The sequence below is a fragment of the Pecten maximus genome, chromosome 6 (genome assembly GCF_902652985.1).
Source record: "Pecten maximus chromosome 6, xPecMax1.1, whole genome shotgun sequence".
NCBI classification, from domain to species: domain Eukaryota; kingdom Metazoa; phylum Mollusca; class Bivalvia; order Pectinida; family Pectinidae; genus Pecten; species Pecten maximus.
In genome coordinates, this window is record NC_047020.1 from 29282516 (window position 1) to 29563674 (window position 281159).

The following is a 281159-nucleotide window of genomic DNA, read 5'->3' on the forward strand; positions in this document are numbered from 1 at the left end:
AGAAAGACTCGTCCTTCTAGAACACATATGTTTTAGTTCCAGTTATTAGTTACAAGAAATACTCGCCCTTCTAGAACACCTGTTTTAGTTCCAGTTATTAGTTACAAGAAATACTCGCCCTTCTAGAACGCCTGTTTTAGTTCCAGTTATTAGTTACATGAAAGACTCGTCCTTCTAGAACGCCTGTTTTAGTTGCAGTTATTAGTTACATGAAAGACTCGTCCTTCTAGAACGCCTGTTTTAGTTGCAGTTATTAGTTACAAGAAAGACTCGTCCTTCTAGAACGCCTGTTTTAGTTCCAGTTATTAGTTACATGAAAGACTCGTCCTTCTAGAACGCCTGTTTTAGTTGCAGTTATTAGTTACATGAAAGACTCGTCCTTCTAGAACGCCTGTTTTAATTCCAGTTATTAGTTACAAGAAATACTCCTCCTTCTAGAACGCCTGTTTTAGTTGCAGTTATTAGTTACAAGAAAGACTCGTCCTTCTAGAACGCCCGTTTTAGTTCCAGTTATTAGTTACATGAAAGACTCGTCCTTCTAGAACGCCTGTTTTAGTTGCAGTTATTAGTTACAAGAAAGACTCGTCCTTCTAGAACGCCCGTTTTAGTTCCAGTTATTAGTTACAAGAAAGACTCGTCCTTCTAGAACGCCCGTTTTAGTTCCAGTTATTAGTTACATGAAAGACTCGTCCTTCTAGAACGCCTGTTTTAGTTGCAGTTATTAGTTACAAGAAAGACTCGTCCTTCTAGAACGCCCGTTTTAGTTCCAGTTATTAGTTACAAGAAAGACTCGTCCTTCTAGAACACCTGTTTTAGTTCCAGTTATTACATAAATGTACATTGTAGTTACAAGAAATACTCGTCCTTCTAGAACGCCTGTTTTAGTTCCAGTTATTAGTTACAAGAAAGACTCGTCCTTCTAGAACACCTGTTTTAGTTCCAGTTATTACATAAATGTACATTGTAGTTACAAGAAATACTCGTCCTTCTAGAACGCCTGTTTTAGTTCCAGTTATTAGTTACAAGAAAGACTCGTCCTTCTAGAACACCTGTTTTAGTTCCAGTTATTACATAAATGTACATTGTAGTTACAAGAAAGACTCGTCCTTCTAGAACTTCTTTTAGTTCCAGTTATTTGTTACACGAAATACTTGTCCGTCCTGGACACCAGTTTTAGTTCCAGTTGTATGTTACAAGAAAGATTCGTCCGTCCTGAAGTCATGGGGGAGTGAAAGATGGCTGTTTATGAAGGTCCTATATCACGTAATTTACGAACACTGGACTTACATTGTAGTTTCCGTAAGTTTCTGACAAGGGACTGGATTTATGAAGTACACTATTAGATTATCAGGATTCGAGAGTATAAGGTCTTTATTTGGTACCACCAATAAAATTGGCCTTGATGAAGCATGCCTGGTTCTACCCCCGAAAAATAAACATTCTAAGCTTCGTATCCAAAGATATCATTAAAATCTACCTAACAACTTTTTGCCTAAAGGTAGTGACCAATCAGAATCAACGGCGTAAAGGTCATAGCCAATCACAATCAAAAGGTTAAGTCCCAAAACTACTCCCGACAAAAATACTAGTGTTGAACTTCAGTATATCTACTATCAACTACAGCTTTATTCCAAAGACTGCAGTGCATACGTAATCTGTCTTTGTGAAATGTAGAAAATATATACGCATTCAAATCGATCGATTTTAAGGTCGAAAACAAACGAGAATAACGACCTGATAACGAAATCGTAAGTACACTGTATAACAAAGATCCATATCTGTATGTAGGCTCATGGAATAAGACCAGGTGTTCCCGAAGAGTAAGCGCTTCATCAACGACAACCGACATAAGGTGAAATCCGGGTCACAATCTCGAATGAGAGCTAGCTACAGGTTGGCGACAACGGAACCAAGACTCAAAATTGTAAAAGGAAATAGAATTTCCCCCGTGGGATCAAGATGTCTACCATTACTTCCCCGTGGTCTTCAGCGACCTACATCTCTGCGTAACCAAATACAATTTTCGTGAGAATGAACACACGAGCAACACCATATACATGTACTTAGAAGGACAGCAGAACAAACAGTAGGAAAGTAACACTGGCTTACAGCAGGTGAAACAGTCGCTCCATCTGTGAGCAATATTGTAACCAAAGTATTTGCATTTTCTCAATAATCCACCCCCAAAAGCTGTGTTCCTTCAATGAAAGTCAGAAGGGGAAAATGAGTGACTGAGCACTCAAGAGACTCGAATAAGATACTACAATAAGTCAATCAATTCTTCCTGATCACAGCTCGGTTCGTGCCATTGGAAAGGAAAGGTAATATATCTGTATCTTATTTAACTACGGTATACGATCATGTTTCACCACCTATACCGCTATTTATGTAATCTACCCCTTTTATATGGGATCTTGTCTGGCACCTCAGGAATGTGGGAAACATTTTATGTCAATTCTAAAATGAAACAAAATGGACATGCCACGTAGACCTACATGTAACAATCCGGGCCAACAAACGTGATAAATACATGTATAAGTTGATATAGCTTGTTTCGCAAACGTTGTAAAATAAATAAAGTTTTATAAAACTCACATAAAAATGTTTCCCACTTTCCAAGAAAATAGCTTTTTAATATACGAACTTCCACAATCCAAGGGGCACAACTTGTGTAGTCAGGTAGCCTGGAGAGATGTGTTTTTTCTCGTGCAAAACTAAACTGACAGCTGTTAATAATATGTGAGTTTTATAAAACTTTATTTATTTTACAACGTATGCGAAACAAGCTATAACTTATACATGTATCTATCACGTATAAGATATAGTACATGTACAAAGGGTTTCGTCTGGTGGCTTTACCACACCTCCATACAATACATGTTCATCATTAGAGCTGTGCTTTTTCTCGTGCAAAACTAAACTGACATATGTTAATAATGAATTCTATTATATATCAGATGTACATGTATTGTATTTTCCTCTCGCTTTTCGTGTGAATTTTGAGGACTTAGTGATTTTGCGATATTTCATATTTGTTTTGTAATACATCAATATATACACATGTCTATAATGTATACAGAGTGCTCCCATACTATTGTGGGGCTTTTTTTTTAATACTGAAAGGTTAGTGAATTTTGGAGTTTGCTTGAAACCCACATTGTAGTGTATTGACGAAGCGGGACAGGCAAAATCATACTAGTATACATTACTTGTATTTTTGTTTCCATGGTAACTATGGAAGTTTGGAGACTGGAAATTGCTCTACAGCGAAAGACACTATTAGACCACTCGATTGATCTGTGTAGAAAGTTTTGGGAAGTGATATTAAATGGTGAAGGAGATGTGACCGGTAAAGCCACCAGACGAAACCCTTTGTACATGTACTATATCTCCCGCCAACTTTCGTTTGGAGGGGATAGAAAGTCGATCAGTGTTGTACTATTATATAAAGGGATTATGATGTTTATCGACATCTAAAAAAGATATGGAGCAAGTAACATCAGAAACCCTACCATAATGGAAATAGACGGTGCGGGGAGGGGGTGGGGGTTGGGGGTGTTGCAGGCGCATGGATCCGGGATTTTAGAAAGGAGGATCCCGTAATTTAGTGATAATGCGAGCGCCGTAGGCGCTCAGTCGGTCCGGGTAGCGGGATGCCCGTCCTCCCGCCTGCCAGGTTTTGCCGGATTGAAAACAGGTGCAACATTATATGCAAAGTGATACTGATTACACCGAATATGTTTCAATTGAATCTTAGGAATATAACGAATTAAAATAAATTAATTTTCTGGTTAGTTCATTTGCTCCCGGGTTTGTATATTGGAGGGTGAAATTTTTGTGGCACATTGTTTGAAATGACCAAGCTTGGTCTATAGACATGTTTTGAGTGACAAAATGTGTAAGGTTTTTTTTTTACCTCATCTCTCATTTGACTGGTGTTAGCCTGATACAATTGGTTTATAGTATGTATGGGAGATTTTATTTTTGATGGAGTTGAAATTTCATTGTCAATTAGAACAATGTCATGTTCTGAAACACCAGTGATCAGTCGGTCACTTTCCTCTTCTAACTCGGTATGTTTAATGAAAAGTCACCTGTCCACAAATACCTGTGTAGAAAGAACTTTCATACCCTGCCTACACTGCTCTCCGGCAGACGACCATCTGTCAGAAATCGTCCGTCCGTCGTCCAGAGCTACGTTGTCGCAGCTATAGTACCTTCTGGTGTATCAAGGAGATTAAAAGCAAGCATCAAATTATCTAAAACAAAATGGCCCACTTTAATTCTCAACTTTGATAACAGAGCAAGGATCACTGTCACTGAATAGGTGAAACTGTGCACGCTCAGTGTAGAACGAGTTCCTCAACTTCGCCTAAATTATGCTGTCAACATTTATAAATGGTGAAATGTCCACAAAATTTAAGTGGCACCAGATCTTGCACAATGAACTTTACAATAAAATGCGTAAAAGGCATATTAGTCTGATTTTTAAAATTTTCGGTCGCAAAAGATTGGGATTTCTTCCGGGTAACACATGTCAAAATATTCATCATTTAAAAAAAACGTAAAAAATCGTTATGCAACATTTTAACGATCTCTTATTCTACTATTGAGCATTATACGTATACAGTATACACATTTTGCAATATTTCATTCACTGTTTAATGACTTTGGGTACGTAATATCACATGTACAATTTTTCAATAGTTCTGTTTGTAGCTCTTAAAATTCAAGCTCCCATAATTACTATTTATATAGTTCTTCGTTTCTTTTCAAATATGAAATATATGTACAGTTTGTACATGTATTTTACTTACTCAACCGGAGAATCTCATATAAATCGGCCGCATTGGAAGTAAGCCTTTAGATAGACTTTATAGGTAATCCCATGCGAAGGGCAACATTTGGTTAATCTTTTCAATTTTTTAACTAAATTCGATAGTAATTAATTCATTTCACTACTTTTATTCTATGTGATACTGGTCCAAACTATTGATCTGTGATATTTGGTATTGTAATACTACATTAAAACTGCGATAATTTCTTATTGATTTCTTTTATGTTCTTATTTATGCAATATGTTATGAATACAGTCTAATATGCTAAATTTTACCTGAAAATAAGAATTACTTCCCTTCATTTCACGTAAACCACTCGGGCCTTTCCGTCATATCTTTTCCGAAATGACGGAAAAGCCCGAATGGAATATGTTGTTTAACCAATCATATGCGCGCAGATTGCAATTGGCACACCTCTTGTCATTCGGAACACCTCGGCCGATTCTCTACGGTCATCTAAGATGACCGTAGAGAATCGGCCGAGGTGTTCCGAGTGAGTGTGTTGACGTCTGTTTCGTCAGTACCAATCTAGAGAGTTCGATATATCTATAACACAACATCTATGAAGCGCTCACGGCCCAGGAATTGGATTTTATCTGATCATCACAGGATAAAGTGACAGGAACATTTTCTCATTCAATGAAAGTAAGTCTGAACACGTACATTTCATAATAAGCTATTTCATCATTAATTTGTTTGCACACATGTTACATGATCAGCTGATAGAAAGCTAAGGCTAACAGAGGAAGCGCACTATTTAAAGGTCTGTTTAGCAAATCAGAAATGTAACAAGCAGTTTCATTTAAAAAAAGGCCAATTCACAGATACCTATATACAAGAATATTCAATGTTGTAGTGGAAATTGTAGTCGCAGAATGATTTGACTGTATCATTACTTGCGCCCACATACATGTACAGTAGCCCGAGTTTCCTCTGGCACCAGACAGATGTCTTCTGGTGTCAGGGCCAGAGGAAACTCGGGCTATGTGCTTGGGCCTATAGTCCAAACAGTTACGCAGCAGAATCTGACGAACTTGACTGATCTGTATCAAGTCTGTGTTAGGAATATTTTTAATTTATTTTAATATTAATTATAAATTCAATAATTTAGATTCTAATAATAATTGAATATTGATGAAAAGTTTTTTTTCATATTAATAAATGCCTATTTTTCCAACATGGCTTTCCATACTGAAGTCTACATCTTTCTGTAACCAATGTGCAAGTCAACTCAACATGCTTTCCCAGAGTCAAGTTTGGTGGATGAGTTTGTTGCAGCCCTTTGTTAACGAATCACATGGCATAAGTCAAACTGAGACTCGTACCTGGGTCAGCTTAGAACTCTATAACTGGCACTCTTGAAACCAATTGAGCAATAAATATGTTTATACCTGGTCATGACATATAGCCCTAATTTCCTCCAGCTCTGACACCAGACTTCCACATTCTCACAACATTCTGGGCTACTTTGTCTGCATCATGCTGAACAGCTGGCTATCAGGTTTGTTCAAGTGAATGACCTTAAGCTTGCTACCAAACAATTGAGCGTCTGGCCCATCTAAGGGCAGGGCTGACCAATTGAGCGTCTGGCCCATCTAAGGGCAGGGCTGACTAAACGGCTCTTTAAAATCTTTTCATCTGTTCTTTTAGATCAAGTTATTTTGATAAAATTTGGTCAGCGTTAAAAACTGGAAGTTTGGACTTTTTTGCATATATAAATGCTATGTGAATCCGTCGCCTGTTGTCCGACAACATTTTCTTTAAATCGCTACTAGTACAGAAACTCCTAAATGGATTTGGATGAAATTTGGTCTGGAGCATATCTTATTGTGAATATTGGCCCAAGCAGAGACCTATATATGTCTCTGGCTGAAGGAGATCCAATATTGTATAAACGGAAAGTGTGGCTTTGGTTCATATTTGGTTTGAACCATTAATTTGTAGTGAAAGACAGCTCAACATGAACAAGTAGAAAGTAATTTGTAATATATATAACTTGTGTGAGAGAATTTCGCCATGCATGATTACTTAAATATTCAGGCAAGGGAAGCAGGCCATATGGGCCTCTTGTTAGAATATCAAATATTGATTAATTATTGAATAATGTTAAAAAAAGGACGGAGAGTGATAATCCAAAAACTTAATTTTATACGGTTATAACTGGCTCATGGTTATAGACAGAAATGTTTTGAACTTGAATTGAATTAGGCTATGGATGAGACATGCTCCTTCCGGTATCTTCCAATTACCTTTATTAATTAAACATCAACCAATTGCAAGCAAAGAAAAATGTATTTAACTACCGTATTTGAGTACTTAGAGTAAATGTGTCCTATATTTATCTAGTTGATAATGTAGTTCTGCTCTGCAATATATCTAAGCAATGTAGAATTGCAATAACTACTAGCATACATTGTATATCTTCTATAAAAACCGACAGAAGTAAAGTATTGCTCGAAATAACACATTTACTGTAATAACTGTGACCAATATGAGATTGGAGTTGAATTTCACTCTCTATTTATACATGTTCTAGACACTGGGAATTTTTGCAGATATTTATAAAAAAAAAAAAAACATTATTGTAAACTTTCAAAGTTAAGTTTTATATTTACTCGCTTCATACAATTTAAGAGAATTGAATTCTTGGCAATAATCTTAACTGTAACTATAGTAAATCTGAACAATATGGTGTTAATTGTGCTAAATTGATTGTGTAAAAACAACCTGTTATTACAATAATTATCATAGTTTTTCACAGGAAAATAGTTTTTCACAGGAAAAGACCATTAATGGGCATGCTTAAGGAGCCCCCCCCCCCCCCCCCCCACCACCACCACCACCACCACCACCACCACAACAACAACAACAATGTGTTGGGCTAGTTGGTAGATGTTTGGTTTCTACTAGTGCAGGGCTAATGATTAGAACACCACTGTATAACATGTATGATTAATCAGAGAACCATATAAATCTCTGTTTTTATATCATATAATGTACCAGTATTTGGACGGATACACATACAGCAATGCACCCATACTCGGCAGTAACCTGTGTTATAGGAAGGAGTGGTTGACCTATGACCTTATAATGTATTCAATGGGTACAGATATATGCAAGTTTACTCTCAAGCCTATCCTCTACTCAAACTGATGTCACCAGAACCTATGGTATTACAGTAACTGATAAAAAAAAAAGTGTTTATCCATTATTATCATGACAATTTACATAAGATATGAAATTATTTTCATATCAACTTGTGAATTACCAGAGACACTGAACAAAACTTACTATCAACACATATAAAATCTTACTTATGTAGAGGTGTCTTATAAAGTGTATACCTGGAGTACACTCCTTAATTTACCTTTAGTACATGTTTCAATTTCAGAGCAGTCTCGATAAGGAGACATGGCGGTGTGGATGTCATCTAAGTGTCCCCAGTGTCTGGTCCTGATGCTGGTATTACCAGTGGTTTGTGGAGGTGAGGCCCCATACTGTACCCCCGGGAAACAAATGTATCAGGATGGTAGATGTGTGGATTGTCCGGAGTGTGTTCCAGGACAGGCTCTCAACAAAACAAAGGTATGGTATTATTTTCAGGATACATTATAACATGGGACTGTGCCCTCATTGTGGAAAACTGTCAGTATTGGGGGTTTTTTGGTTTTTTTGGTTGTTTTTTTTGACATTTGGCCTGATCAAATCAATTTGTAGTTCTTTAATTGAAATTTAAAAAAAAAAATAGAAAAAATAATAAATCCCTCCCCCGAAAATGAAATCCTGTTGCTTTTTTTTTTTTTTTTTTTTTTAATCTCTGTATCCAAAAAATATGAAATCACTTTCAATATTGGTTATTTTAAAAAATGAGTTTATTATAGTCAAATGTTTTTTCTAATTTGATCACCTTAAACATTTAGAATTAGCCTAACTATTGTCCTTTGGTAAACAAAACTTCAAAAATATTTTGTACATGTAATGACTATGTATAGACTAGCTAGCTTCTTTCTTGATAATTCATATAAAAAAGAAAAAAGAACTCCCATTACAAGTTAAACATTTGAAATACATTAACAATCACATAATATGTAGGAAATATTAAAAAGTGGAAAGCTTTATCAGAAACATGTATTAGGTTATCTGGTTATATATACATGTATATAAACAAAGTTTGATGTTACTGCGTATATACTATGTACTTCCTATAGCTTCTCCTGTTCCATCATATTAAAATTCTAAAGGATTAACACTCTATCACTGATAACTAAATAGCATATGTCATTATATCTATAATTAGTTTTATTTTATTTTTGTTTACAAGTTTAATTTCTGTCAAGATATTTTAATTTCTGTCAAGATATTTTAAATCACTGGCCTTTATATAAATATATATTGAAATTTACAACTGTGATCCTTAATGTGGGATGTACTACATATGCAGCTAGCTTGTATGAAAGTCACATCATAAACATCATTGTACATATATATGTAATCTGTAAACCCCTTGAATATGTTGTTATTGTTGAACCATTCTATGTCTCAGTTCTGTTATTTTCCGCTGTTTTTTTTAAGGAGTGTCATCTGAATAAGCCGACTCATCATGATCACTGCCTTGTGATGTTTTTGTTTACATTGAATCTGATTGGCTAGAAATAATTTTGACCCATATCATGAGGTTAAAGTTCATGTTTAGGTACAAATAAAGCCATTCAAACTGTGCATGACTGTTGGAAAATTCCATTAATTTTTTTCAATGAACTAGTGTTGATATTTTGGAATGTATTTTTAAACGAACATTAATGTTCGGTTATTGCCATCAAGAACTGGACTGAGAAATATGACCATATTTGGTAGCCACATTCACCAATACGCCATCTACTGTCTGTTTCAATGAAATATGGCTGCCCCCATGGCCTTACGCTTCAAATAATTTATGTGTAAAAACATCTTCGTTTTATATAATAGTTTTACCGAAAATGTTGAAATGTATTCAGTAGATGTTTTCAAGATGCATACGATTTGAGAAATGCATAACGCTAGCGAAATGTGAAGACTAAATGAACCTGAACTTTGCGAACAACTTCAGGTCAATATATTTATGTAAACAACTATTGCGCAGGCGCATTCGTCTCCGGATGTTTTGAAAGTTTTGCTCTTCCGTGTTCATTCCAAAACGGCTGACATTATAGCATAGGTCTGCAAATATGTCCGCGATTTACTTAAATGTGTAATATATATATTCTAGAATGTTACATCATTTTCAACTAGGTGTGTATTTATATAATTTAGAGAAAGAAATATATCAAAAACGGCATACGAGACGATACGTTGTATCATAGATTACTGTACGTGTTTGCGAGAAAGAACTGTACATATGTATAGGCTTACAATAAAGTGGTATTTGTGGTCAGGATGACTGGTCATAGCGTTAACGTTGTCATCGACTTCCATATACCATTTCCATTTGACGAAAATGACCAATACATCAAATGCAAATGATAATATCTTGCTATGTGCACGGGATTGCTTGTTGTAGGCGATACTTGGAACGTCTTTACTGTTGTAAGGGAGGTAACTGCAAGATTACGGAAATCAAAAGTTATACCAATTTGATTGGTCGATTCTTCCATGACTTTGGCATGGGGTTTACAATCGAAGTGACAGATAACTACGGCAATATTCAGATGATATCAACAAAAACATTTTTGGATACGTGTGGTTGGCAGTTGTTGTCATGTTTAAAATGAACAATTATATAGCTTGGTTTTATTTCGGCAAAGACGAGAATATTTACTGAAACGGACCACAGGTGAAGCGGACTTGGAAATACCGACGCGAAGAAAAATGGGGCTCAATTATAATATAAATTGGCATTATTTTCAGAGAATTGACCCAAATATATGTTCCTCAATGCCTAATTGTATCATATGTAAAATATTACAGGGCCGATTTTTAAATTAATTTTTCATTTGCGAATCGCGGCCCGATTGTCGTTAGAGTTGAATTGCCGAAATGGCCGATAGTGGACCCAAAATCGATATTTTTACGAGAGAATGGACCCAATATAGTAATCTTTGGTGTGTGTATAAAGACCATATGAATTTGTTTTTCATTTCCCTGGAAGTATTTTGAAATCATTTGCAAAATACCGAATTCACGACTAAATTTTCGATTGTGACGAACTACTGAGACGGTGTTAAGTTCATGTTAAGCCAATCTGATTAAAATCAGCTGTTACATGGCTACGTTTACTATGCACTACGTCTACGTAAAAAACGGAAAACGGAAATCCGGATTATCTAAAAACAAATGCAAAAATACTTGTGATATTCACTTAATTTGATATTCAGCCGTTAATTGTTATTTGTAGTTTTATAACTTATGATATATTGTGATTGATTCTCTATATAATATTGCTGTGGAACTTGTGTTATTTTTCAAATTCATTTTAATAATTTGTTAATTTAGAATGTTCATCAAGTCATGATCAAGACTTGAAATTCTCACTACACCATACTTCAAACACGGAGTAATCAATGAATTGATAAACTGAAAATTGAAGTCAAGCAAATGAGTTAATATTTACCTTAAGTATTTTTTCAATATACAACAAATGTTCAGATGACTATTTGTGCCATGCTGTTACAAGATTTCAGTTTCAATTCTAAAATTGAATTAGTATGTAAATATATGCTAGCCTGTCAATATCCACAAAGCCAGTGTAGTCTACTGTACTCAAAGTCATGCCAGTAGATAGCGATACATATATACTTACTGCTTACATCTAGTGCTTACTTGTGTGAACTATAAATCAATAACAAAATGGTTCATATATTTCTATATATGACTTCACAAATTATTTGGTGTCTGAAGATCTGAATGAAGTGAATAAACGATGTATTAAATTATGTTTATGAAATATTCAAATCATTGATCATTCTCTTTTAAAAATATTGATTTCAGGTCCATTTTGGTAATTCAACTATGACAGCAATCAGGTCTCAAATGGCGAATGATTACAAAAAAAATAAATACTTCTCGGTCAAATAAACCCCTAATATTTTACATATGATTAATTTTGACATTGGAGAACATATAATTGTGCCCATTCTCTAAGCACTGGTAGAAAGTACAGAATAGAGCTTCATAAATATATTCTCAAAATTACTAATTACCCCGGTAAATATAACATTTTACATAAACCTCCCATGACTGATGGTGAACTTAAAGTTGCAAATCTCCTGTGTCATTCCAATTTTGATGTGTAAATATATACACATACGGTATATACATGTATATAGATATAGATATGGAATGCTTCACAAATTTGCATACAGTTATGGAATCTTATAACACCCCCAAAGATGTTCTCTCCACATAAAGGTGTGATTTGTGCAATTACATTGCTGAACTGTGTGGTACAGTATGATTGGATGATCAACATTGGAAAAGGACAATAAATAGGGAATGTGTCGTCCTATCGAATGGATGGTAATCTTTGTGATCAGCTTTGAAGTTGAAAATGAAGCTTCGAAGTTTTCTTTTTCTGTTTGCTGAATTATTCGATGAAGATAGTCTTTATCTGGTTGCTATCACATTGTTTGCAATACTGTAATTATACCAGAAGTATATCTTCTCATATCAAGATTTATTAACATCAAATGATTCCAGAACAAAAGGAGTCAAGTTTTTAGGTCATCTGACCCAAAGGGTCAGGATGACCTATAGTCATCATGCTTCGTCCGTCGTCGTGCGCCGTGCGCTGTGCGTAGACTTTTCACATTTCAAACTTCTTCTCAAGTTCCACCAGTGGGATTGAGCTGAAACTTGCCTGAAATGATGCTGGGATGGTCCTGACCAAGTGTTGTTATTTTTCGGGTCAGTCTGAAATCCAAGATGGCCGCGACAGCCGCCATTTTGAAAACACATTTTAAACTTCTTCTCAAGTTCCACCAGTGTTGTTGGGCTGAAACTTGCCTGAAATGTTCCTTAGATGATCCTGACCAAGTGTTGTTATTTTTCGGGTCAGTCTGAAATCCAAGATGGCTGCCACAGCCGCCATTTTGAAAACACATTTTAAACTTCTTCTCAAGTTCCACCAGTGCTTTTGAGCTGAAACTTGCCTGAAATGATCCTGATATGATACCGATCAAGTGTTGTTATTTTTCGGGTCAGTCCGAAATCCAAGATGGCCGCCATAGCCGCCATCTTGAAAAACACATTTTAAACTTCTTCTCAAGTTCCACCAGTGCTGTTGGGCTGAAACTTGCCTGAAATGATCCTGAGATGATCCTGACCAAGTGTTGTTATTTTTCGGGCTGATCCCAAATCCAAGATGGCCGCTATAGCGGCCATTTTGAAAACACATTTTAAACTTCTTCTCAAGTTTAACCAGTGCTGTTGGGCTGAAACTTGCCTGAAATGTTCCTGAGATGATCCTGACCAAGTGTTGTTATTTTTCGGGTCGGTCCGAAATCCAAGATGGCCGCCGTGGTCGCCATCTTGAAAAACACATTTTAAACTTCTTCTCAAGTTTCATTGGTGCCATTGAGCTGGAAATGGATGAGGATCTCAAGGAAGGCGAGTCAACATAGTGTTGTTATTTTTTCAGCCTCGTAAAAACTTTGACATGGCAGCAATGGCGGCCATTTTGTAACATGATTGCGCAATCATGGTTTTCCTAAACAACATCTATTTCAAACTTCTTCTCAAATTCCACCGGCGGGATTCAGCTCTAACTTACCAGAAATGATCCTGAGATGGTCCTTACCAAGTGTTGTTATTTATTGGGTCATTCAGAAATCCAAGATGGCCACCATGGCCAACAGTGTCACTATATTCTTGCTACAGAGAATGCATACTACTATAATATAAGGGTTTTAATTTAGAGTCAGATGACCGTTAAGGCCCCTGGGCCTCTTGTTTGTTTTGAAGTACCATACATGCTTTAGTACAGTTTCAATAGGATACATTCCTAATCCGGGCCTTGATTAGCAGCTCTGGTTTTGGTTTTCAGTAATTCTTTATGTGTGTTTCATCATATTAAGTTGAAATATGCCAAACTAACGATGGAACTAGCCTAAATTTAGTGCATATTAGAAGTCGGCATCAATAAGGTCACAGAGTCCTGGCTGTATTATAACTGATGATGCCTTCCCGAAAAAAGGGAGACATATTTTATTTTCATCCATCCAAGATAGATCAACAAACTTCCAATTTCAATTAGGACCTTACAGAAACATGCATGTGTACAATCATATCAGAACAGCTGCAAACAGTTCAGATTATTTGCAATTAATTTCTAAACCAATATCAGTAAATTTATCAACTTTAAACTTAGAAGATTACTGATTTGGGGTTAAACAATAATGTTCGTTTACAGTACTTCCAGTACTTTGATTACTACCACAGTGATACATCTAAGTCTGTGCAAGTATAATACTGATCAATATACAATAATAATAATATAATAAAAACTGGTTTTCAGTGTATTTTATTACCTATACAGTTGTAACATCAAAATTTATTATGCTATAATTAACAGGACAGAATATTTAACAAAATAATTTTAAAAGAATTGCCACAATCTTTATATAAAGCTTAGAATTGAAGAGCTATATCTAGTAATAACATAAGTAAATATCATTATTGTTACATGGTAAAAATACATTTGATAATATATATATAATTAGTGATTGATTATCGTGTTTATGACACTATTTCTGTAAAAAAATTTACAGGATAGAAATTAAATGTGAATACGTATTGGATAGGATTTGATATTGACAAATTAATTCATACTTAAGTTCTAATGTACCATGTAAGCTAATTAATTACTGACTCCTGACTATCATATACATTTGTACACATTTTAGTAAGTGCCTAGTGGACAGGATGTGATTTGAATTTTATTAGGTCATTTTGAACATTGCACACAAACAAGGGCTTGGTTATATGTGACTCATTCATAGTCAACCAACTCGTAGTAAACATGTTTACAGTATATATCTATGATAACAAACATGACACATAGTCATCTTAAACATTGACACCTTACTCTCAACAAGCTCCAGGTCAAAAACAAGATTGTTATTGAATTACTGACCCATTTCATTATACTATTGTGTCCAATGTCACATTGGATGGTTAAAAAAAATGGATATCAAATTTAAAACCCATATCTTATAACATAGTGTAGAGAAGATGATGTTTAGACAGACAACACATACATTTACCTGTGTTTATTGATCTAATTATATAACATGTTTTGCAAGTCTGATCTTGTGTCAGGGGATAGACATTAATAATATCAATATCATTAAGTTTCACTACCCTACTAATAATTGTATTATAAAGACTTTTATATAAATTTTATAAATAATATGATATAAATGAATGGTATTACCCTACGTTACTACCATTACCCTATAATTACCTGCTAAGTCTGTGCATAGGACATGGTGCTTAATTAGCACGTTTATAAGTCCAAGACCGATTAGAGACTAATATTAGAGACCTATATTAATTTAGAAAAAATACATTTAACAATTTAATAGTCATTAATTATCATGTTTATGACACTACTTCTGTAATGTTTATCTGTGACTTTTTACATTTTAAAATGTTTCGCAGGATAGAAATGTGAATACCTACGTATTGTATAAGATTTGATATTGACAAATTAATTCATACTTACCGTAAGTTCTAATGTACCATGTAAACTAATTAATTACTGACTCCTGACTATCATATACATTTGTACACATTTTAGTAAGTGGATAGGATATGTGATTTGAATTTTATTAGGTTATTTTGAACATTGCACACGTACAAGGGCTTGGTTCTATATATATATATATATATATATATGTGACGTCATTTATAGCTATAGTCAACAAAACAACTCGTAGTAAACATGTTTGCAGTCTATGATAACAAACATGACACATAGTCATCTTAAACATTGACACCTAGCTTACTCTCAACAAGTTCCGGGTCAAAAACAAGATTGTTATTGAATTACTGACCCATTTCATTATACTATTGTGTCCAATGTCACATTGGATGGCTTAAAAAATGGATTTCAAAACCCATATCTTATAACATAGTGTAGAGAAGATGATGTTTAGACAGACAACACATACATTTACCAGTGTTTATTGATCTAATTATATAACATGTTTTGCAAGTCTGATCCTGTTTCAGGGGATAGACATTATTTAATAATATCAATATCATTAAGTTTCAATACCCTACTATAATCATTGTATTTTATAAAGACTTTTACATAAATTTTATAAATAATATGATATTAATGAAAGGTATTACCCTACCATTACCCTTTAATTACCTGTATCACCCTGGTAAAATGAAGCTGCTTCAAAAAAGAAATAGATTAAAAGTGTATATATCTATATATATAGCTGTTTTTACCGTTACAACCAAACTAGGGAGAATTTCTCTTTAGCTCAAATGATAGAGAGTGACACACCAGGTCCTGGGTTCGTTCCCAAGCAGAGCCACTAGGGGGGGGGTTGGGTTCCTGGGGGTCAGGACCCCCCCCCCCCCCCCCATTTTTTTCGGACGAGAATGATTTTTTTTATAACCCCCATTTATCGAAAATCTTATCCCCGAAAGATAGATTGCAAAATTTGCTATAATCATTTCATTTTCCGAAATTTTGGCCCCAGACACCTCGCCAAAAAAAATTCAGCTCGGGCTGAGAGGTATTGAAATAAAAGTATCTATATATATACAGTATGTATGAAAATGAACTCTGTAACATGTGTACAGGGGAATTGTAACACTGAGCTCTGTGGTGGCCTTCACCACATGTACAGGGGCTTGGCACAAATTTCCAAATGATGGTGATCAATATATATACATAGTAATAATAATAAAAAACACAAACCAGAAAATCACAAGTGCTTTCACATGCTTTGAGAGCAAGCTCTTTAGGTGAATATGATACATATATATATATATATATATGGACCATCATTTTGAAAATCATGCCAATCCCCTGTGGCCTTCACTAGAGTCATTGACTCATTGTTTACATTTATTTATGACAGGAGATCGAAACTAACATGTTTGGGAGCATGGAGTGCTATCCCTGTGAGGAATGTCCTACTGGCACCTACAGCAATGACCGTAGGAAGGGCTCTTTTGATGGTTACAAATGTTACATCCATAAGGACTGTGGTAGACGGGGACGTGTAGTGGAAATCCCGGGGACCAGTCGGACAAACAACGTCTGTGGGAAATGTCTGGAGGGGTAGGTACTGCTATATATAAGTGTTATTTTCTTTTGGCGTAAGCATTCATAACTATGTTGTTTGGCATATAGATTGAGCATAGGGCATCCAATTAATTTTATGATAAAACAATTTGGATTGCTGTGTTTTGGTGATAAATATGAATATTTTGAAGATATTGAAAATTGACAAGAAATTCAAAATAACTTGATTTAAACAGTGTCCATAAACTATGTGTTTATGTCTCTGGTTCATTAACTATTTTCTGTATTATTTAAAGAGTCAAAGCAAGGTCTGCAGTAATAATTCTATGGAACTCTTATTTCTAATGTAAAGGAGTGGGTTGGTGCAGCTTGTACAAAAGTGTTAAAAAGTTCAGGCAATTAGAGCAACAGCCACATAACCTTAAGTGAAGGTCCAAAGTACATGGTTTGACACTCCCTACCCTTGTCAGTTTGTGTTTCTCGGGAAGCTAATCACAAAACAGGCCGATCTAGCTGTGCTGTCCTTTGTGTCCTCGGGCAAGACATTTTACCCTATTTGCTCTGGATGGCATGTGACATGCATCCCATATATGTTGTTTTGTGAGATAGTCACCAACTACTACAACTATTGAGATCCCGCCTCAATATGACCCTGACTGTTCATGGGGTGATAAACTCAGGCCAGCAAACAAACAGTTGATCGGAGCATGCTTGATTATCACATTGGAGACTCTCAGTCTCTGGTTCAATTCCTGTGTCGAGACACTCGACAGGAATGTGTTTTTCAAGGCTGTTCTTTGATAAGTATATAGATAATTACCATGGGGAGTGTCTTTACCCAGGATCAGAGTGCTTTAATTGTTGGTGATTTTATCACATGTAACAGTGTATTGTACTTTCACCTAATGATGTTTGTGTTTTGAAGATTTATGTGCTATTTACTATGAAGATAATTCTGACATTTTGTATGTTTGTAGGTACATTTCAGAGGATTGGCCGATACTGGATGAAAACTCATATTGCTATCCTTGCTCAGCCAAAGACAAAAAGAAGTCAGATTGCCGTAACTTCGTCCCAACAACAACCCCATCCACAACCACTGTGACCTCAAGGTTTGAAACCAAGATGACCCTGGAAAATCAAGGTTTGTCATACATAGAGATGTACCTTAAATTATCACAACACAAATAATAGATGTTATATCAGCGATTGTTGTTTTTCAAACTATATTTTGTTAATTACCATACATAGGTTATATTATGATTTATAAATGGATCTTTCCCATGCTTGAGTGTTACACTATATACATAACTGGACCATTCTCATACTTGAGTGATACAATTTACATAACTAGATCAATGTCATTCCCATGCTTGAGTGATACGATTTACAGTTTACATAACTGGATCAATGTCATTCCCATGCTTGAGTTTTATGATTTACATCTGGATCATTTCCATATTTGAGTGTTACAATTTATACAACTGGACCATTTCTATATTTTCATTACAGTTCATTTCACATCATTTATATATATCAACTATCATGAAAAGTATAAGTGACATACTGTTATAAGTATACACTAAAAAAATTATCGTCAATAAAGCATATACATGAAAAAGATTTTTTCATATGTTTCAGAGCCCTACACAGATGTCAGCAGTATAATTATACCTTTAGTGTTGGCTGCTGTGGTTGTCGTCTTGGTTGTCATAATTATGACAGCATCAATTTATAGGTGTCGAACAAATAGAAAAACACCCAAAGAAAACCTGGATTCTGAAAAAGGACTGTGTATGTATTAAACTGTAAAAACACGGTGACATGGAGAAAATCCAATGTCAGTTATAGTCAGGCCAAGGACACTAAGTCTCATCTGATGTCTTACTGTCCATATGTCCTCATGACACAATCTCTGTCCATATGTCCTCATGACACAATCTTTCTGTCCATATGTCCTTTATCTGTCACAATCTTTCTGTCCATATGTCCTCATGTCACAATCTTTCTGTCCATATGTCCTCATGTCACAATCTTTCTGTCCATATGTCCTCATGTCAAAATCTTTCTGTCCTTATGTCTGTATAAAGCCAGGATAATATCATTGTGTAGAATATTTCCAATCATATTAATGTTTTCAATTAAGTAAGTTGAGATTTTGTGCTGTGTAGCTGGTTAACAGCTAGTTTGTGTTGTAAGCTCCATTCTTTACATTTTTCAGTGACCGATGTTGTGATCGATAGTCCAAGTCAGTTCAGTAGTGCCTCTACTGGAATGAGTTCTCTAAGGACCACAACAACAGGTATGATAATGTTTTATGATTAGTATTGATATGCAGCATTAATGGAACTATGGTAACAAGGCCTTGATGACGAGTGTAAGACTACCGTTGATAAGTCACATGGCTCTGTCGAGGAATGAGAACTAAACTCAATTTCCAGAACATGTATGATTTATCAATTTTTATAAACAGTGTATATATTAAAATGTTCAACTTGGCAGTGTCCAGTAGTGAGTACATATACAAATGATAAAATTTGAAACAGTTTAGTAAAGCATTAGGACTTTCAAGTTAAATCTTCAGATGCTTTACAATTAGTTTTGCTACCCCAGTAGGCCTACATTGTAACACAATATGAGTTAGCAAGGTAATTTGTCAAGCATCTGAAGATTTGATATGAAAGCTATCTGATGCTTTTTCCTAATTGGAGTTTCCAGTTTTATTATTTTTTCGATATACCAGGTATATATTTGTTGTAAACACAGGCCAGTTTCAGGTTGAAAAGTTTTGGTTTGTATTCTGAAAAGTTTTTTTTACAATTTTGCTGATTCTGAAGTTTATATAAACTTTATGTGTAGTTACAAAGGTACTGTAAAAGAAACATTTCTTTTGATAATCTTTATTGAAATTACCAGATGCTTCAGAAGACCCTGCTGATGAATTCGTTGAGGATTCAGAAGACAAAAAGTGCCCTACTGATGAAATCAAAGAGATTTCTGACTACAGAAACGTACGCCTTACTGATGATGGTGAGTTTGTTCTTCTAACATTAGCACCAATTAATTTTATCCTGTTCAGTAACAAGCCATTTAAGGATAAGTAATGAAAATTATTTCTTGATCGAGGTACATTTTTGGTGATTCCTGCCAATTGATATATATTGTAATCCTTTAGTAACATTGATTGCCTGAAAAAAACTATGGTTTTTTTCCGAATAGATATGCAAATTCCCTTTGAAACAATTAGTGACCGTGGCAGCTAAATGTCCCCTCCTACTACTGGTATCACCACCAAAGGATTAGTCACACTTACATGTAATTTAAACATTCTATACAATGATTTGATTTTTGATTTTCCAGAAATGTGTAATGCCAAAGCTATACGCCTACAGAACGATGATTGTTATGTCCATGGTGTGGGCAATGCAGACATGTCTCCTGATGAGAAGAAAATAAAGAATTTGGCACGTTCATTGGGACTGCCCGAAACACAAATAGATGAATTAATTGAGAACAAAGACAGCCATCTCATTGCCTTCCTCAACAAGTTCATACAGAGGAAAGGAAAGGAGGCTACACTATTTGTTCTATATAATGTTTTAGTAAAACATGCAGCTGAACCAGAGCTAAAGGCTTTGGTTGAAATATTAAGGAATAATGCCTCAAACCTTTGATCTCAGTTCATACTGACAGTGGGGAATCAGTATCAGACCTTACTACTTACGGAGATTCAAGAGATTTGTGATATCTTATGTCTTGCGGCATTCACCGTCCAACTGACCAACGAATCTCATCTGTATATATATAGGGACTAACGGAAACTAGAAATCTATGGTGCTGGATACAGAATCTCAAGTCTTATCATAAGACACATCTGTATCATATTAACAGTTAACATAAATATACATATACTTGTACCAAAGTTCAGCGTTCAACTCCTACCAAAGTAGGTAACATTCCATACCTCCTACCAAAGAAGGTAACATTTTTACCTTGTACAAAAGCAGGTTAGTTTTGTTACCTCCTCCTAAAAGACATGCTTCAGATGTATTAGGAGTTTTTTTTGAAGTTTCCTAGTCTGTGATAAAAATAGCAAAGTATGTGATAAGTTTGATGCATGATATGGAAGGGATGGGTTTAGACACAAAGCTTGAAGTTTAGCAGCTCAGAAAAGACTCATAATGTATGATTAACATGACATTGAATGTAAATAGAGGTTACACAGCGAGTGGTGGTTGTTTACAGTATTTCTTTCACTGAAGTTTTTTTTCAAAAGATACAAAAAGTATGAGCTTAAGCAAATGTTTTTTTTTGGGGGGGGGTGGGGGGGGATTTTGGAAAAATAACTCATGAGAGTGAAAGAAATACCATATACAACAACCACGAGTTTGTGTGACCTGTTTCTATTGCAATAGAAAAGTTATTTTGAGGATAAATTGCCCTCTTTTGTGTCAACGTATTTTCTTTTCACAATATATTGGGTGTTAGGATTAATAACCTAAAGTGAAATGCTGCTAATTAATATAAAAAAACTGACAATTTCAGAAATATGTGGAAATTTTGCAATTATAATTACAAATCATAACAAAAAATAAGCAAGTTTATCATTTTCAAAGCAATAAATTTATCAAAATCTATAGATATCTTTTAAAATATGACAAAAAAACAAATGCAAACTTATTCCTGTACGTAACATTTCTGGGACCTCGTTAAGCAGCCTTCTAACAATAGCCAATCAAAACGCATTGAACCACATGATCAAAATTAGTCCGGTCAAAGGTCAACGTGTCAACCAATCAAAAGCATTTAGAGCTTATTCCACATGTGGTATAAACTGAATATTATTTAACAGTTGCCATAATTGTTTCATGGTTTGGAAGTTGAATAACACCCACCTATTGTTGTAGAATGGAATTGATATTATTGGGACAGTTTACATGAAATAGTACATCAATTTAAAGAGGACTATAAAATCATCTCGTGTATTGTAGTGATGAGGAACACAGCAGTGCAATATTGTTGGCATATATATCTTATAGTCTTTATGGAGACATCGCATTCAAGCATAAATACTTCTATAAATGCTGTATCAATAACTTCATATTTATTTTTGAATGGATATGTATGACAAACCTGTTGAGTGTTTGAATATGTCTACTCCATGGTCCAGACGCTCATAGACAGAGACCTTAGGACAATTAGTACACTTATCGTCATTCCCCAAAAAATATTTCTTTAGGAATCTCGACCAATTAGATTAGACTGCATTTTGGGGGTTTCAGTTTAACTACATTACCAAGTAAAAGGCATAATTTTAAAGACTTTGAAAAAACAAGATGTGTATTTGTCCATTAAAACTGGAGGTTTAGTGTATCAGGCTTTTTCGGCCAATTTATAGCAAGTACCATGTTGAGACATTCAGTGTACTCGTGGTATCCTCCTTTCTTTATAGATAATTATATAACGTGTAACCTCAGTAATCAGATTTATTGACCATTAGTAGCATACAGTATATTGTATGTTTTGATGGCAGCCCCCAAAATATATTTCACAGAATGATGTTGATGTTGCTGGTTTAAAGTCTCGATTTAGGTTATAACCTCTACTCGCGACTCTAGGTTAGAAACATTAGTCCGGGTTGACTGTTAGATGTTGTCAGTTGGAGATCCCCTCCTCCTTTCTCAACGCGGGCTTGGGACCGGCTACGGCGGGGTTTATTTCACAGAAAAGAAGCCTGATGTTTAATATACAAATGCATATGTTGGTATTTGATTGGTTGCTATTCTTAGAGCCGAAATGAAACTTTCTGTACCAATCGTCCATGGTCTCTATCCGTGAGTGTCAAAACCCTGGGTAACTGTTGATGGCATGTGGCATACTTGAATCTTTATTGAATATGTTTGTATGTGAATGTCTGTATGTAGTTTATACGTGATTGAATGTCTGTATAAAGTTAAAAACTTTAATGAATGTCTGTATGTGAATGTCTGTATGTGAATGTCTGTATGTAGTTTATACGTGATTGAATGTCTGTTTGTGAATGTTTGTATGTGGTTCATATTTGTGAAACATTTTATATTTTCATACATGAATGCATTGATCTCAGAATAATAATATTATGTGAATAAAAACCACTTAAAACTACACCATTGTGACTTGTTGATTATTTTTCTGGGGTATTTTATGTTCACCTTCCCCAAATGAATGTAAGCTCCCAATTATGTTGTGTGCCATCCAGCATCCATCTGGTGTCATCTTTTTCTTTATCTTCTTTTCAAAAACCAAGATGCCTGGGCTGAGTTTTACTAAACATCTTAAATTACGCAAAAAAATCCAACTTACGGTTTTCTTAAGCACAATCTTAAGTTACGATTGGCCCGTTTTACTAAAGCGTTAAATTTTCTCTCTTACTCATACATAAACAAAAACATGTAAACGTGAGCATTTTCCTTTTTTGTGTAAGTCAAGATGCATTAATCAAGAAAAAGTCGTAACTTATAAGGGTAGCCCAAGCTGTCGTAAGTTACGATGTTATTTTATGTGTAACTAAGATATGGAGGTTTAGTAGGACGGAGATTTAACGTAACTTTAGGTTACTATACAAATTGTAACTTACGATGCCTAGTAAAACTCAGCCCTGGGGTAAAGTTTGTTCCAATACTTGGCCCTGATATACTCTACAGGTCATGGGTCAAATGTGCTAACACCTTTAATCAACTGTTTTCTCAACAGCCCTGAAGCCCATAGTCATGGCATTGGGCTGGTAGCATGCGGGGATGAAAGACTATCAAGTTTTTTCAAATGAATGACTTTGACCTATGATGTTATTTAGTTTATAGGGTAAAGGGACTTGGCCAATGCCAGTAACATGCCAAAGAAACATTTGGGGTTGTGTATGGTAGAGTGTGGTGTGGTGGCCGAGTGGTTAAGGTGTCCCGAAACTTTATCACTAGCCCTCCACCTCTGGGTTGCGAGTTCGAAATCCACGTGGGGCATTTTCCTGTTACTGACTGCAGGTCGGTGTTTTTCTCCGGGTACTCAGGCTTTTCTCCACCCCAAAACCTGGCACGTCCTTAAATGACCCTGTCTGTTGTTAATAGGACGTTAAATAAACCAAATAAACCAGCATGGTAGAGGTAGCGACCACATCTTGTATGTTAGGGTTGTTCAGGGGTGCAAGTGTATGATCCAAGTATCTGAGGGTCCTGGGGGGGGCCAGAACACCCCCCCCCCCCCCCCCTTTTTTCGGATGAAGAAATTTTTTTATAAGCATTAAAAACCGTCTATGCCAAACAAACAACCCCCCCGCCCCTTATCGAAAAATCTTATCCCCGAAATATTAAAATTTGCTATGACATTTTCCGAAATTTTGGCCCCCAGAATTCTGGTCAAAAATAATTTGGCATTACCACTAAATTTCTGGACCACCCCCTTTTCAAATTCCTGGATCCGCGCCTGTGAGCCAGTTTGATTGTTAATTAAGTTCACATAAAGGAAATGGTTATAGATATTTTCATGGATCAAATTTTGGGACCTCCTGGACATTGCTTTAGTCAAAACATTTGATAGCAAAACGTACTGATTTTTTTCACTGCCTGCATGCAGTCAATGTATTAAGAATTGGAGAAGAATATTAACACCAGTAGGATGGATACAAATCATTCAATCTTTATAAATATCCCAGATTGGATTCATCATCTATTGATCTCTTTTGTAATTTCTTATTGAAAGGTAAAGCAATGAAACAAAACGGGATATAATCATTAAAAGTTGGTGGTCATATCAGAGACATCTATATACATATATATATATATATATGTCTCTGGTCATATCTATACAGATCATTGAATGAATGGAAATGTATGTGTGAGAGTTAAAATGTTTATGTATGTATTGGCATTCCTATTAACTTGAAAAAAGAAATTAGAAAACAAAAGATAAAACAAATAGAGTTAGTTTGGTTTAAGAAACCAAGGCAAGTAACTCTGATCACAGGGACTTGAGAATCAGTTACAGTCGACATGTATTTGAACCTCCCATAGTGTCGTATAGCACATTTTCAGACGTTTTGGGGGGCTAGATTAAAATTCGGTAAAAACGACACCCCTGTTGTTTAATCTAGCCCCCCAAAACGTCTGAAAATGTGCTATACATACCAGAGGAGCTAGGTCCATGAATACATGTAGACTTAACAAATTCTCAAGTCCCTGTGACTCTGATGCTATAAATATACCATTTGGAATTTCCCCCGAAGTTACAGCTGCACAGTATAGGACCCTGTACGTGGTAAATCCTCAATATTACTGTCTACAGCCGGATGGGATATGATTTCCAAATCTGCGTTTTTGTATTTAGTTCTCTAATAGAAACAACTTAGCAAATTCATTTTCGCGGTAATTTTAATAAGAAACAACGTATGTTTAACTTCATATTGTAGCACAATATGATGGTTTTGTCTCTATAAGGAGTACCTCGCTTTTACCTACTGGTTCTCTTATTTGATCGAAGCGATGCGTTTTAATCAAACATCACTCTTGAACACTTAAAGACCGTAAGATGGTTCCTAATTAAGCCTAATGAAGTAGTTGCAAATACTTCTAACTTACAACCCATGAATAAACTAACTCTCACATGATGCTCATCGATTTGGTTATAGTATGTTAATAATGTATTTTCCTAAAACATGAATTACTCTGTCTAATATATCTACAATGTACATATTGTATGAAGGCCGCCAATGCATACCTACATGTACGTGTATGTATCGTATACTAATACATTCTAATATTGATATTACTAGTAAAAAATGAGAAATGAGCGTGATGAATTTTATAGAAACTTCGTTCATACTCAGTGACTATACATCAAAAATAAATTATTCCCGCGCTTTTTGACGTAAAACATGCTCTTCTCTAACAGTTCATACTGTAACCTCCGCGCTTCGCCATTTGGAAGATTTTCTATCCTATCATACTCGTGGAATATATTTAAAAAAATAACCGGAAACATTTTTGTCTTTTTGTTCGTTTTGTTATTGTTTTTTTCTTAATGTATATGCATGTATCCAGCTATAAACAGGGAACCCCTGATCTTTATCCAGAGACACATATAAGTCCGTGTCTTTAAAAAATGTGTTCATGGAGTCGGTCGTTGATGCTTGTACATAGTGTTCAATACAGTCTCTGTCACGTACGAACGCAAGAGACCTGAGTTCGATTCTTGTCGGGGCACTCGGCAAAGATGTGTTTTCCCCGGTTTTAACTGGAATTATCCCAATTTCATTATATTTCTACACATACGATATTGTATATTACTGAAAATTTTGCAAAGTGTAATTTACAAAACATGGTTGATTGAAATAAATAACTGTGTACAATACATGTACCTCTTACCTTGACTCCGGTGTAAGGATATATACATACAGGGTCCAACACAGTGAATGATCACGAGTGACGAGTAGGCCTATAGTGGAGCTAGCGGCCCAGTGGAAGATGATGTTTTTTGGAGTCAATTCAGCCTACAGCCATCAGAAACAGGCCCACTCTTAGATCAGAATTCTTGGAGAACATTGAAAAATTACAGAATATGCACTACATGGGTAAGTGACTTACGTTATTTTGTCTTTTATAACGTTTTATTGCGAAAGAGCTCGGTCACGTGAGCCAATGTTTTGTAAACATTTCACAAGCGCTGGGAAATTTACACTGAATTTTAGAATTACTCATGAAATGTATGCCGATGGCATTGGTGTAGTAGATTTATTTGAAAAGGTTGAATTGATAAAGACAAGTTATGCTAAAACAATTCACCGAAAATATATAATTAGAGGTGAATTTTGATGAAACATGCAACCAGTACAGTAAATAAATAGCAGTAGGTTAGTGGGACATACGTGACGTCACTATACCTGCTTCTATATATATAGTAGTCAATGAAATAGTTGGAACCGTGCCAGTCTATGTAGTAAACCTGTACTGTTATCCCTGATTGTCTAAGTGTGTGATATTACGATCCCACCCCCTCCCCAACAGTTACATATATATATGTACATAAATACATAATGTAATTAACTGATATTATATTATCCCAAGACATCATACAAAATGGCACTATGATTATGACCCCGTTACCAAGGAAATACTAGCACCTATCCAGTGTAATACTGTTATAAATGACAACTTACACCTTGACTTGTTACCCTGTTAATTACCAATGACAACTTACATCTTGACTTGTTACTCTGTTAATTACCAATGACAACTTACATCTTGACTTGTTACCCTGTTAATTACCAATGACAACTTACAGTTGGGAGCAAACTAAACTTGGTAGTCTAGTGCACTTCAGTGCACTACAAAAGTTAACTCCAGTTAACATCGTAGTGCACCTGAGTTAACATCGTAGTGCACTTGAGTTCACATCGTAGTGCACTGGAGTTAACATCGTAGTGCACTAGAGTTAACACTGTAGTGCACTGGAGTGAACATCGTAGTGCACTAGAGTCAATACATACAAAGTATTTGATATACAATGCATAATCTCTTGAACATATGTTTCATTAAAAAACAAATTCAAAAATATATATACAGGGACTAGTCTATGTATATTGTGTGTGTTCATGATGGTTTGTACATTTCACTTTTATTTCAGATATGTTTATTACATGTATATAAGTATAATACATGTCACGTATTGGTAAATAGAATATGCACAAAAACTGACAAATTACATTTATCATATTACATTAATTCCACCGATTCCATCCAACCATTACATCCATGCATTTACACTAAATTAAGATTAATTATAATTAATGAAGCATGGAAAATACCAGTTTTGAAATTAAAATTAAATCGATCAACATTAAGCAATATTGATTCTGCCTTCATTGAAACATATATTATACATGCAACATAAATGTTATAGTTTGTATACCGTCAGGTATATATAGCCTTTCCAAACCAGGTAAATCACACAAAATGGGATTATGCTTATTATTGAAAGGTGTGAAAACACAGCCCAGGAATCTGGCACAAGGAGTCCAGCTGTTCTGGGCATGGCCAAAGGCTTAATTAAGGGTTTACCTGTACAGGTACTGTACTAGTCATGCATGGCTACCCATCCCCTAAACACTTATGTAATTATATATAACCAGTCCCCAATCTAATTTTTATCGTATGTACCTAATAAGTGTATAAATGAGTTTCCCCGTTAAAATTATTGATTATCATTGAAAAATAAAAATACTGGTTTGCAAGTTTATATAATTTTATAATAAGACTTTCGAGATAATATTATAAAGGTTTTTTAAATCCAAACAAAAACTTGTGAATTTACCTATCGTTTTGTGTCACCAAACTGTGTGTATTAGAGTATAGGTCAAATCCAAGTGTCAAAAATTATAGTTACAGTCATGCTAGACCAAATGTCTGCATCGACTAGATCTTTCAACTTCATGATCATATATAGTACCAACTTCCCCAAGTCTACATGCACATAAATCTATAGATAGATGATAGTTTTCATTTGAGCAATACATGCACATATGGCTCCCAATATAAGAAGACTTACATCTTACTTAAGACAAAGGATTGCATCATTACATGATCAAGGATTAAGCCATGCTGAGATTGTCAGAGAACTGTTACATAATGACAATATTTCAGTCAGCTACAACACTGTGCAAAAGCAAGTAAAACTGTACCAATCTACTGGTGTCCTCCAGAAACCCTGCCAGAAAAAGATGTTACCCAGAAAGTTATCAGCTGACCATATGGATTATATTAACATGTCCCTGAAAGAGAATAACGAGTTGACAGGTGCAGATTTGGTCAAGAAACTCCATTCGGTTTTTGGTATATCTGTTTCGAAGTGGACTGTTCTAAGAGCTCGTAAACATTTAGGATGGAAATCGAAGTCCACACAGTACTGCCAAACTATTAGAAAACCTAATAAAGTGAAAAGACTTGATTATGCCATAAGATGCGCGCAAACAAAAGAACAGTTTGAGAATGTGATATTCACGGATGAATCTACCATCAAGATACAAACAACCACCAGAAAAAGTCTGTACAAGGAAGGTACACAGCCCGTCTTGGTAGTAAAACCAAAACATCCTTATCAAGTTCATGTCTGGGCAGGAATCTCAAGGAAAGGAGCAACAAACATACATGTTTTCACAGGCCGAATGGACTCCTTATATTACCTAGAGATACTTTCCTCAAAACTTATCCCATTCATCAACACCCATTTTCCTTCTGGACACCGCCTGATGCAGGACAATGATCCCAAACATGTGAGCAAATCGACTGTTGCATTCATGAAAGAAAACAACATAAACCACTGGCCAACCCCTCCTGAATCACCGGATATGAACCCCATCGAAAATATATGGGCTGCACTTAAGCACCACATTAGGAAGTACACCAAACCACGCAACAAGCAGGATATATTATAACTGTTTTTAATTAAATCTAACATATATATAAAACAAATGAAATGCATTGATGCAATTTATTAAACAATTATTAAAATGAAAAAATCTTAGATTATGAAACTTTTCTGAAACGGTGTCTTTCACTCTAGCCAACATTCAGGATTTTAGGTGAGAAATAGGTAGGGGGAAATGTTGGCCTGAGTATTGATTGTTGAAAATGCTAATATTTAAAATGTGATTTTGCTTTTTTCATTACTTAATTATTACATTATTATATTTATAAGGTTATAAACAAATGATTTTTTTTTCAAATGTCTATAGGGAGGTTAATTACTTATCATTATTATTTTGCTGAAATGATTGATTACAAAATGTTGCGTTTGACTGACCACTTTTAAATGGAATTTACCAGGTGGTCACTCAGGTATGACCATACCAGACCAAGGTGTGAAAATTGATCTGTTGGATATACCTTACCTGTAATTATCCCCTATTGTCCTACTCTAGATCTCACTCCTGTAGTCTCACCTGACCAAGAAAATACTTTACCTGTATCATAGTTCAGAATGTCTTACCTGGTAAACGCTTGGTGTCGTATATTGATCAATAAGAATGCTAATTTATTAATACTTACATTTAAAATTGGATTATTCACTTTGACTTTCTTTTTTGGTGGGGGAGATGGGCTGCTTATTGGAGATGACTGGTTGCTGCTTGGTCTGCTCTCAAAGTCTTCAAGAATCATGCCAAGCTCACTTGGAGAATCTATAGTAAATGAAAAATCACTGTAAAATATTTCATTTGTTATCAAAAATCGTCTGTATCAAAATAATTAATGTATATTCAAATTATTCGGTAGAGAAAGCCTGAATACCCAAAGACAAGAGGCCCAATATATGGGCCTTAACGGTCACCTGAGATTTGAATATTTCAGTTAATTTAATTGACCCTTTTTGAACCCACCCATCAGACCCTATGGGTCAGTCAGGGCCAACAGGTGTATACCGGTAAAGTTTATCCCCTCCCCAGGGACAAATGTGAGACCCCAGGGTCAGGAAATTCACAATTTTGGTAAAGCACCTTAAGTCCCTTCCATCTATGAACAGTGTTTGATTCCACTATATCTGAGAGTAGAGAAGAAGATTTTTGAAATTTTAGTCAATTTTACTCTTTTTAGCCCCACCCCTCAGGCCCCTTGGGGGTGGGGACCATATTATTCACAATTTTGGTTGACCTTTAGCCATAGAAGCTTCCTGCTAAATTTCACTGAATTTGGTTTAGGGGTTTTGGAGAAGAAGTCGAAAATGTAAATTGTTTACGGACGCACGACGGACGACGACGGACAAAAGGGGATTAGAATAGGTCACTTGAGACTTTGTCTCAGGTGACCTAAAAAGCCAATCTATATTATTTAGTGTTTTTTCTCTCTTCTCAACATCTCTACTACACATTTATATCTATTTTTCATTTTCTATATTTGTGTTATTGACCTTAAAAATCTCCTCTCTGTAATACCTTTATCTTCTATTTTGTATTGTAAAATTCAAAGTTTATCTCAATTTCGATTATTCTGTTTCTTCATTAACTAAACATAATATATATATATATACTTTTCAGTTTGAAGAGTCCCAAAGAAGAGACGAAAGTGCTAATCTTTGTCTGCGTCATTTTTTTTTCAATTTTCATATATATAACTACAGTAATATACATGTAGATAATTAACTGATGAGTACAAAGACATATTGCATGTACTTTGTTCGTAAGTCCACAAGTAACAGACTTAATGAAATCATATTTAATTATCTAATAAAATGATAATCATATTGTATTGGTCTTCTAACAGCTGACTGTATATCTGGTCTGGTTAATTTGACACCTTGACCAGCCGTGGTCACACCTGAGTGACCAACAGGTAAATACATGTACAGGTGAAGACAGCGGTGAACGGCTAGCGTTATTATTCATAATGTATATAAGGAGATGAACACAAAGTGCTCTTAACATTAATTGACATTTCAAAATAATAGATTTATGTATATAACTACATGTATATATATACATGTACATGTAGATAATCAACTGCTGAGTACAAAGACATTGCATATATGCTAAGTACTGTATAGTAAATGTATTTTTTTGTAATTCCACAAGTAATAGACTTAATAATAAAATCAAATTTAATTATTTTATTTAATGATTATCAGATTTGATTGGTCTTCTACCAGATCTGCTGTTTGGTTGTACCCTGTGATAACTATATATCTGGTCTGGTTATTGTTTCTCTATTTCACACCTTGACCAGCCGTGGTCACACCTGAGTGACCAACAGGTAAATGCTGAGTTAAATTGTCATATGGAAACTTTTTGCATTTCTCCTATCCTATAATATGCCTTAGGGCAGTGGCTGTATGCCTCTGACCAATTATTCACTGATCAAATATAACGAATAGCATTCAGTATCACTGATTCAAACCAATATCTAATTGATGAATTAGTCTTTCGTATATATACTACAGTAGTCTGATATTTATAATAATATTTGGTATACTTAAGTCTTTGATATAGTATACGTAATACACATGCATATAATTTAAACTTACTGTTCAATCCAACAATTTTCCCTTCCACTTCCTCTCCGTCCCATATGCATTTCACAACTTCCTCTAATTTTGTTGTCCCGGTCATAATTTTGGTGGTAGGGATAATCCCACAAGTTTGATCCAAAAACACCATTGCTGCATACCGAGGCACTTTGGCTGTAAAATAAATCTGGTACTGTTTTCACGTTTTCCAAACACTAATCCTTATTAGCAAAATTACAAAATATATCTAAATTGTGAATTAAAAAAAAACAAAAAAAAAAACATTAGCTAAAGATACTTGTACATGAAATTGTAAAATCTTTGTTAAGAGTTAACATTTATATCTCTTACTCAGTTTCAATTATCTTTTAAAAAATATGTGGATATAATTATCAAAGTATATGAATCCATAAGTTTATATACTTACAAATCATAGATTGTTGTCTGGCAGTCATTTTATTTCAGGAAAAAATGGTCCACACTCGTTGACAAAACGTCCAGAAATGACCGACACAGGTACAACTGAGGAGCCACTGGGAGATTAACTTGTTCCTCAGTTTGAACTGTTTTCATAATTATGTAACGCGACTAAACTTAATACAGTTCTGTGAACAGTATACCATAGTAAACAGTGCTCGGTCAATCGTTTCATATTTTGTATCTGCAGTAAACAAAATTGTTTTTGTTTTCACTGAATTTTCAGTTTCATTATTTAAATGACAATCAAAATGCAGTATTGCTAATTAGTATATGGATGAAATCTAAAATGATTTCTCATTTTATAACAAACATGACTTTCAATGGAGATTACTTATATAATTAAAATTCATATTAAACAGGTCAATTTTACTTTATTTCATATGGTATTGATTGAGTACATATATGTAATCCGTTCACTAAGTACAACGCGCCAATGGACCATGACGATCTATTTTTGTAGTGTGGGAATCACTGAGGTCACGTGATATTTTACCTGTATTTTAAGCCCGGGCTATCGCTGTACGTAGCGTAGGTCAGGATAGGCGCAAAACGACCATACCTCTTTGTTCGCTTATTCAATATAAAACAATTGATTAACATAAGTTGAGGGGAAGCTACATACTTTTACACACAATGAATTATATAGTGCCACTAAATCCTAATAAATTCTTAACTGCAAGAGACTGATACCAGTCCAGGGCCCTTGGGGTCCCTAGACCACTGCCATTTATACCTGTTACATGTACATATTAATTACCCTGTGTGGTGTGGGTCACACCTGATCAGGCCGGTTTCCCCAATTAACTCCAAGGGGGTCCATTTATAGCAGGCATTCATGATACCGATACCTTATCTAACTATAGGTATCCTCTCATAATATGTAAGTTAATGATTGATAAGATGAATGTACCTGCAGTCAGGTTTCATTAATACATCATTTACAAACATGAAATAAATATAAAATCAAACCACTAAAATGTCTGAAGATGGAACTTAAATATTTCATATTGTTTTAGCATAGTATTAAAAATACACATTTCCTGCATCTGGCATATGGATTGAATTCCTCTGGCCTTTATACGTTAAGACTGACATTTTGACAGAATATATTATATTATATTATATTAAGTCTAAATAAGAAATCTCTCTGTCAACAAGACTAAATTAGTACTGAGTCAAAAGGTTTAATCGTAGTGCACTGGAGTTAACATCGTAGTGCACTGGAGTTAACATTGTAGTGCACTGGAGTTAACATCGTAGTGCACTGGAGTTAACATTGTAGTGAACTCAAGTGCACTACAATGTTTAGTCTAGTGCACTACGTTGTTCACTACGTGTGCACTACAAAGTGCACTTGGTACCAAGTTTAGTTTGCTCCCAACTGTACATCTTGACTTGTTACCCTGTTAATTACCAATGACAACTCACACCTTGACTTGTTACCCTGTTAATAACCAATGACAACTTACACCTTGACTTGTTACCCTGTTAATTACCAATGACAACGTACACCTTGACTTGTTACCCTGTTTATTACCAATGGCAACTTACACCTTGACTTGTTACCCTGTTAATTACCAATGACAACTTACACCTTGACTTGTTACCCTGTTAATTACCAATGACAACTCACACCTTGACTTGTTACCCTGTTAATTACCAATGACAACTCACACCTTGACTTGTTACCCTGTTAATTACCAATGACAACGTACACCTTGACTTGTTACCCTGTTTATTACCAATGGCAACTTACACCTTGACTTGTTACCCTGTTAATTACCAATGACAACGTACACCTTGACTTAATTTGTTACCCTGTTAATTACCAATGACAACTTACACCTTGACTTGTTACCCTGTTAATTACCAATGACAACTTACACCTTGTCTTAATTGTTACCCTGTTAATTACCAATGATCATGACAATTCGCACTTTAACTCAATACTCTGTTATCAATGATAACTCACACTTTGACTTGTTACCCTGTTACCTATGACAACTCACATCTTAAATAACACCCTGTTACCTATGACAACTCACACCTTTAATAATACCCTGTTACCTATGACAACTCACACCTTTAATAATACCCTGTTACCTATGACAACTCACACCTTAACCAATACCCTGTTACCAATGACAACTCACACCTTAACTAATACCCTGTTACCAATGACAACTCACACCTTAACTAATACCCTGTTACCAATGACAACTCACACCTTAACCAATACCCTGTTACCAATGACAACTCACACCTTAACCAATACCCTGTAACTAATGACAACTCACACCTTAACCAATACCCTGTAACCAATGACAACTCACACCTTAACTAATACCCTGTTACCAATGACAACTCACACCTGAACTAATACCCTGTTACCAATGACAACTCACACCTTAACCAATACCCTGTAACTAATGACAACTCGCACCTTAACCAATACCCTGTTACCAATGACAACTCACACCTTTAATAATACCCTGTTACCTATGACAACTCACACCTTAACTAATACCCTGTTACCAATGACAACTCACACCTTAACCAATACCCTGTTACCAATGACAACTCTCACCTTAACCAATACCCTGTTACCAATGACAACTCACACCTTAACCAATACCCTGTTACCAATGACAACTAACACCTTAACCAATACCCTGTTACCAATGACAACTCATACCTTAATAACCAATACCCTGTTACCAATGACAACTCACACCTTAACCAATACCCTGTTACCAATGACAACTCTCACCTAAGCCAATACCCTGTTACCAATGACAACTCACACCTTAATTTATACCCTGTTACCAATGACAACTCACACCTTAACCAATACCCTGTTACTAATCACAACTCACACCTTAACTAATACCCTGTTACCAATGACAACTCACACCTTTAATAATACCCTGTTACCAATGACAACTCACACCTTAACTAATACCCTGTTACCAATGACAACTCACACCTTAACCAATACCCTGTTACCAATGACAACTCTCACCTTAACCAATAACCTGTTACCAATGACAACTAACACCTTAACCAATACCCTGTAACCAATGACAACTCACACCTTAACTAATACCCTGTTACCAATGACAACTCACACCTTAACTAATACCCTGTTACCAATGACAACTCACACCTTAACCAATACCCTGTTACCAATGACAACTCACACCTTAACCAATACCCTGTAACTAATGACAACTCACACCTTAACCAATACCCTGTAACCAATGACAACTCACACCTTAACTAATACCCTGTTACCAATGACAACTCACACCTTTAATAATACCCTGTTACCAATGACAACTCACACCTTAACTAATACCCTGTTACCAATGACAACTCACACCTTAACCAATACCCTGTTACCAATGACAACTCTCACCTTAACCAATACCCTGTTACCAATGACAACTAACACCTTAACCAATACCCTGTAACCAATGACAACTCACACCTTAACTAATACCCTGTTACCAATGACAACTCACACCTTAACTAATACCCTGTTACCAATGACAACTCACACCTTAACCAATACCCTGTTACCAATGACAACTCACACCTTAACCAATACCCTGTAACTAATGACAACTCACACCTTAACCAATACCCTGTAACCAATGACAACTCTCACCTTAACCAATACCCTGTTACCAATGACAACTAACACCTTAACCAATACCCTGTTACCAATGACAACTCACACCTTAACCAATACCCTGTTACCAATGACAACTCTCACCTTAACCAATACCTGTTACCAATGACAACTAACACCTTAACTAATACCCTGTTACCAATGACAACTAACACCTTAACCAATACCCTGTTACCAATGACAACTCACACCTTAACCAATACCCTGTTACCAATGACAACTCACACCTTAACTAATACCCTGTAACTAATGACAACTCACACCTTAACTAATACCCTGTTACCAATGACAACTCACACCTTAACCAATACTCTGTAACTAATGACAACTCACACCTGAATTAATACCCTGTTACCAATGACAACTCACACCTGAATTCATACCCTGTTACCAATGACAACTCACACCTTAACTAATACCCTGTTACCTATGACAACTCACACCTTAACTAATACCCTGTTACCAATGACAACTCACACCTTAACCAATACCCTGTTACCAATGACAACTCACACCTTAACTAATACCCTGTTACCAATGACAACTCACACCTGAATTAATACCCTGTTACCAATGACAACTCGCACCTTAACCAATACCCTGTTACCATTGACAACTCACACCTGAATTAATACCCTGTTACCAATGACAACTCACACCTTAACTAATACCCTGTTACCAATGACAACTCGCACCTTAACCAATACCCTGTTATCAATGACAACTTGCACCTTAACTAATACCCTGTTACCAATGACAACTCATACCTTAATAACTAATACCCTGTTATCAATGACAACTCACACCTTAACTAATACCCTGTAACTAATGACAACTCACACCTTAACTAATATCCTGTTACCAATGACAACTCACACCTTAATTTATACCCTGTTACCAATGACAACTCACACCTTAACCAATACCCTGTTACTAATCACAACTCACACCTTAACTAATACCCTGTTACCAATGACAACTCACACCTTTAATAATACCCTGTTACCAATGACAACTCACACCTTAACTAATACCCTGTTACCAATGACAACTCACACCTTAACCAATACCCTGTTACCAATGACAACTCTCACCTTAACCAATAACCTGTTACCAATGACAACTAACACCTTAACCAATACCCTGTAACCAATGACAACTCACACCTTAACTAATACCCTGTTACCAATGACAACTCACACCTTAACTAATACCCTGTTACCAATGACAACTCACACCTTAACCAATACCCTGTTACCAATGACAACTCACACCTTAACCAATACCCTGTAACTAATGACAACTCACACCTTAACCAATACCCTGTAACCAATGACAACTCACACCTTAACTAATACCCTGTTACCAATGACAACTCACACCTTTAATAATACCCTGTTACCAATGACAACTCACACCTTAACTAATACCCTGTTACCAATGACAACTCACACCTTAACCAATACCCTGTTACCAATGACAACTCACACCTTAACCAATACCCTGTTACCAATGACAACTAACACCTTAACCAATACCCTGTAACCAATGACAACTCACACCTTAACTAATACCCTGTTACCAATGACAACTCACACCTTAACTAATACCCTGTTACCAATGACAACTCACACCTTAACCAATACCCTGTTACCAATGACAACTCACACCTTAACCAATACCCTGTAACTAATGACAACTCACACCTTAACCAATACCCTGTAACCAATGACAACTCTCACCTTAACCAATACCCTGTTACCAATGACAACTAACACCTTAACCAATACCCTGTTACCAATGACAACTCACACCTTAACCAATACCCTGTTACCAATGACAACTCTCACCTTAACCAATACCTGTTACCAATGACAACTAACACCTTAACTAATACCCTGTTACCAATGACAACTAACACCTTAACCAATACCCTGTTACCAATGACAACTCACACCTTAACCAATACCCTGTTACCAATGACAACTCACACCTTAACTAATACCCTGTAACTAATGACAACTCACACCTTAACTAATACCCTGTTACCAATGACAACTCACACCTTAACCAATACTCTGTAACTAATGACAACTCACACCTGAATTAATACCCTGTTACCAATGACAACTCACACCTGAATTCATACCCTGTTACCAATGACAACTCACACCTTAACTAATACCCTGTTACCTATGACAACTCACACCTTAACTAATACCCTGTTACCAATGACAACTCACACCTTAACCAATACCCTGTTACCAATGACAACTCACACCTTAACTAATACCCTGTTACCAATGACAACTCACACCTGAATTAATACCCTGTTACCAATGACAACTCGCACCTTAACCAATACCCTGTTACCATTGACAACTCACACCTGAATTAATACCCTGTTACCAATGACAACTCACACCTTAACTAATACCCTGTTACCAATGACAACTCGCACCTTAACCAATACCCTGTTATCAATGACAACTTGCACCTTAACTAATACCCTGTTACCAATGACAACTCATACCTTAATAACTAATACCCTGTTATCAATGACAACTCACACCTTAACTAATACCCTGTAACTAATGACAACTCACACCTTAACTAATATCCTGTTACCAATGACAACTCACACCTTAACTAATACCCTGTTACCAATGACAACTCACACCTTAACTAATACCCTGTAACTAATGACAACTCACACCTTAACTAATACCCTGTTACCAATGACAACTCACACCTTAACTAATACCCTGTTACCAATGACAACTCACACCTTAACTAATACCCTGTAACTAATGACAACTCACACCTTAACTAATACCCTGTTACCAATGACAACTCACACCTTAACTAATACCCTGTTACCAATGACAACTCACACCTTAACTAATACCCTGTTACCAATGACAACTCTCACCTTAATTAATACCCTGTTACCTATGACAACTCACACCTTAACCAATACCCTGTAACCAATGACAACTCACACCTTAACCAATACCCTGTTACCAATGACAACTCACACCTTAACCAATACCCTGTAACCAATGACAACTCACACCTTAACTAATTCCCTGTTACCTATGACAACTCATACCTTAACTAATACCCTGTTACCAATGACAACTCACACCTTAACCAATACCCTGTAACTAATGACAACTCACACCTTAACTAATACCCTGTTACCAATGACAACTCTCACCTTAACTAATACCCTGTTACCAATGACAACTCACACCTTAACCAATACCCTGTTACTAATGACAACTCACACCTTAACCAATACCCTGTAACCAATGACAACTCACACCTTAACCAATACCCTGTAACCAATGACAACTCACACCTTAACTAATACCCTGTAACTAATGACAACTCACACCTTAACTAATACCCTGTTACCAATGACAACTCACACCTTAACCAATACCCTGTAACCAATGACAACTCACAACTTAACTAATACCCTGTAACTAATGACAACTCACACCTTAACTAATACCCTGTTACCATTGACAACTCACACCTTAACCAATACCCTGTTACCTATGACAACTCACACCTTTACCAATACCCTGTTACCAATGACAACTCACACCTTAACTAATACCCTGTAACTAATGACAACTCACACCTGAATTAATACCCTGTTACCAATGACAACTCACACCTTAACCAATACCCTGTTACCAATGACAACTCGCACCTTAACTAATACCCTGTTACCAATGACAACTCACACCTTAACTAATACCCTGTTACCAATGACAACTCATACCTTAACTAATACCCTGTTACCTATGACAACTCACACCTTAACTAATACCCTGTTACCTATGACAACTCACACCTTAACTAATACCCTGTTACCAATGACACCTCACACCTTAACTAATACCCTGTTACCAATGACAACTCACACCTTAACTAATACCCTGTTACCTATGACAACTCACACCTTAACTAATACCCTGTTACCAATGACACCTCACACCTTAACTAATACCCTGTAACCAATGACAACTCACACCTTAACTAATACCCTGTTACCAATGACAACTCACACCTTAACTAATACCCTGTTACCTATGACAACTCACACCTTAACTAATACCCTGTTACCAATGACAACTCACACCTTAACTAATACCCTGTTACCAATGACAACTCACACCTTTAATAATACCCTGTTACCAATGACAACTCACACCTTAACTAATACCCTGTTACCAATGACAACTCACACCTTAACTAATACCCTGTTACCAATGACACCTCACACCTTAACTAATACCCTGTTACCAATGACAACTCACACCTTAACTTGATACTTTGTTCCCAATGACAACTTACACCTTACCAATGTAGGTTAGAAACATAAAAATTATTCATGTTTTCTATTTCAAACTTTTGTGATCATGGTGGAACATATCATGATATGGTGAGGTGATGTCAAACACGGATGATCTGTCCTGGAGACTTCATAGAGACAAAATAATCACCAGTTAACCTAATGTGTTTTAGATAGATATGTTTTGATTCAGTCATCCCTGTGGTTTGATTTTTTGCTTGATTTTACTAGTACTGTACATGTATAACAATTGTTTTATAGACATCATGATCAGTGATAACATTTATCTAAGATATTCATATAGAGCCTCTATTGACCTCAATCAGTGATGTCAATATCAACTTATGTAATCTACATATACCTTTTGTCTTAGTTTTATATAGGTCATTTTCAAAATCCAAGGCTTAAATTTTTAATTTGCTATCTCTTTTTCATACATTATCAGAGATTGTATAATGTATATATTGCAACCCCTGAAATTTTAATACCTTGGATATGTGATCGGACAGTTTTTCTCAGAACCTGATTCATGTTGATATCAACTTTAGTTTTGGTCCAAATACTTCTGAGTGATTTATAAACTGTACGTTCCCTATTTCAGGGTTCATGGATTGATATACAGTTTACATGTTGAGTAAAATCCTTACCACTGCTGTGGTGTTTCTGGTGATAGCCATTACCATAACAGCAGACCCTGACACTAATGTCAACTACAGATATTGTAAACCATGGAAGTGGGTTAGTGTTGGCCCATGGCCAGAGGAATGTAAGAGATGCCCTGGTTGTAAGCGTGGATATTACCATGACAATTCGACTCTGGTAAGTTATAATATTCAGCACAAGTATACATATCAGGAATGGGGCCTCTCCTTAATTTGTGAAAATTTGTTGGCATTTCACTGAAAATTAGGAAAAATGGTTTCATTAGTGTTTTTAATTGAAATTTAAATAAGATCCAACAAAAGTTCAGGTTTAAAAATGATTTAGTCATTAATTGACACATTCTCATAGAAAACAGGAAAATTATCTATGATAATTAAGACTGAAATGTGATTAACAAAATTGTAAGCTAATGGCCAATTGAGAAAAATAGAGAAATACAGGGCTATTTATTTATTTAGAAATGTATGCCCAATACCTGACTCAGCAGACAGTTTGTAAAATACCATGCTCAAGAATACAGGATATTTGTTTTTAGCTTGACATATAACAGTAATGTTTTCAAGGTAAATGACATTGTAACTGTAGTGAGGAAACCCATTCCTTTTAACAAGGGTATACATATTTGGGTACATGATCATAGCTTTGTGTATTGAACTGTGTAACAGTGTCAGGGATACATGTACAATAGCTATACATTGTGAAGTCGGTGAACAGTCTGTGTTACGTATTGTCTGTCAAGTTATTGTATACAAACCATGTAAAAAATCAAAAAATCAGTAAGTTTCCACGTGCACCTGTGCATTATTCAATGTGTATAAAGTATGATGGATATAATTATAACAGTATTGTCATTTAAATATGTGAACATTTTTCCACTGCAAGATTTCGCAATATTTAGTGTTTCTCAATGATTGGATAAAAATTATTCCACCACGCATGTATACATAACGATTACTGAGGTCATTGAGCGTGTTCAGTGCATGTCAGTTGTATTTTCTATATATAGACACCCCAGGTATGTACACTTCGTCAGTGACCTACTGATCAAGTTTAGGTAGAGTCATAACAACTTCTACAGGTACATTTGTATGTATGACAGTATAATTAACAGCCACAGTTAATTGGGTGGCAGTATATTTCCATCCTCTGCCTTCTGATATTTTATCTTAAAACATAGTTGTGATGTCATCTATAAAAGTAGATCTGTCTCAACTCTATTTCATGCTATAACAATAGATTGTTTTGATTTTGAAAAAAATATGGTATAGAAAAATAACACTTATAATCAATAATAAAAAAAGTATCCATAATCCTTAAGGATGTTCACATTCAATAAATCACAGAAGCTTGACATTTTTGTCCTGCTGAAATTTCCAAATTTTTCCCGTGATGCCATGTTTTAAGTATGAGATTAAACACCTCAAACTGTGGAATAGTTAAATAATGTATAGTTTTGGCCCTAACGGGCCTTGAACTATCCATTATCTTGACTATTCTACATTTTTCGGTATTTCTCCAATACAGAGGGCGCAGAACATGTCCTAGTTTAACTCCATAGCCACAGCAACCCTGTCAGCATGTTGCTGTAGGGAGTCCTTTTACAATAGTAATAGGAGAGAAAAAAATGCAATGACCATGCTAGGGCCTCCAAACTCTAGACAAACATTCTAACCATTGATGGTACCTCACTGGCCATGCCACCGACTTTTAACCGAGTTCAGTTCTGCTACACCTCTCCCACTTTCAATGACCCCCAAAGACATATGTATATGAGACCCTATACCACCCTCAGAGTGTAATTAGGTGGATGCCAAATACTATGCATGTAATAGGAGAGGAAAAGTACAACAACCAGACTATAGGACATAAACCTGGGACCTCCAAATTTTATCTTTAACTGGACATTCAAACCAATTGAGCTGCTGGCCACTAAGATTCAGCTGTGTCCAGATAATATACGAATACATAAAATTAAGGGCCATCTTTCAAGGAAAAGTGGGAATTAACATTCCTTTATAGGGAAGGGAGGGGCTACATACTTTACCCTGGGCAGAAGGGTCTGTTATCTCCCTTGTTTTGGTTAGATTATATAGTACTGGCCAAAGGACTTTTAATTTGACTTGCAGCTCGTGTAGGTTGCCATAGAAAGGATCTACATTTTGTACATGTGTGCATCTATGTATGGGAGTGGTGTGAGTTCTCCCAAACCTGGCACCACCAAACCCCCACCCTGCCCCACCCTCTCTTTCATGTTCATTGTGACTGGTGGCATAGTAGAGGTTACTTCCCTTGAACCACTGTATATTTCACGATACACCGAGTAGCTATATAGTCACAGCACTCTAATGTACGGTAAGTCACATGTGTATTGAACACAGTTTTAAGTTCCCCTAATCTCCTTGTATTATACTTTTGTGGCTATTGTAGAAGTTATTTTGACTTAATTGCCATAGTAAATGAATAGATGGAAAAAATCATTGCATTTGTGTCAGATATTCTGCTTTACCATGAATCGTCAGAACAAATCAAGAATCAAAGATAATGACTTTTTGTCCAGGGTCCACTAGACACCAAGCAAGGAGCACTGGAATGTCATCAGTGTACGAAATGTCCAGAGGGCAAGTACAGCAACCAGCACACACGTGACTGGAACAATCTTCGCTACTGTCGCCATGACCGTAACTGTACAACGAAGAATCGTCTGTACAAATGGAAACCCAGACAGAGCCGAAAGTCTAAGTGTGGAGCCTGCATTGAGGGGTAATTAATAAATGAAATATTGTCATCATGTTGATATCTTCTTCTTACCTGTTCTGCACTGGAGCAACTCATAAGTTTAGCATATTTCAAAGTGCAGAGAGGATTTGTATATTGTAAACGAAGGTAAGTTGAAAACATAGAATTTTTCGTACAAATTGCATCGTTATAACAATTTGCGTGGTGACAGTGCCAAATGCAAAGACATGTCTCGCCATACCCAGTCATCAGCTTTACTTCTGAGTAACTGTTAGGATGGCATACTAGAGTACACATACCCATTACGTAGTAAATTCAAGTTCTCTTTCATTCATGCTGCATGGAACAGCGACGTGTTATGTGTTTTATAAGGGGCCTGAGAAGGCCAAATACTCGGATTTAGTGGGTATCTTTTAACCTTTAGAGGTGAAGGTCACGCACCTATAGTTTGACGATATGCAGGTTCAACCCTCCAGCCTTTGGGCTTTCATTTCAGATTCTCCCTCATCCATCGTATCAGAGATACATTGTACTCGGATGAGGGGGGATTATATGCAACATGTGTTACAGATTTATGTCCATTTGATATTTTTTTCCCAAATTTTTCTAATTAATTGGAGACTTGAGAATCAGCTGCTTGCAATCAACCGTCTTATAAATGTAAAAATTAAATACAATGATATTGATTTTACATTGTTTTCCATTTGAATGCAGAGACATGTGTGAAAAAAAGTCTTATCTTGGAGACAACCATGCATACACTCAGTTATTGTTTGTTTGTATTATATTATTACAGCTATGTTCGTGAGCGTAATTGGGATGAAGATGATGGTGTCTGTTACAAGCCACAGAATGACACCAGTGACGGTGATGTAGACATAGAAGATAGCCCAGAGTACAACACTGTACCGAGTCCCAAACTTGACAAAGGCCAGGAATTAGATACTGGGGAAAACTTAGGTTTGTCTTGTCTCCGGTTCAGTCAATCTTTCGGTGTGATCAATTTTGGATTTCTCATTACTATCAGCTGGGTAATGTTTCCAACCTTACAGAATTTATATAAAGTTTATATCATAGGCCAATTTGATTGTTTTATTCTGAAACATGTTGATTATAATGGTAATAGTCTTTATTTGCTTAACCATTTATCAGAATGTCTTGTACTTCCACATGATGCATGAAAACATGCAATATTGTGCATGTCCCGACTTTAACAGGAAGATATTTTCACACGACTTTATTTAAGACTAGGAATGCCATACCATGATATATTTACATTTCTACCACAATACCCTGTGTTATTCAACTCTCAGACCATCAGTTAATCACTACAGCTGTTGATTAACAATCTGTTTATACCACACGTGGTATAAACTCTGTACGCATTTCGATTGGCTAACACGGTGAACTTTGACCCAAGCTGCAATTGTTATTGACGTCATCAATAATCTAATGACGTCACATCACCGGGTCCCGGACGTCACCGGTACACTTTATTTGCATACGCGAAATTATTCTTTGCCACGTTTCCCTTTGATTCAAGCCGATATTATTGTGGTAGAAACAGGTCACACGACTCGAAATTGTTGGATATGGAATTTGTTTCACACTCGTAAGTTATTTTTTAAAAGTTGCAAAAAACACTCGCTAAAGCTCGTGTCTTTTGTAACTTTAAAAAATAACTTACTCGTGTGAAATAAATTCCATATCCAACAACCACTCGTTGTGTAACCTCTATTTCCTACACTTTGTGCTTGTTTTATTCAGTATTAATCTATCAAAAGAAATTGTTTCTGCTAACAATGTATGCCATTAGATGGAGCAGCCAATGTGACAAGTGTATTCCCACCTTTGTTATAAGTATGATGTCTAAATACTGTAAATCACTTATATTTCGCGTGGGATTTATTTTCGCGTTAATTCGCGAGGAGAGTCAAATGCAAATTTATATTTGTATAAGAATGACAGGAATACTAAGTGGCGTCCATTTTGAATCTACCGTAATCTTTAGTTGGTGAGCAAACATCGCCGTTAAAGTAATGATAGAGTGATAGATTATATACTTATATATCAGAGTGTGTTTTTATATCACAAAACACCAAAATTTCACACACAAAAAAACCCACTGAACACTGATATTGTGGTTGAACTCGGACTTAATTAACTTCTAGACGACGTTTTACATGTACAGTCAAACCTCGATGATTCGAACTTCGTTGATTCGAATTTCTCGCTGTATCGAACTTTTTGCTTGGTCCCGAATTTTCTCACTATATAACACTAATAACGAAACTATGTATGATTCGAATTTTTATAAATCGAAGTTTTCGATGTATCGAACTTTTTTCATGACCCGTTAGCTATGATATTATAGGTAATTGACATCTCATGATTCGAACAAAAAATTTACCTGTACTGACCACTGGACAGGTGTTTGTCGTGACCCCTGCGGCAAGATTTCACACCTCTCCCCCAAATGCCCTGACTGACAATAGGGATAACGATAGCGTGTGTTGTCACTCCCGGTCATGGGGTTAATTAATAATCAGACCAAATTGATAGATAAAAGGTGTATTTAGAAGCCATGACATTTAATCACTCCGGTAAAACATTTCGGTAGTCGTCTCTGATAATCTCCGCCGCCATTGAAATCAGCGGTCGGTGAGTAAATTTTACGGAACTGTAAAACAACCGGGCCAATTTTAAACACAAACAATTAGCGATGGCTTCACTCATATTCAAAGTGTCACGTTTCAAACTTATACATAAATATCCAAGTAAATCGATTATTTGTCATTCAATCATGCATTCTCCAACTGATCGGCATTCCGTATTTTATATGCACATAACGTAAACGCACGTGTCTTTAGCAGAAAAGCCTAACGACCTACGTAAGTGTGCATTGTACTTCTTTTGCTTTATCTGTTAAACGCGATATAAGTGTTTTGCAACCGATACATAAAATGCTTAGGTATAATTAATGAAAAGAATTTTTATTTTGTTGTGTTTGAGGTATAAATTAACTAAACTTTTCGATGTGAGCCTGACAGGCGACGATCAACATGAAGACACTGAGGACATGTAACGTTAACAGATATGGTCATTATCAAGAAAACATCGATCTATTGTCAACCATGAATAATTCGAAGTCCCGCTGTTTCGAAGTTTTTCTGTTAGTCCCTTGAACTTCGAAACATCGAAGTTTGACTGTAGTTAATTTAAGTACAATAGGTACGGTCCCGAGGATTCCGGATGGTCACCCGGAATACGTCGTACTTTATTACCAACGCTGTTGTAATTAAGTTATGTAAGGTTACATGTATATATAGCACTTCACATCGCTTGATTCTCGAAAAAATATTTACCATAACAAAGTTGAAATCAAACAAATTATTTATTTAATTCAAACATTCAGAGCAAATAATCGCCTAGAGTATAAATCATTCGCAATAGACTGTCCCGAGAACTGTTCACCAGTATCACTGTATACACACGTACGTTAATTACAATGTACGTTAACTCACAACCTATTGTAGTCCAGGCATTCTTAATGACCCGTGGGTTTTGTTCAATGTCTGACACCGCCTTTGTAAGCCATTTAGCATGTATACAGGTACGGTATGATCGAATCACATGACTCTCGTAAACAAAATGGCTACCAACATGGAAAAATCGCCGATCTGTAACGTCATTCGCGAATTTAAAGTCATTATATGAGATCAGAATTCGCGAAATTATGTATTCGCGAATAAGTCAAATTAGGTGAGTTCGCGAAATTAAGTACTCGCGAAATATAAGTGATTTACAGTAGTCATGATATGAGCAATGACATTTACAGTCTGATAAATGCCACTTCTGTCTTGTAGGCTTACCTTAATGTTACTATATTCAATGTTGCTATACTTCAATCAATTTATTCCTGTATATGATAACTTCCAGAGGCCTTGGAACAGACTGTGAAATCAGAGGCTAAGAGAAACAGAGACCACCACAAGGTGTATTCCGTCATTATCATATCCTGTATAGTTGTCCTCTTTGTTATCGCCATCTTATTTGCTGTCCTGAGAAAGAAAAGGTGTTGTTCTAGTGAATCACAGGACACAGTACTAAAGGGAGGTGACTGTATCAGTTCAACCAGTCCACTTATGGGTAGGTATTAACAATGTTAGTGATATTATTTATCTGGATTAGACTGACAGTTTTATGTTTTTAAGTATTTTGAATAGGAATACGTTAATGATTTCTGTGCTGAAGTCTCCTTAGGTTCTTATCTCTATACTATGGCTATACCTCAAGTTAACATCTCTATACTATGGCTACCTCAGGTTATTATCTTTATACTGTGGTAACCTCAGGTTTCCATTTTTATACCGTGGCTACCTCAGGTTTCCATCTTTATACTGTGGTTACCTCAAGTTAACATCTCTATACTGTGGTTACCTCAAGTTATCATCTCTATACTGTGGTTACCTCAAGTTATCATCTCTATACTGTGGTTACCTTAGGTTATCATCTCTATACTGTGGTTACCTTAGACTTAAATAAATTTCCGTGTGATTCAAATATTGCTTATCAATGGTGTTTTGTCCAAAAACTTCATTTTCTTTCAAAAATACTGGTTTTGCTGTACCATATCCAGCTGGATATGAATTTTGCTCATCGGTGTTTTTGTTTATACACGCGCCGTTTGTGTCACGATACTCATGTGTACTGGACAATACATCCGCATAGGTAGCCTGTTGCACCTGGTGACCTACCTGTGCCTTACTTGTACTGCCGAGATTACCTGTTCTCGATAACACATCTGTAAGCGCAGCCATTATGCTGCCTATACTGTTCATACCTGTTGGATTTTCCTCGCCGGAATTCATATTATTAAGCTTTCAAGTTGGGCAATACCGCTACGATGAATATTCAAAATTACCTTATTGAACGCCTGTACCAGTTTTTAACAAACCTGCACCCTTTTGGGCCTATATATACTGCAAATTCTTCAGAGCTAATATCCACCGTCCACCTTAGTCAGCGGTCGATAACTCCTCCTATCATCTCTATACTGTGGTTACCTTAGGTTATCATCTCTATACTGTGGTTACCTTAGGTTATCATCTCTATACTGTGGTTACCTCAGGTTACCATCCCTATACTGTGGTTACCTTAGGTTATCATCTCTATACTGTGGTTACCTCAAGTTATCATCTCTATACTGTGGTTACCTCAAGTTATCATCTCTATACTGTGGTTACCTCAAGTTATCATCTCTATACTGTGGTTACCTCAGGTTATCATCTCTATACTGTGGTTACCTTAGGTTATCATCTCTATACTGTGGTTACCTCAAGTTATCATCTCTATACTGTGGTTACCTTAGGTTATCATCTCTATACTGTGGTTACCTTAGGTTATCATCTCTATACTGTGGTTACCTTAGGTTATCATCACTCTACTGTGGATACCTCAAGTTATCATCTTTATACTGTGGTTACCTCAAGTTATCATCTCTATACTGTGGTTACCTCAAGTTATCATCTCTATACTGTGGTTACCTTAGGTTATCATCTCTATACTGTGGTTACCTTGGGTTATCATTACTCTACTGTGGTTACCTCAAGTTATCATCTCTATACTGTGGTTACCTTAGGTTATCATCTCTCTACTGTGGTTACCTCAAGTTATCATCTTTATACTGTGGTTACCTCAAGTTATCATCTCTATACTGTGGTTACCTCAAGTTATCATCTGTATACTGTGGTTACCTCAGGTCCATCTTTATACTTTGGTTACCTCAGGTACTTCTTTATACTGTGGTTACCTTAGGTTATCATCTTTAATCTGTGGTTACCTTAAGTTATCTCTATGTTGTGGTTACCTTAAGTTATCATCTTTAATCTGTGGTTACCTTAAGTTATCTCTATGCTGTGGTTACCTTAAGTTATCATCTTTAATCTGTGGTTACCTTAAGTTATCTCTATGCTGTGGTTACCTTAGGTTATCATCTTTAATCTGTGGTTACCTCAGGTATCTTATCATTATACTATGGTTACCTCAGGTTTCTATCTCTTAACTGTGGTTACCCCAGGTCCCTCTCTATACTGTGATTACCCCAAATTATCATCCCTAAACTGTGGTTACCTCAGGTTTTCATTCCTAAACTGTGGTTACCTCAGGTTTCCATCTTTAAATTGTGGTTACCTCAGGTTTTCAACTTTACCCTATGGATATACATTAGGTTTTCAGATGACCTGACATACGTAGTTCAGTAATGTTGTAAGGTTGCATTTTACCTTAGTTAGCTGAACCAATCATGTTATCATTTGACCTACTTTTATTTTGGGATTTTTCGTAGTTATCTCCCTTGTTTGTTAAATCAAGAATTGTAACTGTGAATATGTTTTATTTTTAAGAAGTCATTTAATTATAAAATAACAATCAAACCTTCAAATAAGAAGACATGTTATACAATTGATTTTTTTCATTTTACCCAAAAACATAAATGACTTGTATCAACAAGATAACAACAATGTTTATTTTTTTCCAGTGGATGGAGAGTCTTCAAACGTGAGCAGTCCACAGCAGTCCACAGTTGGTATAGGTAATTTTATAAATGTAGAGAAATGTGGTAAAGAACTAAATGACATGATGTAATAAGAATATTTAAATTCTTTAATGATTGCCTGTTTACTGTTTTTGACACAAACGTAAGTTTGAGTCTATGTCAGCGCTTTTGAGGTGTAGCTGACAAAATCTACGATGCCCTCTGGCGGATACTGCCTTGGCCAATCTAACCGTTGCTTTACAGTAACTCCGTAATGCTATGCAGTAAATATTTGTAAATATCGTAAATATTCACGATAAAAAATGACATATTGTAAAGTTCAGCTATAAAAAAATCACTTTTTGTTTTGTTGACACAAACGTAGACACAAACGTAAGTTTGAGTCTATGTCAGCGCTTTTGAGGGTAGCTGACAAAATCTACGATGCCCTCTGGCAGATACTGCTGTTGGCCAATCTAAACGTTGCTTTACAGTAACTCCGTAATGTTATGCAGTAAATATTTGTTTAACTTCACGATAAAAAATGACATACAGTGAAGTTCAGCTATTAAAAAAAATCACCTTTTGTTTTGTTGTATTTTAGAAGCTGACAGGACAATGTGGGTTTTTTTTGGCATTTTAGTTCGCTCTGACACAACTCCCACTGCCACTTCACAATCATATTCTATCGCAAAAAAATAATAGTCCCGTGACTTACGGAGTCAAATGCAACACTGCAGTTTCGTTAGATATATGACAAAACAACAGAACCTCACAAATAGATAGTTTTCAAAGTATTTAATTTAAGTATGTTCTGTCGATGATACGTAAGAATATTTTTCCGCGTTGAACGCATTAGATTTCACACGGAATGATACAATCGACTTTTCGCTGGCGCCATATTGCTGCTTACCTGTGACCCGGAAGAAAAATCTACTAACATCACGCTGAATTTTCATCATCGACATCTATGTGTTTTTTTTCTTTGGTGGCATGTTACTGAATGGGTTATAATATTGATAAAGTTTCGTCGGAATATCGTTGTTATTTTGTACATTGAAAATCACTCATCCAGCATCCGATTTTGTCCGCCATCTTTCAGTAATGTAAACAATAATAAAAGCAAGAGTAGGTGATCAAACCCAACTTTGACTGTCATTTTCTCACTGAAATATTAACTTGCATGTGATTGATGTAGTCTGCAGATGGTTAGATTATATAGATGTTTTTTTACGAAAGAAAAAAGTTGTCTTTTCATCATGACAATATCACAACAACGGCAGTCGAGTACCATACGCATGTTTGCAAATAAAAAGTTAAATAAATTCTCACTGAATAGGGTTTCGAAAAGGCAAATGGACTTGTGAATATTAATATTGACTTCGGATCTATTGATTATATCCTACGTAATGCACATGAAGTTTTTCGTTTACAGAACGCGTACCGCATTAACGTGGCTGTCTGCATGCAGATGTAGACGTCACTGAAAATTTCATCTCTAATTATAGCGACTGATTCTTTTTTTCTAATATTCGTGATGGTTTAAAAAAAATAGAAAATGATCTATCATTATCATTTGAAATATTACATAACAGTCGAAGCATATTATAAAATACGATGTACATCTACATAGACCTTTATTATGTTTGGTGGAGTTTTGAACGCTTCAGGGACGGTTAAAGGGCAGTAACTCTTTAGAAAACACCATTTTTCATGGAAATGTACTGATTGCTAAATTTAACCAGAGATATTTAAAGGCAGTGGAAATGTTATATTCCTACATCTGCGGTTTTTTCTGTCTTAAATCATTTCAGCTTCTGAATTAAATTAACCTTTAAACTAATGCACAGTAAAGTATTGATAAATCAATGCAAATAATTTATTATAACTTAGATTTATTATTATTATTTAATCTTTTTTTCTTTACAACACTAGTACATATTATTTGAGAAGAACAGCAAAAATTACTAAGTTCATTATTCTTCTAAACAACAAAAATGTGTAAAACTTGTTTGTGTTGTGCATATATCCTATTGTGAAATAACTTGGCATGACTAAAGATAATAGTATTGTCTTGATGGCTGTTACATACTATATCATAGGTTGAGTTAAATAATTATTTTCTTCTTATCAATTATGGTCAATGGTGAAAACACATTTTTTTCATTTAGATTATTAAGTCGGTTTAATGTTCAAATTCAGATTAATTTAATTAAAGCAACTATTAATAATGTATATATGTGTTAACTTTTCTGACAAAGTCTTCAAGTAACCTGATTATATTTGACAGAGAATCAAAATGAGTAATTTTGTTGTTAAGAATAGTGGGCTTAGCCATTTACAACTGTTTAGATTCTACTTAATAAGGTTTGATTTTTAACATTTTGGCAAATTTATCTTATCAATATCCAATTTAGTTTTAAAGATAAGCAGTACTTCCATTTTTATGAAAATAAAAACTACTTCAGTGTTCTAATAATTTAAACACATGAACAATTGAAAGAAATACATTTGTATGAAAAGCATTCATAATGGACTTTGAAGAATGCTACTACATGTACAGTTCATCCAGTTTGGGCATTCGAACTACATTTTCATCTGACAGATGCTGCAGATTAAAAAAAAACTCTGATTTTGAAATCGATGATATCAATACATATAGCTACATTCACATCTCACTAACATTAATTAACATGATATATATACCATACATATATATATGTATCGTGCAGTTACAGTTATGTATATGGTACATATACTATTGCGGAGAATATTTGATGCAATGTACATAGGTGAAAAACAAAATTCCACTTCAAATTGATTTGAACTGTACATGTGAATGAATGTGTTTTTGTTGTATAGATTATTTGTAGCTACACAGTATGGAGTGTAAACATATAACGTAGAGTGCTATATGAAAATCATGTTCACTCTAATGAGCGATTAAGAAACTGTCTCAAGTCTGAGCTGATATGAGCATCTAATTCTAAGTTTTGAATATAGTGCTTAGTTTAATGTGGCCGTTGTGATGGTATACCCTGCCCGGTCTACATCCGCATTCTACGCCTCCAGAGTCTGTTTATCAGACCCAGGTGTTTTTAACCCACCATCATCAGATGGTGGGCTATTCAAATCGCCCTGCGTCCGTGGTCCGTCCGTCCCTCCATCCGTAAACAATTCTTGTTATCGCTATTTCTCAAAGTACTGAAGGGATCTTCTAAAATTTCATATATAGGTTTCTCTTAGTTTCTAGTTATGCATATTGCATTTTGAGACTTATCGGAAAACAATATGGCCGACAGGCAGCCATCTTAGGTTTTGACAATTGAAGTTTGTTATTGCTATTTCTCAGAAAGCACTGAATTGATCTTTCTCAAATTTCATATGTAGGTTCCTCTTGGTGCTAACATTAGTTATGCATATTGCATTTTGAGACCAATCGGAAAACAACATGGCCAACAGGCAGCCATCTTGGATTTGGACAATTGAAGATTGTTATCGCTATTTCTCAGAAAGTGCTGAAGGGATCTTTCTCAAATTCGATATGTAGGTTCCCCTTGGTGGGTGGTTATGCATATTGCATTTTGAGACCAATCGGAAAACAATATGGCCGACAGGCAGCCATCTTAGGTTTTGACAATTGAAGTTTGTTATTGCTATTTCTCAGAAAGCACTGAATTGATCTTTCTTAAATTTCATATGTAGGTTCCTCTTGGTGCTTACATTAGTTATGTATATTGCATTTTGAGACCAATCGGAAAACAATATGGCCGACAGGCAGCCATCTTGGATTTAGACAATTGAAGTTTGTTATCGCTATTTCTCAGAAAGTGCTGAATTGATCTTTCTCAAATTTTATATGTAGGTTCCCCTCGGTGCCTTGTTATGGATATTGCATTTTGAGACTAATCGGAAAACAACATGGTCGACAGGCAGCCATATTGTATTTTGACAATTGAAGTTTGTTATCGCTATTTTACAGAAGGTACTGAAGGGATAGAACAATCTGCCACAAAATATCATTCAAAACCTTGACATAACATCATTCAAACCAGGGCTCACACACACGATAAAATCCTAAAACAATCACACAAGTGTTTTTAACCTGAGCTCTGATCTAAAAGCTGGTAGCTAGATGGGGCGCTACATCAAATGTATAAATATCTTTTCAATGGCTAATGATAATGATAATTTGTGAAGCGCTTATAGGCATGGGATCCTCAAAAGTTTGAAAAGAAAGGCCTCATTAATTTTACAGGTAATCTAGGACCTTCATATTACATCTACAACTACGTATACATTAACCCATTGAAGATGTCAAATAAGATTACCCGAGTACCTATTCTGACAATTAGCTGCCAAGACGCACTTGCAATCAAAAGTAGATATGAATTTCTTTTCTTGCCAATATTTTGTCCTAGTCCTAATCAGGTATTGGTGATGTTCCATACAAAGTTGACCATGTCCCTACTAAACAAAAGCAGTTAAAATAATTTGTTTTCGTTTGTGTCTTCAGTACTTTCAGTACTTTGATTTCTTGGAATGTGTCCACGTTTTAGTGTCCTTGCCATAAAATGGAGAGCTCGTCGCATTGTGTCCCATCCTGTTCAATGCCAACAATAAGCAACTTTATACAGAGGTCAATGGGGCCAGTGGGGCCCTTATGACTTGCACACATTTCTAGTCTTACCGCCAATCAACCCTATCTGTAGATGATGAAAATGCCAACAGTAATCCGCATCCCTCTCATGTTACGATGGTTGTGATTGGCTCTAATGAAGTAGGCAGAGATTGAAGTAAAATGTTGATAACACCGGAAAATAAAACAAATTTGGCACATCATTTTATATTCAAAAATATCAACATTGATCAAAGTAACAACAGAAATAAGGATTTGAAACGATAACATCGACAGCGAATCCTGTTTGTCAATAAGCCGATCGAGTTCAGAATGCAGGTATAACTGTCGCTACTCCTGACAAGTTTAGGTACTGCTATGATCAGGTGCACTGTTAGTCTATGATAGTGTAGTAATGTTAGTAATTATCACATACATAGGGCACAAATTTCCTATAATCACATCTTGCATGGGCCCCCTAGACTTAGGTGTTGTTTACAAAAGGTTTGTCACTCATGTGTACTTGAATTATTCAAGACAAAGTGATGTTATAGTAAGGAATATTCATCCTCTTGGTCTAACTTGTTTTGAACGAGCAACAACGTATTTTTTTCTAACCTGAAAGAGGCTTCCTTATATTGTTTTATTTTGCATTTAATCATATGTATATTATAATTTATGCAAATACTGCAAGTTCAAATTCTCTTTACACGGGGAACCCCTTTTCACAGTCGCTGTCTTTGAAAGGCCTTGAATCGAGGCCCCGCTACTTTAAGCGAACTGTCCAATGAGGAAAAGTTTTACTCCCTGAAGCCGCGATTTATTTGTATTAGATAAGGTACTATTGATACTGTTCATAATAGGGTAATACTTTCATCCTCGACTTCATACTTTCATATTTTCATAGGGTTCAATGGCAGTAATTGATGCTGTCTTATACTTGGTTACTGTAGTGGATGTGTCCATAGTTTCTAAATTGTCTTCTGATTGGTCACTTTTTTTAGGTGTGCCCACAGTATCCACCAAATTGACAAGAATTTGTGCCAAACTGGGATCATGTGTTGACCTGCAGTCAAGTGTAACTGGTGTAGGGGTCCAGTCAGTGGTCTGGAAAATTATTCGTGGGGACGTGACCACTGACATTGCCATAGACAACGAGAAATATAGAGGATCAGTCATAAGTGATCCATCTCTCCATATAACTGAGGTGTCTGATGGAGACGAGGGCATGTACCTGTGTACAGCAGTCAATGGAGTGGGGACTGGCAGTAGTCCTTTATGTCACCTCAAGGTCACCAGTAAGTACAAGTGTTCAGTAGAGACTGACTATAGTCTTTCTGTTTCCTCAAGGTCACCAGTAAGTACAAGTGTTAAGTGGATACTGGCTATAGTCTTTATGTCACCTCAAGGTCACCAGTAAGTTCAAGTGTTCAGTAGAGACTGACTATAGTCTTTCTGTTTCCTCAAGGTCATCAGTAATATTCAATTGTAATATGCAGGCAGGATCTTACACAGGAAATTGTACATAAATTTGGACAGTTATTTATAGTATAAGATATTTTTGGTTGTAATAGTTTCATGCAATGCTTACATTATCATTAATAAACCTGTTCTGTTTTACAGCCAATCCTGACCTGGTACTAACTGCTAAAGGTATGGTTACCATAGAAACAATTTTTTTTAAAATGAAATCAACAATATTGATATTTTGTTAATAGACAACTTGACCCTAATTTTTTTTCCTTCAAAAACAATTCATTAACCAACCTGGCTATATTTGTTGATTGCAATTTTATAGAATTTATATCTGCGGACAAATTTAAATTACGACCTATAGAGTTGTAGTCATAAAATCAAAATTTGACCTTTTGATCTTACAGAGAGGATTAGAGCCAAGAAGATCAAGTTGGAATCACCTGACGACAAGATGATAAAGTGTTTAGCTGATGTGGTAAAGGGTGACCAATCAAAACTGTACAAACATTTGGAAATCCCTCCTCACCGAGTCTCTCAGATCCATAAGGATTTCCATCATAAAGGAGTGAGGGAGTGTGTTCACCAGACCCTGAACATCTACGTCCAGAGACAAGGTGGACAGGCTACAGTCTACACCCTCTATAAGGCTCTCAAAGATTGCAGTTTCTTCTATGAGCTGAAGTTTTATGTTGAAGCATTCCGTAATCAACTGTCTGATGAGGGAAACAGCACAGTTATTTCAATGGAAGACACTGAAACAAATGATGATGAGGTCGACTGCCAAAATGAAAGCCCTATTTTAGATTCAGATGATCAGCAAGAAAATGTTGAGAATATTGTTCTGACATTTGACAAACATAAATTGAAATGTCAGGTCACAGTTTTAGATCGCTAGGCTTCTTTCCAAATTTTACACTTGGCTAATTTCACTGATTATATATTTAGTGACATTATTTCATGAAATATGATCTGGTAAATAGAAAGAAGACTATTGTATTGTCCTCTTTCATCTTCCGTTCCTTATTCTTGTCATGTCCAGTAAACAAAATTTAACTTAACAATGTACCAAATAAAATGGTCCTTACTCAAAAGCTCCCTTTCAAGTCGGCCAATCTTCAGGGCCACACTCTACTCCAACAATGTTAGAGGATAGCACGGAGAGAAACTTATGACGGGCGCTGTCGGTTGGTGTCAGAATAAAAAAATAGCCAGAGACCTTTAGCTAGCTGAAGTAGGCCACTCTCTTTACTGGTTTGCTTTCTACCTCTGGAATGTCAGTTTAACCCTACTTGCTTCTGGTTTCTGATAGATATTAATCAAAAGTTTGCTTGTATTTCCGCATTTTATTATTATAAAGTTAAAAATACAGCCTCTGTACCAGGTATCTGAATTCATTATTGCCAAATTTTGGGATTTCTTGCATACCCAATATTATGTCAATATAATTTCTATTTTTTCCAAAAGTTGATATACTCCGCATATCTGATGAATTCACTGCTGATGCAGTCAACAAAGTCTGAAATAGTTATCTCCCTTTAATCATGATTATTTTCCAACAGCTGTTGTTTTAGTCTAGCTATTTATGTGCCATTTTTGTTTGTCATAATTTACTTCCAGTTACTGTTACCGTTAGATACAACTGAGGGAATTTGATATGCCAAGGTACAATGATGCAATGTTACTGAATGTAGGATAAGGAACATGTCTTCTCATTCTCTCTAATACCAAATGTCTTAAAACATATCTTAAGTATTGTAAGAGAAGTGGAAAAATGCTTGGCCAGACTGGGGTTCGAACACACGACCTCTGAGCACTAGCCGGATGCTCTACCTATTGAGCTACAGTGTACCTGGTCGCCGATGACCGACTTGATCCAGTTCCACTACACTCATCCCTCCCTTTTAAAGTCTTCGACCTCGAAGACCTAACAACTCACAACCCAGGTTCGGGTATCCCCTTGTCAAGTATTCACCTCACTTGAAACAAGGGTTGGTCACAGGTACCAAATGTGAGAGGCGTGTAAAAATGCACCGCCAGAGCGGAGGTTTGAACCCAGGACCCCCGAACACTAGCCGGATGCTCTACCAATTGAACTATGGTACCTAGTCGCCAATGATCAACCAGTTCCGCTACAGTATAATTACAGTACAAATAAGTCACTTAATTTTCTGAAGTCATCTTTCATCCTAAACATTCTTACTTTTTTCTTTAGGACTTTGTTGACTGCAATACTGCTCTGTAATTGGTCAATTAACAGTGACTGTATCAGATATGTGTTAGCAGTATATCAGCTTTAAAAAAAATAGATTTTTTTTTCGATTTGGAAATGTGAAAGAAGTAAATCCATATAGTGATTTCATGTATCTTTAAGTCCCAATTTATCTGTGATATTTTGTTTTACTGTCTTTCACAATAAATAATATATTGTAATAGTTAGTAATATATAAAGTAAAGTTTTATTTACAAAGAAATATTTTTAGCAAATGTTATTAAGGTCTTATAACCAGCATTACTCTATTACCGTATTTATTAGCAAACAAGCCCCTTCCCAAAAATAATCCCTCCTCAGACTTTGATAAAAGACTTTTACACTATACACAAGGGGAGAGGGTTGTTGAAGAATATGGTACAACACTAGGGGAGAGGGTTGTTGAGGAATATGGTACAACACTAGGGGAGAGGGTTGTTGAGGAATACAGTACAACACTAGGGGAGAGGGTTGTTGGGGAATACAGTACAACGCTAGGGGAGAGGGTTGTTGAGGAATACGGTACAACACTAGGGGAGAGGGTTGTTGGGTAATACAGTACAACACTAGGGGAGAGGGTTGTTGGGGAATACAGTACAACACTAGGGGAGAGGGTTGTTGAGGAATACAGTACAACACTAGGGGAGAGGGTTGTTGGGGAATACAGTACAACACTAGGGGAGAGGGTTGTTGGGGAATACAGTACAACGCTAGGGGAGAGGGTTGTTGGGGAATATGGTACAGCACTAGAGGAGAGGGTTGTTGGGGAATACAGTACAACGCTAGGGGAGAGGGTTGTTGAGGAATACAGTACAACACTAGGGGAGAGGGTTGTTGAGGAATAAGGTACAACACTAGGGGAGAGGGTTGTTGAGGAATACAGTACAACACTAGGGGAGAGGGTTGTTGAGGAATACAGTACAACACTAGGGGAGAGGGTTGTTGGGGAATACAGTACAACACTAGGGGAGAGGGTTGTTGGGGAATACAGTACAACGCTAGGGGAGAGGGTTGTTGGGGAATATGGTACAGCACTAGAGGAGAGGGTTGTTGGGGAATACAGTACAACGCTAGGGGAGAGGGTTGTTGGGGAATATGGTACAGCACTAGAGGAGAGGGTTGTTGGGGAATACAGTACAACACTAGGGGAGAGGGTTGTTGGGTAATACAGTACAACACTAGGGGAGAGGGTTGTTGGGTAATACAGTACAACACTAGGGGAGAGGGTTGAGGAATATGGTACAACACTAGGGGAGAGGGTTGTTGGGTAATACGGTACAACACTAGGGGAGAGGGTTGTTGGGTAATACAGTACAACACTAGGGGAGAGGGTTGTTGGGTAATACAGTACAACACTAGGGGAGAGGGTTGTTGAGGAATACAGTACAACACTAGGGGAGAGGGTTGTTGGGTAATACAGTACAACACTAGGGGAGAGGGTTGTTGGGTAATACAGTACAACACTAGGGGAGAGGGTTGTTGAGGAATACAGTACAACACTAGGGGAGAGGGTTGTTGAGGAATACAGTACAACACTAGGGGAGAGGGTTGTTGAGGAATACAGTACAACACTAGGGGAGAGGGTTGTTGAGGAATACAGTACAACACTAGGGGGGAGGGTTGTTGGGGAATATGGTACAACACTAGGGGAGAGGGTTGTTGGGGAATACAGTACAACACTAGGGGAGAGGGTTGTTGGGGAATACAGTACAACACTAGGGGAGAGGGTTGTTGAGAAATACGGTACATTTGTCAGCAATATGTATTACAAGACCATAATCTCATTTGATAAAACACGTACACAACATTTATTTACTTTTGAATATAATGTAGAATTGCTTTGTTTTGTTTTTTACTTTCCTGTTGTCTGCTTTTAAAGCTGTTGAACACAAGGAAGTTGATGTCGTCACAATGAGATTGTGATATCATAGTGCGATCATGTGATCAAATGATGTTTTTGTCTCCAATTCTCTGTTCTGTCTTTTCTTAATACAGATAGAGTTATCTGCTCTTGTGAGCAAATATAGATAGTTACGAAAAAACAAAATACATTTGCAATGTATCTAGATAGATATGTAAGTATGATCGCTGAGAAAATTGGCAAAAATTGGTGTTTTTATCCCGTATTTGATAATAGTGTATTACTTAGACGTTATATGATAAACAGAGCTGTTTACTTATGAAATATTTTACACTTTAAACATGCTATTCTATTTGTGCTTTCCAATCAATGTGTTGACAAGTGCTTTAATTATATATATATGAAAAGTATTTATATTTTATATATTGTATATGCATGGGTTGACTTCCAACCTGAAAACTGGACTCAATTCGAAATGTTCATCTCTGTCTGAGGGAATTTATATTACAAATTGAAAATATGAATATGGAAAATGTGTTCTCAAGTAAATAAACTGCCCATAGGTTAAGTGAGTTTTCGCCATGGTGCAGCGTCCATTGTCCTCCGTCAACTGTTCATGTAAATTCTTACTAGTCATGAACCACAAAACGGATTTTGACTAAATTTGGTGAGAAGATCCTGGTATGACAGGGGACCAATTTTATTCACCGAGTCACTGAGGGGTTGGACGATGTCTCAAATTGGCACCCCTCCTTTGATAAAACACTCAATTTCTTCTTAACAAAATGCCCTAGAATCAATATATTTGACTGGTAGGTTTCAGGAATGATGCCAACAAAATTTGTGAAAGAAGTGACCTTGACCCATATTCAAGGTAAAAGGGGTAATTTTATTTAAATCACATAAACAAGCTCTTTTGATTAATTGAAAGGCAAGACAATCATAAAAATGAATACCAGGTGAGTGATGCAGGTCCATTGGGCCTTTTGTATGAATTAAAGACTATTCACATGCTACAATTGATGCATAATGTAAACAGTAGTTTTGATGCATTGATTGTAACAGTTCAAATTCACCTTCAACCCAGGTTCTTAATTATACTTAATAGTACCTTGCTTTGAATATATAAGACACACAACAACTAGATACAGGTCCTACATTTATTCAACACTATCATTGGCTATATAAAACAACTAGTAACCATAACTATTTACAGCACCACAGAATAAAAACATCTTCCACACTATCATACACGAAGCAGCTATTACCCCAAAACATAGACTGAAAGATTGAAGGAAAATAACCAGCCAATGGCTTCTGTTAAGTGTAAGGAAAGTGTAGAAAGGAAAGAATAGAAGGGAAGTAAACAACCAACTTTCAACAATGATTTTTTTAAGTTTCATAAAAACTTGCAACAATGAAGTACCAGCCAATGGCTTCTATATCTTCATACAACTTCCCACAGATACTCGTTACATTCACACATAAAAACTAGCAACCATTTCCATTCACAATGGTGCACATAGATTAGCATACACTGTTTTCAATATAAAATACACAATCATTATTACTTGCACACATTCCCAAACTATATACATACTCTCATACTACATACATTCTACATTCTGAACATATATATTCACACTCACAATTAATAATTCAACTATAATCCAACAAAATACTATCATACATACGCAAATATATACTTCTACTAAGGGACACAACTCTCAAACAAAGGTACAAATGTACATAACTCGCAAAATCCATTCCCGTTACACATTGCAATTGAAAGTCAATTTTTACAGATTTGAAAGGAAAAACAGACTAACAGACTCAAGGTGCTAATATTTTGTGGTTGTCACAATCAGATCTAGTTTGCAGATATAAAATTTTATGTATTTACGCCCTGTATATTTTCTGCAGTAAATACTTTTATACATTTGTTTGTATAAAATATTTGATGGGTATTTATTTTCGCACTTATATTTAATGACAGCAAATATAGTGAAATTGAATCCCCGTAATGTTATTTACTAAAACATTGTTGATGTTATTAATAATCTTGTTACTGTAATATGTGTTTTTATTCTAATGTTTTATGCAATAAACAATGCAATTAGGAGAGAAAGACATCACAGAGAATGTTTTTATGTATAGTACATCAAAAGTGTGTCTGAGGTAGAGGATGTCAATCTCTATGTATACATTAATGGTGTATCTGAGGTAGAGGATGTCATATTAATGGTGTATCTGAGGTAGAGGATGTCATATTAATGGTGTATCTGAGGTAGAGGATGTTATATAGGTATACATTAATGGTGTATCTGAGGTAGAGGATGTTACATAGGTATACATTAATGGTGTATCTGAGGTAGAGGATGTTACATAGGTATACATTAATGGTGTATCTGAGGTAGAGGATGTTAATCTATAGGTATACATTAATGGTGTATCTGAGGTAGAGGATGTTAATCTCTAGGTATACATTAATGGTGTATCTGAGGTAGAGGATGTTATATAGGTATACATTAATGGTGTATCTGAGGTAGAGGATGTTACATAGGTATACATTAATGGTGTATCTGAGGTAGAGGATGTTAATCTCTAGGTATACATTAATGGTGTATCTGAGGTAGAGGATGTTAATCTATAGGTATACATTAATGGTGTATCTGAGGTAGAGGATGTTATATAGGTATACATTAATGGTGTATCTGAGGTAGAGGATGTTAATCTCTAGGTATACATTAATGGTGTATCTGAGGTAGAGGATGTTAATCTCTATGTATACATTAGTGGTGTATCTGAGGTAGAGGATGTCAATCTCTATGTATACATTAATGGTGTATCTGAGGTAGAGGATGTTACATAGGTATACATTAATGGTGTATCTGAGGTAGAGGATGTCAATCTCTATGTATACATTAATGGTGTATCTGAGGTAGAGGATGTTTATCTCTATGTATACATTAATGGTGTATCTGAGGTAGAGGATGTTATATAGGTATACATTAATGGTGTATCTGAGGTAGAGGATGTCAATCTCTATGTATACATTAATGGTGTATCTGAGGTAGAGGATGTTAATCTCTAGGTATACATTAATGGTGTATCTGAGGTAGAGGATGTTTATCTCTAGGTATACATTAATGGTGTATCTGAGGTAGAGGATGTTTATCTCTAGGTAAACATTAATGGTGTATCTGAGGTAGAGGATGTTAATATGTAGTATTCCTGAAAGAGAGGTATACAGTTAAGAAGAGTCAGTGTAACCATGGTAATTGTATTTAATCAACAATTCACAAAGTTGTTGTTACAATTTTACCACGGAAATGTGAGGTATGAACTCTGACATTGATTCAGTGTTACAGAGAAATTATATTGTGCTACTGCTATGTGACCATTCTGAATGGTCACATAGCGGTAGCACGATATAATTTCAGGTGAATGATTCATATGTTTCCTAAGGATTGAGAGTGCTATTAACTGTTTGTCATATCATTAGTGGTGAGGAAAATCTTGTTATATAATATCACTTTCAAGTTTCATAACTATGAAGATTTGTTATATGTTGCATAATATTTGTTTTCACAATAGATATGATTTTCAACATTGAATTAATTTTATATCCCTGTATTTTAATGAAAGGTTGGGCAAAGCAACAGAAATATAGGGTTTCATGAAATCACCTAGGTAAACAGACAAGGTAATGTTCCAGTTAGAATGTGCTTGTCTTGTACATGTAGGGTCAAAGTTTGTAGGAATATACATTTTTAGTGTTTTCAACTATTTTTATATGAAATTAAGTTTCAAACGTACTGACAAATAAAATCTTACACTCCTGTCTTGATAATGGCAAATCCAAGAAGTGATTGAGGTGCTATTCATTAAAATGCTCATGAAATAACTGTTGATTATTTATTACCGTGTTTGACTTAATACCAAGTAAACTGTACAAAAAAACAAAATTGGGTGTGCTTAATTAAAGCATGTAAAGGGAAAAGTTTCCATGTGAAACCTGGTTAATTTTTTTTCATTTATATCTATGTACCTTTATGTAGCAAAACCAGTCTCGAGTCTTTGGTTAAAACGTTATATTGGCAGATATTTCAATTAGCATACACATCCTCTTTTCCTGAAAAAAGGTGATGGTGTGCACTGACAGGGCAGCTGCACTTATTGGGTGAAATACTGTATAATGGCATTTATATAAGCTCCTTTATGATAATGGTGCATCAATTTTCACTTTTAATGATTCAGAATGTAACTAGAAACAAATTAAGGACTTTGTATGACCCACAGTAACAGAGAAATTAATTATAAGCTACATGCGATACAGAAAGTCTTGGAAAAGTGCTTGGTCTTAATCACAGAAAGTCTTGGAAAAGTGCTTAGTCTTAATCACAGAATGTCTTGGAAAAGTGCTTAGTCTTAATCACAGAATGTCTTGGAAAAGTGCTTAGTCTTAATCACAGAAAGTCTTGGAAAAGTGCTTAGTCTTAATCACAAAAGATCTTGTCCTTGGACATAAGACAGAATGTCCTAGAAATGTCTTGAAATTTGATGACTTTAAATTATGTATGATCCATGTAAAACAAATGGTGAAATTTGCCCATGTAACAATATCTGTTATAAGATACTGTCTGTATTGAGACGGCAGGTTTGATGTTTCCCACTGAGTGGGAGCTTTGTGAGTTGAGACACCTTACATTTAGAGACCACCTGTGTTAAGAGACCACCTGTGTAGATGGACCATTTTATTATTGTTTCTACAGTGGTCTGTTAATACAAGCTTTACTTTGTATGTAGATACATCATGAGAAGTCAAAATATCAAATGACCTTTGACCTTTCCTCAAATTACCAGATCATCTCATGTATAGAACATCTTTTGTCATTGTTTAATTTAAACTTGATATCCACTTGATATTTTTCTTCAGGGAAGATATCTTCAGAAATGGTAAATTTAACATATGTATAAAATTATTGACTTTGGAAATATATATATTATGCATAACATGTATTTTTAACATAATAAATAAAAGAAGTATGTCCAATCTTGTCTTATTTTTTATGACAAATTCATTGTTGTGAGCTATCGTTTTATTATACCAATGTATCAAAGTTGGTTGTGACCAGTTGAAATAACTGCCCATAAACTACTGTTCATTTTGACAATTAATATGTTTCAACCAAATAAAGTTGCAGTGGGGCATACTAGAATCGCCATGAAATGATATGTTATCAGGTAAAACGGTACATTTTCATAAAATACCTAAGCAACTGGGTTTATTCCAAATGATATTTGTCGCTGACTAGTGAAAGGTCAATGTTCCGCCAATGCACTTCGTGTTGGGCAATGGAAACACTTCTTCGAAAAGACAAAGCTGTCAGTCGCTGTTTGTGTCTTTGCAAATAATACTTATAAAAAAACGTCAAATGATACATCTCATTCCAAACATTGTTTGAATAATGTACTTTGCGCTTGCGCATCTTGCAATGCATTTGTTCCAGATTGCAGTAACAATTACTGAAACGGTTCTCTGATTATTAAAAGCTGTTTTGCCCACATCATTTGAATTTTTGAATCAAATACCTTCAAATCTGATATAAAAAGTAATGGTTGATACATTCTACGCAAAAAAGGTTGCTATGGTAACTTAAACGGTCAAAATATTGTGCGTGTCCCACAAAATCTTATATAATTTCAACAAAAGATATTAAACATGTCGGTATTCATTGTACCATATACCTTAGCGCGAGTTACCTCTGGCCCTGCTACCATATATCTGGTTTAGGGGCCCTACACCAGACATGGTGTCAGGGCCAAAGGAAACTCGGGCTACATATACCTGTGTGTTCCACTTTTTTGTCAAGATTGTTGATTAATAGTTGAACTGAGAAATTCCAGAACTCTTAGGCAAACTATTTAGCACTTTTCTTCAAACTTGGAGCATTGTATGAAATAATTACAACTACTAAGTAAAACGGGGGGTCTAGGTACGATATGTCACACAGCGACTGTCTGAAAATTTAGGGAATGGAATAAAGTTGATTGTCCAATCGAATCGCAACATATCGCCAATTCCAAGCCTCGGAATCAAATCGATTGCTGTTCCCATCATGGCTGCATGCCATCTTTTTGGAGAGCAGTTCACCTGTGTAACAACCAAACACTTGTTGAGTAAAATGTTACTCGGTACTTGGTATCGGTGATGTAAACGTTAGGTGTAGGTATATTCCTCGGGCGAGGGGCGTCCAGCCGTCATCACTCGTAATAATGACTGTGTAGTGATAATCACAACAATTTTCCTAACAATCACTTGTTTGTCTCCCAATCAAATTAACTGTAAACTACTTCTCCATGTTATCTAGCACGCCCCGACCTACTTAACAGGAAATTAGTGACGTCATAATATGAGAATGGCGTCACAACAGGTGAGTGACCTGGATATGCATGTAAACAACATATAAACGATTAGCTGCGATAACGTAGCTCTGGACGATGGACGGACAATTTCTGACAGATGGTGCCGGAGAGCAGTGTAGGCAGGGTATGAATTTCAAGAGCGCTTCTCACTTATTTGAACCATTGATTACCGTTGGGACCAGAAGGACGGAGAAGAAGAAAAAATGCTTCTATAAGGGAATAAAGAAATTTGAACCCTCAAAAGTCATAATCAAAGACAAACAAGAGTCCCCAACCCAAGTTTTACTCCTGTAACAGTAATATAGTGTGCCGAGTGCGACGTTACAATACGAACATATATCGGCGGTATTCGGAAAATGAGACCGGAAGTAGGCTTCCATCTGAAGATGTACAAGTCAGTCTGACAGGCGCTGGGTGTAAAGTTCCTAAATCTTTGACGGAGATGAAGAGCTATCTCTTTAGTAGAGCTCAATTTGGACATACAGATGACAGATCGACTACACTTCAGTCGTAGATAAAGGACAGACACCGTAATTGTGAGTATGTTGATGCCATATTATACTGTGTAAGCCTTCGATCAAGTCCCCCGTCGACACTTGCTATGTAATCTAGAGAAGTATGGTATAGCAAGGCAATTCGCCGTTGAATAAGGTATTCCAGCTTGGTAGAAAACAAAACAACCGAATGGCGCAGAGAGGCTTCCAACCCTCGTGGCAGAAGCTCCTAACCCTTGTAACAGGGTAGGTGTGAACGAAGAAAATATCTCAAAGGAACCCCGTGGCATTCCACAGGGGTCGTTACTTGGGCCACCTCTTTTTGGAATGTACATAAACGGTATAGGAGAAAAGATACGAGAAATAACCTCCCGTCGGATGTAAATCCGAGTTTGAATAAGATTAACAGTGGAAATACAAAACACAACAACAACATTGTTTTAAAGGACAAAAAGAGATATCATAAAATAATAATTATGCTGTATCCTTCATTATGAGCGGACTGCTAAAGGCTGCCAATCATACATACATAGGTTGTCAAAATACACCTACATATCATCTTCGCTAGCCAAGGCTTCTGATTACGTTACACTACACGAACGTTCGTGTAGTGTAACGTAATCAGAAGCCTTGGCTAGCGAAGATGCCTACATATAGGCTTCTTGTCGTGTAATCCTTTCTCAGTAACATTGTTGGAGTACCTCAGTATGAGATTTCTTTGCCACACCCTCAGATTAGGGGCAGGATACTTGACTTGAAAGCAGTTGCTATACAGTATATATATATTTAAATAATAACAACAAATATTGATTACATAATTTTCGTTGTTTTATTTCACATGTTTAAAGCACAACCAAAAGAGTGACCGAACCAGCTTCACTGGACATTGAATTTCCCTAGGTATACCCACTTCTGTACCTCAACTTTTACTGGCTGACGGTCATCAGATCGAGTGTATCTATTGCCATTCATATATTCTCCGCGCGTTCCTTTATCGGATTCGTACCAGCAGAACCGAACCGGTTCACGTGTTCATTTTCTAAAAACGTGCGTACCACTTCGATCAAAGATGGCGGAATTATGATTCTTCATTCGTCATGCAAATATATATATTTTTTTTTTTTGTAAGAAGACGAGGAATCTTCATTAGCAGCGAAATGGTTTAAATTATTTAAGGATTGTACCTCATTTTGACTGCGTATACAGTAGTATGCCAGCAGTTGGCAACGAATTCGAACATATCCTATGGTTAGCGCGTTACGTTATTTTTATATTTAAAGATCCCGTTATCTTGGTCACTTACTTGAGATCCAAATGTATTCTATTATATATGGTACCGTACCTATTCGGTACAACTGGTTCGAACCCGACAAAGGCACACACGACTAGTCTCTAGTAAAAAGAGTGACGTCCGTTCCATTATGACGTCATGATTATGTTCGTCCCCAGTTTTAATTAATGACTATATGTATAATCTGACACCTGTTCCATCGTATATTAAACCACAAAGACCTCAGACTAAATATATGTACCCAATCATGTACAAACAAATCGCAAATGAGTAATCATCACAACCAGATTTTAATTACATTTATTACGGGTATGGAATATCGTAGTTATGTGTATTGCTGTGGATCATCATAACCAGCAAAAATGCTAAATATAACGCCACATCAAATAAATACTGTTCAACGAAACAATTATACACAAATATCTATTACAGTCAACAAACAGTTTGTGGTGTTTTATACAATCCAAAAGTGTACTTTTATATATATTTGCTGTGTTAGATGTTTGCTGTGTTAGATGTTTTTTGTTGTGTTATATGTTTGTTGTGTTGTATGTTTACTGTGTTATATGATTGCCGTGTTGTTTGTTTGTTGTGTTGCATGTTTGTTGTGTTGTATGTTTGTTGTGTTGTATGTTTGTTGTGTTGTTTGTTTGTTGTGTCATATGTTTGTTGTGTTATATGTTTACTGTGTTTTATGTTTGTTGTGTTGTATGTTTGTTGTGTTATATGTTTGTTGTGTTGTTTGTTGTGTTGTTTGTTTGTTGTTTGTTTGTTGTGTTATATGTTTGTTGTGTTGTTTGTTGTGTTGTTTGTTTGTTGTGTTATATGTTTGTTGTGTTGTTTGTTGTGTTATATGTTTGTTGTGTTGTTTGTTGTGTTATATGTTTGTTGTGTTATATGTTTGTTGTGTTGTATGTTTGTTGTGTTGTGTTATTGTTGTGTTGTATGTTTGCTGTGTTATGTGTTTGTTGTGTTATGTGCTTGCTGTGTTATATGTTTGTTGTGTTATGTTTGTTGTGTTGTATGTTTGTTGTGTTGTATGTTTGTTGTGTTGTATGCTTGTTGTGTTATTGTTGTGTTATATGTTTGTTGTGTTATATGTTTGTTGTGTTAATATCGTTGTTGGTTGAATGTTGTTTGTTACATATCTTGTTGCGTTGTATGTGTGTTATGTGTTATATCTTGTACGTTGATGTGTGTTATGTTTAATCTGTGTTACGGTTGGATGTGTGTTGTGTTTTTTGTTGTCAGGTTTGTGTGTGTGTTTTGTATGACATATCTGTTTACTGTTGTGTTTGTGTGTTTTGTATTATTGTTTGTTGGTTGGAATGTTGTGTTATGTATTGCTGTGTTCTAGTCTGCTTTTTTGTTGATTCTGTTTGTGTATTACATATCTTGTCACGGTTGGATGTGTGTTATGTATTACATATCTTGTCACGGTTGGATGTGTGTTATGTATTACATATCTTGTCACGGTTGGATGTGTGTTATGTATTACATATCGTGTTACGGTTGGATGTGTGTTATGTATTACATATCTTGTTACGGTTGGATGTGTGTTATGTATTACATATCGTGTTACGGTTGGATGTGTGTTATGTATTACATATCTTGTCACGGTTGGATGTGTGTTATGTATTACATATCGTGTTACGGTTGAATGTGTGTTATGTATTACATATCGTGTTACGGTTGAATGTGTGTTATGTATTACATATCTTGTTACCGTTGGATGTGTGTTATGTATTACATATCGTGTTACGGTTGAATGTGTGTTATGTATTACATATCTTGTTATGGTTGCATGCGTGTTATGTATTACATATCTTGTCACGGTTGGATGTGTGTTATGTATTACATATCTTGTTACCGTTGGATGTGTGTTATGTATTACATATCTTGTTACGGTTGGATGTGTGTTATGTATTACATATCGTGTTACGGTTGAATGTGTGTTATGTAGTACATATCTTGTTACGGTTGGATGTGTGTTATGTATTACATATCTTGTCACGGTTGAATGTGTGTTATGTATTACATATCTTGTTACCGTTGGATGTGTGTTATGTATTACATATCTTGTTACGGTTGGATGTGTGTTATGTATTACATATCTTGTTACGGTTGGATGTGTGTTATGTATTACATATCTTGTTACCGGTTGGATGTGTGTTATGTATTACATATCTTGTTACGGTTGGATGTGTGTTATGTATTACATATCTTGTTACGGTTGGATGTGTGTTATGTATTACTTATTTATGGAATGGGATCTATAAACTGGATGTTACCATCACTGTTATAGCGATCTAAACAATTGTGAGATCCTGTTCTGGGACATTTTGTAAATGACTGAGTTTCGTAATTGATCCAGCCTGATGACTTCCCGGTCGCTAACCAGTGTTGAGAATGAGCATACACCTCATGTCCGTACCTATTTCTCACGTGCAGTCCCGGGTTTCTTGGCACGTTGACCCACCCGCCATGGAATAACAATTTTGTGGGCATCAGTGATTTGCGTCTTAGTAACTCAGAATCCATAATGTGTTGGCCATATAACTCGGCATGCCAATGCTTACTGGAAATTTTAAATTTCCCACCAGCCGTTCGATTGTCGACACAACACCACAAAGACGACCCGTCATGAAAAGAATATCCAGCATTTCCAAAAATATTCTTGATGTTTTGAAATTGTGAATAATTAGCTGTAAGGAATGTAATATCAGCGTCCCTTTCCCACGGCAAAACCTTCTGGAGTTTAACAGCTCCGAGTAATGTCCCCTCTTGCAGCTCACATATCACTCCCGCTTTTGCGCATGCGTTCATGATAAAGGTCACTAAAATTGCCAGCTCTTCCAGACAGCACGGTGTTACGGAAAACCCTGTTCCCCTAAAACAACCAATCGATCCCGAACAACCAAAATCCAGTTCCAACTTTGAAGATAAAAATTTAAGTTTTTTCAGATCGTATTTCTCTCCGAATGCTTTCCAATCTGACACTCTGGAGCTCTTACTCGTTCTATTAATATAAAACATAGCATCCGGACAGACGACAGACTCGCCACCAGCTCGCAGGAAAAAATCCTCCCACATACCTTCACCTGAAATACTTTCATCAAATTTTACTTTCGAAACTATCGTTTTACTTATAACAAATGCACTTTCTACTTGGTCACAAAATACACACTCGTGAATGGATTCTTGATAACCTCCCTCGTACACAAGCGTGTGGTTCTTGTAGGCTCGTTGCAGACAACCTAATTCCCAGTATCCATTGGAATCCCGAGATGCACCACCAGCGGAAGTAAGTTCAAGACGTTCAATCTCGCGAATGAGGCGATGTAACCTGGTGTCATTGTTAAACATGATTAAATCGCGAGCGACCAAAACGTATGGCGTTTGCACATGCTCAATAAGATTGTTCCATATGTGACCTTTACTTTTTGCGCGATTGTAAGTTTTGAACAAAACTCTAGAATACGTGTTACTTTGGAACTGATCGAACTCTTCAGTGTATACACCCACGATCACGGACATGTTCCTGTTATATTTAATAACATCGTTTAAAAGTGTAGTAATATTATTTACTTGAAAATGATCGAGTTGTATTACCACAGTAACCAGCTTTTCCTCGGCTACCCGGTGGCCACAACTGACTTGTTCGAATCCATTGTAAAAGAAAGGGTAACCGAAAGTAGATCCTTTGTATATCTCTGGGCACACACTTTGAGATTCTTGTACTGCTCGGCGAGTCACTGATGCAAAATTTAAATCAAAGGCACGCAACATATCATCTATAACACTCACAGCACTCCTCAGAGCATCACCAGACTTTGTTCCGCGGACATGGACTTTGGCTGTTTGTACCAATTGTGCCACTTCGATCAATTTAGATTTGATATAGTCCTGTTTCTGATTCTCAGAAGGACCATCACCTAGAATTGAGTTTTCTTTTCTCAATGGTCGCAATTTCCAGTGACTAACTTTTCGTGTCACAATGCTGTCCTTCATGTGCACGTGAATGGTAATCAACAGGAAGATGAGAAGCGAGAGGACCGTACCAACCACATACCATTTCAGGTAGATTGTCTGCATCGTGTGTCCCCTACAACATAACAAAACATAGGATGTTAACATTGTGTCCCCTACAACATACAGGAGTTAACATTGTGTCCCCTACAACATACAGGAGTTAACATTGTGTCCCATACAACATACAGGAGTTAACATTGTGTCCCCTACAACATACAGGAGTTAACATTGTGTCCCCTACAACATACAACATACAGGAGTTAACATTGTGTCCCTACAACATAAAGGAGTTAACATTGTGTCCCTACAACATACAGGAGTTAACATTGTGTCCCCTACAACATACAACATACAGGAGTTAACATTGTGTCCCTACAACATACAGGCGTTAACATTGTGTCCCCTACAACATACAACATACAGGAGTTAACATTGTGTCCCTACAACATACACGAGTTAACATTGTGTCCCCTACAACATACAGGAGTTAACATTGTGTCCCCTACAACATACAGGAGTTAACATTGTGTCTACAACAGACAGGAGTTAATATTGTGTCTACAACAGACAGGAGTTAATATTGTGTCCCCTACAACATACAGGAGTTAACATTGTGTCCCCTACAACATACAGGAGTTAACATTGTGTCCCCTACAACATACAGGAGTTAACATTGTGTCCCCTACAATATACAACATACAGGAGTTAACATTGTGTCCCCTACAACATACAGGAGTTAACATTGTGTCCCCTACAACATACAGGAGTTAACATTGTGTCCCTACAACATAAAGGAGTTAACATTGTGTCCCTACAACATACAGGAGTTAACATTGTGTCTACAACATACAGGAGTTAACATTGTGTCCCTACAACATAACAAAACATAGGATGTTAACATTGTGTCCCCTACAACATACAACATACAGGAGTTAACATTGTGTCCCCTACAACATACAACAAACAGGAGTTAACATTGTGTCCCCTACAACATACAGGAGTTAACATTGTGTCCCCTACAACATACAACAGACAGGAGTTAATATTGTGTCTACAACAGACAGGAGTTAACATTGTGTCCCCTACAACATACAACAAACAGGAGTTAACATTGTGTCCCCTACAACATACAGGAGTTAACATTGTGTCCCCTACAACATACAACAGACAGGAGTTAATATTGTGTCTACAACAGACAGGAGTTAATATTGTGTCCCATACAACATGCAACAGACACGAGTTAATGGACATACTAAATACGTTATATGCTCGACCTATGTTTGCCAAATTAATTTTGCTATCTACCAATGCAAGATGTCAGTAGTCGCTGAGATATCCAAGCAATCTTAAGTAAGTGAAACAGTCAGTACATTGATTGTAGAACTTTAAGTTTCCATTACTCAACGCAAACTACACTAGATACATATTATCGTTTTTCCAATGGGATTAGAAATATTTATTTAATGTCTATTTACGAAGAAATCAATTTCTCTGGAGCTCGACTGATCACGCGATAGTTTTCTCGTCTCCGTAACTAGAATTGGGTCCGATAAACCTAGACCAGGAACACCGGATAGAGCCGTAAACCCTCTCTCTCCGAACACCTCCAAACCGAAACGGAAATATCCATAGCCATAAAGCTCCGTCTATTGGCTGGTTTAGTGATATGTACGGGACAGAGTTATTAAGTAGACACTCATCCCTTCATCTTGAGAAAAACAACATAAAAGTTTACTTGCACTGCAATTTATGTTTTACATGCCCTATTTATTGGACGATATGATTAACTCACCAGTGTCCAGTACATACGTGTACATCAGTGTCCACTATATGATTAACTCACCAGTGTCCAGTACATATGTGTACATCAGTGTCCACTGTTAAAGATATGCCAGGCCACATCCCCAGTGTCCTGACCTCATTTTACCTAGGTACGAGTACGTCTACATCACTTGTGATAACGTATAGCTCTGGTGGCGGGAGGTTTCTGACAGATGGTCGTGGTCTATTTGTTCCTATCACTCGTGTCCAGTCTAGTTTACAAAATGTTGTAGTGTGTATGATACATTCATCCATATGTAAATCGTATATGACCTTTGGTATAGTGCTGTACAAATAAGTCAGTAAAGGACTCCGTAGTCCTGCCATGACCAATCCGGCTGTATCAGTTACCCACGGAAACGTCGACACGACAGTGACTTTCTAATCGGGTTGGAATCTTGAAGATGTAGCCACACAAGTCCTAAAGTATTTCAGTACATAGAACTTTCCCGTCAACTTGTCAAAATGTTCCGTACTTTCGTTCATGCTTCAACGTTTACCTGCGATTTATGTATTCTGCATTGTCCGGTAGTGCGGAAGGGTATATAAGTCCTGTTTACGCCATCGACACCGAGACTACTGTATCCATATACAAAATGCTCCTATTGAGATCCAAATTGACGAAATATCACCACATATGTTATCGTATTAAAGACATATGTACCCTTCAACCTAAATCGTATGACACGGGCTTTAAAGTTAGTAGATGTCGCTAATATTGATGCGGCATACTAAATGTTTTTTATGACTTAGATAATATTACGATTCGGATGTAGAATAGACGTGGTATATATACCTCGGTATGATATATAGTACAGCTAGAAAAAAGTTATTGAAGAAATATGTCGTACCAATGATATCCTGATACTTCCAACTGTCGAGAAAATTTACTTAGAGCACAGGTACTCGCCTCGTCTGTCTATATAATACATGTATTGACAGACAAGGCGAGTACCTGCGCTTCGACAGACAAGGCGAGTACCTTGCTTCGACAGACAAGGCGAGTACCTGTGCTTCGACAGACAAGGCGAGTACCCGTGCTTCGAACAGTTCTGGCTCTCATTTATTATTCACATGGCATTTTTCATGTAAGATCGTCAATCGTCCCTCGTTTAACAGAATTTCGTTTTCTACAAAATCACTGCAAGGTTCAAATCTATATTGGTGTCTTCTTGTTTTTGTATTTATGTGCTTATGTGAGGACTGGGAACATCAAAAGATCTTCCTTAATACGAAGGTAGGACATACCTCCAGCAGCCTCTAAGAATATGTATGACAGTTTAACCATTGGCAAAGTCAAGACTCTCCTACTCGTCGTGAGGAGGTTTTGTTGTCGCCTATTGATCCTATTACTGGGACTGAAGAATCCACATGCAGAGCCGCAAGAGAAATGACATGACTTTCTTGCAACTTGGGCATTGTTTGTGACAAAAATGGCGCGGGAGACATGTTGACATCCCACCATGACCTGGCTGTGGCTCTTGGAATGAGTGTATACTCACACCCCAGAGAACATCAAAACGTCATTCACTCAAACATTGTGGCAATTCGGTATAACGGCATTTAATACAATAGAGTGGATAAATGAGGCCGAAAAACAGCTATTTGTCCAAATGTCTGATAACATCAACAAGATTCCGCCGACTAAAGCTGGTCTACAAAGACGGGCATGTCTGGTGATGATGTCTAATAATGTTGTGAATCAACCGCCAGTCAGCATCAGTTTGAGGTAGGACTGATGACAGGGTGGAAGTGATAGAAATTTATACGTATTGGGTGATTGGGGTGGTCGCATCTATTTCATATTTTACAATTCATCCAACTAGACATTTATCATTTTCTTTTCGAACAAAGTCATGTGGTCAAATATCCACCATCTTACAATTAATCGATTACCTTATATGGTCTATGTATGGTTTGTTTCCAGTCTTTCTCAAAAGCTTTTTAACTTTCAAAACAAAATGCAGCTGAACACTTTTATTATCATAAGCTCTGACATACTTATATCATTGAATGTTCAGAATTTTAATCTATGTACGGCCACATCACCAGTGTCCAGTGTATGTACGGCCACATCACCAGTGTCCAGTGTATGTACGGCCACATCACCAGTGTCCAGTGTATGTACGGCCACATCACCAGTGTCCAGTGTATGTACGGCCACATCACCAGTGTCCAGTGTATGTACGGTCACATCACCAGTGTCCAGTGTATGGTACGGTCACATCACCAGTGTCCAGTGTATGGTAGGCCACATCACCAGGTGTCCAGTGTATGGTAGGCCACATCACCAGTGTCCAGTGTATGTACGGCCACATCACCAGTGTCCAGTGTATGTACGGCCACATCACCAGTGTCCAGTGTATGTACGGCCACATCACCAGTGTCCAGTGTATGGTACGGCCACATCACCAGTATCCAGTGTATGTACGGCCACATCACCAGTATCCAGTGTATGGTAGGCCACATCACCAGTGTCCAGTGTATGGTAGGCCACATCACCAGTGTCCAGTGTATGGTAGGCCACATCACCAGTGTCCAGTGTATGTACGGCCACATCACCAGGTGTCCAGTGTATGGTAGGCTACATCACCAGTGTCCAGTGTATGTACGGCCACATCATCAGGTGTCCAGTGTATGGTAGGCCTACATCACCAGTGTCCAGTGTATGGTAGGCCACATCACCAGTGTCCAGTGTATGGTAGGCCACATCACCAGTGTCCAGTGTATGGTAGGCCACATCACCAGTGTCCAGTGTATGGTAGGCCACATCACCAGTGTCCAGTGTATGGTAGGCCACATCACCAGTGTCCAGTGTATGGTAGGCCACATCACCAGTGTCCAGTGTATGGTAGGCCACACCACCAGGTGTCCAGTGTATGGTAGGCCACATCACCAGTGTCCAGTGTATGGTAGGCCACATCATCAGTGTCCAGTGTATATACGGCCACATTACCTACGGCTACACTCATTGACCTCCTTACTAAATAGCGGGTTTAAACCCCTTGTGTATTCACGGATGGATGTCTGGATCTAAACCAGAAAGAACGTAATAGAAAGTGAAGTAGCGAAGGAAAACGTTGCGTGAGCGAACACTACCACTTACGGCTGTTACGTCACGCCTATTAGGGTATCCAAAGTGATTGATCAGGGCAGACCATTAGGACTGCCGAGCCTTGGGTAGACTATTAGGGTTGTATGGACACACCAGCCATGGAAACATTTAATGCTTAGAGCGACGCATAACGATATTAATTGAATATATATTCTCAGCCAAGCCATGCCAGAATCACGAAGAGTTGGTCTCGACACGCATGTCTCAACAGAATAAAGATGTTAGGAGTGCTTCCTAAATGAGTGTAGTTACATCATACATGTATTAAATCTTACGTAATTGATGTCTAATCGTTTAAGTAAACGTAGAGATCATGTGACATATTAAGCGGTCCTCAGTCATGTTTGATGTCATGCTCAATTAAATGACCTATCTAATGGCTGATGGCACGTGACGTGTATAATTAGTGGCTGACGGTTACGTGACAAGTTCAATGGTTGAAGGCCACGTGATGTATTCAGCGGTGGACGTTAAAGCGTCCGTCTAGAGTTCGGGGGTTCCGCGTTCGAGCCCTGGTCTGGTTGTTGCATTTCCCCCCTCCTGTTATATGCCATTCACAGTAATTCATTTGATTATTATCATTATTCATTCTCCTGCTCCATTTGTTAATGACTTTGAGGAATCAAGCGTATCTATATTATACCGACTGAGTGAAACGAAGGGAAGTAACTCCGACAGATCAGAATCTAAAGTCAAAGGAAAACTGAGAGTAGACGTAATATATGATAGGAGGATCATGATTAATAGGTTGTTTCGATTGGGCACAGGGGCACGGTACAATAATAATGTATGATATGAAATGATCAAAAATGTATGTGGCCAAAACGTGTCCCTGTGAATCGGCCTCGGTCAGGAGACATCATTGGTGTTATTTAAGACAGTGAAGATAGGTTATACCGTACATCTTTGTGGAGTAATCGAAGTGTTCGACTACAGTCCATATAACAACTACAGCCCATATAACAACTACAGTCCATATAACAACTACAGTCCATATAACAACTACAGTCCATATAACAACTACAGTCCATATAACAACTACAGCCAATATAACAACTACAGTCCATATAACAACTACAGTCCATATACCATATAACAACTACAGTCCATATAACAACTACAGCCCATATAACAACTACAGCCCATATAACAACTACAGCCCATATAACAACGACAGTCCATATTACAACTACAGTCCATATAACAACTACAGTCCATATAACAACTACAGTTCATATAACAACTACAGTCCATATAACTACAGCCCATATAACAACTATAGTCCATATCTTACAAATTATCTTGTAGTTCTTTAAACCTCAAAGGGACAATTTAGTCGAGCTTGCTTTTTCTTTCGCTCTTGTTCTTTCCTATCAGCTTTTAATTAGGCTCTGATATTCCACGTAAAGGTCTAAATCAACAATAGTCAATTTGTTTCATTCCATCTAGCCACTTTGTCTTAAATTCATTACTTCTGACTCCGCCATCGTTATACCATCGAGAATGCTGACTCTACTGCCAACATGAGGTGGAGCCGAGTATGGTAAGACGTTTCCTATTGCCAATTAAAATTCAAAAGAAAAATGAATTATGTAAAATGTCCCCTGGTCTTGATTTCATCGCAAGTCATATATGTTCAAATCAGGTTCATTTGCTTAAATCCGGACTTTCAATTATAGTTTTGTCGATGTTCGATGATAAATGTAATCGGTATAGATCGATGTATCAAGGTTAACACACTTGTCCTATCAACAAAGCATGCGACTTTTGGGGCAATATATATACCACTTAGATCTAGCAATATCGATCAGTAAAACTATCTCTTGTAGTAGGAAGAATAAAGGTGACAATTAATCTTTCATTTTTATCTTTCTAAACAATTCTCCGAGGCAGGCTTTATGTTGTATCAGATGTACCTTTAAAGTGGATGGCCCAGAGTGAATTAGTCACAGTGTAACGACATCTCTATAGTCATAGATAACGACATCTCTATAGTCATAGATAACAACATCTCTATAGTCATAGATAACAACATATCTATAGTCATAGATAACGACATCTCTATAGTCATAGATAACAACATCTCTATAGTCATAGATAACAACATCTCTATAGTCATAGATAACAACATCACTATAGTCATGGATAACAACATCTCTATAGTCACAGATAACAACATCTCTATAGTCATGGATAACAACATCTCTATAGTCACAGTGTAACGACATCTCTATAGTCATAGATAACAACATCTCTATAGTCATAGATAACATCATCTCTATAGTCATAGATAACAACATCTCTATAGTCATAGATAACGACATCTCTATAGTCATAGATAACATCTCTATAGTCACAGTGTAACTACATCTCTATAGTCATAGATAACAACATCTCTATAGTCATAGATAACAACATCTCTATAGTCATAGATAACAACCTCTCTATAGTCATAGATAACAACCTCTCTATAGTCATAGATAACAACATGTCTATAGTCATAGATAACGACATCTCTATAGTCATAGATAACAACATCTCTATAGTCATAGATAACAACATCTCTATAGTCATAGATAACGACATCTCTATAGTCATAGATAACGACATCTCTATAGTCATATATAACAACATCTCTATAGTCATAGATAACGACATCTCTATAGTCATAGATAACAACATCTCTATAGTCATAGATAACTACATCTCTATAGTCATAAATAACAACATCACTATAGTCATAGATAACAACATCTCTATAGTCATAGATAACGACATCTCTATAGTCATAGATAACGACATCTCTATAGTCATAGATAACGACATCTCTATAGTCATAGATAACGACATCTCTATAGTCATAGATAACATCTCTATAGTCATAGATAACGACATCTCTATAGTCATAGAAATAACAACATCTCTATAGTCATAGATAACAACATCTCTATAGTCATAGATAACACGTCTCTATAGTCATAGATAACGACATCTCTATAGTCATAGATAACAACATCTCTATAGTCATAGATAACGACATCTCTATAGTCATAGATAACAACATCTCTATAGTCATAGATAACGACATCTCTATAGTCATAGATAACGACATCTCTATAGTCATAGATAACGACATCTCTATAGTCATAGATAACGACATATCTATAGTCATAGATAACAACATCTCTATAGTCATAGATAACAACATCTCTTTAGTCATAGATAACGACATCTCTATAGTCATAGATAACGACATCTCTATAGTCATAGATAACAACATCTCTATAGTTATAGATAACGACATCTCTATAGTCATAGATAACAACATCTCTATAGTCATAGATAACAACATCTCTATAGTCATAGATAACGACATCTCTATAGTCATAGATAACAACATCTCTATAGTCATAGATAACGACATATCTATAGTCATAGATAACGACATCTCTATAGTCATAGATAACGACATCTCTATAGTCATAGATAACGACATCTCTATAGTCATAGATAACGACATCTCTATAGTCATAGATAACAACATCTCTATAGTCATAGATAACGACATCTCTATAGTCACAGTGTAACGACATCTCTATAGTCATAGATAACGACATCTCTATAGTCATAGATAACGACATATCTATAGTCATAGATAACAACATCTCTATAGTCATAGATAACGACATCTCTATAGTCATAGATAACGACATCTCTATAGTCATAGATAACAACAACTCTATAGTCATAGATAACAACATCTCTATAGACATAGATAACAAAATATCTATAGTCATAGATATCAACATCTCTATAGTCATAGATAACAACATCTCTATAGTCATAGATAACGACATCTCTATAGTCATAGATAACGACATCTCTATAGTCATAGATAACAACATCTCTATAGTCATAGATAACAACATCTCTATAGTCACAGTGTAACGATAGTCATAGATAACGACATCTCTTTAGTCATAGTGTAACAACATCTCTATAGTCATAGATAACAACATCTCTATAGTCATAGATAACAACATCTCTATAGTCATAGATAACGACATCTCTATAGTCATAGATAACGACATCTCTATAGTCATAGATAACAACATCTCTATAGTCATAGATAACGACATCTCTATAGTCATAGATAACGACATCTCTATAGTCATAGATAACAACATCTCTATAGTCATAGATAACAACATCTCTATAGTCATAGATAACGACATCTCTATAGTCATAGATAACAACATCTCTATAGTCATAGATAACGACATCTCTATAGTCATAGATAACGACATCTCTATAGTCATAGATAACAACATCTCTATAGTCATAGATAACGACATCTCTATAGTCATAGATAACAACATCTCTATAGTCACAGTGTAACGACATCTCTATAGTTACAGTGTAACAACATCTCTATAGTCATAGATAACAACATCTCTATAGTCATAGATAACAACATCTCTATAGTCATAGATAACAACATCTCTATAGTCACAGTGTAACGACATCTCTATAGTCATAGATAACGACATCTCTATAGTCACAGTGTAACGACATCTCTATAGTTACAGTGTAACAACATCTCTATAGTCATAGATAACAACATCTCTATAGTCATAGATAACAACATCTCTATAGTCACAGTGTAACGACATCTCTATGGTCATAGATAACAACATCTCTATAGTCACAGTGTAACGACATCTCTATAGTCATAGATAACAACATCTCTATAGTCACAGTGTAACGACATCTCTATAGTTACAGTGTAACAACATCTCTATAGTCATAGATAACGACATCTCTATAGTCATAGATAACAACATCTCTATAGTCATAGATAACAACATCTCTATAGTCACAGTGTAACGACATCTCTATAGTCACAGTGTAACGACATCTCTATAGTCACAGTGTAACGACATCTCTATAGTCATAGATAACGACATCTCTATAGTCATAGATAACGACATCTCTATAGTCATAGATAACAACATCTCTATAGTCATAGATAACGACATCTCTATAGTCATAGATAACGACATCTCTATAGTCATAGATAACGACATCTCTATAGTCATAGATAACGACATCTCTATAGTCATAGATAACGACATCTCTATAGTCATAGATAACGACATCTCTATAGTCATAGATAACGACATCTCTATAGCCTTAGATAACAACATCTCTATAGTCATAGATAACGACATCTCTATAGTCATAGATAACGACATATCTATAGTCATAGATAACAACATCTCTATAGTCATAGATAACAACATCTCTATAGTCATAGATAACGACATCTCTATAGTCATAGATAACGACATCTCTATAGTCATAGATAACAACATCTCTATAGTTATAGATAACGACATCTCTATAGTCATAGATAACAACATCTCTATAGTCATAGATAACAACATCTCTATAGTCATAGATAACGACATCTCTATAGTCATAGATAACAACATCTCTATAGTCATAGATAACGACATATCTATAGTCATAGATAACGACATCTCTATAGTCATAGATAACGACATCTCTATAGTCATAGATAACGACATCTCTATAGTCATAGATAACGACATCTCTATAGTCATATATAACAACATCTCTATAGTCATAGATAACGACATCTCTATAGTCACAGTGTAACGACATCTCTATAGTCATAGATAACGACATCTCTATAGTCATAGATAACGACATCTCTATAGTCATAGATAACAACATCTCTATAGTCATAGATAACGACATCTCTATAGTCATAGATAACGACATCTCTATAGTCATAGATAACAACAACTCTATAGTCATAGATAACAACATCTCTATAGTCATAGATAACGACATTTCTATAGTCATAGATAACGACATCTCTATAGTCATAGATAACAACAACTCTATAGTCATAGATAACAACATCTCTATAGACATAGATAACAAAATATCTATAGTCATAGATATCAACATCTCTATAGTCATAGATAACAACATCTCTATAGTCATAGATAACGACATCTCTATAGTCATAGATAACGACATCTCTATAGTCATAGATAACAACATCTCTATAGTCATAGATAACAACATCTCTATAGTCATAGATAACAACATCTCTATAGTCACAGTGTAACGACATCTCTATAGTCACAGTGTAACGACATCTCTATAGTCACAGTGTAACGACATCTCTATAGTCATAGATAACGACATCTCTATAGTCATAGATAACAACATCTCTATAGTCATAGATAACGACATCTCTATAGTCATAGATAACGACATCTCTATAGTCATAGATAACGACATCTCTATAGTCATAGATAACGACATCTCTATAGTCATAGATAACGACATCTCTATAGTCATAGATAACAACATCTCTATAGTTATAGATAACGACATCTCTATAGTCATAGATAACAACATCACTATAGTCATAGATAACAACATCTCTATAGTCATAGATAACGACATCTCTATAGTCATAGATAACAACATCTCTATAGTCATAGATAACGACATATCTATAGTCATAGATAACGACATCTCTATAGTCATAGATAACGACATCTCTATAGTCATAGATAACGACATCTCTATAGTCATAGATAACGACATCTCTATAGTCATAGATAACGACATCTCTATAGTCATATATAACAACATCTGTATAGTCATAGATAACGACATCTCTATAGTCACAGTGTAACGACATCTCTATAGTCATAGATAACGACATCTCTATAGTCATAGATAACGACATCTCTATAGTCATAGATAACAACATCTCTATAGTCATAGATAACGACATCTCTATAGTCATAGATAACGACATCTCTATAGTCATAGATAACAACAACTCTATAGTCATAGATAACAACATCTCTATAGTCATAGATAACGACATCTCTATAGTCATAGATAACGACATCTCTATAGTCATAGATAACAACAACTCTATAGTCATAGATAACAACATCTCTATAGACATAGATAACAAAATATCTATAGTCATAGATATCAACATCTCTATAGTCATAGATAACAACATCTCTATAGTCATAGATAACGACATCTCTATAGTCATAGATAACGACATCTCTATAGTCATAGATAACAACATCTCTATAGTCATAGATAACAACATCTTTATAGTCACAGTGTAACGATAGTCATAGATAACGACATCTCTTTAGTCATAGTGTAACAACATCTCTATAGTCATAGATAACAACATCTCTATAGTCATAGTGTAACAACATCTCTATAGTCATAGATAACGACATCTCTATAGTCATAGATAACAACATCTCTATAGTCATAGATAACGACATCTCTATAGTCATAGATAACGACATCTCTATAGTCATAGATAACGACATCTCTATAGTCATAGATAACAACATCTCTATAGTTATAGATAACGACATCTCTATAGTCATAGATAACAACATCTCTATAGTCATAGATAACAACATCTCTATAGTCATAGATAACGACATCTCTATAGTCATAGATAACAACATCTCTATAGTCATAGATAACGACATATCTATAGTCATAGATAACGACATCTCTATAGTCATAGATAACGACATCTCTATAGTCATAGATAACGACATCTCTATAGTCATAGATAACGACATCTCTATAGTCATATATAACAACATCTCTATAGTCATAGATAACGACATCTCTATAGTCACAGTGTAACGACATCTCTATAGTCATAGATAACGACATCTCTATAGTCATAGATAACGACATCTCTATAGTCATAGATAACAACATCTCTATAGTCATAGATAACGACATCTCTATAGTCATAGATAACGACATCTCTATAGTCATAGATAACAACAACTCTATAGTCATAGATAACAACATCTCTATAGTCATAGATAACGACATTTCTATAGTCATAGATAACGACATCTCTATAGTCATAGATAACAACAACTCTATAGTCATAGATAACAACATCTCTATAGACATAGATAACAAAATATCTATAGTCATAGATATCAACATCTCTATAGTCATAGATAACAACATCTCTATAGTCATAGATAACGACATCTCTATAGTCATAGATAACGACATCTCTATAGTCATAGATAACAACATCTCTATAGTCATAGATAACAACATCTCTATAGTCATAGATAACAACATCTCTATAGTCACAGTGTAACGACATCTCTATAGTCACAGTGTAACGACATCTCTATAGTCACAGTGTAACGACATCTCTATAGTCATAGATAACGACATCTCTATAGTCATAGATAACAACATCTCTATAGTCATAGATAACGACATCTCTATAGTCATAGATAACGACATCTCTATAGTCATAGATAACGACATCTCTATAGTCATAGATAACGACATCTCTATAGTCATAGATAACGACATCTCTATAGTCATAGATAACAACATCTCTATAGTTATAGATAACGACATCTCTATAGTCATAGATAACAACATCACTATAGTCATAGATAACAACATCTCTATAGTCATAGATAACGACATCTCTATAGTCATAGATAACAACATCTCTATAGTCATAGATAACGACATATCTATAGTCATAGATAACGACATCTCTATAGTCATAGATAACGACATCTCTATAGTCATAGATAACGACATCTCTATAGTCATAGATAACGACATCTCTATAGTCATAGATAACGACATCTCTATAGTCATATATAACAACATCTGTATAGTCATAGATAACGACATCTCTATAGTCACAGTGTAACGACATCTCTATAGTCATAGATAACGACATCTCTATAGTCATAGATAACGACATCTCTATAGTCATAGATAACAACATCTCTATAGTCATAGATAACGACATCTCTATAGTCATAGATAACGACATCTCTATAGTCATAGATAACAACAACTCTATAGTCATAGATAACAACATCTCTATAGTCATAGATAACGACATCTCTATAGTCATAGATAACGACATCTCTATAGTCATAGATAACAACAACTCTATAGTCATAGATAACAACATCTCTATAGACATAGATAACAAAATATCTATAGTCATAGATATCAACATCTCTATAGTCATAGATAACAACATCTCTATAGTCATAGATAACGACATCTCTATAGTCATAGATAACGACATCTCTATAGTCATAGATAACAACATCTCTATAGTCATAGATAACAACATCTTTATAGTCACAGTGTAACGATAGTCATAGATAACGACATCTCTTTAGTCATAGTGTAACAACATCTCTATAGTCATAGATAACAACATCTCTATAGTCATAGTGTAACAACATCTCTATAGTCATAGATAACGACATCTCTATAGTCATAGATAACAACATCTCTATAGTCATAGATAACGACATCTCTATAGTCATAGATAACGACATCTCTATAGTCATAGATAACAACATCTCTATAGTCATAGAAAACAACATCTCTATAGTCATAGATAACAACATCTTTATAGTCATAGAAAACAACATCTCTATAGTCATAGATAACGACATCTCTATAGTCATAGATAACGACATCTCTATAGTCATAGATAACAACATTTCTATAGTCATAGATAACAACATCTCTATAGTCACAGTGTAACGACATCTCTATAGTCATAGATAACAACATCTCTATAGTCATAGATAACATCATCTCTATAGTCATAGATAATATCTCTATAGTCATAGATAACAACATATCTATAGTCATAGATAACGACATCTCTATAGTCATAGATAACAACATATCTATAGTTATAGATAACGACATCTCTATAGTCATAGATAACGACATCTCTATAGTCATAGATAACAATATATCTATAGTTATAGATAACGACATCTCTATAGTCATAGATAACAACATCTCTATAGTCATAGATAACAACATATCTATAGTCATAGATAACGACATCTCTATAGTCATAGATAACAACATCTCTATAGTCATAGATAACAACATCTCTATAGTCATAGATAACAACATCTCTATAGTCATAGATAACGACATCTCTATAGTCATAGATAACGACATCTCTATAGTCATAGATAACGACATCTCTATAGTCATAGATAACGACATCTCTATAGTCATAGATAACAACATCTCTATAGTCATAGATAACAACATCTCTATAGTCATAGATAACAACATCTCTATAGTCATAGATAACGACATCTCTATAGTCATAGATAACATCTCTATAGTCATAGATAACAACATCTCTATAGTCATAGATAACATCTCTATAGTCATGGATAACATCTCTATAGTCATAGATAACAACATCTCTATAGTCATAGATAACAACATCTCTATAGTCACAGTGTAACGACATCTCTATAGTCATAGATAACAACATATCTATAGTCATAGATAACGACATCTCTATATTCATAGATAACAACATCTCTATAGTTATAGATAACGACATCTCTATAGTCACAGATAACAACATCTCTATAGTCATGGATAACAACATCTCTATAGTCATAGATAACAACATCTCTATAGTCATACATAACAACATCTCTATAGTAACAGATAACAACATCTCTATAGTCATAGATAACAACATCTCTATAGTCATAGATAACGACAGCTCTATAGTCATAGATAACAACATCTCTATAGTCATAGATAACAACATCTCTATAGTCACAGTGTAACGACATCTCTATAGTCATAGATAACAACATCTCTATAGTCATAGATAACATCATCTCTATAGTCATAGATAACGACATCTCTATAGTCATAGATAACGACATCTCTATAGTCATAGATAACAACATCTCTATAGTTATAGATAACGACATCTCTATAGTCATAGATAACAACATCTCTATAGTCATAGATAACAACATCTCTATAGTCATAGATAACGACATCTCTATAGTCATAGATAACAACATCTCTATAGTCATAGATAACGACATATCTATAGTCATAGATAACGACATCTCTATAGTCATAGATAACGACATCTCTATAGTCATAGATAACGACATCTCTATAGTCATAGATAACAACATCTCTATAGTCATAGATAACGACATCTCTATAGTCATAGATAACAACATCTCTATAGTCATAGATAACAACAACTCTATAGTCATAGATAACAACATCTCTATAGACATAGATAACAACATCTCTATAGTCATAGATAACGACATCTCTATAGTCATAGATAACATCTCTATAGTTATAGATAACGACATCTCTATAGTCATAGATAACAACATCTCTATAGTCATAGATAACAACATCTCTATAGTCATATATAACAACATCTCCATAGTCATAGATAACAACATTTCCATAGTCATAGATAACAACATCTCTATAGTCATAGATAACAACATCTCTATAGTCATAGATAACAACATCTCTATAGTCATAGATAACAACATCTCCATAGTCATAGATAACAACATCTCCATAGTCATAGATAACAACATCTCTATAATCATAGATAACAACATCTCTATAGTCATACATAACAACATCTCTATAGTCATAGATAACGACATCTCTATAGTCATAGATAACAACATCTCTATAGTCATAGATAACAACATCTCTATAGTCATAGATAACGACATCTCTATAGTCATAGATAACGACATCTCTATAGTCATAGATAACGACATCTCTATAGTCATAGATAACAACATCTCTATAGTCATAGATAACGACATCTCTATAGTCATAGATAACAACATCTCTATAGTCACAGTGTAACGACATCTCTATAGTCATAGATAACAACATCTCTATAGTCACAGTGTAACGACATCTCTATAGTTACAGTGTAACAACATCTCTATAGTCATAGATAACAACATCTCTATAGTCATAGATAACAACATCTCTATAGTCATAGATAACAACATCTCTATAGTCACAATGTAACGACATCTCTATAGTTACAGTGTAACAACATCTCTATAGTCATAGATAACAACATCTCTATAGTCATAGATAACAACATCTCTATAGTCACAGTGTAACGACATCTCTATAGTCATAGATAACAACATCTCTATAGTCACAGTGTAACGACATCTCTATAGTTAAAGTGTAACAACATCTCTATAGTCATAGATAACGACATCTCTATAGTCATAGATAACAACATCTCTATAGTCATAGATAACAACATCTCTATAGTCACAGTGTAACGACATCTCTATAGTCACAGTGTAACGACATCTCTATAGTCACAGTGTAACGACATCTCTATAGTCACAGTGTAACGACATCTCTATAGTCATAGATAACGACATCTCTATAGTCATAGATAACGACATCTCTATAGTCATAGATAACAACATCTCTATAGTCATAGATAACGACATCTCTATAGTCATAGATAACGACATCTCTATAGCCATAGATAACAACATCTCTATAGTCATAGATAACGACATCTCTATAGTCATAGATAACGACATATCTATAGTCATAGATAACAACATCTCTATAGTCATAGATAACAACATCTCTATAGTCATAGATAACAACATCTCTATAGTCATAGATAACAACATCTCTATAGTCACAGTGTAACAACATCTCTATAGTCATAGATAACGACATCTCTATAGTCATATATAACATCATCTCTATAGTCACAGTGTAACAACATCTCTATAGTCATAGATAACAACATCTCTATAGTCACAGTGTAACGACATCTCTATAGTCATATATAACAACATCTCTATAGTCACAGTGTAATAACATCTATATAGTCATAGATAACAACATCTCTATAGTCATAGATAACAACATCTCTATAGTCATAGATAACGACATCTCTATAGTCACAGTGTAACAACATCTCTATAGTCATAGATAACAACATCTCTATAGTCACAGTGTAACAACATCTCTATAGTCATAGATAACAACATCTCTATAGTCATAGATAACGACATCTCTATAGTCACAGTGTAACGACATCTCTATAGTCACAGTGTAACAACATCTCTATAGTCACAGTGTAACGACATCTCTATAGTCATAGATAACGACATCTCTATAGTCATAGATAACGACATCTCTATAGTCATAGATAACAACATCTCTATAGTCATAGATAACAACATCTCTATAGTCATAGATAACAACATCTCTATAGTCATAGATAACGACATCTCTATAGTCATAGATAACGACATCTCTATAGTCATAGATAACAACATCTCTATAGTCATAGATAACAACATATCTATAGTCATAGATAACAACATCTCTATAGTCATAGATAACAACATCTCTATAGTCACAGTGTAACGACATCTCTATAGTCACAGTGTAACAACATCTCTATAGTCATAGATAACAACATCTCTATAGTCACAGTGTAACTACATCTCTATAGTCATAGATAACAACATCTCTATAGTCATAGATAACAACATATCTATAGTCATAGATAACGACATTTCTATAGTCATAGATAACAACATCTCTATAGTCATAGATAACATCTCTATAGTCATAGATAACGACATATCTATAGTCATAGATAACGACATCTCTATAGTCATAGATAACGACATCTCTATAGTCATAGATAACGACATCTCTATAGTCATAGATAACGACATATCTATAGTCATAGATAACATCTCTATAGTCATAGATAACGACATATCTATAGTCATAGATAACGACATCTCTATAGTCATAGATAACAACATCTCTATAGTCATACATAACAACATCTCTATAGTCATAGATAACAACATCTCTATAGTCATAGATAACGACATCCCTATAGTCATAGATAACGACAGCTCTATAGTCATAGATAACAACATCTCTATAGTCATAGATAACAACATCTCTATAGTCATAGATAACAACATCTCTATAGTCATAGATAACAACATCTCTATAGTCACAGTGTAACGACATCTCTATAGTCATAGATAACAACATCTCTATAGTCATAGATAACATCATCTCTATAGTCATAGATAACGACATCTCTATAGTCATAGATAACGACATCTCTATAGTCATAGATAACAACATCTCTATAGTTATAGATAACGACATCTCTATAGTCATAGATAACAACATCTCTATAGTCATAGATAACAACATCTCTATAGTCATAGATAACGACATCTCTATAGTCATAGATAACAACATCTCTATAGTCATAGATAACGACATCTCTATAGTCATAGATAACGACATCTCTATAGTCATAGATAACGACATCTCTATAGTCATAGATAACGACATCTCTATAGTCATAGATAACTACATCTCTATAGTCATAGATAACAACATCTCTATAGTCATAGATAACGACATCTCTATAGTCATAGATAACGACATCTCTATAGTCATAGATAACAACATCTCTATAGTCATAGATAACGACATCTCTATAGTCATAGATAACAACATCTCTATAGTCACAGTGTAACGACATCTCTATAGTCATAGATAACAACATCTCTATAGTCACAGTGTAACGACATCTCTTTAGTTACAGTGTAACAACATCTCTATAGTCATAGATAACAACATCTCTATAGTCATAGATAACAACATCTCTATAGTCATAGATAACAACATCTCTATAGTCACAGTGTAACGACATCTCTATAGTCATAGATAACGACATCTCTATAGTCACAGTGTAACGACATCTCTATAGTAACAGTGTTACAACATCTCTATAGTCATAGATAACAACATCTCTATAGTCATAGATAACAACATCTCTATAGTCACAGTGTAACGACATCTCTATAGTCATAGATAACAACATCTCTATAGTCACAGTGTAACGACATCTCTATAGTCATAGATAACAACATCTCTATAGTCACAGTGTAACGACATCTCTATAGTTACAGTGTAACAACATCTCTATAGTCATAGATAACGACATCTCTATAGTCATAGATAACAACATCTCTATAGTCATAGATAACAACATCTCTATAGTCACAGTGTAACGACATCTTTATAGTCATAGATAACAACATCTCTATAGTCATAGATAACGACATCTCTATAGTCATAGATAACGACATCTCTATAGTCATAGATAACGACATCTCTATAGTCATAGATAACAACATCTCTATAGTCATAGATAACAACATCTCTATAGTCATAGATAACAACATCTCTATAGTCATAGATAACAACATCTCTATAGTCACAGTGTAACAACATCTCTATAGTCATAGATAACAACATCTCTATAGTCATAGATAACGACATCTCTATAGTCACAGTGTAACTACATCTCTATAGTCATAGATAACAACATCTCTATAGTCATAGATAACAACATCTCTATAGTCATAGATAACAACATCTCTATAGTCATAGATAACAACATCTCTATAGTCATAGATAACAACATCTCTATAGTCATAGATAACAACATCTCTATAGTCATAGATAACAACATCTCTATAGTCATAGATAACAACATCTCTATAGTCATAGATAACGACATCTCTATAGTCATATATAACAACATCTCTATAGTCATAGATAACGACATCTATATAGTCATAGATAACAACATCTCTATAGTCACAGTGTAACGACATCTCTATAGTCATAGATAACAACATCTCTATAGTCATAGATAACGACATCTCTATAGTCATAGATAACAACATCTCTATAGTCATAGATAACAACATCTCTATAGTCATAGATAACAACATCTCTATAGTCATAGATAACAACATCTCTATAGTCATAGATAACGACATCTCTATAGTCATAGATAACAACATCTCTATAGTCACAGTGTAACGACATCTCTATAGTCATAGATAACAACATCTCTATAGTCATAGATAACAACATCTCTATAGTCATAGATAACGACATCTCTATAGTCATAGATAACAACATCTCTATAGTCATAGATAACAACATCTCTATAGTCATAGATAACAACATCTCTATAGTCATAGATAACAACATCTCTATAGTCACAGTGTAACGACATTTCTATAGTCATAGATAACAACATCTCTATAGTCATAGATAACAACATCTCTATAGTCATAGATAACAACATCTCTATAGTCATAGATAACGACATCTCTATAGTCATAGATAACAACATCTCTATAGTCATAGATAACAACATCTCTATAGTCATAGATAACAACATCTCTATAGTCACAGTGTAACGACATTTCTATAGTCATAGATAACAACATCTCTATAGTCATAGATAACAACATCTCTATAGTCATAGATAACAACATCTCTATAGTCATAGATAACAACATCTCTATAGTCATAGATAACAACATCTCTATAGTCATAGATAACAACATCTCTATAGTCATAGATAACGACATCTCTATAGTCATAGATAACAACATCTCTATAGTCATAGATAACAACATCTCTATAGTCATAGATAACAACATCTCTATAGTCATAGATAACAACATCTCTATAGTCATAGATAACGACATCTCTATAGTCACAGTGTAACTACATCTCTATAGTCATAGATAACAACATCTCTATAGTCATAGATAACAACATCTCTATAGTCATAGATAACAACATCTCTATAGTCATAGATAACAACATCTCTATAGTCATAGATAACAACATCTCTATAGTCATAGATAACAACATCTCTATAGTCATAGATAACGACATCTCTATAGTCATATATAACAACATCTCTATAGTCATAGATAACGACATCTATATAGTCACAGTGTAACGACATCTCTATAGTCATAGATAACAACATCTCTATAGTCATAGATAACAACATCTCTATAGTCATAGATAACGACATCTCTATAGTCATAGATAACAACATCTCTATAATCATAGATAACAACATCTCTATAGTCATAGATAACAACATCTCTATAGTCATAGATAACGACATCTCTATAGTCATAGATAACAACATCTCTATAGTCATAGATAACGACATCTCTATAGTCACAGTGTAACGACATCTCTATAGTCATAGATAACAACATCTCTATAGTCATAGATAACAACATCTCTATAGTCATAGATAACGACATCTCTATAGTCATAGATAACAACATCTCTATAGTCATAGATAACAACATCTCTATAGTCATAGATAACAACATCTCTATAGTCATAGATAACAACATCTCTATAGTCACAGTGTAACGACATTTCTATAGTCATAGATAACAACATCTCTATAGTCATAGATAACAACATCTCTATAGTCATAGATAACAACATCTCTATAGTCATAGATAACGACATCTCTATAGTCATAGATAACAACATCTCTATAGTCATAGATAACAACATCTCTATAGTCACAGTGTAACGACATTTCTATAGTCATAGATAACGACATCTCTATAGTCATAGATAACAACATCTCTATAGTCATAGATAACAACATCTCTATAGTCATAGATAACAACATCTCTATAGTCATAGATAACAACATCTCTATAGTCATAGATAACAACATCTCTATAGTCACAGTGTAACGATATCTCTATAGTCATAGATAACGACATCTCTATAGTCATAGATAACGACATCTCTATAATCATGGATAACAACATCTCTATAGTCATAGATAACAACATCTCTATAGTCATAGATAACGACATCTCTATAGTCATAGATAACAACATCTCTATATTCATAGATAACAACATCTCTATAGTCATAGATAATGACGTGATGTTTGTCAATGGAAAGGACAACACGAAAGTCCCGTCCGCGTATACGCACGTGATGTCAGTGGAAACGGCAACTCGACAGTCGCGTCCGTGTATACGCACGTGATGTCAGTCGAAACGGCAACTCGAGCGAGTCAATGAGAGACAAAAATATTCCCCCGCAGTAACATATTAAAATCCACATTATCGTTTAAGTCAACAATAATTACAATTGCCTATTTCCACCCATGGTAGACTGGTTATGGAAACCCTGCCATAATATAAACCATCATAAATAAAAAAAAAACAAAAACAAACAAACAAACAAACAAGAGGCCCATTGGCCTTAACGGTCACCTGAGTTTTGATATAATTTAGCATATTTGGCCCCAGTGACCTTGAATAAAGGTCAAGGTCATCCATTAGAACAAAATTGGTAGCCCTTCATCCCAGCATGCTACAGACCTAATGTTGGGTCTCTGGGTCTTTTAGTTAAAAAGAAGAAGTCGTTTAAATATTTTATTTTCAGTTTCACCCCAAGAAGGGATAGTGTAACTCCATAGGGACTCTTTTACCAAATATCAGCACCCTAGTACAATCATAAAGTGATATGTTTATAGCTTTCAACATTTGCACAAAAAGTTTTTTTTTTAAATTCGTTTTTTCCCCAAAAAAATATTTCACTTTAACTCTGGCAAGGGATAGTTTAACCCTATACAGGGAACCTAATACCATGTATTACTATGCCTTTCAACAATCACAACATAAACTTAACACAAAGTCCAAAGATTTAAAAACAAAAACAAACAAAACACAGATTTAAAAAAGAAAAAATCCAATTTTTTTTTTAAGTTTTACTCCAGGAAGGGATTGCTTACTCAATAGGGACTCTATTGCCAAATATCAGCACCCTAGTACAATTATAAAGTGATGTATTAATACAAAAATCTGTTGGTTTTTTTTCCAAAAAATCTTTTAGTTTAACTCCGGCAGGGGATAGTTTGACCCCCACAGGGACCATATTACCATAAATTACTATGCCTTTCAACACTTGCACCAAAAATTTAACTTTTGAAAAACTAACGCCGACGCTGACGCCGGAGTGACGACATAAGCTCTCACTCTTCTTCGAAGAGACGAGCTAAAAAGAAGAAGTCGTTTAAAGATTTTAGCGAATTTGACCCCTGTGACTTTGAATGAAGGTCAAGGTCATTCATTTGAACAAACTTGGTAGCCCTTTATCCCAGGATGCTACAGACTTAATTTTGGGTCTCTGGGCCTTTTGGTTAAAAAGAAGAAGTTGAAAATGTAAATTGTTTACGACGCACGACGCCGGACAAAAGGCGAATATCAAAACTTAACAAATAGGCCTATCCATAGCGTCGTTATCTAATGAATATGACTGAACATCTATTACATTATTTTGTATTTGTGTTACACCCTTTGTACGAAAGCTTACATCCTATATGTTTAAGAAATAATTAACGATGATTCGTGTATTGCAACATATCCTCGTCCTCGTTGTATATCCTGCAACAAGAGGCCCAATGGGCCTGTATCGCTCACCTGGCTCTACAATTTTGTATTTGTGTTACACCCTTTGTACGAAAGCTTACATCCTATATGTTTAAGAAATAATTAACGATGATTCGTGTATTGCAACATATCCTCGTCCTCGTTGTATATCCTGCAACAAGAGGCCCAATGGGCCTGTATCGCTCACCTGGCTCTACAGCAAATTTGAAGTTGATTGAGGTCATTTCTACAGATACTATACTGATAACCAATGCATTCAAATATCAGTGTAAGCTAAGTTTATTCATGTCAATAAATTTTTCTAGTCCTTCATTCCAGCATACTATTGGCCTAATATCGGGTCTTGGTGACTCTTGGCTATCGAAAGATTTAAAAATATTTCACCCCTGTGACCTTGAATGTAGGTCAATGTCATTCATTTGAACAAACTTGGTAGCCCTACACTCCAGCATGCTACAGACAGGCCCAATATCAAGTCCCTGGGCCTCTTGGTTATTGAGAAGAAGTCATTTGAAGATTATAGCTTATTTGACCCATGTGACCTTGAATGAAGGTCAAGGTCATTTATTTCAACAGACTTGGTAGCCCATCACCGAGCATGGTACAGGCCCAATATCAAGTCCCTTGGTCTCTGGGTTATTGAGAAGAAGTCGTTTGAAGATTATAGACTATTTGACCCATGCGACCTTGAATGAAGGTCAAGGTCATTTATTTTAACAAACTTGGTAGCCCTTCACCCCATCATGTTACTGGCCCAATATCAAGTCCCTGGGCCTCTTGGTTATTGAAAAGAAGTCGTTTGAAGATTATAGACTATTTGACCCATGTGACCTTGAATGAAGGTCAAGGTCATTTATTTTAACAAACTTGGTAGCCCTTCACCCCATCATGTTACTGGCCCAATATCAAGTCCCTGGGCCTCTTGGTTATTGAAAAGAAGTCGTTTGAAGATTATAGACTATTTGACCCATGTGACCTTGAATGAAGGTCAAAATCATCTATTTTAACAAACTTGGTAGCCCTTCACCCCATCATGTTACTGGCCCAATATCAAGTCCCTGGGCCTCTTGGTTATTGAGAAGAAGTCGTTTGAAGGTTATAGCCTATTTGACCCATGTGACCTTGAATGAAGGTCAAGGTCATTTATTTGAAAAACTTGGTAGCCCATCACCCAGCATGCTACATGCCCAATATAAAGTCCCTGGGCCTCTTTGTTATTGAGAGGAAGTCGTTTGAAGATTATAGCCTAATAAACCCATGTGACCTTGAATGAAGATCAAGGTCATTTATTGTAACAAACTTGGTAGCCCTTCACCCAAGCATGCTACAGACCCAATATCAAGTCCCTGGGCTTATTGGTTATTGAGAAGAAGTTGTTAAAATGAAAAAGTTGACGCCAGACGGACCACGGACGCAAGGTTATTTGAATAGCCCACCATCTGATGGTGGTGGGCTAAAAACTTCGAATATCAATTTTGTGAATATAGACTTATACCTGGATAAGGTCTCGCGCCATCAAAATCTGGTATTGTTTATGGTGGAACGCAGCGGCTTGTCTTAAAAAGACTCTTATTTTCAACCATGGCAAAGCATATTTAAATTTAATTCAATTCATTTATTACCTTAAACCTGGTGGTTTATCATGGTAATAATTACCCGTACAACACCGAGAAGAAATGGCCCCAAAATATAGCAGCTTACTCTCCCTATACATCTTCACGCCGCCGTCATTAATCCAAAATGTCCATAACATCAACTAAAATCCAGGTGAGGTATATATGAAGCAGACTATAATGACTGTCAAAACATACCTGCCCCTGTGTTATTTTTAAAAAGTGGGAGAAAGGAAAACACACCCAATCAACTCCCCTACCCTACTACCCCATACCCCCCAAAAATGTTTTTTGGCCCGTGGTGTTTTGTCTAGGGTGTTTTGTCTAGAACGAATATTCATACCCAGCCTACTCTGCTCTCCGACGACATCTGTCAGACATTATCCGTCGTCCAGAGCTACATTATCGTAGCTTTAATTTGTCCAGTTCAGATTCAATTTTTCGGAAGAAAATTTCTGACTTGACGTTAGGCTGTATTATGGAATATCCTAAATGAATCGGATGTGTTCCGTGTGAATCCCAAAACCTTACAGAACAAGTATTATATCTTAATGATTTGTGAAGTTGTGGTGCAAATCTTGAAACAGCAATTTGTTATCAAAAGTTATGACTGATAGTATTTGCAGTGGTATTGATTGATAGACACTGAAATTACGTTATTTTTGGAGTGAAAATTATATAGTGTTGCTTCTCAGTAGCTGTGCTCAAACATGACGTATACAAATCAGTAATTAGATAATAATTATATAATTAGATGATAACCAATTCTCGAAACTGTTGATTTAAAAAAGGAGCTAAGGCTAAAGAAAAAGTGCTGAATAAGGTTTAGTAGAAATATAATTTGGCCCAAATGTGCCTAACAATGCCATGTTGATAAAGCCGTAAATACATCACAGGTACATGTAAATTATGAGATACTTTGGTCACTTATTAACTACAATAGAGATGTCAAAATAATGCTATGGTCAGTTTAGCAATTTAGTCATGACACAAGATAGTGCTAAACTGACCACGACAGAAGATAATGCTAAACTGACCACGACACAAGATAGTGCTAAACTGACAATGACACGAGGTCGTGCTAAACTGACCATGACACGAGGTCATGCTATACTGACCATGACACAAGATAGTGCTAAACTGACCATGACACGAGGTCGTGCTAAACTGACCACGACACAAGATAATGCTAAACTGACCACGACACAAGATAATGCTATACTGACCACGACACAAGATAGTGCTAAACTGACCATGACACGAGGTCGTGCTAAACTGACCACGACACAAGATAATGCTAAACTGACAATGACACAAGATAATGCTAAACTAACCACGACACGAGATAGTGCTAAACTAACAATGACACGAGGTCGTGCTAAACTGACAATGACACGAGGTCGTGCTAAACTGACCACGACACAAGATAGTGCTAAACTAACAATGACACGAGGTCGTGCTAAACTGACAATGACACAAGATAGTGCTAAACTGACCATGACACGAGGTCGTGCTAAACTAACAATAACACGAGGTCGTGCTAAACTGACAATGACACAAGATAGTGCTAAACTAACAATGACACGAGGTCGTGCTAAACTGACAATGACACAAGATAGTGCTAAACTGACCATGACACGAGGTCGTGCTAAACTGACCACGACACAAGATAGTGCTAAACTGACAATAACACAAGATAGTGCTAAACTGACAATGACACGAGGTCATGCTAAACTGACCACGACACAAGATAGTGCTAAACTGACCATGACACGAGGTCGTGCTAAACTGACCACGACACAAGATAGTGCTAAACTGACCACGACACAAGATAATGCTATACTGACCACGACACAAGATAGTGCTAAACTGACCACGACACGAGGTCGTGCTAAACTGACCACGACACAAGATAGTGCTAAACTGACCACGACACAAGATAATGCTATACTGACCACGACACAAGATAATGCTAAACTGACAATGACACAAGATAATGCTAAACTAACCACGACACGAGATAGTGCTAAACTAACAATGACACGAGGTCGTGCTAAACTGACAATAACACGAGGTCGTGATAAACTAAAAATGACACGAGGTCGTGCTATACTGACCATGACACAAGATAGTGCTAAACTGACCATGACACAAGATAGTGCTAAACTGACCATGACAGAAGATAGTGCTAAACTGACAATGACACGAGGTCGTGCTAAACTGACCACGACACAAGATAGTGCTAAACTGACCATGACACGAGGTCATGCTAAACTGACAATGACACGAGGTCATGCTATACTGACCATGACACAAGATAGTGCTAAACTGACCATGACACGAGGTCGTGCTAAACTGACCACGACACAAGATAGTGCTAAACTGACCACGACACAAGATAGTGCTAAACTGACAATGACACGAGGTCGTGCTATACTGACCATGACACAAGATAGTGCTAAACTGACCATGACACGAGGTCGTGCTAAACTGACCATGACACGAGGTCGTGCTAAACTGACATGTATGTATGAGTCCCCCCTGATGGATAGAGGATGGTTCTGCTAAGATGACAACGGAGAGCCCCCTTTAGAATTCAAGATCCATCTGTAGTATCCCACCGTGTGATCACGGGGGGGGGGGGGGGGGGGGGGTGACTAAAAGTAGAACTCCCTCCTTCCCCCACCTCAACCCCCAACCCCTGAATCATCGACGTCTCCTACTTCCGTTATATTCAAAAATTGAAAAGACCAAAAAAACGTATCTGTTTACATTAATTATGTATCATTTGTTCAAATTGCATTATATATTTTCCTTTTCCCTTTATTTTTGTTTCCTATATCTCTTCTTTGTGTTGTTGAGTCAGTTTCCCCCTAGACACTCGTTACTCATTACCTCGGGAGGTCGTATTAACCAGGGACATACATGTACGTCCCTGTGAAAACATAGGGCTATCAATGTCGTTTTGACGCTTCCTCTCCCGCTTGGAATGTCGTGACATCACTTGGCGCCGAGACAAACATCTTGACGACGTTAGGTTTACCCGGAGTACATTGTTATCTTATCGGGATATTCAAACGTGATGCTACAAGTGTATTAGTTTACAACATTATAAAGTGTGATATATATATATATATTTGTGTGTGCGTGCATATGGCCAGAATGATAAACAAGCATAAGCAAATGCCTATAGACATATGCGTCACCTGTACCTTGTATATAATATAGATAACGTCGCCCATTACATAATGCACTCTAGTATTCCCGGCACTGCCGTACTATAACGTATAACGAGGCTGATGTTATATATAGTAAGTTCATCCTGAGTTTTCTTCCATTCTGTATTGTAATGACCCTTTGTCGTATATAACGTAACAGAAAACTCCATAACTTTATACACTGTCATATAACATATCCTTGTCAAGTAAGTCTAGTTGTCTGTGTTACATTATAAGGAGCTTACCTTGCCAACCGCCTGTTGCTTAGCGACCCTTCAATCCTAAGCTTGCCACTGTACCATCAAATCACGGCTGGTTTAGAACCAATATTGTCAGTAACTAGTCACGCTGTCTATAGTCATTAGCTCTGGTCTGGCTGACCGCTCGAGAACGTGTCTGCTCCCTACATGGACCATAGTAGGTTTTGTTGGCTGGTCAGACGAGAGCGCGCGCCTAATCGACAGAAGTTTCCCCGATATCGAAGTGATCTGGCCTGCCAATAATCAATAGCGCGCGCTCACCATGGCGTTCACATAGGGGAGAAGCTCTCGTACCGTACCACACTACCTATCGTACGCGACGAAGCACTGCCTCGGGGTGTCATACTTTCACACAGACACGAAGTGCGGTAAGCGCCGTAACACAGGCTAGGAGTGTCATACTTTTGGTTAGAATGCCCCGTAACACAGGCTAGGAGTGTCATACTTTTGTTTAGAATGCCCCGTAACACAGGCTAGGAGTGTAATACTTTTGGTTAGAATGCCCCGTAACACAGGCTAGGAGTGTCATACTTTTAGTTAGAATGCCCCGTAACACAGGCTAGGAGTGTCATACTTTTAGTTAGAATGCCCCGTAACACAGGCTAGGAGTGTCATACTTTTGATTAGAATGCCACATAACACAGTCTAGGAGTGTCATACTTTTAGTTAGAATGCCCCGTAACACAGGCTAGGAGTGTCATACTTTTGTTTAGAATGCCCCGTAACACAGGCTAGGAGTGTCATACTTTTGGTCAGAATGCCCCGTAACACAGGCTAGGAGTGTCATACTTTTGTTTAGAATGCCCCGTAACACAGGCTAGGAGTGTCATACATTTGTTTAGAATGCCCCGTAACACAGGCTAGGAGTGTCATACTTTTGGTTAGAATGCCCCGTAACACAGGCTAGGAGTGTCATACTTTTGGTTAGAATGCCACGTAACACAGGCTTGGAGAGTCATACTTTTGGTTAGAATGCCCCGTAACACAGGCTAGGAGTGTCATACTTTTGGTTAGAATGCCCCGTAACACAGGCTAGGAGTGTCATACTTTTGGTCAGAATGCCACATAACACAGGCTAGGAGTGTCATACTTTTGGTTAGAATGCCCCGTAACACAGGCTAGGAGTGTCATACTTTTGGTTAGAATGTCCCGTAACACAGGCTAGGAGTGTCATACTTTTGGTTAGAATGCCCCGTAACACAGGCTAGGAGTGTCATACTTTTGGTTAGAATGCCCCGTAACACAGGCTAGGAGTGTCATACTTTTGGTTAGAATGCCCCGTAACACAGGCTAGGATTGTCATACTTTTGGTTAGAATGCCCCGTAACACAGGCTAGGAGTGTCATACTTTTGGTTAGAATGCCACGTAACACAGGCTTGGAGAGTCATACTTTTGGTTAGAATGCCCCGTAACACAGGCTAGGAGTGTCATACTTTTGGTTAGAATGCCCCGTAACACAGGCTAGGAGTGTCATACTTTTGGTTAGAATGCCACATAACACAGGCTAGGAGTGTCATACTTTTGGTTAGAATGCCCCGTAACACAGGCTAGGAGTGTCATACTTTTGGTTAGAATGTCCCGTAACACAGGCTAGGAGTGTCATACTTTTAGTTAGAATGCCCCGTAACACAGGCTAGGAGTGTCATACTTTTAGTTAGAATGCCCCGTAACACAGGCTAGGAGTGTCATACTTTTGGTTAGAATGCCCCGTAACACAGGCTAGGAGTGTCATACTTTTGGTTAGAATGCCCCGTAACACAGGCTAGGAGTGTCATACTTTTAGTTAGAATGCCCCGTAACACAGGCTAGGAGTGTCATACTTTTGGGTAGAATGCCACATAACACAGTCTAGGAGTGTCATACTTTTAGTTAGAATGCCCCGTAACACAGGCTAGGAGTGTCATACTTTTGGTTAGAATGCCCCGTAACACAGGCTAGGAGTGTCATACTTTTGGTTAGAATGCCCCGTAACACAGGCTAGGAGTGTCATACTTTTGGTTAGAATGCCCCGTAACACAGGCAAGGAGTGTCATACTTTTGGTAAGAATGCCCCGTAACACAGGCAAGGAGTGTCATACTTTTGATTAGAATGCCCCGTAACACAGGCTAGGAGTGTCATACTTTTGGTTAGAATGCCCCGTAACACAGGCTAGGAGTGTCATACTTTTGGTTAGAATGCCCCGTAACACAGGCTAGGAGTGTCATACTTTTGGTTAGAATGCCCCGTAACACAGGCTAGGAGTGTCATACTTTTGGGTAGAATGCCACATAACACAGTCTAGGAGTGTCATACTTTTGGTAAGAATGCCCCGTAACACAGGCTAGGAGTGTCATACTTTTGGTCAGAATGCCACATAACACAGGCTAGGAGTGTCATACTTTTAGTTAGAATGCCCCGTAACACAGGCTAGGAGTGTCATACTTTTGGTTAGAATGCCCCGTAACACAGGCTAGGAGTGTCATACTTTTGGTTAGAATGCCCCGTAACACAGGCTAGGAGTGTCATACTTTTGGTTAGAATGCCCCGTAACACAGGCTAGGAGTGTCATACTTTTGGTAAGAATGCCCCGTAACACAGGCTAGGAGTGTCATACTTTTGGGTAGAATGCCACATAACACAGTCTAGGAGTGTCATACTTTTGGTAAGAATGCCCCGTAACACAGGCTAGGAGTGTCATACTTTTGGTCAGAATGCCACATAACACAGGCTAGGAGTGTCATACTTTTAGTTAGAATGCCCCGTAACACAGGCTAGGAGTGTCATACTTTTAGTTAGAATGTCCCGTAACACAGGCAAGGAGTGTCATACTTTTGATTAGAATGCCCCGTAACACAGGCTAGGAGTGTCATACGTTTGGTTAGAATGCTCCGTAACACAGGCTAGGAGTGTCATACTTTTGGTGAGAATGCCCCGTTACACAGGGTAGGCGTGTCATACTTTTGTTTAGAATGCCTCGTAACATAGGCTAGGAGTGTCATACTTTGTGTTAGAATGCCCCGTAACACAGGCTAGGAGTGTCATACTTTTAGTTAGAATGTCCCGTAACACAGGCAAGGAGTGTCATACTTTTGATTAGAATGCCCCGTAACACAGGCTAGGAGTGTCATACGTTTGGTTAGAATGCTCCGTAACACAGGCTAGGAGTGTCATACTTTTGGTGAGAATGCCCCGTTACACAGGGTAGGCGTGTCATACTTTTGTTTAGAATGCCTCGTAACATAGGCTAGGAGTGTCATACTTTGTGTTAGAATGCCCAGTAACACAGGCTAGGAGTGTCATACTTTTGGTTAGAATGCCCCGTAACACAGGCTAGGAGTGTCATACTTTTGGTTAGAATGCCCCGTAACACAAACTAGGGTAACGATTTTTTTGTTAAGTAAATAACTCCTGTATTATGATATGCATAAAAAATGAAAAAAATAAATGTACACTATAATTGGTATATTCAGTATGAAGAAGTACATACAGGCTTCACATTTATTAAAACAAAAATTAATAAATTGGTTCCGGATTTTCCGAAAGTGTGTTGCCTACTGCGAAAAATGGAAGTCCACAGAAAAGGTAAGATAGCAGAAAAACTTAATTTACAACATATGTCAAAACAAGATTAATTCTGTCTTTAGGACAGAGATATTTAATTTTAAATAGGTTTCAGAAAAAATTGTGTAGAGAATTGTGTCATTTTGGGTTAAATACCATAATATTTTTTCAATTTTTGAGCACTTTTTAAGCTGTTACTATGGTATTCACAGCTCTAAAAATCACAGAAAAAAATAAGTTTACTTATTTTTCAGAGCTGTATTAAAATTGCAAATGTTGTAAAGATTACAAATATATCTACTTTATTAGAGGTAATATGTAGGGTTAACTGGCAATGTTCACATATCTAAAACATGTGCCATATTTTCTAGAATTGGGCATTTTTATTCGGCATAGCCGTATAATATTCTTTTGGCCCGGATATGACGCGCCAGGTGGCGTTACTGGTCAAGATGAAGAATGTGATTGGTCAATGTAGCGGTAAATGCAAAATGCAGATATGCAGTTAAAACGAAACAAAGTTAAGATTGAATGAAAGCTGAATAAGTGGATGTATCCTTTCAAATGACACATTGATAAAATTATATTCCTGATTCAAAAGCTGTCTTATTATCACCGAAAATGATTCAGACTGATTTAATTTTGTTATCCGTGCTGAGACGCATTAGTTCGTTGATTTATTTCACCAGCAGTTTTACATTAAAACCACCAGCATTAAAACTATGTCGTTTATCTTTTTTAAAGATATTTCTTGTTTATTATTGTATCCGGAATCTTGAGGGTACCAGTTAGAATGTGCCACAACACAGACTCGGAGTGTCATACTTATGTCGGTATGCGCCCTGACACAGGCTCTGGGTGACACGTTTTGGTTAGAATACGCTATAACACAGAATCTTTTAATACTTGGCTAGTTTCAATTGTCGTACCTATGTCAGCCACACCTGTTCTACCAATCACAGCCACGACTTCTACCCTTACCCGGTGTGGATTGTCTCTGTTAAACAACCTACCAGCGGAACGCCGTCCATCGACCACGCCCCTTTGGGATGCAGCGAGAGACGCCCATCTACGATACTGATCTCCACAAACACTGGCATCTCCCCAAATAAACTCGGGAATGCTAAGATTTCGACTCCCCCCAGACAATGCTGTCAACGTCATCCTCAACTACTATACTGTCAACAACATCATCGACGATATCAGGACATTCTTCGGCGTATGCAGGCAAGATCACCAGCGGAGGCGACGCCAATGTTACCAGAAATAACACCATACGTCGCCAGTGGCCGGCATGTTCAATCCGGTCATTAATCCGGACCGGGCCACTATGTAATAACAGTCCAATCAGTGATTTCTTGTTTCTTACGGAATGCTAATGAAGACAAAAGTGTATATCAATTAACCAGTGACAATAACTGTATAATTACATATAAGTGGCATAAGTGTTGTAACTTCTGCAACCTTGACCGCTAATCATCATGCAACTTTTACACAGTGTTGACTTGTGTGGATTTATAAAAAAAAAAAAGAGGCCCATGGGGCCTGTATCGCTCACCTGGTTGGATCAGACCAAATGTCAAAATAATGTTCATATTCAATTTGTTTTATTTGTAAATCTCTAACAATGCTATATATGGTTATAGTGTGGGAATCCGAACTGCTTTAAAGATTAATGAAGTCCATACTCGCTAAGGTCTGAAAGACCTAAGAATTGTTTGTAGAACATACATTCATCACTCTATGACTAGTAGCGATTTAAAGGAATTACCTCTATTTCCCCTATTGGGCTCCGCCCCTTTGGCCCCTCAGGGGTCAGAGTCACCATTTATGCAAAATCTGTTCCCCTTCCCCCAAGGATGTTCCTGACCAAATTGGGTTCAAATCCATTCATAACTTTATGACTAGTAGTGCTTTAAAGGAATTACCTCTATTTCCCCTATTGGGCCCCGCCCCTTTGGCCCCTCGGGGGGTCAGAGTCACCATTTATGCAAAATCTGTTCCCCTTCTGCCAAGGATGTTCCTGACCAAATTAGGTTCACATTCATTCATAACTTTATGACTAGTAGCGATTTAAAGGAATTACCTCTATTTCCCCTATTGGGCCCCACCCCTTTGGTCCCTCGGGGGTCAGAGTTACCATTTATGCAAAATCTGTCTCCCTTCTGCCCATGATGTTTCTGGCCAAATTTGGTCCAAATCCATTCATAACTTTATGACTAGTAGCAATTTAAAGGAATTGCCTCTATTTCCCCTATTGGGCCCCAACCCTTTGGCCCCGTCAGGGGTCAGAGACACCATTTATGCAAAATCTGTTCCGCTTCCCCCAAGGATGTTTCTGACCAAGTTGGGTTCAAATCCTTTCATAACTTTATGACTAGTAGCGATTTAAAGGAATTACCTCTATTTCCCCTATTGGGCCCCGCCCCTTTGGCCCCTTTGGAGTCAGAGCCACCATTTATGCGAAATCTGTTCCGCTTCCCCCAAGGATGTTTCTGACCAAGTTGGGTTCAAATCCTTTCATAATTTTATGACTAGTAGCGATTTAAAGGAATTACCTCTATTTCCCCTATTGGGCTCCGCCCCTTTGGCCCCTCAGGGGTCAGAGTCACCATTTATGCAAAATCTGTTCCCCTTCCCCCAAGGATGTTCCTGACCAAATTGGGTTCAAATCCATTCATAACTTTATGACTAGTAGCGATTTAAAGGAATTACCTCTATTTCCCCTAGTGGGCTCCGCCCCTTTGGCCCCTCAGGGGTCAGAGTCACCATTTATGCAAAATCTGTTCCCCTTCCCCCAAGGATGTTCCTGACCAAATTGGGTTCAAATCCATTCATAACTTTATGACTAGTAGTGCTTTAAAGGTATTACCTCTATTTCCCCTATTGGGCCCCGCCCCTTTGGCCCCTCGGGGGGTCAGAGTCACCATTTATGCAAAATCTGTTCCCCTTCTGCCAAGGATGTTCCTGACCAAATTGGGTTCACATTCATTCATAACTTTATGACTAGTAGCGATTTAAAGGAATTACCTCTATTTCCCCTATTGGGCCCCGCCCCTTTGGCCCCTTTGGAGTCAGAGCCACCATTTATGCGAAATCTGTTCCGCTTCCCCCAAGGATGTTTCTGACCAAGTTGGGTTCAAATCCTTTCATAATTTTATGACTAGTAGCGATTTAAAGGAATTACCTCTATTTCCCCTAGTGGGCCCCGCCCCTTTGGCCCCTTTGGAGTCAGAGCCACCATTTATGCGAAATCTGTTCATCTTCCCCCAAGGATGTTTCTGACCAAATTGGGTTCAAATCCATTCATAACTTTATGACTAGTAACGATTTAAAGGAATTACCTCTATTTCCCCTATTGGGCCACGCCCCTTTGGCCCCTCGGGGGTCAGAGTCACCATTTATGCAAAATCTGCTCCCCTTCTGCCAAGGATGTTTCTGACCAAATTGGGTTCAAATCCATTCATAACTTTATGACTAGTAGCGATTTAAAGGAATTACCTCTATTTCCCCTATTGGGCCCCGCCCCTTTGGCCCCTCGGGGGTCAGAGTCACCATTTATGCAAAATCTGTTCCCCTTCTGCCAAGGATGTTTCTGGCCAAATTTGGTCAAAATCCAATGGGAAACTTTATGACTAGTAGCGATTTAAAGCAATGTTGACGGACGGACGACGGACGGACGGACGGACGGACGGACGACGGACGGTGCGCCATGACATAAGCTCACCTTCAGTCCAGGTGAGCTAAAAAAAAAAAAAAAACTGTGTTGGATTTTCAATTATGTGAACTTTTACACAGTGTTGACTTGTGTGGATTTATAAAAAACTGTGTTGGATTTCCAATTATATGAACTTTTACACAGTGTTGACCTCGTGTTGATGTTTCAATTGTAACACTTTTATACAGTGTTGAATTTGCTTGGATTTAATTGGATTTTTATGACTGTGTTAATTTCTCAAATACGAGAATATAAACTGCGAAATCTGTGTGTTCCAAGACTTTTCCCGAGGAATAGCAACAAAGCAGGACGCACAATAACTTTGTAATTTTATAAATATATACGCGACCTTATAATCGACCTTTGTAAGCATTATGCAAGTTATTTTATTATGTTTGATTAGTGGGAAGGTATAGATAAGAAGAGGGACATGAGAGTATATATACTCAAGTTAAAAACAAGCAAATAATGGGTTAGTTTTAGCATTTTGTAAATAGGAATCAGAAATATGTGTTATTCGCAATATTTCTCAACAATGGGAGGAGTATAACCATGCCTTGGTAAGCTATGGTTTAATCGCCAACATCAATACTTCGGACAGGGTCCCAAATAAGGCCATGTGTATTGGAACCCAGGGAACATTCGAGAGTGATAGGGAAGGACTATAAAAAGCGAGAATGAGAGGTGTAGAGAGAGAGCGGCCCTGGGAGAGAATGGGTACGGACACCTCTGTACCATGAGAGAGCGGCCCTGGGAGAGAATGGGTACGAACATCTCTGTACTGAGAGAGAGCGGCCCTGGGAGAGAAAGGGTACGGACACCTCTGTACTGAGAGAGAGAGAGAGCGGCCCTGGGAGAGAATGGGTACGGACACCTCTGTACTGAGAGAGAGAGAGCGGCCCTGGGAGAGAATGGGTACGGACACCTCTGTACTGAGAGAGAGAGCGGCCCTGGGAGAGAAAGGGTACGGACACCTCTGTACTGAGAGAGAGAGAGAGCGGCCCTGGGAGAGAATGGGTACGGACACCTCTGTACTGAGAGAGAGAGCGGCCCTGGGAGAGAAAGGGTACGGACACCTCTGTACTGAGAGAGAGAGAGAGCGGCCCTGGGAGAGAATGGGTACGGACACCTCTGTACTGAGAGAGAGAGAGAGAGAGAGAGAGAGCGGCCCTGGGAGAGAATGGGTACGGACACCTCTGTACTGAGAGAGAGAGAGAGAGAGAGAGCGGCCCTGGGAGAGAAAGGGTACGGACACCTCTGTACTGAGAGAGAGAGAGAGAGAGAGAGAGAGAGAGAGAGAGAGAGAGAGAGAGAGAGAGAGAGAGAGAGAGAGAGAGAGAGAGAGAGAGAGAGCGGCCCTGGGAGAGAATGGGTACGAACACCTCTGTACTGAGAGAGAGAGCGGCCCTGGGAGAGAATAGGTACGGACACCTCTGAACTGAGAGAGAGCGGCCCTGGGAGAGACTGGGCACAGGCACCTCTGTACTGAGAGAGAGAGAGGGAGCGGCCCTGGGAGAGAATGGGTACGGACACCTCTGTACTGAGAGAGAGAGAGAGAGAGAGAGAGAGAGAGAGAGAGAGAGAGAGAGAGAGAGAGAGAGAGAGAGAGCGGCCCTGGGAGAGAATGGGTACGACTACCTATGTACTGAGAGAGAGCGGCCCTGGGAGAGAATGGGTACGGACACCTCTGTACTGAGAGAGAGAGAGAGCGGCCCTGGGAGAGAATGGGTACGGACACCTCTGTACTGAGAGAGAGAGAGAGCGGTCTGGGAGAGAATGGGTACGAACACCTATGTACTAAGATAAAGAGCGGTCTGGGAGAGAATGGGTACAGACACCTCTGTACTGAGAGAGAGCGGCCCTGGAAGAGAATGGGTACGGACACCTCTGTACCATGAGAGAGAGCGGCCCTGGGAGAGAATGGGTACGGACACCTCTGTACTGTGAGAGAGAGAGAGAGAGAGAGAGAGAGAGCGGCCCTGGGAGAGAATGGGTACGGACACCTCTGTACTGAGAGAGAGAGCGGCCCTGGGAGAGAATGGGTACGAACACCTCTGTACTGAGAGAGAGCGGCCCTGGGAGAGAATGGGTACGGACACCTCTGTACTGAGAGAGAGAGCGGCCCTGGGAGAGAATGGGTACGGACACATCTGTACTGAGAGAGAGAGAGCGCGGCCCTGGGAGAGAATGGGTACGGACACATCTGTACTGAGAGAGAGAGAGAGCGGCCCTGGGAGAGAATGGGTACGGACACCTCTGTACTGAGAAAGAGCGGCCCTGGGAGAGAATGGGTACGAACACCTCTGTACTGAGAGAGAGCGGTCTGGGAGAGAATGGGTACGAACACCTCTGTACTGAGAGAGAGCGGCCCTGGGAGAGAATGGGTACGAACACCTCTGTACTGAGAGAGAGAGAGCGGCCCTGGGAGAGAATGGGTACGGACACCTCTGTACTGAGAAAGAGAGCGGCCCTGGGAGAGAATGGGTACAGACACCTCTGTACCATGAGAGAGAGCGGCCCTGGGAGAGAATGGGTACGGACACCTCTGTACTGAGAGAGAGAGAGCGGCCCTGGGAGAGAATGGGTACGGACACCTCTGTACTGAGAAAGAGAGCGGCCCTGGGAGAGAATGGGTACAGACACCTCTGTACCATGAGAGAGAGCGGCCCTGGGAGAGAATGGGTACGGACACCTCTGTACTGGGAGAGAGAGTGGCCCTGGGAGAGAATGGGTACGAACACCTCTGTACCATGAGAGAGAGCGGCCCTGGGAGAGAATGGGTACGGACACCTCTGTACTGAGAGAGAGAGTGGCCCTGGGAGAGAATGGGTACGAACACCTCTGTACCATGAGAGAGGGAGCGGCCCTGGGAGAGAATGGGTACGGACACCTCTGTACTGAGAGAGAGAGTGGCCCTGGGAGAGAATGGGTACGGACACCTCTGTACTGAGAGAGGGAGCGGCCCTGGGAAAGAAAGGGTACGGACACCTCTGTACTGAGAGAGAGAGAGAGCGGCCCTGGGAGAGAATGGGTACGGACACCTCTGTACTGAGAGAGAGAGAGAGAGAGAGAGAGAGAGAGAGAGAGAGAGAGAGAGAGAGCGGCCCTGGGAGAGAATGGGTACGGACACCTCTGTACTGAGAGAGAGAGAGTGGCCCTGGGAGAGAATGGGTACGGACACCTCTGTACTGAGAGAGAGAGAGTGGCCCTGGGAGAGAATGGGTACGGACACCTCTGTACTGAGAGAGAGCGGCCCTGGGAGATGGGTACGGATACCTCTGTACTGAGAGAGAGCGGCCCTGGGAGAGAATGGGTACGAACACCTCTGTACCATGAGAGAGAGAGACCCTAGGAGAGAATGGGTACGAACACCTCTGTACCATGAGAGAGAGCGACCCTAGGAGAGAATGGGTACGAACACCTTTGTACTGAGAGAGAGAGAGAGAGAGAGAGAGAGAGCGGCCCTGGGAGAGAATGGGTACGGACACCTATGTACTGAGAGAGAGAGCGGTCTGGGAGAGAATGGGTACGAACACATCTGTACTGAGAGAGAGAGCGCGCGGCCCTGGGAGAGAATGGGTACGAACACATCTGTACTGAGAGAGAGAGCGCGCGGCCCTGGGAGAGAATGGGTACGAACACCTCTGTACCATGAGAGAGAGCGGCCCTGGGAGAGAATGGGTACAGACACCTCTGTACTGAGAGAGAGCGACACTGGGAGAGAATGGGTACGAACACCTCTGTACTGAGAGAGAGCGGCCCTGGGAGAGAATGGGTACGGACACCTCTGTACCATGAGAGAGAGAGAGAGTGGCCCTTGGAGAGAATGGGTACGAACACCTCTGTACTGAGAGAGGGAGCGGCCCTGGGAGAGAATGGGTACGGATACCTCTGTACTGAGAGAGAGCGGCCCTGGGAGAGAATGGGTACGAACACCTATGTACTGAGAGAGAGGGAGCGGCCCTGGAAAAGAAAGGGTACAGACACCTCTGTACTGAGAGAGAGAGAGCGACCCTGGGAGAGAATGAGAGAGCGACCCTGGGAGAGAATGGGTACGGACACCTCTGTACCATGAGAGAGAATATTTGAACCATTATATGATCATGAACTAGACCACTATACGATCATGAACTCTAAATAAAACAGAATCTTTCAAGAGCTGTTGTTTTGTAACATCGAGCCGTATCATGGACACGGAGTACCTCTGGTTACAGGTAATCATATGCCTGTTGACCCAGGGTCAGGCGGTATTAAACTGATAACTATAAGTATATCTAATTTGTTTTACTCTTACATGCTTTGTCGTTAATGGCAAAAGATTTATTACATGATTTTCTTACTACTAAATATTTGTGATCAACGTGGCAGAATCTAGTAACATTTTATTCCATGAGAGATTGCCTGAAGCTTAAAATATAATGAAATACCTCGAAATACAGCTTGATATTGAACGGCAGACAATAATAAAAGAGTAATTAACACATCAAATACAATTCAATTATTACCAATAACAATTAAAATAGAAACGTCCCTCAGGGTAGTCGGGTGACACCCGTGTTAATTCGAACCGAAATACCGAGGGTGCAATGAGGCGTGACAAGACAAAGGTGTCTAGAGGCGCACACATTAACAATGACAAACCTTGGTTTGACTCTGACTAAAACGTTTATTTTATTGTTACAAAAACGCTTTGAATATATTTAACAAATGTAAATCTACAGAAAATCACAAAAATCTTATTGATAAAAAAAGGTTGTATAAATCGACAGAAGTCATTAAAAAGAACAACTATATTAGATTTGAAGGGGACATGTTGGAATACATGAGGAAATTTAGTCCGAAACAGTTCTTCAAGAAATTTTCAACTTCTAAAGCATCCGGTCCCGAAATGAGTATGAGTTTTTTGTATAATCATTTTAAAGATCTGGCTGCTGAGGCAAGAGATGAAACTTGTTCTGCGAATATTTTTGTAAACGATCCAAATGAAAGCTCTGTGCCATTGTTTGAAGAATTAGACTGCCCTATTACTATGGATGAAATTGATAAAGCTATTCGTGATTTGAATCGGGGAAAATCACATGGAGTTGATGGAATTTTGAATGAATGTCTTTTAGTTGGTAAAAATTTATTATGTACATTATTTAATAAAATTTTGGACTCCGGATGCTTCCCTACTGACTGGTCCGTCGCTATTATAACTCCGGTTTATAAAAAAGGTGTAAAAACAAACCCTAATAATTTTAGAGGCATTAGCCTGTTGAGTTGTCTTGGTAAAACGTCTATTTTAAATACGAGACTTCTGAAGTGGTCTGAATCATATGATGTTATCACGGATGCTCAGTTTGGATTTCGCAGTGGTCTCAGTACGGTAGATGAGATTTTTGCTCTACATTCAATTCTAACAAAAACTTTTAGTGAAAATAAACGCTTGTATTGTTGTTTTGTTGATTTTCGTAAAGCGTTTGATAGTGTAGACAGAATAAACCTGTGGTATAACTACAGATTATAAAGGTAGACATTCGGTGTGTAACTACAGATTACAAAGTTAGACATTCACCGTGTAACTACAGATTACAAAGGTACACATTCACTGTGTAACTACATATTATAAAGGTAGATATTCACCGTGTAACTACAGATTATAAAGGTAGACATTCGACGTGTAACTACAGATTACACAGGGTAGACTACAGATTATAAAGGTAGATATTCACTATGTAACTACAGATTACAAAGGTACACATTCGCCGTGTAACTACAGATTACAAAGGTAGACATTCACCGTGTAACTACAGATTACAAAGGTAGTTATTCATCGTGTAACTATAGATTACAAAGGTAGATATTCACGTGTTACTACAGATTACAAAGGTAGACATTCGGCGTGTTACTACAGATTACAAAGGTATATATTCACGTGTTACTACAGATTACAAAGGTAGACATTCGGCGTGTAACTACAGATTACAAATGAAGACATTCACCGTGTAACTACAGATTACAAATGAAGACATTCACCGTGTTACTACAGATTACAAAGGTAGACATTCGGCGTGTAACTACAGATTACAAAGGTACACATTCACCGTGTAACTACAGATTATAAAGGTAGATATTCACGTGTTACTACAGATTACAAAGGTAGATATTCGGCGTGTAGGTTCAGATTACACAGGTACATATTCGGCGTGTTACTACAGATTACAAATGAAGGCATTCGGTGTGTAACTACAGATTACAAAGGTAGACATTCATCGTGTAACTATACAGATTACAAAGGTAGACATTCGGCGTGTAACTACAGATTACAAATGAAGACGTTCACCGTGTAACTACAGATTACAAAGGTAGATATTCACGTGTTACTACAGATTACAAAGGTAGACATTCGGCGTGTAACTACAGATTACAAAGGTACATATTCACCGTGTAACTGCAGATTTCAAAGGTAGACATTCGGTGTGTAACTACAGATTACAAAGGTACACATTCACCGTGTAACTACAGATTATAAAGGTAGACATTCGGTGTGTAACTACAGATTACAAATGAAGACATTCACCGTGTAACTACAGATTACAAATGAAGACATTCACCGTGTAACTACAGATTACAAAGGTAGATATTCGGCGTGTAACTACAGATTACAATCGTAGATATTCATCGTGTAACTACAGATTTCAAAGGTAGACATTCACGTGTAACTACAGATTTCAAAGGTAGATATTCACGTGTAACTACAGATTACAAAGGTAGATATTCACGTGTAACTACAGATTACACAGGTACACATTCACCGTGTAACTACAGATTTCAAAGGTACACATTCGGTGTGTTTAGGGAATGTTCTTTTCAAGATGGTGAGCCATCATGATCACAGAAGATCGTAGTGCATATCTTATATCTTTGATAAGATATCTTATATAAGATATCGTTTATATTATATGCGATATCTTATCAAAGATATAAGATATGCATCGCCCGATTCCAATGCCTCCGAGTCCGGAAATGCGTTATTGTAATTTTTGTACCTAATTTGAAAACGAATGTCATTTTCTTATGGAATGTCCCTTATACTCAGAAATTATTAATGAAATTAACTCATTATTGGTCAATCTGGTATATATTTTTTCTTGCAGGCAATATTTAGCCCAGATTTAATTATCGTGCAAACCACAATTATGTAATAAAATGGTTTCCCTCCATCCCCCTCCAAAACGTCACCAGCCCTGGTCCAATACTCAACTGATGATGACCCCAACGATTCCATTAATAAAAAAAAGTTTTAAGGAAAAAAACCTCCAAAGGTTGTAATTTTAAATCTCTAAATTTGGGGGTTTATGATGCACTAGAATGCACCACAGAGCTTTATGTATTTCAATAGTTTTCGTTTACTTACATTTACTCAGCAAGTTTAATACTGTGCCACGTAAACGAATGCATGTAGCAGTTGGCATTGATCAAACGGACACGTGTGACAGTTACGGTCAGTGAACTGATACAAGGTCACACTCATACAGATACTCATCAACTAATCTGAGCCGGGTACAATAGTTACTCGTAACAAAATAGGACCTAGGGTCAGTTTGTGTTGGACATACCTTTGTGGTCACTGTAATCCTTTTGATATCAGCTGTATCTTCGGAAGCGAGAGGATGGTGTTAATATCCTTTCCAGCCGTTACTTACGTAGTTTTCACAAAAGCACAAGTTATACACATGCAGAAATGGCCAGGTTGATATTGTATCGTTGTCCCCGGATTTCTTATCTCATAACTATGTACACAAGATAAAACGAATACTGTATATGTTTGTCGAGGTGGATTTTCATTCATATATATGAACTGGTGACGTCATTTATCAAATCGTCCATCTAATCAGCCGTCACCTACAAATTGTAACAAAGTGATTAGAAATAACTAATAAGTACCCGAGAATTGACTAATCAGAATGCATGATCCATTTTAACCACGTGGTAGTAGTGGGAGGCGCTATCAGATATAGCAATGTGTGTACCAATATCGAATATTTAAATTGCCGAAATGCAAGTAAAAGCCTCAGGGACTCTCGCTATCGTATAGCTTTACAATAGGCTTTCAAGAGTGACAGAGTAAATGGGAAACTAAAGAGGTTTCAGAAGTTTTTATCTGACACTCAGATCATATATAATTGAGTATACGATACATGAGCAACACCAGAATATACACAAATAATTAACATTAGACAATAGATAGCACTGGTATAGTTAACATGGAGACTGAAATGTTTGCATAATAAAATGGAGAAAAGCACATAATCTTTTTCAATACTTTCAAATTTGCTGTACAAAATAATTCAGAGTATTTTGTAGTATTTGGATACTGAGTATAGTATTTAGGAATATATTTATTTCTTTCAATACGGAAAAAATCACATTAAACAAGAAATGTCTTTTAAAAAGATAAACGGCATAGTTTTAATGCTGGTGGTTATAATGTAAAACTGCTGGTGAAATAAATCAACGAACTAATGCGTTTCAGCACGGATAACAAAATTAGATCAGTTTGAATCATTTTTTAGCTCACCTGGACCGAAGGTCCGGTGAGCTTATGCCACGGTGCGGCGTCCGTCGTCCGTCGTCCGTCAACATTTGCTTCAAATCGCTACTAGTCAAAAAGTTCTTATTGGATTTTGACCAAATTTGATCAGAAACATCCTTGGAGGAAGGGGATCAGATTTTGCATAAATGGTGACTCTGACCACCAAGGGGCCTGAGGCGCGGGGCCCAATAGGGGAAATTGAGGCAATTCCTTTAAATCGCTATTAGTCATAAAGTTGTGAATGGATTTGAACCCAATTTGGTCAGAAATATCCTTTTGGGAAGGGGAACAGATTTCGCATAAATGGTAAGTCTGACCCCTGAGGGGCCAAATGGGCGGGGCCAAATGGGCGGGGCCCAATAGGGGAAATAGAGGTAATTCCTTCAAATTGCTACTAGTCATAAAGTTATGAATGGATTTGAACCCAATTTGGTCAGAAATATCCTTTGGGGATGGGGAACAGATTTTGCATAAATGGTGACTCTGACCCCCGAGGGGTCAAAGGGGCGGGGCCTAATTGGGAAATAGAGGTAATTCCTTCAAATCGCTACTAGTCATAAAGTGATGAAAGGATTTGAACTCAATTTAGTCAGAAACATCCTTAGGGGAAGGGGAACAGATTTTGCATAAATGGTGACTCTGACCCCTGAGGGGCCAAATGGGCGGGGTCCCATAGGGGAAATAGAGGTAATTCCTTTAAATCGCTACTAGTCATAAAGTTATGAAAAGATTTTGACCAAATTTGATCAGAAACATCCTTGGAGGAAGGGGATCAGATTTTGCATAAATGGTGACTCTGACCACCAAGGGGCCTGAGGCGCGGGGCCCAATAGGGGAAATTGAGGCAATTCCTTTAAATCGCTACTAGTCATAAAGTTATGAATGGATTTGAACCTAATTTAATCAGAAATATTCTTGGGGGAAGGGGAACAGATTTAGCATAAATGGTGACTCTGACCCCCGAGGGGCCAAAGGGGCGGGCCCAGTAGGGGAAGTAGAGGAAATTCCTTCAAATCGCTACTAGTCATAAAGTTATGAATGGATTTGAACCCAATTTGGTCAGAAACATTCTTGGGGGAAGGGGAACAGATTTTGCATGAATGGTGACTCTGACCTCGAAGGGGCCAAAGGGGTGGGGCCTAATGGGGAAAAAGAGGTAATTAATTCCTTCAAATCGCTACTAGTCATAAAGTTATGAATGGATTTGAACCCAATTTGGTCAGAAACATTCTTGGGGGAACAGATTTTGCGTAAATGGTGACTCTGACCCCTGAGGGGCCAAATGGGCGGGGCCCAGTAGGGAAAATAGAGAAAATTTCTTTAAATCGCTACTAGTCATAAAGTTATGAAAGGATTTGAACCCAATTTGGTCAGAAACATCATTGGAGAAGGGGGAATAGATTTTGCATAAATGGTGACTCTGACCCCCTAGGGGCCAAAGGGGCGGGGCCCCATAGGGGGAATAGAGGTAATTCCTTTAAATCGCTACTAGTCATAAAGTTATAAAAGGATTTGAACCCAATTAAGTAAGAAACATCCTTCGCGGAAGGTTTATAGATTTTGAATAAATGGTGACTCTGACCCCCGAGAGGCCAAAGGGGCGGGGTCCCATAGGGGAAATAGAGGTAATTCCTTTAAATCGCTACTAGTCATAAAGTTATGAAAAGATTTGAACCCAATTTGGTCAGAAACATTCTTGGGGGAAGGGGAACAGATTTTGCATAAATGGTGACTATGGCCCCTGAGGGGGCCAAAGGGGCAGGGCCCAATAGGGGAAATAGAGGTAATTCCTTCAAATTGCTACTAGTCATAAAGTGATGAAAGGATTTAAATCCAATTTTGTCAGAAACATCCTTTGGGGAAGGGGAACAGATTTTGCATAAATGGTGACTCTGACCCCTGAGGGGCCCAATGGGCGGGGCCCAATATGGGAAATAGAGGTAATTCCTTCAAATTGCTACTAGTCATAAAGTTATGAATAGATTTGAACCAAATTTGGTCAGAAACATCATTGGGGGAAGAGGAACAGATTTTGCATAAATGGTGACTATGACCCCTGAGGGGCCAAAGGGGCGGGGCCCAATAGGGGAAATAGAGGTAATTCCTTCAAATTGCTACTAGTCATAAAGTGGTGAAAGGATTTGAACCCAATTTAGTCAGAAACATCCTTTGGGTAAGGGGAACAGATTTTGCGTAAATGGTGACTCTGACCCCTGAGGGGCCAAATGGGCGGGGCCCAATATGGGAAATAGAGGTAATTCCTTCAAATTGCTACTAGTCATAAAGTTATGAATAGATTTGAACCAAATTTGGTCAGAAACATCATTGGGGGAAGAGGAACAGATTTTGCATAAATGGTGACTATGACCCCTGAGGGACCAAAGGGGCGGGGCCCAATAGGGGAAATAGAGGTAATTCCTTCAAATTGCTACTAGTCATAAAGTGGTGAAAGGATTTGAACCCAATTTAGTCAGAAACATCCTTTGGGTAAGGGGAACAGATTTTGCGTAAATGGTGACTCTGACCCCTGAGGGGCCAAATGGGCGGGGCCCAATATGGGAAATAGAGGTAATTCCTTCAAATTGCTACTAGTCATAAAGTTATGAATAGATTTGAACCAAATTTGGCAGAAACATCATTGGGGAAAGAGGAACAGATTTTGCATCAATGGTGACTGACCCCCAAGGGGCCAAATAGGCGGGGCTCAATAGGGGAAATAGAGGTAATTCCTTCAAATTGCTACTAGTCATAAAGTTATGAATAGATTTGAACCAAATTTGGCAGAAACATCATTGGGGAAAGAGGAACAGATTTTGCATCAATGGTGACTGACCCCCAAGGGGCCAAATAGGCGGGGCTCAATAGGGGAAATAGAGGTAATTCCTTCAAATTGCTACTAGTCATAAAGTTATGAAAGGATTTGAACCCAATTTTGTCAGAAACATCATTGGGGGAAGGGGAACAGAATTTGCATAAATGGTGACTCTGACCCCCGAGGGGCCAAAGGGGCAGGGCCCCATAGGGGAAATAGAGGCAATTCTTTTAAATCGCTACTTGTAATAAAGTTTGAATGGATGTTCTAAAAACAATTCTTGAAGTCTTTCAGACCCTTAGAGAGTCTGGACTTCGTTATTGTTTTTTAAAGCAGTTGGGATCCCCACACCATAACCATATATAGCATCGTTTGAGATTGACAAATAAAACGAATTGAACATGAACATGAACATTATTTTGACATTTGGTCTAATCCAACCAGGTGAGCGATACAGGCCCCATGGGCCTCTTGTTGGTGATAATAAGACTGCATTTGAATCAGGAATATAATTTTATTAATATGTCATTTGAAAGATACATCCACTTATTCAGCTTGCATTCTTAACTGTGTTTCGTTTTGTTTTCGCATTTTGCATTTACCGCTACATTGACCAATCACATACTTCATCTTGACCAGTAACGCCACCTGCCGCGTCATATCCGGGGCTAAAAGAATATTATACGGCTATGCCGAAAGATTGTTTATCGCACAGTACACATATACATGTACGTCCTTCCCTAGGAACGTATTCCCATCTTCCGGTTTCAATTGGAAGACGGTGATTACCTGAACGCTATCCTACAAAAGTATTTCTTAAACTTTTAGGTAAAATTAAAAGATAGATGATATTATAAATTCATACAATTTTTAAACATTCTATAGCATACACTTTTACCAGAATGGAAAACATTATCATGCCATATTTGCGAATTCTAGTTTTTAAGACTATCTAGGATGACATGATTGAGGTTCTTAGAATATTGGCTAGTAAGAGAATGTAAAGTCCATGGCAGTGACGTGCTCCTGTGTTCCGCCCGATCAGAACTGAACTGTATGGATGTGGTATATATATGGTCGACTTAAGTGCCAGAGCATTACAAACATACATACAAAATGGAAAACTTACAAAAGAAGACTTTCATATATACTCGGCAAAACTGACATATAAGCATGTTTTCTTAAGGTTTACATTGTAAATGAGTGAAAACAGTAGGACTTTTTTTTTGACAGGAGCTGGCCTAATGGAACAACATCTCTCCTCGAGCTACCATCAAGGTGATGACGCTGTAATGTTGTCGTGCTCATACAAACGAAGAGCTATAATGTCAGAACTAAACATGGCGTCTTCTAGCTTCCTGTAGTTCTAGTCAACTGTCGTTACCACGGTTTCATCATTAAGGCACTGTTTAACATACCAGTATTTGATAAACATCATTACAATGTGAAGTTGATCAGGTACACAAAATTTCCATTTGAAAACAAAAACCGATTTAGTATCACAGAAAACATGCTATGTATTTTGCAAATAGGTAATTTCATTATGAATTCTGATAAATCATCTTGACATCAAAAAGCATGTTGAAGCACAGATCGTAATTACTTCTTAACATGGTAGATAAGAAAGAAGTTTCGATCGATACAAAATGAGATAACATTTAAAGCAACATTGGAATTGATTTAAAACGTAGGTTACGAATATCAATAATAATTAAGTTTGCATGCTCATGTATGTTCAGTATGAATCTTTTATGTGTATTTGTATAACATATATGTTGTATTGCATTTGATGAATAAAAAACTTGAAACTCCATAATCCATAAGTATATGAAAAGGCTTATACGTCCTTCCATCTATACTTTACCTGGACAGTAGTCACCAGTGACGACCGTTAAAACTTGTTACCGTTGGTTTGTTTGCTGGGTTTATGTCGAGGCGGATTTCCTTGTAGTAGCTGATGACTACCTCGATTAACAATATACGAGAGGCCCGTCCCATGCCATCCACAGCAATTACGGTAAAGTGTCTTCCCAATGACACAGCCACGACAACAAAGGACGGTCCATTTCTCAGCTTCCCGAGAAACACAAACCGACACGGGTAGGGAGTATCGAACCACGCATCTCGGATCTCTACCTGAGATTAGGTAATATTCTTACGTTTTTAGAGCTGATGATTCCTGCCAATATCAAAATCTTACGTAATCTATTCAAGTTTATAAAAAAAAGGTTTAAATAAGTTTCATAATTTGTCCTCCTGGTTGATACACTGTATATGTATTGAATGTTGTGTAGTTTATTTTTGCAAAGAGAAGTAAATAAATAAAATAAGTTGAAGTTAAAGTTGAAAGTTGACTAAACAAAATCGACCTTGGTGAATAGCACTATGGTAACAGGATGGGTAGATCCGAGGTTCCCAGCTGCTCAACGTTTGTGTTCAGTACTGTCCGGCGTTACAGGTTCGAATGGAGTTGGTCTGCATTCTTACAAATGAAAGACAATTATCAGAAAATGCGTTAAACAATTGACATCAATTTATTAACAATGACCCGAAACAACAGCAATTAGAAAACGAACATGTAGAAATATAACGCTCGACTACATGTGAAAAGCAAATTATGACACGAATCCACAGGGGCTTGGCACGATTTTCCAAATGATGGTCCATATATATATGTATTATAGTGTCAATTTTCCAAATGATGGTCCATATATATATGTATTATAGTGTCAAGTGACACTATAATACATACACTGTATATATATGGACCATCATTTGGAAAATCGTGCCAAGCCCCTGTGCACGAATCCACTCCTCGCTCTCACCTTCCAACCAAGCAGAGCCTTGTCCGCGAGACCTCCGATCTCTTGGACGCTCTAACCATTTGACCTACCTGGCCACCAGCGTTCAGCCCAGCCCAGTTTCGCTACATTCCTCCCTCGATCAACAGAGTCTTCGACCCCGAAGACACACACAAGACCATATACAGCATCTGTTGTTATTTAGTTGGGGACCAAATGTTACATGAGAGGAAAAATACAACAACCAGACCGGGACTCGAACCCGGGATCCCCGAACTCTAACCATCTGAGCGTCTGGCCACCGACGTTCTGCCCTGTCCAATTTCGCTATATTATGAAAAGTTTAATAACAGAAAAGGAGCAAATGCCATTAAAGGTCATACGAATCATTGTTTGTCAAAATCAATCGATATCACAGAAGGAAATGGAATTCAGATTCACCAATTAAGTGTCGCATTCGTAAATTGGTCACCAAAGTTCACTGGCCAATGAAATGATTTATATAAATCAGTTTTATTTTCAGATCAACAAATTGAATAAAACAGATAAAGAGTGGAATATGGACCATGGGAGAAATAGTTAATCTGTAATTTGTTTGATAGGATATTGATATGAATACTGACGTTATTAGTCCTAATTTCATAGTGACCAAAATAATCACTAACTTCCGCCCTATGACACTACATCTGACAATTGTGCCAGACTAATTAGGGCCAGGCTATGTTTTATACTACATTTATTTTTTTGTATCTCATTTTTTTGTAATTGTTACTTACTAGCGTAGTCAATGCCTTCGTTTCGAGAGAGGAACTTTTCTGTTACCAATGTTAAAGCTCGTCAACGGGATCCAGTCGTTATTAACAGGCATATAGTATAAGGAGATTTTTTTTAATTTCAGCATATTTGAGAATAATGATTGGTAGAAAGACAGATAGTCCAACTAGCAATTGGTGTCATCGTTGTTACAAACTGGTTACCTTATAGTACCCTACCCCGACCATATACATGTAACCCATAATAGGCCCACATACCCAATAAATCTCTTCCAGTAATCGGCCAGCGGTCCAACACAATATATATACGTGTCGTAACGAGAACACATTTTACCTGTATATAGGATGTTACTGAAAGAAAACAAATCCATCTTTTCAACGATCATAAACATATTTCACTACGCTCATCAGAAACTTTTTTTTTTCATCGATAAACGCAGGCGGTGTTGATTTTTGTCACACAGAGCTTTCCTTCCTTTTCGTATATATATGAACACCGGGGATGTCATTTTTACCGAATTTCAATCTATCCCCGAAAACGTCTCAAAATGTGTTATACATACTAGGGAAGGTCCAAATACATGTAGACTGTAACAAATTCTCAAGTCCCTGTGTTCCAGATCTAGAGAGGGTGACAAGTTACAATTGACCAGAGCCTTATGATATGTATCCTTATAGAACAAAAACAAAAAACGAAGCTAATCACTGATTGTGAAAAGTCCTGGTCGAGTTCAGAATACTGGGTCCTGTGGTTGGGATCTTTAACATGTGATCATAAGAATATAGGATATCTTCGCTTCCATTATACTGATATTTCAATATTTTATTTATTGTGAAAATCATATTTCAAATCTAGATGCCTAGTTTGTTTGAGAATGTTATCGATTGGTAAGATTCTAAATGTGTAGTCAATGCCGCTGAACCGAACATGATTAAAATCGTAAAAACCCTCTTTATTTTATCTTATTTTATCCACTGCTATTTTTTAACGTTATGTTACCGTTGAAATAATTCCATTGTCGTATGCATATTATCAAAAATATTTATGCATAATGGAAAAAAATTCGCATTGCCTCTACATATCCAATATCAAACCATCACGTTATGATGATGTCGTTTTCATAATAATGATGGCGTTGTATTTTATTTTATTTGCCGATTCCAGCATCGTAACAGGAGAAAGCCGTATATATACGTAGTCACGTGCGAGTGACGAGTCCGCACAGCGCGGTAATACGTACTCTGATAATGATAGATTATAAAAATATTTAAATGAATGAAATATTAATTACCAATATAATGCTTAATATACTATAGAATGTAATACCACGTGACTAAAGCATGTTATAAAACAAAGATTGAGAGACCAGTATGATAGAAATGGCAGAGTGATGTACATCGTCATTTTTTTTTAGTTTTAGAAAAGTATGTTTAGAATCGTTATTTGTAAACTTACTCGGATATTTTAGAGAAAGTAAACTTAGAAATACCAATCACAATTTATTGTTGAAACTGGCAAGTGGCATGATATTGATTATAATGGAAGAAATTGTCCACACTGTTACAGTCAGAAAATCAAACTCTATTTATTTTACAACAATTGCGAAACAAGTTATTAATCACTCTTGTTGGCCCGGATGGAAGCGCGCAAATGGGTCCGTAACTGTGGGAGGAAACCGGAGTACCCGGGGAAAACCCACGTGGTCGGGCAGGTGACGCCATACCTTTTCACGTCCGATCGGGGAATCGAACTCCGCCCACCTAGGTGACATATATATGCATTCTCACCCTCAGACAGGGTGAAACGAAGGTAAGTAACCCAGATAGACCAGAATGCCTAGCTGAAGTGTTACCACGGTGCCATCCACCAGTCAGCAAATTGGTAACGAATTTCATTACCCGCTTTAATGAAGTTTATGGATCTTAAGATAAATGTTTTCGGTTGAGAAGAAATGTAATTTTAAAAGTTTAAAATATTACCAGAATCTAATATAATTTTGCTCAGCACAGTGGTGATGGTGTTATTATTGGGCACCAGGGTGAAATGAATTTGTGTCTGTTTATGTCATTTCAAGCAGAGACTTGTATATCAGGTATATACGTCTCTGTTTCAAGCTATATAATCGCAGTAAAAAATATTCCGGAACACTTGGTCTTTGTATTTATTTATTTATTTATTATTTTTTTCGTATTTTTCCCCATCAATTTGTTTCAATATCGGTACTCTGATTTTTGCTTGTTAGTTGTTTTTCGTCGTTCATTTAAGGTAATATATATTTATCCAACATATCAACATTTGCCATAGTCGATATGTTTGAGAACTCATAGATGTCATCTAGTGTTTCCGGATTTCATAGAGACTGCGATAGTTTATTAGAATCGTCCTGACCCACGTGATTTCTGAAACGATGAACCTCGGCGGCGGGTAAGTTTGTAGCTTTAGATTGTTAATTTCTTTGTTTATACCGAATGAAATATAAATCTTTGTCTCAATAAATGATCATGTTCAGTCAAAGTTACTCGCTAGCTGTTGATTTCATTGTGTAATATTGATGACAACTCCATAATTTCTGCTGTAGTGTGTACACTCACACTGTAACTTGCGATCGCGTTCAGCTGACGTTAGACAAATACGTTTTGGTGACGGTATCATGGATATATAATATTATTGCTTTGTTACAGATTCAACTTCAAGGGATTCGGGACGCCCACGACAAGTAAGTAATATATATGATATCAATTTGGGTAGAGCTTAATCTTGTTTACAAAAATGTGTAAAACTAGATATCCACCATTTTGGATATGTTGGAAGGGATTCCCCCTATCTATAAATAGATTTTTATGTTTTAAATACTGCTGTTGTGATTTATACCGCTGGGTATCCCAGTGTGAGATAGAAAGTCAAACCAGTTCACCAGCTATCAAAGCTATGTATTTTCTTTAATAAACGATTGCAGATTGTTTCTATCCTAAATTATTTCTTTGGTGGAAATGGTTTAATAGCCCACAATAATATGACCTGTGAGTGTGAGGAGCGAGTGTCGTCTTTGTACTTTTCAGAAAAAAATAACTAGAAAATATAAATTAATGAATTGCATGGTGTCCGTTAAACCTCACAGGACACTCATATCACTCATAGATACACCTACCCTAAAGGTGCTGCCTGATCACGATTATGAGATTTATTTTTTAACGATGTGGTATGAATTCACACTACTCGTTATTTATCAAAGTTACTTCCCTTCGTTTCTCTCTGTCGCATGCATGGTACAGTAATAGCTTGACAGCTGATGGGGGCCGAGAATGGCTACTTCAGACAACAGTTGTCAAAATGGAACACTTTTGAAGATCGATATTGCTATTTCTTATTGTTATATATGGAACACCTAACATTCTGTATAATTAGCATTATATTAAATTGTATTGTCATATATTCTGACCAGTGATCATCACTGTACATGTGGACTTCATATATACACAGGCTGATAAGACCATAAACAAAAAATGTTTCCATGGAACTGGAAGATATCTTGCACACTAGTACTGTTGACCATTTACATACATTTCTGCAATTCAAAAGTCAAACATGAGGAAACAAACACATTTGTTAAATAGGACATCTAATTTTAACAAGTAGAGTCAAAGCTATCTATTGATTAAATCAGATTTTATTTGTACCTTTGTTATACAAGGGAATTGGTGCTAGTTTTCTGTGTGTCCTAAGCTTGAATATCAGTTTCTCTTTTGTTATCTGCACTAGAAGGATTGAATACACAAACTTGTACACATTGTCAACATCAGAATTATTTTATTAGAGAGAAAGAAGAGGGAGGGAGAGAGTAAGAATTTGTCTATCAATTCTTGGTAGTCAATATACTCAAAGAGTCGGGATGAAATCCCTATCATACAAGCTATTTCATATAAAAATATGGAATATATCTATCGGAAAAAGGTTTAAGATTAATCGTTTGATAACATTGCACTCAGTATCAGGTATTGGCATTGGCTGCTGACTACATGTACAGCCAGGTCACATGTTTGCATTGCAGGGCTTTTTCTCACTGGTTTGGGATGGGGCCTTTTTGTCTCATTTTGGGAAGAAAATTGGTGAATTGGAAAAGAGTTTTTCAGGAGTAAACTGCAAATTTTGGGAATTTGGCTTTAAAATGAAATAATTCCGATTGGGAATGGGGCCCATTAACGGCCCCAAAAAGCCCTGCATTGACAGATTTTGTTTTAAATTTTTCGCTGACATTGTGGTCTATAGAGATCTATTTATATTAGAAGCTTTGGTGCTCTAACTATACACTAATTGAAAAAGAAAGAAATATACAACCTAGTAATTGTAAAAGTAAGAAATGTACATGTATGTTTTGCAATTGAAAAAGAAAGAAATATACTACCAACTTGAAGAGCAAGAGACACTAATTTAAAAAGTGAGAGACATACTTAATTGGAAAAGAAACGGCTAATTGAAACATTTTTTATGTAATATTGTCACTTGTTTTGAACTATAGATGCATCTTGTTTGTATTTGCTTCTCTACAGATGCTCCTGGAGCCACAGCAGCCACACCGGCTGCTGGGGCGACTGCCTCCCCAGCAACTGGCTTCAACTTTGGGGGAACAACATCAACTCCATCCCTAGGGGGCCTGGCTGGAGCAGCTGCCTCCCCTTTGACAGGGTTTGGTACACCTGCATCAACCAAACCTCCAAGTCTGCTGTCTCAAACCTTAGGAGCTAGTACAGCAAAAACTACTGCTGCTGGAGGTGGCTTTTCTTTTGGTGGTGCGGCCACTCCAGCAGCGACCACAGCCGCTCCCTCCCTCCTAGGCACCCCTGGGGGATTACTAGGATCTGCAACTTCTGGTGGATTAGGGACAGGAACACTTGGTGGAACACTTGGTGGAACACTTGGTGTTCCACTTGGTGGAACACTTGGTGGAACACCTGGGACATTGGGGTCTGGAAATCTTTTTGGGACAGCTTCTGCAGCTAAGACACAAGCCACTACTGGCTTTAGTTTGGGTACCACCACGACAGCAGGGGCAACAGGTGGTATGTTTACTATTCATAAATTCTGGATATCATTATAATTCATTGTGTACTCTCACTGACAGCCAGACAGTTCCTTAATTGGTATCTTGTAAGTTTGTGCCACTGTCTCAACTGTTACTTAGTTTGTCAGATTTGATGATGGTACCTATATATATTTTGCCATGTGTGATGATGTGTTATCAATATTCTATTTTGTATGATGTGATTATGTGTTATCTCTTTTGTCAGGTGTGATTATATGGTATCTATTTTGTCAGGTGTGACAATAATATAATTGATTTTGTCAGGTCTCGCATTACCTGGACTTGGAGGAGTCAAACCCAGCACTGCCACCACAGCAGCTGTAGCTCCTACAAGTAGTCTACAGACAGGATTCAATTTTGGTAACAAAACCACAGCTGCAGGTGGGTCGCAATTTCAAACTTGTATGGAAATCATACGATGTGGAAGATCAAAAATGAAAATGTTAAAAATTAATATGAATCAATTCAAAATTTGGGAAATATTTACTTAATAATAAAACTTAGGTAGTGCTATAAAGTCGGCAGCAGTTCCGTACTATCACAGGGAGACGACAGGAATATACAACAGTTTCCCAAATTATACACACATACAACACACGATCATATTGCACACAAGAGAAGGCTGTCCTTAAATGACCATAGCTAGTGATAGGATGTTAAATAATGCACAACCAAAATAAAAAGTCAGTGTTAAACCCTTGCTCCTGAGAATATATTTCCAAACCTGTAAATAAGGCAAAACTGCAAATCATAATTATTCCATTCCCACTTAGGTACAACAGGAAGTACCACTTCTGGGTTTGGTACATTGGGTGCTGTAGGCTTGGGTGGTAAGACCACTACTGGCCTTGGGGGTGCTGCGGCGGCACCGAGTGTGGGAGGTGCAGGCACTAGCATTTTCAGCAACATCTCAACCAAACCACAGACAACAGGGCTTGGTGGAGTTGACCCCAAAACATCACAAGCTGCTACAGGTAAAGTCATGCCTGATTAGTTTCTGAACTAATTCTGAAGCCTATTTGATGTTTGACAGGACTTATATGGTGTTGTCCATCTATCCATCATGATTGTAAAAAAATTTTGTCCATAGATCTTGTCTAATTTCTTTGCATCATTGTTGGTTTTATGATCTTGACTTTCCTAAATGACACATTGGTTTGGCAATTTTTGAAACTTTTAAAGCCACTGCCCTTTGTTTAATTGTCATTTTAATTTTTTCTTGGAACTAGCCTCATTTAATTTTAAATTTATTTGTTAACAGAACTAAAACTTTTTTTTTTTTTATAGAGATTTATTTGTATTTTTGCGTACGATTACTACAATGATGTTGGATGATCTCTTGTTACAGGTGTAACAGCAACAGACTCTAAACCTGGGTAAGATCTCTCTTAAAACCCTGTAACGTCTCTGTAGACAAAGAAGTTCACAAGTATTAACTCCTGGGCCCAGTTGTTCAAAAAGTGATTAGCTTAATCACTTGATTAGTGAAAATCTCATTTCTCATTTACTTCAAAATCTGTGTATGTATATTCCTTAATATAGGCAGGCTAGTTTCAACTTGGACAGTATGTTTTCTCTGTAAAAACAATCATGCGATGTCACAGATTCATGATGATGTCATGAAGTATTTCTGACATCACAATAGTGTTATTACACGCATGTGATATTTTACATGGAGAAGCAAAACTTCATATGAATCTTGGGATGGTGGTGTACAATGTATCAAATGTAGGTCACTATGACATTAGCTTTGACTTTCGACATCAGGTATTGAACTGGTTTGTTTTGGACAAATCTGCAATATTCATTATCCTGTCTGAATCAAAGATTATTGAACAGTAGATATGTCTGCCATCTTCCTGGTACATTTATACACCCATGTGTATCAGTTTAATTACTAATACAAGTGATTAGTCCAGAGTTAATGTGTCAAGTAAAGAAACAATCACTGACATGGAACTACTGATTGTATTGTTGTTACCAGGTACATAATAACTTGATGTGATCATAAATATCTTGCTTCGTCTTAGGGATGGCAAGGCTCTGAAGAAGACATTTATCCCTCAGCCCATTGTGGAAACAGTGGAGGAATTTAAGTAAGTATGATTTACAGGTATGATATTTAGAACTAATGTGTGTAAGATATGACTCTCTTCAATAACACAATATTATATTTACAAATGTACTGGTAAATCTTCTTCCTAACTGGTAATCTCCAAACGGTTTGGACTTGGTAACATGGTGACACATCTCCTTCTGAATGTACACATTCTGAATTGTCTGGATTAAAATAAGGTAGAAAATGAAGTAGAAATCTGTCAAGGAATTTTATTACTGTTTTGTATACTGTATATATAGACATTACGCTGATGACGATGTCAAGCAATATAAGAAAGTAAATGAGGATTGTTCACCATGTGCAAAGTTGGAATATTTATTCTCTGTCTTGTTTTAGGTTTCAAGTTTTTCCCCTTTGTTCAAATGTTCAAATAAATAATAACCCTGCCGATCCTGCTCCTGCCTCTGAAAGGAAGTGGATTTCTTTTGTTAATAGGAATTAACTGAGTTCAGATATACATGTATTTAATTATGTTGATAGGAAGTATGTTAAAGAGGAAAAGTCCGTCCAAGATGGACTAGCTAGGATGTCCTCCAAGCCTATGTATAAGGTCCAGGAAGATGTGATGGCATTAAAACAGCTTCTATCTGTTGTATCAAATGGTGTTCAGCGGAACACTTGTGCAGTGGAAAAATTGAAAAGGGAAATGACACAGGTATGTAGAATATTATTAGTTTCTGTAGCACATCTCCCATACTGCTCTGCCCTTGTATAGGATCATCATGGTTGTGTGTTTGAATATGATATAATGTCTTAAGAAGAGTTTGGCAACTAAGGAGAAATTGTTAACCAAATTTCAGCATAGGTCTTCATAAAGCAAAAACATTTTCTTGGGTATCTGTCATAATTCATGTAAGCATGAGTCGTTATTTTTGAGAAAATAACTATGCCTCCTGCCAAGTAATAAAAGTTAGGTGAGTCAATGCGAGTCACTGACCATGTTGTAATTGATTGTATAACAGATAATAACTTCAACATAAGACTAGAAATACAATATACGCTGTTATGTAACACAGGAACTTAAGCACGCTGAGATGGCTCAACGTACAAAGGATATCCCTCCTGGTCTGCAGTACGAGAACACTGCTCCGACAGAGTAAGTAGTGTGATGTTGTATTCTAGTAATGTTATATTCTAGTAATGTTGTATTCTAGTAATGTTATATTCTAGTAATGTTGTATTCTAGTAATGTTATATTCTAGTAATGTTATATTCTAGTAATGTTGTATTCTAGTAATGTTATATTCTAGTAATGTTGTATTCTAGTAATGTTATATTCTAGTATGTTGTATTCTGTTTTAACACAATTTGTTTGCGATGCATGTTTTGATTGGATATGGCCCGTGTTTCTAATCTGTGGTAGAACCATGATCAATGGTGTTATGCCCCTGCCCATCATGCTGAAGCAATGCCCCGTTTCTAATCAAAATAATATGGTGTCAAGTTCGCCTCTTAGTGAAATTCAACACTTCGCAACATTTATGAACGATGACCCATCGGATTGGAATGAATGTTAAGAAATCGAAAAGGATGAATTAATAACAGAACAGATAAACAAAATAGTAAATATTGTTCTTACCGTTAGCTATTGATTGAAACATTCATTCCATCCATGTGTAGACATCTAGCCAAGTAAAATCCGAAATGAAATGGAACAAGTGTACAAAACTTCACATAACGGTAGGGCCTATAGAAACACATCAACACTGATTTTGTCGAAATGCACATATCGCTATGCATACTGCAGATTAAATCCAAGGTAACAGGACTTTCACAACAATCCAAATACACCGCTTTGTCAACATACAGATTGTACTCTTGCCAGTATGTGCGTGGCAAAATGACTGACTTTGAAAACAAAATTTCTGATTGGTCAGTCCTCTACAGTATGACATGTCACTAGCGGGGGTCAAAGAATCCTTTACAGCATACTTCACTTGTAGTGATGTAAAACAATGTTTCTAAACATATTGAACAGGCAATTTGTTAGAATGGGGATAGTACACTGTTTATCGTGGCTGTACTGGCGATTATAACCTGAGTTCTGGTTTAAACTGTAGACATCTCGGTCAGGAGTTAAACCAAATTTCATGTTCTAATCGCCAGTATAGCCCCAAAAAACAAAGTACTTTCCTCTATCTATGTTGACTCGAGATAGGCCAAAGCTGAAGGGTCCAATACCCTTTCAGTATCTAATTTGTTATTGACAGATTTAGTTCAAACAATATTAGGCATATTTATGTGAAAACCTGGACAATTCTGTTATTGTAACATGATACTAATTCAATGTAGCTTTGTTTACTAGATATTTCCAGCACCTTGTGGAGGACTTTGAGCATCAAATGCTACAGTATCGACAACAAATTGAAACTCTGGAGGGACACCTTGCTTCCCTACATCAACCTAGTAAACTGTCACCGGAGGGTACGTAGATTGTGCCTGTGTTTATTACAGCCAAAAAACATTGTGCTATCTCCCCCTTGTGAAAAAAAATTGAAGAATGTTATTAAAATAGATGATAGCTATGCAACTAGTAAATAACATCTTCAGAATTATCAATCATTTCAAGTTAATATACAAAATCTTTATATTTGCTTAAATATACCACAGCAAATAACACTGATGCCTCAATATATAAAAGATCAGAACAAATCATGAACTTACAAGTATAAGGTTAAAGGAAGGATGAATGTTGTTTCCTAGGTGATAATTTAATATTTTCCTGTGATTCCAGAGTTGATTGTGTTGATGAGGAAGTTACATGAAGCATTCATTGCTTTAGCAGCACAGCTTCACCATGTACATGAGGCAGTCAAGGTAAGCTTAACCTATGTGTAGGTTTGGATGTTGGCAGGAATGCTTATGGGGCAGAGGGCTGTATCCTTCTGTCTCCATCTGAAAAAGGAAATATACAAATTTGTCATTTCTCCATTGGTGTTGCCGCCTTTACCAATGATAAAAAATTGAAATTTGTTCAGTTGTCAGATTTAGTACCACTAAGATCAAGATAAAATATAGAGATTTGAATTACTGTAATCCAATATTGGAAGGAAAAGAAAAAAGTTTGGTGGATTCTGAGAAATGATAAGAACTTTTTGAAAAAAAATATTCAGATTGACTTAAATTTTGTATATCAAAGCAAAAAATGTTCAAATAAACTTGAGATTTTGTAAATCAAACCTTTTTAAAGATTCTATTCCAACAGCTAGATTTAGCGTTCTTTCATGATTAACCTGAAGTATCTCGGCGTGTTAACATTAGGTGAATATGATTCATTGACTTTAATGTATTAAGTCCCTTTGTTTACTTTGTGTTTACACAGACACAGAAAGATCACTATCTCAACTACAGAAAGATTTACCTCCATGACAATAAGAATATCTTTGATCGTGAGAAAAAAGCAACATCGCATGCACATCTCCACCCCACCACGCAAATTGGTCCAAGCCCCTTCTCCGACATGTCCAACGCTGCTGCAATCGCCATGGCATCTGCCTTATCAAGGTCACAGCAGCCTACAGGTAGGTCAAACTTTATAGGCATAACAGCCTACAGGTACAGGTCAGTACAAAGTTGATGAACACACTAGCCTGCATGTAGGTCAATACAAAATTGATGGTCACAACAGCTTACAGGTAGGTCTACGAAATTGATGGTCACAACAGCCTACAGGTAGGTCTATACAAAATTGATGGCCAAAACAGCCTACAGATAGGTCTATACAAAATTTAAGGCAACAGCAACCTACACAATAGTCTTCACAACAGCCTTAGAGTAGGTCAATACAAAGGCCATGTTCACATTTCACCTTGGACAATTATTAGTAATTTAGATCATATGGAAGCAATACAATTATATATACAAGGGCTAAAGCAATAAAAAATTTACGTTTGAAAATTTTATAAATTGCGAGATGGTAAGTTATATGTATGGATGTTCTGAATGTTTCAGTAGCTGGGCCACCTGTGGCTGGACTTGCAGGAACAGGGGGATTCTTTTCCAACACTACCACAACCACTGCCTCTGGTACGATCTCTACATACTCTACAACATGAAAGGATTATTGTATATAAACTTCAAATTTTAAAAACATGTCGGTCGGACAGATTCTGTTTTGTTTGGATATTATGATTGTTCACATGGACTAAGAGAGAACATATGCTTCTGTACATTATATAAACTGTATTGAGATAGATTTTGTGTAACATACAGATTTTTATTTCCAAATGGCAGAGCTGTTAATTGATAGGAATCTTTTGTTTGTAGGGTTTGGATTTGGGACCAACACAGGGACACAGTCTACTGCCGTGCCAGGTATGTGTGGTCTTGTCTCAGAATGCTGTTTCTAGACATTGTTGTCATGTCATTCTTATACAATCTTGGCCATAGTATAACTTTTAAACAATAAAAGATCTTTTGCTGTACGGTATACTAAAGTTGGGTCACTGTGACCTTCTTTAAAAGTCTTTAAATCAAAGGTCAATTGAGTGCAAATTCTCAATACAGTCTTGTTTGGGACATAAATTTAGAACAATGAAAGATATCTTCATGACACTTAAATCATACATGCATCAACCACAATCAGTGTCCAGTAGGTCACTTTGACTTTTAGCACAAAGTCAAACAAGGTCAAAGTTGAATAATAATGTTTACAGTGCATTGTAAAATGGTCATTGTGACATTCACTTTTAATGGCCACTAATATAGCTGGTCTGTTGTACTGTTTAGATAATAAATGTTGAAATATATATCAATTACAGATGTTCTGTATAGCTACTGTAATTATTAGATCTAATCATGAGCTGTAAATTAGAAAATTTGTAGTTTTAGTTTATATACACGTATATCTGAGTTAGTGTTGGTTCTTGTGTTTTTCTTATGTTTACATGTATCTGAAATTTGTGTTGTTTCTTAATCAGCATTTCTTAAAGAGTATCTAAATTTGAGTTAATCTGTTGCAGGATTCGGATTTGGTACAACACCATCAGCATCATCTTTTGGACTTCTAGGCTCAAAAGGTGTGTATAGATATTTGTAATCAATCAAATACACTGTTGATGACATGTCTACAAAACAGAATTGGTGAAGTGGCAGGGTTGCCAACTCTCACATCCTCAGTGGGATACTCAAAGCTTTCTCTCATGAAGTCTTTTCTCATGGGATGTGAGATAAAATCTCACATTATCCAAAATTTCTCCATCCATATCATGTCAAGCCATCTACTGTATTGCGTGGCATCCATGCAGTGCCTGCTATTGTCAATCATATCTAGACCATTTTAAAAAGAACACTAGGGTTGTGGCTTGTTTATGTTCACAAAGGAGGTGTAATGACAATAAGTCTGACATAACAAGTTATCAAAGCAATTGTATAGACCACCATCTTTGATTGAACATGGGTAATAGTAAAAGAAAAGCTGCAAACTGCTATAAAATTCTGGATGGTTTTAGAAACAGTGGGAGTTGATTAAGGAATTATCAGATATTTATAAAAATTTAAAAAAGAAAAAGAAAAAAAAAAAAAACATAGAGAAATTGAAATAGGCATTATAAGGTAAAATGATTAACAAATCCTAAAGGGGCATTCCTTCATTTGAATCAAGTTTAGGTTGACAAAATTAAACCTACTTGAAGATATGTATTTTTTCCAAGTGGTAAAAGTTGTAGATTTTAAAATAATAAGGTAGTTTTATGTTTTACTCAAAAGATTAACCAAAGTTCCTTGAGTATTAAGTCCTGAAAACTCTTAATTTGACTGGAAGTATCACTAATTACTGCAAAGACATATGGTATTTGTACATGATACGCCTTTTTCCTAAACATTTCAGCGTTAATTTCATTACATGTAGGCACAGACATTCCTATAATCATCGTTGGGACATTCCTGTAATCATTGTTCGGACAGAGATTTCATCAATAGAAAGTGTGCATGTTTCTGATGTCAGAAGGAGGACTGCCCCTTTAGGTTAGACCAAAAAAAAACAGATAAATGAAATAAAATCTACTGTAATATTGAAAATAAATAAATGTATAGGTACATGTAATTGCTTTGGGTCATTGCTTGACTTAGTATTTTACAATTTGCTTGAATTCCACTTATATTTTAAGATAATAAAACAGAATCACTTTCTTAATATCACTAACCATGGCATCTAGATCAGAATTAAAAAATATTTAATTCTTCCTTTTTGACTAATAAAACAATTTTGGGTACTATATGATGGAAATCAGTGCATAAAAACAATATTATGTCGTTAAAATGTCGTGCTAAATTTCCTACTTTGAAAAATCCCTTGGTGAGAGATCTCCCTCATTGGAATCTCTAGAGGTTGGCAACCCTAAAAATGGTGTGTGACCTTACCAGTAGTGTCTTTAACATAGTCTGTGGCCAACTAAGTGTTTGTGACCTAGTTGGTGTTTGTAACAAAGTTTGTGACCTACTTTAGAGTTTGTCACTTGGTCCATGACCTTAGTGTTTTAACATAATTTGTGACCCGTGACCTACATTAGTTTGTAACATAGTTTGTGACCTACTTAGAGTTTGTAACTTGGTCCATGACCTTAGTGTTTTAACATGATTTGTGACCCGTGACCTACATTAGTTTGTAACATAGTTTGTGACCTACTTAGAGTTTGTAACTTGGTCCATGACCTTAGTGTTTTAACATAATATGTGACCCGTGACCTACATTAGTTTGTAACATAGTTTGTGACCTACTTAGAGTTTGTAACTTGGTCCATGACCTTAGTGTTTTAACATAATTTGTAACCCGTGACCTACATTAGTTTGTAACATAGTTTGTGACCTACTTAATGTTTATAACATCGTGTGTGACCTATTTAGACAATTTTGATTGCAAAGATTACCTCTGTTGAGAGACCACCTCTATTTAGAGACCTTTGTAGAGAGACCACCTTTGTAAAGAACACTTCAAACTTTCACTTGCTGTTATTTTCATGTTGAGGATTTGCCCTACACATCTTGGTATAGGTTTTCAATCTCTAACCCCATGACTTTCTCACCGTTCACCACTGTGTTACCAGGCTTTGGGGCCGCTGCCACGACTACTGTAGCTACCACTGGTATTGGTGGCTCGCTGTTTGGTGGCTCCACTTTTGGCGGTACCAATGTGACAGGGGGCACTGCCACCGTCAGACCTCTAGGTTAGTGGTGGTAAGCAGCCTCACTTTCTATCTCCTTATATTTCCTGCTTCCTGCCTATCATATTTTTACATTGACATTTGTACATTATTGCCTTTCACCTCTTCCATATGCCTTCCTGCCTAGTTTGACGTTTGATCTTTCTTGCAATCTGTTCCAAAGGTGATTTGCCCTAACTTACCCTACCAATAGCTATGCCTGAATGTTTTTATAATTTTCCTTTTTTCTTTGCTGTACTGTCTTTAATGTATGGTCCCCCACATCTAACCTTTAATGCCTGCCATTGTTTGTACAAATTGACTGCTATTCTTCCCATGTTGGTTTTTGCTTTTGAATAATTTTCACTCTCTCTAATTTACTAGTACATATTTTATTGCAGATAACCAACCCTTTGTCTCTGGTAGTCATATATTACTGGGGTTAACTATTTTGTAATGTACAACAGTTACTTCAGCAGTATCAAGTATAGCCAAGCATACCATATTATGATGAATGCATTACTCAGCACAGCAGTGGTGTTTATACCAATTTATCATTTTTGTCATGGTTCCAAGGTTAAGATTACTGCATTTATTTGTAAAGAATGTCAAGGTTACTGTAGCTACTTGTAAACAAATTGATTTCATACTTCTTTTGACTTATAAGTCAGCAACAGTTTTGCGCTATCACAACAAGGAGACAAGCACCAACATACCGCAGCCTCCCAAAACACACACATTCAACATTCCAATGCATTTCTCACACAGGTGAGGCCATCCTTAAATAGCCATAGTTGTTGAAATGTTTTGCAATGCAAAACTAAATCCAGTGACATCTTTTCCTGAGAAATTTTGATAACTTATATAAATTGGATATTAAGATAAAGTTATAGCATACCTTGGATGAATTTTGGAAATGAAATAATATAAGTAAGCTTGTTTTCCAATCCCAAATTATAAAAATATGTATTTGAATGAATTTTGAATAAAGATATTAATAAACTAAACTAAGATTAAGGTCACTGTTACTATTTATCGAAAATTGGCAAAACAATTACTTTAATTTACATAGGAGCATGAGCATCCATCCATGTCTTTAAAAAAGTTACAAGGGGAGGGGGGGCGGAACAAAATAGATAAATGATCAATATATATGAGTTGTAATTTTGTATAAAGAAATGCATGAATATCCCAGGAAGGGACATAAGGGGCATAGTGATTCCTGATGTTGATATTTTTGAGGCTATACAAACATGTACTCACAAAGGGTTATAGAGTAATACATTATTATGTAATCATAACCTGGCTATGCAATCTTGAAATGATGTCTTCGTCCTTGGATCAGTTTAACATGTTCTGTATGTGGTTATGATATTGCAGGTTTTGGGACGGCCACTCAGCCACTTGGAGGGTCCACAGGATTTAACCTCAGTACCACTCAGCAGACTCCTGGCTTAACTTTTGGGAGCACACCAGCCTTTGGTGTGGCAGCACCAAACGCCGAGGCCCCTTTCCAACTCAATAAACCTCCTCCTCCAGGCAGTAAGCGAGGGAAAAGATGAGGATGATATAGGAAATGCCTTAATCTGGACAATGAAGTGAACTTTGAACTTTGTATACAGGTTGAATTATGTAGTGATAAGTTATTATTGCCGTCAAAGTCAAGAAGTTAGAAATTCGTTTTCAGGAGAAGTCATGCAGCATATGTGCACTGTCCTGCAGAACAAATATGTTTTCTTCACATATGATAGAAATAACATGTACACTACATTCAAGTTGTATACTATGGAAGATGTGCGTTATGTTGTAAAAGCTAAACATTGGTTATATGATTATTGAAGTTGCTATATATTGTGTAAATAAAAATGATATAATGTGTTTGTGGTTTTGTAGTCACTGGATAGGAAGATAAACCAACAGGTGGTGATGGTTTACCTTTATCGAAACTTATAACAATCCAGCTCCTCATCAATTGAATTCGGATAATCTTTCAGAGGCATTTTCTGTATTTGATATTGAATTCCTGATCCAACCAACATACTGAAAAACTATGTTGAACTGGGAATATAAGGTAGTGAGACACCTGCATTTACATGAAACCTCTTTATTGTGTATGGTTCCCAATATGACAAGAAAAAGGGACAAAATTATATCCGTACATGTATTCATATATACTTAATACATTTATCTATGGCCATCTTTAAAAATATCTTGTTTTGCTGTAACCTGACCAGGGGGTCTTACATATTGGTAGGTACACTGTAGGTAGGGCTGAATTTTTTTTTTATTCAGTTCTGAAAACAGATTTTCAACTTTTAATACGAAAACAAACCAGAATATTAACTGTTTTGAAATCATTATTTATTTTGTGATCTTAAACAAAATAAATACACACCAAGCTTATTTGGGTTTGAGACGTATTTTCAAACTTGCAAAGCAACTTCCGGACATAAATATCTGTAATGGTCATATCGTTAAAAAAATAAAGATATATTTTTTCACAATGAAATATTCTGAGTTCGCGCATTTTTTCTGGGTCGGACAGGTTACACCAAACCACTGTATTTTTATTTTGGCCTAACAAAGAAACCCTGCAGAAAGTAAAGGTTCTGTTATATATATATGAGGAAAGGAACGGGTATACCTGTGCATTATTACAATTGCTTATCAAATTATCAAAATTGTTATCTCAAGGTCGATGTTAGTTAAGTGTCCCCTCCAAATTAACTTGCCCTGCATAAAAAGGACACTTGTGAATTGTACATAGTGTTGTTATTAAGTAATGTTTCTCTGTCATTGGCTTTGACTTCAGTACTGACATTGTTAATCTTTATCATTATTACAATGCCACATTGACAAAACATTATGATACTAATCTTATACAAAAATCACTTGCTAATAAATGGGTGGTCGTATTTGTAATCATTGTTGACAAGAGTTAACAGTTGTGCCTTTGCTATGAGCAAAAGGGGAAATGCAAAACCAGGGCAAAAATGAGTTGTTGTTTTTCTTTTGTTTTTTAATACAAATGTATTGAATTAAGACAGAGTTGTCCTAATGCAGAATGAGATGTTAATACAGGCCTTGAAATTCTTTGTCAAGACTCTCCTGAAAGAGCAAATTGGTATAATTGGTCAAACTGATATACAAAAGCGGCCCTGTACAGAAAATATTGTTTTGGGCGCTATTTAGTCATTTTTTTTGGAGGAAAACTCAAAATATTTATGGAAGGATGGGTGGTTAAGTTGTTATTTTAAAAAAGCTGTTTGAAATATATGGATTGTTGACATTGTTGGCAATTATTTAACTTGTGCCAGAGTTATTCTGTGTGGATTCCTTCAGGGAATTTACTTTTTTAAACGCAGTGATATATAAAAAAAATCTATTCGTGTTAAACAACTGGACCTAAAAAAAAAGATATGTATGTCTGATTTCAACAATGATTATACGAAAGTACGAGTTATTTCCCTTTAGTTAGTTTTTCCGCGGAAGTTGAACAAGTTTGAACACGAAGAGTCCCTGTCATCAGTGCGTTTGATTTGATCGTTCATAACGTTAGAGTTTACCTAAGACATACTGAGACTCAGACTATAAACAAGAAAAGAGAAATTTGGAAATGGCTCTCGATTTTAAACGTCAACCGTGAATTTCAAGTGATCAGCAGCTGGTATTCGTTTCAGGAGATAACTAGTATTAGAAATGGCTGCGAACGATTTATCCAAAACGTTCGATGAAATCGAATCGGACGAGTTGAGTGGACTAGAAACAACCGCTCCAACCGATTTGACTCTTTCACCGGACCGAGATGTCGACAGGCGAGAGAGAAAAACAAAAATCACTCGACAATTGATAGAAAAGAAACAGTTAACACATGATCTTCAATTACTTAGAATAGAACTTTCACAAAAGAATTTAAATATGGAAAACATGAAAGCGCAATCGTTACAAAAAGTGGAAGAACTTGAAGAGAAACTCCATGATGCTTTGCATGAAAAGCAAATTTTGACGGCACGTTTAGAATCACAATTAAGCATACAGGAGCAGGATGCGAGAAGAAGGCAGGAATTAATTAAAAGTGAATTAGAAGATGTTAGACAAAGACAAAAGCATTTAGAATCAACAAATGAAAGGTTACAAGAAAAAGCTGGAAATGTCAGAAGGACATTGAAAGATTTGGACGTATCTGAAGATAAATATTATGAGCTGCGCAGTCAAAGTGAAGAAGATGTATCTTTGAGAGATTTTGTTGCGGTATGGGCTTACAAAATTTTCTGTTGCACTTCAGAAATTTTACAAATGTGTAATGTATACATTTTTTAGTACTTCAATATATTACATATTATTTTACAAGATGCACAATGTTGATAGGCAGGTTTGTACATTCATTTATATGTAATGTAGGTCACATGTAATCTGCTATATAGTAGCTAGTCAATTGATAATTGGTAATTTTAAAAAAGAATAAGAAATTGCACCGTTTTTTGGCTAAACCCTGGCAAGGTAGCAATTTTTAAATTATGACTAATAAAAGCAATATATTTATATACCAAATGCAATAAAAACGTTATCATTTCATGTTTTGCATATGTAGATGCGTTTGTATGAAGCAGTACGTCCACTGAGTACAGAAATCGATCAGTTGCGATTAAGGAACAAGACATTGGAGGAGGAGACCAACGCATATTCCAAAGACGTAGTGGAACTACGTGAGGTAGGGTTATTTATCTGATGTTAGACTGTGTGAAAAAGTTTGTGTAATGAAGAAGTGATAGAAAGGTGTTATAATCATTATGATGGATATAGATTGGTGATAATTACAGTAGAAGGTTGGTTGAAGGGTTGTGGTTGGTCAATAGAAAGGGTTGTGGTATTTTGAAATTTGTGGAAAGGTGAAATTAGGGGTTGGTGGCCATGGTAGAGGTGGGATAGTTATAGGATGGAAGAAAGATGTGAAATTAGGGGTTGGTGGTAGAGGTGGGATAGGTAGGTTGGAAGAAAGATGTAGAGTAAAAATGTAGTGGTAAATAAAGGAACAGGGGAGGAGTTTATAGGGGGTGATGCAGGGTGATGGTAGGCTAAAAGGAAAGTAGACAACAATTGGTAGTAGAGGAGGGGTGGAAGGAGGGCGATAGTAGGATATATGTAGTAGAGGAGGGGTGGTAGGAAGGCGATAGTAGGGTAGTAGAGGTAGGTGGAATGAGGACGATAGTAGGGCAGTAGAGGTAGGTGGAATGAGGACGATAGTAGGGCAGTAGAGGAGGGATGGAAGAAGGGTGATAGGATAGTAGAGGAGGGATGGAAGGAGGACAATAGTAGGATAGTAGAGGTTGGTGGAATGAGGGTGATAGTAGGGTAGTATAGGGGAGGGGTGGAAGGAAGGTGATAGAATGGTAGTAAGAGGTGGGTGGAATGAGGGCAGTAGGATAGTAGAGGAGGGATGGAAGGAGGACAATAGTAGGGTAGTAGAGGAGGGGTGATAGTAGGGTAGACTAGTAGATGAAGGGTGGAAGGAGGGTGATAATTGGTTAGTGGAATGATAAGTTTAATTTTCTTTAATTTTCAGAAACTTGATGAGGAACGTCAGAGTCATGGTGAATTGCGTGTAAAACATCAGAAAATATCTATGGAATATGCAGATACTAAATCACAAGTAAAGGTCGATAATTACCGTGTGGAGAACTACGACAGGGTGAAAGGGTAAGGATATGCTAATCTAATGTATCTTAAGTAGTCAATTATTGGAGGTGGGTGGAATGAGGGCGATAGTAGGGTAGTAGAGGAGGGGTGGAAGGAGGGCGATAGATGGGTGGAAGAGAGGGGTGGAAGGTGGGCGATAGTAGGGTGGAAGGTGGGCGAAAGTAGGGTAGTAGAGGTGGGTGGTAGGATAGTAGAGGAGGGGTGGAAGGAGGGTGATAGATGGGTAGAAGAGGGGTGGAAGGTTGGCGATAGTAGGGTGGAAGGAGGGGCGGTAGTAGGGGAGGGGTGGAAGGAGGGCGATAGTAGGGTAGTAGAGGAGGGGTGGAAGGAGGGTAATAGTTGGGAAGTAGAGGAGGGATGGAAGGAAGGCATTAGCAAGGAAGTAGAGGAGGGGTGGAAGGAGGGTGATAGTTGGGTAGTAGAGGAGGGGTGGAAGGAGGGCGATAGTTGGGTAGTAGAGGAGGGGTGGAAGGAGGGTGATAGTTGGGTAGTAGAGGAGTGGTGGAAGGAGGACGATAGTAGGGTAGTAAATGAGGGGTGGAAGGAAGGTGATAGTTGGGTAGTAGATGAAGGGTGGAAGGAGGGTGATAGTTGGGTAGTGGAATGATAAGTTAAATTTTCTTTAATTTTCAGAAACTTGATGAGGAACGTCAGAGTCATGGTGAATTGCGTGTAAAACATCAGAAAGTATCCATGGAATATGCAGACACTAAATCACAAGTAAAGGTCGATAATTACCGTGTGGAGAACTACGACAGGGTGAAAGGGTAAGAATATGCTAATCTAATGTATCTTAAGTAGTCAATTATTCTGAGCTTCAGACTCAAAAAATCTATACAGTATATATTTATTTGATACAGATGTATAAAGTATTATTTCATTTTGTTAGCACTTATATAAACAAATAAAACTGATGACAGATATGAGGATACATAATTTATATTTACCCTGCTTTGAGGAAATGGTGGCATGCTGTAAACTTTGCCTTAGTAATTGTGACCTATATTTTGACCTCTTACTCCAAATAAGGAACAACTAAGCAAAGGGAATCTACATATGCCTTCACTCTTATTGTAATGGAAATTGACCTTAAAATTTATAGTAGATGTTATACAGACATAAAAAGAACTTTAATTATTGCAGGATCATATGGGTATAAGACCAAAAAAGGTATATTTTCATGTCTGACCTACAATTTATGAAGATTTTGTTTTCAAGATTATTTTGTTACAATATGTAAGTATAGCCTGAAAATGACAACTACGCAGGTATTATACATGTCTCTTGACTCCTCATTGATCGGCATACATAGGCACAGGGTATCTCGGTCATATCTGAAAATCAACTGAAGATCTTACTGAGCGTGCATTTGTTTCCAGAGACAGAGACAACATGGAGTCAGACATCCTGGATTTACAGCGACAGTTGTCAGTCCTGGATGGAGCTCATAAAAGTCTACAGAAGGAGAGAGATGACCTTTATAGTGATGTAGGTGACATGTTGTTCTACGTATACCAAACCAATCACTATACCCCACAGTATAATATAGGTGATATGTTGTTCTACCAAACCAGTCAGTGGTCACTATACCCCACAGTATAATATAGGTGATATGTTGTTCTACCAAACCAGTCAGTGGTCAATATACCCCACAGTATAATATAGGTGATATGTTGTTCTACGTATACCAAACCAGTCACTATACCCCACAGTATAATATAGGTGATATGTTGTTCTACCAAATCAGTCACTATACCCCACAGTATAATATAGGTGACATGTTCTACCAAACCAGTCACTATACCCCACAGTATGATATAGGTGATATGTTGTTCTACCAAACCAGTCGGTGGTCAATATACCCCACAGTATAATATAGGTGACATGTTCTACCAAACCAGTTGGTGGTCACTATACCCAACAGTATAATATATAGGTGACATGTTGTTCTACCAAACCAGTCAATATACCCCAAAGTATAATATAGGTGACATGTTCTACCAAACCAGTTGGTGGTCACTATACCCAACAGTATGATATAGGTGATATGTTATTCTACCAAATCAGTCATTAGTCATACAACCCCACAGTATATAATGGTGAGATGCAAACAGAGAAAATGTATTTGTTTGTTGGCCACCAATTGTAAGTTTCAGTCCATAAAATCTAGGTTGTGATGTCACCAAATGCAAATTACAATTTGTGTATACTGTAGTTATTTCTTTAATTACAAATTACAGTCTGTCATGCGATAGTGATACCTCTGACTTTAGAGCTAATTAAGTGTTAACCTACAGGTGTGTCTTAACCTACAGGTGTGTCTTAATCTCGAATCCTTCTAATTAAAAATAAACCATTTTCCTAGCTAGTAAACTATCTTTCTATGGTACCTCTGCTGAGTTCCAAGCTTAAATCACCCTCTCATTATCGACTTCACTTTTATGACAAGTTAGTGTAGAGTAAAAAAGTTGAAGATGGAAAATATGACAGAAAATGTTACCAGTATTATAAATACCTAACTTGTCACCTGTGGGTTTACTGATATTAAATGTGTACACACATACTTGCATACCTTTATGCTGATACATACAAAAAATAAATGCGAATAGAGTACTTTCATGTTAGATGAGTTTGAAGATACATACTTTCTATTGTGACCGATACGTTTTTGTTTTGTCAGTGTACAGCAGCCAAACAGTCCCTGTCACTTCTCAAACAAGACAAGGAGTACCTCACCAAACAGGTGTCCGACCTGTCTAACCGAATCACCTTCGCCGAGGAGAAGGCTCAACAGAGCGCCCTCAATCTAGAAGATGCCAAAAGATCCCGTGAAGACATGTATGAAAAATATGTCAGCTCCAGGTAAAGCCATACTGATGTTGAAATCTTGACCTTGTATTGTTAGTTGATTTCTTGATAATGACATGTACACTTTTAATTGAATATGTTAAGAAAAAATGTTACAAATACATGGTTCATGATTGTTTTTACTCCTTGGGTGCAAGTTATTGATACAATGTGTGAAAAGATTTTACAAGAAAAATAAGATCAAGTGAAAAATGTTTTTGAAATAAAACGCCTCTCATATAATCATGACTGTGCTTTCTAAAATAGACACGGTACATTATTTTTCATTATTCCTCAGAGATCAGTATAAAACAGAGTATGAAAACAAACTGAAGGATGAATTGGAACAAATTAGGACACGGACAAATGCTGAGATAGACAGACTAAGGACAAGTACACGGGAGATGTATGAGCGTGAGAATAGGTGAGTAACGAGTGCATCAGAGGCTTATGAACGAGGTCAGAGATGGTTATCTTTTACTGGACCTAGAAAGTGTATTACTATGATATCTGCTGATGCAAGTTCTACAGTGTATAATTCAATTTATATATTAAATAAAAGATACACAAATTTGCTATGCTAGTGATAGTTAGCTTAGCCACCTATTCATTCTCCTCTTTCAACATTTTTGCAATTCGGCTCCCCCTCACAGATCAAATCTACTTTGTAAAACCATCTACACCTATATTTTGGTGAAGCATGGTGACAATTACCAGATGAGATGATATGACAGTCGGGTATTGACCAACCTTAGAACTTTTGATTTTCTTGTATTATTGCTGACCAGCAGCTGATTCTAATTCCAAAATGTCCTGACCAGTCTGAGATATTTTTATCATCTTAGCCCGTCCCACACTATTTTGAGATATTTTTATCATCTTAGCCCGTCCCACACTATTTTAGCAAAACTTTATAAAGTTCAAGTAAAAATCATTCAGATATAGTCATTTTCAATCTACATCTGAGTCATTTAATCTAAATTTAGAAATAACATTGTTGAAGTTTCATTGTAAAATAAGTATGTCATTAAAAGAATATTTTTCAGTTAGATATACTGATTCAGCACTATGACCGCTTGTCTGTGTTTTGGATTATCGATAAAGGATTTTCTCTCCAGGAACCTACGAGAGGCAAGAGAAATGGCCATTTCGGAGCGGGATAGAGCTCAGGCGGCAGAGAGAGAAACATCAACAAAGTACGACCAGCTATTGACCGAGTAAGTTATCGACAGACATCTCAATGTCTCGGGAAGTTGAGATAAATGTTTACCCAGGAAACACAAACTGTACTGTATTCTCATTTGACCTTGTACACTATATAATGACATTTTCATATATTGTTTATAGCTACTGTGTAAACGGTTCTTCATGATCTTGTTCAAATTAAATTGTATCATGATTGTTTTCAGCTTAAAGCAAAGATATTTTAAGTTGTGCAAACATTAAGAAACATGGTTTAAGATGAAGCAATGAAAATACATTTTCCTAGTACAGTGTATTAATACATTAAATCAATACTGTGAATGTACCTATTCTGGTGGCAGGTGCACTTAAATTTTAACACATTACTAAATAGAATTACACAATGATAAATTAGTGTACCCAAAAACTGCTTTAATAAGTTACTTCTTTAATATCTCTTTATGTAGTCTCCAAACACTGTATGTACCTTAATATTTAAGTAAGGATGATCAGACTCATAAAAAACAAAATGAAAAAAAGTCTACATGTATTACTAAACAAGGCTACATTTTCTATGATATTCAGATTCAGACAGCTGCAGATGAGTGGAGATTCTCGACTTTCTGAGCTGAAGAATGAGGTGAAGTTGAAGGGTTTTGAGGCAGAGAGAACTCAAATGGTACACGAACAGGCTGTGCGTAACCTGACCGAGAGTCAACTAGATGTGGAGAAACTTCAGAAGAAAAATGAGGTATTGATTTGCTTTTGGCACTTGCAAATAAATCTATCAATTTACAGGAAATATATTTAATGACATCATCACAGAATGTGTACTTGTTCTTCAGAAGTTATTTATGTCAATTACAAGTTTGGATAAGAAATAATTATCATATTGGTTTTAAAATGTTTTGAGCAATTCATCATTTTGTTGACAACAAAGGAGTACTGTGACTTTCAAGGTTTTCTGTGGAGAAACTAGAAGTAGAGCAGATTCTTAACTCATTGTTATCTTTTATGTTTTTCAGGTATTGACCAAGGAATATTACAGCCTTCAGGGTGGTATGGACAAACGCATCCTAGAACTGGAATCAGAGATCTCGGATAAACAATCAAAACTGATAGCTTATGAGAAGATTGAGAAAGAGCTGGATGATGTGGTCATGCAGGCTGCAGAAGGTAAAGTCAAGGTTGTGTATAATGTCAAGGTCATATAAACTGTCAAGGTCATTTAAACTGTCAATGTCATATAAACTGTTAAGGTCATTTAAACTGTCAAGGTCATAAGGTCATTTAAACTGTCAAGGTCATATAAACTGTCAAGGTTGTATGAATTGTCAAAGTTATATAAACTGTCAAGGTTGTGTAAACTGCCAGTGTTATATAAACTGTCAGGTCATGTAATAGCTTAGATGTACAGAGAGTAACCTGATGACTGTATTTTGTAGTGGACGATGAACAGGAGGCAGAGAAGGTGCTATTTTCTTATGGATATGGAGCTAATATGCCTAGTACAGCCAAGAGGAGACTGCAGCAGAGGTGGGTATCTAAGCAAAGGATATATAGGTAATGTAAAGGAAAAATATGGAAAGAATGACATACTTCATACCAGCCTATGTAGGAAGACGATAATATACTTGGCATATTTATGGTTGGTGTCATCTCCCTATAACCAAATATGGTGGAAGGGTGTCACCTCCCTGTAACCAATGATGGTGGAAGGGTGTCACCTCCCTGTAACCAATGATGGTGGAAGGGTGTCACCTCCCTGTAACCAATGATGGTGGAAGGGTGTCACCTCCCTGTAACCAAAAATGGTGGAAGGGTGTCACCTCCCTGTAACCAAATATGGTGGAAGGTTGTCGCCTCCCTGTAACCAAATATGGTGGAAGGGTGTCACCTCCCTGTAACCAATGATGGTGGAAGGGTGTCACTTCCCTGTAATAAATGATGGTGGAAGGGTGTCACCTCACTATAACCAAAAATGGTGGAAGGGTGTCACCTCACTATCACCAAAAATGGTGGAAGGGTGTCACCTCCCTGTAACCAAATACGGTGGAAGGGTGTCACCTCCCTGTAACCAATGATGGTGGAAGGTTGTCACCTCCCTGTAACCAATGATGGTGGAAAGATGTCACCTCCCTGTAACAAATTATGGTGGGTGACACCTCCCTGTAACCAAAAATGGTGGGTGTCACCTCCCTGTAATAAATGATGGTGGAAGGGTGTCGCCTCCCTGTAACCAAAAATGGTGGAAGGGTGTCACCTCACTATAACCAAAAATGGTGGAAGGGTGTCACCTCACTATAACCAAAAATGGTGGAAGGGTGTCACCTCACTATAACCAAAAATGGTGGAAGGGTGTCACCTCCCTGTAATAAATTATGGTGGAAGGGTGTCACCTCACTATAACCAAAAATGGTGGAAGGTTGTCACCTCCCTGTAACCAATGATGGTGGAAGGTTGTCACCTCCCTGTAACCAATTATGGTGGAAGGGTGTCACTTCCCTGTAACCAAGAGGTTGGAAGGGTGTCACCTGCCTGTAACCAAAAATGGTGGAAGGGTGTCACCTCCCTGTAATTGATGATGGTGGAGGTGTCTGTGCCTTGGTAATATCGACCAGTACAGGGCTTCCAATTTATTGTTTGTTTTGTTAAAGTATTCTGACCATTTAAAGGTCTTGATTTATTTCTATGTGTACATACTTTAAATATCTTGTTTCATTGTGCTTCAGTGTGCATCTAGCTAGGCGGGTCCTTCAGTTGGAGAAAATCAACACTAACTTAAAGAAGGATGTGGATAGAGAGAAGAGCAAGATAAAGCAGCTGGCAGAGGAGGTAATGGGTCATACTTGTAAATTACAGTTTATTGGGACATTTAGTGTTCCACTTAGTTCTTCTGATTTGGGATTTTTTTTAAAGATTTAATTTAAAACTGATATTAGTGAATGAATTTGTATGGACAATGACCATGTAACTGTATGTGTTTTCAGCTAAAGAGTAGTAACTCCTTACTGGACCAAGCACAGCAGCCATATAACTATCTGATTGAGAGCATACGACAGAGGGACGCCAGCCTTCAGAAACAGAAGGAATACATCAACAGTCTGGAACATGACAAGGAGTAAGTACTGATAGATGTGGAAACTGTTTATATCTCTATAGTACTGTATACTAGGAAATAATAGAGGCGATTTAACTTAGATATAAAATATATATGTAGTCGTTAAATAAAGCATGAAAAATCATCCATGGAATATTTATATCTACAAACAAATGTATAAAAGTGTTTACTGCAGAATATCTATAAGGTGTGATTGTGTGAAATTTAATATATGTGAACTAGTTGCAACTGGGACAAATATGGACAAATATGAATTATAACCTATGTGAAATTTTACAACAGCACTATATAAAGTTACATTTTCCTTCACCTTATAAGACTTTGATGTTTAATTACAGAGCTTTGGAGAAGGAGAGGGAAGATATTGTTAGGACTAAGAATCAGATGTCTCTTGATTTGGAGCGACTTCTGAACCAGAAAGAGGTTTGTAATCCAATAAGTTTGTAACAAATGTTTTCTTGGAAAAAGAAGTTGGGGTGAAAATATAATAGTGATTCATCTAGCATCGGCAAGTATTGCCAAAGTACAATCATCTCAAAATAACAAAGAAAAAGATAAAGAGATTTCCAATTGAAAAAAGTAGATGCACTAACAATAGTCTGTAGCACAGTATTCATTTGAACTGAAGGTTTTCTGTCACTCAAAAATGAGGTTGTCTATCTCTGAAGTGTATGTGATGGAAAAATTAAGTAAATTTGTTGCATGTAGTAATTTCATGGTTCTTTTCCAGGAAATGTCCGTCATGAAGCAAGTTGTGATGAACTTGTCAAAGCATCAGTCAGGAACTAAGAAACCATCCGTTGTCCCACGGGACACTGCCAAGCCTAAGCCTTCAACTGTCTTTGCTCCACACAACATGTTTGAGCCACAGGATGACCCAAATATTCTCAAGCCTGGATCTATTTCACTGGTAATGTGTTTATTGTGTTCTTAGTCTGTTTAATATATTCAAACTTCAATCTTTGATAATGTCTTCAAACTTTGATCTCTGATGATGTCCTCAAACTTCAATCTCTGATAATGTCTTCAAACTTTGATCACTGATGATGTCCTCAAACTTGGATTTCTGATGATGTCCTCAAACTTGGATCTCTGATGATGTCCTCAAACTTAAATTTCTGATAATGCTCTCAAACTTCAATCTCTGGTAATGCCCTCAAACTTCAATCTCTGGTAATGCCCTCAAACTTGGATCTCTGGTAATACCCTCAAACTTGGGATCTCTGGTAATGCCCTCAAACTTGGATCTCTGGTAATACCCTCAAACTTGTCCTTAAGGTTGGACCTCTGATAATGTCCGGAAGCTAGAATCTTTGATGTCTTTGATGAATGTAGAGTGTAGGAACAGTAATCAGTTAAGTTTTTCTTTTGTTACAGACTCGAGACAAGTCACAGTGGGCCAAAAAACTTAAACAGAAGAACATGTCCGAACAGCCAAAATATTCAAAAGTTTATGCTACAGCAACGTCATAGCCCTTGCCTCTTCCACAACAGAGCAATGCAAAATATTTGAAAACATTGAAAAGGCATTTGAAAACAGCAATTCCCAACATTTCTTGTGACATGTCTGAAATTGTTTTCCTACAATAGTGATAATAATGTGGTGTAATTTCCAAGTTGTATATTTGAATATAAACATTAAGTAAAGTGTTGTCACAAGCATTTTATCTGTATCAGTCAGTCATGAATCTAACATGTATACTTAGAAAGCATTACTGAATTATGCCTTTTATTAGGTCATCTGACCCGAAGGGTCAGGATGACCTATAGCCATCATGCTTCGTCCGTCGTCGTCCGCCGTGCGCCGTGCGCCGTGCGTCGTGCGCCGTCCGCCGTCCGCCGTCCGTAAACTTTTCACATTTCAATCTTCTTCTCAAGTTCCACCAGTGGGATTAAGATGAAACTTGCCAGAAATGATCCTGAGATGGTCCTGACCAAGTGTTGTTATTTTTCGGGTTGGTCCGAAATCCAAGATGGCCGCCAAAGCCGCCATTTTGAAAACACATTTTAAACTTCTTCTCAAGTTCCACCAGTGCTGTTGGGCTGAAACTTGCCAGAAATGATCCTGAAATGATCCCGACCAAGTGTTGTTATTTTTCGGGTCGGTCCGAAATCCAAGATGGCCGCCATAGCCGCCATCTTGAAAAACACATTTAAAACTTCTTCTCAAGTTTCACCAGTGCTATTGAGCTGAAACTTGCCTGAAATGATCCTGATATGATCCCGACCAAGTGTTGTTATTTTTCGGGTCGGTCCAAAATCCAAGATGGCCACCATAGCCGACATCTTGAAAAACGCATTTTAAACTTCTTCTCAAGTTCCACCAGTGCTATTGAGCTGAAACTTGCCTGAAATGATCCTGATATGATCCCGACCAAGTGTTGTTATTTTTCGGGTCGGTCCGAAATCCAAGATGGCCGCCATAGCCGCCATCTTGAAAAACACATTTTAAACTTCTTCTCAAGTTCCACCAGTGCTATTGAGCTGAAACTTGCCTGAAATGATCCTGATATGATCCCGACCAAGTGTAGTTATTTTTTAGATTGGTCTGAAATCCAAGATGGCCGCCATAGCCACCATCTTGAAAAACACATTTTAAACTTCTTCTCAAGTTCCACCAGTGCTATTGAGCTGAAACTTGCCTGAAATGATCCTGATATGATCCCGACCAAGTGTAGTTATTTTTCCGGTCGGTCCGTAATCCAAGATGGCCGCCATAGCCGCCATCTTGAAAAACACGTTTTAAACTTCTTAAGTTCCACCAGTGCTATTGAGCTGAAACTTGCCTGAAATGATCCTGATATGATCTCGACCAAGTGTAGTTATTTTTCCGGTCGGTCCGTAATCCAAGATGGCCGCTGAGGCCGCCATCTTGAAAAACACATTTTAAACTTCTTCTCAAGTTCCACCAGTGCTATTGAGCTAAAACTTGCCTGAAATGATCCTGATATGATCCCAACCAAGTGTTGTTATTTTTCGTTATTTTTTGGGTCGGTCCGAAATCCAAGATGGCCGCCATAACCACCATCTTGAAAAACACATTTTAAACTTCTTCTCAAGTTACACCAGTGCTGTTGGGCTGAAACTTACCTGAAATGTTCCTGAGATGATCCCGACCAAGTGTTGTTATTTTTTAGATTGGTCTGAAATCCAAGATGGCCGCCATGGCAGCCATCTTGAAAAACACATTTTAAACTTCTTCTCCAGTTCCACTGGTGCCATTGAGCTGGAAATTGGTGAGGATGTTAAGGAAGGAGGGCCAACAAAGTGTTGTTATTTTTTCGGTCTCGTAAAAACTTTGACATGGCAGCAATGGCGGCCATTTTGTAACATGATTGCGCAATCATGGTTTTCCTGAACAACACCTATTTCAAACTTCTTCTCAAATTCCACCGGTGGGATTCAGCTCTTAACTTACCAGAAATTATCCTTAGATGGTCCAGACCAAGTGTTGTTATTTATTGGGTTGGTCAGAATTCCAAGATGGCCACAATGGCCAACAGTGCCACTATATACTTGCTACAGAGAATGCATACTACAATAATATAAGGGTTTTAATTTAGAGTCAGATGACCGTTAAGGCCCCTGGGCCTCTTGTTTGACAGGATACCGAGATCATTTGTAAAATAATGAAAGGACTTTAATAATTGTTAATGATCTTAACTTCAGTAGGAATGGCTTTGACGTCATTTCATGTGGATGGTCTTTAAACTTTTTAGGTCATCTGACCCGAAGGGTCAGGATGACCTATAGTCATCATGCTTCGTCCGTCGTCGTGCGCCGTGCGCCGTGCGCCGTCCGCCGTGCGTAAACTTTTCACATTTCAAACTTCTTCTCAAGTTCCATCAGTGGGATTGAGTTGAAACTTGCCTGAAATGATGCTGGGATGGTCCTGACCAAGTGTTGTTATTTTTCGGGTCAGTCTGAAATACAAGATGGCCGCCACAGCCTCCATTTTGAAAACACATTTGAAACTTCTTCTCAAGTTCCACTGGTGAGATTGAGCTGAAACTTGCCTGAAATGATCCTGGGATGGTCCTGAGGAAGTGTTGTTATTTTTCAGGTCGGTCAGAAATCCAAGATGGCCGCCATGGCAACCATCTTGAAAAACACATTTTAAACTTCTTTTCCAGTTCCACTGGTGCCATTGAGCTGGAAATTGGTGAGGATGTTAAGGAAGGAGAGCCAACAAAGTGTTGTTATTTTTTGGCCCCGTAAAAACTTCGACATGGCAGCCATGGCGGCCATTTTGTAAAATGATTGCGCAATCATGGTTCTTCTAAACAACACCTATTTAAAACTTCTTCTCAAATTCCACCAGTGGGATTCAGCTCTTACTTACCAGAAATGATCCTGAGTTGGTCCTGAGGAAGTGTTGTTATTTTTCGGGTCGGTCAGAAATCCAAGATGGCCGCCATGGCAACCATCTTGAAAAACACATTTTAAACTTCTTCTCCAGTTCCACTGGTGCCATTGAGCTGGAAATTGGTGAGGATGTTAAGGAAGGAGGGCCAACAAAGTGTTGTTAATTTTTCGGCCTCGTAAAAACTTCGACATGGCAGCCATGGCGGCCATTTTGTAACATGATTGCGCAATCATGGTTTTCCTGAACAACACCTATTTAAAACTTCTTCTCAAATTCCATCAGTGGGATTGAGCTGCAACTTGCCTGAAATGATGCTGGGATGGTCCTGACCAAGTGTTGTTATTTTTCGGGTCGGTCAGAAATCCAAGATGGCTGCCATGGCAACCATCTTGAAAAACACATTTTAAACTTCTTCTCCAGTTCCACTGGTGCCATTGAGCTGGAAATTGGTGAGGATGTTAAGGAAGGAAAGCCAACAAAGTGTTGTTATTTTTCGGCCCCGTAAAAACTTCGACATGGCAGCCATGGCGGCCATTTTGTAAAGTGATTGCGCAATCATGGTTCTTCTAAACAACACCTATTTAAAACTTCTTCTCAAATTCCAGCAGTGGGATTGAGCTGCAACTTGCCTGAAATGATGCTGGGATGGTCCTGACCAAGTGTTGTTATTTTTCGGGTCAGTCCGAAATCCAAGATGGCCGCCATAGCCGCCATTTTGAAAACACATTTTAAATTTCCTCTCAAGTTCCACCAGAGCTGTTGGGCTGAAACTTGCCAGAAATGATCCTGAGATGATCCCGACCAAGTGTTGTTATTTTTCGGGTCGGTCCGAAATCCAAGATGGCCGCCATAGCCGCCATCTTGAAAAACACATTTTAAACTTCTTCTCAAGTTCCACCAGTGCTATTGAGCTGAAACTTGCCTGAAATGATCCTGAGATGATCCCAACCAAGTGTTGTTATTTTTCGGGTCGGTCCGAAATCCAAGATGGCCGCCATAGCCGCCATCTTGAAAACACATTTTAAACTTCTTCTCAAGTTCCACCAGTGCTGTTGAGCTGAAACTTGCCTGTAATGATTCTGATATGATCCCGACTAAGTGTTGTTATTTTTCGGGTCGGTCCGAAATCCAAGATGGCCGCCATAGCCGCCATCTTGAAAAACACATTTTAAACTTCTTCTCAAGTTCCACCAATGCTATTGAGCTGAAACTTGCCTGTAATGATTCTGATATGATCCCGACCAAGTGTTGTTATTTTTCGGGTCGGTCCGAAATCCAAGATGGCTGCCATCTTGAAAAACACATTTTAAACTTCTTCTCAAGTTTCACCAATGCTATTGAGCTGAAACTTGCCTGTAATGATTCTGATATGATCCCGACCAAGTGTTGTTATTTTTCGGGTCGGTCCGAAATCCAAGATGGCCGCCATAGCCGCCATCTTGAAAAACACATTTTAAACTTCTTCTCAAGTTTCACCAGTGCTGTTGGGCTGAAACTTGCCTGAAATGTTCCTGAGATGATCCCGACCAAGTGCTGTTTCTTTTAGATTGGTCTGAAATCCAAGATGGCCGCCATAGCCGCCATCTTGAAAAACACATTTTAAACTTCTTCTCAAGTTCCACCAATGCTATTGAGCTGAAACTTGCCTGTAATGATTCTGATATGATCCCGACCAAGTGTTGTTATTTTCCGAGTCGGTCCGAAATCCAAGATGGCCGCCATAGCCGCCATCTTGAAAAACACATTTTAAACTTCTTCTCAAGTTTCACCAATGCTATTGAGCTGAAACTTGCCTGTAATGATTCTGATATGATCCCGACCAAGTGTTGTTATTTTTCGGGTCGGTCCGAAATCCAAGATGGCCGCCATAGCGCCATCTTGAAAAACACATTTTAAACTTCTTCTCAAGTTCCACCAATGCTGTTGAGTTGAAACTTGCCTGTAATGATTCTGATATGATCCCGACCAAGTGTTGTTATTTTTCGGGTCGGTCCGAAATCCAAGATGGCCGCCATAGCCGCCATCTTGAAAAACACATTTTAAACTTCTTCTCAAGTTTCACCAGTGCTGTTGGGCTGAAACTTGCCTGAAATGTTCCTGAGATGATCCCGACCAAGTGTTGTTTCTTTTAGATTGGTCTGAAATCCAAGATGGCCGCCATATCCGCCATCTTAAAAAACACATTTTAAACTTCTTCTCCAGTTCCACTGGTGCCATTGAGCTGGAAATTGGTGAGGAAGTTAAGGAAGGAGGGCCAACAAAGTGTTGTTAATTTTTCGGCCTCGTAAAAACTTCGACATGGCAGCAATGGCGGCCATTTTGTAACATGATTGCGCAATCATGGTTTTCCTGAACAACACCTATTTCAAACTTCTTCTCAAATTCCACCGGTGGGATTCAGCTGTAACTTACCAGAAATTATCCTTAGATGGTCCAGACCAAGTGTTATTATTTATTGGGCCGGTCAGAAATCCAAGATGGCCACCATGGCCAACAGTGCCACTATATACTTGCTACAGAGAATGCATACTACAATAATATAAGGGTTTTAATTTAGAGTCAGATGACCGTTAAGGCCTCTGGGCCTCTTGTTAATGTGAATTTCCTTTCATGGGGTTACAGCTGTAATGCATTGTGGGTTTAAGTGTCTTGTTTCATTGGTTCTTATGTCCAGCAAGATTACTTCGTTTATATGATCATTTTTCTGGGGGGGAAATGAAGGAAACATTATTGTCCACTAAAGCAGCATTTATAACTTCATTGAATGACTGGAACTATATTTTTAATATAATTTTAAAATTTGTAACAAATATATAATTATGTAGATAATATTGTATATATCTATAAGAATATTTAACAGAATAAAATCATGTATATAATAATGCTGATGTGCTTACCTGGTATATTGTTTTCTTTAAACTAAAAGAGCATAGATCAGTATTGGTATATATTTATGTTATTTTAGAATATTTTCGTTGTCAAAACTAGAAGCCACTACTCTCTATACAATTACACCAGGGCCCAGTTGTTCAAAAGGTGATTAGGCTAATCACGGTTTAACAACAATTTTAAAATCCTGATAAAATAATTTCTGGTAAAACAAACTTTAAACAAATTCATGACATGATAACATTCACCAGTCTCTTCCTACTTACCGTATTTGACCTAATAAGGGCGCCCCTACCTTTTTTCAAGGAAATAAATCTTTGACCGAGTGTCAAAATGGTGTTCAAAAGTAATAATTCATGTGAAATGTTTTGCTACTTTATGTGTTCAATTTTCTTCAGCAAATTAAGTAACTGGAACACAAGTTTTCGCCACATTTTGTCTATTCCTACAGATGACATGTCAGTGCATGCAAAGAGCACCCGAAACTAAACACACAAATAATAACTTACCATCTTTATTTGAAGATAAAGTAAAAGACTTCATTCTTGTTGATAAATTACTTTTGTTCAGAACAGAAAGGTAGTAAAAGACATTGTAAATAAATTATTAGGTCAAAGAAAACGATGTCCGATATGATCTGGGAAATCACCTGTGTCTATAAATAGAACACAAAAGAGTTCCATTCGAACATAAATGGTGGAACACATGTTCTCTGGTCTAAAGATCAGCTGGGATGGTTTACAAGTTTACAGTAATATTCAAGTGATGTTTAAGCTTAATATATGATAATGAATAGATATCTTCATCTGGAATATTTTTATGACTGAATATTTTACCATTTCCACAGCCTTGGGTATTCTGCTATAAGATATAGTCTGTTTCATAAAACTTCAGAATAACTAATCTTAATAAGGGCACCTCCACTGTCAATTACCTGAGCCCTTATTAGGTCAAATACGGTACCTATTTTAAGGAATAAATACACTTAGGTGTTGAAGTACAGGAGATATGAGATTTCCACTAATCAAGTGATTAAGCTAATCACCTTTTGAACAACTGGGCCCAGAAGTCTGCTTGCCTGTTAACAGTGTCAGATCAACTCGTGAACAATCTGTCATGGATATGATTATAACGACAAAGAAGTTTTGGCATTCTTTAACATTTTATTCATTTGTGGTACCTCCTCTCTATATGATCACAATCTTACAAACCCAGTACCTGTAACTTGTATAGTGATGCTAATAGATACCCATGATTATTGAGCCTTTTACAAATCAAAATGTTTCAAACATTTGTGACTAGTTTTGAAAATCGGGCAAGAGGGGCTCAATGCCAGACGAGGCCTGTTTACAACTTCTAAATATACCATACTATAGCAACAAATAATTGTTTTGTTATTTAACAAAATACATTACCAAACATGCATACATATAAACCATGTCACATGTTACTGTGTAATGGTAATGATATCAAATTATCATGAACAAAAAATATATTGCACATTATAACAAAAAATGAGTTATGTATATGATTTATGGTCCATTATTGTGGAATTCATTTTTCAGACATAGAGATAAACAGAAAGTATGACGTAGGGGTATGATGGGAAGTACAACAGAAAGTGTAGGGTGTGACAGGAAGTAGTGATGTACAACAGAAAGTGTATGGGTGTGACAGGAAGTAGTAATGTACAACAGAAAGTGTATGGGTGTGACAGGAAGTAGTAATGTACAACAGAAAGTGTATGGGTGTGACAGGAAGTAGTGATGTACAACAGAAAGTGTATGGGTGTGACAGGAAGTAGGGAAGTACAACAGAAAGTGTAGGGTGTGACAGGAAGTAGTGATGTACAACAGAAAGTGTATGGGTGTGACAGGAAGTAGTAAAGTACAACAGGAAGTGTAGGGTGTGACAGGAAGTAGTGATGTACAACAGAAAGTGTATAGGTGTGACAGGAAGTAGTGATGTACAACAGAAAGTGTATGGGTGTGACAGGAAGTAGTAAAGTACAACAGGAAGTGTAGGGTGTGACAGGAAGTAGTGATGTACAACAGGAAATGCAGGGTGTGACAGGAAGTAGTGATGTACAACAGAAAGTGTAGGGTGTGACAGGAAGTAGTGATGTACAACAGAAAGTGTTGAGTATGACAGGAAGTAGTGATGTACAACAGAAAGTGTATGGGTGTGACAGGAAGTAGTGATGTACAACAGAATGTGTAGGGTGTGACAGGAAGTAGTGATGTACAACAGAATGTGTATGGGTGTGACAGGAAGTAGGGAAGTACAACAGGAAATGTAGGGTGTGACAGGAAGTAGTGATGTACAACAAGAAATACAAGGTGTGACAGGAAGTAGTGATGAAGAACAGCAAGTCAGGAAGAGTATATATATGACAGGAAGGGTTCTAAAAGAAGTATTCAGTCACTCTGATGGTACCTTCCATAATCACACTACCATGTACAAGAACAATAATTCATCTAAGTATTATCTGTCTGTCGAGGTTTTATACACAATAAACACTTCATGAAAATCAATACAACTTCACGGGACTTCTATAGAGACAGATTCACAGTAAATCCTTTGATATAATATCAGTTTTAGATACAAGTAAGAATCCACATGTACTAGTAAATATCTTGGAAACACCCTACTGATGTAGGAACAGTCTGAGGTTTGTGTATTTAGTCTGTTGTAGTACATGTACTAGCCACAGAAGCATCATGACACTGGACCGGCAGTGTACGACTCATCAGTGAGAAGTTGGTCTTCATCTAACCACTGGGCAGATATCACATGTTAGAATGTCACCCTACGGCTGATATCAGATCTCGACTGATATATAGTGATAGATCTTCAACCTAATGCTGACGATATCAGATATCTGCTGGGGGCAGCATCAGTAGCCCTGTTTGTCGTAAGACATCAATGCCTTTGTGGAGAACGCAGACTTTAGAGAATCCGAGACGGATTATCTCATTAGCAAACTGAAACAGACAATTATATTTTGTTACATGTAACTGAAATTGAGGTAGGTTGTAATCACGATTTGAATCACATAGCATTACAAGTGAACTGGTATCAATTTCTCTATGACAAATATTTTATGTACAATACTGTAAGTTGTCACTTTGGTAGAGTAGAACCTGCTAACATTTTTTATAATAAGATAAACTCAAAGTGATTATCCTTTTTAACTATTGTGTATAAGGTAGAAGCAGTTTCTGGGAAATTTTTCTTTGTACTTCGATGCAGGTTGTAAGCAGCTGCATTTATCTCAAGGTAAGGTATCAAAGTACAAATTAACTTTCAACAGGACTTACATTCACAGCATTTTTCCCTCTACTTCCAACAATGACCTTGACCTGTGACCTACTAGAGGTCAAGGTGGTGACAGCAGGGCAAGGGTTGAGGTCTCCCTCTGGTGAAAAGGCAGAATGGAACGGGATGTTGATACTCCTCTCCACAGTACCTTTATTGAATCTGAGGTTTGATTAAGAAATTATAAGAAAGACGTAATAATCATGACTTTGCTAAAACTGCAATGTATTATGAAACACATTTTTTTTCTCAAGTCTGCCATTCAGAATGATTTTGATAATGAACAAGACGCATGCATTAAAGCTATAAAATTTTACAGTAGAACATCTGGTAATGATGTTAACAGGTGTTTTGAGTGTAAAGGATACTCGTCTTCACCACGGACATCCACCACCAACAACATTGGCTTGCTGTTCTGTTTACGCTTGGTCGGACTTTTACTGTGGGCTGGGCCTGTCAGCTCCCCTAATTCAATCAGGTCCTCTGCAGAAATTCTAGGCACCTTCTCTCTCTTCAGCTCATCAATTGGTATTGGCTCCATAGACTAGATCAGACAGGAGAGTTATCAAAAGGGGAGGTAATGCTGAACTTAATCTAGTTGGTTTTTATCAATTTTATTGGAACATTAAGACAGGTTGAATGACAGGTATACTGGATTAAACGGGAAACTAAACTATAGATATGAAATCATTAAGTACGTTGAATTGACCAATTAGATGTGGCAATAAGACACCAGAGCTGTTTTATTTACTGTTTTTTGTCTGACAATAGCCTCATGCCTGATAACAAGCCCTCTCGTCTGACAATAGCCTCATGCCTGATAACAAGCCCTCTCTCGTCTGACAATAGCCTCATGCCTGATAACAAGCCCTCTCTCGTCTGACAATAGCCTCATGCCTGATAACAAGCCCTCTTGTCTGACAATAGCCTCATGCCTGATAACAAGCCCTCTCGTGTCTATTGTAGGTTGCTTCCAAATGCTATATCATTATCCACTAATAAGCCGATCCTTTACTAGGAGTCAAATTTGTGTTGGCTGCTGGGGTTACCATAGGATAACTTTAATAATGTTGTTTATTTGGGATATAATCAAATGTGGATACTTCTAAACATAGTTATCAATTTAAACTGATCACAGATAGACGGAGAATTGTTCATAGTTGAGTAGTCACATTACTGGTATTTTGTGTATTACCAGATCTGTGGAGGGCTGATCGTTGTAGTCCCGCGAGTAGTATGATAGGTTGGGGCGACTTTCCTCCTTCTGTGCTTTTTTGGATGGTCGGGCATGTTGGCGGTAGGTGGCACTTTTTGGCGTACTACAGAATATCTTTATGGAGTCTTGTACACATCTCTGGATGTCTATTTCTGTGTCGGACAAAACAATAGAATCAGATCAGATCACTTTGTAGATGACATATCTTAAAAGACACAGATCAATGTTAATTAATAAATATATCTACACTCTCAGTTTTAAGGATACAAAACGTTGGTAAAATTGACTGTGTACCTCACTAGGTGATAATAAGAACACCAACATGTACAGTTGAACCGTCACCTCATTTCACAAAGGTAAATATAAATGTATAACATTATAATTACCTGGCATGTCCTGAGAACAGGAGAATACACTCATTAAAGCCAAATGAGAGAAGACGGTCGCGGAACTGCTGAAGTATAGCTACCCCAATACACAGTGGAAAGGAGGAGTTACCCAGTAGTAGAGTGTCCCACAGGTGTACTATCTTATGTAGGGGGAACACATCTGTCAATGAAAGGTAAAATATAGGTATCCGTAGACAATAGATTTCAATGTTAATGTTTGTCATGATCACTTATTCTGAAACTTTTCAGGCCAAATTTAATACATTATAAAGACGAAGTTTTCGTACCTTTTAATATTGAACTTTTGATAGATTTCGATGTCTGAATGACACATTTTAAAGACAAAGTTTTCGTACCTTTTAATGTTGAACTTTTGATAGATTGTGATGCCTCATTTATACATTTTAATATATCAAATATGACTTAAAAGGAAACAAAACCCCTTGTTAATGTACTTACGTGCATACATAGTCAGGAACCATGGGATGGCATACAACTGTAATGATATAGAACAACAATTACTGGTAATCCCCATTGACAGCAGGGATATTTATACTACAGGAATGTAGATATTAATATGTATACCCCATGCAGTGAATTGAAAACACAAACATATCTGTACCTCATTCGCTGGTGATAATTACAGGTATGTTATTGTCCAGTAGTGTATACTTACGTCTGGAATGAAGCCGATTCCATCGAGGTGATTACTGAGGTCTGGATCATGGAATGCTATGAGGTGAGTAAACACTGCCAGGTACTCTGTAAACATATACCGCTGTGTTATACAGTGTATATTATCTCATATTATACTAATCATATTTGACACGAGGTAGGCCTACTGGTTATCGACCGCTGTTCTGTTGCACGAGGCCAAAGGCAATAGAGCATTGGTCAATAACGTACCTAATATATTCTGATCTATTGCACTGACACCCTTGGTATACATGTTTTTTTATTACATAATCACTAAACCACAATTAGAATCACTGAAATCTCAACTTTCCTGTAGGCCTAGATATCACCATGTTGTCTGGCAGTGTTGACATCTGAGTGACTTAGATGCTTGAAATGATAAGACTAAAACTCCGAAACGTCATAGGTGTTCAATAGTTTGCACGTGACCTAATTCCGAAATGTCACAGGTGTTCAATAATTTGCACCTGACTGTGCAACAGTCATTTTAGCCATGCAATAGTTTGTAAGCGGTTTATTCAAATAAGCGATATGCCAATAAGTGGGCTCCTCTGTATATGTTTTAAACTTGACATTATAAATTCTTATTATGGAGATTAAATATAACTTACCTTGGATTACCTGGGAATTATCTTTCAAAAATATTTTGTGGAGATATTTAGGAATGAAAGCAGATAAGCAGGCATAGGCCAGAGCTGGAAAATATAAAGTGATATTATTTTTATTTAAAGGCTATGTACAATAATTCACTACCGGGCATTACATAATTCATAGATTAGATTATGTAGACAATCAAACAACTTATATCCAACAAAATTATCAAGTATCAAATAAATTTTGAATTGCTTCTGTTGGCTGTAAAATTCTAAGAAGATGTCACATTTTCTAGTTTTGTATAATGCTTATTCTGTGTCAAAATACCAAGGGTATTTAATTTTGGTGTTGATATCAGTAATTATTCCTATGAGCAGAAATGATATTAATGTGTATTTCTACCTTCATTTGTGAAATTCAGGGCCAGGAACGGAGCACAGAGGCTGTCTAGACCCTGCCAGTACACGTACTGTGGGTGGCTGACTACCCACGCCTTTAGAACACGCTTAAACTTGATATGAGCTGTCGGGGATGACAGTAGTTCATGATACTGGTGACACCGAGGAATATCCACCTCGATCTGGGGAAAACAAGGAAAGATAACTCAGTGGAGGGTTCAGATCTAATGGTCAGTATAAGATAAGTATGGACTGTCAAATGGTCAGAATAAGATAAGTATTGACTGTCAAACGGTCAGTATAAGATAAGTATTGACTGTCAAATGGTCAGTATAAGATAAGTATTGGTTGTCAAATGGTCAGTATAAGATAAGTATGGACTGTCAAATGGTCAGAATAAGATAAGTATTGACTATCAAACGGTCAGTATAAGATAAGTATTGGCTGTCAAATGGTCAGTATAAGATAAGTATTGGCTGTCAAATGGTCAGTATAAGATAAGTATTGACTGTCAAATGGTCAGTATAAGATAAGTATTGGCTGTCAAATGGTCAGTATAAGATAAGTATTGGCTGTCAAATGGTCAGTATAAGATAAGTATTGGCTGTCAAATGGTCAGTATAAGATAAGTATTGGCTGTCAAATGGTCAGTATAAGATGAGTATTGGCTGTCAAATGGTCAGTATAAGATGAGTATTGGCTGTCAAATGGTCAGTATAAGATGAGTATTGACTGTCAAATGGTCAGTATAAGATAAGTATTGACTGTCAAATGGTCAGTATAAGATAAGTATTGGTTGTCAATGCAAAACAAAACAAAACAAATGTAGGAATGTAAGATCAAGGCTAACTAAACTTCAGCTAGCTAAAGGTCTCTGGCTATATTTTGTTCAGATTCAGCAACACAATGCCTCTAAAATTGTTGTAGTAAGCTAACTAATACCCAAACAAATAATTCTTGGACACTATACGACAAATAAGAAAAGATTTCCAGTATGGCATCCCTTCCTCTCTCTGCAGGGATAATATGACATACCTGTCTATCAGTGGGCGTGACTGTAGTACACATGACATATACCTGTCTATCAGTGGGCGTGACTGTAGTACACATGACATACCTGTCTATCAGTGGGCGTGACTGTAGTACACACGACATACCTGTCTATCAGTTGGCGTGACTGTAGTACACATGACATACCTGTCTATCAGTGGGCGTGACTGTAGAACACATGACATATACCTGTCTATCAGTGGGCGTGACTGTAGTACACATGACATACCTGTCTATCAGTGGGCGTGACTGTAGTACACATGACATACCTGTCTATCAGTGGGCGTGACTGTAGTACACATGACATACTTGTTTATCAGTGGGCGTGACTGTAGTACACATGACATACCTGTCTATCAGTGGGCGTGACTGTAGTACACACGACATACCTGTCTATCAGTTGGCGTGACTGTAGTACACATGACATACCTGTCTATCAGTGGGCGTGACTGTAGTACACATGACATATACCTGTCTATCAGTGGGCGTGACTGTAGTACACATGACATACCTGTCTATCAGTGGGCGTGACTGTAGTACACATGACATACCTGTCTATCAGTGGGCGTGACTGTAGTACACATGACATACCTGTCTATCAGTGGGCGTGACTGTAGTACACATGACATACCTGTCTATCAGTGGGCGTGACTGTAGTACACATGACATACTTGTTTATCAGTGGGCGTGACTGTAGTACACATGACATACCTGTCTATCAGTGGGCGTGACTGTAGTACACACGACATACCTGTCTATCAGTTGGCGTGACTGTAGTACACATGACATACCTGTCTATCAGTGGGCGTGACTGTAGTACACATGACATATACCTGTCTATCAGTGGGCGTGACTGTAGTACACATGACATACCTGTCTATCAGTGGGCGTGACTGTAGTACACATGACATACCTGTCTATCAGTGGGCGTGACTGTAGTACACATGACATACCTGTCTATCAGTGGGCGTGACTGTAGTACACATGACATACCTGTCTATCAGTGGGCGTGACTGTGTCCTTATCAATACTGCTGTACAAGCTTTCAATATCGCCCTGCAATCAAGAAAATGTTCATGATATATAGTGATGTAAAACATCCTGTAACAGCCTCAGTCAAATTAATTTCAATTCTAGGTATGGCTCAAATTGAGTATGATGCCGAGCCATTTTTGAAACTCTAGGGAGACTCAAGTGAGTCCCATAGAGGAGCTTAGAATCTTTGTTGAAGTAATGTAAGCTATAAAGGTATAGTTCAAATAAAATACATCAGAATTGTGGACATTACAGTATCTCCATCTGAATTGATTGCCATCACAGTACAAGCTGTCACCATCACTGACAGATTGTTAAATCTACCTCTACTTCCAGGAGAGCTACTGACATCACTATGCCGACAGACTGTACAAACCTACCTCCACCTCCAGGAGAGCTGCCCAGACATGTGCCCTAACCAGCGGGGGGATGTCAACACGAGCTTCCTTCCAAATATGGGCTCTCTTGTAGGGGTAGGCTTTTAACAGCCGTTCATACAGAATAATCCGATGAAACTAAGTAACAGTATAATAGTCAAGAGTTAAATACAGAAAACTGTGTATTTAGAATTCAGGAGTCAACCATTGATGTAAAGGTCAAATAAAGTAAAATTGTTTATATACATCATGTCAGTTTTGTTTTCAGTAATATTCTCTCAGATATTTCTGTTTGATAATAAATGTTTAATTAACATAAATTGTATTTTAATTTTGTTTAAAGATTGCTGCTAACTTATACTTTTGTTTATTGTAGACTTGATATCAATTACTTGGTGTAAATGTTTTGGTGTAATTACCTGATATTCAACATCCTTCTCCTTAATAACGAGAGGTAGACTAGCTGTATTGGTCAGGTCAGAACTACTTGGGGACAAAGGCAGGCTACCAGTCATACTGCTCTTTCTGTTACAGTGAGGATAAAATAATGTTAAAATATTACTGACAAGTCAGAACTATGGTACTAATGGACAAAGGCAGGCTTCCAGTCATACTTCCCTGTCTGTTACAGTGAGGATAAATATTACTGACAAGTCACAACTATGGTACTAATGGACAAAGGCAGGCTACCAGTCATACTGGTCTGTCTGTTACAGCGAGGATAAAATAATGTTAAAATATTACTGACAAGTCACAACTATGGTACTAATGGACAAAGGCAGGCTACCAGTCATACTGCTCTGTCTGTTACAGCGAGGATAAAATAATGTTAAAATATTACTGACAAGTCAGAACTATGGTACTAATGGACAAAGGCAGGCTACCAGTCATACTGTTCTGTCTGTTACAGCAGAAATTAAACAATGTTAAAATGTTACTGACAAGTCAGAACTACTAGGAGACAAAGTTAGGGTACTTGGTGATACGTTTTGTCTGTTGTAGCGAGGAGAAAACAATGATAAAATGTTACTGACAAGTCAGAACTACTTAATATGGACAAAGGTAGGGTAATGTAGACTTACTCATCTTCCAACAGAGGATAATAAGCCTTTTCATCCACTTCTGATAGTCTCTGTGAAGTAGAATCATAAAAACATTGTATATTATTGATTTCCCTGCACAAATAGGCCTCAGTATGATGTGTAAAGGACAAAACTATTATACACAATTTATCTCCCCTTATATATACAAGGGGAGATAAATCTAGGATAATTTACACAGACTTTGCTTGACTATAAGGACAAACCAGTTTGTCAATTTGATATTTAAACAGTTCAGGGAATTACAAGGATTAACATTGCTTATCCTGGAGAACAGATATAACTGTCAAATACACACATCCTGATGTACAACCAACATGAAATTGTCTGTATGTTATGAAAGTCCTATGTGCATCAACATAAAGATATGTTTTTAAAACTCATTTCTGACACTGTTAACACCACCGAAAAACTGTACAATTCCTTGCTGCCATAGTTACATTTCTAAGTTGTTCCTGTGAAGCTGTAATGACGATATTGTCCAGCAGTTCTGCACGGTCCCTCATCTGTCCAAACACATCACCTTCACTGGTACAGAAGCTGTGGAGTAGAGGGAAATGAAGGCCTTATTAAGGAAGTATAGAAATAAAGGTACACATAACATTAAATTATATTATATCACTTTATTATTCTTCTATGTCTATATAAACATGTGACTTCTAAGGTTACATTTGAATTACAGTGTTAATATTAACCAGAAGATTCCATCTATATATAGACAATCTAGGTTACCTGTACATACCTAGGAAGGAGAGTGATGGGAGGTTTTGTTTTGACGAGCCCTTCTTTGCGTAGCAGACCCTCTAGATCACCTCCGGCTAGTCTCCACAAGTAATATACTTCCTCCATGTTTCTCAAGGACAGGTGGTCAAAGTCTTCATCTGACAAAAACAATTAATCACTCTATACATGATATGGATACTAATTTAAATTAATAATCGTAATAAAAAAATGTAAACTTAATTTATTTTAAAACAATTGCAAAACAAGTTTTATCAACTTATATTATCCACACTTGTTGGCCCGGATGGTAGCCTACAAGAGGAGGGGCCGCGGTGGCCGAGTGGTTAAGGTGTCCCGACACTTTAACACTAGCCCTCCACCTCTGGGTTGCGAGTTCGAAACCTACGTGGGGCAGTTGCCAGGTACTGACCATAGGCCGGTGGTTTTTCTCCGGGTACTCCGGCTTTCCTCCACCTCAAAAACCTGGCACGTCCTTAAATGACCCTGGCTGTTAATAGGACGTTAAACAAAAACAAACCAAACAAACCAAAGCCTACAAGAGGTCTTAGTGTGGGAGGAAATCGGAGTACCAATGGAAATCCACGTGGTCTCCATACCTTTTCATGTCCAATTGGGGAATCCAACCCAAGCCACCTAGGTGAGAGGCAAGTGTGTTACCACAGTGCTACCCCATCACCTAATTTTTAGGTAGTCTGATGTTAACTATTTCGAAACTTAAAGACTGCTGATGGAGCAATATTTCAAAAGTGGCAACTCCACAAATGTCCTGTTACAACATCATTTAGTTTCTCATATAACTAGACAATACATGTACCATGCTCACTTTTGAAGAGAGAAATTCTTGATTATCATGCAAAGTTTTAATCTTTTTGAAATCAGGAAAACACTTAACTTATGTGATATACAAACCTTGAACTGAACCATTTTCACCATAGACGGGTAATTCTAGATCTTTACATCGTGACTCTGTAGAGAAAAGCTGAAACCCATTCCTGTATGGCACCTGGAATAGACAGTATATTGTTTTCTTGAGCCCTTTAATTGTAAGTTATCGTTACAGTTTCTGGTCTGAGAAGTCTAGCAGGCCTTTTGTGCTCATATATTTATAATCATTGCATGTTTACTTATAGTCTTAAATAAAAGTTCAAATTAGTTGAATAGATCGCTTTTTAACCAAAAGTGGAAATGTTTCATTTTTGGAAAACATTATTTTATTTAATCCTTTCTCAAAGTTTACAATAACATTTTCTTGGGATTGAAAAACATGCTTTGATATAAAGCTTACACCAGCAGTATTGTTTGATTTTTATTTATCTTGGTGAACAAATTTAACAAACACATGTACATGTATATCGTTCTTGAGAGGAATTGATACTTTAATCAATCTTATTTTCTTGACCTTGACCTTCCACGATGTGGTCACCTTTTCTTTACATTATGAATTCTGAAAAACAATTGTTGTTAACTTACCTCTTTCAATCTGAGCTCTGTAAAAATGTCATGCTTCAGTAGTTCAGATGGACTTGGTCTGTAAGGGTGTTACCATATATATAACACAGATAATAATCCCAACAATTTGTGTACTACATCAATTAATCTCTAAGCTTAAGGTCACCTATCTCTCAGTGTGACACCAGAATGTCACCTATCTCTCAGTGTGACACCAGAATGTCACCTATCTCTCAGTGTGACACCAGTAGGTCACCTATCTCTCAGTGTGACACCAGTAGGTCACCTTATCTCTCAGTGTCACACCAGAATGTCACCTATCTCTCAGTGTCACACCAGTAGGTCACCTATCTCTCAGTGTCACACCAGTAGGTCACCTATCTCTCAGTGTCACACCAGAATGTCACCTATCTCTCAGTGTCACACCAGAATGTCACCTATCTCTCAGTGTCACACCAGTAGGTCACCTATCTCTCAGTGTCACACCAGTACGTCACCTATCTCTCAGTGTCACACCAGTAGGTCACCTATCTCTCAGTGTCACACCAGTAAGGTCACCTATCTCTCAGTGTCACACCAGTAGGTCACCTATCTCTCAGTGTCACACCAGTAGGTCACCTAATTCTCAGTGTCACACCAGTAGGTCACCTATCTCTCAGTGTCACACCAGTAGGTCACCTAATCTCTCAGTGTCACACCAGTAGGTCACCTATCTCTCAGTGTCACACCAGTAGGTCACCTATCTCTCAGTGTCACACCAGTAGGTCACCTATCTCTCAGTGTCACACCAGTAAGTCACCTATCTCTCAGTGTCACACCAGTAGGTCACCTAACTCTCAGTGTCACACCAGTAGGTCAAGCTAACTCTCAGTGTCACACCAGTAGGTCACCTATCTCTCAGTGTCACACCAGTAGGTCACCTATCTCTCAGTGTCACAACAGTAGGTCACTTATCTCTCAGTGTCACACCAGTAGGTCACCTAACTCTCAGTGTCACACCAGTAGGTCACCTTATCTCTCAGTGTCACACCAGTAGGTCACCTATCTCTCAGTGTCACACCAGTAGGTCACCTATCTCTCAGTGTCACACCAGAAGGTCACCTATCTCTCAGTGTCACACCAGTAGGTCACCTAATCTCTCAGTGTCACACCAGTAGGTCACCTATCTCTCAGTGTCACACCAGTAGGTCACCTATCTCTCAGTGTCACACCAGTAGGTCACCTAACTCTCAGTGTCACAACAAGTAGGTCACATATCTCTCAGTGTCACACCAGTAGGTCACCTAATCTCTCAGTGTCACACCAGTAGGTCACCTAACTCTCAGTGTCACACCAGTAGGTCACCTATCTGTCAGTGTCACACCAGTAGGTCACCTACCTCGCAGTGTCACACCAGAAGGTCACCAATCTCTCAGTGTCACACCAGTAGGTCACCTATCTCTCAGTGTCACACCAGGTCACCTATCTCTCAGTGTCACACCAGTAGGTCACTTATCTCTCAGTGTCACACAAGAATGTCACCTATCTCTCAGTGTCACACCAGTAGGTCACCTTTCTCTCAATGTCACACCAACAGGCCACCTATCTCTCAGTGTCACACCAGTAGGTCACTTATCTCTCAGTGTCACACCAGTAGGTCACCTATCTCTCAGTGTCCCATCAGTAGGTCACTTATCCCTCAGTGTCACACCAGAAGGTCACCTATCTCTCAGTGTCACACCAGTAGGTTACCTATCTCTCAGTGTCACACCAGTAAGTCACCTTTCTCTCAGTGTCACACCAGTAAGTCACATATCTTTCAGTGTCATACCAGAAGGTCACCAATCTCTCTGTGTCACACCAGTAGGTCACCTATCTCTCAGTGTCACACCAGTAGGTCACCTATCTCTCAGTGTCACACCAGAAGGTCACTTATCTCTCAGTGTCACACCAGTAGGTCACTTATCTCTCAGTGTCACACCAGTAGGTCACCTATCTCTCAGTGTCCCAACAGTAGGTCACCTATCTCTCAGTGTCACACCAGTAGGTCACCTATCTCTCAGTGTCACACCAGTAGGTCACTTATCTCTCAGTGTCACACCAGAAGGTCACCTATCTCTCAGTGTCACACCAGTAGGTCACTTATCTCTCAGTGTCACACCAGAATGTCACCTATCTCTCAGTGTCACACCAGTAGGTCACTTATCTCTCAGTGTCACACCAGAATGTCACTTATCTCTCATTGTCCCAACAGTAGGTCACCTATCTCTCAGTGTCACACCAGAATGTCACTTATCTCTCAGTGTCACACCAGTAGGTCACCTAACTCTCAGTGTCACACCAGTAGGTCACTTATCTCTCAGTGTCACACCAGTAGGTCACCTCTCTCTCTTTCAGTGTCTCACCAGAAGGTCACCTATCTCTCAGTGTCACACCAGTAGGTCACCTATCTCTCAGTGTCACACCAGTAGGTCACCTATCTCTCAGTGTCACACCAGTAGGTCACCTAACTCTCAGTGTCACACAAGTAGGTCACTTATCTCTCACTGTCGCACCAGTAGGTCACCTATCTCTCAGTGTCACACCAGTAGGTCACCTATCTCTCAGTGTCACACCAGTAGGTCATCTATCTTTCAGTGTCACACCAGAATGTCACCTATCTCTCAGTGTTCCAACAGTAGGTCACCTATCTCTCAGTGTCACACCAGAATGTCACCAATCTCTCAGTGTCACACCAGTAGGTCACTTATCTCTCAGTGTCACACCAGAATGTCACTTATCTCTCAGTGTCCCAACAGTAGGTCACCTATCTTTCAGTGTCACACCAGAATGTCACCAATCTCTGTGTCACACCAGTAAGTCACCTATCTTTCAGTGTCACACCAGTAGGTCACCTATCTCTCAGTGTCACACCAGTAGGTCACTTATCTCTCAGTGTGACACCAGTAGGTCACTTATCTCTCAGTGTGACACCAGTAGGTCACCTCTCTCTCTCAGTGTCTCACCAGAAGGTCACCTATCTCTCAGTGTCACACCAGTAGGTCACCTATCTCTCAGTGGCACACCAGTAGGTCACCTATCTCTCAGTGTCACACCAGTGGGTCACCTAATTCTCAGTGTCACACCAGTAGGTCACCTAACTCTCAGTGTCACACCAGTAGGTCACTTATCTCTCAGTGTCACACCAGTAGGTCACCTCTCTCTCTCAGTGTCTCACCAGAAGGTCACCTATCTCTCAGTGTCACACCAGTAGGTCACCTATCTCTCAGTGTCACACCAGTAGGTCACCTATCTCTCAGTGTCACACCAGTAGGTCACCTAACTCTCAGTGTCACACAAGTAGGTCACTTATCTCTCACTGTCGCACCAGTAGGTCACCTATCTCTCAGTGTCACACCAGTAGGTCACCTAACTCTCAGTGTCACACTAGTGGGTCACCTATCTCTCAGTGTCACACCAGTAGGTCACTTATCTCTCAGTGTCACACCAGTGAGTCACCTATCTCTCAGTGTCACACCAGTAGGTCACTTAATTCTCAGTGTCACACCAGTGGGTCACCTATCTCTCAATGCCACACGAGTAGGTCACTTAATTCTCAGTGTCACACCAGAAGGTCACTTAATTCTCAGTGTCACACCAGAAGGTCACCTTATTCTCAGTGTCACACCAGAAGGTCACCTATTTCTCAGTGTCACACCAGTGGGTCACCTATCTCTCAGTGTCACACTAGTAGTGACTAATCTGTGATTTTCTTATGTTATTAATAATTGAAATGTTATTACCAAGTTAGTTAACTTAAACATAACTGACACCATTTTGTATTTGATTGCAGTCAAACTTAGATAATTTAAAGACTGCTTAAATTAAACAGAAAAATCAGTTTGACAGTAAAAATTGTATATAAAATATGCCTGATTAACTCAAATACTTGGGGATATCTTTGAGCTTTTTCAAGACACTGCTGACTTCAAGATAACGAGGGTGGCCTGTATCTTCCTTTTCATTAATTAACTTATCAATAAAACAGCACAACTATATATAATATTTCCCGACATTCCAATCTACATTTTAGAACAAAGTTATCTCCCTTACCTTTGTTTAGTTGATACTGTCAAACATTTATTTAAGAAGTCTACCACATCCGGGGGCAAAGTCTGAAATCACAAAACAGTTCCAGTACAGCACATATCATCGAGTATGGTTAGTATTGACAGATGTACAATAATTACAGCACAAAAATGTTAAGAGTATCATCAGAAAAAAATACAATCACAATCTGTTTAGTAGCTATCTGATTTATTACTATAGGTCCATGTTTGGTAATCAGCCCACCTTCCTATTTAGAATCAAAGTTTATGTGCCTCTTGCAGGGCTTTTTTCACTGATTTGGGAAAGGGCCTTTTTGTCTCATTTTGGGAAGAAAATGAGTAAAATTGAAAAATTTGGGAATTTGGCTTAAATATGAAATAATTTCAATTGGGAATGGGGCCCATTAACGGCCCCAAAAAGCCCCCAGATAAAGCCCTGTCATGGGTTTGTTACAGAATAAATATGGCAAAAATAATGTTTACAATCTAGACCATCAAGTAACTTTAACATGTCTGTTAGATATGAATGCTCCCCCGGCTCCCACTTTTATGTAGCAATTCACTCCATGAGGAAGGAATTAAAGGTGACCTTTGACCCTTTAACCTTAACCAATGACCACCAGAGTGTGATCAGGTATAGAGCGTGATGTTATGATACTATGGTGTTAAATATGGACTAAATTATTGAGGTGTTCTCAAGATATGATATCAATTTGGAATGGGATGTGAAATAAATCAACTGAAGACATTTGTTCATCCACAAGAAAATTGAGCACAACCTACCTTAATTGTTTCTGTGAGGCTATTGTCCTTGGCTACACTTTGTAAGGGGGACTGATCTAGAAATATACAACATCTATATTAAGATCCTCTATATATAACAACTTATTTACCAGTAGAACACCATACTCAGTCTACAACATAGTATTATATCCTCATTAACTAGTCACACACATATTATTTGTTATGTGAGGACAGGAGAAAGTGTCATCATGTATATTTCAGTATTTTTATTAGAAGTTTGAGAATTGAATTTGTAAATTAAAAAAAATATTTTCTCATATCTATTACAGTCAAACCTGCTCTAACGACCCCCTGTATATAACGACCGCCTGTCTAAAACGACCAATTTTAAGATTCCCAGTGAGATTTTACTACATAACGACCCTCTGTATAGCAGCTACCTGTCTAATGTGATTACGACCGGTGATTTTGGAACGGCGGTCGCTAATTTGTTTTCTATAGCGACCGATTTCTGTCAGCCGTCTTCTGATCTCGGCAGTCATCCCTCATAAAATCCACGGAAAATTCAGACACATTGACCCTGGCTTGATTATACATACAAAGGACCTCCACAACCCTGGCCTGATTATATAAACAAAAGACCCCTCCCACCTGTTAGCCTATAATTACTGTAGCTGCCCTGTCCTGGGGCTCGGTGAGAGAGAAGTCGGGTCACCATGCGTGTCAGTATTACATTACAACTGTGCATAGGTGGCTTTATTTGACACGGTCAGTTAATTTTGTGATTACAACTAGGATACATCACTTCAATAACAAACACTGGTCATATCTGTCAACAAGATTTACTCACATGAAAGCCAATAATGCCTTTCTTAATCGTAGCTGTCGGTACTAGCATTTGTACTGCCGTCATCATTAATTAGTCAATACTAATAAAAAGTCGTAAACTGCCACAAATATCCCGATTCCAATTTGGGTCAGAAAAAAATCTTTTGGTTTTAATTAAGAAGTTAGAGTATATCACAAAATTATTAGTAGTAACACTAACACATACATAATTAATTGTTGTGTATTCTTTTTCTTTATTCAAGAAAGAAAGGGATATAATTTGATAAATACATTTAGCATTATTTCAGAACAAAAATATTTTTAAAAAGTATCCATAAGACCATTTTGAGTTATATTTTGTCTTTGAGTCCAAAAAATCATTAAAGATTAAAACTTTCAGATTTATAAAAAAATATATATACATTCTGTATATATATAAAGTTTATGCAGTTATTTGACTTCTGACTGGTCTTCTGAATGCCCTGTTCAATGAAAAGTTATTTATTGCAGTTTCACGTAAATTGGTTGGTGCGCTAATTTTGACCTGTCTATAAAGGCAACCTGTTTATAGTGACCGTTTTTCTGCCTCCCCTTGGGCGGTCCTTATAGACAAGTTTGACTGTATAATATAAATGAAATCACTCACCTGATTTTAGAAAAGCAAATATCTTGTGGAATATCTGAGGCATTGTCAAACCAGTCCATAAATCTTGTGCCTACAAGAAACATACATACCAGTTATAACATCATATTGTATACATGATTACAGCTCCAAAACCGAAAAGGAAGACCATTTAAGTGAGCAGTTCCAACATATATTGAATCTTTTTTAAATTCTGAAGTAGAATAATTGTCTTCTTAAAAAAAACTTTGATATAGTGAGTGTTTTAAATAAATTGTCTTAAATACTTCAAAAAGATAAAACTTCTTTACTATCAAGTGTAAAAATGACATCATTGGCACCTACAGTTTCCCAACTTAGTCTCCGCTATATATCCTCTCTATTGATAATCCAACAAAACAGTATTATCCATTAATGATAAATCAAAATTTCAAAAGATCATCAAGTATACATACAAACTGACTTTTATTTGATTATTTGCATGTCAAACAAACTTTAATGCAAATTGCTATGAGAAGGTTGCAGTTCAAAGAAAAAATCGGACAACCCTTCCATTGTCCAACAGTTTAAAGATCCTGCTTGTAAATCCTACTTACACTCATGACCTCTAACAAGATCATACCCAAGGCCCAGACATCCACCTTGGGACCAGAGGGGTTGTGAACTTCAGGTTCCACATCAGAATGTTCATCTACAGTGATGGGAGCTTCTGACAGAACCTCTGGAGCCAGGTACTGGGGCTTCCTGGAAAATAAACATAAGATGGATTAGAACTGTCCTAATTTCTGGAACGACCAAAGGTAATTGAGGCCTTATAGGAAATGCACATAGAAAATAATATTATGTGCTTCCAGGTAAATTACTGAGGCATCCTATGAAACAAACATGGTGATGAAATAATGTCTTGTTTGCTTGTTTGCAGGTTTATCTCCCAGTCAGACATGGTCATTTTGAGGCAGGATCTACTCGTAGTAACTTTGAGGCAGGATCTACTCGTAGTAACTGGTGGCTACTTCACTGGACCAATATGGGAGGTCTGTCACATGCAATCCAGAATAATGAGGGTAAAGTGTCCATGGACACAACTACAACAGCACACAATGATGTGTGGTCTCAGTTTCCTTAAACTTTCCTTAAACTCAAACCTGTTTGGGCTGGAATGGAAACACCACCTGTAGCATTTGAGCTATCAAAGCCTCTTATAATGTACCTATGGAGGATAGTACTCTGATTTCCTGTGATAATTAGACTTACCCAGGTATAATAAGTCATTGCTGCAGGTACATTTTTAACATCCAAATTATACCTGGACAAAATACATGATTTATGGTACAAATTACAAGCCAGGATATCACTCTAGCAAAACCACATACCCAATAGGAAAGGCGACGTCAGCACCATACCCCGTCATAAAGTACAGACCATACTCGGCTAACTTCACATGACCCTGTGAAGATAAATCATAAACCATCCTTACAAGCTATTCTGGATCTCATAATTAACTCCAATGCAGTAACATGACTGATTATAAAAAGGCAATAATTACAGCACTCACAATAACACAAGTCCTTATCATGTCAGCCTACAAATATACAACACTACAATCACACAAAGTATTATATATGGTTTGAAAATTTACCTCAGCATCAAATAAGATGTTATCCTTGGAGAGATTCCTGTGGGTGATTCCAAGTGAGTTAAGGTAGGCCAGACCTTTCAGGACTCCATAGGCAATCTCCGTAAATTTGTCTTTACTGTGAAATGAAATATCCCATTATCATACTTAGACAGCTATCTTGTCTTGCTGAATTTGACATAATCTCCGATACATGATTTAATATCAAAAATCTCTGTTAAAAAAGAAACTAAATTTTGACAAAATAACAATTTTTTTTTTTTATAATAAATGTTTTAACATCCAATTTTGCATGGTTCTTTGATCAGGTCTAAATATTCATCAGCAGGTAAAAGCTGTCTGCTTATTACTGAGGCTTTGTAACAATGATGACATATTTACCCGTTAAATCGACTTGATTTGCTGTTGAGACAGTTCCTATAATGTTCTGATACTATGACCATCCGTTCTGTGGAAAAGGTAAGAAATAATGAATCACAATTCTAGAAACCTGAAGGGAAAGTCACTTTTAATCTGGATCAAACAATTTCTAACCCTTACCAGCGAGCCCTTCAAGAACATTCCATGTAAAGTTCAGTATTGTTTATGCCATCTCCTGATATTGCATTGTTGATGTGATGTTGTTGGATGCTGATATGTCTTTTGCATGGTTACCATGATCATGAAAAGTCTTGGCAAGTTTTGATATAAGCTTGTATTTGTCAACCTAAGAATCTTCCCTTGTGGGATTTCACACTGATAGCAACTGCCAAACATCCAATCAAAATTATTAAATCTATTGAAAGTTTTTTAAAATCAATAAGTGATCCCACAAACTCAATGTTTAGACATGTTACCTACCATGCTTGTCCTTGACGATGTCCAGGTATTTACAGATCTGTGGATGACTCAGACATTTAAGGTTCTGGAAACGTCCTAGGACTTTGACAGAATTTGGTGTCAGAGGAAGACCGTTCGCTCCACATTTGTCATTTGGATGGCTTCTGGTGAAAAAAGTGGTCACCCCAAATTCTGCTTTACCAAGTGTTGACATTCTTACTCTTTAGAATATATTGGTACACACTGCGAAAAAAGATTGAACATTAATAAGTACTCTTTAAATACAATACATTGATCATGATTCAATATGATCATTATTGACGGAGACAATAATTCCTATTATTCAATATATAAACTTCTCGTAAGTATTGTTCAAATATTTAATGATTTAAATATGATAACTTTACAGCTCATTGTAAATTTGTTAACATAGGGTTAGTAAATATAAAAATATTATCGTATCCTATATTTTACTACTCCCAGTTTCCTCTGGCCATGATACCATGACATAACACCTACACGTAGCAACCTTATATCTTTGGATACATGAGATAATGGGTGCTTTGGGGTAAATAAATATCTCATTTATCCATGTTTGTAAGGTAGGTGTTATGTCACATCCGATTTTATTGTATTTGCACCAAATATAAATACCGGAGACTTCCACGTTTTTGTGAGCTCTGGACCTACACCTGACATAGTGTCAGGGCCAGAGAAAATTGGGCTTATATTTTACTAGCCCGAGTTTTCTCTGGCCCTGTCACCATGTCTGGTGTAGGGCCAGAGCGCACTACTATATGAAAACGTGGTGTCGCTAAGAATCTGGTGTAAATACAATAAAATCGGGAGTGACATAACACCTACCATACATATATGGATAAATGAGATATCTATTTACCCCAGAACACCCATTTAGTCCCATCTAGGTGTTTTATTCCGTCCGTATAGACCCTCATTTTACGCTAGTCAAAATTTCGTACTGTTGACCCGCCATTTTGTAAGTGACAGTACGACTAACCACCCGCAGCGGAACGCAATGGACCGAAAAGACCACATATGATTTATTGTGTTTTTCTTCTTGCATAGTTTAAATTTAGAAAACTAAGCTTATTATTTCCCAAAACCTGTGATATTAAATTCAAAAATTCATTATTTATAAATTATAATTAAGGGGTAAAATATATAAAGATAAATGTATTTTTTAGTTTTCGCTCCATCGTGCACTGATTAGGGTAATTAGGCCAACCGCGACCTACATAGTTAGCAATATGGCGTCGAGTCAAGTATGAAATTTTGACTAGCGTAAAGCGAGGGTCTATACGGACGGAATAAAACACCTAGATGGGACTAAATGGGTGTTCTGGGGTAAATAAATATCACATTTATCCATATATGTAAGGTAGGTGTTATGTCACTCCCGATTTTATTGTATTTACACCAGATTCTTAGCGACACCAAACGGTGTCGGATAATTCTACGTTTTCATATAGTAGTGCGCTCTGGCCCTACACCAGACATGGTGACAGGGCCAGAGAAAACTCGGGCTAATATTTTACCAGACGTGCATATGTGATCTGTTGATACACAATCTGTCCCATTAAGAGTGTAATCCTACATTTCGTATGTCTCTTTTAATAGATTGAAATTATATATAATACAGCCCCCCTCCCAAAACCATAACCTCTTCGTAGGCCACAACCCTAAATTATGTACGTTTGTCGTATCCCCTCGAGATCCTAATATTGTGGCCCAACCCGGTGAATAAGCTCATATCGCTGATCGTCTCTGGGTTTGCCTTTTCAAAATGTTTCTAATTACATGAAAGATACATACATTACGTCATTACATCGTGCCTCATGCCGCTCCTATAACGTTTAATTAGCACGGATCCTTATTGTCAGAATCGTAGGCAAAATGAAACTACAGAGGAACCGGGGGGGTGTAACCATCTGGATTTTAGACTTCTTTTCGTATAAAACTTATCAACAATATTCTTAGTATTTGCAGTATTTATCAAATCATCCTTCGATATCGATAAATATATTATATTTTTCATGTTATTTTGTAATATCACTTTTACTATTTAACGTATGAAAATAGATATAAAGATACGAAACAACGGCTGCAATTAGATAAACAAATCAACATGGCAGACGATCTACCAGGAGACTTTGACGTTATTGTCTTGGGTACAGGTATGCGACTTAATCAAGATAGTGTGCCACATTCGAGTCATGACATTGGTTAAATACACTTCAAGTGTCAATTTATTTATAATGCTGTCGTTATGTATCGTTCAAGGAAAGGAGTATGTCCGAATGTATGTCCCATATTTTGCTGTTACGTGTTAATTCCACAGAGCTCTGCCCACTGTAATGTTCTGTTTTCAGCATGATCATGACTCATCCTCTTATTTACATCAGTCATCTTGATTAACAGTTTACCGATGACATTGCAGTTTTAGGCCTATATATTGGTTGAAATAGATGTTTATTATACTTTATAAGAAGTTGTTCATCCACATAAAAAGCAATAAAAATAAAATCCTGAAATGCATACATGTACTTTTAAGTTAATTTCTTCCAAAATATGAAGCAGGCTATATATCCTTCTAGGTATTATATGGTCTTTTATATAGCTTTCAGTTGAGTCGCTACATTGATTAAATTTACAAAATATAGTTACATTTACATTACTTATAATAAATTTAAATCATGTAATAATATAATTTATCTCAGGTTTTACTTGATCCAATTGTTTAGTTTTCATAATTATTTTAATGTAATTTAGATTTTATTTGAACAAATTGTAGCCTACATATTAGTTTACAAAACAAGACAATATGTGAAGCAAAGAATGCTTTTTCCTTTAGGGATGCCCGAGAGTATTCTGGCTGCAGCTCTGTCCAGAGTTGGCCAAAAAGTATTGCACATTGACAGGTATGTAGATTAAACATGTTTTACATAATTCCTTACCAGGTAAATTAGAATTTAAGCACAGTAAGTACACAGTAAGTACTGGCTGCGATAACATAGCTCCTGTATAACAGACATACAATTTCTGACAGATGGTCATCGTTAGAACTGCGATTCCCTTCCATTGACATTGACAGTAGTTTTGCAAAACAATGAACCTCGAAAATGCTACAAATAGTGGATGTTGTGTAACGTTGCAATAAAATTTGGTATAATTAAACATTTCTAATGCAGTTTAACAATACATATTAGCCTCCCATCATCCTGAAAACATTTGATTTGCACACTCCAATATTACACTACTTGGAATTGTCACAGTGATCTGCCATGATACTTCTTGGAAAACTCTTGTGAGGATTTTTTGTTGGTGATGGTATCATTAAAGTTTTGTAGGCCAAACTTTTAAGGATCATTTGGTCCTATAAAGATGCAAAAGATTAGTTTTACAAACAATTATGAAAGATCAATGCAAAAAGCTACATATATGGGAAATGCTTTTTGCTAAAATATGTTTTTCTATGTCAACAGGAATGAGTACTACAGTGGACAATGGGCTTCATTCAATTTAGAAAATATTGCTAAATGGACAAAAGAGGTAAGATTGTGTAAAATTGATTTAACAATTCAAGGAAAACAGATTGTGATCTCCGTTGTGGAAATTACCGCAGTTATTACGGTAAAATGAAATAAATTTTGATATGATTTGATAGAAGCTTGCTTTGACCTGAAAGTCAAAATTTGATCTGAAATAAATAGGTACATGTAGTTTATAATTATGTTGTATAATTGGTTTGATTTATTTTTTTATTTATAAAATTACCTATAGTTGTCAATAAACATTAACAAGAATTAAAACAATTTACTGGAACAGATTTTAGGTGAACATGACCTGGAACACCCCACCATAGATGAGGATAACCTTCTACAACCTGGGGAGACACTGACCCGATTAGATTTGTGTGTGAAGGGCAAAAGCTACTTCAACATAACATCAGAATACCATGTTGGGTAAGATGACAATGTACACGTTTTGTTGATGAACAGCCATTCAGATTTAAGGAACATATGTCCTGCGCATATGTCAATCTCAATTGTGACAGTTGAAACCCCAAATAACTGTCAAGGTCTCCAGTATGAGATAGGAATTTTTTTAACTCTTATCCATTTAGGTTATTCAAATCAGGAAAGAACTTGATTTGAGTACTGTATTGTATTTTACAATTCTGAGCAGGTTTTGTTTCATTTTGGTCATTATCATACTCTGATGATTATCTAATGTACACTAACACAGATGTTAACTATTTTCATCCATTTTGCCTTCTATAATGTACTAAATAAAGTACTTGCACAATTCTTCCCCTTTTAAATTAGTGTCTTACAGTCTATTTGAATCATTTTAGTGATGAAGAAACAGAATTTGATCAAACGGACGCCACACAAACAAGTAAAGAGGAAAACAAAGTCCAATGTAGTGAAGTTCTAGTTGAAGTAAATAAAGATGAAAATGACCCAAACAAGGCTTCGACAATGGCATCAGGGGAAGCTGCAGAGGAGTCAAAACCAAACACAGAAATCATGTCAGAACAAAAGTCAGATGAGAACATTGACAAACTTCCAAGTAAACAAAACACTGTAGATAATGCTAAAGAGATGGAAAGTAAAAAACCAAAGCCATGGACAGCCTCTAAACTAAAGAAGGAATGGCGTAAATTTAATCTAGACCTAGCACCACGGGTTAGTAATATGGTTCATATATAAATTCACTATTCTGTAACCCTCTGTGTAAATGTCATTGTCTTAGTGCATTTTTATTATGTGATAGATTTTGTAATGGATCTATTTTTGTACTGACATATGGTTGTATCTGATGCATTATATGCCAAGGGATCAAATGTGTTTCAAACTTTCAAACATCTTTTAAAGCATGAGGTATAGGGAACATTTGAGTTGTATGTTTTTTTTCAGAATTAATATGCAGTTGAAGATAAAATTGTATTGGGTAAAACATGACATATTTGTTCAAATTTTAAAATAACATTCTGTAAATCGTGAGAAATTTCATGAATAACCTGCATCTTGGAAAAACTGCTATTCTTTATTCCACCTTCTAACACAACACAAGCCAAGGTTGCAACAGTTTCCTGTATGTATTGAAACTGAAATTTTACTTTTTCAACAACAACAAGCTCTGAAGTCATGATACGAAAAATAACCTGTAATTTTATTTGATGAAAAGTTTTCTAAATTGTGTATTCCAGTTGCTGTATTGTGCAGGGAACATGGTTGAATTGCTGATATCGTCAGATATAGCCAAGTACTGTGAGTTTAGGACAGTATCAAGGGTGCTCACCTTACTCAACGACAAACTGGAGAAGGTAAACACAGAAGATTCATTAATTCCTGCATTTTGTATACACTAATTGTCTTAAGTGGATTGAAATTATTTAAAAAGTTTTCTTTTAAAGATAAATACATGTGTGTGCCATGGAAAATATTATTGAATTGAAAATAACAGACAACCTGTAAATTTAAAGTACTAGATTAAGGTATATGTATGTGTAGCAACACAGGAAATTGAAAATGTTGCTGTCAACTCCGAGTTGAATGGACCAGTATCATACAGTAATAATTAAGAACATGGCTACCAGCAGTTTTCTTGTGAAAGATGGCTATCTAATTATTTTAAATGTACATCAAATTGAAATATTAGAACAGTGATGAATTGGAACTCACAATACCTGACAAAAAAAAAAAATAACACTAACTTTGATTTGTGCAATCATAGTTTCGCAAAATACTTTCAGAATGAAAAGTGCTGAAATAAGATTATTGCTGACTATGTATGTTGAGGGTATACCATAAAATGTCATTTTCACTGAAGAAATACTCTTTAGAAATAAAAACAAAGAATAAGTAAGTTAAATTAATCACTGAAGCTGCTGCTATGTATTGTTGTGAAGGTTCCCTGTTCCCGGGCTGATGTGTTCAGCAGTAAGGATGTATCCATGCTGGAGAAGCGCATGCTGATGAAACTCCTTACCTTCTGTGCTGATTACACCAATCACAAGGACCAGTATCAAGGTAGTCAGTCATTATCACAATTGACTGTCTAACATAACAATCATTGACATACCAATTGTTTCATACTTGTGTCTTGATTGATTGCCTCAGGAAAATGTCATGATACACAATTATGAGTTCTCTGCTTTCTATCATGTTATACATTGACATTTGTGGTGAATCTGAAGTTGAGGCTCTTTGTTGGAGAGGAAATAGATTAAAGGTAGTTTACTACATGTATGTGTGGAATTAACTAAACATTATTCACATTCATATTAAGAAAATAATATTTTTGTTTCATTAATGTTTCAGATTTTGCAGATAAACCTTTCAAAGACTTCTTGAAATCACAGAAATTGACCAAAAATATATGCCATTTTGTTCAACATTCCATTGCCATGGTAACAGATACCATGACAACAACAGAGGTATAATAAGATTAGAGCATGGGTCCTGGATTACATTTAACTCACACACAGTTCAGAATCAACTATTAGTTTGTCACTGTTAAAGAAATTTATACTTTGTGAAAACAGGATTTTTTAGCATTTGATGATAATTAGCTGCTATTAGGTCCATCTATACTGTAGACATATAGAGCTAACCGTCAGCATTGTAACCACTATTAATTAAATTTGACACTAAATAAGTTTTCAGTTAGTTTTTTAAAATGATTAACAAAGTGTTCCACTTTAAATCATATATAAATTATGTTCTTGTCGAAAAGGGGGGCCGCGGTGGCCGAGTGGTTAAGGTGTCCCAACACTTTAACACTAGCCCTCCACCACTGGGTTGCGAGTTCGAAACCTACGTGGGGCAGTTGCTAGGTACTGACCGTAGGCCGGTGGTTTTTCTCCGGGTACTCCGGCTTTCCTCCACCTCCAAAACCTGGCACGTCCTTAAATGACCCTGGCTGTTAATAGGACGTTAAACAAAACAAACCAAACAAACCAAATTGTCGAAAAGTCAGAAGCCATGATATGCTGTTCATCCTGTTTACTCTGTCATTCAAAGTTATTGTACATTTACATTCAGTATTTTGACCTGTTAAACTATATGCCTGATGCTAAATGAAATGCCAAGGGAAGAAACAATTGATTATGAGATTTTTGCTGATGCTGACTCCATAATCGTTTAAACTCTGAAACATAATTTTGTATAATTTGAACACATTTAACAATATCAATTTAAGTTTGTTTGAACTGACAAAGGTTTACCGTAGTTAATATTTTGTAATCACTAACCAGGGGCTAGCAAGAACAAAGAAATTCCTCCACTCACTTGGTCGTTATGGTAATACAGCTTTCCTATGGCCCCTTTATGGCAGTGGAGAGCTCCCACAGAGCTTTTGTCGGTAAGTTGTTGGAGAGTTGATGATTTCTTGAGCATTTCCTGTTAAGATTTTCATTTTTATTGATACTGAATTCTTATTTTTTTTTGTCTGCTTATGAGTGATGGTTTATTAGCAGTCTTGTTTTGTAATTTAATACACATATTTCACTTTATCATTGTCATCTTTGTTGTCATCACCATTGTTGGTGTCACTAATGTTTAAGTTTTGTTGATTGACTTATGACATACTGGACCTGAACAGGTACTTTCATTATTAGATTAGTAAAATTGCTCACAATAATTCAGGGACACAATAGCTGTTAAATATTATAAGTGTAATTAAAGTGAATGATATGTACAGTATATGTGTGTTATGCACTTTACAGGATGTGTGCTGTGTTTGGCGGTATTTATTGCTTACGTACTGCTGTTAGTGCCATCATCCGTGGAGCAGATAACAAGTAAGTATAGGGGAGTTGTCATGTGGTACAGAGCTCATGTAGTATAGGGGAGTCGTCATGTGGTACAGAGCTCATGTAGTATAGGGGAGTCGTCATGTGGTACAGAGCTTAAGTAAGTATAGAGGAGTTGTCATGTGGTACAGAGCTCAAGTAAGTATAGGGGAGTCGTCATGTGGTACAGAGCTCATGTAGTATAGGGGAGTCGTCATGTGGTACAGAGCTCAAGTAAGTATAGGGGAGTCGTCATGTGGTACAGGGCTCATGTAGTATAGAGGAGTTGTCATGTGGTACATAGCTCAAGTAAGTATAGGGGAGTTGTCATGTGGTACAGAGCTCAAGTAAGTATAGGGGAGTCGTCATGTGGTACAGGGCTCATGTAGTATAGGGGAGTCGTCATGTGGTACAGAGCTCAAGTAAGTATAGGGGAGTTGTCATGTGGTACAGAGCTCATGTAGTATAGGGGAGTTGTCATGTGGTACAGAGCTCAAGTAAGTATAGGGGAGTCGTCATGTGGTACAGAGCTCATGTAGTATAGGGGAGTCGTCATGTGGTACAGAGCTCAAGTAAGTATAGGGAGTTGTCATGTGGTACAGAGCTCAAGTAAGTATAGGGGAGTTGTCATGTGGTACAGAGCTCATGTAGTATAGAGGAGTTGTCATGTGGTACAGAGCTCAAGTAAGTATAGGGAGTTGTCATGTGGTACAGAGCTCAAGTAGGTATAGAGGGAGTCGTCATGTGGTACAGAGCTCAAGTAAGTATAGGGGAGTTGTCATGTGGTACAGAGCTCAAGTAAGTATAGGGGAGTTGTCATGTGGTACAGAGCTCAAGTAAGTATAGGGGAGTCGTCATGTGGTACAGAGCTCATGTAGTATAGAGGAGTTGTCATGTGGTACAGAGCTCAAGTAAGTATAGGGAGTTGTCATGTGGTACAGAGCTCATGTAGTATAGAGGAGTTGTCATGTGGTACAGAGCTCAAGTAGTATAGGGGAGTTGTCATGTGGTACAGATGTCAAGTAGTATAGAGGAGTTGTCATGTGGTACAGAGCTCAAGTAGTATAGGGGAGTCGTCATGTGGTACAGAGCTCATGTAGTATAGGGGAGTCGTCATGTGGTACAGAGCTCAAGTAGTATAGGGGAGTTGTCATGTGGTACAGAGCTCCAGTTAGTATAGGGGAGTTGTCATGTGGTACAGAGCTCAAGTATTATAGGGGAGTTGTCATGTTGTACAGAGCTCAAGTATTATAGGGGAGTTGTCATGTGGTACAGAGCTCCAGTAAGTATAGGGGAGTTTTCATGTGGTACAGAGCTCAAGTATTATTGGGGAGTTGTCATGTGATACAAAGCTCAAGTAAGAGAGCTCAAGAACACAGTAATTGGCTCAGTAAGCAAAGGGTTGAAGCTCAATAAATATAGGGTGGGGAGCTCAAGAATACAGTGAAGGGTTTGGTAAGCAGAGGGTTGGGAGCCCAATAAGTATTGAGTGGAGTACACATATAAGAGTATGTATATGGCTGTCTATGTACTTATTGATGTAATCTGTGTGATGATGATTATAATGGTGATGATGGTATGTCTGTAGAGCAAGAGTGAAACTAGATAGTCAGATGATGTTTGTGTTTCGCTGTGTATATGCTAGATGATGTATGTTTATGTATATGATGTCTATGTTTTTTTTATAGAATATAAATGTCTATAAGTTTAAAAAAAAAAAAAAGAAAAAAAAAAGAGCTCAAATAAGTACAAGGTGGGAAGCTTGAGTAAATTAAGGAGCAGCGAGCTCAATAATTAGGTATATGGTTGCAATGATAGGAAGGGGAGCTCAGACTGTCAAAGTATTGTCACTATACATTATTTGGATACTCGATTGACTGTCATTTTCTGTACTGCTGCAATATTGTATCAAACACATTTTCACCAGATTAACATTTCCATCCAATTACAGGGTTATTACCAATTTTATTACCAATTAGTAATTTATAAACTTAAATGTATATCTTGTTCTGACTGAAAACTAGTGTTTTATCTTGTAAAACATTAACATAGGACTGGAAAATTGTCGACTATGGTGGAAGAGATCACCTGCATGTTGGGATCATTTGACCTTGAAATTGTTAGTGAGTGAGTTGTAGCTTAATTTAAAACTTTATACAATATACTTAACATGTATTTGATATATTTTCTGTAAACAGAAATAACAGATCATATAAAATGATGTACTTATTTAAATCTAGACTGTGCATGAATTTTTATACAGCATTTGATTATGTGAAATGCACTCTTGAATGCTATGTTACAGATGTACAGGCGTTGTGCTGACAAATGGACAAAGAATTAATTGCAGGTAGGTATATAACTTATCTATGTGATGAATTTATCATTGTCTGCCTATATGTATCAAAACAAAATAACCAATTTAAGATACCTTACTGTGAGTAAATGTGATAGACCTAGTCAAGTTGATCCAGGCAAGAGAAGTACTACATTGTAGTCTTTGATGATTTGATGATGAAGTTGATTCAGGGAAAAATAATACATGTACTTAATTAACTGAATTAATTATGGAATAAGTGATGTAAATTATCCATTAAAGATGTCTTCAGACAACCTCTTGTTATTAAACAGGTATTTCATCATGGAACCGTCGTATGCCAATGCAGAAGACATACAGTATGAGGCAAAACGGTAAGAACAGTATATAATATATTCAACAAAATCTTCCAATATGACAAATGTTTAACACATTATCGTGCAATCTGATTTATTTTTTTAAAATTGCTGAACGGTCAAGAAATTGTTTTTTTATCGTATAAAGAAATTCCATGATTGATGAACCATTCTGGTGATCACTACTATAAACAGTAAATTTGAAACTTTAAAAACAATCTACTGTCTAGAAAAGAGTGGATACAGGTATTACATAACATTGATATATTCATTTCAGACATGTGAATCGAGGCATTTTTGTCACAGATAGGTCTGTTTTACCTACCGACGATCAACAGGTAATAACCATCAACAAAATTAATCAAAATCTCATTTGAAAGCTGGTAAAGAAATGCACATACTGATATTGATCAATTTCTATATTCTTTAGGATAAATCTGATCTATTCTGTAGAAATAAATGGTATTGGCTCTACCCTCGGATCTATGATTATTATTCATTTCACATCATCTGATAACATCAACACTCAAAGTTATAATTATACATGTACATGTACTGTCATTTTATGTTTAAATTTCCTTTGGGTGAAAGGTAATTTTACTCCAGAGAAAAAGCAAATTCAGAGCACATGCTTATTTAAATAGAATTAGAAATAAATAATTTGTCTAATTTTCATTTATCAATTTCTTATTCTCTGAATACATGCATGTATTTACAAAAAAAAACATACTTCAAATTAGATTTTCCAAATTATAAAACCTGTAACATTTCAAATCTCTGTACATGTGTCAACTCTATGTATGTATTAGAAATTGATGCTGAAACATGCTCATGTTGCATTTCAATGTTCTGCACATAATTACATGTATAGTACAGAAATATAGCATGTCAATATATTATACCTTTCATATTTTCGAAATTGCTGGAATTTTCTTGATTTTTTCTGTGTCATATAAGCTAAGAAATTAATATAATGAGAACATCAATTGAAATCAAGCGAAGTGTTTCTAGACAACCTTACTGATTTTTTACAACATTAAGGTTTTTTTTATTGTGTATTTTACTACTCTAGTGATCATTGATAAAGAAGCACAGACACATCTACCTACCTTTGTTGTTTCAGCTGTCATTGATGTACCTACCAGATTCTGAGGATGGGAATCGACCTACAGCAGTACTAGAGCTGCCCCCATCTTCAATGACTTGTCCACAAGGCGTTCGTAAGTTTGTTACCTACAGCAGTACTAGAACTGCCCACATCTTCGATGATTTGTCCACAGGGACTTTATAAGTTTGTTGCCTTAGGTATTACTAGAACTGCCTCCCATCTTCAATGACTTGTCCACAGGGACTTTATAAGTTTGTTACCTTAGGTATTACTAGAACTACATTTACTTGTTTACTAGGCCTTGTCTGACGGATGCATGCATACATACAAATGTACATGTATGAAATTTAGTAACCATGACAATGTTAGAAGAACTAATCTTGTCATCTATAGCCTGTCTCTCAATTTGATGCAATACTAGAACAAATTTTGTTTCAAATCAACTACCCAAAGGGCAAATGAGTTTATGCCATGGTCCGAAAGTCAAATTTATGTTAGTGGGAGAGGGGTAAGGCCTTATCTTTGATTGTCTTTGTCAAGCCATTAAACCAATTCTAGTCACAGACTTAAGGATTATAGAGTATTAATTACTTTTGGTTAATGAATATTGAATGTATTATGATTTTAACAGATGCTGTACACATGACCAGGTCAGGATCAGGTGAAGTCCATCCTCGAGAGGATTTGGAGAATGTGACACAGAAGTTATTTGATCCAACAGGTTAGTTATAGGTTTACCTGATTGCATAAATGCATATGATCTAGGATTTTCCTTAGAAACTTATCATGTGTAATGAAAAAACATACAACTGTATGACAGTTTCTGATTTTTGTGTGTTGAAATTTGGTGGACATGATAGAAAAAAAGTCACCAATATCTTTTTAATAAGGAGTATGAGAGTGAAAACAAAACAATGTGAGTTTTTTTTCTGTTCATTCATTCAACTTGAGAGTCGTTTTCCTTAAACTAGACATAATTTTTTTCATGTGAATTTCATAGGCCCTATGACTTTAATCATGCTTATGTCACTGTATATCTACTGTCTGTGGTAATTATTGTACCAGTTATATATTTACCAGTAAATGACCTGAATATTGACATATCATAATAAATAATGATTAATCAGCTAATTAATAATAAATTTCAATCTTCTTATTTCAGATGATGACAAGCCTAATGTTCTGTGGTCCATGTACTTTAGTCAGACCTATTATGAAGATTTAAAAAGAGGGGAGAGTACTCCTGACAATATCATTCTGTTGCCTGGGCCTGGACCAGAAATAGACTTAAATGATGTGGTGACTCGGGTATGTTTTTCTCCCTGGGTATAAACATAAAATCACCTCCGTATATTGGTTTTTCCAAACTCTAACTGCCTTTTTGTTATGTACTTGTACATGTAATGAATGGTATTTATATGTTACAGACTCGTGAGATCTTTGCGGATATTATGCCGGATGAAGAATTCCTGCCCCGACCCCCTAACCCAGAAGATATTATCTATGTGGATGAAAATGAAGCTACTGTTGGGGAAAACAAAGAGCAGTCTGGCTTTACAGAAGAGAGTGAAACCAAAGAGACTAGTACAGAAGGTAACAAAGAAGATATGTCCGATATCAAATCAGACAAAACAGAATCAAACGAAGATAGCGAGACCAAAGACAGCAAGGATGACCAAGGTACCGAGGTTACTACCATACAATCAGACAATTCAGTAACAAATACTGGAGATTCAATGGTTGACCAATCAGAGGATGGAAGAAATAATCAAGATATCTCATCAGATTTAAATTAGAGGACTCAAAATAAAGAGGTACCGGAGATCAAATGTTTCTGATGATTCTGACAAGATGTTGACACTGTATTGGGTGTCTCAGTGATAAATTACTGATTGCAGTCCTATAATGATCCCTACTTTCTAAATGGACATTTATTTTTTATCTAAATGTGCTTCGTTACATGTTTATCCACTGTGTCTGCATGACGTACACAAATGTAAGGCTGTGACAGTGTGCTTTGCTTTAAACCATGTTTAACGTACCAAGTTTTATGCTGCATGTTGAGTCTTGTATGAGGTTCTATTGCTCAAATCCTAGTAACTGTTCAGGTTGTCCTTTCTTGCCCAACCTACCTGTAGAAATGACCATGTGGGGCAAGATTTGAGGAGCATCTCCTGTTTATCCTTAACATAATGAACTATGGATGTTTTTTAAATGCAGTAAGACAAGTTTACAACATTTATAACTTGAATATTGTAATAACACTAATTTATATCCATGTATAAGTGGCATTGTTACACACAATTTTATGATCATGAGACAATTCTTGTTAAACAGAGGAGACAAGTGACTGTGTTGAGTGTCAGAACTGTTCTGTTGTGATTTGAAAATAATGTACGTAAGAAAATGATGGATTTCACATCAACATTTTCTTTATCATTGGTATTTTTTATACAAACCAGAAGTGGGAGTTATTTTGATAACAGATAATTTCATCAATGTTATCAAATTGATGTGTGAATCTACATTATTGAATTAACTAAAATGTGTTTTCATAGGTGTGAATGTTTTCTAGGCCTTTAGAAAAAATAAGTTGTATGTGGCTACCGATCTGGGTAGAGTATACTTAAGTTGTTTTTTTTTATGTCTGAATGTTCAAAATATACACTTTGTGGCTTTCTCCAATCAGAATATTGTAAATATGATGTTGAATATTTCATAACCATATTTACCGCCAATTATTTTCAGGCACATATTTCAATTTCAAAGATTTTGTTCAGAATATTGTTTTGAATGTCTAGACATATTCGACTATATTGTATGATATAAACCAGTCACAATAAAAAGGCTTTGATTAAAGAAGCTATTGATGACTATAAGAATGGTTTCATAAATATAAGCTGTATTTGATACTAGCTTCCAACCATATACTTATTTTAGTCAAAAAGGCTACAGATACCTGTATGTTCTCATCAAAAGTGTCTAGGCCTACATGTTCATCTCCTGTGAGGTAGGATTGATGTGTGATTTTATTTTCTTGATCAGTATCAGTGTACTGTGTATGTAATTGTCTACTGATGTAACCATTTCCTGAACTGATTGTTAGAATATTTTACACATGTTAATAAATATTTCAATAAAAATGTACATTGTCTTTCGTTTTCCTCTTGAAGAACCTCACAAATATATTATTGACCATGTGTTTATGGATCTTCTTTAAAACTACATGATAAATCTCCTTACACACAGTGAATACATAAAACATGTTCCTTCCCTGGTATAGTTACAATGGTTTGGTATGATTTTTAGCTCACTGGCCCAAGCATTCGCTGTCCAGCCATATGGCCAGTGGCAACATTTCCCCTTTAAATAACTTCTGAATAGCCAAATGCTAATAGACCTGATATTGGGTCTGTAGCATGCTAGGATGAAGGACTACCAAGTTTGTTCAAATAAATGACTTTGGCCCACATTAAAGGTCAGAAGGATCAAATTTCCCCAAAATCTTCTCAATAACCAAAGGGCTCAGAGACCTGGGTCTGTAGCTTGTTGAGATTAAGAGCTTCCAATGCAAGTTTGTTCAAATAAATGACCCTGACTTACATTGACCTTGTCTTGACAACTTTTCTTAATAACTAAGAGGACCACAGACACATGATATTGGGTCTCTAGTATGATGGGATGAAGGGTAACTGAGCTCTCTCCAATGGATGAACAAGATCAAATGGGTCATATGTGATAAAATATTTAAACCATCTCATCCCAATAACAAAGTGGTCCAGAAAACTGTACCATGTTATATCTGTAGGATGAAAAGCTGCCGAATTTGTTCAGAATCATGACCTTGACATAATTTCAAGTTAACAGGGGTCAAATAAGATACAATATTTGAAGGTCATGCTATAAGGTCAGTAGCAAGCTGGGATGAAGGGCAACCAAGTTTGTTCCAATGAACAACCTTGAACTACTGTGAAGGTCACTTTCATCAAATGCGTGAAAAAAAGAATTTAACAACATCATCTCAATAATCCAAGTTGGTCTTAGGGGAAGAGAACTGTCTTGAGATGAAGGGATCGATAGGGGGATGTCTTGGAATACATAGGTTAAAAGTGGGTGATGGTGGGGGTCCAAAAAGAAATTGGTTCCATGGAAATCCTTAATTATTGAGGGAATCTCGCGTATCCGAAATTATAGAATTTTATTCAATTTAAAGAATAAGCAAGTTTAGCGTTCTGATAAAAGAAAGTTAAAATTTGTCTATATCCAGTATTTTGAAACATAGGGACGGAACCCCGTTGGTTGGGAATCTATACCAAGTCCCTGTGCTTGGGAAAGAAGAACGGGTTATCGATCTCGGCCAACAATAAAACTATGTTACTGTTCTGTTTGGTAGGTGTTTCCTATATATGGACAGCCTATACCGCCATATCTGTACAAAGCTATACCTTCCATGTATTATAATAAATGGCGTAACAATACATGAATACAAGCAGTCTTTGTGAATAACACAACAAAGACCAAAATTAGATCTACTGAACACAACGCATCTTGATTGAATATAGCCTTTGTTTAATTTGGTAGAAAGACTTCCTCCATGGACCCCTGGTACATGTATATTCAAGGAGAAATATCTAAACTATATCGGAGAGCTTATCGGTAGTGTATTTTAATATTTCAACTTAAATTGGAACTTATCGATATATGTGAATACGTTTGATATAGCGTGAGGTGAACTGCAGGTTGATGAAAATATGTTTAAAGTGATCTTTTCACCATCATGATATCGGTGATGAGAAATATTATATTTCCTTTGCCATAAGAAGTTTAACGTGTTGGACGTTCATAGACATCTTCGCTAGCCAAAGCTTCTGATTACGTTCCAATCCACGAGCGTTCGTGAAGTGAAACGTTTTGTTTTAGGGACTTGAGAATTAGTTACAATCTACATGTATATTTGGACCTTCCCTAGCACGTTTTCAGACGTTTTGGGCGGCTAGATTAAAATTCGGTAAAAATGACACCACCGGTTTATAATGAATACCGGGGGTGTCATTTTTATCGAAATTTAATCAGTAGCACACCCCCCCCCCCCCCCCCCCCCCCAAAAAAAAACAAAAAAACGTCTCAAAATGTGCTATACACACTAGGGAAGGACCAAATACATGTCATGTAGAATATAACTAATTCTCAAGTCCCGGCCTGTGATAGCTATAGGCCTGACGCTCCGGATCCCATACTGTCACTATCACGGTTATCGTTTAAAGAACAGCTGTAGGCATTTCTTAATGCAGATAGTGGCATCGACGAAACAAAATGATGACGCTTAGTATTCTGGAACATCTGGTTAAATTATCCCTGTTCTTTCCTTTCTTCCTCTTGAGTCCCCATTTTAAACGCCTGTATTCATCAGCATCTTAAATGACAGATCGCGACTATGGAAATTAGATTAAATATAGTCCGTTCTGAAATCGTACACGGAGATACATATAGTAGTCGACGCTAGTCCGAATTATTCCGACGTTTTCCCACTTTGTCTATAACGCCAGACCGATAGATTACACCTTGGGTAGCGAACATGTATTTTTCTATCTATTTGATAAGATATTTATAAACCTTATACGGACTATACTCAATATATATGATTTTGTATACTGAATTTGGAGATCTATACACCATTTTATATTTAACGTTCGTTTAGTTTGTTTTGGAAGAGTTTAATACAGCAATTTCACTACCTGGATTAGCTAAGCTCTGTTGTTAAGGAGATGGCACAACATTGGTATTATCTTATTTAACCGGGTCTTTTACGTATGTCGCCTAGCTAGCTGTTATCCCTGCAAACCTGGCATGCGGAAGCGAACGCCCATATCAATAATTCACATACCCCGTGCGCGATGTACGTACAATGTATAAACCTGTAAACCAATGCAAGTTAGGGTCTATTTCGATATGTGCACATGTCTTTTTATTTCCTTTTTCTGATAAAATGCAAAAAAAAAAAAAAAAAAAAAACAGTCATCATAAAAAAATAAAACATGGGTTTTCCGTAAAAACCACAATTCACGGTAGATTTTATCAAAACAGATACTTTGTAATCAACAGTGTTTAGCACTGTAATTATATATGTATGCAACATGTATGTATATACACTAAATATAATCAGTCAAAGATCATTATTGCAAATGATGTGTCTACAGTATATAAACCGGGAATAGATATAGCCATAGTCATTCTAGCTAATTAGGAGCGTTTTTAACAGGGAAACAATCAAACTGACATTAATGATTTACATCAAAATAAAATTGACATAGTCACGTTATAAATACAAACACTATATATTTGGTCAACACGTAGGCATACATGTACAGTTTCTATAAAAAAACCAATACCTATCTTTGAAAGCCTTATCAGTTTTAAATCTAAGCCATGCACCGTCCTTTAAATAAACTAATAAAAAAGTCTAAAGCGACATATAGAGACGCATAGAATTACAAAACTTGGAACACAACAGAAACGTTTAAATCAGATATAGGGCCTAACGTTACACGTCTCTGAACACCGTAAGTGATTACGCACTTTTAAATCATACAAAAGAAAGTCCGTCGGTCAAAATTAAGTAACAATCGGACCCTATATAATATGTTCGTGTTATAACAACGTGCATAATATAATAATTAAAAAAAGACAAACAGTTTTAACGGAGAGAAGGCCTATTAAAATATACCGCGGACATGTACAAGTCCGTGCGACGTCACATTGCAGTATAGTCTGTTTTCTTTTAGCACAATACAGATGAAGGCCTCAACGTGTGGTGGGGAATGTCATTAACCATGGTCGCTTTGTACCGTTTTTATTACCTACGTGTATCTGCATATCTTTACATATTGTATAATCAATCTTTGTGGTCCCTATTGGCACCGGTTTGGGGTGTGTTTTGTAGTATGTCTTTGCTGAAACGGCTTATAACTTTACCGGAAGTTGTATAGTACAGTTTTGTCATTGAGTGAATCACGTGGCCGGTGGTGTATCTGACCTCACCTTTCCTTTTACGTATTCCACATGGTCGCGACCTTGCTGTCTATTTTTGCAGCGTTCCATCGTGCAGAAGTCAAGATGTCCGGCCAGGAAGAAGTATCGTTCATCATGGTGAAACCCGACGGGGTCCAGCGTGGACTTGTCGGAGAGATCATAAAGCGGTTCGAGAACAGGGGATTCCAGCTTGTTGGATGTAAAATGATGTCGGTAAGAAGCCTATATTTATGTCAGACGCCGGCCGGCATTTTATTTGATGAAGTACATGGCACGTGGATCATAGCCAGCCATATTACATAGGCTACGTCACAAAGCATGGCATGTTCAAATACGACGGGTTGAGCCTGAGTTAGTTCAATGTAATTCGGGAAGTAAAAATCAGTACATTGTTCCACAAATACAATGTTGTACTTTGAGCGTGACGTCAGTATGGTTAAGTTTTAATTACTAGGTATGTTACGTCATGAGTTAATTGGTTTTTTATTTTACTATTTAGCTGTATATAGTTGAAAATAAATCCAGTACATTATGCCGGTTTTATAATATTTATGATACTAAATAAAATTCTAGTTGAAATATTAACGACATATTACAATCGTCTATTAACTATCGGGTTCGGGAATACTATAAACTTGCGTACAAACAACTTGCCTATATTATTTGCCAGTTGAGATATAGTTTTAAATAAAATAGCCATAATCACTAGTTTAAACATAACTTTTCAAAAATGTTCGCCCAAGTCGCATTTATTTAGTCATGAAATTAAACATCATACAAATTTAACAAATGGCCATGGTCAAATGCAAAAATAAAGATTAATGCATGCTGGAAAGATCTAAAGTAACATCAAGTTTTTAATTAGACAATACTTTCAGTAAACATCTTTTCGTAATATATTGTTTACCTTGTCGTAAATTAATGCACCTTTGAATAATATATTGCAAAAAGTTATAAAGCTACTCCAACTGGGCGTAAAATACATATATTTGCATATTATACGCAAGTGGCAGTTTTCACCTCCAACCAGACTATACAAAGCCTTCTTCTCTGCATACTATTTGCACCTATAGTTGATAAAATAAGCTTTATTCCAATATGTAGAAGAAAATAATCTCTATTATGGAAAATTAATTTCATAGATTTATTTATATCAATTATATGATTATTAATTAATGTTTAAAAATTAAGATGGATAAAAAAACATTAATAATGTTGTTACTCTAATTTATTAGTGAAAAATAGGGACTTCCCTTACTTTGGCTTGCCTGACTTATAAGAGAAGTCCTTGAACTTAACAGTATAAAAAAGAGAAGAACCCTATTAGATACATAATTTAATTAAATTCAAATGATATGTTTAATTAAGTCAATCTGAAATGAAATGTTTATACTGCCTGGTTTGTCATAAATAATTTTCAAGTCAGTGTTTAATATATTTTAACCTTTAACCTTATCAACTTTTGAAGTAAAGGACTTAAAAAGATACCTCATTTAATATTTTCAGGAATTCTATTCAATTATGTAGGAGTACCTGCCACATTTAAATGATTTAATCTATATAAAGGATATCCCAATTATGAAATGCCCCTGTGCAAATTTATACATGTATGCTTCATAAATATAATTAATCAGTGAAACTATACTTTATACATGACATGTTATCAATAGTTCAATTAGTACACAGCTATAGTACAGTGTTAGTTTATCAATCACAGATTTGATTGTTATTCAGTTACCCTGGAAAAAATAATTATATAAGTGCCTTACTGCTGTGTCTGCAGAATCACCTTTGCTAATTGATTTACTGTTCCAATTGTTACTGGCTGTCATCCATATCTCCATAACAACACTGCTGTACAGCATTGTCCCTGGTACAGTGTAGCCAGCTAGGATGTGGCCTGGTAATACTAGGCCAGCTCTGACCAGGGATGGCATGATGCCTGTCCATGTTCAGGTTTCAGTATATATATACACTGTTGTATGTAATGTTATTTCAGTGTGATATATACTGTATTGTGTTACTTTTCAAGTCTGTTTATATATGATGGACTTGAATGTCTGTTTAGATACGATGGATTGAAAAGTACCATTAATAAATGACCAAAGGCAGTCGTATCTGCTGTTGGTAATTTCAGCTTTATTCTTTAAAAGTCACATGCATTGGCGTATATTGGTTCAAGCTTGGAATCAAGACAGTCCTGTTTAAGACCTGTAGGCTGTTCTGTAGTAATTGAGCCCAACCCTTACCTAGTGCCGGCCCATTGGTAAAGCTACAGATATCTTCAGTTGTTATTGTCATTTTCGGGGGAATTGCCACCTTTGTGACAATTTGTAATTTTTTGTGCAGTAAAATTCACATGCAGAGACTTGGCACAATTTCCCAACTCACGCTCCATATATATATACGTATAGTCGTATACTCATATATATGGACTGGATATACTGTAAGTTGGGAATTTCTGCCAAGTCCCTCAGGTAAACTTGTGAAATTAAGGGTGATTCAGGAAACATCGAATCCTGGATTTCCCGTCCTCTCAAAAAATACCAGATTAAAGAAATGGAGGATTTTGATGACTTAATTGAAAAAGAAAAAGAAACAACATTTACACATGAGAATAGAGCCAAATCTCAGGACAAATTTTAGAGGCAAGAAAACACTAGACTCCAGAGGGATATGTTCGACTTGAATCCCAAGTTGCTATGGAACTGTTATCCTTATCTGTGTTGAATCTCCAATGAACTTTGTTAATGAAGATGTTAGATTTATATATCAGCTGAACCACAGACATCAAAGTATGTTTGTTGTCAACACTGCTCCGTGCCACCTCAGCTGCTCCTAAAATTAAGACAAGCTAGTCGAGTTGTTAATTGTTTTGGAGCCAGTATATATATAGTGTATTGACAGACATATCTGTTACAGTCCATCCATAGTGTATTGACAGACGTATCTGTTACAGTCCATCCACATTTTCTATTGTTAGTTTTTCATGCCAGACTGCTGCAGTGACTGGCACTTTTGACAAACTTCGAACAATTTATATGTTTGTTGTTTGGTTACAAAATTATAAATACTTTGTTGATGGATTCAAATAAATATCAAGACATTGGATTGAAAAAAAATATATAACTGAATTGTTTTTTTCACCATTCCTTTGTTTCTTCAGCCAACCAAAGAACACTTGGAGAAGCATTATGAAGATCTGAAAGCAAAACCCTTCTTCCCTGGCCTGATCAAATATATGTCTGGTGGACCAGTCGTTGCCATGGTAAGTTAATATTAAATTTGATGAACATGTCATATAAAATGTGCAATAATTACTCTTTACTTACAGATCTAGAGCAATTACTATTTTTGGGCAGGGACATTCTACAAAAATGTATATTTAAATATTCATATATTCCAACAATTTTGTTTATTGCACAAAGGGCATGTCTTATTGGGCCAGAGTTGTTCATCTTTGAAATAAAACGGACATATTGGTCTTCTGACTTTCAGAAGAGCCTTGATAAAGACTTGCAAGGCCTGTATTAACATATGCAGGTCCATCAAAATTTATGTCTGAAATGTTACATTTAACATTGAAGTACAGTTTTATCTGCATTTGTAACAAATAAGCCCCTTAATTTTATCTTTAGATTAGTAGCTCCTGCTTTTTTTTATTCCATTTATTTTCAGTCTTTTGTAAATGAGGTTTTATAGTAGAGTAACAATTTCTTAAAAATATTTTTTCGAGTCTTGTCACGTTTGTTCAGCTCTGTTATGATAATGAACTGGTTAGTTAGTAAATATCTAGTATGATAAAAATGTTGCATGTGTTAGTGCCCTCTATTCTGCATTTGATGGATGGAATATAAATAATTTTTATGGGAGTTATTGCCCTTGTTCGATTTAATATGAAGTTCTTTTTCGTGCTCTCACTACTATGTTAACCAAATACTCTCAATACCTTGTTCACGATCATGTTTGAAAATGAGTGTTCATGCTTGATTCTTGTGGGAGATACGGCCCTAACCTTGATCTTTTTCCTGTTAATTTCTTGTTAGTGCCCGTACCAGTTAATTGTTCCTTTATTTGATGGTTCAATATGTACACAAATAATAAACTTAGCTAACACAGTATGTATGGCATAATATTTGTGTTACATTCATACATTCTTATATACAACATAGATAACATTTCTATAATGCTTTTTGTATTGATGAAAAGCAGTGATTGAATCTTGGCTAATACTGCAGCCACAGGGGCTTCACATGTTCTTATGACCCAGAATGAAAAAAAAGCCACATATGGACAGAATCTGATTTCATTTGTGGTCAGATCAAACTTTTAAAAAACATTTCTTGAGCTTTAAAAGACAATGTACCTGTCCTGTCAGTTAAACAAATGAACTAGGGGTTGGACCCTGGGGTTATTTTTTTATTCTGGGCCATAGGAATGTGTCAAGTGCCTCAATCATGTAATATGAAATATGTTATTGCCTTGTTTTTGACTCCTGGTGGGAAATTGAACTAGTTTTTGAACTGATTGAAATATCATTTTTACAGGCATGGAGAGGAAAGAGTGTTGTTAAGACTGGACGTGTCATGCTGGGTGCCACAAATCCTTTAGATTCCAACCCTGGAACAATTCGTGGGGACTTCTGTATTGATGTCGGAAGGTAATCCTCATCTTCACTTATCACATCTTCCTTTCCCTGGTCTATCTTTATTTCCAAAGATGTCGATAGGATATATATGTAAAACAATATAAAACCATGTCCTTTGAAATTCTTCACCAAGTTAACTAAGTTTATCATTTTAAAGAATGAATCTTCTAGAACACTGTCAAAGGATTTCATAAAAATAATAAGGGTGACCTAGACCTTGACCCAAAAACCTTGAAACTTTGAACTTGTCAATAGATATCACAACCCTTTATACTCGTGTGAGGAAATTAAAGGTTTTGGGGTTACCAATATTTGTGTAGTTTCATACCCCTCATGGAATGAAGCTGCTAGAACGCTGACAAACTTTGGTGTTAAGTACAGGACAGATGAAGACAAACCCCACTCTCCAGTTTCACCGATTTAGATCAATCTTCAGACAATTGTAAAGGACCATAATAGCTAACAGAGGTTGACAGGGCCAAATAAGGGGACATGTATTGTTTTAGCAATGCTCAATATGCATGTTTTGTTTGTTAACAGGAACATCTGTCATGGAAGCGATTCTGTTGAAAGTGGCAAAAAGGAAGTGGCACTCTGGTTTGGAGAAGCGACAGAAAAGTATTCTCTATGTACAGAAAGCATGATCTATGAATAATAAGTCAAATTAACTATTTAAAAGGAACTGAACTGACTAGATGAGATTCGGCATCGGGAGAGAGCAGTGAGCCGCAGGGTTGTACGATCTGTGATAAATCATGTCTTTACACAAAATTTTAATAATGTACTTTTATGACCAACAGATATATGTCAATTTATATACATGTATACCACGGAAGTGCTAACAAATTAAAAGTTCATGGAATATATGCTCTAGAAAATCTTTCATAAATTAAAAAAAAATATAAAAAGAATGAGTAGTTTGTTTGTTTTTGTTTCAGAAGTCTTAACTTCGGTTACAGTCCTAACTTAGGTTACAGTCCTAACTTAGGTTACAGTCCTAACTTAGGTTACAGTCCTAACTTAGGTTACTGGCTTAACTTAGGTTACTTTATAACCTATAAAACGTCCAAAATTACAGAATATGGCAGTTCTACATCACTTGTACATTCTAGATCTGTTCACAATATTATAGCTACAGTGTTTGTTTACAGCAGTAATTATTGACCTGGTTCTCTATGGTATTTATCCCAAACAACATTGTAGATTAAAATATCTTCTTGATAAACACGTGCATTACTGATCACAATCAGTGGATACATTACACAAGATTCAAGTAAAGGGAGATAACTCTATAATGTGCAACTTTCATAGTTTACATAAATCTAAAATGTATGTATTTGACACTTTGGAGTAACTGGTTTAACTAGAATCTTTTTGACATATATACATGTATATGGAGGGAAAACCCACATACTTCAGATAGTGTATACATATATAAAATACATAGACTAGTTATTTAGTTCTCTGTGTATCTGTCACATACTTCAGATATTGTAAACATTTAGTTCTCTGTCTTAATAGGCTTTATTGACATCTGGAATAGTAATTTCTGATAGGTGTGTCGCATTATAGTGTTCCTTTAACAAAATACCAGACAACATGCAGTTTGTTCAGATACACAACATCCCAATGTTGATACTGGACCAGTGATTGGTCGGTCCAAACCAGCACATTACATGTGTAAAATATCCAAAGTAAAATATGCATATTACACATATACATGTAGCTGGAATTCTAAAAGATCTAGCAGTTGCTATGTGATGACCCCTAGCCCCTTATTAGTAATTAATATATCTGCATTTAAATATGGTTTTGATGAAACTCTATATGCATGTTGAATGATGGTGTTAAATAATACACCATCTTAAATTGAAATAAGATTTGCATCACCTTGTGAGTGGTTAGGTGGGATGTTTTAACCCTCCCCTTTTACTACAAAGTCAATCATTAATTTCCTAAAGTTCCAGGAATACTAGTAATAGGAGTTGCTAAAATAGTCTCTCATAAACACGGCTTGAATATGAATTTTAAAGCCTACCAAGTTCTAAAGAAATGTAGAAAAACGCTACCCGTATCAGACCAGATTTGTTTGCAGATGTTTGGTTTTGAGCAAAATTTTGTTTATGATCAATTAGGCATAGCAAACTAGCTAAATTCTCGGATTGGTTGAAGGTTTCTAAATGATAATTTCGGGTGACGTTTTTGCAATTCAGTTTTTATTCTCTGGCATAATACAATGCATAGAGAAACGTATATATACACAATTGTATCTATATAATATATATGTCGAGTGTTGCACAGTACCGATTCGTATAATGCGTGTAATTCTAGATCAATCGTAAAACTTGTAAATATAAGTGCTATACAAGGTAAGCCCGCAAACATTTGTAGTTATACAGACCTATAATAGGTTTTTACTACATCCCTCTTGATTAAAAGGCTAGCAAGCATGGCATGGAATTCCCATCACCGGACACGTGATTAATCACCATCAAAGAAGACGTGTGATGAACCCACATCACAGAACACGTGATTATGATAAAATTGTATTTCCTGTCAACAGCATCTTGCCAAATGGAATGCTCAAAGGCCTTCTTTATAATCAACAACTTTCTTGGTTATTCAAAATAATTAGAATGTCATCTTCGGGTTACAATTTAAGTTTTGAAAAGGAATTTCTTCGTATGTAAATGTGCACATGGAATTATATACTGCAATGCATAAAGGAGTTATCTCGCTTGGAGTTTAAATTTTAAGTCTAGTGGGCGCACCGAGCTGGTTATTTTCGCTCTACAAAGTATAGAAGGGTCGGGCAGTTACGAAATCTAAATTCAAGTCTGTTAACTTACACATGTAATGATGTTTGTTGTAACATTAAGCACAAGACTCTTACAAAATTAACAAATGTGGTGACGATTATATGGAAATGGCTTCGATATTCAATATGACGCATTTCCATGGAAGATTGAAACAGTCAACCTAAACCTGTTTTGTATAGCTATCTTGCACTGATTGCGTTTTGCATACGTGACTTGGTTGCTCAAATTAGTTTTGAATACATGTGGGGGCAGTGTTGTGGTCGCTGAGAAGTGTTTTCATAATTTAGTGACACGACTCGGAATTGTTATTTTGCAATTTGATATTGGAAATTGTTAACTTCATTGAATAATGGGGCTATTGCACCACCTGAATTCCTTTCGAGCTAATTCGAGTTACCTCCTGTCATCAACGCTTTAGGCCCTATAACATCACTGACACGTCCTGGGAGAACGATACAGCTGTATGATGTCACTGACAAGTCCTGGGAAAACGATACAGCTGTATGATGTCACTGACGAGTCCTAAAAGGACGATACAGCTGTATGATGTCACTGACGAGTCCTAAAAGGACGATATAGCTGTCTGAAGTCCCTAACATCACTGACAAGTCCTGGAAAAACGATACAGCTGTATGATGTCCCTAACATCACTGACAAGTCCTAAAAGGACGATACAGCTGTATGATGTCTGTAACATCACTGACGAGTCCTAAAAGGACGATACAGCTGTATGATGTCCCTAACATCACTGACAAGTCCTTGGAGAACGATACAGCTGTATGATGTCCCTAACATCACTGACGAGTCCTAAAAGGACGATACAGCTGAATGATGCCACTGACGAGTCCTAAAAGGACGATACAGCTGTATGATGTCCCTAACATCACTGACAAGTCCTGGGAGAACGATACATCTGTATGATGTCCCTAGCATCACTGACAAGTCCTGGGAGAACGATACAGCTGTATGATGTCCCTAACATCACCGACGACTCCTACAAGAACGATACAGCTGTATGATGTCCCTAACATCACTGACATGTCATGGAAGAATGATACAGCTGTATGATGTCCCTAACATCACTGACAAGTCCTGGGAGAACGATACAGCTGTATGATGTCCCTAACATCACTGACGAGTCCTAAAAGGACGATACAGCTGTATGATGTCCCTAACATCACTGACAAGTCCTAGAAGGACGACACAGCTGTATGGTGTCCCTAACATCACTGACGAGTCCTAAAAGGACGATACAGCTGTATGATGTCCCTAACATCACTGACAAGTCCTAATGATACAGCTGTATGATGCTGTTTAATAAATTGTTTTTATCTACTGTATCTAATTACTCTCAACTTGTTTTGAGGGGTGATAAGGGATTTCCTGCAATATATTGTTTGTAAAATGACTAAGAATTCTCGAGAGGTAATTAATCTGGACTTAAGCCAATTGTTTAGTAGCCACTAAACCCTACCTACACACCAGTTTTAAATTACGCCATACATGGTGCTATATTTCGCTAAATGTAGATATCATAGATGGACTGTAAATTAAACATCTTCGATAAAGCTATCTAGTCGATTATGGATGTGATTTTTGGGGTTATTGTGACCACACACTTTTAACATACTCTCGGAGATTGACCGACACATATTATTAAACAGAAAGAAAATATTATGCGGATACTATGTTTTGAAATACCTAGTACTTTTCAGTTCAAAGCTCTGTTTTACTTTGTAATTAATGTTGAACTTGTTTCCTTTGTCAAATTCATCAAGCTTGTGACTAACTACGTTACTATGAACATGTAAAAACAAACAAATAATACCGACATAATCACGAAACAATTATTCAAACTCAAAATCGATATAACGAGGACAAACTATAAAAAGAAATATAGATTTAGATTGAGAATCGTGAAAAGTACAAGGAGAGTGAGACCACATGCTCCGGAAGAGAAAGCGTCTTCTCCTTCATCGACGACACTGCCATACAGTGAAACCCGGGTTAATTAAGTCAATTGAGAACTAGGGTGTTCAACATGTCTGACTTGTTATCACACAAGGAAATGGAATAGCTCCAATAGTCTCTTTGTAAATATTTTGTGCCAGTAATAAGGCCCCGTCAATATGACGAGATTCTTTGTATTTGTCCCCTAATCTAACGAAATTGTATTAATTTATACAATGTTAAAGATTTTACGTCTCAGACAAAGAGTAAATATGATCGATTGAAAACAAGTGTAGGCTGTTGTATGTCCTATACGATATCCAAAGTTTTATATTTTATGGTATTACCACCCTCATCAAGTTTAAGCTTCTAATTTCATCCCTTTTCTTTTTCTTTTCAAGTGGATAAATAATTAATTGAATCCCAAATGAATTCTTACATGAGAAGCAGGGTATACGCTGTCGGCGATGTAGCATCTCTAATGACGTCAGTATATACTGCCTCTCCTAAAACACATCTGCAGGTGCTATACCACCACTTTAATTTACCGTTCAGTTCATATAACATGAACGTTTCAAATAAAAAGGTATAAAGTTGAGTTTAACTAAAAGTTCTCTCCAACATTATGCATCAAAAAGAATAATTTTTGTTTGTTTAACGTCCTCGCAACTCCTGAGGTGATATGAGGATGTGACTTCACCTGGATTTGACCTAGATTTGTATGCTGGGTGTCGTCGACCTAGATTTGCATGCCGGGTGTCGTCGACCTAGATTTGTATGCCGGGTGTCGTTGACCTAGATTTGTATGCCGGGTGTCGTCGACCTAGATTTGTATTCCCAGTGTCGTCGACCTATATTTGAATGCCGGGTGTCGTTGACCTAGATTTGTATGCCGGGTGTCGTTGACCTAGATTTGTATGCCGGGTGTCGTCGACCTAGATTTGTATGCCGGGTGTCGTCGACCTAGATTTGTATGCCGGGTGTCGTCGACCTAGATTTGTATGCCGGGTGTCGTTGATCTATATTTGTATGCCGGGTGTCGTCGACCTAGATTTGTATGCCGGGTGTCGTTGATCTAGATTTGTATGCCGGGTGTCGTCGACCTAGATTTGTACGCCGGGTGTCGTCGACCTATATTTGTATGCCGGGTGTCGTTGACCTAGATTTGTACGCCGGGTGTCGTCGACCTATATTTGTATGCCGGCTGTCGTTGACCTAGATTTGTATGCCGGGTGTCGTTGATCTAGATTTGTACGCCGGGTGTCCTCGATGAAGAGTCTCTTTAAAAAAATTCAATATATCGCTATTTTCTGTTGTTTATGTGTCCAGAAAGTGGAAAGAACATATTTGGATCTAGAGTATTAAGTTAATCACAAGCAAAACTGGATTTAAAAAATAGTAAAGCAAAGTTTGTTTGAAAGGACAATGCATAAATGTTTAGAAAGAAATGAATAATGTGTTTTAAATTCAATGTTAATCGATGATCAGAGTTTCACTAAACATATTGGTATGAATGGTAGTAGTAAGATGACATGGTAGTGGTACCTAGTGTGTAAGTAAGATGACAGGGTAGTGGTACCTAGTGTGTAAGTAAGATGACACGGTAGTGGTACCTAGTGTGTAAGTAAGATGACACGGTAGTGGTACCTAGTATGTAAGTAAGATGACACGGTAGTGGTACCTAGTGTGTAAGTAAGATGACATGGTAGTGGTACCTAGTAGTGTAGTAAGATGACATGGTAGTGGTACCTAGTGTGTAAGTAAGATGACACGGTAGTGGTACCTAGTGTGTAAGTAAGATGACACGGTAGTGGTACCTAGTGTGTAAGTAAGATGACACGGTAGTGGTACCTAGTGTGTAAGTAAGATGACACGGTAGTGGTACCTAGTGTGTAAGTAAGATGACACGGTAGTGGTACTTCCTGTTCCAATGTTATATTTCCATTTTATGTTGGTTGTCGTACCAGTCTCCCGTATTTCACTAATTTAGCTGCTGTTGGTTCAGTGAGAAACATGTACGTATTTGCAGTATGTATTGAAGGACATTTGTTGGTGTAATGTAACAAAAAAAAATCTGTGTATTGAAGCAAACGTCCAAATAGAGAGACATCACTATCGGAGATTCTATATTTAGCGGAATATTTACCACGGCGTCACAGAAGGCAGCCTCGGCGTATCAATACATTACACCCACCATCACCTTCACGGTCGTGGGTTGATGACGTCACGAATTGTTTAGATTTATTACTTCGAAGAGTAAACACACTCGGGTGTTGGCAAAAGGGCAAAACTTAAAAATCAAATGTTTAATTGTTTTCTCTTATTTTCATCCATAATTTAAATGGAAATAAAAATAGGAAATGAATCACGTGTATGCTTGTCGTTGTTAAATGATGTCCCCTTCGTCGCCCCTTTTATGGTATATCTACCCACTGCTTAAATTGAATCAAAATTATATATTAGAAAGCATCAACAAATACAGGTAGCTATAAATTGTATCTTGTCTAAGATCATAAATACCTGTACGTATAACAAAATCACCGACCGGTCAAAACTGTCAGCTTAGTGCCGAAATAAAAATGATTGTTAAACAGCGTTTTGTTATCTGAATGAGTATGTTTAAAGACAGACTTCGTTTTCATTTGAATCTCAAAAAGATTTGTGTGTGTTTCTGTTACTACGTATCCCGGACACCATAAAACAGACTCACAACGAGATTGTTTCTATCTAACAATGCTTTCCTTTGATGTGTATGATAATTGTATCGAGATTAATAGTCGCTGAGATAGTTTAAAACACATCTGATTAGACCTGTAGAAGGACAGGGAGTCAGTTTGTAGGGGGGTATTTTCATTAAGTGATGCAAACCACGCCAACGCGGAATTTGATCACTGGTAGGAAGTATCTAATGTCGACATACAAGTTTGAGGTAAATACGAATTTGATGGAGCGAGACGATTTTACTTTTAAATTCAGCAGACACGCTTGGAAGAAGACGTGAAAAGACGTATATGTGATTTGCATATATACTTTACGAACTGTCAGCATGAGAAAGTTCAGTCCTGGCGGTTATCATGTAAACGCTAGTGGAAAGAACAGGTCGCCCTGTGGAATCCCTTGTCTGGTAGACATTCTGGTGTTGGCTGTATGGGGATGTTGACGCCACAGATTCACACACCTGAGTTTTAGATGTAATTGTGGGTAGTAACATACCATTTCAAGTTGACTGATTCATTTCTGTGTTTCCAAAACAGTGGATTAACAACTTGACCCGGATTAGAATATATTTAATTTCTTGATTTCTCGTTAACGTGAAAATTGTGGTGTGGTTGTTTTCTTATCAAAGGATACAGTAGCTGTTCACATTGTCCTACAAGTAGGAAAACTGCACTCTGTATGTAAGGAATTAAGTAACTATTAACATTGCCTGCACAGTAGTCACACGTGGAGTAGTGTAGTTTTATAGTACTCGTTTAACACACAATTATCGTGTTTCATTAAAACAGTTTCTATTGCAAGGCAAAGACAAAGCACAGTCTATATTCTGCTCCATTGCTCATTGCCTCAACACGTGAATACCAACTGTTAATCCTACATGCTGAAAATCTAGCTTGTCATCGCATACCTGTGCACCGTACATATACGTGAAGCGTAATTACGACGGACTTGACTGAGGACGAATGAGCTCCGGGCGTCTGATTTCCCCGTCCAATTCCAGCCCCGGGCCAGAGCTGGGTTGTCAGCGGATACCGATTACATCAATAGGTTTGTAATCATCAATGTATGAATAATACTTTCATCTATTAATTTTAATTTGAATTTTTTTTTTTCCCAATAGAGAGTTTTAAGCATTCACAGTTATCGCCCAGACCAGGTTAATAACCTTTTCTTTAAAACTAACTTCCTTGCTTTTTCAAACTGTCAACAAGCCATGCAGAACTCATTTTGAGTTCAATAAGCTTCGCAATACCAAACCGGAAGTTTTAAACTTAAGGACTGACAAGAGAACAACGACGAAATTCTAACTTAAAATCAACAAAATGAGGTCAATATATGAACCAAAGAAATTTACACGGAGAATCGTGTAAACAGTACCTAGAGAATAAGACCAGGCGCTTCAGAATAGCAGGCGTCTTATCGACCCGTCAGGTACCACTGAAAACCAGCTCGGAGGCTTTTGTTGATGATGGGGACCAGTTTAGGTTATCTACATCAGTCCGTATCAACAGTTACAATGCCCCATACCACGACCTTTATGAGACCAAGCAATATCGATTTAATTGTTAACTTAGCAATCCTCAGAGGAAACAAGGGTGTTACTGCCGAGATATAGAAAATCCACAATAAAGAAATTGAAATCATCACAATTATCACACAGACATGTGATGAGCTGTGGTGATTACGTTTTAAGTAAAATCGTGGTGAACGGTTGATTTTGGCCTTGGTTTCAATTTGCAAGTTACAAAGGATAAAAACAATCGACAAAGTTAATACATTCTATTTAAAAACGACAATACGTCATCAATACATCTAAAGTGAAAGTGAAGGACTTGGAAAGGTCTTAAAACCATCGACAAGGTTAATATATGCTATTTAAAAACGACAATACAACATAGATACATCTTAAGTGAAATGAACGACTTGGAATGGTGTTTATTTTGATACGATCAATCATCATGCGGAACCATGATAACCATGTCTGTCTAGAGACGGGCACATTTCGTTCCAATGGAAACGCCGACTTTTTGAAAATCTTCCCATCATACATAGATAGACATCATTCTCACAAATTTATCTTCGCCTTCGACGTATTTTTTTCATAAAAACTTCAAAGTACCATTCATGACAATATCTTTTGTGAAGGTCCTCGCCTTTTTTCAAAAAGCTCCCAAAACCAGAAGGGCAGTGTCCTTAAGCCTGGAATGTGGAGTGCTAATAAAAAAAGTTGTTATATAGAAGGGACTTTATGGTAATTTAATAATGCATATAAATAGCATGCTGTACTTTTTCAACCAGTTCTGAATCAAGATGATAGGGCCCATAGCCTCCTGGATGTCTATAGACTTATACCAAATCAAACCCTTATCGAATCAATTATTTATCAATCTGGTTTTTATTTCACACATTATTACAATATACATGCAGTCTAATTCGAACATAGTTTATAGTATATTCGTTTGCCCTTTTTTCCAAACCACACTCAACGATTTGTATAAGAAAAACACGTCATTTTGTCGAAAGACATGTCATTGGATATCCTGCTCCTTATATGTAAACTATTATAGAGGTGCATATTGATGACCACTACGAGGCGGTGATGCATTCCCTACCATAATCTGACACGGAAATATTACATTTTCTTGGGAGAGTTATTGATTTTAAGTCATTCATTGTGCCTGTTTTTTTCGTTGTCGCATTGCTGTTTTGAGGACACTGCCTTATTAGGATTTAACCTCTTTTAACATATTTTTATGACTAATAATATGATGTAATGCACTTACCCTTACGGAACGCCTGGTTTTATTATCATTGTACATATCTCTTCAGCACTATGTCCCTAAGTTGTGTAACTGGTTCTATTTGTTTTTCTATCATTCAATTTTACAGTACAAACACACAGAAAAAGTATTCAATATTTATTAACCTATTTTCAAATCCTATTAAACTATTCATGTATTCTTTATTGCGTAATAAAGCAGTTCATAAGTCTCTCCCATCGTTGAGTAAAAACCATGTGCCCTTCTGTGTTGTAATTGACCATGCGTTATATTGCACGAGGCAGCCGCAAGCTTTGTGTAATTTTACACTTGATCAATTAGCAGCCCTCCGACTTCGCGATTTGTCCAATGTTAACCATGTCTTTGTTCTTCCAGCTGTTTGTCTGAAGGGCAAACATGTTGATGTCGCGTCTACGTGACCTTGGTATGTAATGTTCGCTGTTGTATTTTCCGCTGTTTATGTATGTATATATATTTCAATATGGTAGTGTTTATGTAAATGATAATCGTGATGTTCCCTGACAGGTACTCCAACCTCTTGATATTATAGTCATGAAAAAATCAATATCTCATCTCAAAGTAAAATCTGTTTGGCATACTCCAAATTAGAATAAAGAAAGCCTAGACCATGTTGATGGTATCTCGATACATTTACATAATTAACACATATAGAAATAGTAAATGTCATCTTACATATACAGTCGTCAGGGCAGTTTACATGTGCTTAATGTAAACATGGTGTTAAAACCAATGAAAGTGTATTAACAGCATAAATAATGTCAGTACAGGTATAGTTAGTACATGTATTGTTAGTATAGGTATTGTTAGTATAGGTATTGTTAGTACAGTACAGGTATTGTAAGTATAGGTATTGTTAGTACAGGTATAGTTAGTACAGGTATTGTTAGTACAGGTATTGTTAGTACAGGTATTGTTAGTAAATGTATTGTTAGTACAGGTATTGTTAGTATAGGTATTGTTAGTATAGGTATTGTTAGTACAGGTATTGTTAGTATAGGTATTGTAAGTACAGGTATTGTTAGTACAGGTATTGTTAGTATAGGTATTGTTAGTACAGGTATTGTTAGTACAGGTATTGTTAGTACAGGTATTGTTAGTACAGGTATTGTTAGTACATGTATTGTTAGTATAGGTATTGTTAGTATAGGTATTGTTAGTATAGGTATTGTTATTACAGGTATTGTTAGTACAGGTATTGTTAGTACAGGTATTGTCAGTACAGGTATTGTTAGTATAGGTATTGTTAGTACAGGTATTGTTAGTACAGGTATAGTTAGTACAGGTATTGTTAGTACAGGTATTGTTAGTACAGGTATTGTTAATATAGGTATTGTCAGTACATGTATTGTTAGTATAGGTATTGTTAGTACAGGTATTGTTAGTATAGGTATTGTTAGTATAGGTATAGTTAGTACAGGTATAGTTAGTACAGGTATTGTTAGTATAAGTGTTGTTAGTATAGGTATTGTTAGTATAGGTATTGTTAGTACAGGTATTGTTAGTATAGGTATTGTTAGTACAGGTATAGTTAGTACATGTATTGTTAGTACAGGTATAGTTATTACATGTATTGTTAGTACATGTATTGTTAGTATAGGTATTGTTAGTATAGGTATAGTTAGTACATGTATTGTAAGTACAGGTATTGTTAGTACAGGTATTGTTAGTATAGGTATAGTTAGTACAGGTGTTGTTAGTATAGGTATAGTTAGTACAGGTATTGTTAGTACAGGTATTGTTAGTACAGGTATTGTTAGTACAGGTATTGTCAGTACAGGTATTGTTAGTATAGGTATTGTTAGTATAGGTATTGTTAGTACAGGTATTGTTAGTACAGGTATAGTTAGTACAGGTATTGTTAGTACAGGTATTGTTAGTACAGGTATTGTTAGTATAGGTATTGTTAGTACAGGTATTGTTAGTATAGGTATTGTCAGTACAGGTATTGTTAGTACAGGTATTGTTAGTATAGGTATAGTTAGTACAGGTATTGTTAGTATAAGTGTTGTTAGTATAGGTATTGTTAGTATAGGTATTGTTAGTACAGGTATTGTTAGTATAGGTATTGTTAGTACAGGTATAGTTAGTACATGTATTGTTAGTACAGGTATAGTTATTACATGTATTGTTAGTACATGTATTGTTAGTATAGGTATTGTTAGTATAGGTATTGTTAGTATAGGTATAGTTAGTACAGGTATTGTTAGAACAGGTATTGTTAGTACAGGTATAGTTAGTATAGGTATTGTTAGTATAGGTATTGTTAGTACAGGTATTGTTAGTACATGTATGTATTGTTAGTATAGGTATTGTTAGTACAGGTATAGTTAGTATATGTATTGTTAGTACAGGTATTGTTAGTATAGGTATTGTTAGTACAGGTATAGTTAGTATAGGTATTGTTAGTATAGGTATTGTTAATACAGGTATAGTTAGTATATGTATTGGTAGTATAGGTATTGTTAGTATAAGTGTTGTTAGTACAGGTATTGTTAGTATAGGTATTGTTAGTACATGTATTGTTAGTACATGTATTGTTAATACATGTATTGTTAGTATAGGTATAGTTAGTACAGGTATTGTTAGTATAGGTATAGTTAGTACAGGTATTGTTAGTATAGGTATTGTTAGTACATGTATTGTTAGTACAGGTATTGTTAGTATATGTATTGTTAGTACATGTATTGTTAGTATATGTATTGTTAATACATGTATTGTTAGTATAGGTATAGTTAGTACAGGTATAGTTAGTACAGGTATAGTTAGAACAGGTATAGTTAGTACATGTATTGTTAGTATAGGTATTGTTAGTATAGGTATTGTTAGTACAGGTATAGTTAGTATAGGTATAGTTAGTACAGGTATTGTTAGTATAGGTATTGTTAGTACATGTATTGTTAGTATATGTATTGTTAGTATAGGTATTGTTAGTAAGGTATAGTTAGTAAGGTATAGTTAGTACAGGTATTGTTAGTATAGGTATTGTTATTATAGGTATTGTTAGTACAGGTATTGTTAGTACAGGTATTGTTAGTACAGGTATTGTTAGTATAGGTATTGTTAGTACAGGTATTGTTAGTACAGGTATTGTTAGTATAGGTATTGTTAGTACAGGTATTGTTAGTACATGTATTATTAGTATAGGTATTGTTAGTACAGGTATTGTTAGTATATGTATTGTAAGTATAGGTATTGTTAGTATAGGTATTGTTAGTACAGGTATTGTTAGTACAGGTATAGTTAGTACAGGTATTGTTAGTACAGGTATTGTTAGTACAGGTATAGTTAGTACAGGTATTGTTAGTACAGGTATTGTTAGTACAGGTATTGTTAGTATAGGTATTGTTAGTATAGGTATTGTTAGTATAGGTATTGTTAGTACAGGTATTGTTAGTACAGGTATAGTTAGTACAAGTATTGTTAGTATAGGTATTGTTAGTAAAGGTATTGTTAGTACAGGTATTGTTAGTATAGGTATTGTTAGTACAAGTATTGTTAGTACAGGTATTGTTAGTATAGGTATTGTTAGTATAGGTATAGTTAGTACAGGTATTGTTAGTATAGGTATTGTTAGTACATGTATTGTTAGTACATGTATTGTTAATACATGTATTGTTAGTATAGGTATAGTTAGTACAGGTATTGTTAGTATAGGTATAGTTAGTACAGGTATTGTTAGTATAGGTATTGTTAGTACATGTATAGTTAGTACAGGTATTATTAGTATAGGTATTGTTAGTACAGGTATTGTTAGTATATGTATTGTAAGTATAGGTATTGTTAGTATAGGTATTGTTAGCACAGGTATTGTTAGTACAGGTATAGTTAGTACAGGTATTGTTAGTACAGGTATTGTTAGTACAGGTATAGTTAGTACAGGTATTGTTAGTACAGGTATTGTTAGTACAGGTATTGTTAGTATAGGTATTGTTAGTATAGGTATTGTTAGTATAGGTATTGTTAGTACAGGTATTGTTAATACATGTATTGTTAGTATAGGTATTGTTAGTATAGGTATTGTTAGTACAGGTATTGTTAGTACAGGTATTGTTAGTATAGGTATTGTTAGTATAGGTATTGTTAGTACAGGTATTGTTAGTACAGGTATTGTTAGTATAGGTATTGTTAGTATAGGTATTGTTAGTATAGGTATTGTTAGTACAGGTATTGTTAATACATGTATTGTTAGTATAGGTATTGTTAGTACAGGTATTGTTAATACATGTATTGTTAGTACAGGTATTGTTAGTACAGGTATTGTTAGTACATGTATTGTTAGTACAGGTATTGTTAGTAAAGGTATTGTTAGTACAGGTATTGTTAGTATAGGTATTGTTAGTAAAGGTATTGTTAGTACAGGTATTGTTAGTATAGGTATTGTTAGTACAAGTATTGTTAGTACAGGTATTGTTAGTATAGGTATTGTTAGTATAGGTATTGTTAGTATAGGTATAGTTAGTACAGGTATTGTTAGTATAGGTATTGTTAGTATAGGTATTGTTAGTACAGGTATTGTTAATACATGTATTGTTAGTATAGGTATTGTTAGTACAGGTATAGTTAGTATATGTATTGTTAGTACAGGTATTGTTAGTATAGGTATTGTTAGTACAGGTATAGTTAGTATAGGTATTGTTAGTATAGGTATTGTTAGTACAGGTATAGTTAGTATATGTATTGGTAGTATAGGTATTGTTAGTATAAGTGTTGTTAGTACAGGTATTGTTAGTATAGGTATTGTTAGTACATGTACTGTTAGTACATGTATTGTTAATACATGTATTGATAGTATAGGTATAGTTAGTACAGGTATTGTTAGTATAGGTATAGTTAGTACAGGTATTGTTAGTATAGGTATTGTTAGTACATGTATTGTTAGTACAGGTATTGTTAGTATATGTGTTGTTAGTACATGTATTGTTAGTATATGTATTGTTAATACATGTATTGTTAGTATAGGTATTGTTAGTACAGGTATAGTTAGTATAGGTATTGTTAGTACAGGTATTGTTAGTACAGGTATTGTTAGTATAGGTATTGTTAGTACAGGTATTGTTAGTACAGGTATTGTTAGTATATGTATTGCAAGTACAGGTATAGTTAGTACAGGTATTGTTAGTACAGGTATAGTTAGTACAGGTATTGTTAGTACAGGTATTGTTAGTATAGGTATTGTTAGTATAGGTATTGTTAGTATAGGTATTGTTAGTACAGGTATTGTTAGTACAGGTATAGTTAGTACATGTATTGTTAGTACAGGTATTGTTAGTACAAGTATTGTTAGTACAGGTATTGTTAGTATAGGTATTGTTAGTATAGGTATAGTTAGTACAGGTATTGTTAGTATAGGTATTGTTAGTATAGGTATTGTTAGTACAGGTATTGTTAGTACAGGTATTGTTAGTACAGGTATTGTTAGTATAGGTATTGTTAGTACAGGTATTGTTAGTATAGGTATTGTTAGTACAGGTATTGTTAGTATATGTATTGTTAGTATATGTATAGTTAGTACAGGTATTGTTAGTACAGGTATAGTTAGTATAGGTATTGTTAGTACAGGTATTGTTAGTATAGGTATTGTTAGTATAGGTATTGTTAGTACAGGTATTGTTAGTATAGGTATTGTTAGTACAGGTATTGTTAGTACAGGTATTGTTAGTACAAGTATTGTTAGTACAGGTATTGTTAGTATAGGTATTGTTAGTATAGGTATTGTTAGTATAGGTATTGTTAGTACAGGTATTGTTAGTATAGGTATTGTTAGTATAGGTATTGTTAGTAAGGTAGAGTTAGTATAATCAAAGAGAAAGTCTTGATGTCTTACAGAATTAACAAAAATTCTCACACATTGTTGGTGATATGTTCTCTATATAAGACTTTTCTGGCCTTCTGACTTCCGGTCGCTCTATATATCAATATCCATTTTTGGATTTTCTAGTCTTGAACTATTTGACCCTTAATTTTGATGTTTTAAAAGTACCAAAGGATACTTTAATCTTGGTTTCCTATGATTTTATGTTATATGATATTAAAAAGCTAACTTAAGCATTAGGATATATAGTACTTAACTTAGGGTGTAGGGAGTACTAAGTGGGCGTATTAAAGCAACAATTTTATTTGGTATACATATGATATCAAATTCCTTCGTGTGTTGCATTTCAATGAGGACGCATTTTGTCATAAAACTGTGAGAGTAAGCGGTGCACCAGCGTCTTACTCAATAGGCCGTCCATGTAAAATAGACCATCGTTGTACAAAATGAAGAGGATATTCATTTGCAGATTCACACAAACAACACTGTCACTCCTTTGAAAGTTTGATAGTATGAAATCCAACGAAATATGTGCAATTGTTAAGTTAACACATAGCAAATCCATTTCTGGAGCATTAATATTATTCACGAGCGGTTTAGAATGACACCATGTTTTAGCGAACGGGAATATTTGGTGTCGCTAACAGAAGAATCATTTGCATAAATTATGACGATGAGAGTCATCTCACATCCAACAGTAGATTCACGAGAGGTCATTTTCGGTCATGTTTTTACGAAATGTTCAAACTCGTTATAGAATAAAAAAAAAAGCATGTGTCAACTTTTTGGTTTGCATCTAGAAAAATGTTCTTTATCGTCCTTGTAGCTTGGTGTTGAAGTATATATCGAACACGATCTCGGAGTATTGACGTCACTGTATCTTAGGTCTGATGCTTGTTCGTTGACGTTGTGGGGTGTTTGTTTTCATTTAGGAAACGGACAATACGAATTGGATTTTGTTTATTTTGAAATATTCTAAATTATAGCAATTCCTTGTGCGAACCTGTTTGTCTAATTCTATTATAAAGCTGTTCACGTCTAAAGCTAACAACGGTAGTCATGGAAACAGTGGGATGATTTGTTGATGTTTCAAGGTTGTCACAAGGCTAGGTTAGTTGTCGGATTTCATCCCCAATGCCGAACACTTGCCTAATTAGGAAATTCTATACTATTACACGTAGTTACAATACAACGTGGGCACGTGCAAATGAAGTATGGAGCAGGCAACCTGGGAATTAAACACGACGTATCCCTGTCGTCAGGAAACCGCCATCTTAACACGAGTCGTCAGACAACCTTAATATATCTAAACCATCTGGTAGAGGGTGGCAGACTGTTGGTCTATCTAGTCAAGCATTTTAACAGTTGCTGAAAATGCGATGGACGTGATTATAGGTCTGGCTCGCGGGGAAGTAAATATTGAGTTTCCTTCTCAATGTGATCAATACAGACTGATATCATGTCTACATTACAGTTTTCCCCCGGTCCTCAATGATCTGCATCTTTCAAAATTCCAAATTAATTTTTTCGTCAGCATTCGAAATCTCTCACGAAAACCGTGATAAACAGGTAGCAGTCCTCGTATATCGGATCACCTGGGACATGTACACTCTGCAGGCAGGGATATAACTATCTAGAAATGGAAACTGATATGAAAAATCAAAATGATTCACGATTACAACTTACAGGTGTAAAGTTATCCCAGTAGGTAAAGATCGAGGTAAGCGATGGATGTGCCTGTAGTGTCTTTGATTTAAAGGTCTATATGGTATATCCGATCGGCATTGTCAATAGTATGTTTTAAATAAAGCACATCGATAATATATACCAAAACTCGAAAAAGAAGCACAATAAGAATTTTGCCGGTTTACTATCTACTTTCCCACCAGAAACATTGTAATATGTCCCTTTAATTCAAGGCTTCTTCCAAGAAACATTTAACATGCCCCTGTGATTCTAGGCTTCTCCTCAGAAACATTGTAACATGCCCCTTTGATTCAGGACTTCTCCCGAGAATCATTGTTACATGCCCCTGTGATTCTAGGCTTCTCCTCAGAAACATTGTAACATGCCCCTGTAATTCAAGTATTCTTCCCAAGAACACTGTGACATGCCCCTGTGGTCAAGGATTCTTCCCAGAAACAGCGGAACATGTCCCTTTGGTCCCACAGAAACATTGTTACATGCCCCTGTGGTCCAGGGCTTCTCCCAAGAAACATTGTAACATGCCCCTGCGGTGCCCCAGAAACACTGTAACATGCCCATGTGATTCAAGGATTCTTCCCAGAAATATTATTACATGCCCCTGTGATTCAAAGATTCTCCCCAGAGACACTGCAACATGCTCCTGTGATTTAGGGATTCTCCCCAGAAATATTGCAACACGCCCCTGTGATTCAAGTATTCTCCCCAGAAACATTGTAACATGTCCCTGTGATTCAGGGATTCTCCCCAGAAACATTGTAACATGCCCCTGTGATTCAGGGATTCTCCCCAGAAACACTGTAACATGTCCCTGTGATTCAGGGATTCTCCCCAGAAACATTGTAACATGCCCCTGTGATTCAGGGATTCTCCCCAGAAACACTGTAACATGTCCCTGTGATTCAAGACTTCTTCCCAGAAACACTGTAACATGTCCCTGTGATTCAGGGATTCTCCCCAGAAACACTGTAACATGTCCCTGTGATTCAGGGATTCTCCCCATAAACACTGTAACATGCCCCTGTGATTCAAGACTTCTTCCCAGAAACATTGTAACATGTCCCTGTGATTCAGGGATTCTCCCCAGAAACACTGTAACATGTCCCTGTGATTCAGGGATTCTCCCCATAAACACTCTAACACGTCCCTGTGATTCAGGGATTCTCCCCAGAAACACTGTAACATGTCCCTGTGATTCAGGGATTCTCCCCCAGAAACACTGTAACATGTCCCTGTGATTCAGGGATTCTCCCCAGAAACATTGTAACATGCCCCTGTGATTCAAGGATTCTCCCCAGAAACACTGTAACATGTCCCTGTGATTCAGGGATTCTCCCCAGAAACACTGTAACATGTCCCTGTGATTCAGGGATTCTCCCCAGAAACACTGTAACATGTCCCTGTGATTCAAGGATTCTCCCCAGAAACACTCTAACATGCCCCTGTGATTCAAGGATTCTCCTCAGAAACATTGTAACATGCCCCTGATCTTGAATCAGCTAAGTGTAGTTATTGTATGAGATGTACGAACTTTACTGGATAATATCTCGGTTAACAAATTAAGAACAATAGCAGTACATTTAATATTGCATAAGTTGACGGGGTCTTTATGTTATATACAAGTTGACGGGGTCTATATGTTATATACAAGTTGTACGGAACACAGCCCTAATGAGTAACACCGGCACGTAAATGAATATATGAATGTTTTAAACTGCTCGTTATGAGTGCTGTCAGGTTTTATAATTAAATTGGACAGTGGGTAACTTAAGAATATGAAAACTCTGTTTACGTGTTGATTACACAATCTGGTTGACATGCTTCTATGCCTTGGTATGACCGGAGATTATGTTCTGAATGTTAATTACTGTACGTATTTTCGGATTATCTATCTACCTACTTCAGCAGCAAGTCTACTGATATAACTGATAAACACCAGGCCCTCACTAATTTATTCGGCAAGTTATGAACATTTCTCACTGAAATTACCCAGTAAATCGCCATGAACAATTGATTACCTGTGTAAAACGATACCTGTGTATAATGATACCTATAATGATACCTATAATGATACCTGTGTATAATGATACCTGTGTATAATGATACCTGTATATAATGATACCCGTGTATAATGATACCTATAATGATACCTGTGTATAATGATACCTGTGTATAATGATACCTGTATATAATGATACCCGTGTATAATGATACCTGTGTATAATGATAATACCTGTGTATAATGATACCTGTGTATAATGATACCTGTGTATAATGATAATACCTGTGTATAATGATACCTGTGTATAATGATACCTGTGTATAATGATAATACCTGTGTTTAATGATACCTGTGTATAATGATACCTGTATGTACCTGTCCTTCATATTAACTCAAAGGTATTACATTGTGTGTTGCGAGTTGGTATGTACATCTTATGATTATTCATGAATATAAAGTTAATAAGAATGGAATGCCAAAACCTAAGAATAGATACATTTATAAATGTCAAATGCACAAATTCGTCAGCTGTACAAGTGAATCAGGATTCGTCAGCTGTACAAGTGAATCAGGATTCGTCAGCTGTACAAGTGAATCAGGATTCGTCAGCTGTACAAGTGAATCAGGATTCGTCAGCTGTACAAGTGAATCAGGATTTGTCAGCTGTACAAGTGAATCAGGATTCGTCAGCTGTACAAGTGAATCAGAACTCATTTCATGTACGTGTGCATTGGTCGGTCACTCTCGTAGGAAGCAAACGTAATAGGCGGAGTCGTGTAGGCGATAACCAGTAATTAGCTAAAGACTTACCTTTGTAATAGGTGGAGTAATTTAGGCGATAACTAGTAACTAACTAAAGGTATACCTTTGTAGTAGGCGGAGTCATGTAGGCGAAAACCAGTAGCTTACTAAAGTCTTACCGGTGTAATAGGCGGAGTCATGTAGGCGAAAACCAGTAATTAACTAAAGACTTACCTGTGTAATAGGCGGAGTCATGTAGGCGATAACTAGTATCTAACTAAAGACTTACCTGTGTAATAGGCGGAGTCATGTAGGCGATAACTAGTATCTAACTAAAGACTTACCTGTGTAATAGGCGGAGTCATGTAGGCGATAACTAGTATCTAACTAAAGACTTACCTGTGTAATAGGCGGAGTCATGTAGGCGATAACTAGTATCTAACTAAAGACTAACCTGTGTAATAGGCGGAGTCATGTAGGCGATAACTAGTATCTAACTAAAGACTTACCTGTGTAATAGGCGGAGTCATGTAGGCGATAACTAGTATCTAACTAAAGACTAACCTGTGTAATAGGCGGAGTCATGTAGGCGATAACTAGTATCTAACTAAAGACTTACCTGTGTAATAGGCGGATTCATGTAGGCGATAACTAGTATCTAACTAAAGACTTACCTGTGTAATAGGCGGAGTCATGTAGGCGATAACTAGTAACTAACTAAAGGCTTACCTGTGTAATAGGCGGAGTCATGTAGGCGATAACCAGTATCTAACTAAAGACTAACCTGTGTAATAGGCGGAGTCATGTAGGCGATAACTAGTATCTAACTAAAGACTTACCTGTGTAATAGGCGGAGTCATGTAGGCGATAACTAGTATCTAACTAAAGGCTTACCTGTGTAATAGGCGGAGTCACGTAGGCGATAACTAGTGGCTAACTAAAGACTTACCTGTGTACTAGGCGGAGTCATGTAGGCGATAACTAGTATCTAACTAAAGACTTACCTGTGTAATAGGCGGAGTCATGTAGGCGATAACTAGTATCTAACTTACCTTTGTAGTAGGCGGAGTCATGTAGGCGATGACCAGTAATAAGCTAAAGGCTTACCTGTGTACTAGGCGGAGTCATGTAGGCGATAACCAGTAATTAACTAAAGGCTTACCTGTGTAATAGGCGGAGTCACGTAGGCGATAACCAGTAATTAACTAAAGGCTTACCTGTGTAATAGGCGGAGTCACGTAGGCGATAACTAGTGGCTAACTAAAGACTTACCTGTGTAATAGGCGGAGTCAGTTAGGCGATAACTAGTAGCTAACTAAAGACTTACCTTTGTGATGACACATATGTCGCTTAAGACATACACATTGGGGTTTTACTAAAATGTTCATTTCATAATGATGTAAACTGTTTCATAGGTTATAAAGTTCCGTTTAGCTGAATATTGAACCTTTTTAAGTAATTTGCCATTCTGTTTAGTATTTCGTTTATTCGGATTGGTATCTAATAACACTAAATATAAAACGGATTGTGAATTGGAACCGCATACATTAACATGTCTACGTATAACGCTAACCAACATGCTTATTGTTTGTAGTCAAATGAAGTTACATGCAGATGTATCTTGGAAACAAACATATGCATATGTCACGTGAACATTCCTCGTAAACCTCTCGCATCGCATTAAAGAATGACAGACCGCAATTTTACAATTCAAATTTATCACAGTTTAAATGCCAGTGTCTAATTATTCCACAGTGTATCATATAAACTGTTAGGTGATTTAATCAGGGATATACGATGTGTGTCCCCGCGGATAATTAGTCTCAGTTATAGCCAAGTACCTTGTCTGGTCTACTGTAACAAGGTTCGACTCTCATGGTTTCAGATTGTTTGGGATATTGAACGAACGTCATGATTCTGGGTCAAATGGAAGCTTGACTAGACGACCACGTGACCGGATTGGAATTAAACTAAAATGCGATGGTAAGTAAAAATGGTTTATTCCTGGACATTTGTTATCTCATCTCTCACAACCTGACTTAGAACTTCATTTAAGATTCGATATCCGCCATCGGCTGGCCAGATTTTGCGTTTTACGACTCACATAACTAAATCAGCTGGTGTTTCACCTGAACCAAGTCCCTGAGGAAAAATGGGTTTCTCAGATTTGTAGCTGTTTTCCTGAGTAAACAACATATGAAATGGATACTTTCTATATACTGTACGAGAATAAAGAGTAGGTTCTTGAGATTTGGAAAAATCAAAAATATACACACCTACTGAAAATAGAATGACGTAGGATTCGAGGTGTAAAAAGGGGGAATTCCCCAGGTTGGGGTTCCCCAGTGCACTGTAATGGTCAGGGTTACTGTCTTTTGAGTAACCGTGTGCTTTTATATGCCATTAAACCTATACAATAACAACATTTATCGGATAGAGAAAACTTCAAACTTCAATTTGATATTAATTTCACATCATTTGAACTTCAAACGATCGAATGAAGGGATGGAGTCACTAGTAATAACATATAGTAAATTATTAAGTTGTGTGAGTCCTTTATCGTACGCCATTATGGGACCACTTTCGGAAATATACAACCTCGTTCCCTAGCCCATTGTTGTGTTGTGCATGGGATCGAGTCTGTCCTGTAGTAAGTTATTTGGGCATGAATAAAGGGGACTTAATACAACGTCTCCAACATTCGTAACGGTCACGTGATCACGAATATATTGCACACAAATGTTGTGCGGACATCATTATATGAAAGCATCCTGCAAACGTTGATGTGAGAAGTTACTATCAAGTCGGGATACAACGTTGTATCCCGATTTAACTGCAGTGTCTCCCGCACTTTGTTCATGTATGTCCCCAGGAGTATGATAACAGTAATGAACACATTCGGCAATAAACATCCGCGGCACTATATAACACTACCAATCGAGATAATAATCATCCGCGGCACTATATAACACTACCAATCGAGATGATAAACATCCGCGGCACTATATAACACTACCAATCGAGATGATAAACATCCGCGGCACTATATAACACTACCAATCGAGATAATAAACATCCGCGGCACTATATAACACTACCAATCGAGATAATAATCATCCGCGGCACTATATAACACTACCAATCGAGATGATAAACATCCGCGGCACTATATGACACTACCAATCGAGATGATAAACATCCGCGGCACTATATCACACTACCAATCGAGATGATAAACATCCGCGGTACTATATAACACTACCAATCGAGATGATAAACATCCGCGGCACTATATAACACTACCAATCGAGATGGTAAACATCCGCGGCACTATATAACACTACCAATCGAGATGATAAACATCCGCGGCACTATATCACACTACCAATCGAGATGATAAACATCCGCGGTACTATATACTAGTAACACTACCAATCGAGATGATAAACATCCGCGGCACTATATAACACTACCAATCGAGATGGTAAACATCCGCGGCACTATATAACACTACCAATCGAGATGATAAACACCCGCGGCACTATATCACACTACCAATCATGATGATAAACATCCGCGGTACTATATACTAGTAACACTACCAATCGAGATGATAAACATCCGCGGCACTATATAACACTACCAATCGAGATGATAAACATCCGCGGCACGATGTAACACTACCAATCGAGATGATAAACATCCGCGGCACTATATAACACTACCAATCGAGATGATAAACATCCGCGGCACGATGTAACACTACCAATCGAGATGATAAACATCCGCGGTACTATATACTAGTAACACTACCAATCGAGATGATAAACATCTGCGGCACTATATAACACTACCAATCGAGATGATAAACATCCGCGGCACGATGTAACACTACCAATCGAGATGATAAACATCCGCGGCACTATATAACACTACCAATCGAGATGATAAACATCCGCGGCACTATATAACACTACCAATCGAGATGGTAAACATCCGCGGCACTATATAACACTACCAATCGAGATGATAAACATCCGCGGCACTATATAACACTACCGATCGAGATGGTAAACATCCGCGGCACTATATAACACTACCGATCGAGATAATAAACATCCGCGGCACTATATAACACTACCAATCGAGATGATAAACATCCGCGGTACTATATACTAGTAACACTACCAATCGAGATGATAAACATCTGCGGCACTATATAACACTACCAATCGAGATGATAAACATCCGCGGCACGATGTAACACTACCAGTCGAGATGATAAACATCCGCGGCACTATATAACACTACCAATCGAGATGATAAACATCCGCGGCACTATATCACACTACCAATCGAGATGATAAACATCCGCGGTACTATATACTAGTAACACTACCAATCGAGATGATAAACATCCGCGGCACTATATAACACTACCAATCGAGATGATAAACATCCGCGGCACGATGTAACACTACCAATCGAGATGATAAACATCCGCGGCACTATATAACACTACCAATCGAGATAATAAACATCCGCGGTACTATATAACACTACCAATCGAGATGATAAACATCCGCGGTACTATATAACACTACCAATCGAGATGATAAACATCCGCGGTACTATATACTAGTAACACTACCTATCGAGATGATAAACATCCGCGGCACTATATAACACTACCAATCGAGATGATAATCATCCGCGGCACGATGTAACACTACCAATCGAGATGATAAACATCCGCGGCACTATATAACACTACCAATCGAGATAATAAACATCCGCGGTACTATATAACACTACCAATCGAGATGATAAACATCCGCGGTACTATATAACACTACCAATCGAGATGATAAACATCCGCGGTACTATATACTAGTAACACTACCAATCGAGATGATAAACATCCGCGGTACTATATAACACTACCAATCGAGATGATAAACATCTGCGGTACTATATACTAGTAACACTACCAATCGAGATGATAAACATCCGCGGCACTATATAACACTACCAATCGAGATGATAAACATCCGCGGCACTATATACTAGTAACACTACCAATCGAGATGATAAACATCCGCGGCACTACATTACACTACCAATCGAGATGATAAACATCCGCGGCACTATACTAGTAACACTACCAATCGAGATGATAAACATCCGCGGCACTACATAACACTACCAATCGAGATGATAAACATCCGCGGCACTATATAACACTACCAATCGAGATGGTACCGATATCTGCTGCACTGCATACACGGAGAAAACAATACGTGTTGTCAGCCAATGTCCTGACATTACGAGAACTTTACGGACTGATGGTAGAAAAGTAAATTAGATAAACAAAACATAATTACTCTATTAAAATATAGATAAAACTGATGCATGTTATAATAAATGGTGGAAGTTCCCTATAACACGCACTGGTATTGCTGACAAACTAACGTAAAGACTAGCCGTGTTGATTAGGTTTGTCAGTAATAGCATTGCCTGTTACATCAGGTGCTTAAATGTTTATTGATGACATATTTCAAGACTCAATTAATCTATTAAATGCATACTTCATTTGCCCCGGAATTTGATTTGATTATATATATTAGTTAGCCTGTGCGTAGGAATTTGTGCCTAATCACGCATCGTTTAACCAGTATTAATCCACCGCGTACGGTTTTTTTTTCTTGAATCAAACACAGAAACAGATCAGAGTATTACTTACTATTCTTATTTTAAAATACTTCATCAAGAAAGATTTATCTCCAAAAAGGCCAGTGAAATAAACGTTTACTGGCGGACTATCCATAATGTTCTTTGAATTGCATAAAATAGTCATATTTTAACACACTAAAGTCTCCTTATCAATGGTAAGGAATTCAATTGGTGTCTAGGATCCTGCTATATCCCCATGTATGTCGTAATGTCGGGGTTATGATGGAAGATTAGCCCGGGTTTCTATAGCGTTGGTTGTACTGTTAACGACCTAGAACTACCGTACGTAGTATCTTTAATTACATCAAGTACCAACTTCATTTTAAGCTGGCAAGGAAGTGACGATACCACCTCCAAAGCAATCAACTGTTTGTTTGAATGAAAAGAAAAAAAATGGATCAATGGTTAAAATTTCTCCACCGTTAATGGAGAAAGCACAAAGGCTCATATTAATGATTAAATATTGATAACGAATTTGTAAAACGGCAGTGTCAACAAAACACGAAACTCCCTCACAGTGATGGTAGATTGAGCGGACTAGGAGATACCACAATAGCTGATGTAACGTCCGTACGGAGTATAGGGGAGTAATCCTAAGTCCTGTTGATAACAATTTTTTTTGTTTTTCCATCTGTCATATCCATCCGTGTTGAAAGATGCGACAGAGATCAATAAAGTTTTTACAGAAATGTGCCGCTCGCGCATCACCTGCAACATGAATGTATATCACGCAGGCCTCTCACCTGTCGCGCCGTTACTTTATAGATTCCTGATCATTAAGTTACTAAATGATTTATATCAAGCTGTGGGACCATGTGTATACATACTATTTTGTTGACATTGAGAAGTTCAGAGTTATACGAGTGATTAACAACATAATTTTGTGCATTTTTACATGTCCCATCTGTCTTATCATCGACGCTAATGACGTTTTACCTGAGTTTGCGCTACCAGGTGATGTGAGGTATATAGTCGGTATTTACACCTACACATTTGTCACCCCTTTATTACTTACCTGTATTTCAGGTGCCAACGCCCGAGCCTTCACATTAAATACCTGTTTATGTGTTGACTGGTGATAAAATGCCCATCCTTGATAATATATTTATATAGCCATTACTTAAGCATAGGCATGTCATTGATATTTTGTTAACTTAAATTATGAAGTCATCGTTTAACATACGTAACAGTTTCATTGTATTTGTTGTATATGTATAATACGCTGTGAAAACATACTGGAATTACAATTGTGATATACACGGATGGACAGTCTGAACATTATACAGAATTTCCATTTCATATCCCTGACATTTAAAATAAAGGAAATGAAATTATATAGGAAAACGACAATTAAATGGTAATACTATGACGTACAATGCCTCTAATGTAAACAATAAATATAGAGCCAAGACAGGCCAATATTTAATGAAAATATATCTATGATAAAAAATTATTTAATAAGTTTGTGATCAAGATATTTTTAAATTCGTTTTCATTTCTAACTTTTCCATGCTAGCTCATGTAATAGGGAATTCTTCATGTTCACGTTCTTGTTATTTTCATAAATCTCATACATGGATTGGAAGGTCGTGTTAGTATTCCTCCTTCACCAAATAATGAGTAATGATTTGAGAGCGAGGTATCTCGATTACAGAGCTATCAATGTAATATAATATATAATGTTACATAACGGATCGTCTCGATGTAATTTAATGGTAAGATCTACCATTAGATTGACACAAAATGCCTAAATTTTAACTAGTTATTCCAATATACTCTAAGACTCTCCATTTATTATTTCAGATGAGTATTATTCCATTTTGATGATACATCACCCAGACCATGGACATAGACGAATTAGATGAACTGGCTGACGTCAATTCACAAGTCCACAGTAACTTCGTCTCAAGATTTTCTCTCTACAAACATCATGGCGGAAAATTGTCGCTCATCAATTCTAATACGGAGTTATCTCCCTCTACTTTGGGTAGACAAACATCTCGTAGGTCTTCGTCTTTGTCCTCGTTGTCGACAGATTCCGGTTTCCCCATGTCGTGCGGGTCCCCTTCTCCATCTACTGATGTTTCCTATTTGGAGGACATTGACCGGAAGTCCCGACGAACGTCGAATGTCGTGACGTCACCAACATCACCAACATCACCAAAGCGGGTCACATCATACAAAAGTCTTCCGTCGCCAACGCGCTTCATATCTGTCTTCACTCCAAAGTGTGACTTAAGTTCAGATAAAATCAATGATGATCAACTTCTTTCAAACTCTCAAAAAACAAAATCACTTTCGATGTCAAACTTGGCACCATCAAAATTTGAGTTGCGTCCACAGGAATTTGATAGTCAACCTGACGTGTCTCAAACTTTCACTTATGACAATGACATCGAACAAAAAACAATTCCGTTAAAGAGCTCAAACGAATCTGGTGCTAGCCGCATTGGAAAAGAAATACATATTACATGTCCGGTAAATACGACACAAAGAGAGAACCCTCGTGATAATATGAAGTGTGGTGAGGCGAAACAGTGTGATTCGGAATACCCTCTCAAAACATCGTCTCCTCGAGTAGTTCGATTGACTCGGCCTATTAAATTTCCCGCGGATATTCGGAAACCCTTTACCCCCAATAGTCATGACGTGTCGAATATTTCCCAGCCATGTAGCCATGATACTAACACCGCACAACTTATTGCCAAGAATGCGGTTGATTTAAATCATGGCAATTATTCAGACATTGACACTGTGAAAGTCAGTGCCCCCGAACAACATAATCCGCTCGGATCTTCAAAACTTTTTAGCCGTGCAGACCAAACCATTACTGACAACTCGGCACATGATGTAGGGTACAGTATTTTAAAACCAGAAAGGGTCACAAGCGACCTTACTGGTCATCGTGGAGTTCGACACAGGAGTACCGTTACCCCAACCGAGTGTCATACAAAACTCCCATTCACGATCTCGAAATTTGAGGACACTGCGAAAACTGTGAGGAAGAGAATCCCCCCGGGGATGGTTGCGGACATGAGACAAATGTTTTCGGTACCAATTAGAAGGCGGCAAACTATGCCTGTTTTATCGGACATAAAAAAATACAGAAGTGTTTTACAAAATGATGACACCAATACAACATTGGGCATGACTCTACCCGGAAGTTCTCCGAAAATAGGCGGAGATAAAACGGAAAATACCGAGCGTTATTGCAGTGGTGATTCTAGTCAAGTAGGAAAAGAGGAAAGTGTTACAGAAAAGTCAAACGCTGGTGATAGTGAAACGAGAACTGACTTCAAGTCATCAGAACCAACCGTTTATGAACACAGCGACGAATGTGACGATGACAGTGCAGACGATAATGAACCGATAACTAACTTACAATCCTCAGAACCGACCATCTATTTTCAAAATGGCAGTGTAAGGAATGAACGCAACGATGAAAGTGACGATGACAGTGCAGACGATAATGGAACGAGAACTGACTTCCAATCCTCAGAACCGACCGTCTATATTCAAAATGGTAGTGTAAAGAATGAACTTAACGACGAAAGTGACGATGAGAGTGCCGATGAAAATGAAACTGTTGAGTATAGTCCTGACTTACAAACATCTGAACTGAACTTTTACATTCAGAACGGAAGCATCGTGGACGGAGAAGACGATAAAAGTGATATTTCCAATGTGTTGGCGGAGTATTCCGACGATTCTGAGGTGTTGGCGGAGTATTCCGACGATTCTGATGTTGTTAATGAAGACTATAATGTTTGTGCTAGTAAAGACGACATAGTATTTAACGCGAGACAACCGAATGACCCGCCGTCTACACTAAGAACCCCATCGTACATTGACAATATCTTAAGGCTTAGCAGAACGGATCTAAATCATGTCGGCGCAGAACTGAAGGAAGCGAAAACAAACGATAGTTTTGAAATTGATAATGAAAATGACAGAAAGCAAAACATATCATTTGATAGTGTAGAAATGACAACAGTCGACGAGGGCGATGATATTGTTAATGGCGATGTTACGTTAGAAAACGATTCGAGCTATATACCTCAAAGGAAGGTCAACATGTATTCTGTGATTAACGAATTCAAGGATAATGACACACTAAAACGTCAATCAAATCTGTGCACGTGCATCAATTTACACACGCGCGAGGATTCACATGATGATGATAACACTAATACACAAACGAAGGGTGTGGACGATCAGTGTGACGTCAGGAATGTACTACCAACTGACAGAACGGCCGCCTTACATACCAAACCCAGAGCTCGTACAGGTGAGATTGTAAGTAAAGGCAAAAGTCGTTTGAAGACTGACAAGAAAAATGAACAAATACAACAGATAGGTGGGATAAACTGTTCCAGAATCAACGTTTCACCTGTGGCCATTGGAAATAAATGCACTGATGTAGATTCGTCCATTAATAACACGCCAACGAGGTCTCATGTCACCTTTGATAAACCGCGAGCAGACGATAAATTCATCGAAGCGTGGCCGACTCCAGGCGAAAGGGATAAACCTGAAGATCACGTGGCCTTAACGAATAATACATCGCCACAGGTAGAATCAAAACACTGCAGTACTCCGACAGACGTCGTACCTGACGGATTTTCATCCCATTCGGATTTTAACGGTGGTTTTTCGCGAGGTATAGACAATATGCCTGAAAGATCTGCAGGTACAAGTAATAATTTTTCTGAAATCTCAGAATATACAGGAGGGAAAAAAGTGACGACAAGAACTTCGACGACGGACGTCAATATGAATGAAACATCCGAGGAGGCGAAACAGACATTGAATATACTGGCCGAGGCAATGTCAAAACTTAACGGCGATAACAATGACGATATCCTACCCGAGATCAAACAGTCTGTCGCCAAACTAGACGGTGGTAACCTGGTTATAACGACCTTGACCCGGAAAATTATTGAGGAGGAAGAGGCGGTGTCGTCCGGACGGGGAACTCCCCTTCCGGATTATAATGACGTGTTCTATGTTAGGGACCATAAGGGCAATGTTTACATGGTGGAGGATTTGACGGAGGACTCTCAAGAAAGTGCTTACTACAGTTCATCTAATGTCAGCCAGGAAAATGATTATAATAGAATACACAATCTACGATCAATCGGCCAGACTAACATTGACCACTCCACAGCCGAAGAGGTTCTTCTAGGGTTGTACAACCAGGGCCGGAGTACCGTCCAAATCGAGGAGATCGACGAGAACGAAAAGCAACTTGTCGTTCATAAAGGTAATACAGCGGCCAGCTTACAGAACCAGTATTCTACCGATAGCTCCTTTAACAAGCAGAGTTCTAAATACGAGTACGACACGTGCAATGGCGCCCCACAGGTACAAGCCACGGGAGGACCACGCTCCACCTCAAAAATCAAGACTATCAAACAATGTTATGAGATGACCACAGATGGCAGAAACAACAAAGATGGACAACCTAGTGAAGAGGATATCAAAATGGAGACGGAGGAAACGTCAACAATCAAGAATATGGACAGTTCTGGATGTAAAACCATGTCATCTAGCTTCCGGTATCAGACCGACGCTAGTCTGTTACCGCAAGTCCAACAGGAAGTCCAAGTTATGCTTCCTCCTCCCATGATACTACCTCCGGTGCAGCCAAAGTTGGTGCAGCTGGACATGACACCGATACTTCCGGTCAGACAGGAACTGCCATTGATGACTACAGTTCCTGTAACGACAACTAAAGTTACTGAGAGTACCAGTGATAGGATCGTAACTAGTACTGAGGATAACGACGCTAAAATGAAACTTTCTGAACACGGAAGGCCCGTGTACAAATCGGTAGCTCTCGTGAAGGGACCATATGAAGCTCCAAAATGGCAAGTAACGAAAACCAAACACGAAAAAGTAAATGAAGATAATGAGGATTCTAAACGTTACAAAATCGTCAGATCACACGCGTCTAACGAAACACAACAACGGGAACTGTCGTTTCAGAACTCCTCGTCGATGTTTCATAAGGTAAGCGGTTCTATGAACAGAGGAGCCGTGAACGAGAGCCAGAACATGTACAAGAGTGAACAAGTGATTCATATGAACGGTGGTCCAGTTGTGGAGCCTAAGATCCACCGGACTCGGATAGACGTATCCTCGCCCCCACTTCCTCGTATGGATTACGGTGATCGGGATGCATGCGAATATTCAGAATCAAATAGGACTATCACAACGCAAAAACTTCAGTCGGAACCGGGATTTCCCGCTCGAGTACCATCGCCACCTAGGTTTTCAGCTTCCACGGCCGAGAAAGATATGATGGTTGTTCGCGGGAATATTCTCATCAAAAACACGATGGATCAGGGATTAGAACAGTTTAATGACAACATTAATATGTTCAGTAAGGGATTCAATATGTGTAAACAGAACCCTCTTTATCAGAGCGATGAGGATTTACAGAGACGTCTAGCCGAGGAGGAGGAGAGGGAGCGAACACGTCAAATGAACCAGGAGCTCGCCTTCGAGACCTGTGATCGATACTCAAAGTCTAAACACGGTAAGTGAAGCCCAATAAGTTACTCCACACCTTAGTAATACAGTCTGTACGAACATGGACGTCCAACGGGCACGTCAATCTGTATAGAAGTACGTGCTCCAGTCATACTAATAATACCTTCGTCGACTGATCTTGTACGACCTTTGACCTTGACCCTGACGAGGTATTGAAGTTTCAAATCTATTCATAAATCGAATAATACTATACCGATCAATTTATTTAAGTATTAACTAGAATGTGTTCCTATGTTTTTGAGATCAAACAAGTAAAATCTGCGAATAGGTTTATAATGAAAGGACACTTCGCTTAGTGTTTTGTTTTAGCTGCATAACATAAAAATACATTCAAGTTAATCTTTATAATTTAATTAATATGCACAATCTCTGAAGACCCATTTTTATTGATGAACTATTTACTCTTAAAATCATTACGCTGCTGTATCAGCCAATCAAAAGCGACGTTACAGACGGCGACGTGATGCTTTACGTTATGGACTGGTAACATATATTTTCAAGCTAATGAACATGCTTGTTTCAAGGAAGATCAACTCGTTTGATGTTTTAATTAACTCGGGATTCTATAACTATGACGTTAAAAAGTGATATTTATAAAGAACGACTCACAAGAACTCTCCTAACAAGGTTCAGCTACCCAGATATGATAAACGAAGTCTTCTCATCTTCTTGCTCGGCTGTAAAATATAGCATATCAGATATCAAGAAGATATTTCTTGTGATTTAGAATAAAAATGCTGCAGTTTTTATAACATTTGTTACGAAATGCCATTATTTATGTATCTAGGTTGCCCATGGCCCGGTTTTAACATTTTCGACATGTAAAATGTTTAACGGGCTACTTAATTGCGGTTTAAGTGGTTTCCGCTTGGTAACGACTATTCTGTTTTAGGCCAATACGTCTGTATATATTGCTAGTGACAGGGATCTTCAAACCAGTATGGCCTAGAAACAAATACCTTAATTTACACATTGTAACCTTTCGTAGCATTTAACTCAATTACAAAAAGTGTTGATTTGTGGTGTCAGTAAGTTTTCTTTTTAATTGAGCTAAATATACCAAGTTCACTTCGCTGTTGAATAGCATGGTGAAAGTTTAAATTATTCTCCTTATCGATAGTAGAATACATTTTAGTGTTGTATTTGTAGTTGTTTTTTTTTCTACTGAGAAGTATTGCAGGAGAGGAATACCAATGTTTTCTTATTGAAGACATGTTACAAGCCAGTAAAGCATCTAAGCATTGTATTTACCAAGTCATTTTATTAACGTTAAGCCTTACGACCCATCAGTACATATACCATAATATTAGATAAACAGTTGTACTATATTGCTGAGATTAACGATAGTTTTAATTACTGACACAATTAGCGACACATCAGTCAATTACAAACATTGCCCATAAACATGTAAATTGCATCAAAATCTACTATATGTATATTGTATATTTGGCCGCTAATATTTTATACCTCACAATCTGATCAATCCAAGAAGCTGAAGTGTTATTTTAGAACATGCGTGTGACGCTTTAACCATGTACAAAATGTAAGCTTAAATCCACTATAAATATGTTTGTTTATTTATTTATTTTGGTACATAAGAACCATTGAGAACTACATGTAGTATATACATTGTTTCCTCTGGCCCCAAAACAGTGTAAGAGATACATTTTGACGGACATATATATTTGGTGTGGGTCAAATTGTTGTTGTCTCAATCAGAGGAAAATTGGACTAAATTTAGCAGTAATACGACCACGAAAAATGAAATATGTGACGTTGTAAACAAACACCGCCTGTACATTTAGTCATTGTCGACACATTTACATATTTACCTGTAGAAAACATCAACAAAGTATATTTGTATGTAATACAACACTGCCGTACACACCGGTTGATTTAGTAGTGGACTACCCGTATGTGACTGTGCCCCGGGGTTTTATTTTATAAATCAATTGTCAGTGTATTGAGAGGGTCACACAGCTGTCTCAGCATTCAGCCTAAATTATAACCCTGGCGATTATAACCGGGGTTTAGCTGAGCTTTTATATACATAAATACCTGGCCTCTGTACCGACACAATGGGTACGTTTACCTACTTATTCTTACTCTTCCCATCAAGTAGGACCAGTCGACCAGGACGACGTTACGAAGGCACTAGGGTCAGCCGGTATGGTGGACTATATAACATCAGGGCCGTTTTCGTTTTTGCGGTCCAAACGGACGGACCAGATGGACCGGTGTTGTTCGTTTATGAAATAAAGACGGACCTGGTGATTTTATATTGTTTTCAGACTAGCCTTGACAAAGACTCACAAGGCCTGTATTAACATTTGCAAGTTCGTCAAGATATATGGTTGAAATATTACTTTTAAAAATTTACGAACCGGTTTGTCCGCATATATCAGTACCTTACTGTATTCTCTCCACATTTGCCTTCCGAGGTGTGTGGTTCGATCCCTAGCGGCACTGTTTGTGTTTATCAAGAAGTTGAGATATTTCTGGACAGCACAATGAGGAACTAGGGGGGGGGGGGGGGGGGGGGGGGGGGGGCAGCCTCAGAAGGACCTTTGATGTTCCGTGGATGACAAACCCAGCCCACGAATCTTTTAAGTTTATCCGCATTGAAACTAATAACTTACACGTGTCGCTTACAACGACACCTGGCGACGGGAGTACGATGTACTCAATGAAATCTGTTCAATTCCAATAAAAATCTAGAGAAACACAACATACCGCACTTTTAACTCTAACTCTAACACTTACACTAACGATTACATGTGGAAAATATACTTTCCCAGGGCGACAATTTTATTTTCATTGTCGTGTGTATCGCTCACGTGACATTGTTATTGATTCGTTACTTTGGGATTTTTCCTATGAAAGTGAACATAGTACACATAGAAACAATTTGTTTTCATAAAAAAAATCACGTTTACCTGAAAAAATTGTCATCTATCACATCCTAGATGTTTTTGTTCCTTTGGAGAGTATGGGGTAAACTTGCATCAGAAACTAAACCCGTAGATAAAGTTTATTTATTAGACTCGTCCCGCTTATAAACTGCCGTGTGTGGTGTTTATACATATTAACACAGCTACATTGTAGGTATCTCGCCGAGATATACTTTTAAGGAGCTATTGCCTTCCGACATGTAGGTTACATTGTAATGACGTGAATTGATTATAGATACAATCTGACGTTGGTAGTTTAACATCGAACGTATGTAAATTACAGTTTATTCTCACAGCGATGTATGAGTATACTATATAAACTTGACATTTACTGAGCCGTAATCCATGTACTGGTCACGTTTCATTCGATGTTAAACAATTGACATGTCCTACTGCTATTCTCTGTACATGGTGTTAGTAAGAGAAACATCGTTTCTATATATACAATGTAGATCCACTTCTATCATTATGAAATAAACGAATGGGTTACTGCTTCAATGATTAGTTTGAATACCTGGAAATATTATTCCGAATAGATTATTATCGTTTATCTATACTGAGGTTGCTGGAAGACATGTAGTCAGCAGTAGTCTGTACCAACAAAACACCCAATTTGTGTAACATCTGTGAATCTTCACTTTACGCTCAACAATGTTAGAAACTGTTTTATAGGATATTAGAAACTGTTTGACAGGATGTTAGAAACTGTTTTATACGGATGTTAGAAACTGTTTTATAGGATGTAAGAAACTGTTTTATACGGATGTTAGAAACTGGTTTATGCGGATGTTAGAAATTATTTGACAGGATGTTAGAAACTGTTTGACAAGATTTTTTTTGACACTGAAACTATATTGTTTGACAGCGATATTCTGTAGATAATTTTACATAGACGTTATATTTTGCTACATAGATAATATATATTGCTTTACACAGAGAGTAGATTTTGTTACACAGAGGTTAGATTTTGTTACACAGAGATTAGATTTTGTTACACAGAGATTAGATTTTGTTACACAGAGGTTAGATTTTGTTACACAGAGATGAGATTTTGTTACACAGGTTAGATTTTGTTACACAGAGGTTAGATTTTGTTACACAGAGATTAGATTTTGTTACACAGAGGTTATATTTTGTTACACAGACATTAGATATTGTTACACAGACATTAGATATTGTTACACAGAGGTTAGATTTTGTTACACAGAGATTAGATATTGTTACACAGAGGTTAGATTTTGTTACACAGAGGTTAGATTTTGTTACACAGAGATTAGATTTTGTTACACAGATGTTATATTTTGTTACACAGACATTAGATATTGTTACACAGAGGTTAGATTTTGTTAGATACGGTATAGTTTACAGTGTAGAACCTTAGGGATACTAGATGGGCAGGTTGGCCATGCTGAATGAGAGAAGCTTACTACACAACACATTTACTTCTACATTAGCAGCCGACATGTCAGATGTTTCTTTCGTAATACCTCTGTGCCATTTATCGCGAAATTAACGTCATAAAAAGATAACGATCTCGTTGACTGATGTCTATCTAGTCAGTATGACAATATGAAAGGATTTTTGTTACATTACGCGGAAGGGAAATTGTCCTAATTGAAAGTAAGTTTTTGTTACAGCACACCTTCATCAAAAGAATTTTAACAATGTTGTTTTGTTGTTGAATCGGTCAACCTTGACTCCCTATTTACCAGTGACCAGGTGCGCCATGTCTGTTATAACACTATATACTACACTCGTATATCGGTAGACCATTAGTGTTTCCAGACAGTGTTATCTCTATCAACAGTTATATTGTTTTCTAACAATTTACTCACATATGTTGTATTTTTCCAGACGAGGTAAAATACATGTTTGTATCAGTAGCTCTATCGCTGCCCTTTGACATATATTGACAGTTTAAGTGGTGTGTTACTATGTGTGACGTTATACGGACGTGTTGTTGTGTATGACGTTGTATAGTCGTGTTCCTGTGTATGGCGTTTGTTGTACAGTGTTATGTGTACGTTGTTATATGAACATGTTGTTGTGTATGACGTTGTTTTGCAGTGTTGTTGTGTGTTCGTTGCTGTACGGACATGTTGTGTATGACGTTGTTGTACGGACGTGTTGTGTATGACGTTGTTGTACGACATGTTGTGTATGACGTTGTTGTACGGACGTGTTGTTGTGTGTGACGTTGTTTTGCAGTGTTGTGTATGACGTTGTTGTACGGACGTGTTGTTGTGTAAGACGTTGTTACATGGACGTGTTGTTGTGTGTGACGTTGTTGTACGGACGTGTTGTGTATGACGTTGTTGAATGCAGTGTTGTGTATGACGTTGTTATACGGACGTGTTGTTGTGTAAGACGTTGTTACATGGACGTGTTGTTGTGTGTGACGTTGTTGTGCAGTGTTGTGTGTACGTTGTTGTACGGACATGTTGTTGTGTTGTTTTGCAGTGTTGTGTGTGACGTTGTTTTGTAGTGTTTTGTGTGACGTTGTTTTGCAGTGTTGTTGTGTGTACGTTGTTGTACGGACATGTTGTGTATGACGTTGTTGTACGGACGTGTTGTTGTGTGTATGTTGTTGTACGGACGTGTTGTTGTGTGTATGTTGTTGTACGGACGTGTTGTTGTGTGTATGTTGTTGTACGGACGTGTTGTTGTGTATGACGTTGTTGTACGGACATGTTGTGTGTGACGTTGTTGTACGGACGTGTTGTTGTGTGTATGTTGTTGTACGGACGTGTTGTTGTGTGACGTTGTTGTACGGACGTGTTGTTGTGTGTGACGTTGTTGTACGGACGTGTTGTGTATGACGTTGTTGAATGCAGTGTTGTGTATGACGTTGTTATACGGACGTGTTGTTGTGTAAGACGTTGTTACATGGACGTGTTGTTGTGTGTGACGTTGTTGTGCAGTGTTGTGTGTACGTTGTTGTACGGACATGTTTTTGTGTTGTTTTGCAGTGTTGTGTGTGACGTTGTTTTGTAGTGTTTTGTGTGACGTTGTTTTGCAGTGTTGTGTGTACGTTGTTGTACGGACATGTTGTTGTGTTGTTTTGCAGTGTTGTGTGTGACGTTGTTTTGTAGTGTTTTGTGTGACGTTGTTTTGCAGTGTTGTTGTGTGTACGTTGTTGTACGGACATGTTGTGTATGACGTTGTTGTACGGACGTGTTGTTGTGTGTATGTTGTTGTACGGACGTGTTGTTGTGTGTATGTTGTTGTACGGACGTGTTGTTGTGTGTATGTTGTTGTACGGACGTGTTGTTGTGTATGACGTTGTTGTACGGACATGTTGTGTGTGACGTTGTTGTACGGACGTGTTGTTGTGTGTATGTTGTTGTACGGACGTGTTGTTGTGTGACGTTGTTGTACGGACGTGTTGTTGTGTGTATGTTGTTGTACGGACGTGTTGTTGTGTGTATGTTGTTGTACGGACGTGTTGTTGTGTATGACGTTGTTGTACGGGATCGTTATTGTGTATGACGTTGTTGTACGGACGTGTTGTTGTGTGTATGTTGTTGTACGGACGTGTTGTTGTGTGTATGTTGTTGTACGGACGTGTTGTTGTGTGTATGTTGTTGTACGTACGTGTTGTTGTGTATGACGTTGTTGTACGGACATGTTGTGTGTGACGTTGTTGTACGGACGTGTTGTTGTGTGTATGTTGTTGTACGGACGTGTTGTTGTGTGACGTTGTTGTACGGACGTGTTGTTGTGTGTATGTTGTTGTACGGACGTGTTGTTGTGTGTATGTTGTTGTACGGACGTGTTGTTGTGTATGACGTTGTTGTACGGGATCGTTATTGTGTATGACGTTGTTGTACGGACGTGTTGTTGTGTGTATGTTGTTGTACGGACGTGTTGTTGTGTGTATGTTGTTGTACGGACGTGTTGTTGTGTGTATGTTGTTGTACGGACGTGTTGTTGTGTATGACGTTGTTATACGGACGTGTTGTTGTGTGTATGTTGTTGTACGGACGTGTTGTTGTGTATGACGTTGTTGTACGGACGTGTTGTGTGTGACGTTGTTGTACGGACGTGTTATTGTGTATGACGTTGTTGTACGGATGTGTTGTTGTGTATGACGTTGTTATACGGACGTGTTGTTGTGTGTATGTTGTTGTACGGACGTGTTGTTGTGTATGACGTTGTTGTACGGACGTGTTGTGTGTGACGTTGTTGTACGGACGTGTTATTGTGTATGACGTTGTTGTACGGACGTGTTTTTGTGTATGACGTCGTATGGACGTGTTGTTGTGTATGACGTTGTTGTACTGACTTGTTGTTGGGCATGGCGTTGTTGTACGGATGTGTTGTTGTACAGTATAATTATTTTGTGTATAATGTCATATGTGTGTGACAGTATTTCAGTGAGATTACACTGTAGTGGTTATGGCGCTGACGTCATCGTGTATTGTAGCTATCGATCGCTCCTTATAGAAGTAATCACGTACCTCAGAATTAAGATTGTCTTTAGGTACTTGCGGTGTGTTGATAACCCGTCAATTGTTATAGAATGTCTTCGTACTTCTGTGATCAGAATTCCTTATTAAAGCGATTTAACTACGGGATAAGATCAACGCCTGTAACCATTCCCGGTCTCCCGGCTTCCAGACCCTATCTGCCATCAGCGCGATCTAGCTGGATTTCTTGCATTAAAAAAACCGAAAATGTTTGTGAGATTCAATCCAATCTAACCCGTGTTAGCAGCACGTAAAGCTGTATTAAGGGTCAGTATTGAAATGCTGGTGCCATTAAATTAGTTACGAGGAACTATCTAGCCAGGAAATACACGGCAATATATGCGGAGTTTATGGCGTGCGTGTTTCTGGGTTTTCACTGACATCACATTCGCCATTACATTAAACTTAGAGGCGTATCCTCACACAATACCTTATTTGGCTGGTAGTCATCTGACATACGTATCACCTCATACCAACCACCAGGAAGATTTGGATGTAATTTTCTTTAAAACATTTCTTAAATGATGTACGGGGGAAAGGTATCGCCTTCAGGTACAGTGCTCAGGTCAGCGGCCTAAACAAACAACGTGATCACAGTTAATAACGGCATTAAAATACCGCCATTTTGTTGTTATATTGTGTAACTTATGTGACTACAAGTTCCTTAACAAATTAATCAATTAATCACGACCATTGTACCAGAAACTTTCCCAGCCATTAACGAGAATATTGAGTCATGTTGCTTGAATTGACTCTATCAACGTATACATTTTGTACATATCTGTTTAAAATGTCCTATCAAGAGCTATGGTCATTTAATGGTGTTTGAAAAAGAGATATAGAATATAAACTTGCCGACTATTGTAAAACTATACTGACTTTTATTAACTCGGAATAGATAAACGTGTAACCTTTGGGTAGCTGGTATCGATAGAACCACTCTAACTCCGGGTTACTGGTGCCGATAGAGAAGGTCGGGATCTACCTCAAGGTCGGGATCTACCTCAGGTTACTGGTATCGATAGAGAAGGTCGGGATCTACCTCAAGGTCGGGATCTACCTCAGGTTACTGGTATCGATAGAGATGGTCGGGATCTACCTCAGATTTACTGGTATCGATAGAGAAGGTCGGGATCTAACTCAGGTTACTGGTATCGATAGAGAAGGTCGGGATCTACCTCAGGTTACTGGTATCGATAGAGAAGGTCGGGATCTACCTCAGGTTACTGGTATCGATAGAGATGGTCGGAATCTACCTCAGGTTACTGGTATCGATAGAGATGGTCGGGATCTACCTCAGGTTACTGGTATCGATAGAGATGGTCGGGATCTACCTCAGGTTACTGGTATCGATAGAGATGGTCGGGATCTACCTCAGATTTACTGGTATCGATAGAGAAGGTCGGAATCTACCTTGAGGTTACTGGTATCGATAGAGAAGGTCGGGATCTACTTCAGATTTACTGGTATCGATAGAGAAGGTCGGGATCTATATCAGATTTACTGGTATCGATAGAGATGGTCGGGATCTACCTCAGATTTACTGGTATCGATAGAGAAGGTCGGGATCTATATCAGATTTACTGGTATCGATAGAGAAGGTCGGGATCTACCTCAGGTTACTGGTATCGATAGAGATGGTCGGGATCTACCTCAGATTTACTGGTATCGATAGAGATGGTCGGGATCTACCTCAGGTTACTGGTATCGATAGAGAAGGTCGGGATCTACCTCAGGTTACTGGTATCGATAGAGAAGGTCGGAATCTACCTCAGATTTACTGGTATCGATAGAGAAGGTCGGAATCTACCTTGAGGTTACTGGTATCGATAGAGCAGGTCGGAATCTACCTCAGGTTCCTAGTATTTTTGGATATGGTCAGGAACTATCTCCGGTTACTGGTTCAATGTTAATTGCTTGATTGGAAAGCATTTTGACAGTGATCGAGTTGTACTTGATAAGGCCAGGCAAACTTGTCTGGAATAAGTACTGTACTGGTTGTTAGCGCGGAAAGTTCTGTTAGACCAAACCGGACGATAGTATCAATGGACGAACATTGAAGGAACTGTCATGGCCTCATCAGGACCTCGCAATATCAGCCCTGGTGCCTTAGTCCTCAGGGAACAGACCTCTCAACCTGTCTCGTTTGGGACGAGCTTGTCTGGCTCAGGACGTGATACGTGTATATCGTCTAAAACGCGGTTAATACAGTTATGTGAGATACAATGTATGATACATTCAACACATTTTACATGGCTATATAATTTATTACAATGTCCATTACAAGGCTGTACAATGTATTACAATGTCCATTACAAGGCTGTACAATATATTACACTATCCATTCTAAGGCTGTACAATGTATTACAGTGTCCATTCTAAGGCTGTACACTGTATTACAGTGTCCATTACAAGGCTGTACAATGTATTACAATGTCCACTACAAGGCTGTACACAATGTATTACAGTGTCCATTACAAGGCTGTACAATGTATTACAGTGCCCATTCTAAGGCTGTACACTATATAACAGTGTCCATTAGGAGGCTGTACAATGTATTACAATGTCCACTACAAGGCTGTACACAATGTATTACAGTGTCCATTACAAGGCTGTACAATGTATTACAATGTCCATTCTAAGGCTGTACACTATATTACAGTGTCCATTAGGAGGCTGTACAATGTATTACAATGTCCATTAGGAGGCTATACATTGTATTACAATGTCCATTAGGAGGCTGTACAATGTATTACAATGTCCATTAGGAGGCTATACATTGTATTACAATGTCCATTAGGAGGCTGTACAATGTATTACAATGTCCATTAGGAGGCTATACGATGTATTACAATGTTGAGCATAATGCTGATTAATGCATTATAACTTATTTAAGTATACATAGTAAAAGAAGTGTGGTATGTTAAAACTGTACAATATCGACCTGGTAATATCACATAGTATTCTGATGTATACCGGTACAAAACGACAACCGTAGGTCTAACGTTGGTACATTTTACTATTAAACAGGGTACAGACTGATTACATTATATCAATTTGATTTACTAGAATCATCGATATTATTGAGGTCAACATGATTTTATTGGGTCCAAGTTTACTGTTTCGACGCACCTGCGTATTGTTCTTCGGAAGTTCACGCGCCTACTCTCTCTGACTGAACTTACACGACGCCGCACTTAAAAAAGGTTAAAGAGTACGTGCGCATTTGGGAGCCCTCTTTAATTAGATATCAGATGTGTTTGAATCAGTAAACGTGTCAGAGAGTTTGATTGTCGTGGTATAATAAGTACATTGTTTCTTGTTTTCCATCAGTAAATGCATGTAGAATAGGCAACGATTCCGGGACAAATAATTCCTCCTCATTAGAGCTAGCACGTGCACGAACACCTCTCGTCCTTTTGTAGTAAGTAATCAAATTCTCTTCTCTATTCACCCCCGTATCTAGAACAACAACGACACTTAATTATCTTACTTTTACAATGGTGTTGGTTTTTTTTTTTAGCTCATAAGGCATCTGATGGTATGGTGATGCATTCGTTGTATATCGTACGCTTGTCAACGATATGTAACCATAGAAACTGAACGACCTGGGAAAAGGATGTTTTACCAGCAGTAGAAGCATTTTCTAAGAAATAGTCATAACTTAAATGTCGAAACTTAATTTCATCTGTCAGTCATTAGCTCATCTTGACCGAAGGTCCGGTGAGCTTATGCCATGGCGCGTCCCTCGTCCGTCAACATTTGCTTTAAATCGCTACTAGTTGTAAACTGCTTAGTGGATTTTCACCAATATTGGCCAAAAAGATCCTTGGAGGATGGGGAACAGATTTTGCATAAATGGTGGCTGTGGCCCTCCTGGGGCCTGAGGAGCGGGGCCCAATAAGGGAAATAGAGGTTATTCCTTTAAAGCGCTATTAGTCATAAATTTTGCATAAACGGTGATTGTGACCCCCTTGGGCTAGAGGACAGGCCCCAATAGGAAAAATAGAGGTGATTTAATCCCTTAAAATCGCTACTTGTAAAAGTTCTGAATTAATTTAACCTTATTTGGTCAGAAACATCTTTGGAAAAAGAGGAAAAGATTTTGAATGGTGACTCTGACCCCACTGGCCCTAGGGGGATGGGGCCCTATAGGGGAAGTAGAGTAAGTCCTTTAAATCGCTACTTAAAAGTAATGATTGGATTTTAACCAAATTTGGTCAGAAACATCACCGGGGAAGGGAAACAGATTTTTTCATAAATTTTAACTCTGACCAACCCAACAATATGCCCTGGGGTATTTTCCCATCTCTATGAAGTGCGCCGTGCGCCGTCCACTGTCCACCGTGCATAATTTCCCCTAAATTCCCAACAGTGTGATTGAGCTTAAACTTGCCTGAAATGATCTTGAGATGGTCCTGACCAAGTGCTGTTATTTTTTGGGTCGGTCAGAAATCCAAGATGGCCGCCATGACAGACATCTTGAAAAACACATTTTAAACTTCTTCTCCAGTTCCACTGGTACCATTGAGCTGCGAATTGGTGCGAATGTTAAGGAAGGTAAGCCAACAAAGTGTTGTTATTTTTCGGCCTCGTAAAAACTACGACATGGCAGTCACGGTGGCCATTTTGTAACATGATTGGGCAATCATGGTTTTCCTGAAAAATACCTATTTCAAACTTCTTCTCAAGTTCCACCAGTGGGATCCACCTCTAACTTACCTAAAATTATCCTGAGATAGTCCTGATCAAGTGTTGTTATTTTTCGGGTCGGTCCGAAATCTAGGATGGCCGCCATGGCCAACTGTGCCACTATACTTGTTACAGAGTATTTGTACTACAATAGTATAAGGGTCTTTAGAGTCAGATGACCGGTAAGGCCCATGGCCCACAGTGTTGTAGATTGGTTGGAGTTTATTAACTATTTACACGCTAATCAGCCACACAATTCTAGTAATGATTACATACGTGTACATGTCCCAATTGGAACACAATCACTACTTCAGGTCTACAAAAAACACGAAGCAACGTCAGGAGTAATCCTATCGGAATTCCCAGCATTACATGCAGATTGATTTGCCGGAACGGATTCCGATAGGAATTGCAGGACGTGAAATATCTCCCTTCCCGAAGGAGATGCAAATACGTGTGCATGAAATATTTCTTTTCTTAAAATAGCTGGTACAGAGACGCCCTAATGCCGCAGACAATGTAGGTTCGAGCCGTTGCGCGCTGTGTGAACGCTGAAGATTAGCTCATTACTCGTCTGCTCAAGTTTAATGAAATTTTGTCAGGTCATTTCAAAAACAATTTAAGCTCCTGAAATGATGTTTCAATTTCAGTAACATCTCTTGATTGAAATTCTAATGATTATTAATACTCTGATAAAGGTAACGCATTTTGATAAAACTGTTCCTTTGTTTCATATTACCTCTTTTATTTTCTCTCAGGAACAATTTTTATCTTTGGTGTGTAGGTGTCGCATCCATCCTCCTGCACAATCTTACATCGTCCTGACTCCTCGTCCTGACTCCTCGTCCATAGCATTGGTACAGAGGCTATCTATACTTACATCGATTGTTTAGTATCAGTGACGTCATTCAGTGGTGCGAGTTTGAGTTTGGTGTCACCTAATACCACTTTTTCTGCTCTACCAACTTCCAGACTAACTTTACATTTTAGCTCGTGTTGTAGGATTCTGCCAGCAATTTTATTTTAAGTTCTATAGAAAGACTCCAACAATTGCATGTCGACAAAAAAAAAAAAAAGACTCTTAAATCCGTTATCAACCCAGCTGGATAGCTGTTTCCAAGGAAACAATTGTGGCTTACCCAGATTTTGCTGTAGTTATTGTGGACTAACAGTGGGACCAGGACTGACAGACCCCCCTCCCCACAATGACAATGTTCTCAGACCAGTTAGAAGGCAATGCCCGTTTGTACCAGTCTCCGGTGTAAACTCATTAATTCCAACAGGAACGTTAAGGAAGTAATTGGGGACAAGTAGGCCGCAGTGGTATAATTAACCGCCTCATAATCAATACAAACGAGTCCGGTATGGATGATACTGGAGATGTTCGAACGTTGGCCTTTACCGAACATTCCATCCTGGGTCGGGATTCCTCTGTCTTTACCGTATTCATATCGCTGTTGTGTAGGCCATATGGGAATTTTGAGATTTCAAATTTCTATATACAATATCTCGCTAAACGATACAAGGGAGCCTGGCGCGTGGATGGTGGCTTCAATTTTGACATTTTCATTGTAAATTCATAGATTGCAGATCTTTCTACGGCCGCTAGGGGATTGTTTTATAGCGTCTCGTGGGCTCGGAACGATGCTACCTCCATGGACCGACTTATTTGGTGTTGACACCATGAGTCTGTATAAGGGACCCATAGTGCTGTAGGTGGGTCATATCTCGGGACATACAGTTCTCTTTCTCTATAACCACAAACACGACTTTTCGGCTGGGAACTGTTTCTATCGCGCTTGATATGTTGATAATGTAGCACTTTTGTTTTCAATCGTGTATATCGTTAAATATCAAATGTCACTTGGTTCTAGGATTATCAAAAACAAATAACTTGTCTTAACCAAAATCAACCAGAAGCTGCTAGTCGAAAACGAGACTAATAAAAACAACCAGTAACGAGGTAACACTCAGGCCAGATGCCTTTAAGGAACAGCTTTGTTTTAGGGAATATGCTCTTTGCGCTCTCGACTTCCATTCGTTGATATACGTGTAATAATTGACAGGCGTTAAACAATCACGGTGATGTAAGGCCTAGTACTGCTGGCATGTGTCTTAGACGTGAAATACTTACATCTCCCGCGCAAAACTAATTACATTCCGGCTTCGGTAGACTCTCAAATGAGTACCCTGGGAAATATGGAATAGCGCTGTAAAATAATCCACATGTATACTTTGTGTGAATTTTCTCAAACCAAAATATCGATTGAAGTTTAATTGTTCACAAAACAGATTTACGGAAGGTGTGTTCCTGTCTGGTAGTGTCTGGACACGAAACTCTAATTTGATCGCAACCAAACAGAACATCACTGTTAAAATAACCATCTTGTACAGGCGACTGTGTTGGTCGATTGTAAAATAAGGTCCGGCACTAAGAAGCAAATAGTATCCGGAAACTATCAAGGGAAAGTAACTTATAGGTCAGTAGTTTTCCGGATAATTGCTAAGGGAGTAACTTATAGGCCCAATGTTGTCCGGATAATTTACCAATGGGCGGTACATGTTACTTATAGGTCAATGGTTTCCGGATAATTGCTAAGGGGAGGTAACTTATAGGTTAATGGTTTCCGGATAACTACCAAGGGGAGGTAACTTATAGGTCAATGGTTTCCGGATAATTACCAAGGGGAGGTAACTTATAGGTCAATGGTTTCCGGATAATTACCAAGGGGAGGTAACTTATAGGTCAATGGTTTCCGGATAATTACCAAGGGGAGGTACATGTAACTTATCACTCAATGGTTTCCGGATAATTACCAAGGGGAGGTTACTTATAGGTCAGTAGTTTTCGGATAACTACCAAGGGGAGGTAACTTATAGGTCAATGGTTTCCGGATAATTACCAAGGGGAGGTAACTTATAAGTCAATGGTGTCCGGATAATTTACCAAGGGGAGGTAACTTATAGGTAAATGGTTTCCGGATAACTACCAAGGGGAGGTAACTTATAGGTCAATGGTTTCCGGATATTTTACCAAGGGGAGGTAACTTAGAGGTCAATGGTTTCCGGATAACCACCAAGGGGAGGTAACTTATAGGTCAATGGTTTCCGGATAACTACCAAGGGGAGGTAACTTAGAGGTCAATGGTTTCCGGATAACCACCAAGGGCAGGTAACTTATAGGTCAATGGTTTCCGGATAACTACCAAGGGGAGGTAACTTATAGGTCAATGGTTTCCGGATAATTACCAAGGGGAGGTAACTTATAGGTCAATGGTTTCCGGATAATTTACCAAGGGGAGGTAACTTATAGGTAAATGGTTTCCGGATAATTACTAAGGGGAGGTAACTGATAGGTCAATGGTTTCCGGATAATTACCAAGGGGAGGTAACTTATAGGTCAGTGGTTTCCGGATAATTACCAAGGGGAGGTAACTTATAGGTCAGTGGTTTCCGGATAATTACCAAGGGGAGGTAACTTATAGGTCAGTGGTTTCCGGATAATTACCAAGGGGAGGTAACTTATAGGTCAATAGTTTCCAGATTACTACTTACAGTACAAAGGGAGCGACCCTTTATTATAGTCACGATCGTGTTTAGGGTCAATAACATAAGAAATAACTGACAGGTATCGATATGCGTTGTCATAGACATATTAACTTGTGAGATAAGAGTTGTAATTCTCGCTGTAATTGACCCGTTCTTTTTATCTTCGCTGAATGTCATAGCCACGATACCCAATCAAACCCCTCTTTATAGCCCTTTACCATCAAGAAAATCAGTCTTTCATTCTTTTTCACTTCTTTTTTTTCATCTTGCGTTGTGAACATTGATCGATGAGTCGTGAATATGGAAGAAACAAGTTGTAAGAATTGATGGAAGCATAGACAGTATTCGATGTATCATGGACGAAACCCCACAGAAATCTGTGAGAGGAACATTCAGTGAGTTAAATTCAAACCTTAGTGATGCTATCCGGTTCTCTAATGAAGCACACTTTAAGCTTGATTATCAGAGTGTTAGTCTGTTTGATACGTTTGGAGACAACTAATATCGTTCTGTTCCGACATTGATCGGCCGCCACTCTCGCCCGATTTAAATCCGTTAGACTTTTTTCTCGTGGGTTTAAGTCTTTATACTCCCTTCCGAATGACATTAACAAACTTCAACTGACGATTAGAAGAGAGGGATCAGGAAGTTTTAAAGTCTGACATATGAAACTGTATAAAGAGACTTAAGAGAAAGAATGAGATTAGTGTTGGAGAAGAAAGGTGGTCATTTGGAGTACATTATTAACCCTTTCACTGCCAGATTTTTAAATTTGACAAAAATGACTCTTGCTGACGTCAACAATCTATGACGCGACACAAACTCTTCCCTACTGACAGTGGTTCAGTCCAGAATATTTGTTACACGTTATTTAAAAGTTTGGTTATCTTTAGCTTATCAAAATCACGGGTATTGTTATAAAGGGGGGAGATCCATAAAACGGCAAATACGGCCCTGGACAAACATGGAACATAAAAGCAGGACAGGCAAAACTAACCATACCTAAAAAGTACGAACAGACATTTTAGTTAAGCAAAGTAGTATAATAACACCCGGAAACGCTGCAGAATTCTCCGGTTTTTTTTTGCAAATTTTATAATTTTGCACAATTTTTCGTTAATTACAGAGATACACAGATTTCATTCTGACTTTAGAAAATTGAAAAAATATCGTCTGCTGTCAGCTCAATAGTACATGTAGTTGGTTAAAAATATTGCTAATATGCGTTCTGATAATTGGCCACATTTGTCGACCATAATCATGCTTCGCCCAATTATTCATCTTGCAACAACAGACTCTCTCCTAAAACCATTATCTTCTGTCAATGTTCTGATGCATTTTTGTACTGATAGAGCCATTCGGACGCTTGCTTGTAAAACGTCTATTGAAGTGAAGCACTCTAATGATCTTGTTATGACTTTGCGTATAATAAACAAATAAAGAACGTTATTCCGGCACTTTCATCCGTTCATATATCGAACGAAGCTGTTAAATGTGAGGGAATGGTGATAGTGAGCTTTTTGAAGAAAAAAAGGTCAATTGATCATACTCTATTTATTAACAAACATTGGAATATAACCAAATCAGTGTGTTTTATTCTCTTCCATTTCAATTGATCCATTTTATTTGTATTTTTCAATACACACGGTAATAAAAGTTTAGAATATTAAAAGAAAAGTAAATGATTTAAAGAAATCAGTTATTGAATTAAGTATTTTATTAAACAGTGGTCAGTTGTTTTACAGTTCTTGCAAGACATTTAAACTATTGGATATTTTGAGTGTATGTTTTAATACGAAAAATAATGTGAAATCAGGCATTGCCAGAAATGAGCGCAGTGTCTATACAGTACACACGTACGGTACAGTTATTTACATTATCATTTATCTTTTTCGTTTTACCACGACTTATCAATGAAAAAATATTGGCCGTCTTTGGCCTCGACGTAACGTTGTTTCGGGAGCAGTAAGGCCCAGCGATACAAAGTAACCTCAGATTTGGAGGTATTTGGTAATTCAAACTGTCTGTAATGTTTGAATTTTATCCTACGGTTATCAAAAGTAAAAAAAAAAATTACCCACAATGCAAATGGCTAAAAGACACACTGTATGGAGTTCTGTATCGGAGTTAACTACACACTAAAAAAAAGAAACTACGATGTAAGATATTTGTTTAATGTTAACGATTGAAAAAAGACATGAAAATAACAGAAATCAGCACTTTTAAGGGTGATCAATTCTAATCGCCTTAGAATACATTTCGACCTCTTCTCCGAAACCTCAATGAAATTTTGACAACTCTTCCAAAACCTTTCAAAAATGTTCTCATCATTTTTTTAGTCCAGTTTTAGGTTTGATTCCGTGTTTTTGCCAAATAAATCCTGTATTGTATATCGAAATAGCGATTTCCTTCCCATTCTTTTAGTTATTTTTAGCATTTACGTACAAATTTGTCGATGCCAAATTTGAACTTTCGTGGCTCTACTCCTTTATATACTAATCAAATTGTATTGATGTCCGCAGTAAACTGATCTACATTTTATTTTAAAAAGTTTCCAATCTTTAATTTCATAAAGTAATAATATTGGGACGATGTCTCGTCAATTTCTGATGTTCCATGTTGTACTGAGATTCTTTACTGTGTTTTGTTTGTGTTGCTGCTATTGTTTGTAATTGTGACGTCGTACTTGTTGGTTTGGTGTAATTTGTAGTTTATGTAATTTTAATTTGTTAACTACAGACCCAGTGAAAATGAAAGTATTACATCCATCTTCCCACTAACATACGTTTTAAAGCTAACTCTAAGCACCCACACACTATCCAGTGTGCGTTATTCGCTCGTCAGTCTAGAGATAGTGCTGGTGATGTACTTCACGGTCCTCGATTGATATTCAAAATGATAGTGCATTACTGTAACACACTCTAATCCATTTATCAGAGAAGTGCTGAAATTAACTGTTCTTGTTTGGAGCAGTTACTTCCAAATTAACTGATGTTAGAACCTATGCCGAGTGCTTCCCGAGTGAAACCCGCCTCCGGCATCCGTCGCCTTCCGCAGCTCTGCTAATTGAGCGTTAAGTGCAAACTAAATAAAAACAATTAACGGAAAGTAATATAATTTATTTCTCACCATTCAATGTTCATCAAGAAGTAACACGTCGAGAATAGTTGATGTTTTTGGAAAGTGCGCGTGCTTGGCGAATTAACGTACTGATCACGTCGGTGCCTCGCTCAGGTGGCCACTGTTACTTGGTCTGCTTGGTTCACCTGTACGGCATGGTTGACTTAACTTCCTAATAACGAGAAATTTAATGTCACCTGTACGACTTGGTTTATTGAACTTCCTGTAAACGAGAGTTGCAAGGTCACGTGTACGACTTGGTTTATTGAACTTCCTGTAAACGAGAGTTGCAAGGTCACGTGTACGACTTGGTTGATTGAACTTCCTGTTAACGATAAGTTGAATGTCACGTGTACGACTTGGTTGATTGATTGTTCTGTTAACGATAAGTTGAATGTCACGTGTACGACTTGGTTGATTGAACAGTCTGTAGAAGAGAGTTATGTATAATGTTAGCGCCTCGTAGGAGATACTAATATCACATAATAGATCTTTATGAAGAAACAACATTAAGACAGTATTAAATAAAATAAACCTAATATTTATTTACATGCATAGATGTCTCGCCCTCCATTGCGATCAATTGATCGGCAAGCTTTCCATACATAGATACCTTTCTGCATACCAATTTACATAAATATCAACTGTCTTCGCAACAGAACTTTCTGTGCGACAGAATCTATTCAGATATGTTAATTATACCGACAATTTTTATTTCACATTGATCATGCGATAAAGATGATTTTTGTATACTTTCAGTCAAAAGAGACCAGCCACCGGCGGGCCGACAGCATTTGACAAGCCAGCTTCTCCTATCTAAACTCTCTAACATCGACGTAAAGGACATCCGCCAGCACATCGACGTACAACACCACAATGAAGATATATACGGCGACGCCCGCTTCATGCACGCCGACGGAAGTTCGACTCAGGAAGGCGCCAATAACTTTGATTCCGTCAACGAGAATATCGACCTGGTGATGCGTGGCGGTAAGGCGTACATCACCATCACGGTCACGGCGGAGAGGTACACTCCCATTGACAAGGAGTTCAACGTTTGGCGGAAAAGTCAGGCGGTCGTCACAAGGGTGATCGAGATTGACTTCCTCGCCAACGAGCAGCGAAGACGATTGTACATGAGTGTGATGGAAAGGGCGGGAGAATGTGAAGGCGAGGCCGACCGCAATGGTTGTAGCTCTCGGGGTCAAGAACGTGTGCTTTCAACAAAAGAAACCCTTGATTTGTTTTCTGAAATAATGGATGCTACAGAAGGGGAGGGGGACCTCGAGGATATTACTGTAAAAACAAAACAACACAGAACAACACTCCCCCCTCACGACTTCCTTTACTGAGAGTCTAGCCCTCCCCCTCACGACTTTCTCTACTGAGAGTCTAGTCCCCCTCACGACTTCCTCTACTGAGAGTCTAGCCCTCCCCCTCATGACTTCCTCTACTGAGAGTCTAGTCACCCCTCACGACTTCCTCTACTGAGAGTCTAGCCCTCTCCCTCATGACTTCCTCTACTGAGAGTCTAGTCACCCCTCACGACTTCCTCTACTGAAAGTCTAGCCCTCTCCCTCATGACTTCCTCTACTGAGAGTCTAGCCCTCCCCCTCGCAACATTCTCTACTGATAGTCTAGCCCTCTCCCTCATGACTTCCTCTACTGAGAGTCTAGCCCTCCCCCTCGCAACGTTCTCTACTGAGAGTCTAGCCCTCCACCTCATGACATTCTCTACTGAGAGTCTAGCCCTCCACCACCTCACGACTTCCTGTACTGAGAGTCTAGCCCTCCCTCCTCACGATTTCCTCTACTGAGAGTCTAGCCCTCCACCTCACGACTTCCTCTACTGATAGTCTAGCCCTCCCCCTCATGACATTCTCTACTGAGAGTCTAGCCCTCCACCACCTCACGACTTCCTCTACTGAGAGTCTAGCCCTCCAGCTCACGACTTCCTGTACTGAGAGTCTAGTCCTCCCCCCTCACGACTTCCTGTACTGAGAGTCTAGCCCTCCACCTCACGACTTCTTGTCCTGAGAGTCTGGTCCCCCCTCACGACTTCCTGTACTGAGAGTCTAGCCCTCCCTCCTTACGACTTCCTCTACTGAGAGTCTAGCCCTCCCTCTCACGACTTCCTCTACTGAGAGTCTAGCCCTCCACCACCTCACGACTTCCTCTACTGAGAGTCTAGCCCTCCCCCTCGCAACGTTCTCTACTGAGAGTCTAGCCCTCCCTCCTCACGATTTCCTCTACTGAGAGTCTAGCCCTCCACCTCACGACTTCCTCTACTGATAGTCTAGCCCTCCACCTCATGACATTCTCTACTGAGAGTCTAGCCCTCCACCACCTCACGACTTCCTGTACTGAGAGTCTAGCCCTCCACCACCTCACGACTTCCTGTACTGAGAGTCTAGCCCTCCCTCCTCACGACTTCCTCTACTGAGAGTCTAGCCCTCCCTCCTCACGACTTCCTCTACCGAGAGTCTAGCCCTCTCTCCTCACGACTTCCTCTACTGAGAGTCTAGTCCTCCCTCCTCACCACTTCCTGTACTGAGTGTACAGGTTTCAAAGATGGGCCGTGCAGCAGCGTGAAAAATGTAGCTAAGTGCGAGATTTTTAGATTTGCAATGTGACACGATAACACATAGATATTAGCATATACTTTCACCACGTAAAAGACTATCACGTGTTTCGTGGACTGAAGCCTAGTGTTCGAATTCCAAAATATCACAAGTGTGGCAGCATATCTTCTACTCTGAGAAGTTACCTTCTGGGCTTTACACATCCAGTATAGTCATGGTTTTAACTGGAAAATGTTGTCAACTGAAGCTCTACAAGTGGTTGCTAGAGTTAAATATGTATCGTTTGGTGATAACGTGGCGATATTCTGTGGGCACAATTACTTAAATGGTTTTCGTTGAGGAGTAATTTCGGCCATGTTAAGTGATTTGCGTGTGTTCTCTTGACCACGTCGCCACGACAGATATCAAACCGGTCTAATATTGGGTTGTCATAGATGATACGAGATAGGAAACACTTATAATCTATTTTGTCTCTCCGGTCACTTGTCTGATTAAATTATCCACGACGTACCGTGTACATCATAAGGCTTATGACGATACGATCACATCCCTCCAGGCCTCGCGTAATCCTGACCCTAAAAGGTCAGTCCTTTCCTATTCTCAGGACAAGTCGAGTGGAGAGGAAATCAGAAATAACACAATGCACGACCTATGTAGACCTACATGCTGATTCTGGTGAAATAACGGCAGCAGGGATGTTGATGTTCAAGGACGGTACCTCTATATATCTTAAGATGTTTCCTTAAGGTGTCTGATGTCAAATTAAAAGTTGACAGTTATGTAATTATAAAGAAGTGTGGGTAGACGGGCGATCATGCGCGTATGTATCGTGTTATTAATAGATTATTGTTTGTGACAGACGAGAAATGCGGGGTCTTATATCTTAGTGTTCTGTACCTTTCTTACTCACGTGACCACATGTCAGAACAGGTGTTGTGTACGTAAACAATTTACATATGATATACCTGATTTCCGGATTGGTGAGGTCAGTTGTATACTGCCGATTTAGATATAAACATGGTTATATATATATATATATATATATCCGGACTGATGTGGTCACTTAGGTGCTAAGTCAGTTCAAATATAAACATGAAGAATTGCATTTCCTTAAAGTGTTTTAAGGTTACACGTGTTTGACATGTATATGCTAATTTGTAATGTAAACATTGACAAAGCATTTGTGATTGTACAGCATTCATACTTTTTATTTATCGAATTATGTATATTACCTGTCTGACTTGTTTCCGCTAACTGTATGTTCCATGACGTTCAGCCATCGGCTAATCTACTGGTGAAGTCTGCCTTACACGAACGAAGAGAGGGGTAATGATTCATTGTGAAAACTCGTCCTGTATGGAGGTGAAGAAACATTTATTATCTTGCATTTTTAAATGCTTAGGTCTTGATGACCGGTCACGTGTTCAGAATCTGTTACCACGACATACTAGACAAATATATGCCTTTATTTTGTTCATATGGCGGTGATGTAAGCATAAATTGTTGTTTCTACCAGAATATTTCTGTTATAAACCCATTTAAAATGACGCGTGTATTTTTTTTTTTTTTTTTACTGTTTTTTTGGTTTTTTTTTTGTCTGGCACGGTGCCATTAGATTATGAACCAAAGATTACAGTACACTTTGTTGCTGTTTGATCATAAGTATCAAGACTATTTAAACGTTACGAAGTTTGTGAAACCAGGGTCATGTGACCATACAAGCTACTTACTTAATATACAAGAATGGCCAAAACGTATTCCACAAGACAGAGTGACAAGGGACGAATTATAATATCTTACTGGAATTTGAACAACAGAACTTGACAAATGTGTGGCAGAAAAAACAAATTGTCATCACAACAGCTTAAAACACAACCACCGGAACTTGATATATAATATGTCTTATATAAAGATACGTCTTATATGAATAGGGCACGTATGGATATGTTTTGTAAATAAATGTCATGCCGTACGTATACATGTTAAATACTCGTATATGTCTATAGATAAGTCATGTATAGACAGTCTTGTATAGATAAGACATGTCTTAATATAGATATGTCATGTATAGACAGTCTTGTATAGATAAGACATGTCTTAATATAGATATGTCATGTATAGACAGTCTTGTATAGATAAGACATGTCTTAATATAGATACGTCACGTATAAACAGTCTTATATAGTCATATATAGGTATGTCTATATATAGATACGTGTAAATGTGTAATAAAAATGTCATGTATAGATGTCTTGACCCTGTCAGACTAAACCCTGGTTCCGTGGTCAGTGGACCTGGTCGTTACCGTCTGGGCCTTCAATGTGTTTTCCTCGGTTTTATTGATTGATATACATTCACATTATATAAAATACACGTTATGTCGTAAACACCAGATTCTGTTTCCTTTCCTCTTGATTTTTCGTTGATAAAGCAGTCAAGCAGTTAAAAAACGTTATTGTTGGTAACATATAGCTTTAAAGCTGCTGTTTACCAGTGAAATATCGATTTGATAAAATCTGCGAGGAAAATATAGGAAATGCGTATCTATACTCGATAAATCATTAATTTGATAGAACTATGACTAAGGTCCGAAGCTGTAGATTTTATTTGGTTGTACATGAAGCGACGTTGGAATAAATTGTTTTGGTACAGACACACTGAGGTATTTGTTTCACTACATACTTACTTACTTAGTATAAAAAACAAATGCATGTACTGTAAATAAAAAATATTAATGTGTCCTCGTATTTCACAAGTATGACAGAGCATACCAATGTTATCGATGTACATGTCATACTGCTGAGATATGTATGGTATTGAATGTTTAAAACTATTACATTTATTATTTTGTGTAATGTATATGATGATTACCAAAGCATCTTTGTGACAAAAATGTTGAACTTTACATCGTTAGTTTTTACTGTCAGATATGTTGTTACTTAATCTGATATACGGGGTTCATGACTTTGTCTTACTTATGTAAATCACGGTGCAATATCATACATTTACGAGTATTTGTGGTCTATATTGTATATACATTTACCATGTACGTACATACCAAAGTCTTGACCAGATGTGACATTAATATAAAATACTGTGATCTTGACCGGATGTTACATGTACATATACATAACCGAGACTTGACCGGATGTACCAACCACATGTACGTATATATGTATGTAACAGGGACTTGACCGGATGTAACAGTTACATGTACGTATACATAACCGAGACTTGACCGGATGTACCAACCACATGAACGTTTATATGTTCGTAACAGGGACTTGACCGGAAGTAGCAGTTTCATGTACGTATATATGTTCGTAACGGGGACTTGACCGGAAGTAACAGTCAATGGTACGTATACATAGCCGAGACTTGACCGGATGTAACAGTTCATGTACGTATATATGTATGAACAGGGACTTGACCGGATGTAAAAGTTTCATGAACGTATATATAACCGGGACTTGACCGGAAGTAACAGTTACATGTTCGTCACCTGGACTTGACCGGATGTAACAGTTACATGTAACCGGATCTATTGATATACGTGTATGTACATATTTAAAAATTTAGTTGAAATTTAAGTAATGGGGAGTACATAGAGATATAGACTGTGCTTTCATTTATAATTATATCGTAATCAAAATCAGATTGAATGACACAGGTGCTGTTACTTATATTTTGTGTGCCTAGCTATACCATGTATATACATATACGTGCCTTTATACAGCAATAAAATCATAACACTTAACATTCTGACGTTATCTTTGTTACTCCTGATAACATCCACGTCACTCTCCGCCAGATTAAACGAAGCTTTTCATGTTAACATTTTCACAAAATATTATAAATTTATGTGACAAATATAGCTATTCAGAAGTATGACACTACAGTAATATTGACGAGGTCGGTCCAGCAGGGGTAATGTTCCAGGTCAGTGATACTGGTGTTACAATAACCACATGGATTCGCCCGTAATCCACATGATATTGTTGCCTTATTTCTTTTTCCTCACTGAATATTTTTGATTATTCGTTCAAAGTCACTTTTTATTTAAGATACATCCAATGAATGAAATAATCGTGTGTACAATATTCTTACAGAGTTTAAAAAATCTTAGTGTGGCACTTTGGTTTTCCTCACAAATAGACGATAATAACGAAGGAAAAAAAGGAATTTGTTTTAACTGACCGAGCTCATGTAAAAGAAGCAACAATTAAAATCATGTTGACGGTTTTAAGATACGCCATGAAAAAAATAGGTTCGAGATTATTTACGTGTACATGTATAACAAAACTTTCAATAATTATTTCAAACTCTTTTAAATGTGCAGCTTCAGATACGATTTTAAATAAAAATGTGAATAAATCGAAGTAATAAAATGTTTATTTCTCATTTCCCCCATCCTCAAAAATATGAAGTTTGGTGCAGATTTATTAACATAAGGTATAGCTACATATGTTCAATTCATACATCGACATTGCGCAATCTTGTGCGGCATAATCTGCTGTCCAACTAGGGTCACCGAAGGTCACTACATCGCTGGCCTCCAGCCATTTTTGTTTTAGAGATTTATTAACATATATAACCCACGTGACAGCTATGGTATTACGCCCTTTGCCAACAGAAGCGGGACAGGGCGAGCTCCTTCAGGCCCTATGATTACACGGACAATGCTAAAGAGTTCCTACACTAAACCCTGTATGTCAGTGGACGATATGGGATCTCTTCTGTCAAAACGTAATGGAGCGGTTTACAAGTAAAGGACCGCCAGCCTCACGTGAGGGCTGGACGTCTGTGAAATGTTTTATTACAAGGATAAGTTAATGGTGCGAGATAGGTCACACTTACCTTGATGGTGGTCCATATAGATAGTCTGGTTTATCAATGACCACAATGAGGTACCCATCACATATGCATTGTATTTTAAGTTTTTATTTTCCTACGGCTGATTGAGTTTTTTTTTCTTCTAATGGGTACAGATAAAGGAACATCCTTTTCCAGCTAAGGTTATGCGATTTTCTCAATAGTCATTTTAAAAATTACTGGTTGACGACCTTTTAGGATTTTGACACATGGTTTGAATTATTCCAGGTAATGCTGCACACAAGTATTAACAACAGAAGCCATTGTCGACAACATGTGTGTAGTTCAATAGTTCATTCAACTTGAAGCATTATGGTTCATAAGTATGAACATAGAAACATCAATTTCAACAAAATATATACAATTTAGTGAACTCGGGTAAAAGCCAGATATAATTATTACTTATTTATAATACGAGTAGTATTTTACCTGTAAAGCTAAGAATACGAAACAAATTGGAACTCTTCTTTGTTTGAGGTGGGGCAGGGAACGTTAAGTCTTTCTATCTTTATATATAAATTAATCATTAGATAAATGTATAATTAATCTAGATATTCTCATTCCTGCTGTCATAAATCATACATATCCTTTATTAATTAAAGGATTTATAGAATGTGTTTTACATTCTATAAATCATTTAAAGGCTATGTATGATTTAAAATCTTAGTTGAGGAGCTTTCCTAAAATTCTTCTTTAAAATTAAATTGAATTATATGTAAGGAATATCCTTAAGTTAAAAAAAAGCGTTGAAAGAGCCAAAGACTGTTTACACTGAGCAAGGATACGAGGACGCTAGCGATGACCTGGTGTCGAGTAGTGAGTTCGTGCCGACATAATACAATGTCTGAGGAGCTAACACAATATAAAAAGTGAGAACGAATCGCAGGCAATTAGTGTTGATAGGTTCCGTCATCAAAACTGTACGGATCTCCGATGATTCCTAGGGACACTTCCTAACACAGTGCTAAATTGCATTTCATGAAATACGCAATTCAAGTAACCACCATTAAACCGTAGCTATTTCAGGAAACAATCAAGGCATCTTCTGTGTTGATTTCGTTGATACTTGTTTACTCCCGTCTGAGAGGCTTTAGTGTAGCTAACGTCACAGATACACAAGTTACTAAACTACATCTTACGGACATATTTACAGAAAAAAAATCAACAAGGTGTAACACTCGAAGATCAGACGATGTACCGACTGTGGAACGGAAGTAGGTTGTTGATCGGTCGAAATATAGCAAGTGTGACGTTGGCCTTGGCCTTGGAATCTTGAAACACAGCGATGTCCGAAGTATACTCTTTTGACATTTTCATGAAGGTTGAGCGCGTCTGCTTCTGGTTATTATTAATGGAAAACATATTAGCCCCTACTCCTACTGCATGTGGAACGGACGTAAATATATATTTAGTATTGTGAGCTGTCGTCCAATCAGATTGCTCCCCCGCATACCGCTCTAAAATATACAGACTACTTCCGTTCCACAGTCGATGCGTCGTCGTCTATCGTGGCCGCTTTTGATCCATTTTCTCATCTTTGCCACACAACAAAAGAATAACATGCTTTGATATTTAAGGATTTTAAACCAAGGTATGTTAATGAAGTCTTCGTGTTTTGATATTTTCGTCGGATTGAACTTAAATTCGAAGTGACTTGAAGCTCATCCCCCGCTACCGACGTTTCTAGTGTTAGAACTTGTTGATATAGTAGGAGTTGGGGTTAATATGTTTTTCCATTAATACTAACCAGAAGCAGACGCGCCGTAGTAACACCAACATCGGATCTAGTGTGTTGATGACGTCATAGTCATACACTGACTACTACTTCCGGTGAAGAGGACTACAAAAACAGGAAGTAAAATAATCCTACATTGTTTATTTCTCAGGTCTTGGTGAAATTATCGATTTTGTCTGAATTACATTGTCAGCACATTCCTAGCTCCAATTTCAATATAAATGAGAAAAACAAACATCATTAATTTGCATTGCACGATCTTCAGTGACAAGTTTAGGCTACGATTCCGGAAATATATTTTTAAATTTGAAATCAATGTGATATGAAACAGATAATTGCTTCACATGTTAGATAATTCCATGAATTTCAATGAGTTGTTATTATTTTAAAACAAAGATATAAATCATAAACAGGAACCAGCAAAGTTTTACGACTTAACTGGTGATCATTATACTCATACAAATTATTCACACATGCACTTGTGTTTTATTTCACATCGTGTTATCAGCAACATAAAGATGTCAGCATTTTTCAAAATTCAATTTCCTTCGGGAAAAACACAATCGTGTATAGCAATGCGGATTTTATGATTATATGATGAATATTATTGATCGTAAAGTTATCAATTTTGATCTAAATTGAAATATGACTCTGTATTATATGTTATATATGTCAAAACAGTAACACGATCTAAATGTAAAGACACGCTATAATATCATAAGATATATTGATGCTTTAACCATTGGACCCATTTACATTATCGTCATTTGGCACACACACCAGTTAGGTACCGTAGTTACGGTGGAAAGGGAAGAGTTAGGGGTGCATGTTATGGGGTACAGGATACAGAATATGGGGTAAAGGGTACGAGGTACAGGGTATCGGGTACATAGTATGAGGTAAAGGGTACAGAGTATGGGCCACAGGGTATATGTTACGGGGTACAGGGTATGGGGTACAGGATACAGAATATGGGTACATGGGTAATGGGGTAAAGGGTACAGGGTATGGGGTACAGAGAATTGGGTACATGGTATAAGGTACATAATATGGGTATGTCATGGTATGGGTACAGGGTAACATGGTATGGGATACAGAGAACTGGGTACATGGTATGGGATACAGATAATTGGGTACATGGTATGGGGTAAAGGGTACAGGGTATATGATACAGAGTATTGGCCACAGGGTATATGGTATGTACAGGGTATGGGGTATACAGGGTAATAGGGTACAGGGTAATATAGGTAGTAAGGGTACATAGTATACGGGGTATAGGGTACAGGGTAGGGTAAGGATAATACGGGTATGGGGTACAGGTATGGATACAGTGGTATACGGGGTATATGGTATGGGGAATATATTACGGGGTATATGGTACAGGGTATATATTACGGAGTATGGGGTACATGATATATATAATGGGGTATGGGGTACAGAGTATGGGGTACAGGGTATATATTACGGGGTATGGGGTACAGGGAATAGGGTACAGAGTATGGTACAGAGTATGGGATACAGGGAATATATTATGGGGTATAGGGAACAGGGAATAGGGTACAGAGTATGGTACAGAGTATGGTACAGAGTATGGGGTACAGGGAATATATTACGGGGTATAGGGTACAGGGAATAGGGTACAGAGTATGGTACAGAGTATGGTACAGAGTATGGGGTACAGGGTATATATTACGGGGTATAGGGTACAGGGAATAGGGTACAGAGTATGGTACAGAGTATGGTACAGAGTATGGGGTACAGGGAATATATTACGGGGTATAGGGTACAGGGAATAGGGTACAGAGTATGGTACAGAGTATGGTACAGAGTATGGTACAGAGTATGGTACAGAGTATGGGGTACAGGGTATATATTACGGGGTATAGGGTACAGGGAATAGGGTACAGAGTATGGTACAGAGTATGGGGTACAGGGAATATATTACGGGGTATGGGGTACAGGGAATAGGGTACAAAGTATGGTACAAAGTATGGGGTACAGGGAATATATTACGGGGTATAGGGTACAGGGAAGAGGGTATAGGTTACAGGTTATTGGGTAATTAAATCAGATATACAAAGTAATGTAATGTTGATGTACAAGGTCTCTCGTACGACAAACGGCCTGATATCACTTTCTGAATCCGCTTACCTATTAGATAGACCCGTGGTTCCTCAATAGTTTGTCAGCAACGACCAATTGTGTTGTACATGTAATTTATTTGTCGGAGAAAATAACGCAGACTGGACTCTGCCCCTGATCTTTGATAGTATAGTAATATCCTCAAAGATAGAATAGATGGAATAAGAACAGCTGTTAAAGACAGATCTGATTGTTGTTAGCAGATCACAAACAGTGGAACCCCTGACTTTAAACTCAACCTCAAACATTTGCTTCTTCGTTCGGATGTAATTAAAAAAAAAATCATTGCATTTTTTTTTCTAAAACTCAATTTGTGTAGCAGAACTACATTGCACTTGTTATATATTTTATAGTCCTCCTGCAGATTCTGTTCAGCTATTGATTTTGATTACAGTTATACCATTTCTAACTTTCCAATTTCAAATATCAGCGTATACTCGCTGTGATAGGCAATGCACGCTCCAGGCCCATGTTACGTGAGTCTCCTAATCTCGGACGGTTACACACAAACCTCATCAAGTCATATCCAATATACCACATTGAGGTTACGACCAATTAAATACACATACCACCGGAATGTGATCCTACTCTGTTGGTTCTCAAATCAGGTCGACTGTATTTCGTCAATCAATATTATGATTTGTTTATAAGTTTGTGACGAGTTCTTTATGACAAAACACATTAAATGTGGACAACACGAAGAGAATGACTCCAAGACAAAATGCAAAGTATCCCTCCGCCTCCTTCCCCTAAAGGGAAGAAAGAAGGTGCTCCGAAATGATTGATTGTGACATTCGCCTTTCTGTCCCGATTGAGCTGTGGGAGTACAATACTCTTCATTAAGACGTAAAGAGTTCTAATTACGAGTTATAAAGTAATGGGATCTACAATATGAAATTTAGTCGAACACGGCTCTCAAGATGAATAAATGAATTTTAAAAATTATCTTACATTAAGTTTGTTTTCACTCTCATATTTGCAATTAGGAGATATTGACGACTGTTGCCACCAACCCATTCTGATCACACCGGTTATAATTATCTACTGATTTTCAACATGCAAAATTGCATTTCTCGCGCAATATTCAAAGAGCAAGTATGTTTCATGGGTTTTTTCATTGCTTATTATAGAGTGCTATTCATTAAAACAGACGACGTTTCTGTGAGGAAATATCGTAGATCTTATAGTTTAAACATATACAACACCATGTCTCTCGATAGCTGTGTGCCCTTACATCATCACGGCGTTTGAAACCAGAGACCTGCTGGCAAGCGGAATATCCTCCAGTTGTAACTACAATCGATTGTAGCTGTAAGGACAGGTCCGCCTACATCAAGTCGACAGACCTTTTATGGTCTTTGGCCCTCAGCTTTTTTTGGGCGTCATACCGATAGTATACTGGAGAGGGTTCTCAATATTTCGTTAGTACTTTAGTGACTGACAGGGACTGTTGGTTGGTCGGTAAACTTTGGGCTTTGTCTGGCTGTTACAGATTTTCAATACTCAATGTCTATGTGAACTCCCAATTCTGGCGCAGTTCAAACACTCCTCTGTTTGATGTTCGCCGTGTAACATCTGTCACTCTGCCATTTGTATTCTGGTTCCCAAATTACTCCATGATTCCTTCCATGTTCGTGGTTAGGACTGCAATCGATTTCATTAGAGAGTTTCACTGTCATCATTACCCAACCGCCAATTAACATCTCGTGTCAATGTTGGATTTTCGTTTCGGATGGTTCTCCGGTACATGTACTTTCAAAGGATCGCAAAACATTCAATAGGAATACAGTATTTTTTATTGGTAGATAACTGTGATAATCCACCAAATCTGTAGAAAACTGCGCCATTACCGCGTGACTTCTCAAACGACTACAGAAAGTTCAGGAGAGTGATCCAAGGGAGATAAAAAACATTTCATTATGCGACCGGCGTGGCTGATACTGTAAACATCAAAGTAAACCTATTTAGATTGTTTTCCCATCAAATACATTTCATTAATACTTATAATGTAACACATATTTGATGTGACAATTTGATTTTAAGTTATATTTATCTGTAATCCTCAGCGGTGACAGTGGGTGTCAGGTGGACTATTACAAATACCACTGGAGATAGTAAAACATTACTCTAATTGAAAACATATGCAGTCGTTCATTGTGATACCAGGTACCGTGTTATCATGTTTAACATACTTGATATTCATAAAGATAACTTTCTATTGATTTTGGAGTAATCAGCTACCGTTGAATCGGAATCGGTGTTCTGTAGCGGTATTTGAAGTTCCGTAAGCTGCCTCATAGCTGGACGCTTTAAATTCATTTTGAAAGTACAGGCAACGTCAGATTACTATGTCTCCAGAGAAGATGTACTCCTCGTAAAACATCAGATACACGTGTATTACACATTCATCACAGCATCCACACGTGCACGCCTTACCGACGCGGGCCCTGAAGGTAGGCATAAGAATTGGGCATATAGTCTCCATTGCGTTATTACAAGCCATGTAAACAAATTTGGGATCTTTATCTCTTCTCTTATTCGTAAATAACTAACCCCAGAATGTCTCCCTTGATACTGCCTCATTTTTGACATTTAAAGTGGAACGTTTGCCCCTATGAGGGAGACTGGGTTTCATGTTCAGACCGAACCACAGCCATTAAAAACATGCTGCTTGACGCTTATCAGTGAATGAGACAAGGACCCACGTTCGCTCTGTGGAATGGCACTTTAAATGGCTTCGTCCATGTATTGACAAGGTGTAAAAATCTTATACCAACCAATTGTACTTATGAACATCAACTACTAAGTATATATACATTTTATTAAGATAGGGGGTTGTCTATATGTCCATTGTAAACTGTTGCTTGTGCGGAGATCTCTCGGTTTTCAAACAAACTCTTTGAAACTTGATGGGTTTAATGCTGAAACCAGGTATGTATTTGTGTTTTATTGAGCGCCATTTTGACTTGACATGTTTTGTTATAACCCATTTGTTTACTTTGGTACATTTGTAGTTTATTTTCGTCTTCCGGATCTCTGTCAGTTTTTTGATCAACCTATTCGAAGTTTAGAATGTTTTATAGTAATGACGTGGTGCTGTTTTCTTGAACAGCATCTTGATTAAGTATCCTCTTGAAATAAAAAGATATTCATTAATTATTTGAGCATTTAAAACCTTTTCAAGACTTCCTTTCTTTATTTCAACCATCTATTTGAACCTTGATATGATTTGCTACCATGACATATATAATTAAGTTATGATTTCTTAACCAGCAATTCGACTGAATTACTGTTCACGTGACATTTCATTATTTTAATAGAATTATCTGTGCCACTTTGTCACAGGACTGACGTATATTTGACCACCCCATGATACATATTTGTGATATAATTGAGCCTTACAGAACTTCTTGTCCCAGCTTCATCAATGTTCGTTAAGATAAGGAAACTCCTGACCTACATTTCCACATGGTTAGGTTTGGGGAACTTGTGGAAAAAATAAGGAAGTTCCTTAAGCTCAGTAACGTTGTTAAAAATGGAACCCGGAAAATGTCAGGATCCTCCAACTTGAAGTAAAACCAGAGCATAGTAAGGCACTACTGAGTCAGGGGATGGTGTTATTCCAAGCACAATCACTTCCTTATATCACGATGTCAAGGAAAGGAAGATAAAATTAAGAATCAATTTGATTTAAATTGATTTAAAATGAAATATCGTCGGTGATGAAGAACCATGGTTTCTAAAACGTTCAAGAATAAACGACATTGTACAATGAAAGAAGTGTCAAAGTTTCAATTATCTATGAAACTGACAAAATATGAACAAAAGAGAAATTAACACCCGTGAGACAGGTAAAAGAGAAAGTAACACCCGTGAGACAGGTAAAAGAGAAATTAACACCCGTGAGACAGGTAAAGTTCATTCTTGACAAAGTAAGGTACACCAAGATCAATGCTTTTGTCAAGAACGATAAAAATGGCATGATCGAAAAACATCAAGTTTAGCTCATTTCTTGTACATGCAATCGCCATTATCAAGTCTCTCGTTATTTAATGTCAATACCTTGTTGATTTAATCTTCTACTTGGTTTCGTTTGTTGTTAGACATCAGGAAGGAACAGGGGAGTGATATATCCGTTTATCGTGTATGTTCCGAGTGTCTAAAACAAAATCTTACCACTCAGTATCCTCACGTGTACCGTGTATGTTCCGAGTGTCTAAAACAAAATCTTACCACTCAGTATCCTCATGTGTACCGTGTACTACGTTTCCGATTATATGAATGTATTTATTCCAACATTTGATATGCGGTGGTTTTATAGATTGGAAAGGTAAAAACAATAGAAACAATTTTCCCTTTGTTAACACGTTTAAAAATACGATTATCAAACATGGTAAGTTATACTGCAACCACACCAAAGGATTACTGGAATCGAAATAAGGCTAAAGAATGTACAGGAACTGAGACTTTAAGGGAACGTGCAAGAATGGAAATACTACAGGAACAAACATGTACGGAAGCTCTACAGGAACGTACAGGAGAGAATGTGATAATGCTAGGATTTGGTTTGTTTGGTTTGTTTTTGTTTAACGTCCTATTAACATCCAGGGCCATTTAAGGACGTGCCAGGTTTTGGAGGTGGAGGAAAGCCGGAGTACCCGGAGAAAAACCACCGGCCTACGGTGAGTACCTGGCAACTGCCCCACGTAGGTTTCGAACTCGCAACCCAGAGGTGGAGGGCTAGTGATAAAGTGTCGGGACACCTTAACCACTCGGCCACCGCAGCCCCACTACTAGGAACGAAGGCACACACAGGGTCAATACACAGAGAAACTAGAACAAAGGAAGTGAATAAATAATGTCGGTCCACACAGACAAAACGACTGAATTACTTGGCTTAGTACCATTTTTTTCTGCCAGGCTGCGCTCATGGATTTTAGAAGCGAAGCCTAGCGGAGAGTAGAAAATCCTGTTTACAGTGAAAAAACAAATGGACAAACCTTATACACTACAAGAATTGAGTCACTAAAAAACTCTTAAAACAACCGGAAGTACATACTAAAGCGTAAACAAACAAGATTCAGGAAGAAATGAAGTAAATAAAGAGTACATGAACGAAGAAAGTCAATAGAATATGCATTTATTATTGTTTATGACGTTTATGTTTTACACGTGTCCAAGAGGTATTCGTTTTACCGTTTGTTTTAGTATTCCAAAGTGTTTGGTGTTTTAGTTTCACCAAGTTTCCAGTGACGGTATCCTGTCTCAGCTCCTGTCCTATGTGTTGTTGTACTGAATATGGCATATTTTCTATCTGATCGTTATTGATACGAGTATTTGAATATTAATCAACTAGAAAATGTCTGTAAGACATAAATGGCCGCGCTACCATGTGACATTTGCATAAAGTTTGGCTAAAATTCATGAAAGAATAAAGTGTTTAAATTGTACCTGTTAATAATTTTCTAAATATAGCAAGTGTGACGTTGGCCTTGACCTTGAAATCTTGAAACACAGCGATGTCCAAAGTATACTCTTTTGACATTTTGATGAAGTTTGAGCGCGTCTGCTTCTGGTTATTATTAATGGAAAAAATATTAGCCCATACTCCTACTGCTCTACGATGCATCGACTGTGGAACGGACGTAAATATATATTTAGTATTGTGAGCTGTCGACCAATCAGATTGCTCCCCTGCATACGCTCTAAAACTTTAGACAACTTCCGTTCCACAGTCGATACATCGTCGGCTATCATGATCACTTTTGATCCATTTTCTCATCTTTAAATCATTGTCACACAACTAAAGCATAACATGCTTTGATATTTAAGGTTCCTAAACCAAGGTATGTTACTGAAGTTGATATGCATTTGATATTTTGATCAGATTTAACTTAAATTCAAAGTGAATCGAAGCTCACTCCGCATTTCCGGTTTTTCAAGTGTTACACCTTGTTGATATAGTAGGAGTAGGGACTTATATTTTTTCTTTTGATACTAACCAGAAGCAGACGGATGTGGTTTGACGCGACATGAGGGGAGGGTTAAGACGGGACAGACATGGGCATACATCACCCTCCCCTTTAATGGAGGGGACAGTAAAAGAAAAACGCCAAAAACAGAGTTACAAGGCCAAGGTAGATGTTAGAGAATGTCATAACACCACACCGTATTCCTTGTACAACACACTTTATTTTATACGACGATCATGACCATGGTCATACAAACGCTTGGTACTGTAGGACAGTATCGCTGTAGTAAACAAACATATGAGAGACATCCGTTATACCAGTTAACCCAGTCAGGTTAATACATTTCAACCAGAATATTGTAGAACTAAATTGTCATGCATTGAATTGTACTTTTTTAAGATCATTTAAAAACTTCAAAATGCACATTTCACTGATTCTTTTTCCGTTTCAGGTAAATGTGTATGTGTTTTTTTTCAAATATTTGTTAACACATGTTCACAGCTTTCGCGGATTTTCACAAATTTTTCAGACTTTCACTGGAATCTCTGGTATTTTCACACTACGGCCACATGGTGTTGCTACTGGCTCTTTTGTCCCTTCTGTAGACTTCTCTCTCTGGGAACGCTGTCGACCAACACGGTGTAGGTTCTGGGATTTAAATGTTTTGTGACAACTTTAGCTGTTATCCAAATGTCGTTGTTCTGAAACATAACAGTTTCTCCATTGTCCAAGGGAGGTAATTCTTTCCTTTCTGTATTTGAGTCTCATCTTAATAGACGTTTGCATCATATCAGGTGACAACAGCGGAGTAGATCAGACTTAAATCTTCGTCCAAAACATTTGTGTTGGTGACAGTCATAAATCTTCAATGCCTGTGTTTCTGTGTGACTGTGCTTGTGCATATCTAGGACTTGATGTTGTATGTTCGAATACATAAGTCCCTGTGAATTTCTTAAAATCCTTATTAGCAATCTGTAGACCGTTATCTGTAGTGAGCTTGTCAGATATGTCATAGCTCGACAGTAAGCTTTTGAGATACGACATAGAGTTCTTGCTACTCATATTGTCCAACTTTTCCAGCTCTGACCACTTAGAGTAATGATCAATGACCCAGAAAGCTCTTTAAAAGTAGCTCACGTGTACCATTTTGATACTATGTCTTCTATTTCTACACTCATTCCTGGCCAGTAGAGAACTTTGCGTGCTCGGGATTTACATTTCACGATTCCCATGTGAGAACTGTGAACACGTAAATATTCCCAGAACAATAAGTGTGTGTCTCTTGAAAAGCATCTACATTAGACAGTTCATCTCGGAATGTCCAATAATGACGGGTTGAATCTGTGACTTCATCTTTGTTCTCAGGCCATCTTGCAAGAATAATTTGTCTTAGCTGTGATAACTCTTCATCTTTCGAGGTCTCGCGTTTGAATTCTTGATATATTATTCCAGGAAAATGGGTATAGATATGACAATATCTCGTTTACCTAAATATCTGGAACAAAGTCCTCTTCGGTCTCCTTCAGGTAGCTCCGGTGTAACGTTGAAAATGCTCCCTTGTTGAAAATTGACCACAGGTCAGTTTTCAACGTTGAATATGACCCTGGTTTAGTTTTCAATGTTGAATATTGACCTTAAATTCCGTTGAAAATGGGTCGTGTCGTTGAAAAGTGACAGCTTAAAAGGTCAAATCTCAACGGACGGACGGTCTGTTGAAAATTGACCGTTGAAAATTGACTGCTTCACCGATCTACTCATTTCGACATAAAATTAAGTTTGATCACCCCTCTCCCTTCCCTTCATATAAGCGCGCATTGCATCGTCCTATAATAATGTCTTGTCTGTTGGTCCACATATTTTGTTCCGACGGATAATTTTGATATTGTGTTGGGGTTTTTTTGTTTTTTTTTTTAGCATACTTTCATGCCATCGGACTTGGTTTTTCGAGACGGTGAAAATGACGTAAATTACTTGATTTGAGTACGATATTCCCACCAAAATATGACGTCACAATCGCCGGATGGTTAGACGATTCGGGAAAATCTTACTCTAACCACGTAATGGTATCACATCCTTCTAGATCATTCACTTTTTTTCTGAAATGGCTTTCTGGTACACTTCTGGAGCAGATTTTAAACCAAATGGCTATCTTCGAAAACTGTACCTACCGAATAAACTTTTGAAAGTGCAAAAGTTACTGCTCTCGTCGTCGAGTTCCAGTTGCCGAAAACCTGATGTAGCGTCAAGTTTGGTGAATATCTTTGCCTTTGGCTTGTTCGCGGCTATATCTTCCACAGTTTTCATAGGAAAGTGTTCTATCATAATCGTGTGTTCAGGTTCTTCGGGTCTATACAAATTCTTATCTCCCCGTTACGTTTTACTGTGGTCACCGTAGAGTCAAGCCATTGTGTAGATTCTTCCTATTTCACGACAACATCTTGTTTTTCCATACGGTTCAGCTCCTTTTTAACTCTGTCCTTGAGAGCAAACGGAACTTTACGTAGAGCTTCAACAATCAGTGTAACAATACTATACGTCCTGATTGTGTGAGTGCCTGGAATACACCCTAAGCCTTGGAATACATCTCCAAATCACGCTTTATGTCATCTGGAATCTCTGCTTTCGTGATTTCATCCGCCCGCGACAGTTGCTTTCTCTGTACTGAACATATTTTTGAGCATGATTGAGCTCCCAATATCGGTCTGACATTTCCTCGAACAACTTCAAATGTCTGGTGATAGATTTTGTGATTCATTGTGCACGGTAATGACATTTTACCTTCAGATACGATGTCCAGAATATGACCTCCATGTGGATTGTGGTTCATTCACTTCACAGGTTTTGGATATCTTGTCCACAAAGTTATATGGAATGATGTTGCACTGTGCACCCGTGTCTAATTGGAATTTGTTCGCACACGTCCAGATTTTCTGACCAATCATTTGATCTGACATTGCATTGTTTATTTCAGTGTCACACAATTAGACTGGCTGTTAATAGGACGTTAAACAAAATAAACCAAACCTAAGTGTCCCACAAAGAGTTATTCTGATGATACGTCACTGTTGTCTGTGTTGTACCAGGAATACAGTGTAGTTTTATAAGATGGTATCAGAATCTAAACACATCGTAGATACCATCAGAGGTATTCTAAGTAGCTAAAAATTGTCCGTAAACCAAATTTAATCATGGCTTGTTAAATTTGGCTGGCGAAGTCTCAAGGTTGGACTGGAATTTGGAAGCTGAATCGAAAACACGTGAAATTCTTGTTGTCCGTATCATTGAAAGGTAAAAGTGAAATTGAAAAATGCAGTTACCTGATGATAGGTGTTAGCGAGAAAGGTCGAAACATTTACTCAACCTAGAACGTGTCCGATGACGAGGCTAAAAATTGAACTCGTATTATACGAACTTTGAGGCATATGTAAAGCCACGATCGAACGTCATTTATAACAGATATACATTTATGTAAATTCCAATCTACAGTACAAGGAAATGACTAATCCTTTGAACAACATATCTACATATCAAAGTCAAAGACTGTCAATGTAGCAATGACCTTCGAGAAGAAATGGTGAGAGATAGAATTGTCATGTCATAAAACCTCATCGTATTCCTGGTACAACAAACTTTATTATAGGACGACCAGGGTCATACAAACGCTCAGCACCGTAGGACAGTATTACTGTATTATACAAACATATAAGTGACTTCCGTTATACTTATCAACCCACAATTAGGTTTAATACCGACATTAGCAGACTACTAAAATACATACATGACAGATATGGCTCTTCGTGAAAGTTGTTGTTGTTTAAGTGAATGAAGAAGACGAAAGTGTTCTGTAATATAAAAATAAAAGTAGAATAACAATATGTATTCAGTATAATGATAAAGATATATATATAGCAAGAAGAATACGATTGATCCCTGTGCTCGATTTAGCTGTAGTAGAATACCATTGATTCAGTTACGACTTCTCACGTGATTTACATTACACAATGACATCTATACAGAACTGTCCATTTTGACAGAACCACTGTATCCTAGAGTGCTAAATGTCGCCAGTGATTGTAATGGGTTATATCTACTAGGCGAGAGAAAGAGATAGGACAAAAATCAATCGAGTGTGTTTAATACGGAGAGAAATGTGTGGTTGGGTAGCATCTCTGATGTGTACCAACGTGTTTGGCGCCACTAAATATCAGATGAAATAAAAATGAATTACCTTTATACATCATCAACAATGCATTCTTGTATTTCCAAGGAACACGGGGACCAAATCAAATTTAGTCAAAAAATTGAATGATGAATTATGTATATACATGTATATATATATATTTACATTTTGGTGGCAAAGCCACGATTTAAACTAAATAAAAAGATTTGCAGTCTATGTGAGCATAATTGACACCCAAAACGTGACATCAATCCATGCCGTGCATGAATATATTCACCCACCGGAACTACTTGTAACTAACGTAAGCAATCGGACTACGTCGTTTTTTATGTTAATTAAAAAGTATCAAAAAGAAATTTTATACAATATTTTTACACAAATAATAAAAAGAATTAAACAGACTGTGTTATCTCAATGCACTTTTTTGTTTGCCAATCTGCACGTGACAAATAAATTTTGAAAAAATAGGCTGTTCCATTTGTCGAACCCCATTGACGAAGTCGCTGAATATTGGCATTTTTATGCTAACTCAATTTTAGTTTTCAAAAATAACAAAAAAATATGTCGAGAATGTAAATATAAGCATTAAACTGTCTTTTTTGGTGTCTATGGTCGTTATAGATGCCAGAGCTTTGCAAACAAACGTGTCATATTGTGCTATGACGTTTGTTTGCAAAGCTCTGACATCTATATCGACCATAGACACCAAAAAAGACAGTTTAATCCTTAAATTTAATACAGTGACACAAATGACGATTTATATAGTACCTTGAATATATAAGCTATATTTTGGTGAGTGTGATTAAAGAAAGACCAAAATTGGCGAGCCTTGGCGAGCCACTTTTGTCCCGACACAAAAATACAGTTTATATCTTAAGACAATGACCATGCATTCTATGTATCCACAACAATCATCAAAACAAGCATTTTTGAGTGAAACGGTATCAACAATGTTCCCAATATGTTCGCCTTTTAGCCCGTAAACGTTGTTTCACTTGGTACGGTAGGTCACTCGAATTGACGCACGTGCTCAAATTGTAAGATACTGCTGTATTCCGTCACTGCCGTATACAGCAAAAATATCTGTGTTGGGTGTATTCCAACAATATGGATGACAGTGACAGGATATACATAATTAGTCACGTAGAAATGACGACAGGACAGACAAGTAAATTGTCGAATTTTCGAGGAAATCAGCTCCTTTAACAAGGCACGAGTAGAAACGGATAATACGACGGTACGGATACAGTAACTAACGGGACTGTAGCCACTGATAATACGACGGTACGGATACAGTAACTAACGGGACTGTAGACACTGATAATACGACGGTACGGATACAGTAACTAACGGGACTGTAGACACTGATAATATGACGGTACGGATACAGTAACTAACGGGACTGTAGACACTGATAATACGACGGTATGGATACAGTAACTAACGGGACTGTAGACACTGATAATACGACGGTACGGATACAGTAACATTGTAACGGGACTGTAGACACTGATAATACGACGGTACGGATACAGTAACTAACCGGACTGTAGACACTGATAATACGACGGTACGGATACAGTAACATTGTAACGGGACTGTAGACACTGATAATACGACGGTATGGATACAGTAACATTGTAACGGGACTGTAGACACTGATAATACGACGGTACGGATACAGTAACTAACGGGACTGTAGACACTGATAATACGACGGTATGGATACAGTAACTAACGGGACTGTAGACACTGATAATACGACGGTACGGATACAGTAACATTGTAACGGGACTGTAGACACTGATAATACGACGGTACGGATGCAGTAACTAACCGGACTGTAGACACTGATAATACGACGGTACGGATACAGTAACATTGTAACGGGACTGTAGACACTGATAATACGACGGTATGGATACAGTAACATTGTAACGGGACTGTAGACACTGATAATACGACGGTACGGATACAGTAACTAACGGGACTGTAGAAACTGATAATACGACGGTACGGATACAGTAACTAACGGGACTGTAAACACTGATAATACGACGGTACGGATACAGCAACATTATAACGGGACTGTAGACACTGATAATACGACGGTACGGATACAGTAACTAACGGGACTGTAGACACTGATAATACGACGGTACGGATACAGTAACATTGTAACGGGACTGTAGACACTGATAATACGACGGTACGGATACAGTAACTAACGGGACTGTAGACACTGATAATACGACGGTACGGATACAGTAACATTATAACGGGACTGTAGACACTGATAATACGACGGTACGGATACAGTAACATTATAACGGGACTGTAGACACTGATAATACGACGGTACGGATACAGTAACTAACGGGACTGTAGACACTGATAATACGACGGTACGGATACAGTAACTAACGGGACTGTAGACACTGATAATACGACGGTACGGATACAGTAACATTGTAACGGGACTGTAGACACTGATAATATGACGGTACGGTTACAGTAACATTGTAACGGGACTGTAGACACTGATAATACGACGGTACGGATACAGTAACATTGTAACGGGACTGTAGACACTGATAATATGACGGTACGGATACAGTAACTAACGGGACTGTAGACACTGATAATACGACGGTACGGATACAGTAACATTGTAACGGGACTGTAGACACTGATAATACGACGGTACGGATACAGTAACATTGTAACGGGACTGTAGACACTGATATTACGACGGTACGGATACAGTAACTAACGGGACTGTAGACACTGATAATACGACGGTACGGATACAGTAACTAACGGGACTGTAGACACTGATAATACGACGGTACGGATACAGTAACATTTTAACGGGACTGTAGACACTGATAATACGACGATACGGATACAGTAACATTGTAACGGGACTGTAGACACTGATAATACGACGGTACGGATACAGTAACATTGTAACAGGACTGTAGACACTGATAATACGACGGTACGGATACAGTAACTAACGGGACTGTAGACACTGATAATACGACGGTACGGATACAGTAACTAACGGGACTGTAGACACTGATAATACGACGGTACGGATACAGTAACTAACGGGACTGTAGACACTGATAATACGACGGTACAGGATACAGTAACTAACGGGACTGTAGACACTGATAATACGACGGTACGGATACAGTAACATTGTAACTGGACTGTAGACACTGATAATACGACGGTACGGATACAGTAACATTGTAACGGGACTGTAGACACTGATAATACGACGGTACGGATACAGTAACATTGTAACGGGACTGTAGACACTGATAATACGACGGTACGGATACAGTAACATTGTAACGGGACTGTAGACACTGATAATACGACGGTACGGATACAGTAACTAACGGGACTGTAGACACTGATAATACGACGGTACGGATACAGTAACTAACGGGACTGTAGACACTGATAATACGACGGTACGGATACAGTAACTAACGGGACTGTAGACACTGATAATACGACGGTACGGATACAGTAACATTGTAACGGGACTGTAGACACTGATAATACGACGGTACGGATACAGTAACATGTAACGGGACTGTAGACACTGATAATACGACGGTACGGATACAGTAACATTAACGGGACTGTAGACACTGATAATACGACGGTACGGATACAGTAACTAACGGGACTAACGGGACTGTAGACACTGATAATACGACGGTACGGATACAGTAACATTGTAACGGGACTGTAGACACTGATAATACGACGGTACGGATACAGTAACATTGTAACGGGACTGTAGACACTGATAATACGACGGTACGGATACAGTAACATTGTAACGGGACTGTAGACACTGATAATACGACGGTACGGATACAGTAACATTAACGGGACTGTAGACACTGATAATACGACGGTACGGATACAGTAACATTGTAACGGGACTGTAGACACTGATAATACGACGGTACGGATACAGTAACTAACGGGACTGTAGACACTGATAATACGACGGTACGGATACAGTAACATTGTAACGGGACTGTAGACACTGATAATACGACGGTACGGATACAGTAACATTAACGGGACTGTAGACACTGATAATACGACGGTACGGATACAGTAACTAACGGGACTGTAGACACTGATAATACGACGGTACGGATACAGTAACATTGTAACGGGACTGTAGACACTGATAATACGACGGTACGGATACAGTAACATTGTAACGGGACTGTAGACACTGATAATACGACGGTACGGATACAGTAACTAACGGGACTGTAGACACTGATAATACGACGGTACGGATACAGTTGTAACGGGACTGTAGACACTGATAATACGACGGTACCGATACAGTAACATTGTAACGGGACTGTAGACACTGATAATACGACGGTACGGATACAGTAACATTGTAACGGGACTGTAGACACTGATAATACGACGGTACGGATACAGTAACATTAATTATAACCGGATATTACGTCGGTATGGTCACAGTTGCCGTGACGATTGATGCAATAATAAGGTGGAGGATATATGAATGTTATTTACACGTGTTATAGTGTTAAAATAGTTATTTACACGTTTATTAGTGTGGAAATAATTATTTACGCGTGTACTAACGTTCAAATTTCTATTTC

General features: G+C 37.4%; 10 protein-coding genes and 1 long non-coding RNA gene across 18 annotated transcripts; 8 read left to right on the forward strand and 3 right to left on the reverse strand.

The window, feature by feature from the left end:
* The first annotated feature begins 5328 nt into the window (after positions 1-5328).
* LOC117329483 (tumor necrosis factor receptor superfamily member EDAR-like) lies at positions 5329-23225 on the forward strand. Of its 3 annotated transcripts, none has more exons than XM_033887442.1 (8): positions 5329-5483; positions 8212-8423; positions 16913-17115; positions 18057-18223; positions 18721-18873; positions 19301-19381; positions 19996-20109; positions 20440-23225. In XM_033887442.1, the coding sequence occupies exons 2-8, from the start codon at positions 8250-8252 to the stop codon at positions 20751-20753; spliced, it is 1206 nt and encodes a 401-aa protein (XP_033743333.1). In that variant the 5' UTR covers positions 5329-5483; positions 8212-8249; the 3' UTR covers positions 20754-23225. The 3 variants fall into 3 exon arrangements, with proteins under 3 accessions (XP_033743333.1, XP_033743331.1, XP_033743332.1); XM_033887440.1 differs by having other exon boundaries at positions 8230-8423; XM_033887441.1 differs by lacking the exon at positions 5329-5483 and adding an exon at positions 7893-8008 and having other exon boundaries at positions 8230-8423.
* A 3331-nt stretch (positions 23226-26556) lies between these two features.
* LOC117329484 lies at positions 26557-62609 on the forward strand. The gene is made up of 9 exons (XM_033887443.1): positions 26557-26677; positions 41242-41459; positions 43861-44063; positions 44836-44999; positions 47979-48188; positions 50578-50631; positions 56197-56490; positions 56816-56845; positions 57073-62609. Exons 2-9 carry the CDS (start codon positions 41268-41270, stop codon positions 57561-57563), a joined length of 1638 nt encoding a protein of 545 aa, XP_033743334.1. The 5' UTR covers positions 26557-26677; positions 41242-41267; the 3' UTR covers positions 57564-62609.
* On the reverse strand, positions 30026-32674 carry LOC117330133. The gene is made up of 4 exons (XM_033888351.1): positions 32525-32674; positions 32116-32271; positions 30150-30280; positions 30026-30043 (listed from the first exon to the last, which is right to left on the reverse strand). Exons 1-4 carry the CDS (start codon positions 32550-32552, stop codon positions 30026-30028), a joined length of 333 nt encoding a protein of 110 aa, XP_033744242.1. The 5' UTR covers positions 32553-32674.
* A 7-nt stretch (positions 62610-62616) lies between the features above and the next one.
* LOC117329485 lies at positions 62617-64800 on the forward strand. 2 transcript variants are annotated; one of them, XR_004533218.1, is made up of 3 exons: positions 62617-63000; positions 63065-63607; positions 63650-64800. It is a non-coding gene; the product is annotated as an uncharacterized LOC117329485 (long non-coding RNA). The 2 variants fall into 2 exon arrangements; XR_004533217.1 differs by having other exon boundaries at positions 63065-64800.
* Positions 64801-71145: 6345 nt separating this feature from the next.
* On the reverse strand, positions 71146-117485 carry LOC117329487. 2 transcript variants are annotated; one of them, XM_033887449.1, is made up of 2 exons: positions 117216-117485; positions 71146-73096 (listed from the first exon to the last, which is right to left on the reverse strand). In XM_033887449.1, the coding sequence occupies exon 2, from the start codon at positions 73084-73086 to the stop codon at positions 71251-71253; it is 1836 nt and encodes a 611-aa protein (XP_033743340.1). In that variant the 5' UTR covers positions 73087-73096; positions 117216-117485; the 3' UTR covers positions 71146-71250. The 2 variants fall into 2 exon arrangements, with proteins under 2 accessions (XP_033743340.1, XP_033743339.1); XM_033887448.1 differs by lacking the exon at positions 117216-117485 and adding an exon at positions 102340-102523.
* Positions 117486-126934: 9449 nt separating this feature from the next.
* Positions 126935-140793, forward strand: LOC117329486 (nucleoporin p58/p45-like). 4 transcript variants are annotated; one of them, XM_033887447.1, is made up of 17 exons: positions 126935-127003; positions 127261-127295; positions 129127-129636; positions 129924-130040; positions 130433-130633; positions 131008-131035; positions 131690-131755; positions 132259-132433; positions 132795-132874; positions 134084-134202; positions 134513-134595; positions 135101-135299; positions 135730-135804; positions 136045-136092; positions 136740-136796; positions 138822-138951; positions 140298-140793. In XM_033887447.1, exons 1-16 carry the CDS (start codon positions 126987-126989, stop codon positions 138944-138946), a joined length of 1935 nt encoding a protein of 644 aa, XP_033743338.1. In that variant the 5' UTR covers positions 126935-126986; the 3' UTR covers positions 138947-138951; positions 140298-140793. The 4 variants fall into 4 exon arrangements, with proteins under 4 accessions (XP_033743338.1, XP_033743335.1, XP_033743336.1 ...); XM_033887444.1 differs by having other exon boundaries at positions 138822-138941; XM_033887445.1 differs by having other exon boundaries at positions 135733-135804; positions 138822-138941.
* A 1697-nt stretch (positions 140794-142490) lies between these two features.
* On the forward strand, positions 142491-153500 carry LOC117329488 (progesterone-induced-blocking factor 1-like). Its single transcript, XM_033887450.1, has 15 exons — positions 142491-143168; positions 143509-143628; positions 144481-144614; positions 145994-146102; positions 147295-147476; positions 147760-147885; positions 148580-148678; positions 149229-149394; positions 149669-149819; positions 150089-150179; positions 151376-151478; positions 151634-151764; positions 152103-152187; positions 152495-152674; positions 153142-153500. The coding sequence occupies exons 1-15, from the start codon at positions 142617-142619 to the stop codon at positions 153235-153237; spliced, it is 2325 nt and encodes a 774-aa protein (XP_033743341.1). The 5' UTR covers positions 142491-142616; the 3' UTR covers positions 153238-153500.
* Positions 153501-160162: 6662 nt separating this feature from the next.
* LOC117329489 (TBC domain-containing protein kinase-like protein) lies at positions 160163-182040 on the reverse strand. Its single transcript, XM_033887451.1, is given in 27 exon segments — positions 160163-162003; positions 162340-162499; positions 162706-162881; positions 163533-163705; positions 163940-163949; positions 163951-164102; positions 164402-164438; positions 164619-164704; positions 165250-165333; positions 165635-165812; positions 167674-167736; positions 168096-168230; positions 168512-168617; positions 169175-169224; positions 169633-169732; positions 169935-170073; positions 170846-170939; positions 171407-171464; positions 175457-175518; positions 176236-176291; positions 177671-177740; positions 178243-178390; positions 179020-179093; positions 179286-179400; positions 179664-179730; positions 180123-180344; positions 181935-182040. Coding segments are annotated over 26 exon segments (2697 nt in total). The 5' UTR covers positions 180316-180344; positions 181935-182040; the 3' UTR covers positions 160163-161892.
* A 181-nt stretch (positions 182041-182221) lies between these two features.
* On the forward strand, positions 182222-194848 carry LOC117329490 (rab proteins geranylgeranyltransferase component A 2-like). The gene is made up of 17 exons (XM_033887452.1): positions 182222-182296; positions 182974-183040; positions 183605-183671; positions 183948-184084; positions 184477-184810; positions 185335-185451; positions 186037-186157; positions 186449-186564; positions 187384-187490; positions 187855-187929; positions 190226-190270; positions 190552-190611; positions 190871-190931; positions 191717-191813; positions 192333-192422; positions 192864-193009; positions 193129-194848. Exons 1-17 carry the CDS (start codon positions 182248-182250, stop codon positions 193495-193497), a joined length of 2058 nt encoding a protein of 685 aa, XP_033743343.1. The 5' UTR covers positions 182222-182247; the 3' UTR covers positions 193498-194848.
* Positions 194849-198489: 3641 nt separating this feature from the next.
* Positions 198490-204278, forward strand: LOC117329491 (nucleoside diphosphate kinase-like). The gene is made up of 4 exons (XM_033887453.1): positions 198490-198943; positions 201897-201998; positions 203278-203390; positions 203919-204278. Exons 1-4 carry the CDS (start codon positions 198761-198763, stop codon positions 204031-204033), a joined length of 513 nt encoding a protein of 170 aa, XP_033743344.1. The 5' UTR covers positions 198490-198760; the 3' UTR covers positions 204034-204278.
* Positions 204279-211288: 7010 nt separating this feature from the next.
* Positions 211289-261333, forward strand: LOC117329492. The gene is made up of 4 exons (XM_033887454.1): positions 211289-211912; positions 225811-225908; positions 231462-236199; positions 255754-261333. Exons 3-4 carry the CDS (start codon positions 231501-231503, stop codon positions 256344-256346), a joined length of 5292 nt encoding a protein of 1763 aa, XP_033743345.1. The 5' UTR covers positions 211289-211912; positions 225811-225908; positions 231462-231500; the 3' UTR covers positions 256347-261333.
* The last annotated feature ends 19826 nt before the right edge of the window (positions 261334-281159 follow it).

Bases quoted from the DNA above. Each gene is read 5' to 3' on its own strand.
- LOC117329483 (XM_033887442.1), top strand. From the start codon at position 8,250: ATGGCGGTGTGGATGTCATCTAAGTGTCCCCAGTGTCTGGTCCTGATG. The intron at 17,116-18,056 runs GTAGGTACTGCT...GTATGTTTGTAG, and splicing joins TGTGGGAAATGTCTGGAGGG to GTACATTTCAGAGGATTGGC. The intron at 19,382-19,995 runs GTATGATAATGT...TGAAATTACCAG, and splicing joins TCTAAGGACCACAACAACAG to ATGCTTCAGAAGACCCTGCT.
- LOC117330133 (XM_033888351.1), bottom strand. From the start codon at position 32,552: ATGACTGCCAGACAACAATCTATGATTT. The intron at 32,272-32,524 runs GTAAGTATATAA...TTTATTTTACAG, and splicing joins CAGACAACAATCTATGATTT to CCAAAGTGCCTCGGTATGCA. The intron at 30,281-32,115 runs GTAAGTTTAAAT...CATTTACTATAG, and splicing joins GAAAATTGTTGGATTGAACA to ATTCTCCAAGTGAGCTTGGC.
- LOC117329484 (XM_033887443.1), top strand. From the start codon at position 41,268: ATGTTGAGTAAAATCCTTACCACTGCTGTGGTGTTTCTGGTGATAGCC. The intron at 44,064-44,835 runs GTAATTAATAAA...ATATTATTACAG, and splicing joins TGTGGAGCCTGCATTGAGGG to CTATGTTCGTGAGCGTAATT. The intron at 45,000-47,978 runs GTTTGTCTTGTC...GATAACTTCCAG, and splicing joins AGATACTGGGGAAAACTTAG to AGGCCTTGGAACAGACTGTG.
- LOC117329487 (XM_033887449.1), bottom strand. From the start codon at position 73,086: ATGCAGACAATCTACCTGAAATGGTATGTGGTTGGTACGGTCCTCTCG.
- LOC117329486 (XM_033887444.1), top strand. The intron at 136,093-136,739 runs GTATGTGTGGTC...AATCTGTTGCAG, and splicing joins ACAGTCTACTGCCGTGCCAG to GATTCGGATTTGGTACAACA. The intron at 138,942-140,297 runs GTTAGTGGTGGT...ATGATATTGCAG, and splicing joins TGCCACCGTCAGACCTCTAG to GTTTTGGGACGGCCACTCAG.
- LOC117329488 (XM_033887450.1), top strand. From the start codon at position 142,617: ATGGCTGCGAACGATTTATCCAAAACGTTCGATGAAATCGAATCGGAC. The intron at 143,169-143,508 runs GTATGGGCTTAC...TTGCATATGTAG, and splicing joins CTTTGAGAGATTTTGTTGCG to ATGCGTTTGTATGAAGCAGT. The intron at 144,615-145,993 runs GTAAGGATATGC...ATTTGTTTCCAG, and splicing joins AACTACGACAGGGTGAAAGG to AGACAGAGACAACATGGAGT.
- LOC117329490 (XM_033887452.1), top strand. From the start codon at position 182,248: ATGGCAGACGATCTACCAGGAGACTTTGACGTTATTGTCTTGGGTACA. The intron at 184,811-185,334 runs GTTAGTAATATG...TGTGTATTCCAG, and splicing joins ATCTAGACCTAGCACCACGG to TTGCTGTATTGTGCAGGGAA. The intron at 186,565-187,383 runs GTATAATAAGAT...ATCACTAACCAG, and splicing joins ATACCATGACAACAACAGAG to GGGCTAGCAAGAACAAAGAA.
- LOC117329491 (XM_033887453.1), top strand. From the start codon at position 198,761: ATGGTCGCGACCTTGCTGTCTATTTTTGCAGCGTTCCATCGTGCAGAA. The intron at 198,944-201,896 runs GTAAGAAGCCTA...TTGTTTCTTCAG, and splicing joins TTGGATGTAAAATGATGTCG to CCAACCAAAGAACACTTGGA. The intron at 201,999-203,277 runs GTAAGTTAATAT...TCATTTTTACAG, and splicing joins GTGGACCAGTCGTTGCCATG to GCATGGAGAGGAAAGAGTGT.
- LOC117329492 (XM_033887454.1), top strand. From the start codon at position 231,501: ATGGACATAGACGAATTAGATGAACTGGCTGACGTCAATTCACAAGTC. The intron at 236,200-255,753 runs GTAAGTGAAGCC...GTATACTTTCAG, and splicing joins ATACTCAAAGTCTAAACACG to TCAAAAGAGACCAGCCACCG.